This window comes from Botryllus schlosseri, chromosome 14 (genome assembly GCF_051294905.1).
Source record: "Botryllus schlosseri isolate E-star chromosome 14, Bs_hap1, whole genome shotgun sequence".
NCBI classification, from domain to species: domain Eukaryota; kingdom Metazoa; phylum Chordata; class Ascidiacea; order Stolidobranchia; family Styelidae; genus Botryllus; species Botryllus schlosseri.
The window spans coordinates 11,119,734-11,332,578 of record NC_137249.1 but is presented as its reverse complement, the minus strand read 5'-3'; the positions used below and the strand labels follow the sequence as shown (position 1 = coordinate 11,332,578).

The window sequence follows — 212,845 nt, the reverse complement described above, 5'->3', positions numbered from 1 at the left end:
ACTCCGTAATATTTTGTGAACTACTTACTTACTTTCCGCTATTTTCAGTTTGTCAAGTAGAAGTAGTTTAATCCCCCAATAAGAAAGATAGTCTAAGGAATTTCGGGGCTGTTTTCACGGAGTACCAACATTTAATTTTCAGAAAACTCATGTTACCCAGAAATTTCGTTGCGCTTCGCGCACAGTCAATATGGTGTGACAAACATGTTTTAACGAAAGTATCGCTGAATATAATTTAGATACCGGGTTGCGTGGTTCCGTTTACTTCGCATTGTCACCTATATCAAATATTTCATCACAGTAAGAATAGCCCCCATAACGTTTGAAACTACCGTTTCGCAATCTAGCAATTACATATTATACCTAGCAGCCCATGACGTGTCCTAACCTGGAAAAGTGAACTTTGAGTTTCTTTTAACGTCAGACCTGTTTTAGTAGACCACCGTTGAAACTTTCTGGACTAAAGACATGAAATAGATTTTCCGCTTTTTAGAAGTAGTATTTGTATTTTTCTATCAATTACTAGGATTATACGTTGAGTTCTAATTATAGTTCCAGTTCTTTTGTCTGGAGAACATACATGTTGAAGTATAAAAGAAAGTGTAGTAATGCCTTATATTTTCCGAAAATCAAGCTATACGCTACAAGGCATTTTTACGAACTGCCATATTTTTAATTAACGTATACTAATCGCGCAAAGTGGCAAAGTCGTATCCGACACAACTTCTCCGTATTGCTCTTCGACTGAACCAGGGGACTTATAATATGGGGGAGGGCACCATGACATGATATTCTCTAAAACGGGGTGTTCGAGTAAACAAAGGATTAGTATCCCATTTCCATATCAATACTATCATTCACATCCTATGATGTGAACGACTGCTTATTTTGTCAAAAATTGATACCTCCTGGGATGCATCAATATGAATCAAGCTCTCTACACATTCGGCATAGCTCCATTTGCTGTCGTTTTCACAACTACCTACTTACTTGAGTAGATTTAAAGTCAGTAAATTCTACTTCTACTTCAAGTAGTTTTAGGTTGCTTATGTAAGAAGTACTTCTACTCGTACTTGAGTAGATTTTTTCGTCACTACTTCTACTTCTACTTGAGTAGCTTTCTTGACTACTTTGACCACCTCTGGTTATTGGTATGTGTATTGTCCTACTTTTGATATTTGAGAATTCTCTCATCAACAGTCATAACCATCCGTCAACAGCCATCAAACTATCCGTTGGGATTGCTAGTATTCTGGTTGCACTTCTTAATATTTTGTGATATCACAATAGGGGGGGGGGGGGGGTGCGAAATTGTTCACTACCATAAAGGAAGGCGTGCCTACAATGCTTGAGAACCACTGTTTTAGAGTCTTGATAGAAGAACGTGGAGAGTCACGTTTAAAGAGAGTCATAAGTATATCATGTTTAACGTTGTTTCGAATCATGAAGGCAAATATATATTTTTTTTAATCAACCGACACTTTCTCATTGCCTAATATGAACACATTCACACATTAATAATGTAATTTAGAAATGACAATAAAATACGCTGGAGAATAAAGCTAAAGTTTTTCACTCGTCCCGCCAACGTATTTTCCACTTCTCATTTGGCCCGCGAAAGAAAATAATTGCCCACCCCTGAGTAGACCAATCGCAGTGAGCCGTGAGATTTGCTTGCGTCCACACTCCACACCATATAGGACACCACGATGTTCATAATCTTTGTATAAAGTACTGATCCGTATCCGAGCCGGCTCCGGTCAGAAATGAGAAAATCCGGCCGGATATTCAATCTGGCTCCGGTCCATGCTCCGTCCTACTACTTCCCGCTGGGTTGACCTTTTTCAGTCAACTTTCGCTTCATGCAGAATGATCCGTCTTCAGGTGCATTTTTTGCCGTGTTAATTGAGCATAGCCTATCTCACTGGAGGTTTTAACATTTTCGCCCCTTGTTTCTCAAAATCGCCCACTGAGGGAGGGGGGGGCGATATCACATTGGGAACCCGTTTTACTCTGTTCAGCACAGGGGCAATGCGTACCCTATAAATCTGATATGGTCTGTATCAGTGCTTTTCAACCTTTTTGAGCTCCATTCGCACTTGTTTTCTAAAATAAATTTCATTTGTGCAAACTAACAGAAAATTCTTACACAAAAAGAATATGAAGGTATTTAACAACATTTTCTTCAGATGTGCGAGAAATTGGCTGCTGTAGCTTAAGCTATCAAGTGTCTCATTGAAAGGGCAAACTTATTTCGTTCGTTTCGATTTCAACTAGGGGAGATGTGGTACCGATGGATCAAAAATTGGAAAATGGTCGCTGGCCCCGAAATGTTCAGCCGAAAACAGCAGATCTTTTGCTTGCTCAGCACTTTGATACAAGCTCTACCTATCGCGCACATATACATGAATATCCGTCTTCTCAAAAAATATTTATGGACGTTCAAAATTTGTTGCTCGAACGTGTCATCGGTCCCCACCCGGTGGGTCCAATGGCACACGACCCGGGGACCTATGACACATATACCCTAAAAAACTCAGATGTGACAACTTTTCTTGCTCAATATTATAATCTAAGCTACAGCAAGCCGCAGAAGAATGCTTGATCGCAACCGTCAAAAAATATAATAAATGTTAACTCAAATGTTGTCATAAAATCACGTTTCGATTTAGGCCCTCACTTATAAATTTGAGGGTACATACATATTGCCCGAAAATCGACAGTGTGACTTCCAAATACCTTGTTATAGCGATAAAACATCATATGCAATTATTACATAAAGATTTTCTGTACGTAGGCATGTTTCATTTGTTTCATGATTAGTATGCTTGATTATTTTGCTTGATTTGGCTATTGTATCATCGGTCCCCACCCTACGAATTTTATATACGAATCGAAAAAAATTCCACTCAAGGGAAGTACTGAAAAAATAATAGGTGTCATTATATAGCCTGAAACAAGCCCTACACTTCACAATAAAAATGATTGCTGGTTTGTTCGTGTTGAAGGTTACAAAGAAAAATGTGTATGTCGATATAAATTTAGTTTACACCCCCCAAAACAAAAAACATCTGTGAGAGACCTCATAGCTCGCGCACGTCGAATTTTTTTGTATGTGAGGAAAGATTTTGCCAGCATGCAATTGTAGACAAGTTCACAGAGTGTAATCATGGTTTTATCATAGAGAATTTTCAAAGTATTTTCGGTCCCAGTGATCCATCGGTACCACATCTCCCCTATTTCACTAAAACCCTTATCGGCCAAACTAGTTGTGGGGTTTTGTACAAGAACGTCTACTAGTGCTTGGATGGCCAGGTCTTAAAATCTGTTCTGCACTCCTATCCAAAATACAACGTATATTTCGGATTTGCGTTGCAATAACTTGCAAATGTGACTATAATGATGGTACTACTATCCTCATGTCTCACGCTAGTCGAACAGTTATTACGAAAATATGATGATTGTTTAGCGAAAGAAAGCAGAAAGTCAATTTGATTTTTCCAGCCTGTCGCAGGCTCAGACGGGCCGATATACTGTATGTCTGTCACTACCAGAGTTGGATCAATTGTAATTTGTAATTGAGCTGAATGTAATTAATTACATTTTTCAATGTAATTGTGATGTAATTGTAATTGAAGGATTTTTATTTTGTGTAATTGTAATTGTAATTGTAATTTGACAAAAATTTTGCTCAATTACAATTTCAATTACATTAAATTGCTATTGAGACCTGACAAGCACAACATAAAATAATTGACTTTATAATGCATTCTCTTTAAATGTCGACAAGGAATTTGGTGGATCCATTCGCGGAAGCCCTTGACTGCGCCCTTGCGGGCGAAGTTTTTTATTTTTACCGCTATGCTGACCTCGGCTGCCATTGCATACAATCATTAGATTACTAACCAACGGAGGGATTCGCAACACGTGACTCACGATTGAATACGCCGAGAAGCGAACTGTTGAGCCGGCTAAAAGCAGCAGAATTGATAGTCCCATAGCTGGCGATCCAAGCGTCGAAATTTGATATGTATGGTCCTAATCGAAAGCTAGTGTCGCACTGATTCCGCAATAAAAGTATATTTCCAGGCAATGGTACTATCCCAAAATAGTCGTGAAAGTCTGGGAATCGGTATTGTTCTGAACAATCGCTGGGCGTAATTGGTCATTGTTGTGGTCATGCTGCTGCGGCGCTCTCTCTTTTCAAAACAGTCGGCCTTAAACGGCTATTGTGGAGCAGTTACTTTACCCTGACGAGATTTTAATTTGTATTTTCGGAATTAGTGCATCAATAGCTTACGATAAAGACCAGATGCATCAAATTTGGACGCTTGGATCGCCAGCTCTAGGACTACAAAGTTTACTGCTTTTAGCCGGCTCTGCAGTACGTTTGTCGGTGCATTCATCCGTGACTCACATCTTGCGAATCTATCCGTGGGTTGGCAATCTACAATACGATTTCAGATCACGATGCTGCATCGTTACTTCGTCTGGCTAACTAACCATACCACTGGATATTATATAACGTCTTATCTGACAAAGCACGGTTTTGTTTTTACTCCTTATCCTAATTCCTACGTCCCTCGATAAAAATAATATTATTTCTTTAATTATATACTATATACGCAAATCCAACACGTGCATATATTATAATACTTCTTTCAACGACATACTGCATACTGGAATAGTTCGAAAACGTTTTTTCTTTTTAATCATAAACGGGTATTTGCGTATCATGAATGAAACATGAATACTTGAATTGTTGTTTATTACGACGCTACGGTTGTCAAGCAGCACGGTTGAATTTATGATTATTCAATTACATGTTCAACAGCAGCAATTGTAATTGTAATTGTAATGTAATTGAAGCATGCAAGGAGTAATTGTAATTGTAATTGTAATTTGATATTTTTAGCATGGAGTAATTGTAATGTAATTGAAACATGCATGAAAGTAATTGAAATTGTAATTGAACTGAAATAATGTAATTGATCCAACTCTGGTCACTACACCAGCTTCCAAACCAGGCTTATAGTGCGAAAATATTAATTCACTACGGCTTGTGGAAACTACGATTATAGTGGTACATCGAAAGTTAAACGAGGTTATACAATTGCGTCTCAACTACAACAGTTACACTGCCCTTGATTTTCCTATTATGGTTTATTTGAATTATTCCTCGTAAGAAAAATTAACAATTAGGGTAGAGTGGTGCAACGCGCCTACCCTAAGCGGGAAACGTCATAAAATCCACCAAACTAGTCCAAACGGATTGGATTTCGGAATTTTCGCGTTAGATATCGTTCCCATTATACCACGATCATGTGGAAGGTCCAAGTATCATTTATCATGTCTAAATTTATCATTCATTTATGTCCATCAATTTGATGTTTTGCTGCATGGGTGGAGAAAAACGCCTCCATAGGCTTTTCACCCCGTTGTACCCAACTAAATACCACATGCCACTCAGTAACCGGTATATTTAATCCCTATACATACAGCCCTATACAATCTTCTCCGCTGAGGCGTACCGGATCTTTTGAATACAAATTTCATCCAGAAATACCAACAGACTATGATAACTAAAAAAAACGCAGTCGGAAGTTCCTATAATGTATCATGTTTAGGCAGAGGGATACCCTATATTCGCCAGATGAATCGCAATTTTGATAGAAATGGCGTTCTCCGAGAAGGCATCCTTGATGAACCCATAAACGGCTACTCAGTATCGTATAAACCGCCTAATGGTCAGACGAAACTGTCACTTTGATTTCCACGCTCGAATGAAGATTTGTGACGTTTTATGCGAATTTATTACTTTTACACATTTTCTTACGAAAAGAAAGCCTTTTACAACCAAGTGAAATGTGATATTTAACGGATGCTACAGAGAGTTTTCAGGTTCTATTTATGATTTCACTGCGTGCAGTTGGATTTAAGCAACAATCCGAAGACGAATTCACGCAATAACCACCTGTTAGCTGATCCACAAACCATGGCGACGTCGAGGCCAAACGGCCACCCCACCCGTGGGGTGAAACGCCCCACCCCTTGAAGTTCACTTAACGCTCGCTTTGTTCTGTCGGTGGGTGCCTTACCTGGGCGTTTTACCCCACTCTACCCCTATTCACGATTTTCATTCGCACTCCTCCGGATTTTTCATTCGCACCACCTTCGTCATTCGCACTGCATTTTTTTCATTCTCACAAGTGCGAACCGTCACACTGGTTTGTATTAAAGTTGAAGGGTGCGAAAACATTATTGACAGCAGTCATTTCCCACCATATGCAACCTGCAGCCAAAAGATTTTCATGGGTGTTCCCATCTCACTCTAGCTCTCTCTGTGGGTATCGAGGTCCCTCGCCACTGTTTCATTAGCCTTTGCTAGCTTCCTGTCACACCATAGTGTCCTATATGGTGTGAACACGAGCAAATCTCATGGCTCACTGAAATTGGACTACGTCACACTGTCCATTTGGTCAAAGGCGATTTTACGGTAATTTTTGACGGGCTTACCTAGCATTAAATTTGATAAAACGGGTATACATCGAAAGCTACCGATGTACTGATTACGAAAATATAATTTTTATTTTGCTCGCGGTCCTGAAACTCCCCCAAAATTAGCTTCGAAAGTTGCATTGTAAAGGAGTTTGGTATTGTGACGCAACCATGCCGTCTGAGCAGCTCAGGAGCAAGTGCGCACGAGAGTGAGAGGGTGAATGCTCAATCGGTTGCGCAACAATGTCCAATCGGTTTGCGGTTTGCGCTGCTTCTCACCTGCTTCCAGACGGCATGGTTGCGTCACAATACCGAACTCGTGAGCTATTGCGATGGAGACACTACTTCCAAGTCATAACAAAATTTAACTCGAGTCAAGTCAAGTCATCTAAAATTTTCCGATATCGATTCAATTTCAAGTCACCAAATACTTTCAGTTTCTGCCGTTTGATTTAATGTAGGCTACGGATGCATATATATTGTATATGGAATTACGCATGTTGACTATTAGACCTATAGGTAAACATTTCAAACTTGGTTTTATGTTAGTTCTAAGATATAAAGACGGTATGTGTCACCAGGGCTGTGGAGTCGGTAAATTTTACCACCGACTCCAACTACGACTCCGACTCCACACATTTTGAATATACCGACTCCGACTCCTGAGTACCGACTCCGACTATTTTCTTAAGAGAACTTAAGACTCCAACAGTATTACCAGTTTACTTTGAAAATTAGATGCCACAGTGACGTTTAAATGGCTATCATATAACCATTAAACATATGCCAACATATGATTAACGATGACGGGGAAAATTGTTTCATTGTGGCACAGCTCGAATTATTCACTCTGCAATTATCATGAAAGAATGCCTTTCTAAATATTCTTCCTTCTTCCATATTTCATATGTTTTTATAACATGGTCTCTCTAACGTCATAATATGTATGAATCATTCAAACATGACATATATCCACCCCTGTATAATTAAATGTAAATAAAACAATCGAAGTGTAGCTGTTGTGTACAAGGGCGTAGCCAGAAAAAATATTTGGGGAGGGGGGGGCGAAAAATTCGATGACGTAAAAGAACCCCCCTTGAAGATAAGAAAAAATAGGTGAAAAAAACGATGGTTTTGGGCCCTTATTGGATGATTACCACAACATCCGGGGCGATCGTTATACATATATTCCACTCACAGATATAAAGTGATGTTATAATAAGGTGATTGTAAAAATCTCAGGCGTCAACACTTTCGCGCAAAGCGCGCAGATTTTTCAAGGTTAAAGAATGAAATTGGTTCATTATATTGTTACTTGCATATTGCAAATACGTTTTCATTATCAGATTTACCGGTAAGGCTGATAGAAGTGGTGTCATCGAATATTCAGGGGCACGCAATTATGCAACTGGAACTGTAAGTTCATGTTCAATATTCATACAGGGCCGTAACAGCACTTCGTCAGCCCCCCAAACGTTGGTCTTGGGCCCCCATATGACGATAAGCCGAACTTCTGGGGGGCTTCGCTCCCCTCATGCTATCAGCTGTTTACCGCAACTTGTCATCTAGATTAGGGGCCGTTCACTGAGACAGCTGTTCTCGCCTAGTCGCGCGAAGTGCGAAAAATGCTTGGTGCCATAATTGGTGCGATCATGCCCAATTGCGGGGGCGCACCCCTAAAGGAGGGGGAAAAGATGTGGTCAACTGAAAAATATTTTCGCGCTTCGCGCGATTTACCTGCAGTTCGTTGTTGTTGCTATGTGTTTAGCCCGAATTTCATATTGAAGAATTCTCTCATCAACAAGCATAACCAACCATGTAATCAAACTATCCATAGGGTTTGCTAGCATTCTGGTTTCATTTTGTGTTACGACAATAAGGCGGCGCGAAATTTTTCACTATTGTAAAGGGGGGCGGACGTGTTAAAAAATTGAGAACCACTGGCCTAAATGGATTTTCAGCATTCGTTCATATCAAATCGATAATGCGGATTTTCAAGGCACGACCACGTATTTCAAGAAATGCAGTTGCAAAATTCGCTTTGAAATAATAAAAGTCAACCCAATTTCTACATGAATAGGATTTCATTTTAAAGAAAAGTCATTTTGTTGCTGTTTATCACTAGCCCGGCAGTTATCATTTGCACAAGACAGATGATGATTGTGCGAATATTGAGCTAAATTTGATCTAAAACGTCGGGGGTTCCTGACGGCCCAAAAGGGGTCCGCGAAGACAAAACGGTTGAGAACCACTGCCCTAGACTCAATCAACCCAACGACCTCGGGCTATTCAAGTGTATCTACCGGTACTGTTGTATTCTCTAATTGAGAATGCAGCTAAACTGTATTACTGATAAACCGATAAAATCAAGACATCTATAGACTTTAAATCGCGCGAAGCGCGAAGAAAATTTTGAGGTTGCGTTCATCTGCTATAAAATACTGTAATATTTATTGATTTTACGAATATTTTCCAAAAATTGGGGGGGAGGGTGATCGCCCCTTTCGCCCCTCCCTGGCTACGCCAATGGTTGTGTATGAGTCAGCAAATAATACAGAGATGTTACTTAGCCTACCAATTTTCTCATTACACGCTATACTGATTACAAGCACACACAACACACTCTCACTACTAATAAACATTGGTCAGAAACGAAATTCAGGAAGTAGTGAAATAGCATACGTCTAGTCTACATGCCCTTGAGCAAGACTGCCAGTCCTAGTCCTTGAATACTTGAGAATTTGTCAATCATTTGTTGGACCCAAGAAGCTAAGCTACACTACAAATATTTTTAATTTTTTTTCAATTGGGAAGCAAGGTTTGGTTATATTTCCGTCAATTTTACAAATCCAAACGATCGATGTATTTACTCTGCCACAGTATCATGGTATAATTCCGAAAATTGCACCAATTTCTGACTACATCGTCCAGATGCATATATTGCGATTTTCTTCCTCTATGCAACTGACTTGTTATTTGTAAATAATGTCCGATTTTATCTATCTATATCGTTACTAATAAATAATACACAGTGATTGATGATTAAAATACTATTTTAGTTATTATTAGTAACTTAACCTTTGACGGCAATTTTTTCATAACAAAGAAGTTGGAGTCGGAATCAGGGTCATTTTCAATAACTCCGACTCCATTAAGCGAAAATTAGTCAAACTCGGACTCCACAGCCCTGCTGTGTGTCATTTGTTATTTGGGTAAAGCCGCTGAGAATAGGCCACTGCTGACGGATTTTGCTCCAATTCAATTCAATAGCCTACCCCTACACCACAAGACTGCGATGCAATGAAATATACGAATGTGTCGAAACGACGTAGTGGAGAATACTACTGCAGTGTTCAAAATCAGAAACCCATCTGGCCCACGCGATGTAAAAGGGAGGCATGCACATTGCACGGCTGCACACTGAATGAACGTAAAAGAAGATAATATAGAAGGACAGGTCGACATGCTGAATAGCTACTACGCTCAAAGGGCTGTTCAAAAATAACCTTTTTTCCTGAAACTTGCTGGCTACGTGATTAAATTGTTAGGTTGCCTTAAAAAACGACGCACACCAAATTTGAATTCATTCCAACCAATATTCGCGGGTTTCGTAGAGTTTGAAAATTTTGAATTTGCCCAAAAACGCAAAAAAAAGAAAAATTTTCAAATTTTCTGCCAACCCCAAGAAATTGTTGGGCTGTCTTCAAAAACTATGCAAAACCAATTTGACTCAATTCCAAGCCGTAGAAGCGGAGTTATTCCAGTCGCTCATTCACTGAAACGTTGTATGGAGGCTGTAGGCAGCGCTGAACTCACACGCGCATAGAAATAATATATAAGCTCCTCGTGCTACCGAATTTAAATATTGCAACGAATGATACATTCATGTTCGCAATTCATTCACTCCGAAGCTTTTCGACTGACTCTCAATAAATTGCGAATATATGTATTGTTCCTTAGAAATAATATATGATCGTGCAGGAGAAATTTGTTACCCGGAAATTTCGGCGAAGGGCCAAGAAACGGCGAACTTGAGCTCAGAGTAAAAGTAAATCAAACAGTCTCGCCGTGTGATCCGCGTAAACGGAGTTTTACAAAATTCTAGAACAGTGGTTCCCAAGTCCTAAGGTGGCGAAAATGGTAGAACGCTGAGTTAGATATATTTAATTACCCGGTAACCGGCACAAAATACGTGTGAAAAAGGGGTTATTCTGAAAGAAAATGTCAACTCACCACATACTATCCTCAGGTACCGGGATTTTCAGGTCTCGTCACGAACTTTGACCTCTTTACAGTCATTTTATCGGCGATCTGTTCAGCTGTATAAATTTCCCGTTTATATGAGCTCTTTTTCGGGACCGAAAATATAGGGGCGATAAATATTTATCGAGCTTGGTGAGGTGGCGATGAGCCGAAAAAGGTTGGCAACCACTGCCCTAGAACTTAAGTGGGCCGTGCTGCTAGTTGGCAGAACAAAATCAAAACAAGAATCTTCGGTCTGGTGTAAATGACCAAAGTTATGGAAACACCATGAATAACAAAAAACTTTTCAAACAACAAACATTCAACTGAATGCTGGATATTTGAGCATTTGGGTTGTATGCACCCGCACCCCTGTCACCAAAATCCAAGCAGACCTTTGGCGAGGATTCGTATTAACTACCGGTAGAGCGCATGTACATCGTTTTACCAGTCTCATTATGGTGTTCGTAAATCCCGCATAGAACCCAAGATATATTATCCAGGCATGTGGGACACACAACTGTACAACAATCAACAGCGCAGAGCCTCAGCTAGTTGCACACAGACACTACTTATTGTACAAATGTATACAATACATACCAGTTATGATGTAAAGTCACTACGACAGCGGTTCAGCTACTCCAAGTCGCACAGACTTCCTCCTATCGTTTATTATATCGCAATTTTGATACAACTCAACTGAATGACATGCCGAAGTTGTCTTATGTATCTGCCATTGGAGTATCCCATGTCGCAAACGTAATTGAAAACTTATAAATATATGACTGGCATTGACGATACGTGCTCGTTTTAATTCGATGGAGAGGTTCGGAATGCTCTGAGAAGTAGATTATTGGATAACTTGAAAAACTGAGCTCCGAGTCACGAGTATTTCAATATTTCTCTTAAGCCGAGTCAAGTTATCCACATACCATGAACCGAGCCGTTCAGTGTTCACGCCCATCCGCACATCAAGTAAATACACAAGACCATTGATGTAGTGCATGATTTAATCTCAACAAGGTGGCCGGAGCCAAATTACTTCAAACAGAAATATATATGTCTCAACATTATGTGGGTGCAAATCTGTTTAAATACGGCTTCCCAATTCACCACATCAAAAATAACAGCCTCAGAATTAGTAGCCTGCTAAGTGCCAGGCCACGCGCGGCTTAAGTTACAGTAAAACGCAATTCGATTATCACTTGAAACTTGAATATATCAGCCTCGATACTAAAAAATTAGCTGTTGCGAAAAAAATACATAAAACGTACTGGAGTGGTATATCGACATGGACAGGCAATACATTGCGCTATCGAATGCACATTTATAAGTACGGATGAAAGTGCAGGAACCCCTTCTACAATGAAAGGTGTCATAATCTTTGTTTTCGATGCAATGTAATCACCAAGATTTACCGGGGTAGAGATGAAAAATCTCTCGTAAAAGCAACGCAACATTCGCTTCTTCAATGCAAACCGCATACAAATAAATCGAATAATCTCATGAACGACGACGATTGGCAATAAAAGGAAGAAATGTCAAAAACCGCGAATAGGTACCCGCGAAATACACACATTACACGCTGTCTGGAAGGAACGAAGGAATGCTATGACTTTGTACGCGAACGGTGCTACCAAGGCACAAACGCAAAAAAAGACAACACTTCGATGTAACACAACAATTAGATATATACGAGCTAACACAGCAGAGCAAGGAATTCGACGGGAGTTCGAGACATGGAATATTACTAAATACATGCTACCATACGAGCAATAGTTAAACCCACGAGACTGCGGCAATCTAGGCAGTATATTTCGTCTTCATCTCAGAGTGCCTTCCGCGCCGACAGAAAGTGGCGAATCGGATCCGCGCGATCGTTTAGCTACTGTCGGTAGACATTCCGAGATTCAACTTTCTCATTCTCGATGTGGCAGTGGCTACGTGGAAGGCTTGCTGAAAATCAGGCATCGATAAAGCGCTTCGTCCCGCCAAACAAGAAAGCTTGAGTTTCAATCGAGCGGGCCAAGCGTGCTATAGCATGTCCGAAGCGATTTGGGCCATAAAGAAGAGTGTGGAGCGATGCCATAAAGCAGAGAGTCAATTATACTTCAACTTCTTAACAGCTTCTTGGAGGCACAGAACTTCAATATACAATTTAGTAGTATATTGATATTGATATTGAATTGAACCCGAATATTTTCGGCTGACACTCGTCAGGGGTAATCGTCAGCAACTAGTATAGTATAGAAAAGAACATCGTATATCCACAAACTTCTGAAAGTTCACTCTGCTCGTTTCCAGCGCTCAATTCGGTTTTGCCTGAGCGCAGAGAATTTCAATCCAAACCACTGACTAAGTTTCTTTTACGTTCCGGAAACTAGTCTTCCAACAGATTTGCATCATATTTATGAGTTGACAATCGTACCGGTGTCGGTCCGCCCAAGATATTTAAAAGGTATTCTCAATTTCAAAACGTATGGGGCTTGTCCATTAGTTGAAACAGCAAATTTTAACCAGTTTTAGAAAATTAGAACGTATTTTAGAACCCTTTTTGACGTGATATAGAGTTCCCGGTGTACCTTCGACTCATGTTACGTCGCGACGCTGCAACTGTTGCACCGAACTGATTAAAAGTTGCCTACAACTGGTACAAGGCAGGTGATAGGTGAAGGCTGGGAGGCTTTTTCATACCAAAATCCGACAGAATAATATAGAAACAAAACTAAGCAAACAACAAAGTCAAATTAGAATTGGTGGTTTTAAAAGGACTTTGCCTTGTAGAAACTTAACTACGCACAAGAGGTACGATATTAAAAAAAAGACTGTCGGCAAATTTCGCATTATTTTTAGTTTCACTTTTTTGTTTTGTTTAGTCGTAGCTACATTCAGGGCTGATTTTGATGACTGAAAGTTCAAGTTGAAAAGGTCGCGATTTAGACAAAACCTCAAGCAGAGCGCGTTTCCGTGATTATTAAATTTGTAGAGCAACGCCAGTCGCTGCGCCGCGTGTCAGGACCAGCTGTGTTGAAAATTGTAATTGACAGGCGACGAACGGGCGTGCTAGCAAGATTCGCAACCTAATTTTCGCCATTGCAGACGGGTTGCGCGCGAATTAGCGAGGACTGCGAAAACGTTCTTTGATCAATAACACGCTATAATTAATGTTACGGCGTTGAATCCGAAATCGGTGACGAATCTCAACGGCGTCCTGCTACGAATGCTCGGTAAATACAGGTTTTTCAAATCGATTTTGAAAGCCTGAATACAAGGGATGCTAAAATCTTTTGTTCGTGCTCTGCAGTCTTACAAGTAACATTGCCCGATAATAGCCGGTGTTAAAATGCACCACACGCACGACGCATGTAGCGGCATTGACAACGCAAAGGTAGACGAAATTGGTGTCACGATTCAACTGGCGCTTTTTCCTCGAACAGCTTGATTGCCCATTATTACAACTGCAAACACGATTGAAATATTCTGTCCCGCTAAACATGGTTCGGATAATTAGATATCGTAATTTAGAGAGTACGCCAAACCGCAAAACGACGAGTGCTCAATGCTCACCGTCATATACGCTGCATAAATTCGACCAGATACAGCGAGTAATCGTCGATTACAGCACGAGAGTGTACGGTAATTAAAACGGACTTGGACACAATCGCGAAGGGGAACAATCGTCCTGCTGTATCCGCGACGTTTTCATATTTATCCATATTTCATGTGTCAAATTTCAAAGAGGATGGCATGTCTCTCTTAAACAACCCCCTGCTGGTTGTGCCACCGAGAATTGACATTCCAGTTTTGAAAAAGCTACTTCATTTTTACGGGTAGCGTAAACTGCATCAACCCTATAACACCCAAGGCTCCCAGTGGTCAGCTTGTTATTAGGGTTCAATTTATACGACTCTACCTCAACCTAAAATATGGGTCAGCACATCTCAACCGAGCTCCATACTCAGAGTTAAATTACCAACCTTCCATTTAGTACGGGCAAAATTCTTTTTCATGTTGGTAGTAACATGTTCGCGGATATCCTTGGTGCTCGCCGCACCCCCAGAAATCCTGAAAGAAAATTGAAAGTTTTCTTTTTCATTTACGCAACGATTAGAGAGTGCTCAAGCTCATGCTTCACGCGACCGAAGATCAAAAATTTTCTTCCGCGCGTACAGCGTTAGTCGGATATGCCTTCACTAGAATCATCCTAACATTAGGAATTCATATATAAGGCAAGGTGCGATGAGTGTGGGTAATTTCGGTCAATTATTCACGCGTGGTCCGTACAACCGAGTGACTGGTCGGGATAATAACGGTTACAATATCTTCCAGCATTTCCGTAATCACGAGATCAGGCAGTGAGTGAACAGGTGTCAAGAACAGAAAAGCGGAATTATCACAGCTGCATGAGCGCCTACATTTCCGACAGGTAGCGCAATGGTTAAGCGTCCGGCTTCTTGATCGGTAGGTCGTGGGTTCGATTCCCGGCCGGGTCAGACCAAAGACCTGATTAGTAACACTGGTATCCATGGCTTCCCTGCTTGGCGCTCATGCATTACTGGGATAGCATGGAGGGGTGGTGCATGACTTAGAAAGCCGTAAAAGGCTATATCTGCACTTCCTTGTCCAGCGGCATATGCACATCATGCACTCATGGTATGCATATGCGCAGATCGTGTGTGTGTGTATCATGAGTCGGTGTATATGCCGCAAAAACATCAAGGACAAAAATAAACTACGTCCTTTCCTTTCCTTTCCTTCCTTTCGCTACGAACTGTTTGATATAACGGGGCTGTGAGGTGAATGCCGTGGTTTTGCTTTTTCCTACTTGTCAGCAATCTTTAAAATGGCATTCATGTACTTCTGGCTCCCTGTATTCATACAAGCCCTTCAGAGGCTGTGGGGCTCTACTACGTATCTATTACCACCAACAATCACGAGCACGATGTGGGCTGAGAAGGAACACTATTCTGTACTGAACAAGCGGCCAAAAAGCTAAAGAGTGAAGCCCAATCAAAAATCTGGGATCTCAATGAAAGTGCTGATTGTTTTCACTTTGCAAATATAAACGCATTAACATTTACAATTAATGTCACAGACAGACAAGCCCCGCCGAGTTCAAATGTCCGCCAAGCAGTGAACTGCCGTGGTCAACTACGCGTGGACCTTGAGGATTGCTTCATCAATGAAATGAAATACTTACCACGGGTCTTCCATTGCTTGCTGACATGTATATCTCCTTCCCGGTTCTTTCTCCATCAATTTCCTGATGAAGCTCTTGGCTATAACACAGAATAGACAAATCCGACTTTAATAAGGCAAAGATATAACATTACTAGGCGCCAACGCGGGATACTTCGGGCGGATATAATAAAGTTAGCTGATCCGGGATTATGCTAATCATGTGATCTAAGACTGTTATTCGGGACGCATTTTAGGCGGAGATAGTAAAGTTAGCTGATACGGTAGAATGATAATCACGTGTTTAAATACTGATACTCGCGACGACTAAAGTTGGAAAAGGTTACGCGCCATGGTTAGTCAAGGTGTCCCGTGTTTTTAATCAAGTGGCGATAACTGTTACATCATAATGCAAAAACGCGCTACAGGCCGTCCGTTGTCAATTTGTTGAATGAAACAGCAGCCTGCTGATAACGAACGATACTTTCACTGCAATAGCTAGAATTATCATCATCGCGAAATGAAAGTAATGTCCAATTCGTACGGTACAGCTAAGAAACGGATTATAGAATATTGATATCGCTCGGCAATGGCGGGTACATAATTCGTTGATTGTTTAGTGAAGGCATTAGCGAGGAGACAAGTCGGCAGTCATTATCGGAAATATTTGTACGTAGGAATGGTATATAGTGTACGCAATTTTTATAGATAACTAGTTATCTATAGTTTGTTCTGGTCTGTTAAGTCACGAGATTAACACTAACTTTATGCGCTGCGATCAACCGGTTTCCTTAATCCCGAGTTGATAAATCCTGACGAACGCGATAATCGACTTTATTGCTAATCCCGCTTTATTATCTCCGCCCCAAAAGGCGCTTACATGGGCTACTGAAACACTGGACATTGTACAATGTACTGCGATTATTCCAAGAACCTGATAACAATCTGGAATTGGATTCCGGGAAACCCTGACATCATTTATGCGCCGTTTACCTTGGGTTTGTACCGCAAAGTATAGCGCGAATGCATATCATCAATACATCGCAATCGAGATGGGAGGCTTCCAAGAATATACGTGCGCCATCGGATTAATAGGCCACCCTTCGGGACACGAAATAATGGCACGTCATAATAATCCTGGGATTAGGATTTGCAAAATCGCGACTCTTGAAATTCGAGAAGGTATTTGAAACGCATTTCGTATCTTCCCGGACGTCCGGCAAATGCACAAAATGCCGATCTCTACTCAACCGTGTAATTACATTGTAATGAGCGGGTGTAAAGTGTACCGTATGCTGATTCTTCAAAGGTTGTCGCCGAGTCACTATAAACGCTATGCAGCTCTGTACTGCGACCCGCACGGCTATTTCTAATGCCTAAAAGCTTTCAGGCTCACAATGATATATCTGCTACTAACTCTCGAGAGATTTTATCCAAAACACGGAGGCAAGTCCTAATACACGGCCCAATTACACGGATTGTCAATATGCCACGAACTCAATGAATAATGCACGCAATAGGCGGTGGCTACATGGACACCGGACAGTCGTAGCCCGAAACATCTGGACAGTGTACTTGCGTCTTGCGAGAAGGTCATTTGATGCAGCAATACCGTTGCAAATGAACGATTCCAGTCCATTAAAAAGCAGTATAGTATGGAGGAAGACCACTTCAAGCGAAAGTTTAACGTATGGCTATTAACATAGGTTAAAACAAATCACGCAATCTCTAAGCCAAATCGAATAGTGTACGTTGGTACAGTGTATGTAGTACACCTTAACATTGATAGCAATCAAGGGATGATGCGAAAGATTGTACATTACCTGGAATACGAAAAACTACGTGTTGGTATATAGGGCAGGGGTGGGCAAACTGACGGCAACACCGTTCTGTGCGGTCCGCGAGAGTCTAAAGAAACTTATTGAAAATATTGATAATATGCGTACTAAGAATCGAAATAATGCAGGGACTTGTTTGCGCGATTTCCATCCAATTCATTATTATTGCTCTATAGTTATCTCTCAACCACAATCGTAACCTTCCATGTCAAACTATTCGTTAGGTTTGCTAGCATCCTGGTTGCGTTTTGTGATATGACGATAAGAGGGGGGGGAGAGATCTTTCACCATCATTAGGAGGCGTGTCTTAAAAAGTTTGAGAACCAGCGTAAATACTTCTTATATTTTTTTTTATGTTTAATTTCTGGGGCGACAGCCCGATCTCAAGGCCCACGCAGATTTAAGGGTTTCAGCTGCTAAACATCACAGAAATCCTAAAAGAGATTGGTATAATTCGGATAACGAGTGTGACTTCAGATTGGCCAGTCCAGTTAAATTATTTCAGTGATGTGCTTATTAAAAACGATTCGCGCGTGTCTTAGGTAGATTCGTTCTCTGTATGGGTAGAATTAGGGTATTTATATTTTATCTACACATAGTAGAAGCGTGTTTGAAGCTAACATGGCTATGATGCTGTCAGCATTGTGTGTCCTGGAACTGAACCTAAGTGGAATTAGTAAATCTATGAACAGATAGCTTTGCACAGACATAAATTTCAATCTTGTTCTAAGAATCGGGAAAACCGACTTTCATCTCTATAACTTTGACAAATTAGTTACTGGGGTCGACCAGTCCAAGAAATCTCGCCGCTGTTTCTGACGCGTGAACGACATAGTCAAAGCAATGTTTGTTTTTGTTTTAAATAAGCATATATTATTATCTCCATGTCCTCACTATATATTCAAATACCAATATTGCGTTTCGGTTTATAATCTCAATTTTATATAGTGCAGCCCGTGAATGTATTCATATGTTGAATGCGGCCCGCGAGCTCAAAAGTTTGCCCACCCCTGGTAGAGGGGCATTAATTGCAACATGTTGCATAGAATGCACACGGACACGGCGCGGAAAAAAGGCATTTAGATCTACCTGCGTCTGATATATCGTCCCAATACGGCGATTCAAATTCGTATTCCGCTTTCTTGATTTGTTCGAAAAGCTCGGGGTCATTCTCTGCATAGAACGGTGGATATCCGCAAAGTCTGAAAACACGTCATCTCATAATCATGAAGACCTACTTCCTGCCAGGAAATATGTAAATCATCGGATTTTCGACCTCGTTAACGTGGCACAGCCGACAACTCCTCGGCAAGCTTTGCCAGTTACAATTCACTTGAAAAAAACAAGCGTGCCATTCAAAGACATCCCATCGCAACAGATCAACATTTGATGTAATGTAGCACAAACAGTGCCATCCACAAGTCATAAGCATATTCATTCACAGCCGGGGGAAAGCGTCTGCTGTTCAGCAACGTCACGCGAGGTAGTGCTAGGAAAGTACCAGTACTTTGGTTATAGGTTATGGAACACGTGCCGATAAGTCACAATGAAACATTGCGAGAAAAATATGTCACATGAGTGTCATATTCAAAGTGATTTTGCTCGATGAGCCCTCAAGAGTGAGAAACATGATGCAAGCAGTAAGTAGTAAGCGCCAATACCGCCTCCACGCTACTATTGTGTTTGTTCAAGAGTGGAATGTAAAACCGTCATAAAATACAGCGTTGTCGATTGTTTGAGGGTTGGCGTCTTTACATACAGCCGCCAGTGTCTTGACACATATACAAGGCTTCAGTAGGTTGTTTGCGAATTGCAGAAGGTCGCAAAATGTTCGTTGAAACTACCTCGAGTACGCCAAATTTCATACAACAACGAAGTTACGACACCGCGATTCAACTAAATTATACACACCGAACAGCTATACTGTGTCTGATATGCTTTGAACAATTGTTTGATATGTTACCATTACCTTAGCGACATCAAATCCCAGATTAAAAGAACGTCACCAAAGCGCGAGTCCACAGAAGTGTATACAAGACACTGGACAGCACCGGGCCGGCTTAAAAACTGTTATAATGTGAAAGACATTCGTTCTCCTAAAATGAATCTTCCGATGAGTCACAATTTCGGCAGCAGGTTTATAACTAGCTGCCAGGTAAGACGAAACTAACATCTTAGAAATTGCAGATATAATCATGTAAAGCAGGTATTAGTCAACGAATCAACACACACATGTATTAATGGCACTGGTGTACCAGTTTTCGGAATGTTGCAGCAATAATAAAGCAAAAATAGCCAAAACGGGTGCATATTTCAACCATGCTCGTTGCTAAAGGCCCTTACTGCTACACCCATGCGTTACAGGAATGTCATGGTACGGGGATAAGATAATATTACAAAGTTGTCTTGCAAGTCATCAAAACTAACATTCGGTTTTGCACAGGTACGCAAACAAGTCTGCTTAGCACTCATCATACACCGTCATGTACTTACGGATTAAACCGTTTAACATCGCAGTGATTGAACATAACAGTCAAATCATAGCACAATGTAGTAGGTACATGACAAAACAGTCGAATCTATCACTGGCTTGATCAATCAATCAATTACTACCGGAACAGGAAATGAGTTTTACACTGCTCTACGAGTCGATCTTGAATCATATATTATCGAGCGACAGTTTTACGATGACATTTTGATTCCGATCAACAAAAACCTAACAAGATTACATTCATACCAAATAGAGCCACTCATTGAGATCCTCCATCTGTCACGCAAGAGATGAAATCGCGAAATACATCTTAATTGAAGTTTTATTCAAGCCCAGAGCAGACAATATAAATGAAATATGAGCGACAGCAAATGAGACTGGCAGTCATACATTTACGATTAATAGACCTACAACTAGGAAAAATTAGTACCACACGCGGAATCCCGTCTAGTTTTAAATCGCTCCAAACATGTCGTTATATGATAAAATAATATGTGCTGTAACCATAACATGAGATCATCCACTGCAACAAACAATTCATGCAGCGTAATTTCGAACTTGCTCAAATGGTCGCAGGGGAAGTAAATTCACCAGATGGCCGTCATCATCATTCATCGAGCATTGATCAATTGATTAATCGGAAGTTCATGTCCAGACAATTTTTCTTTGATGGGGAATCGTTTGAACTCGATCACAATTCTGGACGGGTCGGTCGAATTTGGCGCAAGATCACATATGAAAAGGCGTCAGCGCCATCAAAAGAAAAAAGGAAGAAAAACTCTCTTGGGAATTTTGTGCCGATCATTCAATCAGCGATCTCAATTCGCAAAATGCTGCTAGAAAATGAATTGGGAGACGAGCAATAGGGCAATGAATGATAAAAATATTCAGTGTACCATTCACGTGACAAAATTGATCTCCAGCTAAGTCACACGATTGGAAGTTCAGCAGTTCGCATTCGGAAGCATTGATAAATCCGAATTAAAGAATGCGAGGCCTTGAAAGTGCATGCCCCGTATTTATAAGACCTTTCCGTACAAGGGCGCGCTTCTAAAACAGACAATACTGGTGTGACACTAATTCAATTCAAAGAGACGCACTCAAGCACCCATTCTCAACAGCTACCACGATCGATTTGCGATATGATCCACCATTGTACCGCAAAGGCAAACCAGTAAGACAAATTGAGAAAACGATCGTCGACTTACACGTCCCTCAAGCAGCAGATGTTCATACATATACCATTTGTCCCACGCGTCGACTAATTAGCCAAACCGCGATTGAGCATGTTTACAAAACTTTACACACGCCTCAATCCCCTGAAGGGATACCCGATGGCTGCCGTGTAGTAATTGGACTTAATTGGACAGCGTCGAAATGCAATGTCAACGCCGACCTCAAAACAGCGGTTTGAGTTATGTAAGCGTTCTATTCTGCGGCAGAGAATCAAAAGAAAATCCCTCAGAGTACTCACAAAATATAAGTGATCACTCCTATCGACCACACGTCTACCGCTTTCCCGTAAGGTTGCTGCTTTAAGACTTCGGGTGCTGTAATAGAGCGATCCGACATTAGTAAACTAGTCTCTACTTCATAAATAGGGCTGCTTAGAAAGTGTGTCGACCAAAGCCATCCAAGTAGAAATTGCAATTTCCGAAACAGGCAAATATTACATCATCGTATGACTACAGGGCATAAATTAGAAATATCACCCATATATTATGACACGCACGTTACGCCACTGCCATATGGCAATGTAATTTCAAAGACAATGCAAATCTGTGCAAAAACTAGCCTACTTTTTATTAGAACATATTTTCTAGACCCTAAATGTAAATGTCAATAATGAAGTAAAACGTTTACGTCGAATTGAACTCGGTTAGAGCGACCTCCTTCGTTTATAACGCACTGCCAGTATGTGGTCAGGTGTCAGGTCATACATCAAATCACCACATTCCGCAATTGACACCAAATATCGTCTTAAAACGGACATTATAGCAATCGCGCCAAGAGAAAACCAGTAATTGCACACTTGCGGTTGTGCCATCAATTGATCATAGCCTCAAGGCGGGATTTTATACAATTTCGCGGGAAACATAGTACTATAAAGTATTTTGCAGGAAAATAGTGTATCATTAGTTTCGGTCAATTGTAAATATTGTGAAAATGTTCAAGTTCAGCTTCACACACGCTTTTCGATACGCCCCACGTAGAACATAAATAGCCCGAAAACATACCAACATATCCTGGGGTACCACATGCCGTCTTTAGCGTTGCGCCTTCGTCTGTCACTTTTGATAGGCCGAAATCGCTCAGCATAATTTTGGAATCGTCATTTGGAGTTGCGTAAAGCAAGTTTTCGGGCTGAAAAAATGCATTCGGCGGGTACTGTCAATGCCCGATAAATTTGCAAAAAGCAACTGTTTGAAGAGCTTCTTGGAGGTACAGAACTTCAATATATAATTGAATTGTATATTCATATTGAAATAAACCTGAATATTTTCGGCTGACACTCATCAGGGGTAATTGTCAACTAGTAGAGAATTGGATTCTTGGAATACTTGAAACATCCGTAAGTGAATGAAATTGATACATGCAAGGGACGGAACTACAGTGATTCCTTGTCAAACTTCATGAAGTTGAGATGTAATCTTGTAGATTACATGGTATTTACTTTACTTCTATTAGTAGACATTGCCATTTTATAGCTCTCGTATAAGCAAGAATATACACACCATAGCCAATCAATCAATTATTAACCTAATTCCCAGTACAGATGAGAAAGCAAGGTTCGATCATGTCAGATACCGATCGACAAGTAATTTACATAATTGATTATTTTATTGCCGGTAAATGCAACACTATTGAACCAGCTAGTAGCGTGCCAAAGAATGTAAATGTGCACAGTACCCATTACTCTTGTCCTTCCAAATAGGCTTCAAAGCGCCTGCCTAAATTTGAGACATTTTCATGCAAGCGTACAGAACACATCAATCAACGGGCTAATAAAATAAATTCGACAAATACAAGGGGCTAATGAAATCAACAAAGTAGAATGAGTGAAAGAAGAAAAGGATTCATTACAAGGATTCGATCAATAACGTGCCAAGCGTGTCGTAGGATAAGAATATCGGAGATGTGACACGAGATAGATTTCGCAAGTCGTTGACCTGAGCCGTACCAGATAATTATTTTGATTTCTCCAAATTATCTGGGATGGGTCTAATTGAGAACCTTGAGAATTCGATTCCGACTACAGAATCACCCATTGAGTTGAGTATACCTTGACCAAAGAAAAACTGAAAAATCGCAAATGACAACAGACCATTTCATCAGGTACCATTTTTACAAAATTATGTATTACAGGCCTCGAAAGTACTGACAACGGTGAGGCATTACACACTGCCTTGTAGTACATACATACTGCCCTGCCAGGTGCATCAACTTTATTATTGCTATGCTACGAACAAAACAAGGACCGTAGAGTCACAAAGGACTTAAAAAATCTCGATTTCCACCACACTAGATTCAATCATGGTGCCAAACTCTAGCAGTACCTATGATATGATATATGTGGCATATTACCTTCAAATCTCTGTGGACAATACCAGCCTCGTGCAAGTACGATACTGCGTCAAAAATTTGTCGGACGACTTCGCTAGCGTCTTGTTCAGTGTACTGTCCCTTTTCCAAAATCCTATCAAACAACTCGCCCCCAGTGACTCTGAATCGAAATACATGCTAGATGATTTTAAGATCGACAAATTGCAATTCGACACTCACAATTCCATCACAAGGCAAACTTGAGTAGGGTTGTCGTATATCTCCAATAACCGCACGATATTGGGATGCCTCAATCTGAAAAATGGAAAAGGGCATGACATCATTTCTCGGAAGTTGTTATAGGCAAATGACTCGTGTAGTCGAGGGGCAACATTATAAAAAAATGATCTCTGGTTCATACAAGTCAGAGACGGAGAAATTGAAGATTGAAATAGTCTTTTGAGCAGGAACAAAACCTGAAACATTCCATTACGTTTTAATACTGTATTACTTTTAGAACATCACGGTCAATACTTAGGCCTATCTGGTCCGCTCGAGAGTAACCAGTGATGAGTAATTTGACATGAACGGCATGCTCAATCAGCCTAATCAAGTACGTTACTTACGCTTGAAGAATTTTTAATAGATTGATCCTGCTTTGTATCTCATTGTTTGAAGCATTTGATGAATAACCATACCATCGAAGTTGAACTGAACAATCAATCTATTTGCAATCATTACACAAATGGAATGGACAATACATTAATACCATTCAACCAACTTCTACTTCAGCACGAATTCTACACTACACATGAAATAATACCGACAGAAGCTTTGACAATTTGTGTTGTTAGCTCAGCAGAAGCAGTTATCATTAAACATACCCGAATCAATAAATCAATGGAAGGTTAGCACATAGCGCAGCTCACCCAATCTTGTACTATGCTGGTGCTGTATTTGTAAAACAATCACATAGTACGGAACTATAAGATAGGACTCAACTAGGTGCAGGAGATTAACATGATATAGATCAATGGTTCTCGAACTTTTCAGCTTCCAGACCGGGTCAAATTTCAAACAAATCTTGCTGACCGGTGAATCGTCAAAATTAAAATCAACTGGCGTCTTTTTCATCCGACCTTTCCTGTGGAGATTGCCACAACCAGTGATCCACATTATCATGAACTTTGGTAGACTTGGTACAACATTTGTATAATTGTGACTCATGACAAGTCAAAGTAGACCTTGTCCATTAGTCATTTTTAGTCAGTTCCAAAAATGATTGCCACAGTGGATCAGGGGTCCGCCTTTGTTTTGGCTGATGTTTTCAAGTTGGATGCCTTGGCGATGTGGTCCGGCAATTTTTGGTGCAGTATCGTACTTGCACGACGCTGGTATTGTCCACATAGATTTGAAGGTAATATGCCACATATATCATATTATTGCTAGTGCTTGGCGCTGATGCATTACTGGGATAGCATGGAGCGGTGGTGCAAGACTTAGAAAGCCGTACAAGGCTATATCTGCACCTTCCTTCTCCAGCGGCATATGCACATCATGCACTCATGGTATGCATATGCACAGAACGTGTGTAAACTGTGTATGAATATCAAGGACAAAAATTACCTACGTCCTTTCCTTTCCTCCTTCTGACACAACCCTACCTGTGTGTCTGGGCTTGGGACTGACACTGGACTGAATTTTGCTTACCAACGGTTGGGTTGTTCAATGTGTTCAACGATCTCTTTATTGCTGATGAGAATTGAAACATGCATCTGTTTAAAATTTGATGTCTAATTTCAGTAATTAATGGACAATCCTAACATCTTGCATTTTGCAGTTGAGAGGTCAAACTAGAATTCATTTGGAAAACCGACAGTATATTTGGTGCGGACCAGCGGTGAGAATTAAACTCGTACAGATGATGCAGGCTGTTTATCAATGGCTGAGGATTTTTCCCAACACACATCAAGGCAAATAACTTGCGGAGCAAAGGTCATTGATACTAGCAATATCAGGCTAGTAATTTGTAACACTTTGTTCTACGTAGAATAAAGATTTCAATTCAACATTCAAAACACTCGCCTTCACCAAAATATATCTTGAATTGCAACCGGTGTTATTATCCACTGGCAGCATCACGATTTGTTTATAAATGAGAGGAGCCTTACATAGATTGTGATCATTTCATAAATAAAAGCTCATTTTCGGCGAAAGATGTGATCAGAGATATCATATTTACGGCGTGTGTAAATACAGTCTAAATCATCTTCATCAAGATAACCCAAAAAGGATTTTCCCCGTTAATCTCCATCGGATTGCTTTCAATAGTAGATGGCTTTGGCAGATTGCATCAAACTGCTTCCTTCGGCTTAGATACGATCACTTCAATCACTATCACGCTCACTTATACTCTGATTCATCTCATAGGCCTACTCTTGATTTGGTTTGTCTTTTCATGTAAAATAGTCTAAACCAGGGTTGTTCAACATTTTTGCTATTCACGGCTGCATTTCGAATACTTCTGCAACGTCGGACCGCAACAATTTATACAATTTCAATGTTGATCAGCAAAGTCAGGGGCGGGCAACTTCTTCAGTCGACAAGACTGATATGGGAAAATGAAGTACTTGGCGGGCCGGATTCCTAAAGCGATACCTTAATCGGTTATTCATCCACCCATACAAGGAATATATCGTATTTAGTGTAAACTTCAAGTTTAAAGCATTGAGACTAATGAATTTATCAACTTCAATAGTCAATGAGGCATCTGTGGTCGATAAAAGTTGTCAACAAGTTCTTCGAACTCTGATTGCATGTCGGACGTAGAAACCCTTGGTCATGACTGCAGGTGAACATCAGTTAGATTGAAATGCAGCTTTATCTTGTTAATGTTCATGGTCGAAATGTTTGCTCGCAGATGTATGTAGACCCGAACTGAACAAGTAGTGTCATGGCCAACATTCTCAGGTTGCCAAACTGGAATTCATTGAGTCAATGCTTTTAAATTGCTAAACTATAATATGACACAGTAAGCAAGTAGTGGGAGATTGCGGCAGACTGTGGCAGCGGGCCACATTATAATGCAGGACCGGCAACAGTCAGAGGGCTGATCAAAATCCTGTCACGGGCCATATGTTGTCCGCCCCTGGCATGGGCGGTGATTGTTTCGGTGTAGTGTCTAATCCTCCTCCATCTGTTACTAATATTGCAAGATAGTAGCCTAATATCAATTTACAGGGAGCGCGACCTCTGTTGTCATTTACATCAGAATCAAAATTGTATGGTTCCAACCTCTGTACAGTCGACTGATAGACTGCCTATTCGTCTTGGATAGCAATGATTTATTTATCACCTGTTTGAAACTGTATGTATCATAGTAAAAAGTTAACAGTGCTGATGACTTCATTGATCAGGGAATGCTGGGAATTCAGAGGTTTGGAAACAAGGATGCTCGCTCGTCAAAGTATGTGAAGCAGGCAACGAAAACTACAAAACTCCTATAGGATAGTTAAAATGGCAGCTAAAACTCACAAAGAGGATAAATTCATGGTAAAACTATGAAAGTAAATCGTTTTTACACTGTCAAGTGAATTGAAAGGAAAATTTATACACTTCGTCCCAACACTGTTCTAATACATACAAACGCATTGTGCTGCTTTCCATATCAGAGTCACATAGTTCATAGACATGAAGAGCTGGCCTTAACAGTATTCAAGAGCAATTCTTACTTTCTCAAAACACTGATTTCGTTTGCTAGCGACTGCGTTTTTCCCTTCAACGTCTTGGTGAAGATGCATTTTATCGCTACCATTTCGTTTGTGTCTTTACTTTCTCCCAGATAGACCTTTGAAAAAGCACCCCTGAAAAGAAGATTGTATGACCTGAAGCGGGGCTACTGTAGGGAGAGTAATTTCAGTACTCACGTGCCCAATAAATTCTTCAAATCGTACTTGGAGCGAATATCATCTGTACTAAGGGTAACGAGTGCAGGCGCACTCTTCGCGGTTTTATTATTCATAGGTGTTAAAATCTATAGCTATTATTACTTAAAACTGCAACACAATGAACAGATACTACAATGAAAATAACTTTCAAATGGATATATTACAGAATAGCAAATGGATATCATAATATGCCCGCTCCCCAACTTTAGACAGTGACATTGCAGCAGTGATGCACTTAACCTGAATGTTTGGTAAACTTGTTGAATAGCACCATGCTGAGACACTGAATGAAAATCTATAATCAAATCACTCCAGGGTTTATTGCACAATCAATTTGAACCATCCATAAGTCACATAGTGAAAATATCATTAAATCGATGACTTCTAGAAGTTATCGATCAATATTTCATTATCTAAGATATCAATAATAACACAAAGTAATATACCAGTTGAGGATAGACGGTGCCGATCCCTGCTCATCAGAGATATCAATCATTCAGCTATAAAATTCTGAACTTTCAAAAAAATTATAAGCCTGGCCTAGCGGTCGCAGTGGATGCCAGTTTAAGAGACCGCAACTGCTCGTTCGGCATCCTTCTATCTGTTCATTACGTCGCATTGTGTCTTACCGCACTATTGTGTGTGTCTTGATCCGCTGAAAATATAATCTGACGATTATTGATCACTATCAATCACAAAGTGATCGTCAGCTGTTGTCAATAATATAGCACTTTTACACGGACGGTAAATAAGCAAAAAATATTTATAAGTCAAGCGTCACAAAAAATAAGATTAATATTAGGCATGGCGAAAATCAAATCACGCCGTTATTATTATTCAATATGAATGGGCTACGATACCATTCATCAGTGACAGGACAGCACTTAACTACCGGTAGGCGGTATATAGGCTACTGGTCAGTGGTCAGATATTGCCACACTGATTACGTAATCAACCAGTCATAATTAGGATGTTAGAATTTGTAGAATATCGAGCCCACTCCTTGCTAACCCCGTCATCTACCTCATCTAGTCGAACGATGGACGCCCGAACGCCATTCATACGACCACTGTGATGCTAATAGCACATCAGCAGAAATATGATGACCGCGTGAATCATTGTGAATGTACATGAATAACATGATTTTTTTCGGTCTATAAAATTTCGGAATAACTGGAATATGTGTTGCCAGATTTCAAAATTCTCAGAAAAACCGGTTGCCAGCTCATAATATTTAGAGCTGATCAACAAAAAGGATCCTGTTCCGGCAAATAGACATCCAAATGCCTACATTCTAACGATAAAACCGAAAAATCATATTCACCCCTCTGCGACCCCAAGGGCAGATCCACTTCTTGCTACAAGTCGAAATGACTATCCCAACATTACCCCAAAAATATTTCAACCTTCGGAACACAATAGGGGACCCAGCAGAATCTTTTGAAAATGGATATTTTTCGAAGAAATGCCCGTAATGATATTATAACGGATATTTAAAAAATCATTTTCACCCCTCTGCGGCCCCAAGGGCAGATCCACTTCTTGCTACAAATCGAAAAGACTATCCCAACATTACCCCAAAAATATTTCAACCTTCGGAACACAATAGGGGACCCAGCAGAACCTTTTGAAAATGGATATTTTTCGAAGAAATGCCCGTAATGATATTATAACGGATATTTAAAAAATCATTTTCACCCCTCTGCGGCCCCAAGGGCAGATCCACTTCTTGCTACAAATCGAAAAGACTATCCCAACATTACCCCAAAAATATTTCAACCTTCGGAACACAATAGGGGACCCAGCAGAACCTTTTGAAAATGAATATTTTTCTAAGAAATAGATTACCATGATGATATTATACCGGATATTTAAAAAATCATTTTCACCCCTCTGCGACCCCAAGGGCAGATCCACTTCTTGCTACAATTCGAAATGACTATCCCAACATTACCCCAAAAATATTTCAGCCTTCGGAACACAATAGGGGACCCAGCAGAATCTTTTGAAAATGGATATTTTTCGAAGAAATGCCCGTAATGATATTATAACGGATATTTAAAAAATCATTTTCACCCCTCTGCGGCCCCAAGGGCAGATCCACTTCTTGCTACAAATCGAAAAGACTATCCCAACATTACCCCAAAAATATTTCAACCTTCGGAACACAATAGGGGACCCAGCAGAATCTTTTGAAAATGGATATTTTTCGAAGAAATGCCCGTAATGATATTATAACGGATATTTAAAAAGTCATTTTCACCCCTCTGCGACCCCAACGGCAGATCCACTCCTTGCTACTAGTCAAAATGACTATCCCAACATTACCCCAAAAGATATTTCAGTCTTCGGAACACAATAGGGAACCCAGCATAACCTTTTGAAAATGAATATTTTTCTAAGAAATAGATGAACATGATGATATTATATCGGATATTTAAAAAATCATTTTCACCCCTCTGCGACCCCAAGGGCAGATCCACTTCTTGCTACAATTCGAAATGACTATCCCAACATTACCCCAAAAATATTTCAGCCTTCGGAACACAATAGGGGACCCAGCAGAATCTTTTGAAAATGGATATTTTTCGAAGAAATGCCCGTAATGATATTATAACGGATATTTAAAAAATCATTTTCACCCCTCTGCGGCCCCAAGGGCAGATCCACTTCTTGCTACAAATCGAAAAGACTATCCCAACATTACCCCAAAAATATTTCAACCTTCGGAACACAATAGGGGACCCAGCAGAATCTTTTGAAAATGGATATTTTTCGAAGAAATGCCCGTAATGATATTATAACGGATATTTAAAAAGTCATTTTCACCCCTCTGCGACCCCAACGGCAGATCCACTCATTGCTACTAGTCAAAATGACTATCCCAACATTACCCCAAAAGATATTTCAGTCTTCGGAACACAATAGGGAACCCAGCATAACCTTTTGAAAATGAATATTTTTCTAAGAAATAGATGAACATGATGATATTATATCGGATATTTAAAAAATCATTTTCACCCCTCTGCGACCCCAAGGGCAGATCCACTTCTTGCTACAAGTCGAAATGACTATCCCAACATTACCCCAAAAATATTTCAGCCTTCGGAACACAATAGGGGACCCAGCAGAATCTTTTGAAAATGGATATTTTTCGAAGAAATGCCCGTAATGATATTATAACGGATATTTAAAAAATCATTTTCACCCCTCTGCGGCCCCAAGGGCAGATCCACTTCTTGCTACAAATCGAAAAGACTATCCCAACATTACCCCAAAAATAGTTCAACCTTCGGAACACAATAGGGGACCCAGCAGAATCTTTTGAAAATGGATATTTTTCGAAGAAATGCCCGTAATGATATTATAACGGATATTTAAAAAATCATTTTCACCCCTCTGCGGCCCCAAGGGCAGATCCACTTCTTGCTACAATTCGAAATGACTATCCTAGCATTACCCCAAAAATATTTCAGCCTTCGGAACACAAATGGGGACCCGGCAGAATCTTTTGGAAATGGATATTTTTTCAAGAAATAGGGATGCACGTAATGATGTTATAACGGATATTTAAAAACGAATCCAATAGTGGAAATGTGTTTGGTCCAATGGGTATTTGACGGTTCGTGCGGAGCATATCACCCGGCGACAAGGCAAATGCAAACCCCGCAGCTGCTGTTGTCTACCTTCTTTAACACTTTCCCTATCTTGTTTCGTTTCTTGAATACTGATTTGATGAGTTGGTGATTTGGATCGGAAGTTTTAGCTTTCGATGAAGACGATCCCTGAAACTTTTTTTGCGTTTTAATTGATTTACCGTTTATACTTTTTATGGAAAACTGTATCGCAACATCTCTCACAAGACCTTGACACTTCGTTGCGATATGTTAGAATAAATTTATCCAATGAGCATTTCGATGTGGTATGTTCAAAGTAAATATTTTTCAATTGGAAAAAATGTTCCTCAATTATTCCTTGGGTTCGATTGTTTTTTCATATACACTGTATTACCTTATCATTACTTTGCTTTTTGAGATTGTTGTAGAAATTGGAATATTTTGCATAAAAAGCAGTGACAGAATTTTCAAAGACATGTCGCGATAAATCACCAAGTAAAAGGCGGGATGTTTCTGCGAGTTTCGACATCAATTTTCCATAAAAATGTCGGAGAAGTATGCATTTTCCTCGGATAATTTTTCTTTACAATTTCCGTTTCTGTATGATTCACTGTGCTTGAGTTCGTTGATCATTTTCTCATATCGTAAATAAAAGGCGACTTGAGCTCCTGTTTTCTTTCCAGCGACGCAACATTGTAGAAAAAGTCTCCATAATTGCCGAAATCGTCAGATTATTATTCTTCAGACGTCAAGTCGCGTGATCTGTCAATAATTTTGTGTTCTTGTAGACGTCGATAGCACGATAACCACTTCTGGAATGTTTTGTCTTGATAGGAGGATCCCGATCAAGAAGCCGGACACATCGCCATTACACTATCTCGCTCGGTATATGGTAACCATGGTTTCCCTGCAATACAGCCATACCACTGAATTCCACAGAGTATAAGAGCCCCATCGATCAAAAATAGTCCAGGATTCGCTTTTGGGGGAGCAGCATCCTTTAAACGCAGTAAAAATGTTACAATACTTATAGTCGCGTGTGGTTGAGAGTAAACATGCCTTTGATACCTGGCGCGCGCTGGGGCCATGTCTCGATACGAGAGCTTTTTTGGTTATTCGCGTCAATATTTTAGATCAGTGGTTCCCAACCTTTTTCGACTCATCGCCCCCTTTTGAAGCTCCACACCGATCATCGCCCCCCAAATATTGGGAACCGAAAAACAGCACTTCGTCAGTCCCCTCTTAAAAACGTTGGTCTTTGGCCCCATAGGGTGATAAACCAAACACCAGACCCCCTCAGCCAGTGGGCTGTTTGTCGCTACGTATCGGCTATACCCTATATATTGCGATACTGTTTTCCATGAGGGTTACAGAAAAAGTACCAACGAGAAATCAAATAAAACGAAAAACAGGTTTCAGAGAACGTCTTCATCGAATGCTAAAACTCCCGATCCAAATCATCAACTCATCAAATCAGGCGCGGTGCAAGGCAAGGAATGTGTTGAAGCAGGTAGACAACAGCAGCTGTGGAGTTTGCGTTTGCCTTGTCGCCCGGGTGATATGCTCAGCAGGAACCGTGAAATTCCCATTGGATCAAACACATTTTCGGCATTGGATTCTTTACGATTTTGCAAGAACATCAGAGGTCGTCCATCCAGATGTCAAAAAATCTAAAGAAATATTCATTCTGAAAGATGTCGCCGGCATAGGATTGAAAAACATGGGAAACACATGTTGGTTTAATTCAATTGTACACGCAGTAGCTTCGTGCTTTCCGTGTAGCTGGGCAGGAGATATTGAAGAAATCCAATCCATCAATCATACAGCTCAAATCATTTCTAACCTAGTAAACCGCAAGGAGAGTATGGATCAGGAAATTGAAAATGCCGTCAGGGAATCTGCTGAGGCTTGTAAGTTTCCAGCGAAACAACAACAAGACGCCATAGAATTTTTCGAGCTCAGCAATATCCCCACAATTTTGGAAAAGGCCAACCTGAATTGCAACACGCATATTGAATTTCGAGGAGCTTGCCAATTCTGTGGCTTCATAAATCAATCGACCACAAACAAAACAGTCATTCGTCTTGTTGTCAGGGATAATGCAACTGAGTCACTGGAGGACAATATCCGAAAGCAATTCGATGATTCGACCACAGAACCTTGTTTGAAATGTACCTCTGTGGTGGGTATGCATCGTCAGATCTTGTCGACTCCGAGTTTATTGGTGGTTCATGCACCAAGGAACGATCGTAGCAATATTCTTTCCTACAGCCTTGCAGCAGAGGAACATATTAAGTATGGATGCAAGTGCTTCAATTTAAACGCCATAGTTTCAATGCTTGGCGAATCGGTCAACGCGGGACACTACGTCACCAACGTAATGAAGAAGGATGGTACCACAGTTGTGTATGATGACAATAACGTTTATCGAGAAAGCCGTGTGACGTTTCATCTACTGTGAAGACTCAGAATGGATATATATTTTTTTATGTAAGACGCCCAGATAAGCGTCTGATTATAAGCGACGATTATTCTACCGCCAACGAAGATGAGACTCCAAAACCAAAAATTGTGAAGAGAAAAAGAATGAGACCAATTGAAAATTTGGAAATCAGGATGTAAAATGTCACGGAGTTCCAAATGATAATGTTTAAAATACCACGAGAATTTGACGAAATCTTTGCTGACAGTTTAGTCTCGTACTTCACAGCTTTGTGTGAAAGGCCTCGAAACGCGTGCCAGGAACCAAATCATCAAACTCACGGAACTTTTCTTATCAACAAGAAATTGATGATGCAATTCAAATTGGCTCAGCGTACTAAGTGCAAAGCGCCGCCAGACTTATTACCAGAAGATGACACTGGAAATTCGTATTGATATTTGATGTCGAAGTTATGCCTGCAGAAGAAACTCTTCAGAAAGTGAGTCAATTCGACTGTCACTGTGCACGCGTACTCAGCGCCACGTATCACGAATGTGTTCAATCCATCGGTCATCAAAAAAAATTGTGAACTGATGAAAGTGTTGGAGCCCGATTTTCATGCTGATGAATTCTTCCGATACGTTATACTGAAAGAGATCTGCATTAAATATGTAATGCACAAACGCAGCCTCAGCTACATTGCAGCTAAAGCGATGATGGACTCGCAATTTGATATTTCTGTATTTATACTATGAACGAATACTGATTTCGAATGAAACTTGTATCCTCTATGTTTGCGACGAACTCTATATATCCCTGGTTTGCATGTGAATGTGCCATCTAAAGTGATTGTTTGACTTTAGTCGAACATCAACGAACATGCCATGGGTCTACATTATTCGTGTTTTTTTTTTCGGAAAAGTTCATGATTGGGATCGCCATTTCGACTTGTAGTAAGGTGTAGTTCTGCCGTTGAGGCCGCAGATGGTTGGATATGATTTTTCGAATTTCCGTTATAATATCAGTACGAGCATGTTTATTTCCTGAAAAATGATCAATTTTCATAGGATTCTCTGGTGGTAGCAAGGTGTAGTTCTGCCCTTGGGCCGCAGAGGGGTGAATATGATATTTTAAATATCCGTTATGATATCATTATGTGCATCCCTATTTCTTGAAAAAATATTCATTTTCAAAAGATTCTGCTGGGTCCCCTATTGTGTTCCGAAGGCTGAAATATTTTTGGGGTAATGTTGGGATAGTCTTTTCGACTTGTAGCCAAAAGTGGATCTGCCCTTGGGGTCGCAGAGGGGTGAAAATGATTTTTTAAATATCCGTTATAATATCATTACGGGCATTTCTTCGAAAAATATCCATTTTCAAAAGATTCTGCTAGGTCCCCTATTGTGTTCCGAAGGCTGAAATATTTTTGGGGTAATGTTGGGATAGTCATTTCGACTTGTAGCAAGGAGTAGTTCTGCCCTTGAGGGGTGAATATGATATTTTAAATATCCGTTATGATATCAATATTTGCATCTCTCTTACTTGAAAAAATATTCATTTTCAAAAGATTCTGCTGGGTCCCCTATTGTGTTCCGAAGGCTGAAATATTTTTGGGGTAATGTTAGAATAGTCATTTCGACTTGTAGCAAGGAGTGGATCTGCCCTTGAGGTCGCAAAGGGGTGAAAATGATTTTTTAAATATCCGGTATAATAACATTACGGTTATTTCTTCGAAAAATATCCATTTTCAAAAGATTCTGCTGGGTCCCCTATTGTGTTCCGAAGGCTGAAATATTTTTGGGGTAATGTTGGGATAGTCATTTCGACTTGTAGCAAGGAGTGGATCTGCCCTTGGGGTCGCAGAGGGGTGAAAATGATTTTTTAAATATCCGTTATAATATCATTACGGGCATTTCTTCGAAAAATATCCATTTTCAAAAGATTCTGCTGGGTCCCCTATTGTGTTCCGAAGGTTGAAATATTTTTGGGGTAATGTTGGGATAGTCTTTTCAATTTGTAGCAAGAAGTGGATCTGCCCTTGGGGCCGCAGAGGGGTGAAAATAATTTTTTAAATATCAGTTATAATATCATTACGGGCATCCCTATTTCTTCGAAAAATATCCATTTTCAAAAGATTCTGCTGGGTCCCCTATTGTGTTCCAAAGGCTGAAATATTTTTGGGGTAATGTTGGGATAGTCATTTCGACTTGTAGCAAGAAGTGGATCTGCCCTTGGGGTCGCAGAGGGGTGAATATGATTTTTCGGTTTTATCGTTAGAATGTAGGCATTTGGATGTCTATTTGCCGGAACAGGATCCTTTTTGTTGATCAGCTCTAAATATTATGAGCTGGCAACCGGTTTTTCTGAGAATTTTGAAATCTGGCAACACATATTCCAGTTATTCCGAAATTGTATAGACCGAAAAAAATCATGTTATCCATGTACATTCACAATGATTCACGCGGTCATCATATTTCTGCTGATGTGCTATTAGCATCACAGTGGTTTCATACGCATTCCGCTCCGTCGACCCAACTCTTTGATTTATTATGTTCGGGTTCGCAAAGTTCCAAGCTAAAAATGGGTGAATGTAAATTGGTGATGTCCGTAATGTCGGCGATGTCAGCATAAACTCTGATGTAGGGTTGTTCAAAAATAACTTGTTGTCCGTATTCCGGTGATTCGCTGATCAAATTGTTAGGCCGCCTAAACAAACGCTGCTCACCAAATTTTGTTAAATTCTAATTAGTAGAAGCCGACGCAGAGCCAATTGAATTTTTTTAATTTATTATAAAAAAATTGCTCAAATTTTGCTGTCAACCACAAGTACCCTACAATCTCTATAGTGCCAGTAGTTATAATTATTTTACTGTTCAATCATGAACGGTGGCTTAGTTGAGCCAGATAGCAATCGAGGCTAGTTAGCGGTGTAGCTAATACGAAGTTCATGAGGCCTTCGTTTGAAACCGGTGATGTGTCCCCGTTCATTTTTAAAACTAGCTTGGGGTTGGAAAAGCTCTCATTGCTTCCACCTGCCATCGAGATCGCGGTCCAATTTTGTTCGAAAAGTCTTTTATCGTACTTCCGCATTATGAAAAATTTCATGATAAAAGTATAACTAAACGACGATTATTATCATCGTGCTCCGCACATAACTATGACCTCTAGATCTCTACGACAGTAGCGTTCAATATAATTTAGGTAGTGGGTTGAACGGTGTAGCTAAAAAAATAATAGAGTGGTGGCAAAATTTGATGATGTAAAAGAACCTCCTTTTATATGGACATGGAATCATATGGTAAAAAAATAATTCAATTCAAATTATTGCTACAATTTTCATCATTTCAATACACCATAAGACTGCGATACAACAAAAGATAGGAAGGTGTCGAAACGACTTGGAGTAGTCTTCGAAATCAGACACCCACCTGACCTAGGCGATGTAAAAAAGGAGGCATGCATACTGAATGAAAAGTAAAAGAAGATAATATTAAAGGACAAGTGACAAAAAAGGTGTTATGTGTCGGAAGGCGAGATCGATATGTCAGGTCGTGGTCCTGTCGTGATCGTGGTCCAGGCCGTGGTTGTGGTCCGTGGTCGATGGTATTGGGCCCTTATTGGGTAATTATCACAACTTCTGGCTGGGTGGATATTTATAGAAATATTATACCCACATACATAATTGTGTATGTGGTAACTGTATTATAATGTTTTGTGGTTATAAAATTTAATGACTGAAATTGGTCAATAATAGTGTTACTTGCATATTGTATATTTGTTATCATTAGCAGATTTGATAGAAGCGGCGTCTTCAAAGATTTAGAGGGCACGCAATTATACATGTTGGGGCTATAAGTTCATTCCACACGGTAAGATTATTCATGAGTTTCTCGAGGGTAAGCGTCGGTCGAGCCATTTGTCATTATAATTACTTCGCGGAAGTATGCTGTTATTTCGTGACTTCCGGAGAAAGTTATTGTGACACTCAAAAGATCGCTGTATAGCCTATAGATCGCTGGCGAAATCCATATGTCAGGTCGTGGTCCGGTATACTATAGGATTAGGGGGAGATGTGGTACCGATGGATCACTGGGACCGAAAATACTTGAAAAATTCTCCATGATAATTCCATGATTACACTCCGTGAATTTGTCTACAATTACATGCTGACAGAATCTTTCCTCACATGCAAAAAAAATCGACCTGCGTGAGTTATGGGGTCTGTGACGAGTGATTTACGTTTTAGGGGGTGTAAAGTAAATTTGGATCGACATTTGCATTTTTCTATATCACCTTTCAGACTAACAAACCCGTCATAATTTTTGATGTGAAGTATAGGGCTTGTATCAGGATATATAATGGCACATATTTTTCGAATCAATACCATCCTCGAGGGGACTATTTTCAAGTCAATTACAATATTTATGGGGTGGGGGACCTACGGTACCATAGCCAAATCAAGCAAAATAGATGGACCAACTAATCACTTAACAACATAAACTCGCCTACATATATATAGGCTGTATATCATAGTTACCTGTGGTGTTTTATCGCTATTACGAGGTATTTGAAAGTCACAATGTCGAACTGGGGATAATAGGTATGTGGCATTAATTTTGTAAGTTTAGGCGTAAATCAAAACATGATTTTATGTCAACATTTGAGTTGATATAATCTATTTTATTCTTGAAGGTCGCGACGAAACATTCTTCATTGGCTTGCTGTGGCTTAGCTTATATGACACAACAAAACAAGCTAACAAATTTGAGTTTTTGAGCGTATGTCTCATAGGTCCCATGGTCGTGTGCCTTTGGACCCACCGGGTGGGGACCGATGGCACGTTCGAGCAACACATTTTAAGCGTTTATAAATATTTTTTGAAAAGGCGGATATTCATGTAAATGTCCGCGATAGGTAGAGCTTGTATCGAAGTGTTGAGACAGCAAAAGATCTGCTATTCTCGGCTGAAGATTTGAGGGCCAGAGATCATTTTGCAATTTTTGATCCATCGGTACCACATCTCCCCCAATATTTATTCAGCAAAAATTGTTTGTATTTCGACTTGAATGTGGACAGGACATGCTCGATGACTGTCGGATAGCCGGCGAGATACAGTTCCACAAATCAGGTCTGCCATATTTGATAGAGCGGTGATCTTTTTTGTCCGCCATATGGTAGTTGGACGACGTGGACGCGCGTGTGTCGCACTTATGCACTTTTGTTACCGAGGTAAAGAAGTTATTTAAGTTATCGGAGCAGTGGCCGCAGTGGAACTGATACATAAACTTGGCAATTATTACTAATTTCTAGAGTCTAGTAAAACCCCAAGGTATTTCGCATTTTCCGAGTTGGAAATAGGTTGACCAGCGATGTTAACGGTTAATTTTTTTCGGAGTTTATGACTAGGATTTCGCGGCGTTGACGCAAAGATTATTCTGTGGGCCGCCCACTCATGCACTTCGTGCATTTGGTCACTGCGTGGTCACGGCACCTGATATAGCCGTATATGATGAGAAATAGAGGAGGTGAGTATCATCAGCGAACATTGTGGTAGGCCTATATATACTCAATAAGGAGGATTCAAAAATGTCGTTACATTTGTTCCACGCGGGACATAGTTTGCAAGCCAAGGACAGTGCCATCTGGCGCAATCTTCGGTCAAGGTTCTATCGCCGGATATCATTCTGGGATTGCACTTCGTGTTGGCCAAAACTTGATCTCCCTTGAGGACGCGTCTTTGTCGCACCGAAAAGCTGGTGCCTAATAAGTAATAATTCCGCAACCACAGGCAGCACACACGAGTAGCCTACATCTAGGTTAAATTCTGTAGTCTACATCATGCGTATTTATATTCAGCCCTTTGACCCCCTAGCCGAAATTTCCGGTGGCATTTTCACCAATAATAATAATAACAGTTTCATCACACTAATGAGCTTCCTTCGCAAATCGCAAAACATGAGAAAGAATAACATGGTTTTGGTTCGTTTTATCAATGATATATATATCATTGGTTTTAATAATATTTTTATCGATTCAAAACGCCATAAGATTGCTATAAATGAACAGATAGGAAGGCGTTGAAACGATTTGGAATATTCTTTCAATCATATCCAGCTGGTGTGCTGGAATATGGAAATGTGCACTTAATGAAAAGTAATAGAAGAGAACATAAAATGAGAAGCTAACGCAATATCTAGGCAGCACGTGGCGTGTTCGAATCTGGAAAAGTAAGTGGTTCACTGATTTTTCACCACTTCTGACCGTTACCGTTTTGGTGGACAAACTTTGAAGCATTCTGGCTAAAGAACATATATTAACTATTATATATATGTAGGCTACTATATAGTATGTATAGTTTATCTGGGCTCCTACCAGGGTTGTAACCAAATCACAAGGTTCCGAGTCACAAGTCAATCTCACTTTTATAGTTTTGAGTCGAATCAAGTCGAGTCATTTTGAATTCACCACCGAGTCAAGTCCGAGTCCAAGTGAGCTAGTAGTGGGTCGAGTCCGAGTCCAAGTTGTTATGTTCACTCCAGGGTTGTATTGACTCGAGTCATGACTCGACTCGAGTCAGACTTGAGTCGCGATTTTTTGATGACTGGACTTGACTTGAGTCATTTTCTCAAAATAGGGAAATGACTCGACTCGACTCGAGCCAATTTGTATATTGACTCGACTTGGACTCGAGTCATTGCGCATGGCTCGAACCAAGTCATATGACCCGAGATTCAGCCGGCCTAGCAGAGGTGGTCAAAGTAGTCAAGAAATCTACTCAAGTAGAAGTAGAAGTAGCGACGAAAAAATCTACTCAAGTACGAGTAGAAGTACTTCTTCCATAAGCAACCTAAAACTACTTGAAGTAGAAGTAGAATTGACTGACTTTAAAAGTACTCAAGTAAGTAAGTAGTTATGAAAACGATCCTAATTCGTTCACATGGACTGTAAAAAGGTGCAAATTGAGCTATGCGATAGGTGACGAGCTTGATTCATATTGATGCATACCAGCAGGTATCCAATTTTCGCTAGCATGAGTATTCGTCCACATCATGGGATGAAAATAATAGTATTGATATGGAGATGCGATGCTAATCCTCTGTTCTCTCGAACAGCACGTTTTAGAAAATAGCATGGTACGGAGCCATTCCCCATATTATAAGGCTCGTAGTTTAGTCGAAGAGTAATACGGAGAAGTTGTATAGGATACGGTGTAAACACTTTGCGCGATTAGTAAACGTTAATAAAAAATATGGTGGACCGTAAATGCCATATTGTGTAGCTTTATTTCCAGAAATTAAAGGCATTACTACACTTGCTTTTATATACTTCAACATGTATGTTATCCAGACAAAAGAACTGATAATAATTATAACTCAAAGTATATGATACTGGGAATCGAAAGTGAAATATAAATACTACTTTTAAAAGCAGACCATGAATTTCATGTTTTTAGCCCAGAAAGTTTCAAAGATGGTATGCTAAAACAGCTCTAAAACTGAAAAAAGTCAGAGTCCACTTATCCAGATTTGGACACGCCATGGTCATGCTAGATTACAATATGGCAAGTAAATGCTAGATTACGAAACATCAGTTTCAAACGTTATATAGCCTACTGTGTTGAATTATTTGATATGGACGAAGGGCGACAATGTGGTGTGAACGGAACCACACCAACCCTCTACCTAAATTATATTCACCGTTACTTTCGTAAAATCATACTGGTGACTCCGAATGCAGCACTGCGCGCGAAGCGCGACGAAAATTCTGGGCTTAACTAAACTTTTATGAAAATTAAATGTTGATACTCCATGAAAACAGCCCCGAAATTCCTCAGGCTATCTTCCTGATTGGAAGATTGAACTACTTCTACTTGACAAACTGAAAATAGCGAAAAGTAAGTAAGTAGATCACAAAATATTACGAAGTATAAGTAGAAGTAGCGAAAATCAGATCTACTTGAGTAAGTACCAGAAGTAGAGGAAAACTACTTGAGTAGCCTACTTCTACTTTTTTGAAAAAAGTAGAAGTACTTCGTTACTGACCACCTCTTGCCAAGACCGACATTTCATTGTAATTTCGAAGAACAGTAAAGTAACCACTTTATTGGGATTACGTCTGTTGGTACTGGTACTTGAAAATGCGACCAGAAACTGGTAAACGTGAGAAAAATTAGTATATTATAAATGCGAACCATTCGATATCACCAAACAGAGTTATAAGAGTGGCTTTAACACGACTTTAACTGGAAACTGAGCAGTCAACACAATGACTTGGACTTGGACTCGAGTCATAATACCATGACTCGGAGTTGACTCGGTGGTGAATTGAAAATGACTCGATTTGACTCGAGTCAAAACCGTAAAAGTGAGAATGACTTGTGACTCGAAGCTTTGTGACTTGGTTACAACCCTGGTTCACTCTTAGATTAAGTGGTTCACTGTTCAGTTTTCACAATGATATAAATGATATATATATCATTGATTTTCAGTTCAATCCGGTTCAACCCACTTTTTCAACTCTGCTCCAGTGATATAGAAAAGCTCGCATTCATACTATGGTAATTTCCCTCAGCTTAACAGTTTCTGGCCCCATTCTTCAAGTATCAGGACCGATAGACGAAATACCAATAATGTGGTAACTTTACTATTCGTTGAAGTTACAATGAAATGTCTCTGATAACGCCCACTAGTGAATACATTTTCCACTGTCCCGAAACAACTGCCCCCCCTTTATTTTCGTCGCGATGCAATGAAGCATGGGAATCTGTAGCATCCGGAGTATTAAATGCGCGATTTTATCGTTGATGGAAGCGTCGTGAATGGTACGGGGTGCTGCCAAAGTAGAACCGGTAAACAGGATCATAGCAATGTCGCACACAACTATGTTCCGGTTCACGCGAATATTCATATTTAGTTAGTCGATAGCCATATCAGAAAAGTTGGAAGGGTCATCACATATAGTATTAGTGAAGCCTTGTGGAAAGTTATGGAGTGCTCGTCGTTGTCCGGGTGGTCGTGTGTCGTGTTCACTATGAAGTAGAGAAATTGTTTCGATGCAATGTTCACCGCACCGGTACGCGCTTTCGATGCGCTGCGATCGACGGTTTCGAGCGGGTTCTGAGGACCTGCATGATAGAAGCTTGTCGGAAGCTCTGCATGACGGAAGCTTCGTAATTAAATCACTTGAAAGTAAATCCAAGGTCAGCATGTATAGTGTCCTGTCCAGTATATGCGGATATAATTGGGCGCTTCTTTTGTACCAGTATATGATAATTGTAGGCTACTTGTTGATTAAGGGACGATTATGAATGAAAATAGTCTTGAAACTCCTGTTGATTAGTACTATTAATTTATATGCAATAGGATCAGGTTATGAGCAATGGTAAAACTTGCTTTAAATACTCATAAATTAATAGACCAATTGAATTCAATCCAATCAATGATCGATTTAGCTTTCCATTTTGAGTTGACACTCGCGTAACTGCTAGTGAAAGTATTGTGAGGTGTGGTGGGATTAACAAATAGAAAAGAACCACACTGAGTGCACAATAGAAGTTTTGTGACCACCAAACACGAATCATGGCCTATATGTAAACTTCAATTTGTTTCTTATCTCTACAAATCTATGTCCAAATCCTGAACTTTTGTTTGTAACCGCAATTTCATCTCCCAATAATAATCTCCGAATATTTGCTTACCAATCAGAGCCCGCAGTTTTATTTCAATTCTTACTATAATTTTAGAATTCACTGTAAATCCTGATCCAAAATTGATCTTTAATGACATTGTAATACTGGATGTAAACTTTGAATTTCAATCTGTAACAACTTGATTCGTAATTTTATACGAAAATAGAGATTGCAATGTGTTTCGGACAACCTTTCGTAATAGAATATTGAAATCCACGCTCCTCGAACCCAAATATCAACTTTATGCTTATCTTAACAGGACCAGATATTGCATACCGGTAAAGAAAAACTGAATTTGATATATCACCACTATGTTGTTTCTTTTATTACGTCACCATAAATTCTCTTTTGTTGCTCTACAAGAATAATATAATTCATTTAATACTCTATTGGGCACGCAAATAGAGCCTCTGAAAATTAATAATAAAGAGTGATGTGTTAGCAAGTACTTCTTGATAATATCTTGCAAAATGAACAAAGAAGTATTGTTTTCAGAACACCTGTCGAGTATCACTCATCCAGATATTGTATTTCAGCCTGTACCATTACTTATTACCTTGTTTGCACTAACAATATCTTCTAAAATGCTCTGCAAATCTTACGGTGATGTACCATTTATTGTTGAACACAGTCCACTTATCACTGTCTCGCTATCAAATGCCGTGTTATGTTTGAATCGCTCACGTTTTCATGATTTATAGAACTCCAATGTCACTGTAATTAAATTATTGATCTTTCTATCTAGAGAGCACTGCTAAAATTACATGGGTGGTGAAGCCTGGGTGAAGTTTCAATCATCCATGTTCTATCTTTTTATGCTCTCAGAATTGTATGTTATTGTATTGTTATAAGGTCTCGCATACTTTGTAAATATGCCCTCAACTATGGTATTCACCTAACCTGAGAGATATATGGATCATTCTGGACCAACTGCATCTGACTCGCCAGTTGATTTGGTGAAAAGTACAAAAAATGACAAGGACGGTGATTACAATGGAGCTGCTGTAGGCAAGCTACCAACATCCACTAGCAATCAGCCACTTATTCAAGAATGTCGTGTCCAGATTTTGGATAGAACCACGCTGTCTTCGGTATCGGAATCGTCCATCCGGAAATGCTATAGGTATGGATGGTGTTGCTTCACACCATCAATTCTGCAGCCTCTCTTCAACAATGCCAAGGCGTTTTTAATATTTGTCACGATTTCTAATATTGTACAAGGAATACTGGTCAATGGACTGGTCAAGGTAAGTCTCTTGAAATCCCTGCAGTATGTTTATAGTAATGACTTTGTGATATTTTCAGGTTAATGTTACGTCCATTGAGAGGCGTTTCCAGCTACTGAGTTCGGAATCGGGACTGATAATCAGTAGCTACGATATTGCTGGCTGTCTTTGCCTTCTGCCGATTAGCTATATTGGTAAGTGGAACTCTCTTTCCGAACTTTTAAAACAAATTAGGTATGCAGTATACATGATAGTTTCTTTTTGTGTTACAGCTGGAGTGTCTGAATTGGCCAATAGTTGGTTTATGTATCGCGATAAATTACTAATGCACATCGTCAGCTCTGCTAGACCGTCATTTCTCTTCTCTCATAATCAACTGTTTCATTCCATTTTGAAATCCAGTTGGTGCAGTTATGCATATGTCATTGTTTCTATTATTATATCATTATATTAAAATATTTTGTAATCTCAAAACACAACAAGACTACGAAAAGAAAGGTGTTGAAATTTTAAATGATGTGGCGAAGTCTGGATGAATTCGCAATCTTAGCAAAAAAAAATTGTATTTGAATACCGGTATTCCTAGGAAACATGTTGTCCTGTAACTGGTGAAAAATATAGACCAGTGGTTCCCAACGTGGGTGATATCACCCCCACTCCCAATTGGCGATTTTGAGAAACAAAAGAGCAAAAATGCCAAATGGTGCGATTGGGGGTACGAAAGTGTTAAAACGTTCAGTGAGATATATTGAATCAAGACGGCCAAAAAATGCATGTGAAGACGGCTTATTCTGCATACAATGCGAAAGTGACTTCAAAAGGGTCAATTCAAAGGAAAGTAGACACAGAAACCGGTTTTACGGGCACCTACATATTTAGTCAATTCACCGACGGTCAGAATTAGGTGAATAAATTTTCTGTTTCTAGTCCTTTTTTCGGATCCGTAAATATGGGGGCGCAAACTTGTGTCGAGCTTGATAAGGGGGCAATGAGTCTAAAAAAGTTGGGAGCCACTGATATAGAAACTGACCATCAAACTATGGTATTCTGAAACGAAATATGATGTAAATAAGAGACCTTGAATTTTTCTTCATCGTTTCCTGAATAGCCTACCTTATTGCCACGTTTTATGTTAAGGATTGACAAATTTCCAGGTATATTTGTGGTGCAAGTTCTACCGGATGTTGTCCCAGATAACAGTAAATCACGAAATTCTTTCTGAGGCAGTCATCCATGTCTTGAATGATGAAAATTGGATGTATTTTGAAAAGGGGGATTCTTATCGTAAAAAACATTCTTTTGTGATTTGTGATATTTATAGATGGAACTTGTCTATGTAATCTGTCTACGTGACCTGTTCAACAAAAACTTTCTCAAGTGAGAGAGATACCTTACTACAAAATACAAACAACACTTCCCAATTCTGGGATGTTTGAAGTGCGACACTGTGGCTCATCTCTAAAAAATACTTTCATTTACATATTGTTACATTTGGGGTAGCTGGGAATTTGTGACCAAGCATTATCTCATCTCCAAATCTGAATGTTGTTGGGACATTGCATGTCTCGAACTATTTCCAATTGTAGTGCTGACATGGGCAACTACCGAATATCTTATCAAGATGTTGATCTCGTTGACTCGACCCGCTTCATAGTTATCAGTTAGAAAATAGGCCTCAAATCATGTGCCCTTGTATGCTCGTGGGGTGTGGCATGGTGCTATAGCAATATTAAATAAAGGCATTAGATGATTTATCATCTAACATGTATGCTAGTGATAAAATGCGGGTAACTGTGCTCTGTACAATGCAGATTGCACAGTGTGTACACTTTGTGCACTTGTAGGTAAAGTCAGTAAGTCATGTTCATGTTTGAGGTGCATATGTCAAAATAAGTTGAAATTTGATAGTGAAATACTCTACAAAATGCACTAGCCACATCAATTTTATATCAATCATTTCTATATTTTGTATTGATCTTGCTATCATGTCTAGTAGGAACATAGGCTATTTGAGTCGTGGTGTTTCTATTCCCTTGTGGAGTTGTGAGTGCAGGAATTCCTGTCGTAATCATTCCACATGAGTTGAGCTTCTGAAGTCATTTCCGTTATAAACCTATTTATTAAACCATTCCGCCTGTTGAAATGAGAATTGTCATTCATGTCTCCGTGTTCATTTCATGACACTTCATAATATTTTGCACATATGTACACCATGCTAATTAGGTGAAATATGGCGACAGAAATTACAAGATGTCGTTATGACGATTTAAGTGTCATTTTGTCAAAAGTGGAATTGTTTGCATTTACAATACTTTGGATTTATAACTCTATCCATACCTATTTTGACACATTTAATGAATTCGACCACAACTCGATTTCTATGATGATTGCATATTGGCAATTTGTGAATTTATGAAAACATGTAGTTTCGTTTGTCAGATTTATTATTGATGCATTTTATATATCTTTTTCCAGGTGGTCAGAGACACAAGCCTCGGTGGATTAGTGTGGGGGTGCTACTTCTTGGAATCGGATCGATAATCCTTGCCCTGCCAAATTTTATTGTGGGACCATATCAGTATAAGCCCTCCAGTACGGATGATGGTATTGATGTCTGTGTGCAGCGTTCTGGCAATAATTTCTCGTTCAACAATAATACAAGCGGTTAGTGAATTGGATGTAATAGCATGACTGCATAATAGCCATTTTTGTTGCTCAAGTTTTTATTGTACTATAAACTATAATAAATATGAATAGTTGAATTCGGTAGGGCTTGGATCGCTCTAGGCTGCACTGATATGAACTTCAAGATATCAAATATATAGACACTCGTGTGCTTGAGAGTGATGGCAATCATCATCTCGACTCATACCAATCAAGACCATTCGATGAAAGTACGACCATACTTTAATGTGAAATTTACCTGCCGATGAAGTGTTGGAAGGAAGTTATTAGTACTGGCATTTGGACTTTGAATAGCACAGGTAATCCCTGACTTCATGTTCGAAGGTTACAAGATTGCGTAACTAAGTAAAAACGGTACGGACAGATGAATACTTCTTGTACAAACTTTTAAATGTGGATAATAAATCTATTCTATTTTTACTTTCTGTAACTGGTGTACAGTGAGACTGAAACTGGAAGTGAAAGTGAATTGTATTGTATTGTATACCTGGATTCACCAATGTTGCTCAGCAGCTCGAATCTAAATTCCGTAAATTTGGTCTCCGTACAAGAAGCAATGCCTTTGCTCTTCCCATGAAAATGATATGTATTAGGAGCTGGCTCATGGTCATTTCATAAGTGCGGCAGTTGTTATATTGATAAAGATCAGTCCAAGGCAATTACATGCTAATAATATTGACATACGTTTATTGACATGCTAATGAAAAGTAAATTACCTTAGTTTCAAATTATCTGTCTACATTGCCGGTGACCAGATGTATTTACCTGTTCAGTTTGTTTTAGGAATATGTGATTCACTTATAAGGAGGCATCGATAAAATTGTGCGAATGTGAATGGAATGTTCATTGATATTTATTTATATTCATAGATTCCTTCGCAGTAAAGCGTCTGCAGGTTTTCAAAACTTGTTTCTCAGCTCTTTTTTGAATAATGTATGAATAAAATTTGAAATCTTGTTGGGGGTGATGATGATGTACTACTATCTATGCTCCAATTGAAACAGATCATGACCCGTTTGAACTATAAATCAATCCTGGTACATGATTCAATTATGGTAATGGATGTTTTCTGTCAGCGAAATTGAATTTGTTGCTGAAACAAAATCATGCACATGACTGGCTTTCAGACTAGATGCCTGGTACCTACCCACATGCATTATTTTGTTCTTGTTGGTTGGTAAATGAACACAATGTTACCGGCGTCTAGCATATATATGTGAATAATCAGGCAGACAGCTATCCAATCGGAAAACATTCTCATGTACCTGCTAATTAATGTGGCTGTTTATTGTTGGTATGATGTTGAAGATGAACATTAGCTACCATACTTGCAATGTCATTTAATGTCACATCTCAAGTGCTTGTCCGGGAGGTTAAATCCCCAGCCCAACTGTCGCATATTACATATTATAAACAGTCTGAAGGTATTCTATTGCATTTGCATTGTATTACATTTACATCATTGCTTTGTTTTAGATGATTGCAGCCTTGGGTCAGTTGACTACGTGGATTTCCGATATATGAAGTATGTCTTCATCCTCGGCCAATTTGTTATTGGTATTGGAAGTTCACCATTGAGTATCTTGGCAGTGACTATGATTGATGAAAGCGTCAATGAAGAAGTTTACCCTATTCACATTGGTGTGTAGAGTTCACAATGTCGTGTTCTTTTAATTTCTAAGACATTATCTATTTTAATATTCATTTTTCAGGGATTTTTTATCTTGGCGCCTTGTTGGGACCAGCTATTGGGTTTATCCTTGGTGGAAAGCTTCTAACTATATTCACGAATGTCTACGAAATGTGAGTTTGCTTGATTAATATTCATTGTGCATGGTGGCTCACTTAATAATGTTAAAAATACATATCTCATTACGTTGAGGTCGAGAATTACTGAAAAGTGATCACTTTATATATGATAGTCCTACCAAATTCGAATGTGATGTATATTTCTGTACTATTATATACTAGTACCTGAGTATGTAGCATTTCGCAACATTTCCTGCAAGCAGTAGGCCTCCTATCATTACTTACAAACACTTCCACAACTCAACCAAGAATCAAAAAAAGTGGACAAGGTCAGAATTATATGCAGCTAAATACGGTGGCGTAGTCTCTAGTTATAGCTGTATCTGAACATTCTCAATAACGGACCCGGAAATGGTGATTTTACAGCAAGCTGAGAAATAATAGATTAGCTAGCGATAACCAGTTTGTATGCAAATACGTGATACATCAGGTCAGCAAGGTCGGAAACATATGCATATGAGTGCAGGCTATGTAGCACAATATTTATTGTTGCTAGATTCTCCACCCACATGAATTAGGGGATCCCTTCGTAGTGTTCCCTAGAGCCTATTTAGTACTACATGACTGTAAATCCCTGTAGCTTTTCTTTTCTATCGTAAATAATGTGAGGTTAATACCAGCCAATCCGAATTCCTTCATCAATTATCCATTTGATTCAAATTTTCAAGACGCTATGATCCGAAGATGTGGATTGTTGAGTAATGATACTTGAGATATGAGTCAATTATTTATGTGCTGAATCTAAGCTTTGACCGATCCATTCGCTACTCCAGACTAGCTGACAGAGTAATAAATCACCTGACTTTCACTATTGACTATCGTACCATGCGACTAGGAGTTTTCAACTTTTCCTTTGGAATGTTCGAGAGGTATATCTTGATGGATTTGGTTTTGGTTGTAATAGCAATATCTTGGACGATGAATTTGAGGATTATCCAGCCTGCTAATTTTGGGATTTTCTGTTCAAACCAGTCGGAAATATTGATTGATAGCCTTGATTCATGATCACATTAAACCTGTGATACCGGATGTCTGAATGTATCTTGATAATGGATCGTTGCTCCTTAACTGCTTACGATCTTCAGGTCTTTAACGATCTTGGCAGTTGGCATATTGTACTTTGGGCTCTTTCTGTAGTCTAGTCGGTAAGTAGGCCAAATCTCCAGTATATTGATGTTGATGATGATTGGGCGACTTTTTTTCTTTTATGGTACCGGTACCATATTCTACTATAGCTGCATGCCATATGTGAATGTTGTAGCGGTGTATTGATGAAAAACCGATGAACTTCTCGAGACCTATAATTCTAATTGACATTGACTCAAGAGTGTAAGTGTGCTTAATTGCAAACAGCTCTTGAAGCTATCAGTTCAATTGCGATAAGATGATACCGTCTTGATTGATTGAAGGTGTTGGACACATTGTAAGCCTTGTCTTTATCTTATAGCAATAGCCTATAAATCACTGTTCACTTTGTGTTCACCGGTCGTTCTGTTAATCAGAATGGAGTGTTTTGGGTGTGAGCCTGCTGCATGTTAAATATTTTCCCTTCTGCTAATACTTGGCTTGAACACGACCTTGTTGCTTTCAAGACCTTCCGATATCAATCCTGAGAGCCCTACCTGGGTTGGAGCATGGTGGATCGGGTTCCTTATTTCTGGAGCGTTGGCTTTTCTGCTCTCTGTTCCGTTGTTTGGTTACCCGAGCAGACTGCGAAAATCTTCGGGCGGCATGCGGTGTTCCGGTCGTAGAAGCCGCAAGATAGAGCATGATATTGATATGAAAGATTTAGGAGTTTCCAATGTTGATGTCGACAAGCATATTTCTGAAAGTGGTAAGTCGTTCGATGCGAACTATACCAGGTTAAAGCCGGCACCCTGCCATGGTTTTGTATTGAGCTCTGACTGTTGGGATACGCATTTTTGTTCATGATGGTTTTGCGAAAAACTGTGTTTGTTATCAATTGGCGACTTTTGAAATAAAGACTCCACACAGTCAGCAGTCATCTGACTTGAAATCTCACATAGACTGGATTTATCTCCATTTTGTGTGTTTAATAGTCATTAAAAAATGGTGGTATCATCCATTGCATGCCGATTTAATCTAATAATTTACAATCTGAATTCATTGTTACGTCTTTTCCCGCTGGTTTGTTAAAAAGCTAGTACTACTTAGCAAGATCGTGTTTTCAAATCTGGCCTGGAAAAATGTAAATATTGCTTGGAGCAAGCATCACTCGCATGCTTTGATAATATATGCTATAGGCTGGAATATTGAGCTATTGAAGACCCAGCATCATTTTGTTATTTCGATTTATTTTATTTCGGATTTAAATTCGTCATTGGTGGAAGCAGTCACTATGCATGGAATGGTGTGTGACTCCTGTGCACGAGTACTTGGTGGTTGAATATTCTTGCGTTGTAGAGTTGATGTTACTGTTACCCGCTCAAGCGGTGTGCATTCCTAGATATTTTTCATTCAGATCTCCAAACTGGCTCTCCCGGGCACACAACGGATGGAAACTCTGAAAAAAACAGCTTGCGTACTGCGTTTTCCAAGACGTCTTCGGCCAGAGCGATCAAGGAATTTTGGAGGTTTCTGTTGAATTCAATTGTATGCTACTAGCAAATGGTTGTGTTAATCTGGTTTTGGTGCGCTGACCAGCTGCATGTCAGTTTTCATTGATTTTTAACGGCCTGTGTATATGTGTGTTACCGATTTACGGTTTCATTCCGTATACATTCAGCGTTTTTACGCATGGAGACGGTTTATCTTTTGATACACAAAGTGGTTTTAGCTGCGACGTGGCCTCATAGTCTTCCGCATCAATAATATCGACATCTCTAACGCAGCGTATAATGTGGTCATATACAGAGGCGGTCAGTAATGATGTCCTCTACTTCTTCAGTGTACTCAAATATGATTTGCCTACTTGTGCCACTAAATCAAGTGATAATTTTTAGCACTTCCATTTAATCAGCTTTTAGGCAAATCTACTTACTTTTCACAGTTTGGATTTTGTAATGTGGAAAGTAGTTTTGGGACAAGTTTGCATCACTTTATGATTGAAATTGTCGTAAGATCAGCATGGAATAGTCCCTGCATCATGGTAACTGAATGTATAATAAAAGATTCTAACTATTTGCAGTGTCGTCATTTTGCACATCTGGCAATTTAGGAGTAGATACCAATTACTGAAAAAAAGCGATCTCACGACCTATTGAAACTACTTGAGTAGCCTTTCCGGACCACTCATTTCAAACTTCTACTTGTATTTGATCAGAAACGACATGCTTCTACTTCTAGTTCGTTATACTCAGTGGTAACGCTGACTATTTTCACTACCTCTAGTCATACACCATTTATGATTGTCTGTCATTTATGATTTTTCAGCGATCTCTTCCAAGTCTTGTCCAACAAAGCGTTCATGTTTCTGAGCTTGTCAGCGGCCATTTTCAGCACTTTGGTGTCAGGCTTTTCGACGTTCGGCCCGAAATTCATCGAGTCGCAACTTGGAAAATCGGCGGCAGACGCCGCCAATCTGTTTGGTGAGAACCATTGAGAAAACAAGGCGATTTTTGTGATGTGTGACAATCTGATGTGTTCCGTTTAGGATATGTGTGTATACCCGCCGGCGCTAGCGGGATGCTTATAGGGGCGTTCCTGATGGTGGGATTGAAGATGAATCACAAAGCCACTCTTCAAATGTGCATAGCGGTGAGCGCGGTCAGTTTGCTGGCGCATTTCGTCCTCGTTCTCGACTGTAACGACCCGGAGATTGCCGGGGTAACGGTGCCTTACCGACATAATAACAGGTGCGTGGTTTGCTGCGTTGTGATCAAATATTCCGTGTTATTCGATTAACCTCCAAGGCGGCCTTGGTAAATAGGCGAAAAGTTCACTTCCCCGAGCCCGTTTCCTGTTTTCTAGAAGGATGAGACTTTGCTTACAGGTCTACCTTTTTAAAATATTTCAAGAATTCATCAATATCCGCTCTAAATTTTTCAAAGCAGTCTAGTTTGTTTGGTATTAGTCATTTGTGATTCATAGCGAGTGGACTGTACATGAAATGGCTTGTCAGACATATATGTCCTGTTAGATATGATTAGCAGAGGTGGCCGGTAAGCGTGTTCTTCTGTTTCGGGTGCTCTTAGTAGGCTTTGCGTGCTTGCACTTCTCGAGCGGTCAAGTATTCAGACTGCGTCCTCCTGTGCTTTCACAGTTTTTTAGACGAAGCTACTGGCTTTTTACACTTGAATTTTGTAAAGTGGAAAGTAATTTTTGGATATGATTGCGTTAATTTTATGAGCGAACCTGTCATAAGAATCGGGCGAAATAGCCCCCCCCCCCCCCCCCCGTATCACAGTCACCTATTTGTAGTGTCAGCAGCAAACCCACACCCTACAGCTATAACTCCAAAAGTAGCCACTCACGATCAAGTACTACAAGTATGTGACCTCTCGACCAAATGTACATTTTGAAACTACTCATTACATTACTGTTATTGCAGTTCGACATTTGTTGGGAATCCCAGCCTCTGCTAGGAATTCAGTAGAAATTTTTCGTGTTTCTTTTATTCGAGAATCAATGTTGACTGGTGACTGCTTTGACCAGCTCGCGCAATTGCCATTATCCGACTGCATTGAAGCATATAGGATTTTGGCATCTTTTCATATATGCTGTTGTACTCTGTGATGCCGAGGACAGAATGAAACACTACGATCAGCTACACCAGACTTCTCCTTATTTACAGTTGGTTAATTTCGATCATGGTTATCCACTACAAATACGCCATGTTAATTTGAGGATCCTTCATCTAAAGTAGAAGGGCACAATAGTAGAAAAGTACCACACTCTGCATATTTGGTCGTGCCTTACGGTATCTGTCATTACCATTCTCAGCCTCGAAAGTGCTCTTAACAACATCACTGTGTTGGATTCATGCAATCTGGAATGCAATTGCCACGATGCCTCTCGTTTTAGCCCTGTCTGTGGCAAGGATCTTATCACGTACTATTCACCGTGCCACGCCGGCTGTGCCGGATTTGATAGCACTTCCAATATGTACAGCGACTGTGCCTGTATGACTCCAGGTAAGCGAGGCGTTTATATAATGTAATAGTAGCATATAGGCCTAATACCTATGCGTTACTTATGGTGTACTATGTGATTGCTGATTCACATGTTACTATATTGCTGATTTATAGATTATTATCAGTGGCATTCAGTGGATTCAGCCGGTTCGCTCGTGTTCTATGGAACTATTTCACAAACAAAATTTAGAAGATCAATGAACCGGTTTGCATTACTGATTGCTGTCAATCACATTTTGTAACAGTATCGGCCGAAAAAACTTGACTTTTATGATAGTACTGGCTGACAACAAATCTGAATCTTACCTGTGAATATTATATCCCGATTTTTCCATTGGCTCTGGTCATGGTTACTGGCGCTAGAAAGTGTTTCAAGACATTTATTCTGGCTCTTCGGTATGTGCATCTTTCGTCACGGTTTGGCCTTCAGGGACTGAGCCATCTGTATCTAGCTGTAATAGGTGTATGGAGAATCGGGATATGGGCGACAACCCTGTTAACGGTTGAATATCGACATAATCCACTCACAAGCTCAACACAGAATTTAGGCTTTCGTTTCTTCATTTACAAACGTGCGATTTTGTAAACAGGTTTCAGCGAAGTGACGGCAGGGATCTGTCCCAAAGTCTGTCAATGGGAGACTCTCATTCTGTTCAGTTTGTTCGTCATTATTCTTAGTACTTTCATGTGTACTATTCCCGGAGTGGACATCTCGCTGAGGTGAGTTTGTGCTTTTGTTTTAACTCGGGTCATAGGCCCATTTCTCATGTATTCAATATCTCGAATGCTGAGGTTTGAGATATTTCATCGGTCCCTGTGCTGGGATATTAGGGGAATAATCATATGTGCTTGAACCTGGTGCCTGCAGCCAAAACCCGGTCTATTGGGTGTTTATTGTTTTCTAGTTGGTGAATAGATATACAGTGCAAAACAAAATACTCGCGGTTTTCCAATACTATGAAATCTCCTGGTTTTGCACAATTATGTTTGTGCGAAAAGTCAGAAATTGTCGCAAATCATGTGCTACATACTTCCCCTTTTGCAATAACCTTTATTAACAGTTTGAGGTCATCGTCTAGCAGCCTTTTTTCTCTTGTAATTGAGCACCTTATCGAGCCATTGCATTGTTAATGCGATGGTTAATATTTTATAGGGGTCTTGATAACGGATTATAAGCTAATCTTCTTCTCATGTGTTCGATAGTCGCATCGATTTTCAGTTTGTCGATTCTCTTAATTTTAAGATCATTCGAATTTTTGGTGTACAATTGTATATGTAGTCATATTTCATGTGTACATGTGTTCTGTAATGCAACGACACGAATGTTACGGCATTCATTAGGGGCATTTTTTATGGATGTTTTTATCTCCTCGGTGATGATGCAGTTACTCATTATTATGGCGACAGCCCTAGATTCATGTATATACGACATTGTACGATCTCTTAAGCAGTTGAGGGACATTGCTGAGTTCCTTCTGCCGAATGCTTGCTAGCCTATGTCATCCAAAATTATGAAATACCCGGTACAACTGTGCATATTACATATTAAAACTGTCCAGCCAATGCACTTTTGACATATGTTGTTCAGGTGCTTTCCCAACCACCAACGGTCTCTGGCGATCGGTGTGCAATGGATTTTGATCCGGACGCTAGGGACGATACCTGGTCCCATCCTATTTGGAACTGTTATCGACGATGCCTGTTTACTAGTCGACAAGGCGAATTGTGCTTTCAACGGGTCTTGCGTTTTGTATAAAAATAGCGACCTTTCCTTCAGTTTCCTGCTGCTGTCAATTGCTTACAAGGTAAGTGTGTTTAGTAGATGAGCTCATCAGATAATAATTAGTTTAGTATGTTCCATGATATTGGCTACCGTTAAAGGGGCTTGTTTGTTGGTGAGGTCGTCAGCAATGACTACGTTCAGACCATCTGACTGATCATACTCATGCCTTGTCTTTTGATATAATCTGACACAACGAACACTTGCATGATAAAATAAGGTAACCATCCGGTTGGATGTCTGTATACTGTCCAATCAATCATGCAGATTGAACAAAACGCTGTCATCCTTGGGATCGACATCGTCGCAGTGAAAACATGGGCGAGCATTTTTTCTACGCTAAAGTGAGGTCAAGTTTGCAAACGTGATAATGTCGCACGGTTCTAAATCTGTTGGCTTACTGGGAGGTCATAAATTTCCTATTTTATCTCCAGGCGTAGATCTGTAGAAAAAGAACCTTTCAACAATCTGCGACGCAGCACTTTTTCGAGTACTTAGGAAGTGTTGTCCCTAGAAAAACTGCTACTTTCATAGTTTTTTAGGACAAATTGCTTGCTTTCTAAATTTTGTTGAAGATTTAGGGTGGTTTATGGTTTTTCTATCAGCGTGTTCGACATGACCGCATCGAGAGAGTACCCACAATTTTTGAAATTCGTAGCATTCCTAGTGTAATGCACCATTCTGCGTTGGTCGCACACAAAACGGGGAAAAATAGGATCAAAACGATCTAGTATTTTACTGTGTGACGTATACTATTTTTATGGGCTTTAAATAGAATATTCTGATGGGAAAGGAAATGTGTGGTCCTGCAGGCTACAAAACACCAAATAGCAGTGCAAGAATATCTATCGTTGATATACAGTGTTCTTCCCAATTCTCTACTAGTTTCTGACGATTACCACTGACGAGTGTCAGCTGAAAATTTTTGGATTCATTTCAATATGAATAGGCTATTGAATTGTATGTTGAAGTTATGCAACTCAAAGAAGCTGTTCAGTAGTGAGACATTTCTAATTTAATATCTAGGGTATATATTGCCATGATGCCTGACCTCGACCGCCCCCACATGCATTCAAGATTATTGTGAGTTGCGACTGTGTTGTTTTCGCAGGTCGCCGGCATCGTAACTTTGAGCTTTGCACTGTTTTACGTCAAGAGCTGTGTTTCCGTTCACGGTAGCTCTCAAAGTTCCGCTCCGATTCAGATCGAGTCCACACGCCGTGATCATGCTGGACATGAACGATCGGAACCACTAGATGTCGCATCTCGTGATTAGCATCGCGTTCGCTCACACACGGTGCTTCAAGCAGGCCGAGGTCTGCCGATCTCGTGCAAAGACTTCCAATGCCTTGTCTTCCCTTGCCTTACTCACTTGTTACCGCTTCAGTCATTCTCGTTCACTGCTTGTCACTTGATTTAACGCACTTAATCATCGCAATATTGAAACTAAAGGGTGGGAGAAACGGAAAGTGGACGTATTTACATTACAGACTTTTCACTTCAAGCTAGTTCTGTTGTTTTGCTATTTATTGCTAACGCTTTTCGAGTTTGTATTGTATCATGGCAGTATACTCTGATTAGAAGTGAAGGGGGGAAGCCTGTTGAAGCAAACTGCCACGTAATAAGCTTTCGTGGGATGCCCATTTACTTTTCGTGACTTATGCTCTTCCCTGCTACTGTAATATTGCTGGTGCTCTCGAAGTGTACTACTTTTGTCACGCTTAAATTTTATGCATCGGGTCACGTCTAGCCAAAGATTTCCGTTAGAATCTGCTCGCTCCGTGATGATACTCTGGAGGATTTCTAGGAGGTATTTTACAAGTTGTTGTTTTCTTTGAGAAGACTGTGTGTCACGTGCTTCCCTGTGGTCAAACCTGAGATTTTTTGTGCCAGGACACGACTTGAACCTTGATATTGCATCCTTACCATTTTTCACTGCGCGCCTTCTTCATCGTCTCAGCGTGCCATTTCCATTTAGCTGAGGTGTTAACACTGTTCTGACTTCTGAGAGTTCGTATTCGTTTAAGCGCAATATAACGAGATAACTGAACTTTCTGCACGTGTGTTGCTACCTGCGTGGGGTTTGTATTATTTAAGGAGCGAGGCGATTTCTTTTTGCATTCTTTGGGGTGAGGTGGTATCGAAATGGGGACGGGACGTGTCTCGCGCGCGCAATATGGACTCAGTTAACGTAACAGGTTGAGGAATTGCTATATTGGTAGTCGGTTGGTTGAGACATGTCGGATCCCCACGAAGCAACGCGGGAAGCTGGATTTATTGCGGCTCGAATTCGCAAGAAATACTGGTAGATCAAGCGTGCGACTTTTACTGATCATAGTAATGTTGCTTCACAAATGTCGTCTCAATACAAAATGGTGTCCTCGTGACTTTGGGGTCACTTGAATATCGTATCAGATATCCATTGGTAAAAATTGGAGACTCTGGTGTATATCCCCGGTTTGAATCGCTTTCCACAACCCCTTCCCCAGCTGACAACTCCCTTGATCTGATAATCTCCATCGACGCCTTTACACATTAGCGGCCCGCCAGAATCCCCGCTGCAAGAGTCGACTCCACCTCCTTGATAGCCTGCGAAAGCACTTGTGGACATGAAACTAGTCGAGTAATAACTAACATAGGTGAGGCAAAAATATACCCTATCCATAATTTGTTACAAATATGCTTCCTATGTTATGTCAATGAACCAAATTTACATAACGAAATATTTCAGAGGGGCCCGACTTCAACGATTCGAAACCTGAGTTGCAAAAAATACAGGATTTTGGTTTGCTCCGGATGGAAACACTACTGATCGAGAAGTAGCCTATTGTTGTCTGATTGTGACAAAAATCAAATTCGTGATAGGATTCGGTTAAGGCAATTTGAATCGCATATATTACGGTCGAATTTTTAACCACTAGTCCAGGTGGTCAGATTAACCGTCAGTAGGCCTGCTGATGGAATTGGTGTCTTAGAAAATTGAGGGTGGCCCGGGTAGAGTGGGGTAAAACGCCCAGGCGAGGTAAGACGCCCACCATCAATATGACAGAACAAAGCGAGCGTCAAATGCGTTACAGTATCGCAAAAGTCGCCTAATGGTCAAACGAAACTGTCACTTTGATTTTTGACGCCCGAATGAATATTTGTAAAGTTTTATGAGAATTTTTGACTTTTACCCATATTCTTACCGAAAGAGAGCATTTTCCAACGAAGTGAAATGTCATGTTTAACGGATGCTACAGAGAGTTTGCCAGTCCTATTCATGATTTCACTACGCGTACTTGGATTTAAGCCACAGTCCCAGGGCGAATTTATACAATAACCACCTGGTAGCTGATCCACAAACAATGGCGACTTCGAGGCTAAAACGCCTACCCCACCCGTGGGGTAAAACGCCCCACCCTTTAAAGTATAGTAAATATGGATTCAGTTGCCATTTATGGGTTCATCAATGACGTCTTCTCGGGGAACCCCATTTCCATCAAAATAACGATTCAACTGGCTAATATAGGCTGTCCCTCCGACTGAGCAACATACAGTTCAAGAACTTCCGACTTTGTTTATGACTTTTCATAATCAGTTGGCATTTCTGGATGAAATTTGTTTTCAAAAGATCCGGTACGCGATGATGAGGTGGAGAAGCATGTATAGCTCTGTATAGGGATTAAATATTCATCGTTTACTGAGAGGCATGCGGTATTTAGTAGGGTATAACGGGGTAAAAAGCCAATGGGTGCGTTTTGCCCCACCCATGTAGCAAAAGGTCAAATTGATGGACATAGATTAATGATAATTTTACATATGATAATTTTTACTGGGACTTTCGAGACGATATTGGTAGAATGGGGACGATATCTTGCGCTCAAATTCCGAAATTCAATCCGTTTTGACTAGTTTGGTGGATATTATGGCGTTTTCCGCTTAGGGTTGGCGCGTTGCCCTACTCTACCCTAATTTATAGCCTACTTGCAAAATCTGCGGGCGGGCCCGTGTTATCAAGTAGCTTACTTTGTTGTGTGTTTGTATTTCGTGACCTTCCGTCTGCTATATTGTTAAAAGATTTCGGAATCGCTGAAACGTACCAGCCCGAAAGAACTTCTTCCGTGCGACGCACATGATTCGAAGTGGCATTTTATCAAGGGGCGCTTAATTTTTCTCTACGGGGGGCATTTGTAATGTGGGGCTCAGGTTGCCAGGACAAAAATATTAGGCGCCATCCATTTAGGCGGCTATGGACAATAAATAGATTAAACACATGATTAGGCTACGTTCTTCACCTGCGCAAATCATGTCGTCGGTAATGCTCCCGCTGAGAGACGTATATGAATTACACAGTGAATTGGATAAAACATAGACGTGTGCGAAGTGCAACGTATCCTTGAAGTTTGGTGACAAAGATGCAAGGACTTCCCTGGCTCCCCATCCTGCAATCACGCAGGACTCGCCTTCAGTAACATCCTAAAAAACTTCCCAACATCAGTCGCCGTATTGTCGACGGTGGTCGCTTCTGCATTATGATATCATAATGCGATTAGTGACGATTCAGTTGGAGAAGACGATTACCTGCTTCGGCAAGCACACCGGTGAAACATAATCATCGTTAAAAGATGCGTTTCCTCTCAACTTCACTAATGCAATATCCTTTTGGGGTATTCCTTGAGCGATGTCCTTGCCAGCATTACCTTGTCGGACTCTATCGAATCTAAAGTGTTTGTTTTGAAAATTTAACCTGATTCACAAAATTTTCAACCTGAGTATTCAAAGACTTCGCATTGAAAGTTAAATATCATGCATAACTAATCAAACTATAAGCCATACACGATACGGTAATATAGCTTCAGCGAAAATGCCCTTTCATGGGAGCTGTCAGCCCAAGTCCTAGTAGCAACACCGATAGGGTTGCATTTAAAACAAATATCAATTAAAAACAAACATATTTAAAACAAGGCCCTAATTTAAAACATGTTTTTTATTGTGTTTTTTTTTTCAAGCCATGACGTCACGAATATTCAATTGCGACGTCACAATGAATTGACATTGACAATTGAAAATATACGGTAAATATAGCTCCTTTGACGAAATATCTGTACCAAACTATTGAACCGACTATATTTTGAGGGTTCCAACCATCCCATATCGATATACGTCGGCTAAATCGGGTGGTAATTGTCCATCGGCTCATACAACATCTCTTTTGAATAGTATTCACACAATTATGGCATCATTTTACAACTTGAAAAACACAATTTTTTTAAAGGGCCTTTGTTTAAAACATGTTCTAAACAAAGTGATTTAAAACACCGTTTGTTTTAAATGCAACCCTAAGCACCGATTAGTACTGATAAGCAGCTAGGATTTTGCATTGCATAGCATAACATGCAAAAGGTGAATGGGCTGGAAAGAATTGTGATTTGAGCGTTGACGAGACGATGAGCCGGCGAGCGGTCATGATGAATTCATAGGACTGGAAATGAAATTCACCTGTGAGCGGCCATCAGAGTTCAGAGAGAGAGAGAGAGCGAGAGATATTTATTGATTTGTCCAACCGTAAAGAAAACATCATTGGCACATGAAACAACAATAAATGAACTTAACGGTATAGGACAGGGTGTGACCGATATGACTCTGGGTAGGGTCAACTAGTCTGATCACACCCTGCATTAACAAATACAGATATCGTGTCATAAATTTGGATGCATTGGTTGGGATCAATCAATTCAGCTCAGCATAAAAATAAAATACTGAAGAAACTAAAAAAATTGGTGTGAGACAAGCGGATCATTGGTAACGGGAGATGAGGTGACTGAATAATTCCTTTTTGAAGGAGTGGTTCAGAGCACGCCAACCCAGGGATAACTATAGAACTACATCTAAATCAATATATATTTCTGGCCAACCGACTGGTCATGAGCTGTGGTCGGCCGCAGAAAAATCTGTGACCAGTGACTGGTAACGGAAAAGCCGAGACCCAAACTGTGGTCTTGTGTGTTTCACCACTCATTTCTTATAAAAGTATGCTACTATAACACGGGCCATGCAGGCTGTCATCGATTAAATTATCATTTTAGGATAATCTTACTCCGGGTGTATTATTATCGATTTTATACCGAAGATTTGCTCGTGAGAAGACTCATCGGTTTTGTGATGTCTCCCAGCCACAACCGTATACTTTTCACTGCCCTGTTTCAGAGCCCATTTTCCACTCCGTGTTCTGTCGCCGACAAAACAATGTGCAGCGCTCAGAACCCATCTGAAAAAAGTAACGATATATAAAGTATAAAAGAAGAGGACAGTGAAAAATGCGACATTGCGAACACCACCTTTCATTCAACAGAACTCCCCCGCATTGTATTTCGGGGAAGTGAACCACCCACGGCCAGCTGCCCGCGATTGCTTCACGTCCTCCGACAATTCTTTCCGTGGCTCGCGGCCACGGTTGAATCTTTTGCGTTCCGCAATTTTGTTTTCTTGTGCTATTCCCTACCGGTTGACCAACGGGCCAGAAAAGTACGGTGAAAACAAAGCCCTTGTGAGCGGATTGGACTGGGCCGGTTGTAAAATTGAGATAGACGAGACCGTCGGAAAATTCGAAACGCGGTGGGTTTTCTTTTATGCCGCATAGTGTATGGTTTTCATTAGATTGTGGCGCGACGATCTTAACAGACTCTTTTTTGCAATTTCTACCTCTGCTCTTAGTGAGTTCAAATTTCGAGAACCGAATTTCAACACCAAATCCGACGGGCGCTTGAATCACCCAAGAGCAAGTTAGATTGGGCTCGTATGGTTTTGGATAGTTCGGTGACAATATGATGGCTCCGTTAGTCCGTATATATCCTCCACACTGATCGTTTAGAGTCTCAGCTACGATTCGAAACCCTTTCTTTTCTATTGAATAATCCGATTTGAAGTTCAGCAGGAACGAGTCCCTTGTTGACAAGGATACGCTCCTCACGGAGCCTGAAAACTCCTCGGCGTCTCTAAAAGAGAAATCCTCGAAACCCTTGTCCAGCGGCGCGCGATATACTCGAAGGTAATCGGATAGCGATTCAAGATCCAGTTCCACAATTTTTATCCGTAATTCCATTCCTGAAACGTAAACGCGGCAACCTATAGTCACCGCCAAATCAGATACGAAGACTCAACTTACCCAGATCGATATCTGACTTCGAGAGTCTCACTCGCCACTTGCAGTTTAGCAAGGGCTCATACCTCCTTGGGTACCCTGGCGATGTGATAACCGCCGGGGCTGTTACAATCATGACTTTCGTTGAACAAGCGTCTCTTGATACGGGCTCGACCGAATCAGTCTCCCCCTGCAGCATAATGTTGATCACAGAACAAATGCCTCGAGAATGACTTACTTTCGAGTTCAGTATACACTGTATGCATAATATAGCTAGCATATGAAGGCGCAATTACTTATGCGTTTAAACGAATAAAGTGCATTATGTGTTGATTAAATGCGCCGGATAGGAAATGTTTGGATCACATGCGATGTAATGCTTCGATTTATACCGATTCCAAACATTCACCAAAATATCGCGTTATTTTCTCGAAGACGATTCGGAGTATAAACAGAACAAAGTTCACGGATATTGCACGCATACAACTAGCGTGTAAAATGCTTACCCTCTAACACAGGGGTGTCAAACTCAAATTGCGTCGCGGGCCGGATTGAAACCATCTGATCGCTCGCTGGCCGGACCATTCAAATGATGGAAATTCCATACCCTTGTTTTTTGCTTGAATACTCAATTATTAAGCCTACACAATAATATATTACATTATAACGGATCATAGGGTTCTACTCTAGCAACACCTGTACTAGCGAACAATGGAAATTAGCAAAATTGAGATTATGGCTGGTTACAAAGGGTAATATAAACTGCGAAAAGAGTAGCTTTAAGGACGATATACCTCATGTGTATGCGTTATCAGGAATACGAGAGATATATTGAAGCTGGTTCATTACTATTATATCGCGATTCCGGTTTCTCCGTATGCAGCGAGGCTCCGTTAAGTCATAGGCGAAATTGGGAGTGCGTCCACAGATATTTAAATTCTATTTTTGTGGAACAATTATATTCTCTATGTAACCTGCAAATACCGGTTTCTCACTATGGGGGTTTCACTTCTGTGAATAACTACTTTTTGGACCATTTTCCCGTAAAACTAGGAATTGAGTGTGGATTTTTGCCTTCTCGAAATTGGACGTAAATGACGGCTTTTCCTTGGTGATGGTGACTAGAGTGAAACCACAACACCACTGTCGAATGGTCATAATGTGACCTATGAACAATTGAACATACTCGACATTTGTTATCTTGAGGGATTATCTGATTATAATATTTCATACAAAAAATCTCAACATTTGTAAAAATGTGCTGGATATATTACAGCCATTTTTCGAGATAGCTTCGCGGGCCGGATGAAATGGTCTGGCGCGCCGTATGTTTGACACCCCTGCTCTAACACAAAGAAAGGACGAAAAAAGAGGACACGCGCACTGACTGATGAACCAAAATAATATACAGCACGAAAACTACATGGTCTACGCTTGGCATATGAATATCAGAACTGTGTGGGTGCTGGGCGTTAATTAACTTGGTACGAGGACTATTAGTATCGATTCCTTTCGTTTTCAGATGGTTGTATAGTAGGGTTACCATATTTTGGAATCGGGAAAGGAGGGAGTTGATCAAGACTGACAACAGCCGATTTCGTTAGTTTTGCAGTAACATTTGGTGAGTTGACTTAAAAAGGTCATCGTTTTCATTCGACTCCCGATTTACACACTTTTTACTTAAATTTAGTGTTGAACAGTATATTCATATTGAAATGAACCCGAATATTCTCGGCTGACACTCGTCAGGGGTAACATAACATAACATAACATAACATAACATGGTTGGGTTATATTTTTATCTGAACAAGTCACACACAATGTACATGCGATAAGACACAATGCGATGGCATGAACAGATAGGAGGATGTAGAACGACACGCATCAGTAGCGATCCTTTACTCTAACATCCACCTCGGCCTAGAGTGCCCGATGTCACAGTTCTTTTTCGATGTTGATCTCTTTGAAGCCGCGGCCCTTTCTACTAGTTCTTTTCCATTCATTGTGAGTGCTTTCTTTCGTCGGGTCTTTTTCTGGGCTTTTTTGTCGCCGTAAGAACGGCAACGTCATAGGAAGAGGAGCCCAGATAAACCTCCGGCGGGAATCGAACGCGGTTCGACTGCGTGCTGGGCGCTTATCGTAACCACTACACTATCTCCCCTGCCTAATCGTCAGCAACTAGTAGAGAATTGGAAAGAACATTGTATATCAACAATCGTACCACAAAATTTAGTGGTGTTGACTAAAAAAAGGTCGTCACTTCCGATCGAACCACGAATATACTGCTCGAACATCCGTATTTGGTATTTAGCGTCATTTATGCCCATTTTCACTCGAATCTGCCCATTATCCTTGCTGTTAAAGCTGTAAAAGGCGTCCTCGGAGGACATTTTCAAAAACCTCAAAAACGAGGACAAATCCTCCTAAAGCAGAACGTATGGTAACCCTATTCCAAAGAATCTATAAGGAAATTAATAAGAAATTCAGCATAACTCACTAAGTCCGAAGGCATGAGGTCTGTTGTTTTGGCGTATAATAAGAAGCTCGTAATGTTATTGAACTTTACAGGATAATATCCGAAATGAGCTCTGGAATGATGTGGGAATGCCACTGAAACTCCGACGTATATTTCTTGAATATGATTCTGTAATTGAGACATTCGTATGTTATTACAAGAAGTAATCATCAATCCTGTTGCACATCTATAACAGGGGGTCGATATGGTGTCCCACGATTGTATCCGCCAATCTTATCTATGTGTCAGTTTTTAGTCGTTTCACAGCTGAGAAAATGCATTTACAAATAGGTGCGTTACGTTCTTATCAAACATGTACAACTGTACATCTGCAGCGCGAAGTCTGTCAAACGCGGAAGCTATACATCAAAAAGCATTTCTGACGCTCATTCTGCCTCGACAAAATAAACGCGCGACACTGGTATATCAATCACGTGAGGTGAGGTTAATGTCGGGTGTCTTGGAGAGACACTGATCCCTTTTTAGATAGACCACCGTATAACATAGGCAATACCTCTTCGCTCTCTTTCTCGGATGCATACAAATAAAACAGCAAATTCCAACCGATCGCAATGCAGGGTTTGTTTGAAATCCTGTATACTGTCCGCAACTCGCCAATAGCCAGGATAAGTGAGGTTGAGCAGAAATATATAGGTTCGGTAGCTCTGAATAGATCTGCAATATTATGCTGCGCTTATTGAATTTCATCGGTTTCGACTCACCGTTCTTCGTAAGATGAGTAAAGGATAATGTTTGATAAATCGCCATTGTTTATCCTTGCTTTTGACCAAATTCCATCACTTTTTATAGAATCAACGCCTTCTCTTATATACCTGATAAGATATCAGAGAATTGTTCGAAGTTGTATACGCGACATTTGTATATATGAGTCTGGGCGTATTTTACTACTTATGTGGATGTTTTGGGAACAAGTAAGCCATCTACATCTGGGTCACCAGGTCTTCCATCAGTGGGGGCTACGGAATAGTTGTAATGAACATTTACAATAATTATGAGCATCGCATATGTATATTATGAACTGTAAACGTCTTTTATAAATTGATACTGCTTCGGGACTAATCGCACGTATTCTGGGAATGTATTTCTTCGGTCAGATACGAACCTGTAAAATACCCTCCCATTCTGAACAGTAGTATAAATACTAACAATAACTTCGTGCGCGACTGGAAGCTTGTCCGGCGTGAGGAACTAACAAGAAAAAGTTAATGGTTAGTTGTGGTGTAAAGGAAGTAATGTCTCTACTGTAATTGTTATGTAATCATACAGATAACGAATAAATTAGGCATGAACTTCATAATCCGAAAGGCTACTCGTTACAACGTGGCTTAATATAGGGTCGAGGTTGACCCGCTTCTTCACTCATTTTTGCGGTCACAGTGATTCATGAGTCTATTCTCATGGATTGAGATCACGGGGCACGCGAAATGGTTTTCTATATCTCAGCATGAGCTAAAGAGTTGGCATGAAGAAAGGATAAGAAGACTCTCATGGGAAGATTTTGGAAACTAAATTCAAAGCTAACGACAGCGGAGTTACGATTATTGATCAAGATTTGAGATGACGACCGAGTTCATACCAAGTAGGCCTAGCAGCTATACCTATATATATAGTTTTAAAATAAATTCCGATTTGCAGACTTACATTGTCAAATGGGGCTGGAATAAACGGGTCGCAGCAATACAGTTTGGTCGACGGAGGTTTGTAGCCCGTTTCCCCCCATTTCGGTGGTCCATACAACTTGTTATGTCTTTGACACGTTTGTCCCTTAGCTTCACCGATCTAAAGTAAGAAGATAAAAAGGTAGCCATTGGATGTTCTGATGATGTAATCGCAATCCAACCCTTTCGCTCTTATTCATTGTGCAAAATAACAATGACACAGCCTTCTGAGAGGTCTAATTTTCGCCCCCTATCGCCGCCTTCATCATTCCCCCCCTAGGTCGCCAAATCGCCCCATGGGGGGCGATTTCGCCCACGTTGGGAACCACTGGTCCAGCCCCTATATTGTTATCAGCCAAATTTCTTAATTACCTCTTGTCATATTACCACTGTTGCCCTGCCTCGCCCAGTCATTGCTTCATTGATCATTTGATCATTCGCTACCATCGTTTAATTTTTTCTTTTTTGTCATCCTTTTTTAACTAATATTTTTACAGTAAGACTGTATATGGTCAGGTGCACCTGTTTGAAGCGTTTGTGATCAGATTAGTTGACCATCATCGATCATTCCTATCTGATACCGAATACTGTGCATGCATATTTTCTGTACCACCATCATTGCCGTCTGTTTGTTATGTATTTTGGTTGGATCAAAAATAAATACTCTCTCTCTCTCTCTCTCTGGAGAGGGAACTATTAAAAATATTTATGCGTTTGTGTGTTTTGGTTTGTCTGGTTTTAATAGAAACAAGAACCGAGAATTCAGAAGTTCGAAAATGATAAAATGCAGTAGTGGATTGTACACAAATGGGAAATGCAATCAGAAAGCTGAATGCACAAAATGAGAGCGAAAACAAAATCGCAACCAACTACGGAATGATTATTATCAAAAGTGAGACACCATACTCGTGTGTGTAAATTTTTTCCCTATACATCCACGACAAATAATAGTTTGAATGTTCTTGCAGTTTGGTCAATGTCCATTGCGCCCATGAAGCCCTGATGGATCCTTATGACAGACCCGTTGGAGATCCGTTGGGAAAGCACTATCGTATAGTTTAGGGGTTCTCAGCCCTTTCTTGCCAGTGTTTCATTTTCCGGTTTGAAAATGTGCTGTGGCCTACCTCTTATCTTATTGGAGTCATAATATTGTTCAATGCGTGGTAATCGACGGCGCCTATATGCCTATTTCTCTAAAATATGCGCATTTTTCTCTTAATTCACTGTTGATATTTAAATGCAGACCTTTCGGCCCATGAAATCGCGAGAAGCGCGACTAAAATTTTCATGTCTAATAAATATCCCCCAGCAAACGACCAACGAAATAATCTTGTGCCCCTTCGAGCTCCCGCAATTGGGGGTTTGGGTACAGCAGTTACGGCCCTGGTAGATCATAGGCTAAAACTCTGTGTCTACTACGATCGTCCGCTGCTCCATTCGCGTCGCGAAACACAATGACCAAAACCACGCATCCGCTGTGTGATTGGGATTTTAGTTCCACTATTGTGGGGAATAATATGATCATCCTGGGTCAGCTTCAAACAATTCATTGGTGAATGGGGTACTACAGAGAAGTGGAGAAAGATTTATTTAATATGCATGCTGTACAATGCACGTTGTATGTCTTGTACCAACCAACTGAAGTTGCGATGTCAGAATATTCAATCAAGTGATACAATCAATTCATGTGACTTCTACATTATGTACAATGATTTCCTGGGCGGACATTTTAAACCGACTCCAAAGATTAATGCGCTCTGCTAAATCCTCAATCCAATACGATTCGTTGCGGTGGTGCAGATACCTCCGCCAGAAGTTGCTAATAATTTGCAATTATGGCTATTTTTATCTTACAATAATATGGCTTGCCTTAGTACAGTAAATCTATACCCCAAGATAGTGAGCGAGCGAGATAGTGTAATGGTTGTGCGTCCGGTTGTCGTCGGTTCGATCCCCGGCCGGGTCAGACCAAAGACTCGAAAACTGGTATCCGCGGCTATCCTGCTAGGCGCTCAGCAATCACGGGTAGCATGGAGGAGTAAAAAACGGGGGTGCAGACTAGATGACCTTACTATAACGACCGTATCGCATCTCCGTCGTCAAAGCATCGCGATGGTGCAGGCGAAAAAGAATACCATATCTCTCTCTCTCTCTCTCTCAATTACACTTCATTCCGAGTTTATTGCACACCCCTTTCAACGGCATACGACATATGACCCTGTCGGAATACTTGGTTACTTCAGCATTACCTTCCAGTTATTATATACTCGAAATTATTTTAGTTGCTATTAGCCGTAGGTTGTCATAGCCAGTGGAAAAAGTCGCCGTTTCTCCCTCCCGTTTTCGACTTGAACATGTCGACTGCATACGCGCCACTACGTCTCATCAGAGTCGGACGAAAAGCTTTACGTAGCCTACGTATAATTAGATCATATGAATATATTTTTAGCGATTAATATAACAAATATAACTAAACTAAACATCAATTCTAAAATTTTCTAAATAGCTTTGTGGTCCACCTCAAATGCTCTTGTGGCCCACCAGTGGGCCATGGCCCACCCTTTGAGAACACCTACGAAATAAGTCATATACTATTACTGCTTAGTTTCCGATGGCATTGACCATCAGTCGCAGTATTGTTAAACGAACCTGAATCCAGTCGTCATATTCATCCAAAATAGGTGTCCACATGTCATCACGCTCCACTCCATGAAAGGGTCTTTCTATGCTGAAGAATAGTGATATCGACACCTTCGCAGGCATGACAGGCTATGTATATTGTTTATGGGTGAGATTATGGTCGACGGACATTGGGTTTTCAAGAATAACTTTTTTTCGGATTCCGGGTATTACCTGATTAAATTGTTAGGTTTCCTTCCTTCGCTTCTACGGGATGGAATCGCGTCAATTTTCTTTTGCATCGTTTTTGTAGACAACGCGACAATTACATGGGGTCGGTAGTGATATAAAAAAATCGTTCTTTTTTAAATAAATTTAAAAATTTCAATTGGCTCTACGGCGGATTCTACTGATTGGAATTGAGCTAAATTTGGTGCGCAGCCTTAGGCAATCAAACAATTTAATCGGTGAATCCCCAGAATCCGGAAAAAAAGGTTATTTTTGAACCATAACGGACATGAAACCAACAGGTTAAAGGCGCATATCTCTGGGTAACTTTGAATTTCAGGAATACGCTATAAATAGACGCGTTAATGAATTGCCTTTCTTCAATACGAATTATTCAGGCAACACCCTGTAAGATAATACGGTCTTAGCGAGAAGGGAGCGTATTCACACCCAAAAGGTGGTACACGAACCTCTCAGAATTATTTATCACGGTTATAACTCCTACGTGCCTATTTGCATTTGCAACCTTCCTCCGTCCCTATAGGTGCAATCATCATTTGGATTAAAATGTTGTGTTTTAGTGATAGCGTGGTGTAAGTCTGAGGTTTATATAGTTCATCACGGGTGTATATTCACACCCCTGTGTCACGGGTGGTAAACGGGTGTGAAGGCACAAGCTTTTCGATAAGAACACACGACAAGTATATATACTAGCCTTCAGGAATACCGGACCACGATCTAACATCGACCTCGCCCTCCGCCACCTGCCACCTCGCTTGCGTCTTATATTCTCTGCATTACTTTTCATTCAGTGTGCATGCCTCTTCTTTACTTCGCCTAGGCTACGGTGGGTGTCTGAGGTTAAAGGCTACTCCAAGTTGTTTCGACACCTTCCTATCTTTTCATTGTATCGCAGTCTTTTGATGTTTTTTGAAATGATGAAAATATTATTAAAAACTGATTGATCTTTGAAAAGATGAAATATACCTATCCTCTCGATATTAGCTGGTATATTGAGCGACAGTCTTGTCGCATGTGGTATTATTCAACATTTATATTTATTGGAGTCATATCTGCAAATTGTCGCGAAAAAGAATATTCCCAAGGTTAATTATTTTGGATAATTTCGGGCTGGGTTCTTAACACTAAATATCGAGTTATGATTAGGTTTAGCTTGGGTTTCGGGTAACGTAATGTTGAGATAAGCGTAGGGTTAAATTTGCTCGTGTTAGGGTTAACTGGGGGTTAATTTGAATGACTCGCTACCTTGACATTTTCTCGCTATTTTTAGCGTGACCGAACCATTATATCCAATTCATTTTGAGATCCTACTTGAGATTAACAATAAACCGCATGTTCAAAGGCAGCGCTGATTACGAATCAAGAGTGTGCAACATGGTGTAGTCCCACCTGCAAATATCTCTTGCTCTGCACAAATCTTTTCCAGAGGCCTTCTGGCATTCCTCTCTGATACCACCCCACGTCCAGTTGCTGATCGATTTTTGTAAAGGTATCAGGCCCATTGGCGGGTTTATAGTTTTGTACTTTAACGCGAAACCTTTTCGTCGACCTGAACTATATTCTGTCCCGTAAGGTAAGTGAATAATACTTACATGTATCATATATTAGAACGTGAATCATCTTGAAAGATTCAACGAAACACGCTACTTGCAATGGTCGGTTTCATCAGCTGATTCTATATGGTTCTATCACAAAATTCATATTTTCAGCCGGTTCTGTTACATAATATCGTTGACAGGAACCATTAATGCTAGTCAGTTAGTTGATCTCATTAAATTTCTTGAGACGGTTCTGTAGAACCGATGCGAACCGGTTGAATCCTGCTACAGGCCTTGTCTTATTCCTATGTCCAGTTTTGTAATCGTTATTTGTCACAAACCTGGATCCGACGAATGTAATCATAACCGAGTTTCCAACGGTGGTAAAAGTTGGTGGAGCCCATGTACCGCAGAACGTTCCGTAGTGTACCCCTCCTGGTGCGACCCTTCGTGCGCCAATGTCAGTGATGTTTACGTGGTCATCTTTACAGTCTTGAAAATGCCGAAATACCGTTTTGCCGCGTGTCACCCGAAATCTCTGGTAAGCCTGTATGTAGAAATTGAAACCAGGCCATCGTATGGCTTCGGACCAGAAGCATATGGGTTTATTTAGGAACTAAATATAGTAATGCCATCCCTGGAGTAGGCTATCAGTGTGTGATATACTAATATCCAATATTCCATACTTTTCAACAAGTTGGGATTAACTGAGATTTGAAAAACCTGAATATCAGGAGGCAAAATCGCTCCGAGGGCTGGTGCTCGTCAACTCAACATGACCTTATATTGGCTGTCGTAACTCGTAATGCTTCGAGGCCTTGGGATTATTTTATTATTATCGCTTGCGTATCGAATATGGAATACACATATCATCGAATGAAGTTGGTACCATCATATGCTATGTATCAGTGATATATGCCCATATGCGTTTAATGCAGAAAAGGTTTCAACTTATCCCAGACTCACCGATGCTGCCAACTGAGGATATTCGTCCGACTTGCTTTTCAAATCTATCGAATCGAACGTTATCTGCAGTAGGCTATTCGGATCAGTCGATATCTTCCACCTACACTTGATCGGAGGAGTGCTCTTTGGGTAAGCTTTTGGGTAACGAGGACTCGATACAACTCCCTCGCGTTTGTTTATTTTCTGTACTTTGCCGTTGCATGCCTTAACGATCTGATTCTGCGACGTCCGCCAGGACTCTTCGCAGAGATATGATGGCACAAGTACGGTGTATCGTGTTGAGTCTCCGTTCCTATTTCTTGCTTTATTAGGCTGCGAGTACTTCAGCAAACGAACGTGTTTGGTTGGAATCTTGTTACCGTCGATTCGGATGATCCAATCTCTCGGTACTTTTGATTCGCTGCCGGTCGCGTGACCTTCAGCTTCGTTCTTGCAGATTAGCTTTCTAGTCGCTGATCCCTCTATTCGAAACGATCCGGGTTCACAATTGCAGACAACCACTGGGAGTTAAGTCTATCCTATCTTAGGGTTGCCATACGTCCGGAATTTCCCGGACACGTCCGGAATTTCACTGAAAACTCTGCGTCCGGGAGGAATTTCTAAAATATGCCTGAATGTCCGGAATTTTGAAAGCTTGAAGTAGGCTCAAAAGTTTTTCGTAAATCAACAGAAACAATACTATTTTCAAGCTGATTTCTGCTATTCAAAATTCTTCTTCGGGATGCGTGCGAGTTAATGCAACGTATATTGATATTAATATGGGCACCAGGCACCTCCCTCGCTAAAAATGCAATCAAAAATAAACATAAATACCCATCAGCTTATTCAAGTTTTGAGCTGGGCTACGGAAACACAATCCCGACAGGCCAGACACGGCCTGCCAGACGATTTCATCCGACCCATGGAGAAATCCATTGCAGACCCTAGCAAGTAGCAATCACCAGAGCTCACATTACAGATAGTCCAATTCATGACCCATATATGTTCCTGTTCCACTCCATTCATGTATACAGTCGATTGACAATGCTTTGCTGGTGTGACGTCATATTGACAGACAATGTGTTATACCTCATTTTAAAATCCGCTAGTGGGCGCTAAAGAGTATCCGGAATTTGCTTCACAAAATTATGGTAACCCTATCCTATCTATGCTAACTAATTATAAGCCTTATATATATATATATGTATAATATACATACTTGCTTTCCGAATGCAATCGTACAGGCAATACTTGTACTTTGGAATATTTTCAGAACTTCCTGTAAAAGTAACGGAATAACAACTACTCTACACCGTTATGTGACAGCATTTAGAAATTGCTAATCTCACCATTTTTCTTTTGGGCAAAACTGATCCTCGTGCAATAAGCAATCAAACAGTACATTAGAATTCCTGTTCCGCCAATGAGCCTCAACTTCATTTTCCAGTAAGAGTTCTCGAGGTGAACGAGATTGCTAACTGCCAAATATTCGTTAAAACACTGTCCTATATCTCAGGAAATCTGCAACTACATAAACAATTCACCAAATTTGCTGCTAGCTTCCGTGCGTCATACATGCTGGTTTACAGAACGCATACCTGTAACTGCACGTACTCAGAATGTATTGGAGCTGTTTACGACTTCTGCTAGTCGAGATTTACGCTCTATTCCCAGCTGACTTGACCTTCCGGGCAATTTTGTTTTTAATGGAAATTGATATTACAATCTGGTGGATTTTCCCGCCAACGGCAGTCTTGGATTACATCACCGAAGCCGATTATATACAGCTAGCTCGGTTCGCGGTAACACCATAGCACTTGTTAAGGCTATGGCGGTATGCTCAAAAGTGGCGTATGCCCTCAGAAGACACTGAAACCCACTTGTTAACAATGCCGGCTTAATTTGACTAATATTTCCACCTAGATATGTTAGTTGAACCCAAGGTTCAATTAGGCTCATGTGTGAGTTATCAATTTCAGAGGCATCCCAATACAGTGCCGATTCTAAGAGATATATCCGGGTAATAACCGTAATATACAGGTTCTCTAAGACCGGGCTTCTCAAATTGTGGGTGGCGAAAGAAATTGGTGTCCCCTAAAGATTGTCCGGTTCTAAGCCATAGTCTAGTCATAATATTATATAATCGATGGTCAATTACGCACTCCGTTAATCGATTCCAAGCTCGACCATTCACGTCACCGGTCAAATTGTGCCTTTCCTTTCCATTGATATGATCAGATATACTATGGCATCACAAAATTGATTCCCTCTCGATCATCTATGTTCCTGTAGTTTATCGTGTATGATAGACTTACCATATTATGGAAATCTAAAAAGAGGACACTTTTTCAGAAATTTGCAACTTGCAAAACTGGAGTAGAATTCTCAAAAACCGGTGAATTTTTGCCACTTTGTGATCGGTTGACTAAAAAAAAAGGTCATCTTTTCCGCTCAGAGCTCAAAATACCGTTTGGAGCTCAGCTCAAAATACCGTTTTTCTCTCCACAGTGCCAGGTGGATGACTAAAAAAAAAAAGGTCATCATTTCGCTCAGAGCTAAAATCACCCTTTTCCATTCCGAAATACCCGCCGGAGCTTCACTTCTGTGCTAATTTGCGGCATATCACTCGCAATTTGCTCTAAATCTGACCTAAAATTTCAAAAAAGAGGACAAAATCTCAAAAAAGAGGACAAAAGGGCGTCCTCCGAGGACACTTTCAAAAAAGTCAAAAAAGAGGACAAATCCTCTTAAAAGAGGACGTATGGTAAGCCTAGTGTATGATAGCATAATTTGTATCGCGTATATAGTTTGCTTAGAATTCGAACAGACGGCGACAATCCTTTAGTAGTTGGCAAATATGGAGATTGGAGATATATATATCGGCATGAGCGTCGCCAAGTAGGGCGAAATGCCATGCCTCCATCAAAAAAATGTTTGTAAATTAACATATAAAGTACAGTGTTTCGGAAGATTTGATAAACTTGAAGTTTTTCTGTGCGCTTCGCGCGATTGATCGTTGCTGCATTTTTTGCTATCGAATTGTGAGGGAACGGTAGGCTCCTTGTAACGCCTGAGGCCGTTTGGATGCTTCAGTCTTTAGTTACCAACACGACGCATCGCTAATGTCCCCATGACAGTTATAATAGCAATGCGTCCTGTTGTCAACCATCTGCTTTGGTATAGGCGCCATGCGGCCGGACGCAATATAGTGTCTGCAACACTGCAACAGTAGTTGTGTCGTGGATCATAGGCTATCGCTATACCGTACGTACGTACGTACGTACATATATGTTGTTGATTTTGGCACTGCCCTCTACTTGGAGCTGGAGTACTAGGTAATGGCTTTGGTGCCTTCCGACAGAGAGAGAGAGAGAGAATCTTTATTCGTATACATTACATATCAACATAACACTAGAAAAATGTAACAGTGAAATGTGGCATGCAAGGTAGACGGGAGGCTCGATATGACATAGTCTTCAGAGCCAAGCCACCCGGGACAGGAGCAATTTTCACATTCGATAACTAATAAATGACACGGCGTGCTTGGCTGGTTCACCGGGCAGCAAGAGCCTGCATCTCGCGGCTGCTTTGCTGATGGTCGAGAGTTTATTGCAGTAGGCGAGACGAGACGACTCGCTGGCGATCCTCTCGAAGACGTCGCAGAAGAGCGAGCTCACGATGCTCATGGCCTTGCTGGAGATTCCGATGTCGGGATGCACCTGCTTCAAGACCTAATAGCAGATGTAGATGCAGAAACTTATAAGGCGGTATTTTACAAGTCTAAGAGTGTGTAATCTGTGCAGTGTGCATGTGCAATTGTGCATTGTGCACTGCGCAGTCCGCGGGTGCGGGACTATGAGGCAGTAGGCACCAGCATTTCGACATTAGCCATCTCCATGATGACATACACCAAGACATATAAAGTTTCGACCAACATGTGACCCCGTGTGCGCTCCCGGAAAGATGGACGTCGATAAAACCTTGGCCAAAATGACCGAAGCATCCTGGCCGAAGCCTTGAATATTGATAAGTCCAGGCGCCGAAACGACGGCTCCGATTAGTCCTGTCCGTTCAATCAATCTGAGCCTCGTGGTACAAATGTGAATGTGACTCTCACAGGAGAATATCTCACCCGCAAGAAAATGTGAATTTAAAATCACATGCGTCTCACCAAGGGAGTTTTTCTTTTAGCAAATTCAGCGATTCCAATATATTTTTGGTAGCGACATTTTTGCAAGATGTCACAGAATATCAGCATGCTTCAACACATAGTAACTGTTATAATAACAATTGGCACACCCGAAGCTAATTCGCGAGAACTTCACTGACGCCCTAAATTTTCGAAGTCACCACATACATCAGTTCTTCCGGTAGATCACGTATATATGGACTGCAATCAGTGGTGGCGCTACGATTGGGGAGGGGGGCTGGGCTAGACTTCCGGGGGGAGGCTCCAGACCCCCCTATTCGCATCTATTGTTAGCGACTTAATATTAGTGCGCCATGTGGAACGGGATTAGGTGATGGGTATATGACACAATAGTGTCAATATGAATAAATGCAAAGTTGCACATGCAATTACTATTAGGGCTGTTCAAAAATAATTTTTTCCCCAGATTCCAGCCATTCACTAATTAAATTGTCAGGTTACCCTAAAAAACGCTGAACACCAAATTTGGTTCAATTCTAACAAGTATAGGACTCTGCGGATCCAATTAAAATTTTTAATTTATTAGGGAAAATTTAAAAAAAAATTCAAATTTTTCTGCCAACCCCATGAAATTGTTGAGCTGTCTTCAAAGACGATGCAGAAAAAATTTGACTCAATTCCGACCAGTAGAAGCGGAGTTATGTGAGTTTTTCGTTGATAATTCTCGGATTATCCACCGATAAAAGATAATCCGAGGATTATCATCGAAAAACTCTAATTGTGATGTCATATTGGTTAATCTTCACAATTGAAAATATAGGGTAAATATAGCTCCTTTGACGAAATAGGCTTCTAACCACTGTCACATACGGACCAAAAATATCTTTAACCAGGACTACATCATCTCGCAGCATTTTTACGGTCGGCGCTCATAATCATCATCAGAACATTCATTCCGTAGCATTGATCGATATCTACGTATATAGCTGTGGAGCCGACTATTTCGAGGGTTCCCACCATCCCATATCGCATAGGTCGGCTATATCGGGTGGTAATCGCAGACTTGGACGACTAGAAATTTTTCAGCTTTTCCGAATTAGATTAGAATTAGAATTTGAGCTACACCGTTGTTGTTTTTTTCAAATTGGATTAGAATTAGAATTACTGAATTCGCAAAAACTTGGACATTGAATGAAATTGTGAATGGGAAATAAATACAGCAAACACCAGTCCATATCAAATCACAATGCATTCCCATAAACATGAGAATGGTTAACTCCTGTACACCAAGCTTGTCTCATTTGCACTATACAAGGGGTCAACGCAATCGTGACCGGCGATCTGATTTAAGATTTTGGAAGAACGCGAAATTACGCATTGTGAAATGCTAAGATTGATTTCAGTTTCAAATTATTGTTGTTGTTTCAAAATATGCTATTCGCCTGTGCCCAACAACACTATTCCACACTAGCTGAAACGGTTTCGGCGATGGCAACATCATTCCCCATCGATGGAGAGTCAGTTGATATCAATAAGCGTATTGCCTTGACGTGCAATGGCCCATACAATGCCGAGACCGAGACGCTTAGAAAACGGCATATAGGACGTCACCAAAAGATCAATCTTTAGGATGAGATAGTCTTTCAGCTAGTAACATGTCTGGATGCCCCAATATCGATTCATTAGTCGGAGGAAAGCGCTGTCGGGTATCGTGCGCAGCTCATAGTTCAAAATAAAATGACGTTTATCAGATTTCTTTTTGTATTTGTACTACTTTAAATAAAATATTAATTCTTTTGTCGTTAACTCGTAACTAGGGCTGGGCACAATGATTCGAGTACTCGAATCTGAATCGAGTATTAATTTTAATGATTTGAGTCGAGTAGTAGAAGACGATTTTTTCGAGTACTGAAACTTCACGCTCCTTGCCACCGAAAGTTAATTTATCAACGAGAATTATAGTTTCGATACTAATTTTCACCGTCGAGGCCTTGAAACCTTTATTGGCCGTATTGTGGCATACGAAACATGTAGTACAAAGCTGCGAAAGTTACAGGAAATAGCACATTTCCGAAGACATCATCATCCCACAACATTGTCACAAAGTGCAATGAAATCGGTATGGTCGAAAAAATACATAAGTATCTTTAATGTGATGGATAATATGCATTATATTCTTCATGGTCGCATCAAAAGTACGTATTTGAACTGTGACATAGTACATTATGTTATGACGTCATAATGAGTGATACTCGATTACTCGACTCGACTCGAAGCATTTTACGTGATTCAGAATCGAATCACTCAGGTACTCGATTTTGCCCAGCCCTACTCGTAACCATGAGCATCGCTCATGCTAGTCAGCACGGCGCTGTACTAACGTAGAGTTTTAAAACTAAAATGTTGTTCGCAGAATAAAAGCTACTATGTGCTAGTAGGCTATTATATTCGTCACAATAACTACTATGACTATACGGTGTAATGTAAGTGAGGCGATGGCGGCTAGGCACTGGATTTCCGTGTGCGAGAGGGATATTTTTGTTAACTCGCTGCAAAATGTCTCGCACAAAGAGGCATTTTCAGGAAAACCGTAAATTGGATCATAATTAAAATTAGAGCATATGAACATTTCACAAATTAGATTAGAATTAAAATTAGAGCATATGAACATTTCACAAATTAGATTAGAATTAGAATTAGCGCATAGGAACATTTCACAAATTAGATTAAAATTAGATTACTGGCATTTCGCTCTAATTTGGTGAAATTAGACTAGAATTATCTATTTATCCAAGTCTGGGTAATCGTCGTACCGTTCTTGGACGTTCTTGTAGAGAAACGGGGTATTAACATCGTTACTTCGGTGTACCGGAAACCAACATTTATTGGACAATATCTGCGTTGGAATTCGTTCAGCCCAAACCGCCGTAAACTGAATTTAATTGGAACATTGGTACATAGAGCATTGATGATCTGTTCGGATGTAAAATTAAACTCGGAACTCGAATATATCCGGAAAATTTTAATTGATAACGGTTACACGGAACATATCATCAAGCGCTCTATGGACAGAAAACTCAACAATTTCGATGCCAGCAATTCCCAAAACACAAACGAACGCCCTGAGAATAATGTATACACACATTTACCGTGGTTGGGTCCCATCTCTTCTCGTTTTGAGAAACAGTTGATCTCCGCCGTAGATCGTTGTTACGACAACGTCAAAACGAATGTTGTATTCACCACCAAACAACTACTTCCTGCAACGCGCAAAGATGTTCTTCCCGCTTCTCAACAAAGCAATACAGTTTACGAATTTAAGTGCCACTGTGATTGTCGGTACGTAGGAAGAACAACTCAGCGCTTGCAGGAACGTATTAAACAACATGTACCGCGTATTATTAGACTACGTACATTAAATTCCCAGGGACAGGCCGCTGAAACTGAAACTGACTTAAGGGTGTTGGAACACAATCAGGCCGTGGCAATGAACTCTGCCATTGGCAGGCATTTAGCTGAGCATGCTACTTGCGCCAATAACTATAGTGACGACAGATTCTCAATTTTGGGTAGAGGCCGCACACTTTTCCACTTGTCCGCGCTGGAATCGACATTCATTAAGATCCATCAACCACGCTTATGCCAGCAGAAGGAACGTTTGCTTCAGCTAAAAATTGGCCACTAGCTGCGCTCGCGGTTTGTCTGCACTTGATGTTGTTTTGTTTCTATGACGTCACAATTGGCTGCATGCAATGTAGTTATGTGCAAGTTTTTGAAATTCTCTTTATGCCGACGATTACCCCTGAAGAGTGTTGGCTCGAAAAGCTTCGGGTTTTAATATATTTCTAATATGAATATATTATTAAAATTTATACAACTTTAAAAAACAATTTTTTCAAAATGCATTTGGTTAAATGTTTAGAACAAAGTGTTTTAAACAAACATTTGTTTTAAATGCAATCCTGTGTAGAATTGTGGTGTGCGCGTTCTATATGTCACACATGCATATAAAATCGTAGCATACTACTGTAATATTAAAAATGAATTCTTTTTCGTGGGTGAGGGTCGAGTCGCGAGTAGGACTGGGCAAATTCGAGTATACCTGAGTGATTCGATTCTGAATCACGCATTCCACTTCGACTCGAGTATCACTAATTATGACGTCACAACAGAATGTACTATGTTAAAATTCAAATATGTACCCTTTATGCCACAACAGCTTTATAATGTGTCTCGTTTGCTGTGACACGGCCAGTCAAAATTTCAAGGCTTTCTCAGTGGAAAATAGTATCAAAAGTATAATTCTCGTTGGTAAATTAACTTTCAGTTGCGATGAGCGTATAATATCAGTACTCGAAAAAATCGTCTTTTTCTAATCGACTCGAATCATTAAAATTAATACTCGATTCAGATTCGAGTACTCGAATCATTGTGCCCAGCCCTAGTCGCGAGGTGCCACAAAAACTCAGATTTTGAATATAGTCTACAAAGCTGCTATAAGGTTATTGAACTGTTATGAATATGATCTTTCAAGTTAGATTTAGCTACAGAGCCGAACAGCCGATATTGTGACTTTCTTTGCTCTTCTCATTTACTTGCGAGACAGAAATTGGGAAATCGAAAAAAAAAGATTACAAGTTGGAGCATCGTATCGTTTAAGGTAGCGAGCTCCAATGCGCATACTCTCCTTTCTCGTTTTGGACCTTATTTTCCGAGACATCCGGTAAAACCCTCAACACAAACATGTGGATTTTTCACCCTTTCGACAAACTGAAACTTACGGGATCTTAAAGTCATCTCTCAAAAACGATTTCTGCCAGCAAGGATTTTTCTCTCGCGAAGATACCCTGTATTTTGGATATGAGTGCAGAGCAGTTTTTAAGACCGGACCATGCAAGCACCATAGTAGACGTTCTTGTACAAAACCCAACGACTCGTTTGGCCGAGATCGGTTTTAGTGAAATAGCTGAAACCATAACGATGAAAAAGAGTCGCCTAGAGTCGCCTTTTTAATAAGACACTTGATGGCTTAAAGCTATAGTAGACAATTTGTTGCACATCTGAACAAAATATTGTGAAGTATCTTGATCTTTTTTTGTACAACAATTTTCGGTTAGTTAGTGCGAATGAAATTTATTTTCCATAATGTGCGAATATAGAGCTCTATAAGGTTGAAAAGCAATGGAATAAAGCATCCAAACGGACTTTACCGACTCTAGGACCACACCGTTATCTTATAATTCCAATTACAATTAGACTTATTTCAGTATTTATTATTATTATTGTAATCACACAACAACGACAGTGGCGCTTATCGCCTGTTTAGGCCTTGTGCGCCACGACAATGCATTCGTAAAGTTCATTTTCTTTGCTTTTTGTATTCTCAGGACGACTTTCATGCTCGCGCACATCCACTCTTCCATTCGCTCTCGCTTTCATGCGTCCTCTTGCTGGTCTCTGCTGCCGACTTCGGAGCTCGGCTCACTCTTCCTCTGGGCTTTTTCAAGGCGCTGCGTTAACAGCGGGATAAGCGATGAGGAGCCCAGATAAACCTCCGACACATAGAAACATGGCAGAGCCGAGACTCGAACCACCAACCATTGGTGTCGTGACGGTGTCGCTTAGCACACTTATTTCAGTAAATGATACTGTTTTTATTCATTTTTGATTGTATTTTTGAGAGGGTGGTATGGTTCCATATTTTTATTAATATATGGAACACTAAATCGAGCGCAGCGCGAAGTAATAAATTTCAAGTAGCATAAATCTGTTTAAAATTCTGTTTATGTTGACTTACGAACAATTTTTCAGTCTACTTCACGTCTTCAAAATTCCGGACATTCAAGTATATTTTGGAATTTCCTTTCGAACGCAGTTTAATCAGTAAAATTCCGGACATGTTGATGTACCAAAAAAGTTTCAGCCTACTTCACGTCTTCAAAATTCCGGACATTCAAGTATATTTTGGAATTTCCTTTCGGACGCAGTTTAATCAGTGAAATTCCGGACATGTTGATGTACGAAAAAATTTTCAGACTACTTCACGCCATCGAAATTCCGGACATTTTAGTATAAACAGTGAAATCCCGGAAATTTCGGACGAATGACAACCCTAAGCTATATACCACTCCAGGCCTAGTGCAATTCCTTCGAAAGTCGCATAAGTAGTGTTTATTCACATTTTGTCACGTCGGAAAATTTCCGTCGTAATTAAATATTTCCTCATGCATGGCATACATTACAATAATAAACAAAGCTCCGATTCGTATGACAGTCTCGAAACCGTCGATTCGAATATCGTCGTGAAGAGTAAAGAAACTGCACAAAGCGTCCGTAAATGAAGAATTTCCACATTTCGACCGTCGCCTTTTACACCTCCTCCGACTTCGCTCTCTTTTCTGCGTCTTCCCCGTTTCCGTGGATTCCAAGCAATCACTGGACTCGTCAGTGCTTGTTTGACTGCAGATCACCGTTTCGGGGCCGCCATGAAGGCGTTGGCTGTGCTTTCGTTTTCTTTTAGAATCGGACGGAACAACCGACAACTTTCTACTCGATCGACTGGCTATGTCGTCCATATCGTATACTTTCGCTACAATGTTACTGCTGCTGTTTGTGGTGTCTGTGTCTGACTTCCCTGACGGCTTGCTTACGACGGATCGACCGGCGGTAATGTCACGACTGTAAGAAACTGACTTAGCTCTTCGTTTATTCCGGGTTGAGTGCGGCTGTTGGGTCGGATTATCGGAGAGTGAGGATTCCGCAGACGACTCGATTTGGCTCGCCGCGATGAAGCGTCTATTTGTGCCCTTTTTCCCTTTTGTTCTCTTATTGTGATAAGGAGCGCCGCCTTGTGTGTATTCTGACGATTGTGACGTAGCCGAGCTTTTACCGGTACTCACGTGCGGGTGATGTCTCGTTTTGCCGCATTCCGTTACTTCACTCATACTCGAGTCAGTAGATTCGGGGCCAGCAGACGTACCCGTTTGATCGGAGTCGGTCGCAGCAGCGTTGCCGAGTGTTGATTGTGAGATTTCTGTCGTGATCTCGCTGTCTCGAGCACGCGCGCTGGAGTTATGCCTCGATGCAGCGCGATTTATCTCTTCAGGTTCCGACAATGATTCCTTACTTTCTGCTGAATTATTTGATATGGAGGAATGCGTTCTTTGCGCATTAAGGCTCGTTTCGTCTCTGCCAACTGAACCACTGCGTCTGTGTTTCTCAGGGAAGTATACACCGTTATTCATCGAACTGCGATGTCGTGATTTTACATGATCGGGTATACCGTTTCTTCCGGCTGAACTTTTGCGCCTGGGCGAAACGTGCTCCGTTTCATCATCTCCACCAGTCGAACTATCGATTCTGTGTTTCGCGTGATCTGTTAGTTCACCCCTTCGAATCGAACTGCTGCGCCTTGTTTCCGAATGCGACCCGCCTTTTCCAGCTGAACTTTTTCGCTTTGACAAAATATGATCTGGTATCTCGTTTCTACCGATAGAGCTTTTGGTTCTTTGTTTCACTTGTTCACTCCGTCGAAGCGAACTCTTGCGCCTTGATCCTGAATGTTCCAATTCTTCAATTTCGTCTGGTGAACCTCCGTTGGCCGGGTCTGCATGATCGGACGGTTTATTCCTCGCGATTGAACTCTTACGTCTATATTGGGCGTCGATTGGTACATAATTCTGTCCACTTGTGGTATCACGCCTTTTCGTTACGGTGTCTGGTACTTCGCACCATGGTATGGAGCTATTTCGCCTGGGATTAATCTGGTTGCATATTTGGTTTCCGGCGATTGCACGACAGTGGCTCGGTTTGCTGTGATCTTGCAGTACGATAGGTGGGTCCGATTGCTTTACTTTGTTCAGTTGGACTGTCGTTATTTGGTTTTCTGTGATGAGGCAATTCAATTGAAATCCGTCGGGATTTTCGTTTCTGCCAGTCGAGGAGGCATATCTTGATTGTATGTGACCCGGTATTTCGTTTCTCGCTAGTGAATCAGCTCGATTGGCCTGGATCTGATAGGGTTCTTCATGATATTTAACTGAACTGCTCCGCCTCGTTTTCTCGTGGTCATTAGCGGCATTTTCGTCCACTGAAGGGGAGCGATTTGATCTTCTGCGTCCGGGTAATTCATTTCTTACGATTGAACTCTTTTTACGCTCTTTGTCCCCATTTGTAGGAGTTGCAGATGCGTAGCTGCTATCATCCTCGTCGTTGTCGTCATCAACGACGCTGTCGGTTGACGTATTCATAGATTGTTTTCTATTACGTTCTGCACCGACGATCACCATCGATCCCCCATTGTCGGATTTCAACGACTGCCGCACAAGGTTTTGATTTCCATTGCCAAGCGGCGCAGAATTACTCTGTTGAAGTGATACGGCGCTCATCTATGAGACAGATAGAGTTCAATATCAAATGAGAAGTCTGTTAATTTATTTACCGGTGCTTACCTTTACCAGCTTTCCTGCGGGAAGGCTTTTCGTTCTGTCGTTTTTCTGTTGAGAGATTTGCGACACGTTCTTGTCCACGTTAGATGGCGTCCTTGAAATGCTGTCTCTGCGGTTCGGTAGACCAACACTAACACGTCGCCTTAGCTAAGGTAGAAGAGTATTATGCCGCGAAATTCGGCCTGCTGTAAGTTTGCGTACCGATTTTCGTTGCGCCGATCTGTCTTTTTCGAAGTATTCTTTCAACTCCGCTACTGGCAGTTGGTGTTTAGCATCAACACCTGCCTGTACGCTCGACTTTCGCGACATATTTGAGGAGGAGACGACGCTGATGCCTCTGCGCGAGATATTCTCCTGCTCTTGTCCGCTAGAGCTGGACATTACTTTTGGAGGAGGTCCGTCATCGGATGAATCTGATACGATACGTGCGTAGAAATTAGAGGAAAGGATGTAATCAAAGGATGAATAGAGACTTAAGCTTGTAATTTAATTAAGTTGTATACACTGATCACGAAGTTACACTGCCTCTTGGCTGTAATGATGATGGGTAACTAACCGATTTGCGATAATTTGCGTCGCCTTGTCGAAGACGGTGTGCCAGATACGAGCGGTATTTGCTTCAATACGTCAAACATATTCCTCGACGCAGAGATTCCAACGTTATGTGATTTGGAATCGATTTCACCGTGAGTTCGACTGCCAGCGACCTCGTCTTTGCAGGTGACCTGCGGTTTGCCGAACATGGCAGCGAAACTGATCTTCCGGTTTTCTATGAAACAAATGAGAAGATGTAGCTTTGACAGTATTATATCTATACCTATTTATATGCATTGCACAAGTGCACACATAGCGATTTAATGGCTAGACCGAAGTGTTATGAACAATACAATGAAAGGTTTTACTCAACTGGAAATAGATTTTGATTCGATATTTTGCGTGTCGACATCAGAAACCGGAGATGAGGTGGGCTCATCTACTTGCTGTGTTGAATTCCCTTGTGACTGCTTACTGACAGCGACGGGATCATTCAACGCGGCTATTTCAGTTGCACTTTGAATATTTAGCCGCGGAATCGCGTCGCCAAGAATTCCAGCGTCACGATTTTTCCTTACTTTACTAGTGTCGATGATCGAACCGAGCTCGCTCAGTTCTTGTTTCAGCTCATCGAAGATATCCAGCACAGAATTCGGTTTATTTGCAACCCTCGGAAGAGTTTGAAAGTTGGAAGAATGACTCTCGGCGCTACGAGATGACGACGAACATTCCCCACGCGATGATTTCGAGATTGTTGAAGTTGATCTCGTGGATTGCAATGGTCGAGTTTTCTTCGTGACTCCTCGCGCACTAGGCGACTGCACATATCCTTCTTGGTCATCGGACGAGGACACCGTGGATTCCCTGTCCGATGAAAAATCATATCCTTTCCGTGCTGAAGTTTGTACGGAAGCGTCTGCTTTGTCAATACACGTGATTTTGCTGTGCTCCTGAATTTCCGTACCGTCACGTGACAACTTGACGTTGGAGTTCTTCCCGCCCGAACGCGGAGAGTGCGAGCGGAACATACGGCGAACTTTCTCCACAATTTTCTCATCGTCCAGTTCGCAGTCGCTTCTCGGCGATTTACCGGTGGGTTTAGAACACCCGCAAGGGTGCGTCGACGGTTTTTCACGTTTAACACCCCGGGCCGACACATCGTCGGGTGTATTTTCGCGACCTATCACGATTCTCTGCCCGCAGTCTAGGAAGTTGGAAGGTGTGGCACTGTATAAGCAGTGGATATTTGGTCCCGGAGCGGGATTTTTCATGGCGATTTGTATCGGCGATCTTCCCGAGTTCATATGGTCAATGTAAAGATCTTTCTGCATACTAGTCCTGCCGATGACAACTTGACCACCCGTGAAGTTACATGAAGTTGTAGAACCACTCGACAAGCTCCTATGAGACGATTCGTATTCATCGTAGACAGAGGTACCCATACTGGACGGACTATATTGCGGTATGCTGTCTGAATGGGAATGATGAGTATGGATGTTAGTACGCATGTCGTTACAGGGAAATATGCCACCCGATGGAAAGGGTGTAGTGATGTTCACTCCGTGGGTGTATCGAACATCGTTTCCCTTTGGTTTATCGTAGCTAACGTATCCTCTCTCTTTTAAGCGTCGTGATCGTTTTCGAACGGATGAGCGATTTCTGAGACTTATTGACGATTTGAAAATCGCCCGGCGACACTGTATGCAAGACAGGAATATTTTCGCGTGACCACATGTTCTGCTGATTTTCGATGCTTTGTGGTGACTCATTAATCTCGATGAGCTGGATCCAGGAGTCGATACATCGTTGTTGTCGTTGACCGTAGGCGGTACTTTCCAATCTTGTAAAATGCCACAGGGCCTGGCAGGAACTGCAGTGCTGTTATTTGCATCAGTCACGGATGACTGCTGAATCGTCGGAATATTCGAGCGATTCAAGACTGTTCCTGTTGTATTTTCAATGTGCGTCAAACGTCCTATTCTGGTTCCTGGAAATGATTTCCTGCGAGCTCTTTCAGTAGTTCTCGCTGAGCCAATATGGAACTTGAATCCGGACGCGCAGTTTTTATTGCTCTCTTTACCGACCCCGGTCCCGATTCGAACGGCTTCTGAAGTACCCGCAGATTTAGTTGCTATTTCCATTGGTGTTGGTCGCTCACCAATTTCATCATTATTATTTTTTCTTGAAGACGGCTTTGCAGAAACCGTTGTTTCAGAAGAAGTAGTCGATTGCTCCTTATTGTTATCGACATTGCTTCTTGTTCGAGGGATGGTCTTAACGTCAGCAGTTTTTGAGATGTCATGGTTCGTTGATTTAGATACTCCGGTGTTGATGTTTTCTACTTCTTTAACTTCCGTCTCCGTTGCCAGAAGTGAAGATGACGAATTTCCAGCAATCGCGATCATATCGACAGATTTTGCTATCATAAGATTCCCATTTCCTTCAACACTAGACGCAAAGTCCACGGTCTTTCTGAAAATATAATCTTTGTTGTGTGCGGGTTAAATATATGCATTCTGAATTATCCGTACAAAACATTACGTTGTACGAACATTGTTCACAACATATAAATTGATTAAACCTAACTCGATGAATATCAGTTTACGCTACTCAACCTCATTAACTAACGTACTCATCCTATAGTATCCCTGCATCTTGGACTTATGCATTATGTTAATATGAAATTGTCATCAATGACAAAGCAGAGAGAAATACAGAAGCCTAAATAAATTCTTCACAAACCTATCGCAGCTTAAATCCGAAGGAAGGGGGGAATTTCCATGGGTTTCTGTCCGTGACAGTGGAGTTAGCGGTTCCGAATCTTTTACCTCAGCTGAAATAAACAAACAAACGTGAATGTATATATTAAAAATTCATACTTTCAAAATAATTTGTATCCCACTTCAAATCAGTATTGTTCTATTCCATGATATTATTATATAATTTAACTCTGCTCATGTGGAATTATACGTCCGTTAAAGATCGGTGAGGTGAAATTTTGAATATAATCACCTCCTTTTTTGGATTAGATCTCATATATATCTCCTGCATAAAGTCCGAGGTTTCGTTTTACCCTTATTACAGGTGCTATCATTTGATGGAAATTGGTAAATTGGTAAAGTTGAGTAATCGCCTTATCTCACTTGATTCTACTTCGTTGTGCTATTGATCGCAATTTTTCCATTTCCAATTTTTCTGTTTAATAAACAACAACAACAACAAGTCTTTAACAAAATGCATTATTATAAAAGCCGACTTAAACTCACTATTTGTTGGTTCGTCGTTTGTCATGACATCTGTCTGATGTTCTGTTGGACTTGGTCGCGTGACAGTGATAACTCGGTGACTTGAGAAGATCTTTGCTTCAGTTTCTGAGGATTTCGCGGCGCCAGTTAGTTTGGTATCTTCAACAACTTCATTCGACTTCAGCGTACTGCCGTCAGGGATTTCGAACGGAGCACACGGTGGTGACAATGATTCAGTTCCCACATTCTCAATGTGCGGATTATGATTACCGGTGGATTTTTTATTTCCTTCTGATTCGCTTATTTTGTTGGATTTCATTTCCATGCCGTTATCATATTTTTCAGCCTCGCACATGTGCTGAAAAGGTTTTTGGTAATTTGTTTCTAGGTCACTAGTATCCGCGATACACGCTGTCATCCAGTCGAATTTATCCTCAATAGAATCTGTAATGTCGATTGAATCGTCGTGTCCAGGCTTGGATGCGGGAATTTGCGGTTTTGCGTCCCATCTTGATGAGGGATTAGGGGCCGAGTCATTCGTCGCTGTCACGGAAGAAATATTGGAACGCGACTGCGATAATGACGTCTTTGATGCTGCTAAAACCATCCGACTCTTGGATATTTCTTTTTTCAGGGATAGGGATCTTGAGTTTGAAGTGGCGAGTACACCATTTACGAGTGATTTACTCGCGACTTCCAACACGTCTGTGTTGACTGATAAATTAGACGCAACTGTCGACGCTTTCGGCGTAACAAGCAGGCTTTTCGATTCGTCAATTTCTTCAATCACAGCATTTCTCAGGGCTACGCGATACATTGCCCTCAACTTCGGATCATTACTCTTTCTCGCTGACACTTTGGGGACAGAATCGTTGATGAAGGATTGCACTATCAAGGACCTTCTGCCTTGTTGCATAGCTTCCTCGGTGATTACATTAGCAACCATTTCCTCTACGACGCCTTGCACGTCTGTCACCATCATATCATCGAGCATATCTTCAGATTCGATTTCGAGCAATGTGCTTGAGAGGGACTGTAATACAGAAAACTGTGCGACCCCTTTTGATAGCGCTTCATAAGCTAACTTATCACAAAAAATATCGACATCTTTTTCGGTGTACAAGGGATGCAGTTGCCCATGTATTTCAAGTCCTTCGTACATGGAGAGGTCCACGATGCGCTTCGCTAAAGGAACGTAAGCATTTTGTTCGTACAATTTCTCAAAGAAAGGTTCGAAACGCTTAATGCACCCGCACTTCGGAGAATTGCCGGTGTAAATACGACTAAAATCGAACGGGCTGATTTGGGCCTTCATGCAACATTCTGCGGACGGTAATTTAACATCTTCATCGATTGTGATATTGTTTCTTTCAGTAACCGCCTTAAAAATCAGAGTATCTCCTCTCAGGTACTTGAGCAACTGTCTAATTTTCTGAATCGGCCTGGCGCCTTTCCGGCCGCGTTTTTTCAACCCGGCAGTAGCCACGGCGCTGCATTCATCAACTGATTCGGTGCGATCAGAGCTCGAAGTGCTGAAGTCATGCAAACGTTCGTCCGCCAAAACGGGCATGGGTATTCCATTGGTGCTGTTCTCGGAAACGACCCAGCTATCCGGTTTGTGGATTGAGGCGTCCGACACGTAGTTCGATGGGACCGAGTATTCTTCAACACGGTTGTCCATATCCATAGTCTGAGGGGTTTTCGACGAGAATTCCGAATTGCATGACGGTTGTAAAAATGTGCTTTTTACTTTGCTATGTTCGATATAGTCGGCTGATATCTCAACGTTAGCTGGTGCGGATTCTTGATCAATGTCAGTGGTTTCGGATAGTAATTCCTCGCCGCTATTTACACTAGAAGCGCTGGAAAGCATCTCTTCATTATCACTCGAAGAACCATTCATTCTTGGAATAATTTGCGACGCATTGAATTCTGTTATGGGTTCAATGTCTCCTTGAATTATAGAGAGTTGTTCGGAACTGCCATTGCACGATTCTGTAATATCACTTTCGGTATTGGTTGTGGAATATTCGTCCATGGCAGTAGAGGTGGCAGTCAAGTGTCGGGAATATGTGGTGCCGGAAGAAACACTGCTAGACCGTGATGGTTGGTCCGTTGACGAATCGGGTAGAGTGCTGATGGAGCTATCCGCATCGTTGCTAGATCCACGAATTATGCTAGTAATTCTACCCATACCCGGATTGTTACCGTGACTCTTCTGAGGTCTCGATGAAGTACGAGCGCTGATTTTTGGAGCGATTGGTTTAATCTGATCTGTCCATCCGGTGACAACACCGGACACGGTGCTTCCCGTCATAGTAGATATCGAAGACGTTTTCAGTCCTTTGCTGGATGGATTTGAACCACTTTCTCTGTAAACCGAGTCCCCGCAACCTTTGTCACTGTAATCGCGGAGTCTCGACAGTCCGCGCTGTTTCGATGACCTGGAGGGCCTGGTGGTAAATTTTTGGAACGGTTCCGTTTTTTCCATGCTATGATTGGAACCGTCGACACCAAATTTACTGATATATTCGGACGCTTTGCTTTGTCGAAGGTTTCCGGTGAGGAAATATGAGTGAAATGACTGAGATTCGCGAGGCGGCGGGGGTGGGATGCGCCGCTGGTGTCTATTGGTTAAACATCTCATGCCTCTCCTGTATTTTCCCACAGGCCGTAGTTGTGTTGCGCAGAGTCTAGGCTTGTAAATTGTATCGCACGAAGAGGACAACCTGACCGTTTTGTTGGTAACAGGAGCTTCCGCATTAGGCACGAACATAACTTTTCTTCGAGGAAGCTCAAGATTTTTTCCAGTATGTCCTCTTCGGCCAATCACAATTTGAGCACTGTAATCTCGAACCTTATGATCTGGAGGTAAAATTCGAATGCCAACAGATGGGGGTAAACTACATTTTTTGACCGCTGTAAACAGTTTACCGTGAACACCTACAGACGGCGTAAGAGTAGACTTTTTACCCTCTGATGAGGATTCAAAGGAATCGGTCGTGTGTACAGAGTCGTAAGACGGGCTGCCTGTGTGCACGGAGTCGTAGGAAGGGATATCAGACGTTTTCGCATCCGTTTCTTGTTCCTCCTGCCTAGAGTGTTCTGTCGATTCTATCGCGTCGTATGTGTGAGAGGGGCCCGATTCATTGGATTCCGCTTCAGAATCATCGCTGTCACTGAATTCATCGAAAGAAGATGGACTTTCTTCCACGGTTTCCTGCGGAGTGGACTTCAGATTGCTTTCGACTCTAGATCCTGATATTTCTTCATAATCTCGCGAACGAGTTGGGGGTTTCCTCTTTTTGATAGCCCCGCGCAATCTCGTGCCGATGTATAAAACCCCGCTGAGAGCCTGATGAAGCATGGAGGAATGCGCCGACTTGCTGGACGCGATGTAATCGTAGGGATTCGCATCCCCGCGAAGGTATAACAATCCATTCTTATCGCGGCGAGCTTGAAACGTACCAGACATGTCTTCGAAAGCATACGGATCGCCCATCAACGCGTCACGTATCTCGGACATTTGGTCGGAATCTATAGACATTATGTCTAGACTGCGTGACTGAGCGAGATTCCGAGAAGAGGACTTCTTTGCTTTCAGCCCGACTTGTGATTTACCTTTCGCCCAATTTTGAGAGCTGACATCGGTTGTACGGCGTATATCAAGCCTAATGCCTTTCATTTTCCGCTGCAGAGTTCGGCCGCAGTTCGCATCGCGAGCTCCATGGCCGCTGGGAACTCTCCAAAGGATATTCTTTCTGCACACTTTGCCATCTTTCGTGACTTGCCGAGGTCGACCGTCTCTTCCTATCGTGAACGTTTGACCGGCGTCTGTCTTCAAAACTGATTCGTCCGCTTCGATATCCGAATCTTCTGAAAACTGGTCTTGTTGAACTACCTCTGCGTGTTGCACATCGACTACTTTCTCTACGATTTCTTCTTCGACGATCTGCTTCTCCTCTTGCCGTTTCTTTGACTTCCCCATGAACAGGAAAAATGTGGAACGGTGGATCTTTCCTTTTTTGTCGTCTTTACCAGCGCTCTCCTTTTCCGCGGGATTGGGAAGGGCGTTTTTTCCGCGGCTCGCATTCTCTCGAATTGGCGGCAGAGTCGACTCCTCGCGAATATTTTGACGTTTTTTGTCCACCGCGGACGCGCTAGCCTTTTTCGTCGGCTCTTTCCGAGTATTACCAGCGGCGACATTTTCCCGTCCTTTTGGCGTGGTTGGTCTGCTCATCTTGCTAGCCGCGGTATGAGTGCCGCCTCCGGACAATGTAGACTCGGGCGCTTTATTATTCTGAGTAGTTTTATGATCACGGCCAAATGGAAACAGTAGTTTGCTTGCTTTATCTTTTCGGTTTTGTGACGCGGTCGAGTTGTTTTCTACCGACGAAAAATCGGAATCTTTATTTAACCGAAACGGATTAGTCCACTTATTGTCTTTTCGTGCGTCAGGCTCCTTTGATTGGTTGGCCTTTGCGCCTACTCTGCCTGGCTCTTTGTTATTTTCGAGCCCGTTTGATTTCCACAGGCTCCCAGTCGCTTTTTGGTTTCGCTTCTGAGGCAACGAGGATAAGCTAACCTTTCCAGTTATGAGATCCTTTTGCTTTTTTGCTAGTTTCAAAATGGAGTCTCCAGATCCAATGTTCTTTTCTTCGACAAGCAATGTCCCGAGGACTACAGTCTTTCTGAAATAAAACGGTGATATTCTGTGTCATGAACGCGAAAATGGGAATATATATCTCCCTCTTGTTTCTACACATGATGTATTTATAATTTATTGTATACTTTTCCGATGCAAAACAAGCCACCGTGCTGCTACAATTGCATCGTGTAATCTGATAGGGGGATTATTTTTTGACATGTCAAAAAAAGTCAAGACTTTGTCAAAATTGTAGCGTTGGGTCAAAAAATTTACAAAATTGTTTACAAAGCCATAAAATTTTAGCAAATGAATTTCGTTGGTGTCGCAGAAGTTGCACTGTCGGTGAACTCATCATTCATCATTTTAGACCTTGTAGCCTTAATTATAGGCATAGGCTAATTTTATGGATGGTCCATTGTGTATACTCATTGTGAACCATAAACGATCGAATGAAACAATTAGGTTGACATGGCGTGATGATTAGCACAGCTACAAACGAGAGATATTTATAGTAGGTTAAAAAGTCGGTATGAAGTAACAGGCGTAGGTTACTATAGCACTGTACTAGTATACACTGACATTTAATGCTGAAAGTAAACACTTGCTGCCATTGAACGTTTTTTCTCTATTCTTGCCAAGCTGCAAGGGCAAACAGTTCCAACTCGAAATGTAGAAAAGTACTACAATTCTAACATTATTTGCAACAATGCCTAATTCAAATACTTGCAGGCCAAATTTTGTCAAAATTAGATTTAATAATGTAAAAAATGTCAATATTTCGATTTTTTAGTGCAAAATGTTACGCTTTTGAGGTAAAAAATAATCGCCCTACTGATTACACATCACTCAGAATGTGACAACAACCCGCGTGTGATTAGAGCGTACGGCGATATAATTGCTCATAACTAGGGCGATTTTTTTTGAACCATCAAAATAAGTCAAAATTTTCGTTTATATCGTAGATTTTGTACTGTCGGTGAACTTATCATTTGCTATTTTACAGCTAGTAGCCTACTTTATAGGCCTACCATTGTAGACGGCCCATTGTCTGCGCATTGTGAATCATAAACGGACAAATGAAACAAATAGGTTGACATGCTGGGACTTACACTCGTTCTCCATTTTTCATCTGAGCTTGTCCAATCAGTACAATGGAATGATCCTTTGGAACGACCTTTCCGACGGTCGTCATGAAACCTTTTCGCAGAAGATTTCTCCTATGATCGCCCTCTTTCAATGCCCTCATGAAAGACATCCTCCTAGCTGGATCGTGGTGTTTTTTCTGAATTAAAATTCCATCTGTTTCGACCAATCTTTGAAGCAAAAATAGAAAATTTTAACATGTGGCTTATCTAAGATGATAATATCTTGCGCAATAGGCTACCATGCCTCGATTTCAAGTTGTTATTTTCTTGCGATGTGCGTACCCGTATGTAAAATATATGTATTTTATTAATTACAACAAGATTATCAAGAACTTTAATGAACCTACAGTTGACGCAATTTCAGGAATTGGCAGTTGATGGCGTGTTCGCCGACCTGGCACCAATTTTTTCAAAGGCTTTTGCTCTGGGTTGGTTTTAAAACGCGCTATTTCCTTTAAATGCAACCTTGCAAGGTTTGATGGCGGTTAGCGTAAACATGTTTTCATGTTATTTTGAACTCCCTGAATATATACTACACGCCTCATCTCAAACTATACAATTATAATAAGGGATCTAAGCCCGAAGACAGCCATAATTACATATTAATTTTAAATCTGTTTGTATCAATTGTGCGTTTAGCAACTATACGCAAGGTCATATAAGATGACTATGGAATTTGGTGAAAGTATCAAATCGCCGAGATTTGGCATCAAACCAGATAATCATTCCATAAAGTTTTTGAATGTCATTAGGTAACCGAATGAACTCTTTATCAGATTTTCATATATGAAAAGAATCATACTATATCAATGAAACTCCTAAAACATACGAACACGGCGCAATATTAAAAATTGAATATTCGAATGAATGTGAGATTACCCTATAGAAAATAGAATCTATATGCGTCATTAATCTGGTTTCACGATCATAATTGCAATCTACAATAATCCATAGCATTTTCCCAAACAATATTTCAGTCGCTGAAATTTGACTCGGATAAATCGAGAATATTACATACCACGGTTACCTTAGCGATTTTTGTGTCACTGCTTGCGTTGAAAGCAGCTAGCTCCGTTTCTCCTCTCATCTTTTTGATTTCTTTCTGCAGGCTTTTTGCTCTCTCCTGAATCGTCACAGCTCCTTCCGACAACTTCATCTCAGGAGGACGTGGCGTTCCCTCTCTGACGTCGACCTCTTCAAGAAATTGCAAACAGGCTTTAATAAAATAGAAAATGCTGTAGGGTCGGAGGTATTCTCCTTACTGAGATGTCTTGTGGATTTGACTTCGCGACAAGCGGGCCGATCCGTCGCGGTCAGGTGGTCGTCGGATTTCGAAATCATGATCACTTTCCCGTTTTTCAGGTTCAGTGCGTTGGCCTGCTGTCGTATCGGGGCGTGCATCATGTATGCCAGTCGTCCGCCGGGGTATGTTTCGATGATCTCTGGCGATGGAAGAGAAACTCTGGAATGGACACGATACAGAATAGGGCTACTAAATATCACGCTGCCGACTACATCTGCAAATATTAGATTGAAGTATAGATATATATATGACATTATGGGGATATCATTTGGCCAATTTTTCTACTCATCTCTTAAATTCCTCGACGGTAAACGTTGCTCTATAAGCCTACATTTTACCGACAGTGCGAACAAGCTGCCTAATAATTGGGATTATGGTTGGCTGTAGCTTCCATTACGAGCCAATGATTAGGATAACGATATGAATTTGAAAACTGCATTGTCTAACTTTCCCATGAATGATCAACCCATTGTGCAATCAGACATTTCAAGTCGTGCGATGTTAGGTACAGCAAATTATGATATTACTTGCAGGCGCGAGACTAACTTTGTTTTTCACAATTACTCCAACTTCGTATCGAACTCGAGGTGTAGATTTGTCTCCTAAGTAGGCTAATGGGCATTGGCATTAATTTTAGGATAATTAATTTTAACTCCGGGAGAGCCACACATGCCAATCAACTGTCAACTGACGTCATTGTAGCACTAATTCGAACTCACTATTGTTCGAACATAAAGCTCGAAACGAGAAGTAAGACACAGACGGGCCAAGCCTCACCATTGATAACGCAATTCATCGTAAATAGCTTAAAATTTATGAGATCTGATAATAATCGAATGTAAATGACACACTGATTCCGAAAATCTAAATACTAATTGACTTCTCAGTTCTCAAAGTATTCGGCGGTAACATAACGTTGCGCTACACGCATACATTTTATCGCCGGGACTATACAGAGCTACTTACCCATCAAAAACGTGGATAGCTATAGCGTTGTTTGTTATTCGAGTTTGTAATTGTGAATGTCACGTCCACAGCAGTAGGCCCAGGGCCGTAACAGCACTTCGTCAGGCCCCCCCAAAAAACTTTGGTCGTGGGCCCCCCATGGGGTTATAAACCGAACTTCTGGGGGGCTTCGCTCACCAGACCCCCCTCGGGCGATACCCTGTTTACCGCTATTTATCATATGCGTGGGGAGTTCGTTTAGTGAATCAGCTTTTGCCGCCTAAGCGTGCGAAGCGCGAGAAATTGCTAGAATTCATTACTGAATCGGTCAGTATGATCGGGAATTGCATATATATTGTTATCAATCTTGATCTTCTCTCTGCTCACGTTATCAGATTTGCCGATTGAGCTGAGTGAGGTGTGTTTGAAAAGGTGGGACCACTCAATAATAATTAAACATCTTCGGGCGTATACCCGTTGGCAGGAACGAAACAGCACCTCGTCAGGCCCCCAAAAAGGTGGGTCTTGGGCTCCCATATGGTGATGAAACGACCCCTCCATCACGTTGTTCGCGTTTGTCACGAAATCATCTGTACTGGATTGTGAGCCAGCGTGAAGCGTGAAAATTTTCGATAATTTATGATAAAATCGGTCAATCAGATCGGCTATTGCATATATTATGCTATCAATTTATTGTCCTCTCTTCTCACGTAATTAGATTTACCGGTAGAGCTGAGTGAAGTGTCTTGAAAACGGGAGGGCCCGTAAATAGTAATTAAACATCTTCGGGCGGGCGGACCCGTTTATATGACTTCGTTACATGATGTTATTTCGTGACTTCCATCAGTATGCTATATCAAAAATATAGAATCGCCCAAACGTACGCTTCTAAACTAAGAGACGCAGACGATTTCAAATTAGTATTTCTTCACTGGCATAAAATTTTTCCCAGCGGGATGGTATTTGTCTTGTGAGGTTCAGATTGCAAAGACAGGAGCATTCGGCGCCAGTCATTTAGGCGCCTATGGACAATTAAACCTATATGTATTTTGTATATATAACGAAGTCTTTGGTCAGCATAAGGGCATAGACCCTTTCGGCCAAGGCTTTCTCGCTGCCGATCGTTCTAGCACACTTCTTGGAGTCGCATGTAATATGGCCTAAAACTTGATTGTATGTCTTGGTGGGTCGTGGCGCGGTAATGGCCCAATACCCAATAATAAAGATAAATGGATACTTGAATTCGCGCGCAGCGCGAAAAAATGTTGGAAGATTGCACAAATTTTGAAAAATACTCTATGATTTATGCTAATTCACGAAATAATTTTGGGCCCCCCAATTGGGGGGTTCGGGGTGCGGCAGTTGCGGTGCTGAGTAGGCCTACATTTCGAGCCGTAGATCAGTAAGGCAATGTGTATTTGAAAAGAACGTTGGATATGGGCGTCGCTATGTCTGCTATGCTCTTTGATTAATCAACGTATCGCAAGTCCGGTATATAGAATTCACGAGTGATACTGGTCGACGGCGCGACAGTAACTTAAATTTGAGGATTTTAAAAAGAGGTGGTCTGGGCCCCAAGACCTGAAGACGGCATTGTCTTCAAGTTTCAAAGATATGTTTATACTACCACGAGAATAATTATTCTGGCCGTGATGAAAATTTGCCCACAAGTTGCTGCAATATTGATCAATTTAGTACAAAAATAAATATTTAGCAAATAGCCATATCTTATACCCAAAAGAGCCATATATGGCTCGCGAGTCATAGGTTCCCGACCACTGACCCATACGAATTTACAGGGTTGTAACCAAGTCATAAGACAATTTCACTTTTATAGTTTTGACTCGTGTCAAGTGGAGAGTCAATTTCAATTCACCACCGAGTCAAGTCCGAGTCCAAGTCAGCGAGCAGCGAGTCGAGTCCGAGTCATGGTATGATGACTCGAGTACGAGTCCAAGTCATTGTGCTGACTGCTCAGTGCTCGGTTTCGCGTAAAAGTCTTGTTAAACCCACTTTTCATAACTCTGTTTCTTGATATCGAATGGTTTGCATTTATAAAATACCAAGTTCCATCACCTTTAGCAGTTTCTGGTCGCATTTTCAAGTACCAGTACCAATAGACGAGATCCCAACAGTGCGTTTACTTTACTTAGGATTACCATATTTTGGAAATCTAAAAAGAGGACACTTTTTCAGAAATTTAAGACTTGCAAAACCGGAGAAGAATTCTCAAAAACCGGTGAATTTTTCCCACTTTGTGATCGGTTGACTAAAAAAAAAAAGGAAGGTCATCTTTCCGCCCAGAGCTAAAATAACCGTTTCACTCCGAAATACCCGCCGGAGCGTCAGTTCTGTGCTAATTTACGTCATATCACTCGCAATTTGCTCTAAATCTGACGTAGATTTTCAAAAAAGAGGACAAAATCTCAAAAAAGAGGACAAAAGGGCGTCCTCCGAGGACACTTTCAAAAAAGTCAAAAAAGAGGACAAATCCTCTTAAAAGAGGACGTATGGTAACCCTAACTTTACTAGGCCTATTCTTTGAAATTACAATGAAATATCGGTCTTGGCCGTCTGAGTCTCGAGTCATATGAGTTAGTTCGAGTCATGCGCACTGAATCGAGTCCAAGTCGAGTCAATACGCAGATTGACTCGAGTCTAGTCATTTCCGTATTTTCAAAATTTGACTAGAGTCAAGTCAATTCATCAGAAAATCGTGACTCAAGTCACTACAACCCTGTGAATTTACTAAATCATTCTCAAATTAAGTTCCACGTCAGCACACCAGACGGCCCACTTTCAAGCTTGTCAAAAAGCATTGCTGGTATACTATATAGAAGAAATTGTAAATTAATCATACTATTTTAGATTTTCAGTAGCGTTGCGAGTTTGTGACTCAACGGAATGGGCCAAAAATCAATCGCAACTCACCCTGGGCTCGTCGCTGATCGCCTGCGATGTGATTGGTTGTTCTCTTGGGCGGGTGTACTCCCAGATAGCCTCCTTCGACGGAATTGATCGTTTCTCGGCTTTCCTTTCGCGTTATTAGTTGTGTTCTTATCAGTCGTCGGCCGCAAATCATTCCCGGGTTTATCGATTTTCCCTTTTCGTTCCGAAATTGGCGGGTATCTCGAACGAGAATTCGTTTTACGAACAACTTTCGGCATTTGTACGTCTGACTTCGCCGCCTTTATCTTCCCCGCAGAATCGTTCACCTGAGAAAACTTGACGTTTGCTGGCGCACGAGGACCGCCTGACGTTCGTACGCGCTCACGCGAAGATTTCGAAGCTCTGCCAGATGCAGCTAACGAGAGGTTGATGCGATCGCGAAACTCTCGTTTCTTGTCCAAGCCGAAATCTTTGAGTATGCGTTTGGACCTAGCTGCAAACTGTTTTCTAGGTTCTACACACTTTTCTTCCGAGCCGCGATGCAATCCTTCGCGATTTGTTGAAACTCGATCGAATGTTCTTTGCATTAATCTATCTTTAATTCCAATTTGCCTCCTAACTTCTTTTGAATGTCTGCTAGCTTTTGACTTCGAGGCTAAACTTGCCCGTAACTGCGAGGTTGTTGACTGGGCATGACCATTTGCAGTGTCAGCCTCCCAAGAAACATGATCAGCGCTATCAGATGGGCTGTCGTGTGAGTTAACTAAAGACGCCCCTTCACAAACACTGCTAGTGTCCGTGCAAGTGCTTTTATCACTCACAGATGAAGACGCTGTATCTTCGGTTGTCCGATCGGAACTGGTTTCTTCCACGAAATAATCATATTCACCAGAAATTTGCGATTCTTTCATATTCTTTCACGTGTTATCCGTTTCAAGGTCGCTGGACTATCCTAGATATGCAAGCTGTCCTGCACACTTTTGTTGTTAATATCATATGTGACTAATTTCAGGATAGTATGAAATTAGCAGCATAGCGTGCGTATCTTTTCAAGCCTTTACCCGCGAATCCGCTCCACACGAGATTTCCATTTTGTGTCATATTCAAACTCATCGTTAGTGAAAACCCCGTTTGAGAATTTTCTTCAAGATATCATATTTATCAGCTACATTGTGACGTCATACAATATCTTCATCTTAATCCGAGTTAGAATGAGATTCAGAGCTTGGATTACGGAGGTTATAATAATCTATAGTCAGCTCAGAGCAGTGATATTATACACATCGTCACATGGCTCAGAGCCATCAGTCGGACTCGGAAGCAATCTCGCAATAGGTTCTGAAAGATGAAAGGAACGTGCTCGTAATCTAGTTCCACACAATGCATTGTGCTTGGAAATTTATCATCCAGCATCCTTGTTTATCTCAGATTATACTACGAATTTCATCAGATCAAACACCACAAGAATATGATACAATGAAAACGTAGAGGAGTCGATACGACATGGCGTCTTCAATCAATAATACACCGTACTACCTTCCTGAGTTCTTGTAGAGTAGCAGCAGCGATATCTGAGATGCCATGCAATGATATACAAATACATATCACGGACTGAATGCTACTTGACCAGTGACCACTGATGTAATAAGCAAGTTCCAAAAAATAGAGCTGGCAGTTACTATGGGAAGTAAATGTTCGCGACCAGTAAAAGTGTCGGAAAAATTATACAATCTCAGAGTACGAAAGGGAGTTTCCTGACCATATAATCATACATCCAGGACGCCTATTTTAGCAACAAAATCCGAAAGTATGGCAACCCAAGCATGTATAAGTATAAATCTGTATGTTCATCTTTGGATATTCATGATCCGAAGCGGATAAGTAGCTAACTTCCAGAAAATAATCGACCAACGATTTGAGATTTAGATATAAAGTCCGTGAATGTGGTCCGTGGATCGGTGGCCACTGGTAAGTTTTTTTTTTAATGTTTGGTCGCTAGAGTTCGCAGTGTTATTTACGAAGGAATGTAGCAGGCCATATGTAATTTAGTGCCTGCTGGGGCCATGACTTCATAGATGGAGTTGTTAGGCTGCGTGCGCTAAAACCAGGGAGGGAAGTATCTGTTATTGAAGTGTTCCGATAATGAAGAAATTGTATTATTACGTTTAACTATCGCAATATTTCTTCCGGCAAGATAAAAAAGCGTTGAAACGACGAAGATCGTTATTAAAAACGTAAATAACCTGGTGTACCGATTGCACTGCGAGATGCGACTGCAGTATATACATTAACGTCTACATGAACCGAATAGCTTTGGAATAAGTGGAAACCGACAAATCTGTGAGGTTGGCTATAGCGGTAAATAACTGAGTGTGCTATTTCCCGAACTACGGTTTTAAGTTGTTTACAACACGGAGTGTTGAAGATTATAGCATGGACACTACAATACGCCATACGGTATGTAGATTGCTACCTTACTACAGTTATCAAATTTGTTCAAGGCTGAGACTGCAATCCTACTTACGGCGAAGTTACTGTAAATCCCAACTTCCCAATCAAAGTAATGTATTTTCAAGTTAAAATCTTGTAATTTTGCCGCCGGGCGTCCATCAAAATTAACTATACAATGCAAATACCAGTATTGGCCTATCAATTGGTTTTGGTTGAAATACAAAACCAGGTCATGTTAATAGTCCTTGACTAGCTCTAGATATTATTGGAAGGACTCCTGCTCTGTGGCATTTTGTCATGAATATGGCATTATTCTCAATTCCTTGTATCATGTGTGTTTGTGTGCAATGTCAATGTGTATAACAATGATCAGGTTAAAATCCCAGTATGTTTAACGCAATATATTTATTGTGTGCCAAGACGGTTCCCAGTATCACGCCGTGTGTGCAGCAAGTAGAATCTTTGGTGTGCACGAGGCACTGATTCCATACTGGCAATGCTAGTGCACTTGCCAAGAGTTGGCTAACATGATATTACAGCATGTTCTAGTTATACAATTAGTAGCAGCTTTATTGCAAGTATTATTTATAAGACAACCCTGTCAAGATTTACTAACCTTAGAATGTATTTTAATAATTCAGAAATGGTTGCCTTTTGAACGCTTTTATAATTTACGAAATCAGCATGCTGTCTGCATAGTGCCGTCTTATCAGCGGTGTAACGCGACCAAACGAGTGCCATGTGCCCGTCATTGCGATACTGGTGGCAAATTTTACTTCTTTCGGCGTATCGCCTGGAACAAATTAGTGCAATTGAGCAAAGGCATTTTTACGCCGAAGTATGCGGCGACGTGCTATGCAGTTTCCAACACATGGAGTTTGATGTCGGAAATGACCGGTTATACGTCGGAGGCATGAACAGGATCTATCAACTTCGACAGGATTTAAGACCGGAGAAAACGGCTGAAACAGGCCCGAAATTGGATAGTCCGGAATGCTACCCGCACTCAGTTTGTAACTATTTAACGGAAAATACAAATAACTACAATAAGCTGCTAATAATAGACTCCGATAACGACCGACTCGTGGCCTGCGGGAGCATCAAACAAGGCATTTGCGATTTAAGGCAGCTCGGTAATGTCACGCATGTTTTAAACGAATTTCCTCCTGCCAATGATCCCCGCGCCAACGATTTTGTGGCAAGCATGTTACCTGACCAGACGACAGTCGCGTTCATGGCTCTTGAAGGTAGAGCGGGACGAGAAAGATCGCTGTATGTCGGATCATCTAGGACTGAACACGATACCAAAGTAATCTCAGATGACGAGTCGTTTCCGACGATCACCAGCAGAAGAATGCCGCGAAGAAACAAAGATCCGACGATGTTGTCTTCAGAGCTGACGTCTAAACAGACCACGAGTCATTTAACCAGAAAAGACTTGTCGTCCAAGACAAAAGACGAAAAGTTTCGAGTCAATTTCGTCAGCGCGTTCGACGGTGACAAAACTGGATATTTCGTGATTTCATATCCGCAGATCGCCGACCGTGTCAATAAAAATAAAGTCAAGTCGTACGTCTCGCAGGTCTGCATGAGAGGCACAGACGAAAAATCGACGACCAATTCGTACCTGGAAATTCCGATTGCTTCCCGTACGTGGGTTAATGGAAGAGAGTCGTTATTGACACGAGTGATAACCTCGACCACTGCGAAAGTCGGCAGCCTATTGCAAAACGAGCTCGGAATCGATATTTCTGTTGGATCTCCTAATCCTGATGTACTCTTCGTGTCTTTCGCGACGGAGGGCGACACTGCCAGCGGAAGCACTCTTGCCATGTTTCCAATGTATGAACTGGATGCGGAGTATTACGAGATGGTGAGAGGCTGCCTGAACGGGCACAGTATGACACACATTGGATGGTTGAGAGAAGGAGCCATACCGTGCAGTAAAATCGTAAGTGCTATTTCTTTGAAGTAATAGGGCGGTTACAGTGGTCAGTGCGATTGGTTATGATTTCTATGAATGGAAGATAATGCCGTAGACAACAATATGCCTGATTTCAAAATATATCTTGCAATTGTCAAGGAATGAAATTACTTTTCAGCGCTCTCACTAGGAGGTTTTCCACCTGTTGAATATAAAGCCACTTGTAAACTGGAATTTTTGTGTATGGAGTAAAAAATGATATGGCCCACCCAAAATGTTGTCCAATTTATGCGTTTTTATAGTTCCTCACTCCTGATGTAGCGTGCCCACACTGAGGGCTAATTATCAAGTGGCATTGAGGGTGCACTACTTACAACTGCGTGGGGGAAAAATGTAGCTGGTAAATTTCAATGTAAATTTGGCCACGTGGTCCAAGATTATTTACGTTCCCTTCGTTAGCTTCAAACACTCCTTGAATTTGGAAATTTAGTCAACTGTGTATCAGTGAATGGTTGTAATTGACACACAAACCTCCTCAGATGTGTATACCAAGTAAGCGTAAGAGTAAGATCTGGAGGTGTTGGAACGATAAATATCATAATTACACATTTTGGAGGTTCATTTTCCATTTTTCATGCGCTATCTAGTTTTAACCTGAAATGGATTAAAATTGTTGTTATCAATGTTCTATAAATTGTAGAACACTACTGGTGGTCCATTTAGGATTGCAGTCTCGCCTTGAAACAATACTGTGCAGTATACTCTATTTATGTATGATATCTATTTACACATGGTGTATGTGGGGCTCAGTTTCATCAAGGTATGTGAAGTGTGAACTCGTGGCTATGTAATTCCTCAATGAGCATTGAGCAATGTGCCCTTTTCTACCTAGAGAGAAATGTATTTGACGACAACTCTTCTCAAAGATTATCAGTATGGTTGGTTGGTCTTTAGATAATTGACTAGACTTTACTCACTGCAGGGAATGCCAAACAGCAGTATTATATAGTTATAGTAGTACCGTTTTACAATTACTTATTCAAATCCGTGTCATTGCAGACTTTCCCTATCAGGCGTCCACTGTGCGACAATAATATATGGGACATTGTGGGCCTGTACCAGGGAAATCGAACCAAGATCGGATACACCGTTTATGAGAGTAAAGACACGATCGTGACATCGGTGGCAGTCGCGAAGCAAGGGAAGCATACGGTTGCTTTTATGGGTACTGATGATGGTCAGCTGCTCAAGGTTTGTACTTGTGATTAATTTTTCGACTCATTGTCACTTTTGGTAAATTTTGTAAATATGTTGCTGTGGACTAAATATTGCTCCTCACCAGATGAGTCGAGATCTGTTGTTTTGACATGATATGGGTATAATCTGAAGTTTGGTATATGGCCTCCGCTTATCAAATCATTAGCTATGTTACTGCATACCGATAGTAATAATGCCGACCAGTGATCACTTATGGGTATCAATGAACTGTGTAGGAAGCGAAAAAAGTATTTTCGATAAATAGGCTACTAAACACGTCGTGAACTTCATTTTGTGTCCTTTATTAGCAATATGAGGTAGGCCTACCCTGCATGGGGACAATATGCCAATGATAAAATACAGTCTGCCACATAGATATTTCTTCCATTTTAATGCCCCATCATCTTAACATATGCTTTGATGTTAGTATGAAGCAAGGGCACTGAGGGACTTCTCTGCACCGGCAACAACTATAATGAACTAGACATGGCAATTTTACGTGGCAATTACATTCTGTCCATTACCGGTAGATATGAAGCAATATTTTACTAGTATTACCGGTATCGTGTGTGTGTGTAGTTCTTTTGGTGAACACTGTTGATACTGTACTCTAAACAAAATCCCAAATAAATGATGGTCTTGTTATTGGTAATCATGATAAATTTGAGCTATTCATAATGAGCGTATTGATATATATGTTGCCATTCATTGCAATGCGTATTTATAACAAAACTTTTTACACCAGCTCAAGATTGATTCGAAACCAGCCGGAAATCGACTTCTAGAACCCTACGAAAAAGTCGTCATCGATACGTACGATAGCAAGGATAATCATCGTTGGAAGAACATGGGCAGTCCGTCCATTCTTCCCGATATGCGATTAAACAATGAGTTCACCAGGCTTTTTGTGATGTCGGAAAGGAAGTTGTCAAGCCTCCCGCTGCACGACTGCCAAAAGTTTACGACTTGCGCGGACTGCCTCAATGCTGGTGATCCATTCTGCGGTTGGTGCACGCTACTTGACAGGTAACGTCCTTGATTTCGCTAGCAGAGTGCCAAATTAGCACTCATTCGGAAAAGTAAATGTTGTATCTATACGATATAATTTCCTGTTTGATTCCCTGTGATGTGTGAAGGTGTTTTTCTTGCTTTGGTACGATTAAATCCACATTACTTTCTGCTTATATCTATGTCTGCTTGTTTATACGTGGTAAGTTGCTATCTCGCTATGCTGTCTTGGTTGCAGTGAGCTGCACAGTTGTACAATTGAAAAGTATATTCCTGTTGAAATGAACCCAAATATTTTCGGCTGACACTCGTGAGGGCGGGTAATCGATATGTTCGATTTCAGATGTGCTCCCGCAACAGAGTGTGAGAAAGGACCAAACTATTACGCGACTTCGGACTCAAGTAGCTGCCCTAGATTGACTGGTACTAATCCTGCAGCGCTACATGTGTCTTCTCAAAGCGAGTTTGTAAGTGTTGCCTCAGTTGTGCAATTTTCTGAAGGTCATCTGCCATTAACTATGATTCGTCAGCGATTTATTTATAGCAGTGGTGCTGTAAGCAGTTTTATGATGTTTATGAAATTAGAACTTGGACATCAAAAATGCATTTTAATCTGTACATTCGCAGACCTAATTTGGATGGTCGTGACAAAACGTTTTATGAAACAGTAAAATTTTGTCTACCGATATAAAAGTCCCTCTCATTTACCGGCAATTTACGAAACCTAACGATACGATTTCTCAAAATCTTTGTAAGTGTACTTTTTGATGCATGAAAACAAGTATACACTGCAACGCTGGTCATCCTTGTGTGTGTCATACACAAACACCAAACAGGTATTCCAGTGGTTTCACAGTTTCATGCCTGCTGTTTGCCTCTTCATATTCATATACTCTCAAGTTCCAAAGAATTCTTTTATCTCTGTGACAGCTCAAATTCAAGTTCCGGATTGTCCTCGCTGATTAATATTCAACGATGAATAAATTAGTAAACGAACAGTTTTCTCGCTAAAAAAGGATGATACATTCACACTTGTTCATTGATTATATTTATAATTATGGGAATGCTACCTAGCATTTTCAATTTCTAATGTCTGATGCGACTTTCAAAGTTGAACATATATTTGCTCTTTTTACTACACGTGTAATCTCTGTATGCGCAAAGGCTCAATATATTGCTATTTAGTACTGTCAGTAGTTGCCTGGCTCAAAGTGACCACGGCATACGGCAATGTTGAATGTAGCGGTAATGTTGAATAAATAGAAGTGACAACTTTGAGAATGTAACCATGATAATAATGGATTATGTCTTACTGCTGATGTCGTGTGTCAAAAACTGTGTCATGTAAATGTCCGCCAATGTTTGCCCAGAAAAGTTGTAAAAGATGGTTCTTTTGTGCTCTGTCACTTGTTTATCAACTCGGTTGTAATCCAAGCTCTTCGTTATTCCCACTAATACAGCAACGTGATACCAGTTCTGGTTTCACATTTGAGAGCTGGAATTTAAAACTTGACTAACCACGCTTTTATAATCTCTGGTATCCCTCCCCCGTTCGCTTTGTGTTCGAGATCGCTCTGCTATTGAAATAGTGGGCGCGAATAATCTGTGTGGTGATGAGAGTGCTTTTATCTGAGATTCTTCCAAAATGTCCCTAATGTAGCGACCTCTTAGAATTCGTAATTACTGGACACGCTTTCTGTACTGTGGTACTGTACAAATCTAAGTAGATCAAAGAATTGTACATAAATGGGACACGTGAATACCAATCACACTATGACGATGACCATAAAGTCTTTGTCTTGATATATATTGTCAATGCCTCCTATGTATGCGCAATGAGAGGATTGGTTCGTCATACTTTCCTGTTTACACAAACTGAGGTTTTGTTGATGTCTGGTTTGATTGCGAAAGATACCTTAATGCGTTATGTCGTGATTTCGAATGTCTAATAAGAAGGTAATGAGAATTCGTTTGGTTTTGAATCTCTTGTCGCCGCTAATCCTTCCTACGAGTTGTGCTGCAGGGCATATGTTTGTGTATGGTGTAATAATGGCGGGCATTCCTGTGCGCTCGGTAGAAATATGCGAAAAATTCCAAGCGTTATGGTTACGCTTTGCGTGGTTACGTCATACTGTATTTTAATGGCAGCACGAGCACGCCTTGTTCTGTTGAATGCATGTAGCGCTGCATAAAAGCGGGGTTCTGTACCCTTCTATCTCACACCGCCGTGGCGCAACATCTTGATAACTAACCCAGGAAGATGTCACTCAAAATGATGATCCTTTTGAGCTATGACTTAGACTCTTACTTGCTTTGTCTTGCGTTATTCTCACCTACCTCGGAATTTCCATTGTGATCCATTCAGTTCAATTGCGAGTGAAGGTGGTGGCCATTACCGTGTGAATGGGTGAAATAGTTTGCTTTTACACAAAAGCCGTCTATGATGATTAGATGGGCTTTGTATTCGCCAAAGCACTGGAAGTATTTCGCTTGTTATTCCTGTGATATTGTGAGCCGGTATTAATGATAACATATTAGTACAGACAACGGTGGATTAAATGGAAGCTTGCTACTAAATAGGGATAACACATCCCACAATGATTATTAGCTATGATTGTGATTATATTGATTTAACATTTCCGGTATGATCGCACTCTCACTAATTGATAGTAATAGTAGTATACTAGTATTTACATCTCTATGTAGATTTTCGTTCGTCTTACGGAGTCCTATCTTGGTAATTATTTACATGAGCTCAATATAACAGAACTTCCTTACATCTATTTTGATACGGTAACTTGTTCTGTGTGCTGTAAGGAATGTTATTGCCAATGGAGAGAAACGGAACTAAAAGCTGGAATTTCCAATGTCCGTTGATTTTTAAATTGTATCTGAATGTCTTGGCCTATGTGCTGGCATTGGCCGTAAAACACGCTTTCAATGTGTTCTATATCATTCTTTACTACATAAATTTTTTTTTTTATTGATACACATGTAGATTTTCTAGGTGTTGCGTCAGTTGATACTCTCACCTCCTCCAAATGCATTAGTTGATCGTTGCTCAGTTGGATTCTTTCCAATTTTTCCATTTCGCTATATTTTCTGGTTGATATGCCCAGTTGCAGTATCTCAATTGCTCATGGAAGAATGTGACAACATTATGCCCACGATTAGGGCTGGGCACAATGATTCGTGTACTCGAATCTGAATCGAGTATTAATTTTAATGATTCGAGTCGAGTAGTAAAAGACGATTTTTTCGAGTACTGAAATTATACGCTCTTCGCTACTGAAGTTTAATTTCAACGAGAATTAGATTTACGATACGATTTCCCCCTGTGGTACCCTTAAAACCTTGATTGCCCGTATTGCAGCATACAAAACATAGTAAAAAAGCTAATAACGTTACTGGAAATATCACATTTACGAATTCATGATCATCCCACAACGTTGTCACAAAGTGCAATGAAATCGGTATGGTCAAAGAATATACCAAAGTATCTTTAATGTGATGGATAATAGGCATTATAATCTTTGTGTTGGCATAAAAGTTACTTATTTGAACTTTTGCATATTATATTATATTATGACGTCATAGCGAGTGACACTCGAATACTCGACTCGGCTCGAAGCATAATAAGTGATTCAGAATCGAATCACTCAGGTACTCGATTTTGCCCAGCCCTACCCACGATAGACTAGCATCTTCCTAATCCTTTATGGCCAGACTCACCACAAGGCCTTCTGATAGTATCATATAGTGCGATATTATAATGCTACTGTAATTGGAATATCTGTATCCCTTGCTTCAATTTTGTATTCCTTCAGATTAAGGTGGACATCGCCAACATCCCGAATGCGATCGGCGGATCGTACTGGTGTGATTTTGGCGATGCGGGCAGAACCCCGGCCACTTACAGGGACACGTACGTTTCGTGCAATTCACCTCTGCCGTCGAAAGTACCCAATCTGAACGGGAAAGGTACGACGGGTCGTTTGCCGCGACGTGTCTCGTTATTCTGATTTTTGTGTTGATATTCAGAGATTCGATTGCCTTTAACGCTAGTCTATGCGGCGATGGGCTCCAATATTGAAATCGCGGCTACGGAAATTGTTTACTATGACTGCAACTACCTGAGCTCGTGAGTAGAATTTAGGTTTAAAGCCAGACCATGGAATTTTTTGGATGGTAATGTACTTGGCGGTCGGCTACGAGCCTCTGTCGTATCTGCTGGCGGTCTGTGTTCGATTCTGAATTTTTGTTTCCATTTTAGCTGTCTTCAGTGCCTCGGGTCGGCGAGCTATGAATGCCACTGGTGCGTGGGAGACAATTCGTGTGTCCGGAACGGTGTTTTGTGCAAATCTTATCCTGGGAATTTACATAATTCCGAAGTATGTTCCTCACTTGCTTTTTGACAGCTACCAGCTTTTTTTGCGAACATGGCGGTTATAACTAGGGATGAGCAGTAAGGATCACTGAGTCTAATCGCTTGAAACTCGCAGGGATGGTGGATGCAAGCATATTATGCGATTTGATTATGTTCTCTTCGGTGTTTGTAATCCTTACTGGAATTTAATTTCGGAGATCTGAAAATACTGAAAAATATTGATTTGATTCAGAGTCCCTTTCAAATGCTATGTGATTAAATATTGCCCATCCCCATTTACTTTTGACCCTTTCACATTATCCGATCTGTCGTGGCCTGTCGTGAAACTTCATTGTTTCGAGAGAGAAAGCTGTCACGGTATACGCGTAGACTCTTCTGCCCGTAAAATTTAAGGTATCAAATCCTACATACAGGTGCGTCACCAACCTCAATAAATGGGAGGTGTTTGGGGAATGCGGGTGGTGTTACAGCGAAAGTGGATACCGCATTCTATATTCTAACGAACCTATTTAAAATGTATGTACACTGTACAGAAGCCGAAATTAATTGCCTTGCTTGTATCTGATTGTAATAATTACTGGCTGAGCGCGATCAGAAACAAATTACTCGCTATGGAGTATTGAGGCTAGATTATGGATTCAAAAAGGAGGGGTGTTCGATCATACGTAGCCAATGCGACAGAGACTACGACTTATTGGCACGTTTCCTCGCAGGAATGCCCGCGCCTTTCCGAGGTCGTGGACCCCCTTTACATTCACGAGCGCAAGCCGCAGAACGTCCGACTGCGGGTCGATAATTTGGGCCCGATCATCACGTCCCGACCCAAGTTCCAGTGCGTGTTTGCGATCGACGGGCTGCCGCCGAAGAAAATCAACGGGTCGATGCTTTCGCGGGAAGTGTCATGCGGGCCTATCACGGTAAGAGATTGTTTGTGCCGAGATTCTGGTATTTGTGGTAGGCGTGCTATGAACTGATGAAGTTATCATGGCTATATTCCGTATTGTTAAAGGAGTGCCCCCCCCCCTTAATATGATGTCGTCTCAACTCAAAGTTGAAAATGTTCTTCATTTATCGAATTCGCGACGTGTTTCCAGGGGTTCCTGCCTGCCGATAAGTATGAAGCCGACGCGAGAATCGATCTCTACTGGGGTGACAACTACCTCATCGACAACCCAGAGTCTTTGAAAGGTGAGTACTGCCACGCATACATACAGATCATTGTATCCTGGCGTTTTTTTTTTATTTTCTTTTTGTTGGAGTCGGAGATTTTTAAACTTTGAAATTAAACCAAACGTTACCGAGTTTTACTAAAAAGTGTGTGGTTGTAGTTACAAGAGTTGCCAAGTTTTTCATGTAGAGCAGGTGGATCTTCACAAACTCGACTTCTTTCCGCGAGTACAATTTGTTTTCAAGTTCAAAAATATGGGTTGATTCACTTGTCCATGATAATAACTAAAAATGTTGCAAACATTCTGCGATTGTGAGTTCTGGAGTCGGTGATAAAGTGAACCAACTCTGCAGGGCTGGTTGTGTCCCTGCCCTTTTTCAATTTGTCCTTGACCGTTCAGTGAGAATGTACCGATGCTCGCACGGCAAGGGCGACAGCTGCGGCACCTGCTTGCTGCGGGACCAGGACTTGCACTGCGGCTGGTGCGAGGCGGAGAAGAAGTGCACGCTGTGCGACGAGTGCACTGGGAAAACGTGCCAGTCCGTGTCGGGCGGCGTTTACCCGGGGTGGCTCGACGAAGCGCAAGTCTGCACGCATCCGGAAATTTTGAAAGTAAGATCGATAGGTTATTGTCGATTTGCGGTGTTTTTGTTGTGCCGATAGTTGATTCCTGTCGTCTGGTATGCCCTTGTACGATGTCCAGGGCTGTCAAAGAAAGTTGCCAGTGAATTCGCACCTGGAGGCACCTAATCCTAACCTAAGCTTACTCAAGCTACCCTCTATCAGGTTGTAACGTCTCGAGTCATGATTTTTTATTGACTTGACTTGAGTCATTTTCTCAAAATACGGAAATGTCTCGACTCGAGTAATTATGCGTATTGACTCAACTTGGACTCGAGTTATTGCGCGTGTCTCGAACCAAATCATATGACTCGAGACTCAGACGGCAAAGACCGATATTTCATTGTAATTTCAAAGAATAGTAAAGTAACCACGCTGTTGGGATTTTGTCTATTGGTACTGGTACTTGAAAATGCGACTAGAAACTGCTAAAAGTGAAGTAAAAGTTTAGTATATATTATAAATTCGGACCATTCGATATCATCAAACAGAGTTATAAAAAGTGGGTTCTACAAGACTTTAACTGGAAACCGAGCAGTCAACACAATGATTTGGACTCGGACTCGAGGCATAGTACCATGACTCGGACCCGGACTTGGCTCGGCGGTGAATTGAGAATGACTCGGGTCAAAACTATAATTTTAAGTGAGATTGACTTGTGACTCGGAGCCTTGTGGCTTGGTTACAACCCTGCTCTCTATCCTCATACACGAAATCTACCCCGAACCCGAATCCTATAATTCATAAAGGCCAAGTCAGTTAATGTGACCTCAATATACCTCAAAACTACTTTCTAGTTTTCAAAATCCAAATTGTAAAAAACAAGTAGTTTTGAGAATATTTTAGTTAGTGTCGGTAGTGCAATGTTTACTTGAATACCCCGGAAAGTACAATTACTCGGCTTCCGACCTCCTCTCGTGCTGATGTAGGTGTTTTCACCTCGTCGGTGATTGTTCTTGCCCTTGGAATGTCCCAGTATATTTGCTTTCGAAATAGTTGACATCGCAATGAAACTTTACGATGACATCTGGTTTTGATTTACGTGTCAGTGATCCTTATACGAGATGATATCTAGGCCGTGACTGTGTGGTGTTTACACTTGTGGGTGTGTTTTTGTCGGGGATGTCGGGAGACAGGGTTATGCCATAATTAGGGCGTTACGTAAGTCTGGAGACGGTTCTTGTTGACACTGTGACAGTGTGGACTTCGCACCTGGGATTTTTTGCTGTCACCATCCATTCAGGCTGCGGAGTAACCCAAACACTTAAGATTTGATGTGACGCTGTCTGGGAAATATAGTCCATGGCCCAGATCAGAGATGTTCAGTGACGAAGTACTTCTACTTGTTACTAGTGCTCGAATAGGTTTTGCCTAGTTGTACTCGAAGAGTTTTTTAGGCAAGATAACTTACTTTTGTGATTTTGTAGTTTAGAAAGTAGTTTCGGTGTACGCTTGCATCACGTTCATGAGTGAAATATTTATGGCAACAAAAAGGCATTGTGTCTCGGTACCTGAATTTTTTTTTCGAAAACTGCACATTAGGGATCTTCAAAAATGACTTTTTTCTCAAATCGTACTGGCTACTTGATAAAATTGTTAGGTTAACTAATTTAAGCCAACACACCAAATTTGGTTCAATTCCAACCAGTAGCCGGCATTGTTACAGGAGAAGAAAGTTTCTATTTATTATATAAAAATAAGTAACAAAAAATTTGAAAATTTTCAGTTCACCCCATGAAAGTAATAGGTTGTCTATAGAAACGATGTTCACCAAATTTAGTTCAATTCCAACCAGTGGAAGCGGAGTTATCGCCGTCAAAAATTTGGATTATAAATGAATAAAATAGTATTTACGGTGACGGTGACCAAATCTTCAATTATTTATTATAGTAAATACTATTTTATTCAAATCCAAATTTTTCGACGATAAATAGAAACTTCCTTCTCCTGTAGCAATGCGGCTACTGGTTGGAATTGAACCGAATTTGGTGTTTAGGCTTAAATTAGGTAACCTAACAATTTTATCAGGCTTAAATTAGGGAACCTAACAATTTAATCAAGTAGCCAGTGCGATTTGAGAAAAAAAGTCATTTTTGAAGACCCCCACTGCACATATATGTAGTGCCATAGTAATTTTGCATCACCACGAATATGCGTCTTGAAATTTCGAGAGTAGCCGCTTACGGTTGACTGTTAAAAGTGCGTGATCCCTCGGCCCAATCTGTCCTTTGAGACTACTTTAGTACTTTTTAGACTTTTGATTTTCTACCTAATAGTTTGACATAGATTTCATATCGTACGTCCTACGACACGTTTTCTTTTCAGTTTACGCCAGAGTCTGCTGCTCCCGGCGGCAGAACCACCATTACGATAGACGGCATAAACTTTGGCAGGATATTCCGAGAGGACACTGAAGAAGTTAAAGTCACTGTTGCCGACGAGGATTGTAACATAGAAAAAGATGGCTATCAAGAATCGTCAAGGTAAAGCGAAATCATTCCGTATATGTCCATTGGGTATTTGAATCGGGTAATGAGATACAATTTTTTTTGTATCACTGGATATATATCGTTCGTCCAGAATAGAAAGGGCCTATGTCACATTTCATAGTTCTGAGAAAATTCAATTCAAAGATTATGAGTTTTTATTATTGAAAAATCTTGAAGCTTTTCAAGTTAAAAGTCCATATATGCTTCTCCTCATCACTCAACTTGATTTCTGAACACACTATCCGTTTTCAAATCGATCTGCTTGTCGGGGTTTTCCCCCCCAAATGGACATAGGCTATGAATAACGCTCAATAATATCCTGGGACATAGGCCCATTCCACTCAATTTAAGGACATAGGCCCTTACGTGCAACCATGTTCAGTTATCATCCTTGAACATCATAATACCAAATTTATGACCTCTAGCACACATTTCTCAGGAAATTAGTATATTTCACATTCTCATAAATTAAGAGTGTATACAGTAAGCGACCAAGTCAATTTAAATGCCATGAAAACTACTCGAATTGGACTTAGAAATCAAACAACAGAAACTAAAAAGCCGAAAATAACTAATGTAAACCAAATAACACGAGCAACGTTGCTACACTCAATCTGCGATTAATCATCACTGCTTTCACTCTCAGTGTCACATTCTTCAAGTGGAAGCTCTCTGTAAAACTGATGGTGCTGAGGAGGAACTAGATTTTTTTGGCACAGTTTCTGCAAGGCCTCGTACTTTGCTTTAGATATTCCGGGTGGAGATGCGTAAACTTTTGGCAGATCTTGCAATTTTGGCAGGCCCAACGACTCCAATTTCGTGCCGGACAAACGAGCGCTGATCCTAGGACTGTTTATGAAGTCCACTGTTCTGAATTCTACGTCAGAATAATAATACTTGAATTTCAGCTTCGTGGAATTTTGTTCATCAAATTTCAACTGAATCAATTTTGACCATCTGATGATCTCCCCCTTGTCATCTCTTGCTGTAGATCTATATACGTCTCTGAAAGAATTTAAAGCTGCACTAATTTTGAAGTTATAAATCATATCATGTTTCATCAGGTTAACTTGAGCATTTCTTGTGCTGTGTTTTGTGAGAGAGTGCGTTATGACCGATTCCCATTGAGCCAATGTGAAAGTTTGCATTCTTCTTGCCTCTCTTTCAATCGACGAGTGGGCACAGTCGTTCTCATTTTGACTGTGACCAGTTATGAAAAATGATAGGGTGATTGAACTGAAATTGAGCCAATGAAGTGCTAAAGACAGCATAATGTACACCATGCGGTTACAATTCTGACCAGCACATCTGTCACAGAATAGAAAGACTTCTTTGATTCCCGACTGAGAAAGTTTTGTCAAATATGAAAGGAGACACGGTGCAACTTCGTTCGATCCTTTCTTCGCATCTTGCTCACTCCACAAGTAGCACTTCACATCATTTAAATCGCTTATTTCTGTTACAGTCAGATTATAGCATCTAAGTCGCTGGCTGTAATAGAAGGATGATGAGCTTGCAGCAGGCGTTAAAAGAGTTTTTTGAAAATCGAATGCTGCTGCATGCATGCCAACCGTGTGTTTGGCACTTTCTTTGATCTTTGTCTTATATTGTCGGCTCATAAGTTTCTCCTTGTCATGCAGCAGCTTCTCCTGTCTTTTCGTGACATCAATATTTTCTAATCTGCAATTTTCCCATGCATCACACGTGTCACAGCGATCCTTGGAAGGTCTTTGGAATTTGATATTAAAGTATTGTTGGAAAATTGTTCTGTATGTCTCATACAACACGGGACTTACAACCCCTTTCTCACTGCAAAACAGTAAATACATTCTATGCATGGATGCTACGTCTAGTGTAACAGGTAGATACTGACAGCCGGTGCCTTTCCGTACATAATGACTCTCTACTGTCTTGAATGATTCTATATGGTTAATGACATTAAGAACCTTTTCGCTGCTCAGGGTGACATGAGTATTGCTTTTTTCACGTTGGTCTGGCTCAATTGACCTGGATCCCTTTTCCTTTAACATTGCTGTTCGGACTTGCTTTCTACTGATGCCTAATGTTGATAGAAAGAATGTTTGACAGACTTCTGTTGAATGCACTTGAGTGTCCAACGATTTTTGGAGAAAGTATTTGTAGGAATTAGTTCTATTTCTCTTACTTTTTGAGTAAACTCGCGATCGCCTTCGAGCGATGTTTATTCTTTTGACATTTTTTGTAATGAATAGTCGTTTCTGGCTCTGCGATTCGAGTTGCCAAAATTCCTCAAAAACTTTCGTACGTTCTTGATCTGTCATTTGTGATGAGCAATTATCTCTGCATTTGCAGGATGGTCCCATAACCCGTTTGGGCATGATACTTTTGCCTTTCGTTTTCGACATGTATTCATATGACTGTCCTCTCATGCGAGCGATCTTCTGCGTAGTTCGTACCCATTTTGCAGGGTTCCTTTTTCTTTTTTTTTCAGGAAGAGCATTTGCGAATTCATACTCAGTAGAGCATTCTGCATTAACATCATTTATTGTGTTATTGTTCAATCTCCGGATATCTGTTAATTTCCACTTCAGAAAAGACCCCTCGGCATGTATATCACTATCAAACTCCTTCCACATTAGAGCTTTCTTGAAAACCTTCGTCACAACAAATCTTGCACATCTTTCAGAACAATTTTCATTGAACTTGGCCTTGAACAACTCGAAACTGTCATTTGTCAAAATAACTTCCTCATTTAAAATCAAATTGCAGACTGAGGCCAACAAAGTTTCTGAATTGTCAGCATTTTCAACATCGGAATCCAAGTATGCTGTTGAGTGTTTACTTTTAGAAGCTTTCAGTTCTTTTTGGTAGTCATAATCTGGGTCATTTCGAGAGTCATCTAACTCGGAATCAGAGACAAGTTCATCGTCACTTTTCCCGGCAGAATTTATGATGAAATTACGTCTGCTGTCAGGAACAGTAAGCATCAAATATTTCTTTGGGATGGACGTGACTTCATTATCAATTTTAATATTAATAAATACGTCTAAATTCATTATGAGTAGGGCGATTTTTTTTTACCTAAAAAACGGTAGATTTTGATTTAAAAAATCAAAATTTTGTCATTTTTTTTACCTTAACAATCTGGATTTTTACCAAATTTGACCTAACATACGCAAATTAGGTGTTTTCCCACATATTGTTAGAATTGTACTACTTATCTTCATTTCTGGTTGGATCTGTCTATCCTTGTGAAGTAATTTGGCCTGAAAAAAACTTTTTTGATAAAAAACTGACGAATTTTTACATGAAAAAACTTTATTTTTACTTAATCTGGCCCCATGAAGAATTTCAGTAGTTTCATTACGTATTATGGTAGAAAAAAATCAGAATTTTTTTGTAATACACAAAAGATACTTTCCTACATGCTCGGATAGAAAGTGTCTGTCCTTACTAAGTAACTTGCCGAGAACGGAGAAAGAACGTTCAACAGCAGCATTTGTTGGCTGTTCAACAGCAGCAGTTGTCCGCTGACAACACTGCTGGTGACAAACCGTGTTGCTTCATTCTGGCAATTGTGTCTACATCACAATTTTTCATCATGCGCTTCTTGATATAAGAACCATGCAATGCCCACGCAGTCTTGCTTCAGTGAAGATATTGCGGTACGTTGAGCATAACACCATGTCAACCCATTTGTTTATGATTCACAATGAGCAGACAATGGGCCGTTTACAACGGTAGGGCTATAAAGTAGGCTACAAGCTGTAAAATGTCAAATGATAAGTGCACAATCTACAATACAGACGAAATGCAGGTTGCAAAAAAGTTTTGAATTTGTAAAAAATTTGACATTTTTTGACCTAACGCTACAATTTTGACCTAATTTTGACTTTTTTGACATGTCAAAAAAAATCGCCCTAGTTATGAGTTATAATATACATGATAATTGTAGTTTTTATACTTTCTTCAAACCTTAAGAACCTTGAAATCTTCATTAGTCGTATCACTATCACAGCATCTAAAAAAGAGGTAGCGCAAGTATTACACATGAGGATTGCAGTTTTGATACCTTCTTCAAATTGTCTCCAGTGTAATGTATAACTGGCATTATTTTCATTGTACTTGCATAAAAGGTGCATATTTGAACTTTCCATGTCTCCGTACTGTTATGCCATGATAATGATACTCGAGTACTTTCCTGAACTCGGTTCGGAATCGAATTAGTCAGCCCAACTCGTGCGATAGTCAATTTTAAGTTATACTGTACAAAAACAACTGGTACATCTGGAAACAGCCGTTTGTACTGGATTGATTGATTTTCTACTTTAGAATTGTTTGCACGGTGGAAGACGTCGGGAGGACCAAGAACGGCCCAGTGTCGATATGCCTGCTGAGTTACACGGGTGAATGTAGAGGTAGCGATTATCGGAACTCAAGTCAGAAGGTAGGCGTTCAACAGTTTTTGACTGAGTATGTTGAAGATTCTGGTATTGGTAGTTCTGTGAGGCGGTCGGATTGCAAGTGTTATAACGGCAGAAAGACGTTTGTGTTCAGGAAATAGAAACTGGTTTTTGAGTGTAATAATATACGTCTAGAACAGTGGTTCCCAAACGGTGGGGAACGGTGGTTTCTGGTGGGGAATAGACACATTTGTTCAAAATTATATAGAGGACAGTCTACATATTCACGGAGACACATGCGCATTTACCATTACCAGTTAACTGCTCTGGAATGTATTTGTCGAAAATTATATTGCGTGTTGTTCACAAAGCCTCACCAGCACGGCTAGTTTGACGTGAAATATGCGATTGTTTTGCGTACTGGCGTGGTTGTGTGTCTTGTGTAGTCAAACCAGCAAATGGCTGCTCTGTGATGACGAAAGTGCTGGGTAGTGGCCAGTGGGGAACAGGACCGTAACTGCCGCACCCCAAACCCCCCGCGATATAATATTGCCGAATATCTGATTATTGGGTACCCTTCCCCCATGAAAATACGTAGAATTTATAGAAATGGAGACTCCGGCGTCGGCCATTACTGCGCCACGACGCGCCAAGGCATCTGAAGTTATAGGACATGTAACATGCAACTTCGAGAAGTGTGCCAGAACGATCAGCAGCGTGAAGACCTTGGCCGAGAAGGAATGCCCTTGTGGTGACCCAAAACTTAGATATCTATACTAATATACAATATACATATATGTTCAATTGGCTAAATGGCTGGCGCCGAATGTTCCTGTCCTGGCGATCTGAACGCCACAGGACAAATGCCATCCCGCAGGGAGCAATTATTTGTCAGTGAAGCAATGCCAATTTGAAATCGTGTGAGCCTTTTAGTTTTGGCGATTTCCATGTCTTTTGACATAGCAGATATAGGAGGTCACAAAATAGCATAATGTAACGAAGTCAATATACCAACGGGTCCGCCCGAAGATGTTCAATTCTTATTTAGGGGTCCTACCTTTTTCAACACACCTCACTCAGCTCTACCGGCAAATCTGATTAAGTCAGCAGAGAGGGGATAAAAAATTGATAGTAAAATATATGCAATTCCCGATCATATTGGCCGATTCAAACACGAATTATATAAATTTTACGCGCTTCGCGCGTTTAGTCGAATTAAGGCGACGCATTAAACAGTATAATCAATGTAGCTGATAAGTCGCAGGGAAAAACGTACAGGCTCAGTGGGGCTGAGGGGGTTCTGGGGGCCCAAGACCAACGTTTTTTTGGCGAGGCTGAAAAAGTGCTGACTGGGGGGAATGAAGGCTCGGAATAAATCTGAAGTGGGGAATGAAGACAAAAAGGTTGGGAACCACTGGTCTAGAAACTAGAACTGCGAATACTAAATGATTGCTGTTTGCTAGTTTGTCGCTGCCAAGGTTGACTTCTATACTGTGAGATGCTTGGATGTAAGGATATAACCTAATGTCCTAGCCTAGCTTTTTCCCAAACGTGGCTGATCAGTGCTCGTTAACACTACTATCCCCTATGCTCCTATTTAGTATTAACGCATTTGTTTTGTCTAGCGGAATTGCCGTGTCTAGGAAAGACGGCTGTCTTCAGGGAGGTATATGCATGGATTTTTCATTGTTGTGAAGCCGCGCGCTCATACTTTGCGTTGTCGATGGGGGAGTTTGGTTGAAGGTTATGAATTATTTGCGGCCAATCGGTTTACCGAGCAGCATGCCGAGAAAGCACTTTTCTTCGATTAGGAGACATTTGTTCTTGTTCTTCTACGTTATTCCCGATTTCTTTTATTGCTCTGCGAGAATCGCACGCCGTTATCTTTATTTTGACTCTTTTTGTTTGGTGGAAGTCAGGGTGGCACTCGTCGTGACAAACAACGACAGTTTTACGAAGTTCGCTCCTGTGTTTCGGATTTAATTTCTTTTGCTTAAGTTCAATATTTCGTGCTACGTTCACGTGTCATTCAGATTATTTAATGCTTACAGCAGTCACCAAACGAACTTGTCACAATGTCACTTCGACTGGTCCGTATCATAGCATTCAAAACATGTAGTGCAAAGTCACAGATTTTAGTGGAGATGATATTTCTGTTAAGACTATTGTCACACACATTCGCAATGAAGTGGGTGTGGTCGAGAAAATGCTAAATTGTCTTTACGTGGTGGGGAACTGGAATTGTTTTCTTTGTGGTCGCGTACTAGTAATATGTTTGAACTTTCCCCATTTTCCATACTCATTAGCTTTCTTGACTCCCTCAGGTACCAGTACTTTAATTTGCCCAGTTCTACCGACATCCTATCGAGCGAAAATCTTTCACCGGTGACGTCTGCTATTTCAGTTCTTTAATTTCGTGATGCCGCGTCTGAGCAGCTTCGCCCCGCAGCGTGGCTTGGGGAGCGGTGGCAGCGTGATCACGTTTGCCGGGGACAATCTCAATATCGGTAACAACGTCACTGTGCAGATTGGCGACAGAGATTGCGACGTCGTCAGGTGAGAATCAGGACTTGAATCGGAGCATTTCCGCTTGTGAAATATGTGTTCTAATGCTAATGCGCTCTAGGCCTGGGGCTTGCACAGATACGGCAAATATGGTTTGCGACCGGCAAAAGAGGTTTCTTATCGCCAGGGTTGTCCTACTGTCCTTATTTCATGATTTGTCCGTATTTTGAAGGGCGATGTCTTTTCAAATATTGTCATTATTATAAGATTTGTGCCTTATTTTCATTCACCGCAGGTTGCAGTCATTAACGGTGAATGCAAACGAATGTTTCAACTAGACCAGTGATTCCCGGCCGCGGCTCTCTCCGTGATAGCCTCTAAACATGCCGCAAAAAGTATAATAGACGACAGTTGTTTGTTTGTTTCAATGAGTAGTTATAGTTAATTTCTGTATATAAATGCTTAAATGAGGGATGCTTGTTATGTCTATTACTCATGGTATATTCCCCCGCAAACTTGCGCATTAAGTACTGGAATGTATGAAGACTGTAGAGCTATCACATAACGACACTATAGTATGATTTAGAAATGATATGCATTTTGAGTTTCAATGTATAGCTCTCACGAATCTGCGTCTATCAATGCTAAAATAACCAATATGGAATCTATAGAAGTCCACGTGCATGCTTTTGAACTAGCTGGATGGCGAGATCCACTGGTAGGCTAGCTACCCTTACATTTACGTAATAAGTAGCCGACTCGAGTGTTTTCATGCGGCTCCACACGTACTCTGAAGTTTGAAACGCGGCTCCGACACGCAAGAAGGTTGGGAACCACCAATCTAGATTGAAAGGAGGTGGGGCCATGATTACTGGGCTGGACAGAAGTTAATTTTTTGGACTTGGATGGGTCAATGATCAACGCTAAAACTAATTTGTGCATATTTCGACTTGGCGCACGAATATTTTTCGACAAAATTCACTCGATTACCCAGAGGTTATTCGCGATTGGAATTATCGTATTAGGCTTCAAGTCCATTCGTCATAGCCATAGTCATGAGTCTGTAAGGCGAAAAGTCGATGACGGCGTTTCACGGAAGATTTTTATTTCCGTTTGGCAGCGGTTCCATGTCAAAAAACGGCTTCAAATGCAAACTGGCCTGCAAGGGTAGCAGCCGGACCCGGAGAAGCCATCGTCGCAATGGGCACGAGAAGAACCGCAGGTTTGTGGTCTGATCTGTTCCTCTCGTGGCAACGGGGACCGGCCTTGCCAGAGAAGCGGAAGTCATCTTTTCGGGAAGCCGTCACCGAGATTTTTATATTCCAGAAATCCGTTCTACAGACAGGAGTCGTCACGAAGAAAGAGGCTCAGAAGAAATGTGATGGACGCTCCAGTTAAGGTGGTGATCTCGCTATTATCATGCCGCAAATGATGGTTCTTTTGTTTTAGCACTTTGTTTCGAACTATCGCTTATATACTACCGAAAATCGCCGTGATCATGTCACTGGTACCGGTCGGTAGCGATCAGTGATCAAGCATTGTTTTGTACCGCACATTTGCATGTTGTTTGTTTCATCATATCGGTTGGCTAAATGAATCTCTGCCCCTCTGTAATCGGTCATTTGGGCTTCTGCTCGTGTGAACTAGGTTTTCAGATCCGTCTTCCAGGCTGTCTAGTCTCACTTTTTGATGATGTCCCATAATCTATAAGTGATGCAGACTGCAGTGGCATTCAAAGGAACAGATGCAGTTCATGAATGACAGGGTTGTAGCCAAGTCACGAGGTTCCGAGTCACTAGTCAATCTCACTTTTATGGTTTTGACTGTGAGTCAAATCGAGTCATTTTCAATTCACCACCGAGTCAAGTTCAAGTCCAAGTCACGGAGTAGAGTGTCGGGTCCGAGTCCAAGTCATTGTGTTGGCTGATCAGTTCCGAGATAATGTCATGTGAAACCCACTTTTTACAACTCTGCTCGGTGATATCTATAGCTTCGCATCCATCATGCAGTAATTTTCCTCACTTTTACCAGTTTTTGGTAGCATTTTCAAGTATCAGTACTGATAGACGAAATAACAATGGTGTGATAACTTAACTATTCTTCAAAATGACAATGACATGCCTGTCTTGGTAGACCCAGTCTTGAATCATATGACTTGGTCCGAGTCATGCGCAATGACTCGGGTACAAGTCGAGTCTACGCACAAATTGGCTCGAGTCGAGTCATTTGTCGTTTTTAAGAAAATGACTCAAGTCTGACTCGAGTCATTACAACCCTGATGAATGATTGCGCGGGCCACCTGAGTGTCGATATGACATTTATTGGTGGCTATCTAATTACGAGATGGGAATGGGGCCGTTATTTGGTCTCCAGGGATGAAAGTGATGAACAATTTAGCAGTCAGGTTGATCAGAATTCACACTGAGCCATCGTTATGCTGATTTCTTCTCTTGGAATGGAAATTACGCAGGCGATTAATTTGATAACGCAAGTCATTTCCAACCCCTGGTCATCCCTGCACTAATGTCTACAAATCGACACTGCGCCTCGTTATGGATTCCTGACACTATTCCGTTTCGACCCGATGTTGTTTGCAGGTGAATTTCGACTATCGCGTCGAGGTCTATCCGTACCGCTTTGTCTTCGAGAATTCGCTGCCAACCAACCTGGTCTTGGACCGGCACGAGTCCATCCAGAGCGGAGGCATGAGGTTTGTGGTGAAAGGCAACAACCTCGATCTCACTCAGAAACTGATGCTTCAAGTTTCTCTGGACGGACGCCATAAGTCTCGGGTACGTCTCGGCGATTGATTTTATTTGTTGGGAAGCCGGTGTTTTGTAACGCGTTTGTGATGGTTGCCTAGCGACACGAGATCGTGTCACTTTATGACCCTAGAACTAACCCTAACCCCAAATTGAACCCCTACCCGAATCCTAACGGATATGCCTGCTCAGTGCTCATGTGTCCACATACAGGTTCTGATGTCACGACTGTCATTAGCAGTTGATGTACGTGGCCATCATTTAACAACTTATAGTTATAGTGATCAATATTGTATCAGATAATATTTCACGAAAATCGGACTTGCGCAAGAAAATGCGAGCCAAGCCAATGGTATCTCCTACTGCTTTACACAGTTTGATTTTTGCTATCCTCTGCGTTTCGCTTTTCCAGGAATGTGATCCGCCTGGGTCGGATTCCACTTTCAGAATATGTCACTCGCCTTCCATCACCGGACAGCGTGTAGGTGAGAATCTTTTATCGATAGATGCCCAGCTCTGACGGTGAGATATCTTGATATGTCTCGTGATATCGTGATATGTCTCATCAGATTTGACGCTAGTTGAATTACTGGTTGAATTCACCTTCCGTGATAAACATCTATAGGCGAATGTTAATCGGTGCATTTTTGACTCGACAAAATCGGACTCCTTCCGGCTCGAAATTCTGTGAGAATATAATTTTATCGTCTGGTTTTCAAAACGACCCGTCATTTTACACCAGGCAACTACACGGCAGCACTTATTTTTGACGACTGCCTGACCATAAACGTCGGCGTCGTAAGATACACGGCCGACCCGTATTTGAACGATCTTGGCGAGGGCGGAAACTCCGTGCTGTCACACACGAGCGGGCCCATCATTATAACTGTGAGTATCCAACTTTTTGACGTATGGTTTTCGTCAATCTTAACCGGTACCTCTTTCTACTCGCAGGGTCGGAACCTCTGTCCGAACCCTAATAACTGTGATCGCTACTCGGCGGTTGTTAAAATTGGCGACGAGCATTTTTGTAACGTGTCCGCGCTCGATAAAGACAAGCTGGTGTGCATCCCACCTGGGGACGTTACCGGCAAGCACAACGTCGAAGTAAGTATGTTTATGTATGTTCCGTTGAAATTTTTCCGCGTTTCAAATTGTTGTATTTGACTAAAACTAGGAAATTAGTAAAATACCTAAATTCGCAACTGCCGGAAACATGATAGTACCGTAATGGATGAGTAGTTTCAAGTTGATTACGTTGCTTTCGCTAGCTCCATGTGTTCAATCAGCAATTTGAGAGTTTGGCCTAATATCTTACAGTGCGAATGGTAATATTAACGGCCCTGATATGTTATTATCTACTGTAATGGGCACCAGTGAATGCGGAATTTGGCGCTTGACGGCCTTTAATTCTAATAGTAACATACCAGTAGCCTAACCCAAATACATTATTATATACATACATAGTGCCTTATATCACAATTCAAACTTATCTTCAGAGGAACATTTACCAATTTTTTAACAGAATATTGCTGCATCACTTTCTAATTGTTATTACATTTCTAATGCCAAATTTAGCAATTGTCAGATTCAGTGGTAACCGGTCCGTTATCGCGCATTTGTCTCTTGTTCACGCGAGCGCTCCTTAATTTCGTTCCTTTCTCTGGCAGGTCTCAATCGGCGACTACAGCCAACCGGTCGGATCGATCCAGATGGAGTCCAGCGTTCCGCCGTATCTGAAATTCCTGATCCCGATATTTATCGTGCTCTTCGTCATTATTGTGGTGGTCGCTTTCGTGGTGTGGAAGAGGGCCGGCAAGAAGATGGAGGAGGTCAAGGAGAAGCAGATGAGGTTCGACATGATGGAGGCGAAAGTCGCACAGGAATGCAGAGAAGGTAATTGTCTTTCGTCGTCTGCATTAGTTGTTATGTGTGATCCGTTGCAAGTGCTATTGTTACGGTTTTTGCTTGTCCGTAACGATGTAGTTCTGCTTTTTCAGAGTACTCAAGTAGGCTCTGCCTACTTGCACTGCTTGGATAGTTATGTTTTCTAACCGCTTTCACTTCTATCGACTGTTTTTATCCAAAACTACTCGCTTTTTGGATATGGTAAAGTATAGAGTAGTTTTTTTATAGGGAATACTAGCAAAATAGCCTCTTCATCACTGAAATCTAATATAGTTGACGCCTCGGCCTAATTTACTTTCTGTGACTATGTTTCACTTACGCTTGTAGTAGTTTTGCTATGTCTGGGAGTGCCAATGCTGTACCACCTCTGCACGACAGTTACGAACCAAATTCCATTTCAGCTTTCGCCGAACTGCAAACCGACATGCAGTCGGACTTGGAGAACATCGGGATGTCCGGCATTCCGTTCCGGCCGCGACACGATTACATCATGAGAGTTCTCTTTCCCGATCCTGATATGCAGGACAAGCTGAAGAGCTTCACGCCCAGCACGCCTTACAGTGAGTTTGCTTTACATGCCTGGTAGGAAATAGCGCAAGTTATCTGAGGTAATGCTTGTTGCTCCTTCCGCATATGCGGTTTTTCAAGCTGCCAACTTGTCCAATGTAAAGGGATACTTGTCTTTGTCCACTAATTGAGACTGACGCTATTCTGTTTATAGCTGGGCAGAGCCGTTTTAACATGCGGAACGGCGGCAGAGGCGACAATCTCAGAATGTTTAACGCCGCGTTCGAGGACTTCAACCAACTGTTGGAAAACAAGACCTTTCTGATCGTGTTCATTCACGCGCTCGAAAAACAGAAGAAATTCACAATCCGGGACAGGTTATTATTGTATTATGATATTTTACAGTTCAAAACCTTTGCCCTGCCATTGTTCTTTGGGTAAGGGCAGATAATGCAATCTCCCGTTGTGTTTACAGGAGTAATTTCGCCGGATTATTGATGATTGTGCTGCAGAACAGATTGGAGTATGCGACCAGGTCGGTTTTGAAATTCTAATGCATTCTAGTATCTCACCGATTCGATTCCGAATAGAGCAGTGGTTCCCAACCTTTTTGTCTTCATTCGCCACTTCAGATTTATTCCGAGTCCTCATTACCCACTACCCAAAACTCCTATATACTCTTTGAAAATGCCCCTCCATAACATTTGGCGAGATGTTTGGCAGGGACTTGTTATTGGAAATCCACACCAGTATGCAAGACAATCGCCTATAACTGCAAGATAAAACGTTTTGTGAACCGATACCGGTAACCCTCGAAACATAGCGAAAGCGTTATTCCAAGTCATACTGGTCGTGGTCGTGCTGGATGCGTTTGTGACGCCATCATTGGTTATCCAGAGTTGAAAATTGATTTTTTATGAACAACACGCGATATACTTTTCGATACATACATTGCAGATTTCAGAGCAGTTAACTGGTAACGGTAATCACGCATGTGTCTCCGTAATAGACTATATCCTGTATATATTGTTTAACAAATGCATCTATTCCCCACCAGAAACCATTGAATTCCCCACCAGTTGGGAATTCCTCACCGGTTGGGAACCACTGGAATAGAGTATTAAGCTTCGGGTTGAGTATTTATGTACCATTCATTACGACGTTATATATAGTAAGAATAAATTGTGAAGCTGATATTTGCACCTTTCACACAAGAATTTGCACTTCATCACAGTGTCGCTACACAAAATGGTCGCTTGTATGAACATGTGTGCCGTTACGCTATATGTTTTTGTGATACAGCCAATTGAGGTTTAGGCTCCTCCATGATGAAAAGAAAGTGCCGAAGCGATTGTTCCTTGTGATAAAATAGTTCTTCATCACAAGGGGCATATAGTATTGGTACTCGAAAAAACAAGACTTACTATTCGACCAGCATCTCTCCAATACTCGAATCATAGTGGCCAGCCCTAAATAGCACATTGCGCTTGAAAACATGATCTGACTCGTCTTGCTGTAAAGCATCTCAGTCCTGGACTTTTTACAGCGATTTTATTACAATTCGGTAATGTCTTTCTAACTTTCCGACAACGTCCTTGCAGGATACTCGAGGAACTGCTCGACGAGCTGATCAGAGACGTGATCGAAAACGGAAATCCGAAATTGCTCCTGAGAAGAAGCGAATCGGTCGCGGAAAAAATGCTCACGCACTGGTTCAGCATTCTGCTCCACGGATTTCTTCAGGTAACTCGCCAAAATTAATTTCAATGATAAGTCACGATGCAACAGCTGGAGTTATTTTTGTCTTCGATAGGATTGTGCCGGGGAGCACTTGTTCACGTTGTACCGAGCCATCAGAGCGCAGTTGGACAAGGGACCGGTTGACGCCATCACGGGTTTCGCGAAATATTCTCTGAATCAAGACAAGCTGTTGCGGCAGGCTGTGCACTACGAACAACTGGTGCGTCCGATCTGTTATGTTTGTCGAGGATACTGTCTCATTCTCTGTAGAAAATGGTCAGCCTATGAAATTATAGACTGATACTTTTACTTGATATCAACCGAAGATGGCCACTAACTAAGTACTACTCTATCAATTTTATAATATTGTTATAACATTTTATCAACGTCAGTCCGTGAGTTCCTGTGAGGGAGCGTTATATTGAGACTCTGAATTTCTTGGCTCGTAAATCGAATTCCGTCATCGTGGGGATCTCCCCAAGTACCCGTTCATCTTATTGGTCACGGCTTTGAAGGTGCCTGGTTATCATTTTCAGACTCTGCTCGTTGGCGACGAGGACCATCCAAGCCGGGAGTTACCCGTCCGTGTTTTGGATTGCGACACAATCACTCAAACTAAGGAAAAAATTATCGCAATGAAGTATCGTAATGTCAAGCAATCCCAACACCCCAGCCCCGATGCGTTCGATCTTGGTGAGTTGTATCGCTGTATGGCTTGTAGAATTTAGCATAACAGGTCTCGAAACTACTAGATTTAACGTCAATCATTCCAAATCCCGATTCAAACTTTGAAACAAATCCAGAATTAAAATCCAATTGCGTACAAATCAAGCTTTTATGTGCGGTTACGGCTTTGACACGCAAGCTAGTCTCCACCCTGGGGGATATTATGAGACAGTAGAGCGTGGTACTTGTCGCTTTGTGTGGCAATAATCAACTGCTCTGTGTAGAAATGCGGTCGCCCACTCTGGGCAGTGTGTCTCTGAGCGACGAAGACAACACCTCTATCGTGGAAGGCGGATGGAGGAGACTCAACACTCTGCAACACTACAAGGTAACTTGTTGAATAATACACGGCCTTTTGTGGTAGATTGATCTCCAGGGCATTCTTGCAACCGGTGGCAATAGCTTGTTTGTTGTCATTTTGTCTGATTGCTTTGTGTGCTGGCGCTTCATGTGCAAGTGAGCAAAGTTGTAACCAAGTCGGACTGTTCCGGGTCACAAGTCAATTTAACTTCTATAGTTTTGAGTGGAGTCATTGCAACCCTGGTAGTGAGGTCATAAATTTTTTTTCGGGACAAAGGCATTTTTTGTTCGTTTTATCGATAGGTTGCGGACAAATCTGTAGTCACGATGGTACCTCGGAGGAGGAACCAGGGCAACAATTCCGGTCAGTCCGTCACTTCGCGAATTGGTGGCATGACCTACAACGGAAGCGGGTCCAGGTTAGTTTTGCGCCTTATTCTTTTCATTTGAGTCTTTACCATAGCGGTCCTCGCAGACTCGTCAACGATGGTGGCGCAAGTCTGCCCAGACATTTCGGGGGTCAGCAGGACACGAGGTCTTCGACGCCCACGCAAGCTGATGATGGCAAGAAGCCGTTCCATTTGGTGGGTTTCCGGCGCGGACTGAATTCGTGCGGACTTGATTCTGTGACAAGTATTAAAGGGTCGCGGCGCTCTAAATATGATGTGGTCTTGAATTAAATTTGATAGTGTGAAAAAAACTTATGCAGTGGCCATTTTCCTCTGGAAGCCATTGCATTGGAACTGCGGCTAAATGATTTTTAACAACCGCACCATTCTAGCTCTATCTGTGGTATTAATATCACTCCTGATCCCTTCTTGACCCTTTGCGAAACTTCTGGATAATATCGGCTGACCAAACTATCTAAAATTCCTTCAATACATCGTCTGACAACTGTCCGAAATGTGTGTCAGATGTTTTGCAATGGTGTTATACTGTCGTCGCCTTCGTGCAAACTACAGGATTTGTTGTGTGACATGGCAAAGTGCGACTGACCACTAAGGGTCATGACTCATGCGGCATCTTGTGAGCCCCTTAGTCTTGATAAAGCCTACGGAGAGTTGGCATCAGTCTCTGTAATGAATTTACGAAGACTTCTTGCCGGGTAAAACATATTGACACAGCATCAGTATTAACGATTGAAGATTCCCCAACTCCAGGCAAGAGTCTTTTAATGGTGTAGGATCCCTATACCCCACCACGTTCTTAACACGTTTCGTGCATCATGCAGATGAAAAATCTTGATAACGAACCAAGAGACGGCACGGGCACAGGCGAGAACATGGTGTCTGAAATCTATTTCACGCGATTACTCGCCACCAAGGTTTGTTTCGAGACTGCGCTCGCGTAAATCGGCGAAATTCCAGCTGTAACTGAAAACTTCTCTTTCAGGGCACCATTCAGAAGTTTGTAAACGATTTATTTGAAACGATATTCAGCGTAGTGCAGCGCGGTCACGCGCTACCACTGGCGATCAAGCACATCTACGATTATTTCGACGAGCAGGCCGATCGCTACCGTATCGCGGACCCCGACATTGTGCACACGTGGAAAAGTAACAGGTAAGGGCTGCGGCGGTGTGATTGCTTGACGTTCGAACTCCTTTTGTTTGGGGGTGTTGGTTGGCATACCTTTCGTGTATTGTCCAAGTTGGGTTTATGCTGTAAATCAGCACGTATCATTTTAAGAAATTCTTCGATGTTATTTTCTTCGCAATTCACATCATTACTGGATTCGAGAGTTTAAATTGGCTCCGTAGCTACTTGCTGACCTGGTCATTGCTAATTTCACTCAAGTGTTTGGTGAATCACTCAGCGAGGTACCACAGGCCCGTCACACCCACATTTGACCTAGGCCCTTAGGGCATCAGAATACAATCTCCCGGGATTCTGGACTCGCGAGTTTCATTGGAAGGGACATATTTTCCACCAGCTCATATGTCGTAGCTCACTAGTTTAGCTGATCGATAACATTTTCGGCCTTTTTAGCATTCTTGGTGCTTCAACTTGACTGTTTTAGACACAGCTACGTACTTTTACACTTTGTAATTTATAAAGTAGAACGTAGTTGGGAGATGTTTGCACCACTTTTATGAGTGAAATTGTCATAAAAGTTGGTGAAATACACCGTTACCCACTGTATCACAATACCTGATAGCGATCGTCGATTAACTGCTTAATATATGCAACCCTTTGACTAAACCTACTTGTGTGCTGTTCAGACTCTCATATTTTGCTTCCACTTGAAGTACTTTTGGCAGGTTTTGCAAATAGCTACTTGTACCTCTAATTGATTAGAAGAAATTGATGGCATTCTAATTGTACTTAGCACTAACACTACCGCTGATTTACTTTGGTCATCTTTGCTATTGGTCACGGTGTTTCATTTTTCTATCGCAGTCTTCCGTTGCGGTTCTGGGTGAACCTGATCAAGAATCCAGAGTTCCTGTTTGACATCAAAAAGTCGCCCTTGGTGGATTCCTGCCTGAGTGTCATCGCCGGCGCGTTCATGGACTCGTGCTCCACCACCGACCAGATCTTGAGTAAAGACTCGCCGTCTGGGAAGCTTCTGTACGCGAAGGAAGTTCAAAACTACAAGAACTGGGTCGTCAAGTATGTTGGTTTTGATTTGTCGGTATACAGGTGAATGTGACGCTGTCCCATTCACTGACTTTTTCAACCGATACCATTGGATACTACCTCTACTTGATTGGATTGTCATGGCAGCCGTTGTGATATCTCTGTTTGTAATCGGCAGAGATGGTCTGCGTTTTCAGAGTACTCAAGTTTTTATGCTTTTAAACTGCTTCCTCTTCTACATGTCAGTTTTTTAGACAAAAGTATTTGCTTTTTGATGTCGGCTAAGTTATCCCTCTCCCGTTATCATCGTTTTTCCACGAGTCTCTTTTGAAAGTAAAAAAGGGAAAAACTCTTCATTCCAGCTACTATAACGAGATATCGGAAATGGACCATCTCGGCCCGCAAGATATGCAATGCTTTTTACGGGACGAATCCATGGTAAGTTTCACGATCATTTCTGTAGTCTGGCGGGCCATATATATCGTCTCACTATCCTTTTTACAGGCGCACGGCCGCGGCAGTAGTATCGACCAGGCCGCGCTCACGGAGCTCTACGGCTACGTGCAAAAGTACAGCCAAGAAGTCTCCGAAGCTTTGAACAGCGATCCCCACGCCCGCAGCCTGAGGCTGTCGCAGAAATTAGAGAACTTATGTTCGTCAATGACCAGCACGGTGTAGTCGCGCGCGGACAAAACTGTATCGCTGTAAAACCGCCGCGTCTAAACGGACCGAGAGTCGCCCGGTGCGGCGGCAGTGTCACGCGGCGCGCGTTCAATCATGCGCGTGAATTTCCACGCTGCCAAATGTTTTTATAATGTCGTAGATTGTACGCGCGTTTCGACAGCAGTGTCAGCGGCATTCTGCGAAATTGTGTCCGTCGTCAGGCATCGCGTGTTTCATTTCGACTCGGTAGTGTAAGTTATTGGTGGAATTCGCTATTGCTTTGATACGGTTCTTTTTTTTTTACGACCGGTACGTGAATCGAGTGTCTTGGGCATCTGTCTTTGCCGCCGCCGTAGTCGTGGTCTTGAAAATTCAATTAATATTAGCAAAGGTGGTCGGATACAAAGGACCCCTACTTTTTCTGCTGCATAGGTTTTGGCGTTTTACGCCCTAGGCCTAAAATAAGTTCTTCTTTACTTGGAAATCGCTGCTTTTACTTTAACTCGAGTTGTTGTTTGCGACGTTATTCCTGCAACAACAACAGCTTTGGCCAACTCTGAATCTTTGGTTGCTTTGATAAGCCATTTGTTGTGTAACGTTTGCCGGTAGTCATGCATCGACTCGTTATCAGTAACAGCATTGTGACGACATTCTAATTCGTCGCAGTCGTTCTCTGTAACGCGCCCCAGCATTAAGTCGCGATTTTACAGTATAGGAGTAACTGTGAAAGTGTCTTGTCTAGCTGCTGCGCACCGCCCGTTTCTGCGCCGCTTGGATGACGGCTCTAGCGCCCCTGCCTCGTTGGGGTTAGGATCTCGGCCCGTTGGAGCTGGCTGCCTTACTAATTCTTATAAATCTGCCGCTTCCGTATGACTGTTCAAGTATAAACACAGCTCTCTACGGGTCTATCCCACCCTTACCTTCCGAACTGCTATTCCTCGCGTTTCCGATCAAGTGCGATTATATGATTTGCGCGTTTTAACCTTTTTAACGGACCCGCTCGGCCGAGCCCGGGATTTTTTCGCCGGGCGCGGTTTCGTACCATATTGCAAGTTTTTTATAAGACGGTGACTGCCCGCGTGTTGTATGGTTTTTATGTATGCTCTTTCTAGGAAGTATTTTCTTTGAAATTAATGTCTCGAATAACGAATTTTTGTGCTCGCTTCCGCTGGTTCCTATGCGTTACCCGGTGTCGAGTTTGGTGTGAAATGGGAGTGGGCAGGAAGAAGCATAGACTTATGGCAGGGGCGGGCAACTTCTCCAGTCGGCGGACCGGATATATGAGGATGAAGTACTTGGCGGGCCGGATTCCCAAATCCATACAGTAATCGTGTATTTAGCCACCTATACGAGGAATGAATCGTATAAAATGTGAATTTCAAGTTGAAAGCATAGAAGCCAAAAACGGTATTTAATTAATTTAATAACGTAATATACTGCAATAGCAGTTGAAGTCAATGAGATCTGTGATCGTTCAAGGTTGTCTTGTTCTTTGGACTCTGGTTTAGGGCTGGGCAAAATCGAGTACCTGAGTGATTCGATTCTGAATCACGTAATATCGTCGCGGTGGAGTCAATGCGACTTACGTCCATTTTACACATTTTGAGAAAATTGACTTTACGTAAAGTTTTCATCTTCTTTCAGCCTTATAATGGCCCTGATTAACTTTGAATTAATGAAACAGACATAAATATGGCCAGGCCGTGTTATTTTTGGCATTTCAGGAGCCAGATGCCAAAATTAAAAATTTGAAAATGCCATAAATAAGCAATTTTTGGCATATGCCAAAAAAAACACGGCCTGCCAAATAGTGTATTTCGTTCATGGTGTCGTGTTAGCAGGACCTCGTTACAAGCGAGAAGAGCGTTTGTGAAAGGCAGGTTTCTTAATCTGGGTCCAGCCCACCCATTAGGGGTGAAAGCATGGTGTGGGCACAGCGAGATTGAACGGCTGACTGCATTTGGTTTACGTCATACTTTCCATTTGTCCAAAGGCAATTTTACAACCATTTTTGACCGGCTTGTCGAGCACTAAATTTGATAAAACGGGTATCAATGAGAAGCTGCCGCAGTACTGATTATTAAAATCTAAATTATATTCTGCTCATGGAACTGGAACCCCAAAATCAACCACAATTTTAGCATTGTGATCGAGTTGAACATTGTGACGCAACAAACTGTCTGGCTATTTCTGAGCTGCATAGTCTAGTTTTGCCAGACAGTCTTGTTGCGTCAATGTTCTTAAACAAGCTAACCTTCCCAGGACTCTTCCATGCGAGTTGGTAATATTAAAGCCACCTGAAGTGACAAAATTCCTCCGAAAATATATCGGTAGACTGAAGGAGAAATGATAATCGGGCTACTAAATAAAATGTGTTGAGAGACAACACAGGAAACTCCTGGAAAAAGATCGGGAAGAAAATTCTTTCCGCGATGAGATCGATGGCACTGGCGAAGTGATCACTTTTCATGATGCATGGAAGCCGGTTCGGCCCTCCAAAGATTTTGAAGCTCTGAAAACCTTTTGTGGATGACTGGCAACATTCTTTCCCTCAACGGCTACTGTTGGAGCCGATATTTCCCAGATTCGCTGGGCGAGAAAAGAATTTAGGAGAAACTTAGCTGACCTGAGTTTGGAAGCACAGTGCAAACGATTTAAGTCTATAACAGCTGTAACAATCAGCTGTTGAGCGTGTTTGTTAGGCTTTTCTGTCTTTTTTTGCTTATTGGCACCGATTCCGATGGATACTGCACATTTTGTGGTTTCGTTTGATATTATTAACCTATGAAATCGTTAGGTTTTTTCGTCTTATTGTTTGTTGGCACTGATTATACGTGGATGCTGCACATTTTGTGGTGTCTTTTGACAAACTAGCCCAAATAAAGCGTTTTTTTGACTAATTCGAGGCTGAAACTATCTATTTCAGGGGTTCTCAACTTCCCTTGTATAACGGGCCGCATTTTAACAGCAGAAGACCGGGCCGCAGAACAATATTAACATGTATTTGTGGGCGAATGTTAAATTTAGGCTACTGTAGCCTATTTACCAGTCGTATACGGGCATTTAGCACGTTCTTCTGCATTATAATGGACAGCGTTCGCAGGTTTGCAGCTGCTGCTTGTTGTGAGACGATGTATTATCTTCTAGCCGCACAAGTTAATCCCTTCGTGGAGCGTGCATTGCATTCGTTGCTATGTCGGTATTTGCAACTTCAAACCATTCCACCAGAGAACTGAACTCTCTGTTTCAATGCGTGAGTGAGCAATTATAAAATTACGGCAACTTCTTGGTTACAGAGGCCATTATCAGTTTGAGCTCTCAGAGATATGAGAAGAAGTGGCGTGTTCGGGGTCACTTCTGAGCAAACCCATCAACCCTTCTTTCCTTCCAGGACTTGAGCCCTGCACCAATAGTTACAGAAGTCAGCTTTGTCAGGTTGATGTTTTTACTGGTACCCTTCCCACATTTGCTCCGTCAGCATTTCCTCTGGAAATATGTCCAATTGTCCAGTCTGATAAAATGCACCCGGATAATTAGCTATGCAATGTGTGTGAAGTCGGCAGATTCGTCCAATGCTAGGCTAAAGTAGTCTACGAGGCAACGTGTTTCAGAACATGCGATAAAAGATCGACTGACATTGCTGTTACTCTTCTGGTGACGGTTGAATCAGACAACTGTCGCCTCGAAATTTGTTGACCTTGCTGCCAAATTCCGGAAACAGCGAATATTCGCACAGTACGTTAAAGTTTTATGGAAGTCACATCTTCTCTTGCAGATTCTTGGGTTTAGCGATATTTCAAGCAATTTTGAACAATGCATCTGTAACGTCGTCGGCAATATTAACAATGCATGGAAATATGGAATGCTGGGCTTTTGACATCTAGCAACATTTTCTCTAAGATCAGGCTATATGTATAACTCCGGAAGAAGCTATCGTGATATCATTTTAAGGTTCTACGCTTCGTTACAACAACTGTTCTTCAACAAATATGACACATCGGTCTTCCATAACAATACAGTTCCAGTAGTAATTGCGTTCATAATGAAAGGTGTCGCGGGCCGCAAAATAATCGTCTGCGGGCCGCATGCGGCCCGCGGGCCGCGGGTTGAGAACCCCTGATCTATTTAGAGGACGATGCCATAACTGCCAAAAATAAAAATCGAAAAATGCCAAAAATAAGTTATTTTTGACAGTTTTGGCATATGCCAAAAATAACACGGCCTGAATATGGCCGAAAAATATTGAATTTTTTTCAAAAACTTGTTTTTTTTCAAGTTTTAAAAATGGACCTTCAAATTTTGAAAACTGGACATAAGTCACTTTGATTCCGCTGCGACGATATGCGTCGAATCGAGTATCACTCATTATGATGTCACAACAGAGTGTACTATGTCGAAGTTCAAATATGTACCTTTATGCCACCACAAAGAACATAATGACTGTTATCCGTCACATTAGAGATATTTTCGTATTTTTTCGACCATACCGATTTCATTGCACTTCTTGACAATGTTGTGGGAAGAGCATGACTTCGAAAATGTGCAATTTCAAGTAACGTTCATAGCTTTATACTGTGTCTGGTATGCTGCGAGCCTGCGACACACGGCCAATCACGGTTTCAAGGCCTCCTCGGTGGAAAATAGTATCAACTCTCTAATTCTCGTTAGTAAATTCACTTTCAGTTACGAAGAGCGTATATTTTCAGTACTCGAAAAATTAGTCTTTTACTGCTCGAATCATTAGAATTAATTCTCGATTCAGATTCGGGTACTCGAATCATTGTGCCCAGCCCTAGTTGCCATACGTCCGGAATTTCACTGTGAAAACTGCGTCCTGGAGGAATTTTTAAAATATGCCTAAATGTCCGGAATTTTGAAAGCTTGAAGTAAGCTCATAATATTTTCGCAAATCAGCATAAACAATATTATTCTTGGGCCGATTCATGCTACATGACATTTATATTCGCGCTGCACGCGATTTAGTATCACATATATTCATTCTAATATGGGAACCACCACTCTCGCAAAAACTGCGATCAAAAACAAATAAAAATAACCTTCATTTAAAGAAATTAGTCTAATTGTAATCGCAAGTATAGGAGAACGATATATTCCTAGAGTCGGTTTAGGCCGTTTATATGCTTTATTCAAAGATAGCGGTTCACTAGTTTGTGCACTATAATGAACTTTTTATGCTTGTGTCAATGTAGCCTACTCCGGATAACAGGTAGTAGGCCGCCATACAGTCTCTTTAGTGGTGACTTTAACGCAGAGCGAATGTTTGTTGTTGTTATACTTGTGTAATCTGACTCCAGAAGGTTACGTTTACCATTCGATGCGTGTTTCTTCCCTTCGACGGACCGACGTCCACGCCAATGGATGGTCGTTGGCTGACGTATACCACGAAGCCTGTCTAGGACACGTGTATTCGAAGATCACACGGACGAATGTTTTGTTTTTGTCTCCACGACTTGTAACTTTTTTGAATCAACGTACGACAACAATATTTCCGAATCATACAAATTGAATTGACTGAATAATGTATACGTTGTATTACACGCATATATATATATATTATAGCTATGAGAGATTTCATGCACAAATATCGTACGATTTATTTCTCTTATCTGTAATCACACGACACATAGACGACTCACAAATATCTTATCGGGTTTTCACTTCAGGTATAGGTAAGGTTCACAAAACTCCCTATTGCTCGAATCTTAAAATGGCGTTACAATATATAATCCGTTAAAGTGGCCGACGCGGGCAACCGGTAGCACGCGAATACTAAATGAGAGATTTGAAGCATTTCATATGAGCAGCAGTTGAACATGGGTCGGTCGACCCTATGGAATTTATGATCGCAGTTTTCGGTCAGGCCGTTGTTCGTCTTCGCCCGCGTGGAGGCTTAACGGGAATCTAGCTAATATTCCCTAGTCTCGGTGCGAAGATTGGCACTTCGGCGCGCAGTACCGCAACGCAGCTGATCCCGGAGACGCTGGTGTGAGTCCCGGCAGGTGAGAGTTTTTCTGTCCTTGCTGGTAAGGGGCGGAAACCCTGTCCAGTGCTCTGAATGTCTAAGTGTAGAAATACAACTGAGCACGGATAAACGGTGGGAATAACTGGTAGCCCGACGCGTTAATCAGTATAGGCCTATACCCAAGAAGTAGCTTTCGGTTTCAAAAAGGTTGATGACCCCTGCTTTAGTGCAACTGCGACGCAATGTAGCCTGCTTGTGTCAATGTTAGGGCTGTTCAAAAAAATCTTTTTTTCCTGAATCTTGCTGGCTACGTTATTAAACCGGGGATTATCCTTGATCGGTGGATAATCCCAGAATTATCATCGAAAAACTCAAATAACTCCGCTTCTACGGGTTGGAATTGAGTCAAATTTGTTTTGCATCGTCTTTGAGGACAGCGCAACAATTTCATGGGGTTGACAGAAAAATTTGGAAAAAAATTCTTTTGCGTCTTTGGGTAAATTAAAAATTTTCAAACTGTACGTAATCCGCGAATATTGGTTGGAATGAATTAAAATTTGGTGTGCGTCGTTTTTTAAGGCAACCTAACGATTAAATCACGTATCCAGCAAGATTCAGGGGAAAAAGCTATTTTTGAACAGCCCATTGTGCAACTTGTATGACACAGATATGGCACATAGTAAACTCTTGCGAAGTGTCTGCAATAGCCTACTGCTTATAAGTTCATACGTGGTCGGTCTACTTTCCGTACATACTCAGGTCGTCAGGTTTTTGACTAGGCATACTTCTACTTGAGCTACTTAATTCACACACTCTTGATTGAATACTAGAAAAGAATTGGGGACTAATTTGCATCACATTCATGAGTGGGCTCGTCATAAAAACGGGCGAAGAGCCCATTATAGTGGTAACTAGATTTACATTCAAAGATTGCACCTAGCGTATTGGTAGTGTGGTTTGGTTCTTCTGCATTAATCTCGAAGATAGGCCTACATGCTGCTACAACTGCTAAAAGTGCGCAACCCCTCGTCCAAGTTTACTTTTTGACCCTACTCATTCAAGTAACCTACTTTTCAGATCTTAAATTTATACTTTTACCGGAAGTCGTTTTGGCATGCCTTGGAAAGTGTTACTTTTAATAGCAAGCGAGTAGAAATTGACGCATTCTACTTCTACTCGAGTAGGAATGCCATCTACGATACTACTATCCTGCATATCAATCCACATTACCTGCGACGTATTATGGTACACCAGTGGTTCTCAAACTTTTTTAGGCACGCCCCCTTTTTGAAAGATAAAAAATTCGCGCCCCTTATCGTCATATCACAGAATGCAACCAGAATGCTAGTAATCCAAACGAATTGTTTGATAGAATGGAGGGTTATGACTACGGCAAGTTTTTGTTGCAGTCAAATCCGTGGAAAGTTGCATTTATTTTTCACAAAAGTTGCAGTAAAAAGTTGCATTTATTTTTCACAAATGTTGCATTAAAAAGTTGCATTGATGGATGATTTCCTTGAAATTATTAGGTTATGAGATACTCGAATCGATCCGTATCGAAGGCATCTGTAGCAAAACTCAGTGTTAGCGACTTCAACAAAATCAATAGCCTGTAAAAATTGACCCAGTGAAAATATAGTTTTCGGCGGTCTAGCCGGTATGTACGTCAAATCAGAAAGGACCTCAAATTTAAACGACAGTGACATAATCAAGCGATCTATATACATTATACAATGTATATTATACATAGTAACACAATCGCTAATAACATGCGCGTCGCTGTGTGAACAGTTGCCTTCTTAGTAGCCTACACGGACACGACTAATACATTACATTTCGATGTTGATGATTTGCTGATACAATCCGTTGTTTCTGGTATGGAATCACTGTTAACGAATCATAACGAAAGTTGGGTTATGTAAACCTATTTCCTACGAACATCGCGTCGTTCACTTGGCTGCTTAGTCATCGGATACAGTACATTATGTATTATTTTTTTAACCAAAAATTGTGGTAGTGCATGTTCATTGTTCAGTATCGTTGGGTCGAGCTATATGAACCATTGGAATTCACCTCTTGGTGTGAATACAGAAAAGTTGTATTTCCTGAACTGTGACATGATATGCTGGTTTAATACTCAGCTGGGGTTTTACCGTTAATAAACGAGGATTATGTAGGCTACCTATATTTAACGATCGTCATATTGCCTCCAAATTACAGCCTATGCCATGTATTTTCGGCCAGCGCAAGTAGGGTTGTATTTAAAACAAATGCCTTAGAACACTTTTTTAATAAACATGTTTTAAGCAGTGTTTTAAAAAAAATGTGTTTTTCTTCACTATTCAAAACAATTTTTTTCAAAAAGTTGTATCATGATGCCATAATTGTGTAAATACTTTCGAAAAAACATGTAGTATGGCACTACAGACGATATGCACCCAATATAGTCAACGTATATGCAATTTGAAATGGTAAGAACCGTCGAAATCAGTATGGATGTTCTGATGATGATGACCGCCGACCGTAAAAATGTTGCATTACGATGTAGTCCTGGTTAAAGATCTTTTGTCCGTTTATGACAGGAGTCGGAAGCCTTTTTCGTCAAAGGAACCATATTTACCCTATGTTTTCAATTGCAAATGCCCCCCATTGCGACGTAAAAATTAAAGAGTCGTGACGTCATGACTGAAAAAAAAATTAAAAACATGTTTTAAACATGTTTGTTCTAAATGCAGCCCTAGGTACAAGTATGATTTACCGATATTCGTTCAAAATTCTGATTTCGGTCGAGCTTTATTATAATCCTGACTGCGCAAGTGTGGATATGGTCGGTGGCGTTGTAAAATTGAGTTAAGGGACGTCCTGTTCCAGGTCATTTCGAGTCCTTAATTTTCATTGGGCCGTGAAGGTTATCATTGAACGTCTTTTGATGTCATGTCATGTCAGGTTATGAAATAATGAATGCTGTCTCTCACGAGAGCATGCATGCAAAGTGCATAACTTTTACACTTACTGTGATTCCATCGCCTTGAAATCTTCCACACATGGGTAGTCTATATAGTAGAATTTTACAAGCCAGGGTCGTGAAAAAGGGAATTTAGCAACGTATTGCACTTACAATTACACTTAAATTGGCGAGTAATTCGATTATTTCCAGGAAGAGCCCTAGCACCAAATCCATTTCTAAGGCTGTTAGGTAACATTTCGCTATCGATTCACTTCCATCCGGGAGTGAGTCCACCTGAATGCCATTACGTAGTATAAACTTTTTTCCGTAATCTAATTGTTATCGAATTGCGACAGAAGATATTCTGTGATCTCCCCTACTACGTTGCCCATTGATCAAATTAACCGACAATATATACTATCGCACGAAATAAATACACTCTTGAGAAGTCGAGTTTGTGGAAGGGGAATGAGCTGGTCTTGTACAACGGCGACATCCTAAATCGGGTTACCTAGAGAAGCAGCATCTGTGCAAATGAAAATTCAAAAGACGGCTTCTCGAGTAAAGTGCGAGAAAGGATATCATTTGTAAAAAGTTCTGAAGCATTCAGTGAAATAGCCTATACCCTACTCACTTGGAGATACAGAAATGTATGCATTGCGCAATGCGCATGCTACTAAACTATAAGTAAGCTACTAAGCTAATATACTAATATCCACATTAAATATAGCACTCGCAGGCGTTGCATACATACACGCGTCTATTTACAGATGTGTAACTTCATATGAAACCAGGATTATGAATTAAAGTGAACGATTTGTTATACCGCAGATTTACATACCAAACCGACATAGTTTCAAGAAACGAAAGGAAATGGAGCCACGACAAGAGACACGTCAGATATTGTGTATAATGAATCGCCGTTACTGTTGCATTACAACCCGATTTGAGAAGCAGTCAGTTTGTGACCCTGTCAAATCTGCTACTTCCATTCATGACATCCTGGTTTTATGTGAAATGACACCATAGCAACTTTGAAACCATAGGTCACAGAGTAACGAACAATAAGATCACTGGAGTTCATGCAAGTAGGCTACAAGAGGAAAACGAGGGTCTCTCTGCAGCCGCCATATAGCATCAAGAGTTTTCTTCATTGATTTATGTTCATTGATTTTGTAAGGTGGAAGGATGCCAGTGATTTGTTGCAATTGTGGTCAATCTGTCTCTTTGAGTCAATGTAATTGATAGACATTGTGGTATCACTCCAACACGTCCCACGGGATTTGATCGGCAACTGATTTCATTTACAATTTTCTAGACACCTTGCTCACGATCGGCGTGAGGTTGTGCTCAGTTTATTCCGAAGGTGTGGGTGAAGACATATTGACAAATATAGGCCTGCCTGTTTCTAAAATTGTTTTGCAAAAGTAACAAAAAGATATTGTACGGGCGTTATTCTATGAACGTTAAGCTAGTACGATATACCGAGATTATACGAATATTGCAAGCTCGCAGATTGAGTCAGCATTGACTTAATTAGCGGATTTACTCCAATCATTAAGCATTTATGGGATATTTTATAAAAACAAATCCGCGTTAGTGTCGTGTACAGGATCTGATATGATGAAATTGTGATGGAATAGTCTTAGTACGGGACACCGAGTACGAGGAAGGACATTTGTCAGTAAACTATAGTTATCACAAATAGAGCCTTGAGATCCTTATTTTGATAGGCACAATACTACATTGCTGATGAAATCAGATCGTGTTCTCGTCAATTCACAAGGAAATAACAATCGACAGACGTCTACCCCTATACCTGCGTATCCATCGTAGAATTGTGATTGTTTTTAACATATTATTTCTTCACCAGTATATATATATATATAAGCTAACTCAACTGCAAGGTTCTACAATCTGCATGCATTAGTTGTGAGCTAATTGTCCTGTAATAGGTACGAGCACAAGACATATACTATTATTAAAACCAGGCTTGCGATACCGATGAACATTTGCATTATTTTGATTTGCAGTTAAATGTCGTATTTAGCTCACCGAAATGTCTAACTCAAATAATGTTGGACGAAGACACAGCGGCAACATGCCATCTTATTCAAGATCCTCTACACTACGCAGTGGAATTGACCCAAGCACTATACTACCGCAAACATCGACGGAGTTCCTGACTTCAAATGGAAGAAAAAGTTTCGATGCGAATCCAGTGACAAATGTAAACTATGAGGATTCGTATCCACTCAAACAGCCAACGCATATTAATATGTCAACTACTGCCAGTGAAAGCTGGAAACAACCACGGCTTCGATATCCCAGTATGGGCGGTACTTCAAGTCGGCCAGGTGTGATCAGGATAGATACGAGGGAGAATGCTGACAACACAAAGGCTGCAGAAGTTGAGAATGTATCCTCTACTTTTCATCGTACAAATAGTAACGTTGATTCCACTGCAGAGGTATCTAAACCACAATTCGCGCGCCAAATTATTACTATAGACCACAGGAAGCAAATGAGTAAGAGTGCGAACAAACTTCCAGATTCACCGACTCTCTCCCCAACTGCAGTGGTACCACCTCCACCGCCAATGCTGCGATTTGCATCCCACCAGTCAGGCAATGGTATCACGTTAACAAAAAACCCATCAAATGACATGATCCGCCGGCTATCAGCCAGTAATTTTCGAAACGAATCAAAATTCAATAATGCTCCACCGGCGACTGGGTCGTTTGGTAAAGTTCATTTCAGTCACGCTAACCCAAACACTCCACTCATGAGTACCCTGCAGTGTAGCCAGTCCCATGATCTTCCGGGGATCGATCATGTTGAAAAGATTCAACAAAACAAATCAAATGGGTCTACGCGACACCAAACTTCATTTCTCAACAATACCAAGGATGCATCAGCGGTGAAGAGTAACTCATCTACCAATGACGACTATTCCACAGCTGGAAAACCCTGCGAAAATCCACTGGGTAACAATATGAAGGTTGCAGAGAAATCGGAATCACATGAGGAGAAGCGAGTTTTTTTTATCAAGTACAAGCAGAAGACACTATGTTACGTAGTGATTGTGCTGCTGGCGCTGCTGGTATTATCAGTAGCGTTCTTGCTTTATTTTGCAACCAACAATATGAAAACACAAAAAATTACGTCGCCACCTACTGCGCTGTCTGCGCTACCATCCACGCTTCCGTCCACGCCTACATCAACTTCGACTTACGAAAGCAAGCGAGAAAATAGGCCATGTTCAACAGCCAAATGTATCAAAGTCACGGCTGCAATGCTCACGAAGATGAATCGAGCTGTTGATCCTTGCCAAGGTATCTCCAAATTTGCTGTTTTGAGTTTGTACGCCACTAACCCGACCACAATGGCATTTAGGAACGTGCAATACATTGTAGTGTACAATAATGTACAGTACATTGTACATTCTTACAGATGGGAGCAAACCTCAGCAAGCAGTGTGCGTGCAGTATACCTTATATTCAGACGTTTATTTGGACTTCGGTGACCTATTCAATGTTACGTTGCGTAGATTTAGCAATTTCCTATTGCTATGTTTTAACCACGAAAGCCACAGCAAAGAATCTTGAATGTTTCTATATTATTTAGCCTCTACTAGGCGGAAAGCAGGCTAGGCACAGCGTTTGTAGCTTGTCGTTATGTCTTATATCAAATCTGGTCGGACAGGATATAATCTCTGGACGATATAGTGGAAATTCGGAATCCTCTGACCAATAACCTTACTTTTTAATGAATATTATATCGTATAGCAGGAGTTTACATCCGGAATGGAAACCCAATCAGTATATCGTGATAGCGTATGTGAAATCCATGCCAATCATGACCATAACCAGACAAGAGTGTTTCTCGTTGCCTACCTTAGATGATGTAAGGCACGGCATTATGTTTTTACGTAACTTGAATTCAGATTTTTATGAATATGCTTGCGGCGGGTGGATAAGAGACAGCTATATTCCTCCGGGAAAGCTCCAATACGGAGTACGCGACCAGATCATTGAGCAGAACCAGAAAATCTTACACCAAGCACTCATGCGGCCTGACACTGGTGGAGAGTTATCCCAGGATTTAAGGGGGAATTATGGAAATCTTACTGCGGCAGAGATAAAGGTAATTCACAGTTATGTGATATACAATTAAATAGTATATTCATATTGAAATGAACCCGAATATTTTCGGCTGACACTCGTCAGGGGTAATCGTCGGTGAAGCCGAAAATATTCGGGTTCATTTCAATATGAATATACTATTTAATTGTATATTGAAGTTCTGTACCTCCAAGAAGCTCTTCAAGTAATGTGATAGCATATTGACCTCAAGATCGATTGTTATTACAAGAACAGCATTATCAAACTGGCGCACCCACAAATTTTGTAAGACAATAATTTCGCTCAACATGTATATATTTATTTTTATACTATCAACAAACAGCAAATATGACAATGACACGATCGTGGGAGGACAATGACAGTTGCCCAAAATGTTGGTCTTTCTCAGCATGTCATACTAAAGATTTTTCATTCATAGACGTTACAATTAATTGAAGTTGTAAATTTCTTCCCAACTACTCTTATTTTTATCCTGATTTAACATAATTTTATACCCCATGTAGCTTCGACCCCATCCCAGATTGCGAAGTTCCAGGTACCAAGTTACGGTCTCGAGGACAAGTTCTTGGGTCACGACTGCGTGAAATAAATTGAATATTGTTAAAACTCTCTCAATTTCCAATTTACAGTGATATGAAGCAACGGGGTGCTTGAACTCATGGTTGATAGTCAGTAGTCACCCATAATTGGTTTACTTGGTTCAAAATTTCGAACTCGGGGGGATAATTATCCACTATTTAGTGGCAAACAGAAATGAGTGAAGTGCTGTGTGATGCATTTCAAAACATTACGAAGTAATGAATAAGCTGTTATTGTTCGATTCTCACTTGTATTCTGGAGGCTGTTAAGCGTGGAGGTATTCTGGTTTTACTGTGGAGTAGCAGTTCCTTTCATTGAATTCGTTCATTCGTTTTAGTCGATCGGATATGTCTGTACTCGGCTATCCTTGTGAACACATCATCCGGAATGTTTACGAAGGGTTGTATTCCAATAATAATAATCGTATAACTCAACTATACATAAATGGATACACCAAATCGAATTTTAAGCTCGGTTAGTGATCAGCTCATGCGTGATGCATAACCATTAACCAGCACTCCAGCAGTCGCTGATACCCGAGATGTGCACAAATTTAGATAAAAGAAAACGGATGGGAACATTTGGGCCCGGTTAAAGCGTGCCATTGTGGCGAAACACGGTTAGGATTTTTATTAGAACAACTATTTACTAAATATTTCGATTTTCCTACGATGTTGCATCAAATAATATAAGAGTTCTGTCATCTCAGCCACAACGAATAATTGCATACCTTTCTGATAGAGCTTTGGTTACCTAATCACTATAACTACAACATGTACTGCATATAGTAGTGCGGAGCATGGACCGGAGCCGGATTGGATATGCGGCCGGACTTTTTCATTTTTAGCCAGGGCCAGATCGGAGTCGGATCAGTACTTTTTTGGTCCGGTTAGAATCTTTAGTGATAATCATGACTTGTGTAACTAAATAACTTCCAACCAACCAGCCACACGCAAGTAACCGCCTAGCAAATCCGAAAATAAACGAGCCATATTTATAAATTCACGTAACCACCATACCGTGTAGGGCGGAAGATGGAGCGGAGCAGGATTGGCTATGCGGCCGGACTTTTTCATTTTTAGCCGGAGCCGGGTCGGAGCTGGATCAGTAGCCTACTTTTCCTGATACGGCCGGAGCCGAATCGGAGGCAGACCAGAGAATTGAAAAACAGGATCGGAGTCGGACCAGAGAATTTGTCGATCCACTTCGCACTAGCATATAGGGCCCAATAACGTATCCAATATACAAAAATTATTATTATTTTACTATTCACGTAGAAGAATTTCCAGCCCTACAAATGTTCATCCTGGTGGCTTATATCTGGACGTGGCCTTCATTAAAGTCAATTAGTTATTTTAGCCAGATGCTTTCATATTCGTCTTAGTATACCAGGAGTAACTTTTCCAGGCAAAAAAGTTTTACCAGGCATGCTGCGATATGCAAACAATAAATCAACAAGGAGCTAAGCCGCTTGTGGATTTGATCAATTCATACGGCGGATGGTATGCTCTCGGAAGCTGGGAAAAATCGCGCTGGGACTTCGATTTTATGATGAACGTGCTTCTTGTGGAACAAAAGATCCCCGCTTTGTTCGGTATTTCGATAAGTCGATATATCGACTATCAAAGTTACACTAAGTACATTGGGGTTAGTATACTGGCCTTTGCTTTGGGTCATATATATCGATGCTATAGAACTGGATTAGGAGTATGATACTTACGGAGATTTTAGATATGATAATGTTATTGCATAATGTAATTTTATGAGTCATGTTAAATTGCATTAAATTTGGCATACGGATCGTTTCATAAACATTTCATAATATCTTTTTTTATATTACGATCTTGCATTACTTGATGCCTTCCCTCTTCGCATGGACTGCGCAGATTTTTTCCATGATCCGTTGGCATAATAGCATGTGACATAATTAGGGTTGCATTCAAAACAAATGCTAGTTTAAAACACTTTGTGTTTCAAACAAAATCCTTTTAAAAAAAATATGTTTATTTAAGTTGTATAATTATGCCATAATTGTGTAGATACTTTGCAAAAAACATGTTGTATGAGCCTATACGTACGACTATCACCCTATATAGCCGAATTATACGATATGGGATGGTCGGAAACTTCAAAATAGTCGGTTCAACAGCTGCAGTACGTAGATGTTTCGTCAAAGGAGTTATATTTACCTTATATTTACAATTGTGAATGTCAATTCATCATGACGTCAAAATTGAATATTTGTGACGTCATGGTTTAAAAAAATAAAAACATGTTTTAAAGAAGGGCCTTGTTTTAAACATGTTTGTTTTAAATTGATTTTTGTTTTAAATCCAACCCTAGACATACTAGCATGCGACGTTTCACCATGCGACACTTGAGAAATGTGGGTAAAATTTGGGGTTAGGGTAGGGTATGGATTAGATTGAGGATTGGGTTAGGTTTAGCTTTAAGATATATATAAGGGTTGATTTCGGGGTTTGTTTGGGTAAGTTTCGGGGTTGTGAAACCACATGCCAAAGCGATGCATGGTAAAGTGTCGCACGCAGATCTGCCGTCTTTTATCGTGTCGCATTTTCAATGTTCATGTGTCGGGCAACCTTTTGCCCTATATGCGAAGGATCATAGCTGGCTGCTGTGTTCAAGCGCAGGTCGAGATTTCATTAAAAATTGCCGATAACACGTTTAGTCGTATACTTTACAAGTGTGTGGAGGTGAATTGGATAGAGGTAGAAATCGAAGCTAATTCGATGACCTGGCCTAGCGCTATCCAAACGGAAACGATCTCATCGCAGTCATTTTAATGAACATAAAAGCCCGAATGTCCAATTTCAGGTCACCATGCCAGACTTGACTATACCAGACTTCCGAATCTACACCAACGACGAAGTTGGCACGGTCAGTACATTAGTGGTTATCGTTGTAAGGCGGAAACATGTGAACGACATAATCATTTATTGCTACTTTTTATAACATAACATCTTGCGTTATTTTGGAAACTCCTGCTATAATTGTCGACCCTGCAGCGATTCATCCGTAACAAGCAATTCACGCCAATATGCCACATAGCAGCCTCCTTCCGCGACAAAATCCCTATATGAACTTTTATTGAGAAAGTCTTTACAAAATACCCAAGATAGACATTGTACCAGACAATGGAACATCTCCGTCCTCGGTACACTCAATATACATAGCACGGTGGAGGACTCATTTGTGCAGTCAGTCAATCAATCGATCAATAATTTATTTTCAGTTTCACCAGTCAAACATAAATAAGTAGCCAAGCGTATACGTCGTATGAACAGTTGCACACTCTGACACTATACCTGGCACATGTTTGATGTCCATAAGATACCCCCGGTAATCTATTGCTTCCAATATCTCATTCAGGGATATTCTCCACTCGTCACGAAGTATCGAAAACTGATCAGAACCATTTTAGAATTGCTGAAAGCGCCCAATATCAACGTAACTGTCAATGACATCTACAAAATTGATACGAAGTTAGCCAGGGTACGGTTTGTCCGATGAACTTTGAATCAGTGTATGTATTCACTTGACGATATGTCTTACATTATATATAGGTCATTGCGGGAACAGGATCCGAAATGGAAGTTACTTTCAGCGACATAGAAGCGAAATGTCCTCTGGTATAGGCTTGTATTTTGTGTGATATTGCCGAAGTTTCATATTTCAGATTGCGCATTTGTTTGTATCCAGCTGCGTAACCATTCGTTATCGATTTCTCAGCCGATAGTGAAAAACAATTACGTTACTTCTCATAGAAGTCAGTCAATCAAAATCGTAAAATCACAACTCGGAAGTAGTTCCATCTCCGATCGTTCTGACGCCCGTTTGGCAGGCGCATGAAATATGCATGGCATTTGTCGCAAAATGTCTTCAAATCCTCACAAAATTCAATTATGATCCACCCAATCAGTTACTTTCCCGTAAACTATACACGCTTTTGCTATTTCTAATAGCATTGGTTGATGTTAGTGAATTCAACGGCCATCGCATTGATATTGCATACAACCCGATACAACATTGTCATATACATAATTATTGATGCGTAAGGTAATTCATTTCGTATATTATCTGTTAGTGGATACTGGATTTGTCCATTCACGGATATATACATATTTATGACATATAAAGATATCGAGCAACATCATCAGTATAGTTAATGTAATGTCCAGTGTCCATGCGTTACGGCTGTGCTTGGGATCACTATTGGTTTTCGATAGTTCACGGTGATTGATTATAAAACAATTATTCTGGCATTTTTGATGCTGCTACCTTGGTGTATGTTCGCTGATTTGATCTCGTCTATTAGTTTCAGGCCGTCTCTGGGGACAGACGAATACCAACCTGCAAATATTTAGCAGCCTTAATGTATTCCGGTAATTTGGGTTAGTGTTTTGTGTCGTCCGTGACACGGCGTTTACATTCGTGTATTTGAGTTGGCGAAGACACATGGCACCAATAACGCATATGTCCAAATTGTGATTGCTCCAAACGTGTTGGCATCTTCACGGGTTGACTTGTGATGCCACGTGCCGAATCTTGCGTCTACTAAATCTACATAACCTATGGAAAATTCATTCAATTATACGCTGAATTTTGCGTTGTAATGGCGACTTCAAAAGAAGCATTAGAATCTATTTCATAAAGCTATGTCTATATTATGAATTTCACGAGTGTCTTAAAATTTTCTGTTCATTTTTCAAGGTGAAGTGGAGAGGCCTGCTAGCAAAAATGGGTGTAAACGTAGACAATCGTACTGACAACAGGTTTTACGTTGCTGATGGATTTTTGAAAAAGCTAAATCAGTCCCTTTCGACTGCTAACACGCGGTACATTGCATTTGTGATTACGGGTATATTTAATCGGTGGATATCGGTATCTTCCATTTTAACAGGGCTCTGCACAACTACATGATGTGGCAACTGGTCATCACCAGAGTGCGGTTTCTGAATCAGGAGTTTCGGGACGCGATGCGAGATTTTTATTCTTCCTTTTTAGTTGTAGGGGTACGCTATCATAGTCTTTACATGCGATATGTGTGTCTATTGAGAACTGAATACGCTCAATAGGATTGCGGGTAGATCACGCCATGCAACCAATCTCTACCGTGATCACAAATCAGGCTAATGCAATAACATTTACTTGCGGTCGGTCTACAGAAAATCTACAAGGGCATATTGTAGCTACAACTCTAGGATCATAGATGAATGAAAGTCAATAAGTGTCATTCATTTGCTTGCAGCAGCAAAAACCTTTGTGGGAGCAATGTATGGACGATCTTGATTTGTACATGCCTTGGGCGTCCGCAGCGCTATTCGTTCGTCAGGCATTCGATTACCGCAAAAAGAGCCAAGTAAGCGCCTTACGCAAGATGTACATTGTACATTGAGTGTACGTACAGTATTCATTGCTGACGAATAGCTTCTCCCTGCGATATAGTTACAAAGTCATAGCTATAGCTCCGTAGCGAAATCCCTATAGCGCGACAGAACATGAATTAAAAATAAAATGTTTGTTCCAGGTCAGGTTTGCATGTCTATTGTTTATAGCTGTTGAAATATTTCGCATGTTAATTGCCATCAACCGAAGTCTTGTGATAAAGGTATGTCGCGTGCAACAGTGGTTGTCCATCATGCAGGAACTGCTGCTGAAACACTACCCCAGATGTCAAATAATGTACGGCCAAGTCAACTTATGGGTTGAAATTCCCCACTATCTGTATTGGATTTGAAAACTTGTTATTTCCGGCAAGTGGAAATCGTTAGGCCTATATAAACGGCCATAGTGAATTTAAGTTTCTGAACCTGGCTAAACTTGGATATTTCGCGAATGAGGCGTAGCAGACGGAATGGACGAGTTTTAACAATAATGGCGTTGATGTACATTTATAAGGTCGAAGAGCTCGTAAGAAACATACGCGACGTTTATCGCGAGACTCTGCAATCTACCTCATGGATGGATCGGGATACCAAAGATAGCGCTACAAGAAAGGTTAGCCCCACGTGCACAAAACTAATATTGCCGAAGTTTCACCGTCTCTGATGATATCGCTGTCATTATTATTCAAGGCCTATAAACGTCCAGGTTTATTCTTTCCATGGCTTCATTCATCAGTTCCGCGATTGGTCGCCAATGATGTTAATTACCTTAGTAAGTTAATAGTATTGGTTGTCAACTTGCCCATAAACGCACTGTCATGCAATACATGCTATTGTGCGTACATTGTGCACATTCTTCTATATTGGTGAAATTATATTCTTGTCTGCACAGAGTGCGTAGTGAACAGCACATGCACGCGGCCACAAAGTATTTCTAGCACTGATTCACCTGTTATATGGTCTGCCAGAAACGTACATCCCTCAAATAGGAAAATCCTTTCCGTGTACAACTTTTTGATTTAGAGAAATATGTAGTGTTGTGATGGGACTACGATTTGACGACAGAACCGATATGCATTAAATAATTTGGAAGAATATTTTCCACCACCCTCCGCATTGTCAACGTTACAGTTCCACTAGAAAATTATACTAGTTGACGGTTTTCGACCACCAGCAGCGTACTAAATTGAGCTGCTGTCCCAGCTGGATGCGATGACGTATGCAATTGGATACCCGGTATACCTGTTTGCGGATCGTACTTTCTTACAAAAGGAGTATGATGTAAGTAAATTGGATAGCTCCGTGGAAACTATCCCGATAGCAGTGAATCATTTTCAAGTTCGACGTTTCCGAGTCTACCTTCTTCGTGAATATAATCAACGCCATAAAAGGCCGCCAGTTGCGAATACCAACTCCGTATGTCGGCTCGAATGTCAGGTTAGTAACCTACGGAGTATAGTAAAGTATTTTCAGAATATAAGCTTAGATAATTGTAGAATTTATATCTGCATATGCAAAAGGTATGCCTTGTTTCTGTCATAGATGGACTCTCCTGCCTCAGTCCAAGAACGCAAACTATGAAACGGCGACCAATCGACTGTCATTCCCGGCCGGATTGCTACAGCCACCTTACTTCAGTCTGAACTACCCGGCGTAAGTCCAGGTTGAGCCACGTGAAGAATTTTGACAGGCTCTCTTTTTTAAATATTCCAGTGCTCAGAATTACGGGTGTCTCGGCTCAATGATCGGACATGAGCTGTCACATGTCTACGACGCTAAAGGTAAAGCAAAGCAAATCGTTGTTGATTGATGTAAATCGGTTGAGGAATCAGTTGTTATAATCTATTTATCCAATGAATTTGTAGGTCAAAACGAAGATAAAAGCTTAAATCAGCTAGGAATTTGTATAAAGAAAGCTTACAGCAAGTATCACATAGGAAGCAAATTTGTAAGTATACATTTGAACGAAATGCGGACACGTTTTCAAACTGTATCATTTCGTTGGTTAACTGCGTTGGGCGGCTACGATTCAACAACACAAAACCAGATCAGTTCCAAAATTAACGCAGCGTCGGAAACGTCACAATAGTCTCCAATAATCTACATCGCATTGAAGAGCCATTAATATATTTTGTAGGGATGGTGTGAACCTCTGAAAGGTTCAGGTTCGTGTGAACGTGAACCTTTTTTAAAGGTTCTGTGTGAACGCGAACGCGAACCTCATGACGTCACGTGACGTCATACTGCTAATTCCAACCCTATCTTTCAATGAAGTGATAGCCTATATTAATATACAGTACACGATTCCAATCGACGACTCGGGCCACATCTCACATGCTGAAGTACATATTGGCGTTTTAAATGTTGCTAAATGTATATCAACTGAGGCAATCAAATGATATAATAATAACACAAAATCAATACCTTCCGTCGCTTTGCCAACAATTTCGACAAGGACTTGCCAGGGAATATAATCTTACGCCTTAACGGTCCAGGCCAAACTGGACAATGTAGTCGGCGTCTGATGCTACATTGATATTGAACAGTGTTGGGATGACTCGAATCATGACTTGACTCGAGTCACCTTTTTCGTATGACTTGACTTGACTCGAGTCACTTTGCTGAAATGACTTGACTTGGCGTATCAGAAATGTGAATTGACTCGTGACTCGGAGCAAAATTCAGGAGTCAATTTCAAGTCATCAAGTAATCGGTGTCGACAAAAATCACTGTATCTTGCATATGTTCGCATTGTTCGCGAAACGCTGGTGTAACCCGTGAGAGCGACCAATCAATCAATGATCGTGCGTTTTACTGAGCCTTCATTGTTCTCTCACAAATAAATTGATCGCAAACGAATTACCTAGGCTCCTCCTCGCCACCTCATCCGCGTCAGCGGTGTCTTACAAAAGCCTAGAGGTGGGCCGTGCTATAAGTCGGCAGTTACGGAAAATAAGAAGAATATCGGCCCGGTGTAGATGACCATAGTAGTCGACAAACACCATGAATACCCCAAAAACAAAAACAGACCGCAAACGAAGTGCTCGAAGCTTACAGCTTACGCTGTCGTAAACTAGTAGTAAAGTAATTTAGTAGCAAAATGTATATTTCTGTTCTCATTCTTACCTTAATCAAACCTCTTGTTTTATCGAAATTGAATTCGAATAAAGTTTACATAGTCCCCAACCATTGGCGCAGGCTTGAATTGTATCATATCAATTTGTAGATGGGTAATGTATTGCATCTTATCAATTCGTTTCTCTGTTCTTTATTTTGACTGGTAACTACAAACTGTGGCTATGCAATTACTTGAGTAGTTTAACAGGGCCTTATTGCGTGTATTGAACTCTATATTCGTTGATCGGTTCGGAATCAATGACTACACAATCTGTATTTCAGACAGCTCGAAAAATGCAATGACGTAATCATGCCTCACACTTCGAAAAAGCAACTTGACTTGAATTGTGACTTGACTTGACTTGACTTGACTCGAGTCACCTTCGAAAATCGATTGACTTGACTCGAGTCAAAATCTGCAATGACTCGTGACTCGAAGGTAGTGACTTGATCCCAACACTGAGCATAGTGTAAAACGGGTTTCTATACTTGCTACCGATATTACCCCATTAATAAGTTATACAGCAGTAGCCAACTACTCAATCGCACGCATTTGGCTTTAATGATACAGTAAACATATGAAGCCAAGATTGACCCCGAACGCCTGCTAGATTTTTACATCCGATAACGATATCAATCTCATTGATTGGTTGAATAACCATCATTCGCTGACTGCACGTGGTGTATTTCGCTCGTCATGTTGTGTGATTACGCGTCAAGCTCACAGCAGAGAGTCACTGAATATTCACAAACGGAAATCTAGATATTTCGAGCAAGCTTTTATAACAAAGCAAGTAAAATTTTTGAGATTGTCAAGGTGCATGCTCGTTTAGTGTTGATTTTTTTGCTGCCAGCGCCGTGCATAGAGTGGCCCGCAGTTGAAATGCAATAAATTTGAACCAAAGATCTTATAATGACGTGAAAATTGTAATATATGAAAAAGGTTCACAGTGCAGAACCTACCAAGGTGCTGTTGTGAACGCGAAACTCTAAATTTCCAAGGTTCACACACGGAACGCGAACGTGAACCTCACCACACCATCCCTAATATGTTGTACCACTCCAGTGCTTCGTTAGCAACAGATTTATTTGTGCTTGCGCTATGTCATTTCATTAACACGACAATTAACCACATTTAAATGTATCATATACGTATGTGGTATGTGGTTCTACATCCACATGGTATGATTGTACCAACATACACTTTTGGCATTTGGGTTGAATGTTTCAATTTGGTTGGGCATCAATCGCAATATCCACTTCACTATTTTTGGTGATGACCCGGGATAATCATTCTGTTAACGCTTTCGATTATTATAGTGAAACCTTATGATCCCTCTCCCTCTCAACTCAAGATGTACAATAGTAAATTTATGGATTTAACTCTCCTTTTGTGTTGTGAATCATCACGTCACGTCTGCTGGACAAATCGTTTCCGTACGACTGATGAAAATAATTTCGGAATTGTCCATGTCTCTCTATAGCAGTGGTTCCCAACCTGTGGTAGAGGTCTTCGTGTTACGCGAGTAGATTCTGTTTTTTTTTCGACCGAAGGTAGTTATTAGTTCAGGTGGGGTTGATTTTAAGTTTTTTGAAGCCGTCGTCGTCGCGGTAAGGTCGTCGTGGTTGGGGAATCCCACCAATGACGGCCTACGCTACGGGAAAGAGATCTAGTCGTAAAGCATTGGGATTCTTACCTAACCGAATTCCGTTTTAAAAAATTTGACCATAATAATTCCAAATGGATCCACCACAGAAATCATCTACTGCGCCTTAAAATGGGCACTTCATTTTCTGTTTCGCTGCCTTCGGCAGCTCAACACGGTGGAAACATTTTTGACCGCCTTCGGCGCGCGTAACTTTAGGTGGTTCGCGAGCATTGCATAAAACCTCGAAATGGTACGTGGGTGCACAAAGGTTGGGAACCACTGTTATATAGAATCATATCGGTCACATATATGTACATTCGCATAATAATTTATTCAATTCACATCTCTCAGCCTGTATATATTGTACATTGCACAAATGCACATTGCACAATGACAGCAGGTCCTTCTATTTCAGATAAATGGGGAACGAACTATGGTTGAAAATATCGCCGACATTGTTGGACTGAATTTGTCGTACTTGGTATCTTATACAAAAAAATTTATCTGTTCACATTTTACAATTAGCAATACTTCTAGACTTACAAAAAATGGACGAAACGCAGCCGCACACTGGAGGAAGTGCCCGATGACGCTTCACTCGCTGGCGATAAACAGTTTTTCATTTCATACGCCCAGACATGGTGTGCCAAACGATTTCCAGAATCGTACAGACGATTTATAGAAAGCGACCAACGACACCATGCCCCTGAAAAATTCAGGTAGGCCACACGCTATCATCTGGTAGTGAAAGCATTTACTTGTTCAATAATATTTGACCTTTAATGAAAAGACTATTGATCATAATTCGGAGCTTTTGAGTACGGAACATGATTTTGTTTTGAAAATATTGAGAGCGGTCATCTCTTTAATTCTCATATACCAGTTTACAGTCTCTTTTAGCCGCGGACTCAATATAAAAATTTGTCATGCTTAATCGATGTTCCGTACACTAAAAATGCTCTGAAGTGAAACGTTACGCCCAGAACCATCGTTTGTTTCAGAGTATTGGGAGCCATATCAAATAACAATGATTTCGCGAAAGCATTCGGTTGTGCTGCAGGAACGCCGATGAATCCAGAGCAGAAATGCTCTGTGTGGTGAGCTCAGCAAGCCGACGGAGGACTGCCTACCACGATATTCAAGAACAAGTGGCGGAATTATTGAAAGAGGAGCTAATAATACGGATTCCATATAATAGTACCAGGGGCGCTGAGCTCATAAATGCAAATGGGTTATCAACTAATTTTCGTGTTTTGGTATCTGTTAAATTTATGCTACGCTGTGTTTAATCTAAAGCTGTGCTTCCCAAGCTTTGGTATTCGTACTACTAATGGTACGCGAGAGCTTTTTATGTGGTACGCGACGAGTACGATTGTTTGTAAATACATTTTGCGTACGATTCGCTATCCTCTGAAGTGGCTAAAGCAATGCAAATACACGATGTAAGGATTACTTAAACGGGCGACAATTTCATATTGATATTATTGCGCCAGAGCGTGGAAAACCAGGAAGGCTAACTGGTGAGATTGGCTAGCTCGGCTACTAGCGCTGACAGACTAATTGTAATTCTACCAGAATAGCAAGCAGGAAACGAAAGTATAATTCAGAATAAATAAGATTTCGATTCAAAGCAATCGAATACGGAGGATAATTATTGCCACAGTGCGTGGTCTATATGAAAACCCCTTCTAACGAGGCCATGGTCATAAAACCTAGTCTGTGTGAACGACACCCTGATTCTTACCAAACAAAAATAAGAATTGAGATCCTTGCCTCACGACATGGGATTATGAGCATGAGCATTTGAGCAAGGGCTCCCGGCCTTGAAGCTCTAGGGATATCTATAGGACTACTGTATATATCTAGATATCCCTGATGAAGTGAAAGACCCGAAGCTGTCTAACCGAGCCTGGACCTGCTGTCCGTAATGTTATAGTTACCCCAGATAGACAAGCCTTGCAGACGAAACAGATACGTTTATTATCTATCTATCTCGTTTTCGTGCTATGCATTGGTGCCATGGTACTCTAACAACGCCAATAATTAATAAACACCAGTTCATTTGAGTAAAATAAGTCATTCAAGAGTCAGGTTGCACATTATGTCTTTGACCGTGGTGCAAAACGCCGTCAGGCGATAAGCGTCACATCTTTTTGTTTAATTATTATTAACAACAACCTTATGAAGAAATATATCTCAGGATCTCATAGTGTGCAGTTGGGCACTAATGAAGTTCTAGGATGCGACTATAGCCTAATGTAGGTATGGCGTGAAGTGAACGCCTCATTACGACGTGACTATGCAGCACTATCGTTATCTTATAACGAATAGCTGGTTGAATTCTAGCAGTCTTCGGACTACAAAGAGCTATCATTGTTGGGCTGCCTCAGAAAATCTTCTGAGCTCATACAATTTGACACACGGAACTCAAATACAATTAGTAAGTAGTTTTATCAAGAATGACTAACTCTGCTTCTGCGCGGGAATATAAACTCTTATCTCTCCTGCTTGCCTTTGTCGTTCCAAGAAATTTGTCAGCGACTGCCTTCTCAACTTCCCAACTATAAGAGACGGTGCAGTATATACATCAAAATTCAGCGCTTGTTAACTCATAGTCAATCTATCGTCACGCAGGTTAAATTGCTTCATACTTGTAACAAAGAATATATTAGCGCCCAAACAAATCAACAAAGTCTCAACTGGAACAATTGGACTCAAATCAATATAGCACAGGGTATGCTAAGCTCAATACAATGTCAGTGTATTTTGAAGTGGTCCCGGGGATTTATAACATATGTATTCAGTAAACTTTTCAAAGCAACAGTATTTTCGCAATGGCTTTCAATATGAAGCGACTGACATCGACTATATCCTATTATGCCCACGGCGTCTTCTTCGTCTTCGTCGTCTGCCACATTTCTTCGTCCACTTTGGGATGATTTTTGGGTGCTTTTTGGACTTGTATTTCGTGACGAAATCGCCAGGGTGCATCACAAGAACGTTGTCTTCCAAGTTGCCGATTACAAGATAGGTACCGGGTCGTCTTAATTTGTGGCAACTCGGGCACAGCAATTGAAAACTGATGCTGGCGTGTCGGGAAGAAGAATCTACTTTGAACGTTTCGATGACTTCGACAGCCGATTGCTCGCCTCTCAAAATCGCATCAGTTCGTGGGATCCGAACCGCGGCCACTGAAATTAAAGTTATAATGTGCTCCCGCCAGTGCTATAATGATTGTGGGGAGCCGTACTCGGGCAGGGTCCTCTAGGTGCCTGTAACCAGCACACTAGTCGACTAGCGTAATCATCCATAATTGCTCATATTATTTTATCATTACCATGCATAATTGCAAGTACGTCGTACGTAGAACCATGACCTACGATAGTGTAATACCACGACTATTAGGCGTTTACTTACTGATGAACACTTCCCAAAGATACAGTGAGAGACTTCATTTATACATGATTATTATATTACTACAGTTTCCTGCTGTATAAACGAGTTGGAAAGCGTACAATGGCGAGCCGGGACTTACGTAATCGTAAGCCATCGGCGAACCCGAACGTATACGTTATAGTGCGGGGGAATCGACAATTTCTCTGGTCCGACTCCCAGGCCGGATTATTGAAATGACCAAGATTCGATCCGAAAAACTCCGATGATAATTATCTACGAGTACCTATTTCTAGTAAACTACAAAAACATTAGATCACACAATACGGGTTCAGGTTATATATTGAATATTGCAACAAGAGAAACCGCCGATCAGATTCATTCTCGCCTGCACCATCGAGATTCGCTACGACCTTCAAATAAGGTCATCTAGTCTTAGGGATGGTGTGAACGTGAGGTTCACGTTCGCGTTCTCTGTGTGAAACTCTGAAATTTAAAGGTTCACGTTCATAAACGAACCTTGGAAGGTTCTGCACTGTAAACCGTTATCATATATTACAATTTTCACTTTATTATAACATCTTTGGTTGAAATGTGTTACATTTCAACTGTTGGCCACTCTATGCACGGCGATGGCAGCATAAAATAATCAACACTAAAGAAGCATGCTCCTTGACAATCTCAAAAATGTTACTTGCTTTCATACAAAAGTTTGCTCGAAATATCCAGCTTTCTGTTTGTGAATATTTAATGACTCTCTGCCGTGAGCTTGACCCGCAATCACACAACATCAAGAGCGAAATACACTAAATGTAGTGAGCGAATGTTGCTTATTCAACCAATCAATGAGATTGATGTCGTTGTCTGATGTAAAAAATCTAGCAAGCGTGCGGGGTCAATATGTTTACTGTATCATAAAAACCAAATCCGTGCGATTGGGGTGTTGGCTACTGCTGTATAACTTGTTAATGGGGTAATATTGGCCGCAAGTATAAAGAAACCCGTTTTACACTCTACTCAATATCAACGTAGAAATACTCAGACGCCGAATACATTGTCCGGTCTGGCCTAGACCGTTAAGGCGTAAGCTTATATTTCCTTGCAAGTCCTCGTCGAAATTGTTGGCAAAGCGACAGAAGATATTGATTTTTTGGCATTATTATATCATTTGATTGCCCCAGTTGATACATTTAGAGACGTTTTAAAACGTCAATATGTACTTCAGTATGGTGGAATTATGTGGCCCGAGTCGTCGCTCCGTATCGTGCACGCTGTACGTACATTAATATGGGCTATCACTTCACTGAAATATAGGGTTGGAATTAGCAATAAGACGTTACGTGACGTCATGAGGTTCACGTTCGCGTTCACACAGAACCTTTCATAAAGGTTCGCGTTCACACGAACCTGAACGTTTCAGAGGTTCACACCATCCCTATCTAGTCTGCACTACCAATTCTCCTCCTCCATGCTATCCGTGGATGCTAAGCGTCAAGCGAGGTAGCCGCGCATACCAGTTTTCGAGTCCTTGGTCTGACCCGGCTGGGATCCAACCCACGACCTACCGAACAAGAAGCCGGACGCATTACCATTACACTATCTCGCCGGCTATAGGGTAAGTGGTAGTTACAACAGTCATTCTCATCAATAGCCTAAACAGCGATTATGACCGCATCAAAAAGTACGAGTTGGGCTCCGATCCGACTCCGTCAGTATCAGAAGATATATGAATCCAGCTCCAGTCAAAATGAAAAAAAATCCAGCTGGATATCAAGTCCGGCTCCGATCCACGCCCCGCTCTAACACGTTACTATCCCCCTGGTTATACGCAGCACCGTAACTGCCGCACCCCAAACCCCCCAATTGGGGGGGCCCGAGCTCGAAGGGGGCCCAAAATTATTTCGTGAATTAGCATAAATCATAGAGTATTTTTTGAAAATTTAGGCAATTTTTTCAAAAATTTTTCGCGCTGCGCGCGAATTCAAGTAGCCATGTATCTTTATTATTGGGTATTGGGCTATTACCGCACCACGACCCACCAAGACATACAATCAAGTTTTAGGCCATATAACATGCGACTCCAAGAAGTGTGCCAGAACGATCGGCATCGAGAAAACCTTGACCGAAAGGGTCTATGCCCTTATGCTGAGCAAAGACTTCGTTATATATACAAAATACATATAGGTTTAATTGTCCATAGGTGCCTAAATGACTGGCGCCGAATGTTCCTGTCTTTGCAATCTGAACCTCACAAGACAAATACCATCCCGCTGGGAAAAATTTTATGCCAGTGAAGAAATACCAATTTGAAATCGTATGAGTCTCTTAGTTTAGAAGCCTACGTTTGGGCGATTCTATATTTTTTGATATAGCAGACTAGAAGTCACGAAATAACATCATGTAACGAAGTCATATAAACGGGTCCACCCGCCCGAAGATGTTTAGTTATTATTTACGGGGACTCCCGTTTTCAAGACACTTCACTCAGCTCTACCGGTAAATCTAATTACGTGAGTAGAGAGAACAATAAATTGATAGCATAATATATATGCAATCGCCGATCTGATTGACCGACTTTATCATAAATTATCGAAATTTTTCGTGCTTCGCGCTGGCTCACAATACAGTACAGTTTTAGTACACGATTTTGGGGGCCTGACGAGGTGCTGTTTCGTTCCTACCAACGGGTATACGCCCGAAGATGTTTAATTATTATTGAGTGGTCCTACCTTTTCAAACACATCTCACTCAGCTCTACCGGCAAATCTGATTACGTGAGCAGAGAGAAGATAAAAATTGATAACAATATATATGCAATTCCCGATCATACTGAACGATCCAGTCATGAATTCTAGAAATTTCCTGCGCTTCGCGCGCTTAGGCGACAAAAGCTGATTCACTAAACAAACTCCCCACGCATATCATAACTAGCGGTATACAGGGTATCGCCGAAGGGGGGTCTGGGGGGCGAAGCCCCCCAGAAGTTCGGTCTATAACGCTATGGGGGGCCCTCGACCACAGTTTTGGGGGGGGCCTGGCGAAGTGCTGTTACGGCCCTGGTTATACGATATAGTGGCGAAACTAGAATGGGTCAAAAGATGCTCCTTGCGAGCAATGTTTTGACTACAGTTCTTTGTTGGAAAGATTTTGGTGACAATCTGCTAACAGAATGTGTCACCTAAGAGTCTGAATAACAACATAGTCTTCTCATTCTCCTACCGTAATTCGTGCTGCATATGCGAGTCTTTGCTTTGACCTTGGTGCACTTCTTTGGACATTCGAATGCAGGTCGTGAAGATTGTATGAATGTTGTGGCTTGGGTTGAGTTTGGGGTTGTAGGTGTTGTTGTTGTTGGTAATGATGTGGTGGTGCTGGTTGCGACGGTGGTTGTTGTAGTACTGCTCCGTTCATTCGTGTCTGAAAAGCGACGATTCTTAGCGGTCGGCCTGGTACAGTTTGAAAGTCACGGAAATATGTTTGCCGATAGAAGCTAAATGTCATATCATGATTCGTAACAAAAGAAATCATTCCCGTCACCTTAATTCGACTTTGCAATTGAATATAATCATTGCTATAAACGCCAGGATCGCAACATTGCGTATACGCCCGTTGTGTGCAAGAGTACAATAGCTGTGATATTTCGAGAATACGACAAACACTAGTGATGGAGCCAATTGCCACACAAATTATTATTCTAAATCTTAACGTTTCTTTCTCTCTAAAGCAGTGGTTCTCGACCTTTTTGCCTTCGCGGACTACTTTTGGATCGTCACGGACCGCCGCGGACCCCCTCAAGCTTTAGTGCAAATTCATGTCAATTATCGTGCAACAGTCATCAGTCTTGTGCAAATATTAATTGTAGGCTAGTGATAAACACCAACAAAATGTATTGTCCTGAAAACAATATTTACTATATATGTAGAGATTGGGTACACTTTTATCATTTCAAAGCAAAGTTTGCAGCTGCATTTCTTTAAATACATGGCCGTGTCTTGAAAATCCGCGCCATCGATTTGATAAAAAGATAGGAGTTAGCGGAGCTAATATAATTGCGCGTAACGCTTCCGACGACTCCTTTCGGTACGATCGCAGCATATATGACACCAAAGGAGAAAATGGATTTCGTGACGAGGTTTCAATTTTAAACGACTCCTCACTAAGTTGCTTAGACATACAACCTCAAATCCAAAATGTTTTGCAAGCATTTCGAGGTCAACCTGGTTGACCTGGTCACTATGATTTTTTATTCGTGCCAAAAGCCCCAACAAAACATTTTTAAACAGCAATATGCCTGTTTCAGCGGGCTTTGGCAAGCTGAAAATTAAAACGCGTTTGCGCGGTGGGATATTTCATATAAGGCAATAATTCTGTTGATGTAAGTCAGTAAGTTTCAGTAGTTATGAAGCACAGCTTCCTCGTGATTTCTCCGATTTCAAGAATTTCAAATTAGGTTATCAAGCATTTTGCAAATTTAGAGGTCTCGCGGACCCCCTGAAAATGCTTCGCGGACCCCCGGTTGAGAACCACTGCTCTAAAGGTTAAGAGAGTTTATGAGTAGGCCTACATGCATTGATATTTCTTTGATTAATTATAGTTGGTTGGATAATTATGCTTGGTATTGCTCATTCCCCGTTAGGGGATTCGGACCACAAAGTTGAAGAAACCTGCAATCTTGCTCTGACTATCAATTGAACATCTTTTCACTGCAAGATAATGTATTTCAGGAATTTCTTCAATCTCGCGCAAGTAATCGCTATAGCCTCACAAGCACCCCAGATAATCACGGATAAATGTGCCTGGTTTGTAAATCTTGGGATTATACTCCATCCATAATAATGCGTTGTCGAACAAGTAAAACAATCTTCACGAGCCGCCAGATAAGACCGTAGCAACGTGATGGACTATCCCAACGGTAATCTGTGGTTTCCAACAGTAACGTTATTATTACGGTGATTTTTTTTACGTGTCAGAAAAAGTCAAAATTTTGTGAAAATTGTAGCGTTAGGTCAAAAATTGTCAAAATTCTTTACAAAGTCAAAAAATTTTTACACCCTTCATTTCGTTTGTATCGTAGATTTAGCACTGTCGGTGAACTTATTATTTGACATTTTACAGCTTGTAGCCTACTTTATAGGCCTACCGTTGTAGACGGCCCATTGTCTGCTCATTGTGAATCATAAGCATTCAAATGAAAGAAATAGGTTGACATGGTGTTATGCTCAACATACTGCAATATCCCAAGTGAAGCAAGACTGCGTGGGCAATGCATGGTTCTTATATCAAGAAGCACATGATGAAAATTGTGATGTAGACAACATTGTTAGAGTGAAGCAACACGGTTGTAGAAGTTGTGAATGAAGTTGTAGAATTCTAACATTATGTGGGAATAGACCTAATTTGCATACGTTAGGTCAAAATTTGACCAAAATTAAGTATTTCAAGGTAAAAAATGTCAAAATTTCATTTTTTAGGTCAAAATCTTCCGTTTCTAGGTATAAAAATAGCCCTAGTTATGATATTGGATGTGTTGTGGTGATTGAATCGTACACCAAATGATCAAAATGTCTCTCCCTTTCCATGAAATTGATGCTTATCGAATAGCGTTTTCAGTTGTTGTTGTTGCTGTTGTTGTTGTTGTTGTTGTTGTTGTTGTTATTGTTATTGTTGCTGTGATATATCAACTAAGTCTTCACCACGATTTTTGCATTACGAGATTACAATACTGCACGAAGCAATACGGTTTTATATTGGTGTCGGTGATATTCGCCGATGATGATTCTTTCTCGGTACTCGACCGGAGGGCTTCAATGCGCTCTTTCGCTCCCGCAAATTTTGAATGACGGACACTGAGATGCCATATCGGTTATTTATGTCGTATTATTTCGACGCAATGCGTCATTGCTGTAATAGTTGGTCCCCTCGAATTTTCACGCAGAGTAGCAGCATGGCCGGTTGGGTTTTATATACAAAGAAATGTGGTTCCTTCGGCAGAAATTTCCTAGCGATAATTTTACCCTCGTTGAAGACATAAAGTGTCGGTCTTTTTTGTAGGAAACCAACCTTCGCCTCGAGAAATTGACTTGTTTTAGCGAATTCGTGGTCAAGTCTAGACCTAGTTTTTTTACCTTTCCTTAGCGACGCTATGGGCCCCAGCTTGACTAGACTATAGCCGCACTGTAAATAGTTGTAATAAAAATCGGACACTAGCGGAAACAACGAAAATTTCTTCTAATGCGGTAATGGGCAACATGTCACGTCCAGTGCCATCGGTGATTCATAGAATTAAAGCATTCTAACCTGCTTTTCTCGGGCTCGTATCAGCTATGTAATTAGCCACAAATCCGCGTCCAAATCCACTCGAATCTGATACGAACGTAATAAACAGCTCGTCTCCTCGGGATGAGATTTCTTGGGGAAGTGATTCGATCTGTCCGCAATATCGCTCGACACCCCTGGAAAACAAATGCATGGTAAATTGTGAAATATGGCGGCGGGTTGTTCAGTTTTTAGTAGGGCGATTTATTTTACCTAAAAAACGGAAGATTTTGACCTAAAAATCAAAATTTTGACATTTTTGACCTTAAAAATTTTAATTTTGACCAAATTTGACCTAACGTATGCAAATTAGGTGTTTTCCCACATAATGTTAGAATTGTATCACTTATCTTCATTTATGGTTCGAACTGTTAGTTCTTACGAAGTAGTTTGGCCTGAAAAAAAAAATTTTGCATCAAAAACTGACAAATTTTTACATGAAAAAACTTTATTTTAACGAATTCTGGCCCTATGAAGAATTCCAGTAGTTACATTACGCATTATGGTAGAAATAATTAAAAAAATTTGTAGTACAACAAAAAATACTTTCCTACATTCTCGGGCAGAAAGTAGTTTGCCAAGAATGGAGAAAGAACGTTCAACAGCAGCAGTTGTTGGCTGACAACACTGACGTTGTGCATACACTGCTGGTGACAAACCGTGCTGCTTCATTCTGGCAATGGTGTCTGCATCACAATTTTTTATCATGCGCTTCTTGATATAAGAACCATGCATTGCCCAAGCAGTCTTGCTTCAGTTGGGATATTGCGGTACGTTGAACATAACACCATGTCAACCTATTTGTTTCATTTGAATGTTTATGATTCACAATGCGCAGACAATGGGCCGTCTACAACGGTAGGTCCACCCATAAAGCAGTCTACAAGCTGAACAATGTTAAGTGATACTTCACCGAGAGAGCAAAATCTACGATACAAACGAAATTGTTGCAACGCTACAATTTTGCCCTAATTTTGACTTTTTTGACCTAAAAAAATCGCCCTAGTTATTACGGTGAGTTCAGGGTTGACATAAAATAAACTCGCTGCGGAAGCGGTGCCTTGCATATTTACCATGGTAAAGGTGTTGAATGATTGGTAGCTTTAGAATAGATCCAGAGAAATGATTAATCCAAGAGATTGTATATCCTTGGTGTATTTTCAGCCGATTATATTATTCGTCATCGATGATTTACCCCCTACCATATAGCTACCATTTGTAACTGTAGGCTCAATTTAAAACTGGCAAAAAGTGGAGCTATGTAATTTTACATTTAGGCTCTGTATAGCAGGGTTACCATACGTCCTCTTTTAAGAGGATTTGTCTTCTTTTTTTTAAACTTTTTTGAAAGTGTCCTCGGAGGACGCCCAAATGTCCTCTTTTTTGAGAATTTTGGTTAAATATAGGGCAAAATTAGACTGATATACAGTAAATCAGCACTCAAGTAACGCTCCGGCGGCTATTTTGGGAGCTGAGCAGGAAAGCTGGCCTTTTTTTAGTCAACCAACGGATGATGTGAAAGAAAAACTGTAATTCGGGGGTTGAGCCAGAAAGTTGACCTCCTTTTTAGTCACGACCGAGAAGTGGGAAAATTTTTCCATTTCTTCAGGATTTTCCTCCGGTATTGCAAGTCCGAAAATTTTGAAAAAGTGTCCTCTTTTCAGATTTCCAAAATATGGTAACCCTATACTGTATAGCATCATAATTCAAGTCCTCATGTATTCACTTTGAAACATAGTGGCTTCTAGAAAGCCGGATTTGTATTGTAAATACGTAACGAGATTTACTATGAGAATTGAGAATAACCCTGTTATCGAAAAACGACAAGTTCATCAGTGTTGGTTTAAGGAATTTTAATGTAGGCTACTGTATTTGCTTACCTGTAACGATGTGTTGGAATGAACTGAACACCCAAATGCGTTACCTGCTGTTCGGGTCCGAATCTTTGTTGAAAATTATGGCGTCGTATTTGCATCCCCTAGATTTCTCAACGTCAAAATCTTTGAACGATACTCGTATATTTGTGCTACCGGGCACTTTGATATGCCACGAACAGGACGCCGAAGGAGGGTACTCAGATAGTTGGTATCTGGGACTGTGGAAAGTTCCCGTCGATGAGTTCAGCAAGCCACCACACGAATCTTCAGCTGAAATAGTATTTTTTGCACATTATGATACCCCCGGTAAATGTGGAAACGTATTGTGTAACAGCAGTATGTGAATAGCCTATACTACTCCGATTGTTCTCAAACGCCGATATCCGTCAACTCAACTATCGTATTCCTGTCCAGTAACCACCATTACAGGTCAATGCATTCTCAATTGCAAAATGAGAGAGGCTGAAGGCTTGTCTCTTAATTAGAGAATTTCACCGATACGATTGTTGATAGACAATGTTATTTCCAATTGTCTACTACTGTGGTTCTCAACCTTTTTGTGTTCGCGGACCCCTTTTGGACCGTCAAAGACCCCGCGGACCCCCTCAAGTTTTCGTTCAAAATTAGCTCAATTATCGTGCAACCGTCATCTGTCTTGTGCAAATATTAATTGTAGGCTAGTGAGAAATAGCCACAAAATGACTTTTCTTGAAAATAACTCCATACTATATGTGAAAATTGGCTTTTAATATTTCGAAAAGAATTTTCCAGCTGTATTTATTGTATTGGAAATCCGCGTCTTCGATTTGATATGAATGAGTGCCAAAATCCATTCCCACCAAAATATATTGGTAGCGAATGTAATATTACCGCGTAACGCCTCCGACGGCAGATTTTGTTGTGAGTTTTTAATGAACATATCACGTCCAGCCTAGTCATTTCTATCAAGCATCTTATGTTGAAGTTATTTAGTGGTTATATCACAGGAGAAAATGGATTTCGTGGCGAGGTTTCAATTCCTTCATTGGGGCAGATTAGGAAAAAAATTCAGGAATTTATATTTCAGACGACTGGTTACCAATTTGCTGAGACTGATAACTTCAAATCCAAAATGTTTTGCAAACATTTAGAAGTCACCCTGTTTGACCTTGCTATCTCCAACATTTTATTTCTCCACAAAACCCAACAAAAATCTCTAAACAGCATATGTTTGCATCAGCAGGCTATTGGCAATTTGACAATTAAAATGAATTTGCACATTCGGATATTTTATCTCAGACGACCATTTCGATGATGCGAGTCCTAAAGTCTGAGCAATTATGAAGCGAAACTGGCTCATGCTTTTCCTAATTAAAGTAAATAAAAAGTAGGTTGTCGATCATTTTAAAAATTTAGAGGCTTCGCGGACCCCCTGAAAATGCTTCACGGACCCCCAGGGGTCCGCGGACCCCCGGTTGAGAACCACTGCTCTACTAGTTGCTGAGGATTACCCTTGAGACCTGACGAGTGCCAGCCGAATATACTTGGTTCATTTCAATATGAATATACTATTCAATTGTATATAGAATTTCTGTACTTCCAAGAAGCTCTTCAATTAGAGAATTAGCGAAATAAAACGCCATATTTGAAACTAATACATAACGCTTTCTAACGTATTATAAGTTCATGGGCTTCTTCAGACATCCGTCAAAATGCTGTAAGTGTTGTAATAAATAGCTGAACTGTTTAAAAGTAACCTATACAACTTGTTTAAGACTATAGTGATATGTGAAAGCTGAGAAGACTTTTAAACAAAAGCTGACGAAATGCGACAGTACACTTGTGCGACATTTGACAGTCAGAAGAAATTCAACAATCAGAATCGAGTTGGTGGTTTCAACATGACTTTGCCTTGCAGAAACACCATTAGCACCGCGCGTAACAGGTGTAATACCAATTCTCATTAAATTAGGGTTGCATACTTTTGTGGGGATCATACATTATTGGTTGATTTTGATTTTTGAAAGTTGGCCGGTCTGCAAAATATGTTTTGGAATTTTACCAGTCCTCAAGCTGAAACAGCTGATAACCACTGGCCTATACATACATCGTTTCAGCGTTGAATATCATGACAAACTATACATGGATGGATGAGCACTGAGCAGTGAGCATTCAATTATCAGAATCCGTACTTGCTAAGAATGAATTTTCCTCTTCGTAATACGCATAGAATCCTTGTTTTTGTGTAGACGAGTCTGTATCCATAGTAACATAGATTTGGTTCGACGTTGACACCAGGGCACCGGGCCGGAAAGCCCCGCAGAACTTTCCCAGCAACGGGTAATCCTCTGAAGGCCCATTGTACACAGACACCTTGTCGTTTTGGCAATGACTGCCCCTTTCAAATTGGAAGTACCTGAGAGGTAAATTATTCCTGTTAAGATTTGACTCGAGTACAAAATACCAATGAATTGATAATAAACTATGTGAAGAGCATTGTGATGCATTCCTTATACAAACGTGCGTGCGGAAGGAAACCCTTCGCAGCAATTTTGAAGATGGGCGTAATCGCATTCGGAATGCTATTCAGATATTTCGAGCATTATTTCTTAATCATAAATCTTCAATTGCCGTGGGAACAGATATGGCTAAAAGTTACGAGTGCTTTACACCGGAATTCTGATTTTCTGGGCCCCGTTCGACTTAAAAAATCATAGTTGACTCTGACGCGTACGATTGCCGAAAACTGGTTATCTTGGTACCAATATGGAACATGCCAGATTGCCATACATGACAAGTAGGCATATCATAGTTGTTGAAAATACTGAAGAATGAAGCCTTTATGATATTCATTTGATAATGCATACATGCATAGATATATTCAGGTGTGAGAGATGGGAATCGTCTTAAAAATATGACATCTGATTCCTTCGAGATCCAAACGAAATCATCAAATGATAAGTATGTACATATCGGTAAGAAACCGTATGGTCCCCATCTCTCTAAACTACACACGGGAATGATGATTTTTCTTTGAGATGCTATCGAACCAAACGCTGGTCAATGGTCATTATCGTTATGTATACACATTACAATTCAAAACTGTAAACCAATCATAACAGCCTATTCTGAAACGATATGGTGAAATTATAAAGACATGGATCCGACAAGTACTTTTCGTTATTATGTTATCGGTAAACTGCCAGTTGTGAAGAACATTCAAAATCAACATTACAGAGGGAATTTTACCATGGGATATGTTTGAGCTCGCGATGGGGCGCTACTACTGCAGCGACCCTGTCAGTGTAGCTAGTAATGCGATATACTTCAGCTTACCTGAATACGAGTCTCACTATTCTTCCCGGCTGTACTGATATCTTCCACGAGCAATGGTGATTCGGTGGATAGGCACCGCTTTGGAAGTTCGTGCTGGTAAAGCTCCCCGTTTCTCCTGTAAGCGAATGTCGGCATTCCTGCGTGGGCAATTCTTGGCCATTTGCCATCATTTCTAAGCCAACGATAATGCTGATCAGCTTAATCCGAGTACGGTTCATGATGATTAGAGCTCTCTGACTCTGTCAGTCTATATTCCTTGGCATTAGAGCTGTAGAAATACATGTACTGTTAGCTATTTGCTGAAAATGAATTCGTCTGAATGTAGCAACATTTTGATTCCATAGCCTACGTGTATTTGACTTTTTTGTATATTTTATTGATACCCAGTACCAAAACATGTTAGAACGGCGTAGCTTATACCTCGAGAAGTTTTCATTCCGATGGTGCTGAGACCTTGCAGTGCAAAAATATAAAACCTTTCCCGTATGGTAATACCATGATTACGATATAGAAAGCGCCACAAAATCTGGATTTATATCGCCGCAAACTAGCAGACTGTTGAGTGTTGATATAAGAAGCATAACTGGCCAAGTGGCCAGTGACCAGTGTCTGTTGTGTAGGCAATAGGCCTACTCTTCTCTGATTTTATTGCCTTTCCAAAATATTTCTTTTCAAAGCGGTGTCATTCTGACAGGAAATTAGTCTCATGAGGTAGAAATAAACGGCGGCGCGTCGTGATCTACAGCAATGGTTGTCACTTATCATCCTATTTAGTTTGCGGACTGGTCAAATTTCAAAACATGGTTGGCTTACTGGTGAACTGTCTAAAATCAAGAATGCATAATCACGACAAAAGTATGCAACTTTAATTTAATGAGAACACCTGCTACGCGTATTGACGTTTTGACCAAGTTTCTTCTGAAAGAAATGCGACTGTGCTGTGTGCAAGACTTTATTATACTGCCGCCGAAAGGTGCCGTCCGATTTGGTTAAACTGTGTTTGAGAGTTTTCTTGGGTTTCTAATATCACTGGTCTTCAACGAGTTATACGCTGCTCTTATACAGCTTGGCACAACAATTCCAGAAAACTACAGTCTAAATTTCTATCATCAGTTCCAAATTTGATGTTTGAAGTCCCTCTGAATAAATGAAAGAGACTTCATGTTCTTTAATTTTCAATTTGAGATGTAAAAATCAAATATGTGGCGGACCGGTGGTTGAGAACTGCTGATCAACAGAATGTGCAATACCTTTCTAGATTAGTCGTAGTCAAATTCGCAACCCTGACGAAGTATTGGTATTGTACGCATGCACATTACGTCACCCCTAAATCTATCTAAGAGGACGGCTTCTGCTAGCACCACTTTTCGCCTTAGAAAATTCCCTATTCTTACTGAGCATGGTTCCATTATCTAAAGCAGTCGAATATTCTCAACTGTAATGGAATATGACGATGCCACATACACTGTACGAGACGTCTATCGAACATTCTGGAATAGCGGCATCGCCTCAGTTCAGATCAGTTTATATTGTTCAAATACTTCAGTATAGCTTCGAAGTTTCTGAGATGCCAGACCTGTTTCACCTTTTCTGCGCCACCAATCCCCTCGAAATAAATAACGCGCGATTTTGCAGCCGAGTTAGCACCATGGATGTAGTGTAAATGCCTCCGTTGACTAACATGGTATTATATAGGTGACTAAATATCGTTTTCCTAAAAATTAACCCGAGATGTAGACAGCGGAAACCTTCCATGAGGCTCGCTTGGTAGGTTAATGAATGTGGATCACCGGCTATATAGTCGCGACAAGTCTATAAATACTTCTGAATGTCGGCGTGAATTTAATTTTCGAGCAACTACAGTCTGAGATACGGTCGTGCGTTATTGTAGAAGAATTTCGCAGGCATAAAATCGAATCCCAGAATAGCAAATGATCTCAATATTAAGTTAGGTAAGTCAATTTGCCAACCACAAGCGTCCTTATCACACTACACAGCGCTACTATATACCGACGCAGGTTTTTTTTGTGAAATTCTTGCAGCTGTGTAATCTATTTGTCAGGGTGCGACCGGGATAATTATAATTACATTATCACCATCAAAGGAACGAAAAAGTCGGAAACTTGGAAGTTATGTCCTTAAAAGTAGTGCATTCGACTCGAATGACTGACTTCAATCCATCTTCTCGAGTTTGACAGGAAACCACATATCAATCTTTAAAGCAAACAGTGACAGATACGGATATAACTTACAAAACGTATACAGACAATACAGTTACATACTATATCCCTCCTTTTCCTTTTTCTGCTCAGGAATACCTTCTACTCGAGACGCACTGATTTACTGACTCTTGCCTTTGCATTAGGAACGGGAACATGGCGTTGCGTGTTTTGTTGATATAAATACACGCGCGTCTGTTCAAGTGTACAGTACAACTTCGTCATTTATCAGCCGCTTATCGCACAAAACCACCCAGCGTTGTCAGGCGAATAGATGTATATTTGTTTATAAAAAAGATGTTGACAAGGAAATATATAATACAGATGGTAAAGAATAATATCCATGCAAATAACGGCATTACTTAAATTAGGCCAAAGCAAAATAGGATGATTGCTCTAATAATCATTAGACTTATCGGAAGAAATGTTCAAAGTGTATGCGACTCAGATATGGAAGTCGGCGCGCCTTTGTTGGTTGAGTTTCGGGGTCAAAAGAGAGACTCGCATTTCAATTAGAGGACCGTGCTATCAAGTCGCCCCGTTTCCATCTCCGGTCAAAGTGTGTAATGATAAACGCAAGTGTTCTTATCGCCAGCGATAGACATGCCCCTTATACTAGTTAGCTCACGAGATTACCGGACCATATCCGACATATCGACTTCGCCTACCGTCACATGCCATTTCATTCTCATCCCTACTATTTTCTATGTTATCTTCTATTACTTTCTGTGTAGTTATATTTGTATTTATATTCAGTGTATAATTGTACATGCCTCTTATAAATATGTTCTGGGCCAGTGGTTCCCACACTTTTTGATTCGTCACGCACTATCGAGCTCGATATATCTTTATTCTCTCCAAAAATTAGGTGTCATCAGTAACGAATTACATCTACTTTTCCGTAGTACTCTATATACTTGTTAAACTTGAGTAGTTTTGCTTTTTACTACTTCTACGTCCACCATTTCTCAATGCCGAAACGGTAATTTTTGAATACTCAATATTCAAAGCGAAACGCAGTCTTTGGACACATTCAACGATGCGCTGCAACAAAGTCGATGGAATTCATTAACGAGCACAATTGGTGTAACGTGACGCAAATTTTCTCGATTTCATCCTTGTGTTCTCCCGCTGGGATGAGTCAAGAATTGAGAAGCCGTTCATTATAAACCGAACTTTGCAAGAATCCAAACAGTTTATGAACTGTAATTTACTGAACGCTTTAACATACCTCCCCCCGCAATCAATGTATGTTGAAATCACCATCATAGAGCAATATCGCCCGTGTTGGGGGCCACTGTCCTAAGCCAAGGTCGGTGTGTGATTGAAAGACCGTAGCAAGTCGCTTCGACACCATCCTGTCATTTCATATCGCAATCTTGTGGCGTTTAGATTGACGAAATAGTAACAAAACAAACCGGAACCAGAACATTCCCAATACTGCTATTTTTCGCTTCAGTCCGTGCATCTCAAGTCCGCGCGCGGGCCGAACGCAATCCGCATATATCGAGCGTACAGCTCGCTTGAAAAAGATGAATCGAATTAGAGCTCCATCAACCGTCGCTCATATAAAACCCGTTATAGTCCCCGTCGTAATCCAGATCAGAATAAGGCGCTTCGCTGTCCGAAGCGTCACGGTATGATTCCCCGGCGGCTAAACGAACAGGCCCGTCTCCGTCTAGACCCGGTCCTATCTCGTCCAGCGTACCGTCGTACTGCGAAGTCGTGCTTGTCAGTTGGTTGAGGTCGTCCAGGACTTCGGTGGGTATGATCTGCATTGATACGCCTTTGAGCGGGTAGCCGCTGCCGTGCCAGCTCTTCCAGTAGATGGCCGACGTTCCGGGGGACTTGATGTCGGAGAAGCGGTTGTACTCGCCGTTCAGGTTGCAGGCGCCGCAGTCGTTGGCGGGCGAGGAAAACCACCAGCCTGCGAATATTAAAACGGATTGCTGGACGTGGCCAAAGTAGTTGGCGTTGGCACTACGTAAGGCTCCACGACTTCACAGAAATATCATTTCTATTAACTTGAGTAGCTTTAAACAGCACGTTTCGTATTCCAACCATTCTAGTCTCTATGCTTTCACAGTGGAACACAGTATCGAAACAATAGCTCATGTTGATAAATTACCCATTAGATGGCACGGAGCGTAGGATTTCAGTAGGCCTACTCGAAAAATTTATCTCACAGTTGTCCACTGTTAGTAGATTCACATTCGAGTACGCGAGTCATGGTGCCCAGCCTACAGTATAGGAAGTACAAGTAACGCTGTACATTTCCCAACTCCATTACAAATGGAAATAAGAGAAATATTAAAACTACTTTGAAGTGCTTAAACTTATCATTTGACATTAGACAATCATGTAACCTACTTTATAGGGGTTGCCCGACATATGAGCAATGAGCATGCGACAGAATGGAAAACGACAGTTGCGCATGGGACACTTCAGCATGTGACTTTATAACCCAAAAACTAACCCTAACCCGGAACATACTCCCGAAATTTACCCTTATATATATCCTAACCTCAAGCCTTACCCTATAACCCAGCCCTAAATCCAACCTAAACCCCCCCCCCCCTAACCCGTCATTTAACCCACATGCCCATGTGTCGCATGTTGAAGTGTCGGATGCCAACTGTCCACGGACCCTTTATAGGCCTACTGTACTAGATGGCCCATTGTCTACTCATTGTGATTCATAAACCACCGAATGAAACAAATAAGTTGACATGGCGTGATGATCAACACACCGAAAAACGGGTGAAATTTTAGTAGGTCCGAAGTTTATACAAGCTCACGCCGATATCTCAAATCTGAATATGAAACTTGACTGCGTGGTGGACATTGGTTCTTACAGCACAGCGGTTCTCAACGTCTGGGTGGTACGCGAGATGTCAACAAAACTCGGGTTTGTATTGAGGTCTAAAATGTGCAATGTAAGCAACATTGTCGATTGAAGGAACGGGTGCGTTTTACTAGCACTCCAGCAGAATACACTGAACTTCGATTCCACCATCAAACAACTGCTGCTTTTGAACGTTTTTGCTCTATTCTTGACATGTTACTTCGTAAGGACGGTCGTGGAAACCAGAAATGTAGAAAAAGTACTATAATTCTAACAGTATATCCAACGATGCCTAATTTAAATACCAAGAGGGCCAAAGTTTGTCAAAATTTAGTTTTTTAAATAAAAACTGGTCCAAATTCTCATTTTTTAGAGCAAAATCTTCTTTTTTAGGTCACAGTTTTGACACGACAAACAGGTGCAACGTAGCGTGTCTTGAGCGGATTAAAGTAATAGCCTCGCTAAGGCGGTAACCATATTGATTGACTACGCCCGCGTTACTTTTTCTCACCTGCGTGTCGCCTGCTGTTACACGCGTTGCCGTAGTCGTCGTCGTTGAGTTTGGCTGAAAACGGCAGGCCGTTCGCACTCGACAGGGAATCGCCCGCGTCCCCGTCGTAGCCGCTGATCTGTAAGTTCAGCGAAAAGGGTCAGATTTACAAACTATCCGACAGGTTTAACAACAGGGATTTGGATGCAACCGCAATCTCCATGCTCGTGCTCGGCGTTACCTGGCTACTTTGCAGTGCTATAGTGAGGAGTAATAACCGCTTTCAATGATTGAACTTGGGGATTGGTCGCAAGACGTTGACATTCGTTAATATGGTCGTACGAGATACAACAGAGATAAATGGTCAAAGTTCTTAGCGTTGTTACTCGATTAGGATTGAAATAACGCCCTGAATTATAACTGTATTACAAATATTTGTAGCAGCTTTTAAGACTACCTCACCTAGAAGTAGAAAATGCAATAGAAAGCGTTTTCAAAAGTAGATTTATTCGATTTGCTTCCTGTCATTAGCAGTTAATCGGAGGGGGTCACTTTCGAGATTACAGGTACATCTTCGCGATTAACACAAAATGAGAAACGGCAAGACAAACGAGAGTGGTTTTTGAAAACACAGTCAATTGTTCTGATTCAGGGTTTCTTTCGCCTGGCTGTCATGACAATTTCACTAACCGATATGCTGTATCCCTTCCCGTACAGATAGAATCGCGAATAGGTAACGGTTCTGGTATCCCCGTTCCAATCTTCCAGGATAATCCGCAAGGCCACGTTGGTGCGAACCTTCCGCGTAATCGTCTTGATGCCGTCCAGACCCAACCAATACTCGCCGTACACGTCGCCGAAACCCTGCCGGTAATCTTCGAACGCTGGAAGATTAGGATAAATAATAAGGTGTGAAGCTAAAAATAAAACTCTGTTTCCGTCCCCGTTTTTCATACCGCATTAGATAGCTCGATTCGTCTCACATCGTTAGGGTTTACTGGAATGTTAACTTCGGAGCGTCTCGGAACTTGTGAGCCGGCAAATGATTTTGTGGTTGACAACCACGGCAAATTTACAGAACACATGCAGGTGTCATAATCATGACCCAAGATTAAGGTTGGTGGTAAACCTAATCTCAGTAAGCTGTGAGCCTGATCGAACAAGTCAAGCTACTCGAGAGTACATGAATCCGAATCAGATATGAATTGTATCGATTCGATTCGAGTCGAGAACCAAAATATACGCCACTTGCCTTTGTGAGCTATCATATCTGTGACAATTATAGTTTAGAATAGATACTTTCTTTTGCCGTGGAAGGCGTGAAGCCACCCATTCTTTCTTCACAGCTATGCACTCCATCTGTTATACACATCATTATACAATATACATTTTATATTATATTGTCCTTGTTTACAGTGACGTAGTGTGGGGGATGATATCGGCGCTCCCTAAATTATTACATTATAATAATTAAATTATTGTTATTATATTAACTATTTTTGTGGAATAGTGTTTGTCCCGCAGTCATGAAAGCGTTATGAAACACATGCGTTCGAAAATACCAAATTATCTTCAATGTAATGTAAGTGGCCTTATTTCATGTATGGTTGCATATAAAGTTGCGTGTTTGTACAGTTCAAGTCCTCTGTACTGATATGACGTCACAATATGTGGCTCTTGATGCAACGCCTAATACCCGACGCGAAATCTTAGCACTCAGCACACTCGAGTTTGCGCACCCTCGAGAGAAATGGACGCCTGGTACACAATTGTGACATCACTACGCACGATGTGTATACTAGCCCAGTGCTCCTCAACCGGGGTTTTCGTACACCCGTGGGTGTACCAAAATTTTAAAAGGGTGTACCACTCACATGGGGTGTACAGGGGTGTACCAGATCTGAATTAAAATGGACCGATGACTATATAGCTATCACAATAAACAGGCAATTGTATGCTTCAGAACATCAATATGTTGACCGGGCGTGCATTATCGTAAAATATGTTTATATCAGCTGTACGAGCTTGTAAGCTATATTCCTTTTGATGTATCAAAAGCATATGTTTGTGCACATCACTTGAATGTTGGTATGGACTTTTTGATTCCTTTTGGAGCAGAAAGGGATGGAGATGACATGTGTTCCGCTTGCAATATCCGTCTATCTCTATAATGATGCTTGAGGAAACCACTGCGACGGTTCAGAAATATTAAATTTGTACTTTCTGTGAGCTCCTTATAAATAGCGCAGTGTACATCATTACAGGGGCGTAGCCAGGGTGTGTCTAGGGGATCTAGTTTGAGAACCACTGTGCTAGCTGGTGGTCTGGATCCTCGAGCCCTGATTAGTATTTAGCATTTCAAATACGTTGCAGCATTGTTCATCCTTATTTCAACAGGCCAGCACCTGCAGACATACGGTCGCATGCACCCGTTAAACAATGTTTCTGCAAAACATATTAATTAAATTAGAGCGTGTTTTGGCGTCCGTTATTATGAAATTTGAGTTAACGACGAGGTTCTCAAATGTTTGAGAGATTTTAAACTTGAAAATTTTATTCACGCTTGCGCGATTCAGGGGACCAGGATTTTTCGTATTCTATATAGTGTAATCTTAGTCCCACCGAACAAATGCAAACCGTAAAGGAAAATGATGCACCCCATAAAGTAATACCAGGACGGATTCGTTTGCGTGTATGCCTACACCCCTTCCATCAGCTCCATCGCTTAATCATTCACGTGTGCCAAGAATGGATAAATAGTTGACAGTAATATATGAAACTACCCATCTTATAGACGAAATAAATTTCCCTCATGTAAAAGTTTTTAGCGCCCGCGCAACTACTGTTACAATTAAAAATTTCTATACGCAGGGTATACCTCAAGAAATCAGTGATGGCGCAGAACACCACAAGCGCTCTCCGCGGCGTAAAGTTGCCAGTAGCCAATTTAACATGAGTATATGCAGGGCCGAAACAGCACTTCGTCAGCCCCCCCCCCTAAAAAAACGTTGGTCTTGGGCCCCCATAGCGTCATAAACCAAACAGTAGACCCCTCATCACGGTCTACGTTTTAACCGCTACTTTGTCTGCGAAATTTGTTATACACGTTAGTGGGCTAGTTTATAGCGTAAGATCGCGCGAGGCGTGAAATTTTCTATAATTCGTGATTGAATCCGTCAATAATATCAGAAATTGCATACATATTGTTATAAATTTTGTTATTCTCTCTCTCTGCCCAGGTAATCAGATTTACTTTAAGATTTACAATCAAAATGAAACATTTTGGAAAATGTAGGGCCCGTAAATAAAAATAAATCGGGCGGGCCCCTTGGTCCCATCGGGGTTTTCAGCCAGCACAAGGTCGGTCCTTTTTGACCAATGTTTTCTCGCTGCCGATCATTCTGGCACACTTCTAGGATCGCATTTTGTTACATGGCCTAAAACTTCATATGTCCTGGAGCGTCGTGGCGCGGTAATGGCCGACATATTTTGTCTTGTGGAAGGCTACCCAATAATCAAGAAATTTGACATTAAATCGAGCGTAGGAAGAAAAAATTGAATGAAGTTGAACAAATTTTTGAAAATATACTAGATAATTTATGTTTATTCAAGAAATAATTTCGGGACCCCTTCGAGTTCGCCCCCCCCCCCAATCGACGGGTTTGGCGTGCGGCAGTTAGAGTCCTGATTATATGACGTCCAGATGGGCCATTACGACTCTACGCCGGAATGCGGTAGTATGCTATGTAAGGAATCGAAGCACGGCCGTGAATAACAAGGAGGTTGAACATGAACATGAACACCCATGGTCTAGGCCAGGGCCGGCCAACCCGTGGCCCGCGAGAAGGTTTTGAGTGGCCCGCGAGGTAATTTCCGAAATCATCAAAAATGGATTGCCCAGATTGTGAACTTGCATGGCCAACGAAAAATTTGATTAGTCTGGCCGCAACACTTGAGATGTGATGACTAAAATATCCGTTTCGACTCATTGACAGATCCATCAACCATTCATATATTGGTATATCTTCGTAGACTACAATAAAGCAGAATAATTTGCGATAGATTTATCAAAAGTAAAAATTTTCTACAAGCTTAGCGCAATATGTTGTCACTCGATTTCTTGTTCTTAATATTGTTGCTCTTTTGTGAAAATTGAAGAACACCCAATGTATCAGATTGAGTCTAATTATACTAGCGATTACGAGACAAAGTGTCGTTCAACATGTGCGACCATGCGTTTGCACTGGCAGTAAGACCGTCGACTATGAGACCTATACACGAAATGATTGACGCATGTTGGTCGCAGCTTCCGATATCGATATGTCCATGCGCCGAATAGCCCAGTCCTCGCAAACTTAGCCCAGCGATATACAGCAGGCCCGCAATATAATCAAATGACAATATTATTGACCTATGAACTTCGAAAAATTTTCGCGCTTCGCGCGGATAGTGGCCCGCGCAGAATTTCATCAATCAAATGTGGCCCGTCGGCCGAAAAGGTTGGCCAGCCCTGGTCTAGGCTTACTATACGGAATCAATGAGTTATCCGGCCAGGGGTGTAGCAGTTTCAAGTAAACCTTAAAAGGGTGTACGTCGAAAAAGGTTGAAGAGCACTGTACTAGCCTACACTACTGCGTGTCGGGCTTAAACGAATTTTACAGACGAGCTTCGCTTTGGTCTGGTGCACGGAAGGAATAATGAGATTATAGAGCACAATACAATTTGAGTCGCTGCAGGTACTGGACCAACGCGATTCCAGATCAAAATAATTCCACCCAAGGGCTGTTTTGATCAATGCATTTCCGAGTGGAAAGTTCCCAGTGGTGGATAAACATATAATCCGAAAATGTGCCGCTAACCACACTCTGTAGACAGGTTCTGGTTTCATGTGTCATAGGTGCATGTATTCACACCCGTATATCAGGGGTGTGAATACACATTTATCTAAACATATACAAGGATTTGCTTTATTGCTGCTGCCTCGCATTGCAAGTAGAGTTCATTTATTCCAACATAATAAATTCTAATAACAGCTATATCCAGCGATAGCATATAGTAGTATAACGAAAGATTTTCAAAAACCTGGGGAGTAATGATGGGGTATTTAGGTACCGCTTTGCACCAAATATATTTGCCACGTCACATCGAACCCCGTCACACCCCTCTTTCGCAGCCAATCATCAGATCCTATTATATCCACGGGCTTGCTATCAGGGATATCGAGAGTTCTAGATATCCCTGGGTTGATATGAAGGATTTGTGAACCGAATAATAATAATGATGTTTATGACTCATGTGGAATCCGTGAATTTCCTTCATCTTCCATGAATAGTGGCTTACTATTCAGCTGGAAACCGCAGTGGAATCTCTTAAATCTTCGACATAACGTAACGATCGTATATGATTACCTAGATACGGCGACACGCACGTTTTTGTGCAACCGCACCGGGCCATTTACCGAAAACCTGATGTTACGGATGATTCTACATGTCTGAAGACAGTGGGTGGGATGTGTTCCGCGTTGCATCTATATCTCATTACACGCTGAGCTGACGTACTTTGGTCGAAGTCTTGGGAGCCATCTCGCCGTTTCTGAATCACAGTCCAGCCGCCGTAATCCGTCAAGTTGCACTGTACCGGCCGCAATTTCATGTTTTCGATGATGTTGTACACGCCGCTTTCCCGATGCCCGTTCAACCATACGTCGTGGCAATCTGAAGAAATCACGCGACCATTGACGAAACTTGATCGAATTTTAGCGATTGTATGATCAATTGTACAATCTCTATAGCCATATCGTTGGTGGTTGTTACAAGCCTAGAAAGCGTTTTTGTCGCCTCGGTTCACAAAACCGCCCGCCTATGTCGGAACATGTCTTACATTCGTAAAAGGAATATGAGGACGTGAAACATACACGAATTGAATTGAATTTGGCGCAGGACTGTAGCTAGATAGCGTGACGAAGCTGGGAAAATGATGGGTAAACCATACACATTTTACGGAAGGGTTTCCATGGTAGTATCAATTACTCTGACCTAAATATCTGCTCAAATGCCGTCAAGACAACGATCAAATAAACGCGTTATGTTGACGAAGTTAGACATATGACGATGTGACATTAAGCAAATCTTCGCTACGATACGTGATACGGTTTACTTGTCGGGAAATGTCAATCACACCATTTCGCGTACAAAGAATACTCTACCCCAGCTCCGTAAACTTATTGCGGATCTTGTGGTCTACGGTGGGAATCTAACTCGGCCTATATCACATTGCGTCTTGCGGATTGTAGTACATCGAGTATCTTGAGTGGATGAAGATAATAAAAACAGCTGATTAGTATGATTAGGAGTTTCATGAATCAAATATTACTCATCACAAATCTTGAGGTGATTGGCGGGAATACGTTATGTAAAGATACAATTTGACACGATTCAGATATCTATCGACGAGTAACTCCAGTTCGCACCTTTGATATTCCCTTATATCCGGCCTACATGACTTCACCTTCTCGTGTTTTAGTGTTCGCCAAATAAATTATGCCCTTCATTGTATGTTCGCAGTACCACTTTGGCACGGTCCTGCATTTCTGCCGTCTTGTTGTTTCGAAACGGGGTCAAGATTTGTAAACGGTCGAGTGGCAACATCCCCAACAAACATTAGCGGAAAGGCATTGTCTCAAACAATCAAATGATAACGAACGAATGATTGAGTACCCAAAAAATTAGCAGCGCCGAATCTTGGTTTTCTCATTATTGAAAGAGTGCCTTCGCGTAAGATATATCTAGATTCTAGAAACCCTGTTACAATAGAGATCGCCGATGAAAATGCACGAGCGACAAGTTGCCGGTAAATGGTATCTGCATTAATGTGAACATGTCTTAATAACGCGTGTTAGATTTTCATGGTTGAAATTGGTAGCTGTAGTTGTGATTTTGGGGCGTTATACTTCCAGTGAATTGAAAGCGGTATTGTACGATGAAAAGAGTTTCTTGGTGCTGCGCTGGTGCTGCGTAGCGTACGTCAGATTCAGTTGTAATGTTCCCGAAATTGTCAAGCTATAGATAACCGTAGGTTAGTCATCTATAGTCGAACGGAGTCCGAGCAGTTACGTCCAGACTCAGCTCCATTGCGACTTCCAGCGGACGGACCTTATTCAAACTACATTACAGTATTCTCAGCGACGCCTGATGTCGATAGAGAGCACAACGGCGATCGTATAGAAATGCAGAGCGATTAGATCTGTCAGGGTCACTTGCGGCATATATCACCAATATTATATCACGTACGCGAAATATCTGTCGACTTTGTAAACGAGACAAATCAGGTTCATGAAGTATAGTTATTTTTTATACCTCTTTGCGATGCCATTGGACTTTTTGCGTTAACGGCAATATTCGCGATGATATTGGTCAATTTTCGTACGCTATCCTCTCCGTTCATCAAGTCGTCTTGCATCATTCCGATGGTCTGCTCCTGTTCATTTACCTAACGCAAAACGTAAAACCAGTATTACTAACATGCTAATGCAATATGTATAGTGTTCGACTGTTTGGAGCTTTGCGCAAAAAGCCGCGAAACAGCGTTTTCTCGCTCTGGAGTTCGGAATCTAAACCAGTGGTTCTCAACCGCCGATCCGTGTCAAGTTATCTGCCGGTCCGCCTAATATATTACAATTCTATCTCAATTCAGAAATGCGAGAAATAGGACGCTAGTCCCTTGATTGGAGAATTCAAACATCAAATTTTAGATTAATTTAGAAATTTAAAAGACATTTTCTGCAGGGTGTCGTAATATAGCGGACAAGGTCTACTCTGGAGTCAGCTTACGTCACGATGCTACAAGTGTTGCACGAAACTGTATCAAAGTAGCCTACAGATAAAAAAAATAATTTTTAATCAAAATTCCTTAAATTACGACAGCATAATTTAGCGACATTTGGCAGTATAAAATAGAGGCTAGCAAACAACAAGGGAGCAGTGCTTTCAAAAGAAACCGAACTATCAAAATCAAGCTAGTCATTTTATTCATTAGCAGGATTTCGTCTCTCAAAAACTTCTACAGAGCTACGTATAACACGTGTATCCTGAAAAAGGCAGCAGCAGTTCCCAATATTGGCTTTTGACTGCCATACACTTGTCGTAATTACATTTTGAGATAATTTCGATTTGTCAAGGTTCACCAGTACGCTAAATTTGTTTTGAAATGTTACCGGTACCCGAGCTAAAACACAAAAACCGCTGGCTACGCCTTCCGCGTATGAGCCGTTTCTTGGTAAAAGAACGGGATGCGTTGTCGAAATTGCCAATAAAGAACTCGGGTGACAGCGAAATTCGAACCGGGATTGCGGTTAAAATTGGATATCGATTATTTCGCTCTGTAACTGGGTACTAAGGTCGCCTCGTGGTTGATAGACGTTGAAACGTCGGTACGTAACGCTAAGTCGGTCCGGATAGCATTACAAAGCAGCGGCGATACGATACCTATGGCTCTCACCATCAATTCAAGTTTTGTTATGGTCTTGTTTTGATCTTTAATCAAGTCCGCTTGGGACTTAATAATGCTCAGATAGTGCGTGGTGGTGTCCGTTATCGCTTCCTTGTCCTCCGCTATTTTGATCACTGCCTTTGTGACGTTGGCCATGCGGTGCTGCTGAAGACGCATCACTCTGGTGAGACGGGTGATGCGGTCCTCCACGCCCAGCTCAATCAACAGTCTCTAAATATAGTAGATGATTTCATTTTGCGGAACATAATCAAGTACGCAATGCCGCGCCTTCATACAGAACCTGGCGTTGTCATTCATGATTTTAATTCTGCGTGTTATCCGATACGGAGTTGGCATACGTCGCGTAAGGTAGATTTTGATAGCAGTGTTAATCCCAATCATATTTCAAAAGCTGCGCTGCCGTAACATCAATACAATGTAGCAGAGACGCGCCTACTCAGTTGCATTGCACTGGAATTTGACGGCAAGGAATATAGAACACTTAGAGTTGTTGGCACCGCAGTTTAACCTTTGTAAGTTAGTGTAGTGTAGACGATAATTATGGAATACAGATATTATATGTAGATATAGTTTGAAGGCGTTAGGATGCACAATGCACGTGTGACAGGGATTTTACAAACGTTAAACACGACACAAAAGAAGGCTGAGAACGTACAATAACAAGTTATTTGCCAAATCATAATCAAACGGTCGTTCGCAAGTAATGTCTGACCAAATACACTGATTAAAGAATATTGGCCGATTTTATCACGCTATTATTCTACTATACCAACAGAGATAATCTTTTCATTCGTCCACGCCTCGTCATCAGGTGACATTTACAAGAGTATCTATATTTCTGTTGGATTCGGTCAACATCCGTGTCCGTATCGCTTCGGGTGGTATATTACGAGGACACCCATATAAATGGCGCCTGGCGGTGCGCATTGGTGTTGATCAGGGTTACCATATGTCCTCTTTTAAGAGGATTTATCGTCTTTTTTCAATCAATTCAAGGAGGATACCTAATTGCCATCTTTTTCAAGAATTTGACCTCCTTTTTTTGATGCTAGAATGCGATCAAAAACCGGACTCCGACGCAGCGAACGCCAATCAACGACAACTACGGCGATACGGGCATTTCGGGAGTAGATATGGGAAAAATTACCAATTTTTTAGTCAACACCACTGAAATATCGGTAAAAAGTGGGTACGTCATGAGTGAAGTCAAGTGATGATTTTTGTATTAGACGACACAAGATTTCCAGTAAATACATCAAAATTAGGTGTTTTCAATTTCGGTAAACTAAATTTTATCATTTGATAAAAGTGTCCTCCTTTCACGACTCCAAAATATGGTACCCTAGTGTTGATCCCCAACAGGGGGAAATCTGAGCGCTGCCTTCCCTTCGCGGACTCGACATTTTATTTCGACGTTTAACTCATTTCTAGTTGGAATCCACGCCAAAAATGAAGATTGCATTAGAAACAATTAAAACCGCACATGAGATATGTGCCGACAATTAGCAAGAAATAAACTTACTCTGAATGTCTGCGTGACTTGTAGCGGCGTGTTCGAGACTGGCTCATCGGCTAGAAAATGCGAGAACTCTCTTCGACTCTACAGAAATTTCGGCGTAAATGAGTACAGTTCAAGTCAATAATCATAAACAATGCTGTGCTTATCGAAGACCGTATCCACAATTCATTTCATGCATTGAGAGAAAGCATGGAATTATCTATCAACAATACATCACGCTAATGATATCGTGAACATCGTAAAAAAATATAGGCTAATATCATATAGACGTAACAAGGTCCTTTATTCAAGGAAGGGAAATTAATCACAGATAAAGTAAAATTATGTTTCAAAAGATGAGGTCAGAACGTTACACATAACTAGGGCAAGTTTTTGCAACTTTTGCAACTTTTTTTACAGCTTCCGGCAGCTTCCTAAATACTCGGAAGTTACGTGGAATTCTGTTTTAAGCTGCTTGCGGGAATCTTATAGTGCAACTTTTTGCAACTTTTTCGATTTTTCATGAAACATTTTGCAAGTTTTTTTCGATTTTTCATGCAACCAACTTTTTACTGGAAATATTTGGCAGTATACGTGAATAGATCGCTTGATTATTCGACTGGAATACCGTGAATCAGCACTGACGTAACGCTGTAACGGGTATTTCGGGAGCTGAGCCGGAAAGTTGACCTTTTTTTTAGTCAACCAACGGAGAATGTGAATGGAGAACTGGTTTGCGGGAGTGGAACTGGGAAGTTGATCTTTTTTTAGTCAACCGACCAAAATGTGGTCTTTTAGACTAGTGCAACTTTTGTGAAAAATAAATGCAACTTTCCACGGATTTGACTGCAACAAAAATTTGCCCTACACATAACTAAATTCAAAATGGGCGGGAAATTCTGACGAATGTCGTATGAGATAAAGTCATAGAATATCGATTCAGCGTACCTGACTATCTTCTTGCGGCGCCGTGTTCATCAGAGCGCTGATATTCCTCTCGTGCATTTTCTGAGTCTCCAGCGCTTTGTCCAGATCGCTCCGCAACGTGCCGGACTCTTCGTCGTATCTCTCAGTCAGGAAATTCAAAAGGTCCGACAACCTTTGCAATTCCTGCATTTTCACAAAGACCACGGGTCACAGCTCAAGGAATTTCTCACTACAGCAGATTGACAAATAAGCGACACGATCGAAACGGCGATAGGAGACGATTACACTTTGAAAAGACCGGTATATTGTCGATTGTTTTCGGGCGAACGATCGCAATGCATATTTCGATAACAATGAAAGGGCTTTGGTGCTCAATTACCCATGGACCGCATGCGTGGAATTTTAATCGAGGCGACTTCAAACGATTGTGCGCCAATCGCTGGAACGCAGATGCCTGGACCGCATTTTTAATGCGTGAACAGTTGAACGCGTGTCCGAATATTCAATATATCCCTTTACGGTTTGATTCGATTTACTGTAAAGATCTGGTTGTTCAATTAAGCACTTTCGTCTGTACGATACCAACCACTATGGAGTTGTAAAGTACTGTTATCTATAAGAGACGCTATTACATTTTTCCAACTCTCCGCCATTCTGCATGCCCTGTTCACAGTTAAGCTTCATAGATGTAGGAGAGGGGGGAGCACAAATCTATTTGGGAAGAATGTTCAAATGCCAGCCATTTCTTCAGAATATCACTAGTTTGACGGTATCATGTGTTCGCTCCGTACAACATTGATAGATCTGGGGCTATTTACCATTATATTTGTATATTGAGCGTTGTTGTGAACAATATGTCCCCTTCCAGGTGAAATTGGATAGAATTTAGGTAAACAAATTTTTGCGGTCCCAAATTCTATTGGTCGCTACACTCGTGTGATGCTTGAATAATATGGCGCGGGCGTTACTTGAAGTTTTGCATTGGCGTTGTGAAGGGTTTAACAGGTAGGTCTGTATATAAGTGAGATCCGTGTTACGGCACATCGTCATAACGAGTAATTCGCAGAACAGCATCCTTTATGTCGATACAGTGCTCAATAATCTAGGTATTGCTTGTTTCGGGGTCAAGACCTTTTCATTCAAATGTTCTTTGTTGTAATTTAAAAAACAGTAACATTTTCGTTGCATTATAAGTGTTGGACAATGAATATTGCCGAAAAATACGCAGTCCGCATTTCTTATCGAGTCGGCGAAACGTAATACAAAGAAACCGATACAGAAAATTATCGCGCATGGCGATAATATTGAGTTATGAAAATGCCCGCTTCAATTGCTCACTTACGGCATTACATTCTGTCGCATTATAGCTTACTCAGGCAAAAGTTATTCCAGAAACAAATCAGCTGTTATAACCGCTACATCTGAAAATCAGCTGGTGTAGCGGCTAAAGGTGGAATTTATCAGTCACAATCAACTGCGATCCACGATGAAGTCGCGATTCAAACGATGCTGTACGAAGCTTGATCAACGGGTGGTGAATCCCACCCGGTGTAACTTTTCCACTGAAGTTCAGAACAGAAAAGATAAACAAAATAGCGAAATTTACCTGGGCGGTCGCTGTGTACGAATTTTGAAGTCTCGCAGTGACCTGTGTATTATTTTCAAAGGCTTCCGTCATTCTGTGCGCGGCGGTCCCCATCATTGATAACTTTTTCTCCATGCTTGCCACCTATATTTAGCAACAATGTAGTACTTCGCCTTACAGAAACTTCAATAGAACAACAACATGCATGATATCAACACGAACACGATAGCAGCACATTTCTCAATAAATTGGCGTTTCATTATTTTAACTTTTGGATTGCGTACATTTGTCGTAATTATTGCTTTTTGGGTTGATCCTGATTTTTTAAGGTTAACAGGTCTGCCAAATTTGTTTAAAAGTTTTACCGGTCCGTAAGGTACAAAGTTTGAGAAACAGTAATGTACTACAGTACACTGTACGAAATAGGCCCGGGCCATTTATGTAGAGATATTTCTTAACTGACCACAGTGACCACCCTAGACAGCGCAAGTTCAACCCATGCGTCCGCACGACTTACCTTCGTCCGCATCACGTCGTAGGACTCCGAAACCCGACTCAAATTCGTGTACATCATGCCCAGATAGTTCGTGATGTTGTCGACGTGTTTCATGAGCGACGCGTCAAAGAGATCGTCGGAATTCAACAAGTCGTTATGCCTCCTTACGATTGCAGTCAGATGCTTAATCCTTTCTGCCTGCCTGAAAACGCGGTTAGCGTGATCGAGTGGCGAGGCGCATCCGTGCCTGCGCGGACACGCGCGACATGACGTAACCTAAATCTATTTGAAATGAAAGCTCTAATGGGATTAGATTTTACAAATCCAAATCCCGTTACGGATTCGAGCTACTAATGCAGATCCGAATCTTGGAATTAGTTGCTTGCGAACTGTCTGAACTCCAAATCCTCCAGTCTATTCAATCACCAGTTCAATACGCTGTACAGACATAATGGAAGTAGTGAAGCCCATATTAATCATGACGGAATCCCTATTTCTGTTCGTAGAACATGGGTGTTCGTGCTACTGTGACGGTAGTTTCTCAATATCGTCACACCTTGAAAGCATCCGTCCGTATATACGATTATTATCAGTTCAATACGCTGTGTGCTAGACATAATGGAGGTACATAAGCGCAGATAAATCATGACGGAGTCCCCGTTTCTGTGCATGAAACGTAGGTGTTCTTGCTGACGTGACAGTGTATAGTTTCTCAATGCGGTTGCACATTTAAAATGTATTATTTCTGGTCTGATCTAAAATCACCATAGAGATGTCGTATGCGTCCCCACGCTGTAGATTGGACAGGTTTCCCGAATATATGATGTATCGCTACTGATGACGTGATAATATGCGGAGCTTAATTTACACGCAAACAAAATCCTGTGATCCTCGATATAATTGCGTCTGTACATCACGGAAAATTGAAATTCCGAAAATTTTTGAATCATATTTCTATACGGATTGCCCGTCATACATTTCGTCGTACATTTCGTACATACATTTCATACGTGATATTTGGATTTTGGTGACAATATTCGTGTATTTGTTGGGTATGTAAGAACAGCTGAGTAGTGAGTATAGACCATGCGAACGGACTCGAGGTCGTACAACGTAGATGAGCACAAAACCAACCTTGCTTCGCCAGAAATTGCACCAGAATCTGTGATACCTTCTTGCATGTACACTGTACAGATTTAAGCGTGACGGCTCTATTCCAATATCATATATGTATGGTAGTTGGTAGTTACATAAGGATTCCTATATGTAGGGTTGTATTTAAAATAAAAATAAAATTAAAAAAAACTTGTTTAATACAAGGCTTTTGTTTAAAACATGATATTTTATCGTTTTTTTTTAAAGCCATGACGTCACGAATATTCAATGGTGGCGTCATAGTGGATTGGCATTGACAATTGAAAATAGGGGGAATCTAGCTCCTTTGGCGAAATATCTGTACTATTGATGTTGAACTGACTATTTTGAGGGTTACAGCCATCCCATATCGATATACGTCGGCCACATCGGGTGGTAATTGTCCGTAGGCTCATACAACGTATTTTTGGACAGTATTTACAGAATTATGGTATAATTTTACAGCTTGAAAAAAAACACATTTTTTTAAAACGGCCTTTGTACAAAGCGTGTTTTTAAAAAAGTGTTTTAAATGCTTGTTTTAAATGCAACCCAGCCTATATGTAATTTGATTAGAAACCAAATTAGCTAAATAGATATCTCCTGTTCTCCTAATAAGTTTTGGTAGACCTACACTCACTCGCTCACCTGTAAGAATTTCAACATCAATATAAATTTTTCATAACCGATAAACCGTCCAGTTTCCAACACGTTAATTGGTTAATTAGGCCTACCCTGCAATCATAATGGTGGTCAATTGCATGCAAGCTCACCTGGTCACCGAAGTTTCGACGCGGGTAATTTGGGTCGTGTGCGTGGACAAGTGCGAGTTGACGTCCTCCGAAAGCTTCCGGTAGTTCTGCTCCATCCGTCTCGACATGGATTGCTTGACGGCGTGCAGCAGGTCTAGTTCGGTGCGCACTTGATTCTGGAAAAGTTCGCAGGGGACGTGTGAGCGATGACGGATGCGAACTACCAAAAGGCAAATATCTGGAGGCGCCACAAACGGCTTGCGTAACGAAAACGCGTCACCTTTTGACGCGGAGGTTGGAGTAATGAGTTATTTTTACCGCGCCACACTGCGCCGTCATTTGGGAAGTTGCGTAGCACGTTGCAAAGTATCGAGAGTTTATCTGGGCTTCTTCTCCCTAGCCATCCTGTTCCTATGGTGTCTTACATAAAAGCCCGAAGAAGGAAGAATAGAAGTAAAGCAAATGCAAAGAAGGACAGATTAAAAGATCGAGTTTGAACACTGTTACAACGGGAATTAGGCCGAGGTGTTGTTAGATCGAGAGACCGTGCTTGGTCGTTTCGGCATTCCCCTATCTGTTCATTACATCACATTGTGTGTTTTGAGCAGGTGAAATTATGATTATCATGATGATGTAAAATTAACTCATGAATACAATGGCAATCAATCGTGAATGTTTCAAATCACAATGCAAATATCAGTTACGCTGCAGTATGATTTTTCTCGTGATGCTATACCAATGGTGGCGCCGAAAAATGTGAATGTGAAGAGAGAGCAGTGTCTGATTTGAGCGATGTTTGCAATTGCGCCCAAAACAACAGTTACATGTATTCATTGAAAAGTCAAACAATCAAAGGGGATGAGCGCGCCTTTGAGAGTCGCTACAAATGAATAATTTCGCGATATTCTGATGTCTATACTGTAATTTGGTTTTAGTCGCAATCGCGTGTTTACGGCGTAGTTACAGCTATATCTGACGCGAGTGTATTGGAGCGTAGCATATACTTTCCTCGTTGCGCAACGGGATTAATACAGTATATCTACTCAGTATGCATTGCTATGTTTCATGAACCTGGAGTATATAGGATAGCAGCAGCGCGGTCCATAGCCGCGTCTGCGATTTATGTCTGCCAAATAAAGTGCTAGATAGCCTCTTAAATAGCGTAGAAATCGCAGTGCCTGATAGATTCAACTTAAAATATGGCATTCACGATGTCGCGTAAAGATACAGGTCATGTTACTTCCACCGTGTGTTCCTTCAAGAAGAGGTGTGTGGAGGTATACGACTTCGCTACAAATTGGAATCCTGTCGGAAAGTAGCTGATGCTTATACGCTATGCGCAGGAATAACGACAACTTTCTACGTCATTAGCTATGTGGCGTACGCCTGATTTATCTACCGTTATATGACGATACTTTACATTAGCAATCTTTGAAACCATCGTCTAATATCGCAGACACATTTCAACCCTGCCGACGAGTTCACGGGTTCTGCATTTATTGATTAAGACCACGCGAAGTCACATCCCGAGAGTTATGAAGGACGGATAATGACGATCTCGTGGGATATCATCATGCATTCGAATCAGGATTATCCAAACTTCAGAAACGATACGATAACGTCGCACGTTACAGCGTCTGAATTGGAATCTTAATTGGAATATAATATCTCTCCCGACGCGGTAATAGCTGTTTCAACGATGGTATGAAATGGTCAATTACCTGCAAAACATCTTTCCGCAACTAGGTAGTTAGGTACTACAGATAGAATTTCGCGGAGATACACCAATTTACCAATCGCACAACTGGGAAAAAGAGAACAGATAATCGCGATCCTCATTACGTTACTTGCGTTGCAAGAGTGACGACTTCGCTCAATGCGCTGTATGTACACATGTACACGTTCGAAAAAATATTCGGATTCAGATTCGGATTAACCAGACTTGATGTGTACAAAATTATGAAGTGGACACTGGACACACACCCATATAAGTGGAGTCGCAATAATGAAAACCAGGGTCCTATCCCGCCTAATCGAGTCCATCTACGTCAGCTGTGACGTATACGCATCATTTCGATTAAGAATACGGGGGCGTCAAGTGCTTGATATATCGCTCAAGTAGCACGGTAAATATTACTATATATCAATAAGTGACCGCGATTCGAAGTGGCCGCTGCTTCTAGAAGTGGAACTGAAAGTATCAACGGTCGGTCTTGAAATTGCAGGCAATCACCACTGCTGGTTATGTTGCGCTACGTAATAAGGATACGTCACCGGGTAGTGGTCGATGAAAATGAAAATTATCAAAGCTCAACGTATACTCGAAGAGAAACCCGGACTACACCAGATTAATCCATGTGCAAAACACTTTATAGACATAGAGTTTACAACGATCATAGAATTATCTGAAACGTAAAAAAACATATGTAGGTAATCCTCCAAGCAGTTTTAAATATCGTCCCGTTTTGTTGTTTTGGTAACCGCCAGGTCCAGAATACAATAGGTGTTCAATCTCCCCACTTTAGTATGGAGAAATAGATTTTTTCCGTACTATTTTAAAATCTTCAACACTGTGACGTAATTCTGATTTCACGACGTCACTATAATTGATTAAAACTTTTAACCCTTCTTTTCGGACACCCTCTCAATAACTACAACTGCCCAAAGCTCGGAGGTCTAGCAGGTCACGTAACTCACCCCGAGGTTAGTGACAGTGCTCTGTTGCACTCGTATCTGATTGGACATCATTTCAAAGCTTTCGCTCATGTGCGTCTTTAACATGTCCAACTCGTTCCGCTCCATTTCGTTCGATTCGTCGACTTTACTGGCGATCTCGGCTACTATGGGCAGCAAGGAAGACATCTTGTCCTAGGATAGGAATGCAAATGGATCATTCCTCCGGTAATGATTCGTGTATATGCTCTATAAATATAATGTAAGCTTGGTAATAGGCCATAGACTTACTATAACCCCTGAAGTACTTGAGAACTAGTAGAAAATCAAAGTTAATGAGTAGGGTGCGTGCAATTAGTGTAATATACGCAATTCCCTCCCAATTAAGGGATTTGATAGAGAATAATTTACGATAACGATAACACGACAAACAAAGGCTGCGAGGCTGAAAGTAATATAGAAGAAGCTAAAGTAGATGTTGCTGGTGTGGGATATTGTGTGCTATGTTGTTTTTTCCCAGCGGTCAGTTTGACCAGGAAAGAAGAGGTCATACCTAAGACACTTAACGCACTTAGCCGACGGTCAGCACCGATATTTGAACCCATCTAACCGGGAGCAAAGGTTTGGATTTACTCTACAGAAACTACTCCACTATACCGCGCAATCTATTCTCTTTTACACCGTGTGCTAAGGCCGAGTCAGTCAGCGGTGCTTGCCAAAATTTATTCTACTAGTAGCCATCGTCGCAGGTTACAATATAGCGCTGCATAGCACGTCTGAATGGCACATACGAGTCAGGATTGAACACTGGAACGAGCAATAAACACATAATAGATAATAGATAATTAATGTTTATGAGGAATCTATCGCATTCTATATCGATTTAAAAATCTCGATTATGATTTTTACTCTTATTGCAACCAGAACCATCTTCGATATACCATCAATATACGGTTTACAAACGGCATGCTCGATGGAAAACTAGCGAGTTGCTAGGGTTACGTTGGTGTGTGAAAATGGTCTGTAAGTGTGAAGGTATGAACGCGGCGTGTAGCGTGATCCCAGTTAATCCGGTATGCCAAAGCAGGTTTCGTGATCGTCCTATTACCGGAGGTGGTCAAAGTATTCACCGTCGCCACTCAAGTAGAAGTAGAAGTAACACCGGAATTTCTACTCAAGTAGAAGTAGGAATGGCAGTTTACGAGTAAGTAAGTACGAAAGTATTTTACGCCTATGTTTGCCTGAAAAACTGAAAACTGTCAAGTAGAAGTAGAAGTAGTCTAAAATCATAACTACTTAATAAGTAGTGCGAGTGGAGTAGACAAAATCTACTTCAAGTACTTCAAAAAGTAGAAGTACTTCGTTACTGACCACCTCTGCCTATTACTCCCATGACATACATATGCTGTACATTACATCCAATGTTCCCTCTAATACTTCAGGAGTCTGCACGCACTCATCAACTCATTGCGCGGTCCCTTGGACAACAGTGCGTAACGACTAAAAAAAGGTCATCACGCCGGCTTTCTTGTGCGTGGCACGCGTTTTGCTGTGCGCGGCGACATTGTCAGCAGTGCGCAGCCGCGCACGCGTGCAGCTTACAGGAACATTGATATAACAGTTTGCGTAGGCAGAATTAAGCACATTATTGCGTAGGTTCGCTGACACTTCAGTGGGCTCGCGTCCGAAAATCCAGCACCGAGGAGACGGATAAAGTGCGATCGTGTCATAGCCAAACCACACAACACTCGGAATAGTGATAAACGCGTGCGCATTTGTTGCTTGTAACAATGTAACAAGAAGTTAACCAACACCGAAATCAAGTCACTCAGAAATGCATATTTACTCTACTCTTCCCGGCGGGGTGGTCCCACAGGTAGATCAAACGGATCGCGCAGCTCACCGAGTATGTTGCAAGTCAAATACTACTCAACGGAAGACATAAGTGGATGGAGTGGCTTGTATTATAGTGTCTTGCGTTGTCGCGAGTCATAATATTATGATGGATTGGATATTCGTCAGTTATGAATCAATCTTTCTATCGCCTGGATTCGCGTGTCCAGCATTACGGTTATGATAAGCTTGAATTTTCGATGTTTAAAATTGTTTTGCTTATAGAGAGAATTTGAATACTTGATGTGTCCAAATTGTCCATTGTGCCACCCCGCCGTTTGGATCGAGAGTGGATTTCCCGCCTTTGAACTTCTCTTCTCGAAATTTATCACGACGATCGTTATACTCTATAAATTCCATATGGCACAGCATACCAGACGAGTTTGAGCATGAATTTATAGTGTCAAAAGCAAGTGGCGTGCACAGGCGAACCACAAGAAAGAGCACAATTTTACGATCAAATTCCCATCAAATAGGTATCACTTTAATACGTGATTGTGATCATGTACGAGGAACGCTCCAGTACTCAAGATTGTTCGGGATTACTGTCAAACTCACGTCGCATCTTTCAATAACTGGCATCTTTAAGGCCAGTAGATAAGTATTACGTCAGGCTAATCACGGTTGTGTTTAGACACGGCCTTTTGAATTCCTTGCGATGGAAACATAGCCACGGGCGAGCCATTTCATAACGACTGTTTGTTGTCGATTACCCGATACTCACCGCTAAGCCTTCGATTTGTTTGGAATTATTTTTCGACGCGTGATAAACGTTCAAGTATTGCCGGTCTTGAGTTCCTTGGTGAGTCTCAATCTGATCGATCTTCCACTTGTGAGCTTCTTTGAGTCTACAGTATCATACAAGCTGGTGTGAGTCATGCGATCCTACGCGGAGATTTAAGATGCACTTTTAGGGCAAAACATGTAGGACCGGCACGGATAATGGATAACTCCTGGTGATATTTTCGGGGATCAACTCTCATGGAGCTTTAGCGATAACAAAAAAAAAGTGCACAAGAGGATATGAACAATGCTTGTAAAAGTGGCAAACATACAGCACTGTTTGATCGAATTTTACAACAGATTTCACTGCTAGCTCGACGACTTGTTGTCAACATCTGGCCAAACGCCACACTACATAACCATTTGTCGAAATCTACTCATAGTACTCAATCGCTGGTATTGGCCAATACTTGAAGATATCAAACGAAACCGCAATATAGCGTGGTCGGATATCATTTGATCGTCGTAGCTTCAACATCACGTGCTCACTGCTCATTGCAGACAATGATATCATTAAAATCCGGTTACGCCGGTAAATTGACTGTGTCTATCTCTGTAATTTCATTTCGCCGTATCCGCACGCCAAACCATGCAGCGACTTTGAATTATAATAATCTGATGTTGCTTCGTTACATTCGCAATATGACTATATTTATATATATATATAAATTTCGGGATACAACCTTAAATCATATGATTGTTCGACCGAAATAGGAGTGCCTTTTTCCACATGAAATTGTTTCTGACTGGTTTAGTTTTCATGAAGAGCAACAGCGTTCTTTTTGAATTATAATGACGGAAGATCACGCGACAAATGTGCATCAAAAACGGTCATTAGATAAAATGATTGAAACATATACAACTATCCCTATTCATTATCTCGTATCGACTTTATCATTCACCAAGCAACGACTTTTAATGTCTACTAAGGCGTAGAATTTTCGTTAACAGGCTAGTGTTTGGTTGTAAACATAACTGCATTGCATAAAAGATGAGATAAGTCGCTGTTTATTAGTTTGTCGGGTTGTACCATGGGTGAACAGGATAGATTGAACGTAATAACAGATAAGGTGCCTGTTCCGTGACCCGTAATGGCAAGATACCAACTTCCTGAGATTGCAGATATACATATAATAGAGTTTGTAGTCTGCTGCTCATGGCCAGCGTTGATAGTACAAACAAATTTGTGGGGGTTTAAACTGGCCAAACGGACGTGACTATACAATTGATTGGAGTATTTGACTGCATTAAGCCTGTTTCCAGCATAGAACCTCATGATTACAGGAGACTTCGTGGCTTCGTTTCATATTTTGTACATTGAGTCTGTTTAGACATGAGAATATCTCTAGTCCGCACAACGCATCCTGGACGCATTACTCAATACCAAACCATACATCTACTACATACTTATCCAGCTCCTTGTTTTGCGTGTGGACCCGGCCCGAAATGTGCGTCATATTACGCTTCATCACGTTGAAACTGTGGTCGGTTTTTCTCACGTCCGACTTCACGGACAGGATGCCTTTCCATACATTTCTGTAGTCTTCCCGGCTAAAAGAAATGGCAAGCGTCACGTACCGACGCGAACTAATCTCGGATTTTAGCCGTTATCAAAACCAGTATCGGTAAGGGTTAGTCAGAACTCCTGCACCGAAGCGTATCATGGGTACAATCTGGATTGATGTATTCTATTTGAATTTGAAGGGTATGATCCTGCGATTACCAGTGCTGTATGAAGGAGCAGACAGACAGCCGGTTTACATAGTCAATTAACGAGCAAACGCAAAATAAGCTATCATTTCCTTACCGGGAGGGAATCTTACTAGACGCGGTCACAAGTGCTGATACAGTTGGAAATATTCAAATATGTGTGTGTATGTATGTTTGTATATTCTATAATATGTAGCTATGTGAATTTCATCCTTTGTGAGTGATAAAATAGTATATGCGCGATGATTAAGACCTCTGTCGTCGGAAGTCGGTTTTAAGACTTTGAAACCAAGTATGGTTCATTAACGATAAGGTACTCGGCGAGCTCAATTACTTAGATGAGGCTTCTCAAACTTGCACGTGGAAGTGTGGCAATTTTGCGTCTTGCGATAACGAAAACAGGTTTAGAACACAATTCCACGGGCACGCATATAATGACGTAGAACAGGATGATTCGCTACCCGACTGAGTCGTGCAGTTCAAGATGCATTGCCTCGCATTAACGTATTCGTATTCACTAGCGATTTATCCGTACACTGTGCTTGTAAGCCCTGTAAACCGTCCTTATCCCATTTCGGGGCTGACATCAAAAATATTACTGTGCGTCATACGCCGCCTAATTGCGAATCCGTCACCGATAAATGCGGATATTCGCGCACCGTGACGACAGGTTTTGCGGGATAGTCTTCCGCCGCTGGCCTCCGCCAACGACACACAAAAAGATCTCAAGTCGAGATGGAAATAAGCTACATGTTACAGTTACATTGAATTGACATCGAACAGCCGTAATAAGGAACAAAGTATGCTACTACGTAAAGGGAGTAGATGGAAATAGGATGCTTCAACTGGAACGGTTTGTTTCGTCAGTGCTTCACCTTTATATTTTACTAATTTCATAATTCAAATTCTAGTTATTTCGCAAGCAGACCAACATAGTTTTATGAACGCAGTAATCCTAAGCTCCTGCATTGCAGTTGCAGCTGAAATTAGTTTCGAAACTGACCACTTTGTAAAACCTCCTCTTGCCGTGCGATTGTTACTGACGATGCTTTGCATAATATTCGCATGATGTCACCACTGATCATTGACAAACACGAATCAGATTCAGAGATTCCAAAAACTACTGCATGCCGCTTGTTTCAGTACTATTCCGCCAGTTCCAAGAATACTTAAAGTGCCTTCTGTGGGCTACCTCTGCGCCAATAGAATTTTAGTCTGCTGCTTTTACTAGGCCAGAACTAATGTTTATAAGTCTGCGATCAGTTAAAACTCGGTGTGAAAGATGGGTATTGGGTATCCGTTTACCGATGACCTGGGGCACATCTTTGACACCGGATCCAGAAGTATACGCCAAGTGACATATGTGACTTGGGTCATCGCCACATTTATTCAACCAAGCAATACGCCCACTAATGATAAAGGCGTTTCACCCTCAGGTACTCATCGCATTATCCCCCAAACGGTTTCGCAATATGCAACATTGCTTCCTGGAATACGCCTTCGCGTGGCTATTATTATCTCCGTCGGAAACGCTCGCATTACTCTACGCTGCATTCGCGCAGATAGCAGGCGCGTTTCGCGTAAATCATGTCGCAAAGCGAACAGCGCAAGAGTCAAAGTCTCCTGCGGTCGGTTTCCGCGCGGCTGCCGAAATGAGCGTTGAAAAATTTTAAAACAATGCTCGCATCTCCGCGCGGTAATCCAAATACGGAAGATGAGTCATTTGATTTGCAGAAAGGCGCGGCCCTGATCTCGATATGATAACTTCGGGAGAAGTTTGGAACCCACCGTGTGTTATTATATGGAAGGTGACACTACCGCGTCGGCCTTAAATCAGATAACCCGCAACGAAGATGTAATACTACCAGGGCTGTTTATTGTGGCGGAATTTATCAGAGGTCGTCAGTAACGAAGTACTCATACATTTTCAAAGTACTCAAGTACGTTTATCCCATACTACTTATTAGACAACTTTCACTTCTACTTGAATAGGTAATTTTGGGATAACTTTGTCTCACTGAACAGTTGTAAGAACCCAATGAAATAGCGATCACAGTAACTGCTGAATATATTTTCGAAAATTGTACTAGCGTCATTTTTCCGTTCGTTGCGAATATGCACCTTGCAATTTCGAATGCGGCCACTATCGAACCCTCGACCAAATCTTCTTTTCGACAACACTTACTTCAGTACTTTGGTCATTCATTTTCCACTTCCACTTGAAGTAGCCGTGACATGTCTAGGAATTCGGCTGATTCTACTTCTACTTGAGTACGAACGACGACTACTTTCATTACCAACTCAGGAATTTATACATTCATAAACAGACCGCCGCTGATGCGCAACACAATTTTCAAACATTGCGGGTCATACGGAGCCGTCGTATGTTTAAAATATCTTGAACTATACCAGACTGCTACTGTGTAACTCGACAAGATAGCGCCAGTGATAGCACATTTAGCTTATGGTCTCGCTTTAACGCGGCAAAAATCAATAATCTTGTTACGTATGGGTGGCTGATTTGGGCGCGTGAGTCAGGGTATGAGCAATCTTTGTTTCGGGACTCGAATACTTGACATTAGCGAACCGTGTCGAGTGTTTGCCCCAATGCCCAATCTTCAAACCGCAGTCTCGATTTGATGTATGACATTAATGTTTGTAGTGTTGCGTTCGCGTGAAAAATCCGATCCGTCACATGGGGTCAAGTTTTAAGGGGCTATGTAGTATACAACCACCCCTTTGTGTGTGGTGACGTTGGGGGCATTGGAGAGTATCCTACTACATCAGTTACTCTGACAAACAGAGGGATTATCAAAGTGGTGACATTCGTGACTGTATGCGTATGACTCTGATGTGTTAAAACCGAATTGGAGGATTTGCGACCAGGCGATTCAAACAAAAATTCCAAGGACCACCTCTCCTTGACACGCATTTACCCACTGTACATCAAGATTATATATTGGCATCACAATGTCTATGTCCAACGCGCCGAAAGTATCCCGGCACATTGTATTCCAAATTCGTAAAGCCCGTGACGACAATAATCACAGAGGCAGGCGACAACACAGCCATAACACATATGTTTAGGTCAGTCATATTGTGAAGGTAATCCGGTATGGATACTACGTTACCTTCTTTGTATCTGCTTTTCGATCATTTCTCCGAGCCGACGTTCCACCTGAACCAAGGCATGGTAGTATGATGAAGAATAATCCAGGTTCTTCGAAGGATCCCTGTGTTGTGTCGGTTTATGCGTCCTGCAAAGGTGAAGACTTATTAGTATTTAAACCCCAGAATTGCATAGTGGGAGCTGTCTAAGAACAACAGCGTTGTACCGAGACGCCGCGAAAAACGAAATTCATCCGGTTATGAAGACCTACCGCGTCGATAAATTCCTACCCACCATCTTTAGTGAGCGATATAGATCAAAGATATGCCTCATTAAAATGCTCGTCGATTTGATGAAAAAGACAAGCATCCACATTTCTACTAGACACGATGATTCAGCTGAGTACGGCGTAGCCAAACAAAATAGCGGTTGTAAAAGCTCCCATATAAAGTTGAAAGCGGTATTACGTACTGCACAAGAGGCGCCAATTGAGAATCCTAAACAATTTTGGGTCTTGGGCTACTGTACGGGTACACGGAGTTGTACATCGCTTATGCGTACAATGACATTGCTGAATGCTGAGCGCCGAGAATTATCATCCGAAGTATCTATGCATATGATAATCTCAATACATACATTCCTATGCATGAATAACTCTTGCTATCAAAGTGATACCATTACGGATTTATTACCACTTCTTTGTCAGACAAAACAAGCAGCGAATGTTGTTCAGTCAGTTTCGTGATACTCATTAATATGGAAATATGTTAATATGTGAATATAGCGCCCATTAGGAGTACCACAAGCAACAAGGATATCAATATAGATTATAAATCTACGATCGAAACTTTGAATATGTGAGGTAACTCGATCAATAGAACCACATATCTTCATCCTGTGTATCTCAAACTGTGTGCAACCTCATTATACCATAACAAGGGACGAAATGATTGGAATCTGGCCGTGACGACACGACTGTTTCATACACATTTACAAAATACTTCCGCCGACAATTTCAGCATTCTCGAACGTAACTCGTACGTGAAATGAATGAACTCAACTGTTTGTGCGCAGTTTACTTCTGTTATCTATATCTAAGGCTGTTGCCGAATGACAGCTGATAATCCCCGGCAGATAAGTGAGTCCTTTGCAATGGCCGATACGTGATGCCGCTTTGCTGTTTATAACTGGTTTTCGAAATCCTCCGATATGTATGAATGAATGTGTAATGGGAAAGAGGTCGGAAAGAATTGTTTACTTGAAAGTGGAACCTCAATCATAAATGTGTAAAATAATGTTACCTGTATATCCTATTTTATAACGCGTTTCGATATATGGTGGGGTGTCGGTACTCTTGTCATCTCTTTAAACCTTTTCAGAGTTTGGCGATATACTAGAACTATTATTGTGCAGAATATCTCGAGATGCATTGTAGTACGAATGTTTTGAAGGCAAAAGCTGATCAAGCATAAATTTCATACTATTTTAACAATTATGATGTCATTGTGCTTGCGGCGCCGGTTACCTGCGTTGTCACACCCGAACTTATTATACTATTCGCTCTTACAGCGTTAGGTGATGAGTAGCCTATCCGCAGAGTAAAGGTAGCCTAACCAAATCAATAATCCAATATAGGCATTGTGAACAAAAATTCCATTAACATTACCATCACAAACACCCGTAATGCGATTACAAATAAACATGCATGGATCGATTTTACTTAGCCCGTGAGCATGACGCTTTGGAATAGATAAGGTTTCCCATTTAGAGAGGACAAAATCAAATACGATGAAATGCGAATTACAGAAGCAATTTCGGCGTTGCTTGTTTGCTAAACGCCAAGGCAATGTGTCATCAAGTCGTCTTTACGGGTATTAGATTTGTCTCGGCGGCGCACTGAGTGTTCACTTCACTTTTCAGACATAAATTAATTTCCATCTAGCAGCAGACATTATACACTAATACACCTTGGCATCCAGTCAATAGAGACACCATCAGCATGTTTAGGTAGGGGTTTGGCGGGTGACAACGCGGCATTGTCCCCGTCTATCTCGACGAGAAGGACTTCCGGTATTCTCGACATTGATGTTAAATATTGAATAAGATAACAACCGAATCTATAACCAAGTCGCCATTATGATTTACGAGGTGTCCATCGCTTCTGACATCGTAATTTTAAAACATCGCGGGATCAAATGTCATAACTACGCGACAATCATCGACTTATATTCTATCCCTTCTCTTAAAACACATCGTGTGGATTTGTAGGGGACAATTTGTCGCTTGAAACCAAGCTCTTCTAGTACAATTGTCAACAGTTTTAGGAGCAGATCACGAATACAGCGCCCTTAAGAGTGATCTAGGTCGTTAGTGTCATTTAGTAGGATTACACAGCTCGAAACATCGCTAATTACAGTTTGTCTACGTACACCTCGGGTCACGGTGGTATTGATTGTATACAACACCTGACCGGAAATATTTTATTACACCTCTTATCTACGGCTATAGCCGAGCTTGTATGTTTGGATACCACTATTTGTCTAAAATCAACACTGGCAAGCCATACATTTTATTTAGATTTGAGAATTTCTGAATTTAGCTTCGGATATCTTAAATGTCACAAATTTGTCAGACATGCATTGCACTGACTATACCATACATACATCATGTATGGATACTATACACAAAATCTGCCCGCCTAGTGAGTAAAGTAAATCTATATTGGACATTGGACAACCACGTGACAAATGCTTCAATACCGTACCGAACTTGATCCCCCAAATCGCCCCATTCAGAAGTCTGAATAGTCTTGATTTGGAATATAAATATCTTGGGATTACAATCATTACATGGACCACGAAGTCACTGTTGAGTGTTGACCTTCCGCTATAGTGACTAACAAATAAAGATTGCGAAGGTTGATACGCGCATATGATTCAGTAGAATTTTATTTCCTTGTGTCGCTTTTTTCGATGTATATGGTGATTTCTTCGGGTTTTATTATCCCAGTCTTGTATTCCGAACATGTTAAAAGTTGAAAATTCAAGTGTAGCACAGCAGATCTCGACTCATTCATCCGTGAAATAAATTACATAATAGGTTCATAGGCAACAATTACCATACCAGGATAAGCACATTTCCCGTTCAAATTTACCGAAAGAAACAGTTCAGATATCAAACGATATCCTGCGAGTCAAATGTAACTAATGTTTATTTACAATATATTTGCAGATACCGCAGCAGGGCATGCATTTCTCAAAGTTATATGTAAAAAACCTGCACATATCAACCCGCGAAGATTTACGAAAGAAAAGAACGATGGCATACTTCAGCAATCAGCTCATTTTCCGGGGCAACCAAACTTTCGAAAATGTTTCAAAATATTACCATAGAGCACACCTTCGTACACGATGTTGCGTGCTTAACAGAAAACCGCATGTACGCGCTTTGGCGCCGACAGAAATTATGATCAGTGAACCGAGGTGATAGTTCCGCGATGACACATTCCCAATATCATATAGATTCTCGACAAATTACCGCAAATTTCCAGACAAAAAACATCCGGTAAGATCGCACATAGTAATTCCAAGATTCCAGTAAGATTAGGCTTACCATATTTTGAATATGCAAAAAGAGGACACTTTTTCAGAAATTTGCAAGATACAAAACCGGAGTAGAATTCCCAAAAACAGGTGAATTTTTCCCACTTTGCGGTCGGTTGACTAAAAAAAAAAAAAAAAAAAGGTCATCACTTCCGCTCAGAGCTCAAAAACACGTTTTTCACTCCACATTGCTTGGTGGATGACTAAAAAAAAAAAAAAAGGTCTTCATTTCGCTCAGAGCTGAAATCACCGCTTTTCATCCGAATTACCCGCCGGAGCTTCACTTCTGCGCTATTTTGCGGCATATCACTCGCAATTTCCTCTATATCTGACCTTAATTTTCAAAAAAGAGGACAAAATCTCAAAAAAGAGGACAAAAGGGCGTCCTCCGAGGACACTTTCAAAAAAGTCAAAAAAGAGGACAAATCCTCTTAAAAGAGGACGTATGGTAAGCCTAAGTAAGATAGCGTTGGGCATGACTTGGATTTACATTGCACAATGTAACATACCGGTATCTGTGACTTGATTACGAAAGGCGGTATTGCCAGAACTACAGGTTCTGTATATCCCTGCTACATGTGCCAGGTCAAGTAGAAACATGCTAGCTTTGCTTCAATAACGTTTTTCGAGCAATCCACCTTTAATCTCGAATGATAATAATCGGACCTAAGAAGCGTGACTTGTTTGTCGGATGTCGCCTCATATATTTTAGTTTTAACAAGAACAGAGGTATTTCACGGCGAGTTTGTTCATTCGCTACAGAAGATATCACGGGGATTGATCGCTAACAAACTCGCGCATTATGATTGTTGGTTGAATCAGTGTATTGGCAAACACAAACACGCGCATTGAATAACAAGGAATCAATTTTCATTTTCGGTACCAAGATACAGGACAAGACACCGAGCGAGATATGCTTATTTCGGTCTCCAGTACAAACATTAATCCCTCACGTATACAACGCATAGTTTGTGGTTTTGGAAGCACATTCAATCTCGGGTGCACGTTGGGCAGCTTACGTAACCGCCTATGCCACTTTTTCCCGGAATTGCATGGATTTGGATCGGCTTCCCGCGATCAATAACAATCGTAACTCACACAATCTTGGCGGCTTCATTTAAAGAAGCCGGTATGATTGACAGATACGTAATTACTACAATGTTTTCCTTCAACGTCGCATTTTAAAAACTGACGCGAATGGAGCGTTTTCACCGAATCCCAATCCAACCGAAGGGCGACAACTTTATTTGCTTTGAGCGCCGTTCTGTTGACGCAGATAAACCTCTGGCCCTACAGACATTGATGCATTCATGGCGAATTTTCATCGCAACTCGACATCGCATGTTGCTTGTTTTTCTTAGCGCAAGGATATCATGTTACGTGTGCGTCACGGCCAAAGTGTTCCCTCGCAAAAATATTGTTCCCTAGCTAGCCGCGAGAAAATGGAATGCCATGCAGGATCGAGATGTGACACGTATTATACTTTACCCCAAGAGATGTATGGCTGTTGAAACAGATCGAATACCAGGTTTTCTGGCAATTTCTGAAACTTAGCATTGTGTAACAAAGGTCTTACCGCACAATATTGTCGATATATGTGCAAAATTGACGTAGCGATTTTGACTACAAATAAATATTCAAGTGCACGCACGAAAATGTTGTATCCCCCTTGAGCAGAAATGGATTGAAAATCCATAGGTCATGTGAATATTCTTCGCATTTATCAAGCATATAATCTGCCATGTCACAGGTTCTTGACTTCAAACTCGATTCAGATCAAGAATCGTGTAATTCAAGAAGCGATGAAGAGTCACGCACAAGTATTCGCAGGTGACACTATCTGCTATCCACTCGTTGATGCGCTTAGCGAATTATCTCACGATTGTATCCTGGCCGTTGTGGGAATATATTTCATGAGCACGATACTTGGAATTACACATGACGGAATATTATTTATCATTCACGTTCCAACTATCGTCTACACAGGACGCTTCAAAGTTTACTCGGTTTTGCTGTCTCACGACACACCGTGATAACAACTAAAAATCTGATTTGGTCGCTTTTGTGAATTAGGGCGAAGAAATGGGATAGCGACACTATCACGGATACACGGTTGGTTACGGACTTACCTCCTGGGTGCAAAAATCGGTCTACGCGGCAAGGTCCGTCGCCTCGTCTGTATTGGTGTCGTAGTGGCAGCTGCGGTTGTGGCTAAAGCAGTGCTGGATTTGCTGTTATCTTGTTCCGTAATCTCGGCCAAAGTAACTGGCGACGGCTCGGTTGTCGTGGTCGCGGCAGTAGTTGTCGTGGTTCTGGTAGTGGTGGTGGTCGTTGTGCTAGGTGCTGTCGAGGACGGTTGTGTAGTGGTGGTAGATGATTGGGTTGATGATGTCGAGGCACGTGTTCTTGGCTCAACAGTTGACAGCGGTAAAGTACTGGCTTGCTGCCGACGACTCGTCGTTACGAGTGTGCTTGTAGTAGTTGTGATTTCTGTGGGTGTAGGTCGAATGGACGTGGTTACCGGGGTGGTTTTCGGAGGTTTACGTATGATCGGTATTCTTCGAGGTTGCATAGTCGCTGGTTTGGTGGTGGTTTTAACTCTCGTCGTGGTCGCTTTGGTTGTGGATGACGTTCTTACCCTCGGAATGTACCTACGACGGGTAGGTAAAATAACACGCCTGCCGGTACCATCGCGTCTTCTATAGCGAGGCGGAAGACGTCTCGCAGGTGTGATTATGTACTTCCGACCAGTGTACGGGGTCTTGCCTGACGTCGGTATACGCACACGACGCAGAAACGTGCCCGACCTTCTTCCTGTTGACTCAGTTCGGCTAGTTAGGGACGAGGGCGTGTTATTACTAGATCTCGCTCGTAACATGGTGTAAGTGGGTCGATCGCTTAGCGTTCTTCTGTAGTACCGCCTGTTGTAAGCAGTCCGCCCGGGAGATAATCGACTGGTCCTGCTTACGCGTGGGGATATCGCCTGAGCAGCACCGTGGCTGTAAGATGCGCAGACCGATACGATGTATATCCATAATAAAAGATGACTGGCTTTGGTAAATATGTTGCACGCGTTCATTTTAATTATCTCCGCCGCGCGTGTCCATTAGATCCAAAAATTTGGCGTACTATCAAATTTCAAACTCGGTAGGCACTCGATCGTATGTCTCGGCTGCTGTCACAGCATCGAGCTAAAGCTATAGGCGTGACAATGTAGGATGTACATTTTTGAATAGTGACATCTGGGAACAAATACTAGGATTCATTAAGTTTATAAATGACCATCGTGTGGTATGCGATAATGCTCACTATTACTGTAATAGTAACCGAAGTAATGTATTTCAAATCGTCGTCAAATTAAAACGTAACTGCCGATTTCTTGACTGAATGCCATTTGCTACATATACGAGCTATATTCGAGGCGGGCAGGACTACATATAAACATCATTATGTGCTCCATAGGGCACGTACAAGTGAATTGAATCACATTGACAGATATTCTGGAAACTTGACACTCAACTGACCACTGTCCAGGAATGTTCTAACTCGTTGGGGAATTTTATCAGCTGCGGAATTTCGAACTTCAACAAACCTGTTGTAGACATTACATTCCTATAGATAAATTGTAATAACGCCATCCCGTGTAATTAGCGACTTACGATGGAGGTTACATTACATGTATTTTCATCTATGATTTACGTATCGAGTGATTTTGATAGCATAATTGCTCCCTTAGGAAATAGGGGAATTGGAAAAGGCCACGGAGGCCGCGTGAATTTTCAAGCTGACTCTTGAACTAGGAGTAGCACGTCAGAAACGCAGGAGTGACCAGGACGAAAATTCGGAGGAGGTGAATAAAAATTCCAGGGGATAGTTCTAAACAAAGAAGTAAAATCACAAATTCATTATGATTGAGTAAACAAAGAGTCCGTTGCAAGGGCCAAGTCGAAAATTAGAAGAGGGTGACTACGCCACTAGCTCGGGAGGTTTCTGATGCATTCGCCGAACAGAACAGTTTCATGTATAGTTGCTTGATTTTGATGCGGTTTGAGATTTTGCTGTCGCATGATCCGTCCATTCATAGAAATCGGAACATTACGAACATCCGAATACGGCAGAGGATCAGAATATTTTACTGGATATTGGATATATACGAACTCATTGCCTACACGGCAGTAACTCCACTTGTAATGACTCATAATGATGCCAATGAACTGTGTTGAAGTGTCAAGTACCGCAACGCCATAGCAAGCGACAGGTGACCTGCAGTGGTACTTCGCCAGCTCTTCCTCTCTGAATTCTACGACGAACTCCCGCAAAACTTAAGATTGATTCTAATCTTCTGAATGCGTCGTAGGACTACCTAAGCAGAAATCTCACATATTGCCGACACTCGGAGAGCAACACGCAACACTATCTTCTTGACAAAACTCATCAAGCATGAAACAGTCTCCTGGTAACATTACTAGTATCTGAAAGTATTTGCCGCGAGGGAGCTTCAAACAACACGGATTTGAGCAAACTCAAGTCAATCGGTAACAAACAAATGATTAGCAGCCTACCGGTTCGAAGCGGTTTATAACCTATGTTCAAGCAACACGAACACGAGCACGGTCAGGTTACGTGAACACTGAACACGAAGTCTATTCGTTGATCTACTTGCCCGTTCGACGCCACGGAAAGCCAGACAAAATGCGACTCAAATCTGCGGTGGGCTCCTATCACCGTCTCAACGTTGGTAGAGTCGGCATAGATTTAGAATTTGATTTGATGGTGACGACGTAGACATAACTTAAACTCATGTAATTTCAAGCGGAACGATCTTGTTGTGCTACATTTCTTATTCGAATGATTTCGCTATCTCCGTAGGACCAATCGTCATTGATTATGCTGTCTGCAATGTGTTATATTCGTTGCTATCGTGGGAACACGTTTCAACTTCAGAATGACATCAAGCTAGCAGCGAGTTAGTTACTGCATCGACGCCTTCAAATATTTGGAAATTTTATTGCTGAGTAAACCGATCAGAAATCATATCCTCTTTTATGGAGGCCCGGCTTCAAGCTGTAAGGACAATCGAGTCAACAAATCCGTACAGCAATTCTAGTTCTAATCCATATCAGTAAACACCGACTAGTAATAGTAAACAATTGTTCGCCACTAGAGTGACTTCAACTGTGGATTTACCGGATCTACATAATTGCTTTATTTTATTACATACGCGACGCGACGCATAGTGTTTCACAACAGTCACATGTACACGAGAACTGTCAGATGATCTACAATCGAAATACATATCGCCTCATTTGCTTCAACGCTAAAGAGTCAGTTACTGAACATTTGAACGTCGTAAACTCTTCCTGACCTACCTACATCGGGACGATTCCAGTCTGCTATCTGCTCATGGGCTTTGCGGTATGGACGTCTTCGCTTTTGCTCTGGCTCTCTTCATCTATGGCTACTATTCAAGGTCGACGTTATCGCGAGCAGCTTATCTCTGTACGTACGTCGTACAGTGCACCCATGATCTTAGCATAAGCCTAATCTGTGTATACAGTGAGCCTTTCAAGCGAAAAGAACATGCGACACCTATCGCAACAGTCATGATTCAAGGATGCGAGGAAAATGAGCGTTCGCAGCGACGGTACACAAATCCCTTATTTATCGTTTCGAAGAAGCGGCTACACTTGCAATCAGTTCATCAATCGCGCTACCGACGGGGCTCTGGCAGAAGCTGTGCCGTGTCGGCAGACTTGAGAAACAATCAAAACCCGAGCGAACTACCACCGAAGTCTCTCGCAGCCTCTCTCGTACTCGAAGACGGATACATTACAAAAATTATATTTATAAAATAAACGCTCTAATCCAGATTGTGTAAGTTTGTACAGCGCGGAACTGCTGGAGAATATAAAAAGGCGCCTTCGCCCCTTTTCACAACTTTTAATACGATTTCGGGACATGTTTATATTGTACGGCACAATGCTCGCGCACTGTGCGCAGCTGTTTGAAGATCCGATGTTTGCGTTCGCCAGTCAAATATACGGCGTTCTCTCTTTTGATTATGTTGTATAAAAACTGCCATTTTCTAAGGCGTCCGCCTAAAAGTGTGCTCACGCCTACGGGACGTCGAGAAGATGGTCATTGGTCACTGGTCACTGTGGTCAGTTGTTACATACTCATATTACCTTCTGGCAACGTATGTTGTGTTTGCCAAATTCCTTTTCTCCTCGCATAATATAGGACATTTCATGATATATAATCGAGAAAGTCGATATTTCATGGTGCGCTTTACTTTAGTGTCTCGAATACAAGAATTCATTGCTTTTATGATCACCAAAACCAGTATACCAGCGAAGATTGATTGCGTAAATGTAAATATGCAGTCAAGAGTAAGTCAAAGGTAGCATAGGCCCGAAATATTGCTTTGCTAAATCAGCATTCCTTACCGACATTAGATAAAAAAAAATAACTCGTGACATCATCGTTGA

General features: G+C 41.2%; 8 protein-coding genes across 11 annotated transcripts; 3 read left to right on the top strand and 5 right to left on the bottom strand.

Annotated features, from left to right (window-relative positions):
- Positions 1–11,732: 11,732 nt before the first annotated feature.
- LOC145455141 (calcium/calmodulin-dependent protein kinase type 1D-like) lies at positions 11,733–27,875 on the bottom strand. Its single transcript, XM_080333098.1, has 10 exons — positions 27,717–27,875; positions 27,522–27,653; positions 24,031–24,105; positions 23,833–23,971; positions 22,485–22,611; positions 21,722–21,797; positions 18,846–18,958; positions 15,941–16,019; positions 14,718–14,805; positions 11,733–12,696 (listed from the first exon to the last, which is right to left on the bottom strand). The coding sequence occupies exons 1-10, from the start codon at positions 27,809–27,811 to the stop codon at positions 12,622–12,624; spliced, it is 999 nt and encodes a 332-aa protein (XP_080189224.1). The 5' UTR covers positions 27,812–27,875; the 3' UTR covers positions 11,733–12,621.
- A 14,725-nt stretch (positions 27,876–42,600) lies between these two features.
- On the top strand, positions 42,601–58,107 carry LOC145454950 (solute carrier organic anion transporter family member 4A1-like). The gene is made up of 13 exons (XM_080332879.1): positions 42,601–44,711; positions 44,770–44,884; positions 47,166–47,354; positions 48,852–49,016; positions 49,088–49,178; positions 50,777–51,018; positions 51,667–51,778; positions 52,578–52,732; positions 52,798–52,999; positions 54,087–54,277; positions 54,868–54,997; positions 55,866–56,082; positions 57,169–58,107. Exons 1-13 carry the CDS (start codon positions 44,376–44,378, stop codon positions 57,331–57,333), a joined length of 2,310 nt encoding a protein of 769 aa, XP_080189005.1. The 5' UTR covers positions 42,601–44,375; the 3' UTR covers positions 57,334–58,107.
- Positions 58,108–58,287: 180 nt separating this feature from the next.
- LOC145454949 (uncharacterized) lies at positions 58,288–74,330 on the bottom strand. The gene is made up of 17 exons (XM_080332878.1): positions 74,075–74,330; positions 73,945–74,004; positions 72,747–73,207; positions 72,122–72,327; positions 71,632–71,796; positions 70,024–70,102; positions 67,358–67,495; positions 66,819–66,904; positions 66,418–66,528; positions 66,210–66,360; positions 65,678–65,824; positions 63,205–63,370; positions 62,378–63,143; positions 62,137–62,307; positions 60,621–60,759; positions 60,335–60,515; positions 58,288–58,646 (listed from the first exon to the last, which is right to left on the bottom strand). The coding sequence occupies exons 1-17, from the start codon at positions 74,163–74,165 to the stop codon at positions 58,453–58,455; spliced, it is 3,312 nt and encodes a 1,103-aa protein (XP_080189004.1). The 5' UTR covers positions 74,166–74,330; the 3' UTR covers positions 58,288–58,452.
- Positions 74,331–75,315: 985 nt separating this feature from the next.
- Positions 75,316–172,442, bottom strand: LOC145455301 (procollagen C-endopeptidase enhancer 2-like). 3 transcript variants are annotated; one of them, XR_013920310.1, is made up of 7 exons: positions 172,134–172,442; positions 170,990–171,213; positions 168,866–169,088; positions 166,924–167,078; positions 163,846–164,043; positions 159,994–160,424; positions 75,316–75,498 (listed from the first exon to the last, which is right to left on the bottom strand). XR_013920310.1 is itself a non-coding variant. In XM_080333257.1 (6 exons), the coding sequence occupies exons 1-6, from the start codon at positions 172,349–172,351 to the stop codon at positions 160,099–160,101; spliced, it is 1,344 nt and encodes a 447-aa protein (XP_080189383.1). In that variant the 5' UTR covers positions 172,352–172,441; the 3' UTR covers positions 159,817–160,098. The 3 variants fall into 3 exon arrangements, 2 of the variants coding, with proteins under 2 accessions (XP_080189383.1, XP_080189384.1); XM_080333257.1 differs by lacking the exon at positions 75,316–75,498 and having other exon boundaries at positions 159,817–160,424; positions 172,134–172,441; XM_080333258.1 differs by lacking the exon at positions 75,316–75,498 and having other exon boundaries at positions 160,285–160,424; positions 163,805–164,043.
- Positions 83,032–101,175, bottom strand: LOC145455293 (uncharacterized). Of its 2 annotated transcripts, none has more exons than XM_080333244.1 (11): positions 100,074–101,175; positions 96,157–96,356; positions 95,922–96,088; positions 94,859–95,031; positions 89,123–93,792; positions 88,599–88,689; positions 86,230–88,328; positions 85,879–86,091; positions 85,524–85,735; positions 85,326–85,469; positions 83,032–85,262 (listed from the first exon to the last, which is right to left on the bottom strand). In XM_080333244.1, exons 1-11 carry the CDS (start codon positions 100,940–100,942, stop codon positions 83,061–83,063), a joined length of 11,040 nt encoding a protein of 3,679 aa, XP_080189370.1. In that variant the 5' UTR covers positions 100,943–101,175; the 3' UTR covers positions 83,032–83,060. The 2 variants fall into 2 exon arrangements, with proteins under 2 accessions (XP_080189370.1, XP_080189371.1); XM_080333245.1 differs by having other exon boundaries at positions 96,157–96,336; positions 100,074–100,375.
- Positions 103,088–134,572, top strand: LOC145455295 (plexin-A2-like). The gene is made up of 34 exons (XM_080333251.1): positions 103,088–104,433; positions 105,466–105,657; positions 106,409–106,689; positions 107,015–107,138; positions 110,499–110,652; positions 110,713–110,812; positions 110,945–111,062; positions 111,772–111,975; positions 112,153–112,246; positions 112,627–112,838; positions 115,173–115,330; positions 119,648–119,762; positions 122,123–122,274; positions 123,344–123,445; positions 123,550–123,622; positions 124,821–125,015; positions 125,398–125,470; positions 125,728–125,873; positions 125,940–126,092; positions 126,656–126,881; positions 127,295–127,453; positions 127,615–127,777; positions 127,876–127,935; positions 129,002–129,143; positions 129,214–129,360; positions 129,677–129,833; positions 130,091–130,194; positions 130,470–130,585; positions 130,642–130,750; positions 131,398–131,490; positions 131,559–131,728; positions 132,566–132,778; positions 133,108–133,183; positions 133,250–134,572. The coding sequence occupies exons 1-34, from the start codon at positions 103,222–103,224 to the stop codon at positions 133,421–133,423; spliced, it is 5,967 nt and encodes a 1,988-aa protein (XP_080189377.1). The 5' UTR covers positions 103,088–103,221; the 3' UTR covers positions 133,424–134,572.
- Positions 144,350–158,695, top strand: LOC145455298 (endothelin-converting enzyme homolog). Its single transcript, XM_080333253.1, has 18 exons — positions 144,350–145,673; positions 146,285–146,484; positions 148,470–148,709; positions 149,898–149,960; positions 150,453–150,575; positions 150,647–150,712; positions 151,794–151,918; positions 151,984–152,095; positions 152,332–152,442; positions 152,982–153,080; positions 153,671–153,748; positions 153,807–153,904; positions 154,010–154,120; positions 154,181–154,248; positions 154,333–154,415; positions 157,649–157,714; positions 157,771–157,952; positions 158,235–158,695. Exons 1-18 carry the CDS (start codon positions 144,398–144,400, stop codon positions 158,332–158,334), a joined length of 3,201 nt encoding a protein of 1,066 aa, XP_080189379.1. The 5' UTR covers positions 144,350–144,397; the 3' UTR covers positions 158,335–158,695.
- A 2,169-nt stretch (positions 172,443–174,611) lies between the features above and the next one.
- LOC145455297 (uncharacterized) lies at positions 174,612–209,707 on the bottom strand. Its single transcript, XM_080333252.1, has 16 exons — positions 208,487–209,707; positions 202,778–202,903; positions 199,344–199,487; positions 197,878–198,001; positions 195,285–195,455; positions 192,609–192,763; positions 190,723–190,903; positions 190,227–190,349; positions 188,642–188,803; positions 187,718–187,795; positions 186,184–186,405; positions 185,043–185,175; positions 183,246–183,401; positions 178,378–178,571; positions 177,709–177,826; positions 174,612–176,279 (listed from the first exon to the last, which is right to left on the bottom strand). The coding sequence occupies exons 1-16, from the start codon at positions 209,434–209,436 to the stop codon at positions 175,906–175,908; spliced, it is 3,411 nt and encodes a 1,136-aa protein (XP_080189378.1). The 5' UTR covers positions 209,437–209,707; the 3' UTR covers positions 174,612–175,905.
- Between the last annotated feature and the right edge of the window lie 3,138 nt (positions 209,708–212,845).

Bases quoted from the DNA above. Each gene is read 5' to 3' on its own strand.
- LOC145454949 (XM_080332878.1), bottom strand. From the start codon at position 74,165: ATGAAGTTGAGGCTCATTGGCGGAACAGGAATTCTAATGTACTGTTTG. The intron at 66,905-67,357 runs GTAAGTCTGCAA...TTTTCTTGTTAG, and splicing joins TTCCAGCCCCATTTGACAAT to TTCCTCACGCCGGACAAGCT. The intron at 62,308-62,377 runs GTGGTGTTCGCA...TACTTTTTTCAG, and splicing joins GGAGTTCTGTTGAATGAAAG to ATGGGTTCTGAGCGCTGCAC.
- LOC145455297 (XM_080333252.1), bottom strand. From the start codon at position 209,436: ATGAACGCGTGCAACATATTTACCAAAGCCAGTCATCTTTTATTATGG. The intron at 190,350-190,722 runs GTAAGTCGTGCG...TGCTAAATATAG, and splicing joins ACGACGTGATGCGGACGAAG to GTGGCAAGCATGGAGAAAAA. The intron at 183,402-185,042 runs GTATAAAAAATA...TGATTTCTTCAG, and splicing joins TCCAATGGCATCGCAAAGAG to ATTGCCACGACGTATGGTTG.
- LOC145455301 (XM_080333257.1), bottom strand. From the start codon at position 172,351: ATGAACCGTACTCGGATTAAGCTGATCAGCATTATCGTTGGCTTAGAA. The intron at 167,079-168,865 runs GTAACGCATTTG...TTTGTTTTCCAG, and splicing joins GATTCGGACCCGAACAGCAG to GGGTGTCGAGCGATATTGCG. The intron at 160,425-163,845 runs GTAGGAGAATGA...CTTTAATTTCAG, and splicing joins CATATGCAGCACGAATTACG to TGGCCGCGGTTCGGATCCCA.
- LOC145455295 (XM_080333251.1), top strand. From the start codon at position 103,222: ATGTGCCCGTCATTGCGATACTGGTGGCAAATTTTACTTCTTTCGGCG. The intron at 122,275-123,343 runs GTGAGAATCAGG...TCCGTTTGGCAG, and splicing joins AGAGATTGCGACGTCGTCAG to CGGTTCCATGTCAAAAAACG. The intron at 125,016-125,397 runs GTACGTCTCGGC...TCGCTTTTCCAG, and splicing joins ACGGACGCCATAAGTCTCGG to GAATGTGATCCGCCTGGGTC.
- LOC145455293 (XM_080333244.1), bottom strand. From the start codon at position 100,942: ATGAAAGAATCGCAAATTTCTGGTGAATATGATTATTTCGTGGAAGAA. The intron at 93,793-94,858 runs GTAAGTCCCAGC...GTTTTATTTCAG, and splicing joins ATGAAAAATGGAGAACGAGT to AAAGACTGTAGTCCTCGGGA. The intron at 88,690-89,122 runs GTGAGTTTAAGT...TGTTTATTTCAG, and splicing joins AAACGACGAACCAACAAATA to CTGAGGTAAAAGATTCGGAA.
- LOC145455298 (XM_080333253.1), top strand. From the start codon at position 144,398: ATGTCTAACTCAAATAATGTTGGACGAAGACACAGCGGCAACATGCCA. The intron at 150,576-150,646 runs GTACGGTTTGTC...CATTATATATAG, and splicing joins TTGATACGAAGTTAGCCAGG to GTCATTGCGGGAACAGGATC. The intron at 152,096-152,331 runs GTACGCTATCAT...ATTTGCTTGCAG, and splicing joins CTTCCTTTTTAGTTGTAGGG to CAGCAAAAACCTTTGTGGGA.
- LOC145455141 (XM_080333098.1), bottom strand. From the start codon at position 27,811: ATGAATAATAAAACCGCGAAGAGTGCGCCTGCACTCGTTACCCTTAGT. The intron at 24,106-27,521 runs GTAAGAATTGCT...TCCATTTTTCAG, and splicing joins GAAATCAGTGTTTTGAGAAA to ATTGAGGCATCCCAATATCG. The intron at 16,020-18,845 runs GTAGATCTAAAT...TCTGTGTTATAG, and splicing joins GGACGATATATCAGACGCAG to CCAAGAGCTTCATCAGGAAA.
- LOC145454950 (XM_080332879.1), top strand. From the start codon at position 44,376: ATGGATCATTCTGGACCAACTGCATCTGACTCGCCAGTTGATTTGGTG. The intron at 51,779-52,577 runs GTTTCTGTTGAA...ATGATTTTTCAG, and splicing joins GCGATCAAGGAATTTTGGAG to CGATCTCTTCCAAGTCTTGT. The intron at 53,000-54,086 runs GTGCGTGGTTTG...TACCATTCTCAG, and splicing joins CCTTACCGACATAATAACAG to CCTCGAAAGTGCTCTTAACA.